The sequence below is a fragment of the Myotis yumanensis genome, unplaced genomic scaffold (assembly GCF_028538775.1).
Source record: "Myotis yumanensis isolate MYYU_CA2020_CCGP unplaced genomic scaffold, mMyoYum1.0.hap1 SCAF_2, whole genome shotgun sequence".
In the NCBI taxonomy this organism is placed as follows: domain Eukaryota; kingdom Metazoa; phylum Chordata; class Mammalia; order Chiroptera; family Vespertilionidae; genus Myotis; species Myotis yumanensis.
The window spans coordinates 17,530,304-17,808,756 of record NW_027223753.1 but is presented as its reverse complement, the minus strand read 5'-3'; the positions used below and the strand labels follow the sequence as shown (position 1 = coordinate 17,808,756).

The 278,453-nt window shown below is 45.4% G+C and overlaps 7 protein-coding genes, 1 non-coding gene and 5 pseudogenes across 17 annotated transcripts in view; 5 read left to right on the top strand and 8 right to left on the bottom strand.

Moving 5' to 3' along the window:
* The first annotated feature begins 5,404 nt into the window (after window positions 1–5,404).
* PTAFR (platelet activating factor receptor) lies at window positions 5,405–36,659 on the top strand. Of its 2 annotated transcripts, none has more exons than XM_070403203.1 (2): window positions 5,405–5,486; window positions 33,446–36,659. In XM_070403203.1, exon 2 carries the CDS (start codon window positions 33,492–33,494, stop codon window positions 34,515–34,517), a length of 1,026 nt encoding a protein of 341 aa, XP_070259304.1. In that variant the 5' UTR covers window positions 5,405–5,486; window positions 33,446–33,491; the 3' UTR covers window positions 34,518–36,659. The 2 variants fall into 2 exon arrangements, with proteins under 2 accessions (XP_070259304.1, XP_070259303.1); XM_070403202.1 differs by lacking the exon at window positions 5,405–5,486 and adding an exon at window positions 20,289–20,352.
* Window positions 36,660–37,210: 551 nt separating this feature from the next.
* On the top strand, window positions 37,211–38,183 carry LOC139001565 (large ribosomal subunit protein uL1 pseudogene; annotated as a pseudogene).
* A 38,098-nt stretch (window positions 38,184–76,281) lies between these two features.
* On the top strand, window positions 76,282–181,074 carry EYA3 (EYA transcriptional coactivator and phosphatase 3). 3 transcript variants are annotated; one of them, XM_070404502.1, is made up of 18 exons: window positions 76,282–76,366; window positions 112,441–112,541; window positions 117,032–117,075; window positions 122,835–122,914; window positions 125,607–125,673; window positions 130,134–130,270; window positions 135,918–136,055; window positions 142,453–142,538; window positions 145,677–145,860; window positions 148,189–148,328; window positions 152,064–152,147; window positions 153,613–153,702; window positions 163,494–163,552; window positions 168,210–168,370; window positions 170,198–170,312; window positions 171,508–171,629; window positions 172,900–173,000; window positions 177,019–181,074. In XM_070404502.1, exons 2-18 carry the CDS (start codon window positions 112,509–112,511, stop codon window positions 177,097–177,099), a joined length of 1,722 nt encoding a protein of 573 aa, XP_070260603.1. In that variant the 5' UTR covers window positions 76,282–76,366; window positions 112,441–112,508; the 3' UTR covers window positions 177,100–181,074. The 3 variants fall into 3 exon arrangements, with proteins under 3 accessions (XP_070260603.1, XP_070260605.1, XP_070260604.1); XM_070404503.1 differs by lacking the exon at window positions 76,282–76,366 and adding an exon at window positions 109,834–109,942; XM_070404504.1 differs by lacking the exon at window positions 135,918–136,055.
* LOC139001688 (large ribosomal subunit protein eL15-like) lies at window positions 105,753–106,336 on the bottom strand (annotated as a pseudogene).
* Window positions 119,862–121,418, bottom strand: LOC139001687 (major facilitator superfamily domain-containing protein 8-like; annotated as a pseudogene).
* LOC139004354 (chromobox protein homolog 3 pseudogene) lies at window positions 165,003–167,252 on the bottom strand (annotated as a pseudogene).
* On the bottom strand, window positions 174,276–176,334 carry LOC139004353 (large ribosomal subunit protein uL18-like; annotated as a pseudogene).
* Window positions 181,075–183,916: 2,842 nt separating the features above from the next.
* Window positions 183,917–192,346, bottom strand: XKR8 (XK related 8). The gene is made up of 3 exons (XM_070403201.1): window positions 192,001–192,346; window positions 188,660–188,856; window positions 183,917–185,829 (listed from the first exon to the last, which is right to left on the bottom strand). The coding sequence occupies exons 1-3, from the start codon at window positions 192,291–192,293 to the stop codon at window positions 185,120–185,122; spliced, it is 1,200 nt and encodes a 399-aa protein (XP_070259302.1). The 5' UTR covers window positions 192,294–192,346; the 3' UTR covers window positions 183,917–185,119.
* Window positions 192,347–193,053: 707 nt separating this feature from the next.
* On the bottom strand, window positions 193,054–209,651 carry SMPDL3B (sphingomyelin phosphodiesterase acid like 3B). 3 transcript variants are annotated; one of them, XM_070404499.1, is made up of 10 exons: window positions 209,569–209,632; window positions 208,943–209,027; window positions 208,098–208,379; window positions 202,964–203,177; window positions 202,286–202,383; window positions 200,099–200,242; window positions 198,706–198,872; window positions 196,601–196,781; window positions 196,385–196,518; window positions 193,054–193,645 (listed from the first exon to the last, which is right to left on the bottom strand). In XM_070404499.1, the coding sequence occupies exons 3-10, from the start codon at window positions 208,171–208,173 to the stop codon at window positions 193,274–193,276; spliced, it is 1,386 nt and encodes a 461-aa protein (XP_070260600.1). In that variant the 5' UTR covers window positions 208,174–208,379; window positions 208,943–209,027; window positions 209,569–209,632; the 3' UTR covers window positions 193,054–193,273. The 3 variants fall into 3 exon arrangements, with proteins under 3 accessions (XP_070260600.1, XP_070260601.1, XP_070260602.1); XM_070404500.1 differs by lacking the exon at window positions 208,943–209,027 and having other exon boundaries at window positions 209,569–209,651; XM_070404501.1 differs by lacking the exons at window positions 208,098–208,379; window positions 208,943–209,027; window positions 209,569–209,632 and adding an exon at window positions 207,969–208,051.
* An 11,889-nt stretch (window positions 209,652–221,540) lies between these two features.
* RPA2 (replication protein A2) lies at window positions 221,541–237,031 on the top strand. 2 transcript variants are annotated; one of them, XM_070403199.1, is made up of 9 exons: window positions 221,541–221,690; window positions 221,949–222,055; window positions 227,335–227,436; window positions 227,781–227,894; window positions 230,601–230,675; window positions 231,347–231,463; window positions 234,416–234,520; window positions 234,699–234,793; window positions 236,334–237,031. In XM_070403199.1, the coding sequence occupies exons 1-9, from the start codon at window positions 221,681–221,683 to the stop codon at window positions 236,416–236,418; spliced, it is 810 nt and encodes a 269-aa protein (XP_070259300.1). In that variant the 5' UTR covers window positions 221,541–221,680; the 3' UTR covers window positions 236,419–237,031. The 2 variants fall into 2 exon arrangements, with proteins under 2 accessions (XP_070259300.1, XP_070259301.1); XM_070403200.1 differs by lacking the exon at window positions 221,949–222,055 and having other exon boundaries at window positions 221,544–221,690.
* Window positions 236,139–236,260, top strand: LOC139004754 (small nucleolar RNA SNORA26). Its single transcript, XR_011470572.1, has one exon. It is a non-coding gene; the product is annotated as a small nucleolar RNA SNORA26 (small nucleolar RNA).
* Window positions 237,032–238,810: 1,779 nt separating the features above from the next.
* On the bottom strand, window positions 238,811–255,627 carry THEMIS2 (thymocyte selection associated family member 2). Its single transcript, XM_070403198.1, has 6 exons — window positions 255,534–255,627; window positions 253,422–253,562; window positions 250,176–250,577; window positions 244,170–245,236; window positions 241,542–241,698; window positions 238,811–241,062 (listed from the first exon to the last, which is right to left on the bottom strand). The coding sequence occupies exons 1-6, from the start codon at window positions 255,625–255,627 to the stop codon at window positions 241,007–241,009; spliced, it is 1,917 nt and encodes a 638-aa protein (XP_070259299.1). The 3' UTR covers window positions 238,811–241,006.
* A 22,522-nt stretch (window positions 255,628–278,149) lies between these two features.
* The window catches only part of PPP1R8 (protein phosphatase 1 regulatory subunit 8), a 25,287-nt gene continuing 24,983 nt past the window's right edge, over window positions 278,150–278,453 (bottom strand). For all 4 annotated transcript variants that reach the window (XM_070404495.1, XM_070404498.1, XM_070404497.1 and 1 more), the window contains one exon: window positions 278,150–278,453. This exon is cut by the window's right edge and continues 1,138 nt beyond it. The gene's annotated coding sequence lies outside the window, so the exon portion shown is untranslated.

Sequence of the window (278,453 nt, the reverse complement as noted above, 5' to 3'; positions counted from 1 at the left end):
GGGGGCGGTGCACGTCATGAGGTAATCAGACTGTCCTGTGCTGGAGCAGCCGCTCTCTTCTAGCCAGGCGAGCGACACCCACCTCATGCAGCAGGTGTGCACACACCGCCTTCCTTACAGGGTGTGTGGAGGTCACGGTTCAACTGTCTACAAGCTCGTGCGCGCCGGGCCCAGGCTTTGCTCTCAGGAGGTTGTGCCAGCAATCAGCTCTGGGTATGCTGATTCCTTCAGCGATTCTGCTGGTTTAGAAGTGAAATGGTGAACACGATGGGGCCCTGGCTGCCTACCTCAGCCCACTGGGGACATGGGTGCACGGACAGGTACAGAGATCATGAAAGGCACAACGTGCCCACTGCTCTGAGGAGAGGGCCCTCGATCCCGTTCTCAGCAGTTGGGGAATGTTTCCTGGAGGAAGTGAAATTTTTAAAAACATCCTCACCCAAAGATATGTTGTACTGATTTTAGAGAGGAAGGGAGGGAGGAATAAAGGGGGAGGGGGGAGAAAGAGACATCAATGTATGAGAGAAACATTGATTGGTTCCTCCCACAGGTGCCCCTAAATGGGGTTGGAACCCGAAACCCAGGTATGTGCCCTGACCGGAATCAGAACTGAACCGGCAAACTTTCAGTGCATGGGATGACACTCCAACCACTGAGCCACACCAGCCAGGGCAGGGAGTGACCTTTGTAAAGATGGTACCCAGAGGCTGATGCATCAGTTGGGAATGTTTTCAGGTGCGAGGAATGCCTCGCATAAACAGACCGGGAATATCTGCTTGCAGAGAAGCCTGGTGGCAGGCACTTTCAGGTATGTTTCATGGGCTCAACAGTATCCCCAGGGAACTGGGTTGTTACTGAGCCTCCTCTCCATCCTCTCTGGAGGGCTTGTCATCCCATAGTCACATAGTTCCATGGGAGGCGGTGACAGTGCCACGGGGCACACCAATTACCAAGCAGAAATAACTCATCTGGGAGGCCACGCTTCCCCTGAAGGACATCACTGGCCAATAATGGTCACATGTCCACCTCTAACTATAAACCTGGGAAATCTGCAAAGGAGAACGGGCCGGTCACAGACCAGGACTTGTCCCTGTGGCTGAGTACCTACCGTGCCCACTTCACTTTTGTTGGCAAGAAAGGAAGACAGGCAGGTTGCCTGCTGGGGATGATTGACTGTCTGGCACAGGTGGGCTAGAACTTGAGGGAAAGATGTTTCAGTCGGAGGGAACAGCATGTGCAAAGACCCGGAGTAAGAGCATAGCCAATTCGTGGAACCGAACATCCTTTGTTTTGCCTGGAGCAGAAAAACGGCTTGAGATGATGGAAATCTGAGATTCAGATTAAGAAATTTGGCTTTCAGCCGTGACCTCCTATTTCCCCAGATGGATCAAAGTCTTCCCAATTCCTTCCCGGCACATTTTAGCCACAGACCCACTCGGAAGATGAGCAGCAGACCCCGCCCATTCTCAACTCTGCTCGAAGCAATTTCTTCAGTGATGAGCTGGCCGGGGAGAAGGGTGTGCATTGGGGTTGGAGCATTAGTCAAGATGCCTAATTATCTGTGAGTAGGTCCAGGGGTTCTTTGGGCAGGAAAGGCTTGCTGGAGGCGTGCCAGGGCCCAGGGATGAGCCACTCCACTCCTCTTCCTGTGAATAACGAAGCAGATTGCCAGCACCCATCCCCACTTCCCGCTGGGCACGTACCACAGGCAGAGATGAAGTGGAAGGAGCCAGACAGGGAGGTTAGAATCCTAGCATTTGGGCGGGAGACTTCAATGCTGAGCCCTGCTTCCTTATGTGTACAGTGGGAATTAACCACCTAAGGCATCCGTTACGGCCTTTGGCAGTCCAGTCGCCCTCCATCTCCCATCCCCGCAGCTGTGGTCTCTCAGCGGCTGCCTGGGCAAGCCACAGCCAGGCCCCACCTTCTGTTTCCTTGAAGCCCCAGTGGAAGTGGGAGTAAGTGCGTGAGAGGCTGCGGACGAGCCTGGGCCTGCCGTGAGGGCGGAACCTCAGTGAAGCAGGATTAGCCCCTCTCCCCCTCTCCACCCCCCATAGCCATCCTGGGACCTCTGGTTCATCTGCCCCCTGGCTGGGGGTTGCCAAGCGCTTCTCACCATCGAAACTGCGGATTGGGATGTGTGACCGGAGTGTTGTGGAAGGGCTTGGGGACACCTTACTGAGAATGGGCTCTGCCCATTGTAATCCTGGCAAGTCATCTCCCCGCTCGGGGCTTTAGCTTCCTCTTCTTGGGTAAAATGAGGGTAAAAATACCTCCTCCGTCCTCCTTCCGTGAACTCTGGTGAGGTTCTGTGGATCGTGGAAAGCACAAACCTTGCAAATGGAGGCAACAGGCCTGCGTTTGAGGTCAGACGACGGAAGTCTTGAAACTTCTCTGAGCCTCAGCTTCCTCATCTCTCAGGTTTTCGCCTTGCGTGTAAAGAACATCAGGAAGCCAGGTGCCTGGCACCTCGGGGTGCACAGTGAGTACTCCCTGCCCCCCCTCTCCCGGCCTGGTGGTCCCAGTTCCAAAAACAGAGTGAAAGAACAGAGGATTGAGGACACCTGGGAAACTTGTTAAAGAGACAATCCCTGAAGATTCGGATTCAGAGTTCAAGGTGGGGAGTGTGTGGTGGGGAGACGGCTGGAACTTGAACACGCCCCCAGGATAGCTCAGCCAGCGCTGGAACATCAGGCAGGAGAGCCAGTCCTCCACGAGGTGGGGTGAGAGTGGGGTGGGGTGGGTGGAGCTCGGGGTTCTGTCAGAGATTCCAGTATCCGTACCCCACACCTGTGCTCAGCGGGCAGCCCTTGTTTGAGGTGGGGGGTAGGTGAGCACAGCTGGAAAGAGCCCTTGGGTGACTGAACTCTCCTTGCCAGGCCCTGGTTTCCCCTGGGCTCCCTCTGCTCCATGGGCCACCTGCCTTGGTGCTTGTTAAACATCTATTTCACTGGTGGCCCACCACCAGCACTGCTATCTCAGAATCTCCTCTCTCTCTCTCTCTTTTTTTTTTTTACATTTTTTTCTTTATTGATTAAGGTATTACATATGTGCCCTTTTCCCCCCAATGCTTCCTCACCCACCCACCCCCGCCCCGCTCATGCCCTCACCCCCTGGTGTCTGTGTCCATTGGTTAGGCTTATATGCATGCATACAAGTCCTTTGGTTGATCTCTCCTTCTTACCTCCACCCTCCCCTACCTTTCCTCTGAGTTTTGATGGTCTGTTCGACGCTTCTCTGTCTCTGGACCTGTTTTTGTTTATCAGTTTATGTTGTTCATTATATTCCACAAATGAGTGAGATCATGTGATATTTATCTTGCTCTGACTGGCTTATTTCGCTTAGCATAAAGCTCTCCAGTTCCATCCATGCTGTTGCAAATGGTAAGAATTCCTTTTTTACAGCAGCGTAGTATTCCATTGTGTAGATGTACCACAGTTTTCTAATTCACTCATCTGCTGATGGGCACTTATGCTGTTTCCAAATCTTAGCTATGGTGAATTGTGCTGCTATGAACATAGGGGTGTATATATCCTTTCTGATTGGTATTTCTAGTTTCTTGGGGTATATTCCTAGAAGTGGGATTACCGGGTCAAATGGAAGTTTCATTTTTAGTTTTTTTGAGGAAACTCCATACTGTTCTCCACAGTGGCTGCACCAGTCTGCATTTCCACCAGCAGTGCACGAGTGTTCCTTTTTCTCCGCATCCTCGCCAGCACTTGTCGTTTGTTGATTTGTTAATGATAGCCATTCTGACAGGTGTGAGGTGGTACCTCATTGTTGTTTTGATTTGCACCTCTCGGATGATTAGTGACTTGGAGCATGTTTTCATATGGCTCTTGGCCTTCCTTATGTCCTCTTTCGAAAAGTATCTATTTAGGTCTGTTGCCCATTTTTTGATTGGGTTGTTTATCTTCCTTTTGTTAAGTTGTTCAGAATCTCTTGAAGTGGAATCTGAAGAACTGGTTTGTTAAACCTTCATTCTAAAGAAGTTGTCACCCAGCCGAGGTGGCTCAGTGGTTGAGCTTCGACCTATGAACCAGGAGGTCATGGTTGGATTCCTGGTCAGGGCACATGCCCGGGTTGCAGGCTGGATTCCTGATCGTGCAGAAGGCAACCAATCAATGATTCTCTCTCATCATTAATGTTTCTATCTCTCTCTCCCACTCTGTTCCTCTCCAAAATCAATACAAATATATTTTAAAAAAGAAAAAGAAGTTGTCCAACTGATGTGGAGAAAGGATTTGATCCCCAGTTCTGGGACATTAGGAGGAGCCTGGGTGAATAAAATGATTTTCATTTACTGAGTTTCTATGATGTACCAGAAATCATACTAGGTATAATGCAGGGAGAATGTGTTGCTGTGACTGACCCAGGCTCAGAGATGCTCAATGGAGGGTTCAGGCTGAATTCCAGAGGTGGCAGTCAAACCCTGGTCCAGTGGATTCTTAGACTTGCTATTTGAGGATGTCCACTTATCCTGTGGCCTAGTTCGCTTTCCTCTGTGGCCTAAACACCTTTGCTTCCTGCTAAGCCCAATCAGGTGTGGGTGTGGGTGGAGGAGGAGGTGGAGATAAGGAGTAATTTTCAGGCAGAGCACCCGAAGTTGGAGCTCCAGGTGCAGTCCTAGGCTTTGGTCAGACAGTGGGCCTCCTCAGAGCAAGGATTTTTTTCTCACTCCGACTGGGGGTTCAGGGCGGGGATGGTGGCGTCTCCCCGTCAGATGGGGGTGGCTTCAGAGGCAGGATTTTCTCTTTCCCAGCAGACTGGGCATCCCTAGGAAGGCAAGGCTGTCTCTTCCTTTTCTGGGGGCACCTGTGGGCAGGTTATGTCAGACACATTGGAAGACGGCCTCCTATGGACAATACCCAATGTGTCGCCGCCGACAGGGGTATCTTCTGAAAGCAGCTTTGGGTCTTTTCCACCAGCTTGGCGCTCACTATAGATGGGACTGTGCCCATTGAAACTTGGGCTCCTAAGGACAGGGCTGGGGGCTTCCTTAGGTCAGAGCCCATCTCCCCTTCAGACAAGGGACCCAGTCTTTCCCTCCTTTGCCTGCCCAGGCCCAGCCCTTCTTCCGAGAGAGGCTACGCATTGAATGGGACCAGCCCTGTGCTGTTGGCTCAGCTGGTATGCAGGGAGAGATTCCTTGGCCGAATGTGCATATTCCTGGTGACCTTGGGGTTGGGGCCCCACCCAAGCAGCTGGCTTCTTGGATTTATGCCTTGATCACCCAGCAGAGCCAGCAGGCAGGCCTCCCCTAATTCTTCATCCTGCTGCTGAACTGGGATTGGAGCATAGAGGAAAGTGAGTCACGCACCTAGGCCTGGGCCTGCCTCCTGCCTCCTGCCTCCTGCCTCCTCCTCATTCCCTGCCCAGCTTCCTGAGTTCCCTGAGAAGCCTTCCAGGAAACATGCTCTCAGCGGCCCCCACCACCCCTCAGCTTCTTTGTCACCTCCTAGACCACTGTTCCTGCTGTTGCACAGGTAAGAGGCTGGTGGCCGGGGTGAGAGGGTGAGGTTTGGCTGCTTTGTCTAGCTGTCCCTCGGTATCCTTGAGGCTAGACAGGCTCTGGAGGGGTCTGAAGAGCTGGGTTATGTCTGACTTTCCTGCCATCAGCAGCCGCTCATGGACACACAGTCCCCCTTCGTCACTCACAGACACAGTCTTTCGCCCTCAGAGACATGTAGCACACACAACCACCCACAGATACAGCATCCAGCACATCACACAAAACATCCTCATCACCCACAGACACAATTCATGGCCCTTCACAGCCACGCAACACACACAGACTCTTGGCATCCACTGATACAACCCATGACCCTTCACTGCACATAATACGCAAACCGTCACAACTGACACAGTCCTCTCAAGGGGTGCATATCATATCCACGGGAGGAAACACTTATCTTTATAGACGCACAGCATGTGTGCTGATAGACACAATGAGCCATGGAAGACCCTCCACTTACTTACTGCAAGCAAATCTATTCCATGTACACACACACACACACACACACACACACACACACACCCATGCAATCATCTGTACATATCACAGAAGCTCCCCTTACCCCCTCATCCCCAAGATCCTGGGGGGGTGCTGCTGCTCAGCTGGGGTAGGGGCAGGGGCTGAGCCTAGTTAGCAACACCATCCCCACTTCTCACACTGCCCCCACCCGCCCCAGCCCTGCTTGTGCATTGGGGGGCAGCCAGGGGCACAGCCAGGGGTCCTGGCCACATCACGGAGCATCATAGGAAGAACTCTACGCTGCTTCCGATGCCCTGGGACTAAGCACAAGCTGTTAATAGAAAAAGCTTGCTAGCAAGCTTGCAAGAGGCCTTCCTAAGGATAGCCTGCTATGGTAATGCTTTTCTGCTCAAGTGGCAAGTAGCATGATTGATCGGGAAACTCTGACATGAAGATAAGCTCATTATAAATGATCGAGCAATGGGATTTCTGAGGTTTAGCTTGAGGCTAAGAAGGGACAGACTTCAAGTCAAAGTGGCCCTTGATGTCGTGTGATTAAATGGGCGGTGGGATCAGACTGTCCCATCTTCCTGAGGAGTTCAGATTGATGGTCACTTCCCCACTCTCCCACCCCCATCTTTGCCCTGAGCACGACTGGGCCAATCAATGGAACATAAACTATTGTATTTTAAAATAACATGAGGTGTTCTCTTCTGGGATAACATTTGCAAATTCTTTTGCTTATTGGCTTGAAAGATTTACAGATAGAGTTCTTACTAGACTCTCAGAACACGTAGGCATTTCAAAGCCGCTCCACAAGTGTCCATATAGGGGTTTTCTTCCTAGGAAGTGTTAGTTGTTAATGTTACACATTCTGACATCGTGACTAAGTTTGTTTCTATGGAGACTCTGAATGTGGTGTGTCATTAAACCTGAACTTCTCTATAAAAAAAAAAGCTTTTATCATATGCTTACTGTGTGTCAGACATCATGCTCAATGCTTCTGCAAGTATTATCTTACTTAATTTTACAATTCCTTTATGAAGTAGACTACGGGCCCAGTGCACAAATTCGTGCACCTTAAAGGAACTGTGGGCCGAGAGACTGCGGTGAGCACAGGGGCGGGTCTCGGCCCATCCTCCACGCCCCCGTCTGGCCCCTCCCACTATGGCCCCCAATCCCCTGTCTGCCGGCAACCCCACTCCCGCCGCCGCCACTCCCACGCGCTGATGGCACCAGCCCCGCTCACACCCACTGACAGCGTGGAGTGATTGAGACTGGCACCAGCAGTGGGTGCGAGTGGTGCCAGTGCTGTCAGCGGCTGTGAGTGGCAGCTGCTGCCCTGATCGCCCCTCAGGAGCAGGGGGAGATGGAGAAGCCCTCAGGGGCAATCAGGGCCGAGTGATTGGGACCGGCACCGGGCACCAACAGCATGTGCGAGTGGCGGCTCTGGTGCCGGCTACGGGTGCAAGTGGGGCCAGTGCTGGCAGCAGGTGTGAGCACTGGGTGGGACTGTGGTATGTGGGAGCAAAGAATTTTTAGTAACCACCAGAGGCTCACCCCGATGACAGCGACTGGTGCCCTGCCTTGGTCTGGCGCCCCCGCTCACCTGCTCCACCATCCTGCTGCGGTCAACTAGCGCCCGCCATGTTCCGCACACGCCCCCTGGTGGTCAGCGCATGTCATAGCGACCAGTTGTTCAGTTGTTCTGCTGTTTGGTCTATTTGCATATTAGCCTTTTATTATATAGGAAGAATACCCGGCCTCATTTCATAGCTATGTTTCCATGTAGGCTCAGAGTGGTTCGGAAACCTGCCCAATATGCCATGGCTAGGAAGCAGCAATGGGGCTTAGATGTAGAGAAGTCTGACATCAGAGTCCACCTCTTTCTTATTTATTTACTAGAAGCCTGTTGCACGAAGATTTGCACAACAGGCCTTCCTTCCCCGGCTGTTGGCACCGGTTTTCCTCTGGCACCCGGGACCCAGGCCTTTGGTCCGGCCGCAGCGGAGAAGCCAAGCCTCTTCAATCTTCAGTCTTTAGTCTTTACTCTGGCTGGAGCCTTCAGTCTTCGCTCCGGGCCTGCATATGCAAATTAACTGCCATCTTTTTTTTAAAAAATATATTTTATTGATTTTTTACAGAGAGGAAGGGAGAGGGATAGAGTTAGAAACACTGATGAGAGAGAAACATCGATCAGCTGCCTCCTGCATGCACCCCACTGGGGATGTGCCCACAACCAAGGCACATGCCCTTGACTGGAATCGAACCTGGGACCCTTCAGTCCACAGGCCAATGCTCTATCCACTGAGCCAAACCGGTTAGGGCAACTGCCATCTTTGTTGGATTAATTTGCATATTCATCCTGATTAGCTAATGGGCATAGTGGAGTGACACCATTTGCATATTTCTCTTTTATTAGTGTAGATTATTACTAGAGGCCTGATGCACGATATTCATAAAAGGGGCTCAGCCCTTGCAGCCCCGGCTTCGTCTGGAAGGTCGTTCGGCTGTCCGGTCTAATTAGCATATTACCCTTTTATTATTATAGATAGATTTTTTTACCTTTTAGAGGTAACAAATGTGAACACTGACAGTTCAATAGGTATGAAAGAATACATAGTGAAAGATGCCCTCCAATCCTGTTCTCCAGCCACTTGACTTACCTCTTGGAGACCTCTCTGTGAGAGGGGGTTCCAGCCCAAAGGGTTCCCAGAACAGTGTCCAGACTCTGGGGCTTTCCCATGCCCTCCCCCTGCCCAGGCACACAGGCAGCTGCCTCTGTTTGCTCCTGGGGCTCCTTCCAACCTAAGTCCTAAGTTCTCGTTTGTCCGAAGTCCTCAGGGACCCCCCTATTTGAGGCCCCTGGACCTGGATCTTCTCCCCCTTATCTCACTGCTGAGGGCCCTGCCACACCCCTGAGCCTTTCTTTCAGGATCCAGCACACGATGATGTGACCCTTCTTACAAGCTGGGGCTTTTCCCCTGAGCAGTGCTCACTTTGCTGTAGAAAGTGCCCAGGCTGGGGAGGGAGAGCAGATGAGACTCAGCCCTAGCCAAGGATGAGGGAAAAGAGGAAGAGGAGAGAGGAGGCTGAGGACTAGCTGCCCGACACTGTGCTTCATAGACCTAACCCCACTGGGAGGTGGGGCTGCCACCCCCACTTTACAGATAAAGAGTCCGAGGCTTCAGGCCCGGCCGGTGTAGCTTAGTGGTTGAGCGTTCACCTATGGAACCAGGAGGTCACAGTTTAATTCCTGGTCAGGGCACATGCCTGGGTTGTGGGTTCAATCCCCAGTGTGGGGTGTGCAGGAGGCAGCCAATCATGATTCTCTCTCATCATTGATATTTTATCTCCTTCCCCCTTCCTGTTTGAAATGAATAAAAATTTATATTAAAAGAAAAGAATCTGAGCTCTGCTGGTGCAGTTGTTAAGTGGCAGAGTTGGGATTTAAAACCCCAAAGTTTGAGGAGGACGAGTAAATCAGAAAGAGAGGGAAAGAGAGAGCGAGAGAGGGCCAGAGAGAGAAACTGAGGTTAGGATGGTGAGAACGAAGAGAGGATTCAGAGCTGTCAAGCATCGGCTGGCCATCCAAGAAAGGGGCCTCAGGCTTTGTAGTAAACCCCCCCGCCCGAGTGACTCTTTCTTTATTCTGTTTATTTGCATCATTTGTCCATCCGTGCGCTTAAATCATCCTGTCTTAATTACTGAAATTTATAAAATCTTGATATATGATGCTGCATGTTTTTTGACTTCTCATTCTCCAAATTGTCTTGGCTAATTCCATGTTTACACACACACACGCACACACACCCACACACACACACACCAAATACTTGTGTACCCATTAAGTTAAATAGAATATTATAGGTATAATAGAAGCCTCCTATGTACTTCGCACATCTTGCCTCTTCCCTCTCTCCCCAGAGATAGTCACATCCTGAACTTTCTATATGGAGGAATACGTATTCATGTCCATGACTTAGAGTTTTAAGAACAGTAGGGAACTATGTTTGTCTTTCTGCAACTTGTGTTTTTAGTTTAGCTCCGTGTTTACTGCCCATGTTATTGCATGTAGCTCTGTTCATTTCAAGGTATTTGCAGAGCCGAAACCGGTTTGGTTCAGTGGATTGAGCGTCGGCCTGCGGACTGAAAGGTCCCAGGTTCGATTCCGGTGAAGGGCATGTACCTGGGTTGCGGGCACATCCCCAGTAGGAGATGTGCAGGAGGCAGCTGATCGATGTTTCTCTCTCATCGATGTTTCTGACTCTCTATCTCTCTCCCTTCCTCTCTGTAAAAAATCAATAAAATATATTAAAAAAAAAAAAGGTATTTGCAGAATGACACTGTAGAGACATACAAATATATATCAACCTTGCCAGTGTACCTAGGAAGGATGTGCATATTTTCAACTTTATTTTGAAGTTAATTTTCAAAATGATGGTGCCATTTTTAATCTCCCCTTAGCAGCGTTATGAGAGTCTCCATTGTTCTACATCCTCCCAATAATTGAACTTGGCAGACTTTAATTTTTTCCATTCCGGTGGTTGTGCTTTTTTTTTTTTTTTCTTCTTCTTTAAGATTTTTAAAATTGATTTTTAGAGAGAGGAAGGGTGAGGGGGTGAGAAACATGGACGTGGGTGTGAACCATCCCACCTGGAACTGAGCCCACAACCCAGGCATGTGCTTTGACCAGAAATTAAACCAGCGACCTTCCGGTGCATGGGACGATGCCCAACCAACGGAGCTACCCTGGCCGGGGCTGGGGTTGCTTGTTTTAATATGAACTCCTGGTTTCCTGAAACGTTGACCATATTTTTAATCTTTCTTAGCCTTCAGGCTTTTGATTCTGTGAATTGCTTACTCCTTCCTTGACCCATTTTTTAAAAATCCTCACCTGAGGGTATTTTTCCATTGGTATTTGGAGAGAGTAGAAGGGAGGGAGGAGAGGGGGAGAGAGAGAGATTGGATCCAGCCTGCAACTGAAGTACGTGCCCTTGACCAGGAATCGAACCTACGACCCTTCAGTCCGTGGGCTGACGCTCTAACCACTGAGCAAACCTGGCTAGGGCATTCCTTGACTTATTTTTATTGGGCTTGTCTTTAAGTTATTAATTTGTAGAAATTGATACCATATTGTGTCTGAAAATTCTTTGATACATCTGTTGCAAATATCTTCTCCTGGTCTGTGACTTGCCTTTTTACTATTTTTGTAGTATCTTTTGAAATACACAGTTAATAATTTTTTTTTTTTTGCTTATAATAAAAATAGTATTTTTTATTTATTTATTTACTTTGGTATTCATCACATTAACATAGCTTTATCATTTCAGGTTCCTGTTGATTTCTTTTCCCCCCCAGTATTTTATTTAATTAATTAATTTTTTATGTATTTATTTTTAAAATATATTTTATTGATTTTATACAGAGAGGAAGGGTGAGAGATAGAGTTAGAAACATCAATGGAGAGAAACATAGATCAGCTGCCTCCTGCACACCTCCTACTGGGGATGTGCCTGCAATCAAGGTACATGCCCTTGACTGGAATCGAAGCTGGGACCTTTCAGTCCGCAGGCCGACGGTCTATCCACAGAGCCAAACCGGTTACGGCTATTTATTTATTTTTAATTCTTTATTGATTAAAGTATTACATATATCTCCCTTTTCCCCCATTGACCTCTCCCCGGCCACACCCTCTCCGCCCTCCCCACCAAGTTCTAAATTTTATGTGGTCGGATTTATCCAACTTTTCTTTGTTTCTTTTTTTTTTAAATTTCTATATCTTTTTTTTTTTTTTAATATATTTTATTGATTTTTTACAGAGAGGAAGGGAGAGAGATAGATAGTTAGAAACATCGATGAGAGAGAAACACCGATCAGCTGCCTCCTACACATCTCCCACTGTGGGTGTGCCCGCAACCCAGGTACATGCCCTTGACCGGAATCGAACCTGGGACCTTTCAGTCCGCAGGCCGATGCTCTATCCACTGAGCCAAACCGGTCTCGGCTAAATTTCTATATCTTAATTTAAGAAAAATTTCCCTTCCCTTATATCACGAATATATTTTCCCCTCATTTTCTTCCAAAACTTTTAATATTTTGCTTTTCATGGTTAGGTCTTTATGCCAGTTGGAGTTGAAATCTGGATATGGTGTGAGGATGTGATCTCGTTTTGTTATTGTTTTTCCCTAATAAATAGCCAGGGATTTGCACCAATATCTCTTCTTTTATTGATCTGTAATGACAGTTCTATCATATCTCCTAAGTTTCCATATGTGTGCTCTCTACTTCTGGGACTGCTGTTCTGTTTCTGTGGACTATTTGCTATCCTTTTGTTAATACTGCCCTGTCTTAACACTGCAACTTTATAATAAGACCTGATATATGATAAGGAAAATCTGATGATATGTCCTTATTGCTGTTCTTAAAATAATGTGTTGGCTGGTTTTGGATCTTTGGTTTTTCATTTGGAATTTTAGAATCAGCTCATAAAGTTTCTTGAAGAGCCTATTGAGATTTTTTTCAAGTGCTTTATTATGTGATTTTTATTCCCCCACCTTTATTAACATCTATTGGGATTTTGATTGGATTGGCACTGAATTTATAGGTTAAACTTGGAAAAATATATCTTTATGATACTGATAGTCTCATGCATAGATATATTATATTATTTATTCATATAGTTCTTTTTTTGCAAGAACTTGATCTTTTAAAAAATGTATATATATATTTATTGATTTCAGAGAGGAAGGGAGAGGAACAGAGATAGAAACATCAATGATGAGAGAGAATCATTGATTGGCTGCCTCCTGCACACCCCCCACTGGGGATTGAGCCTGCAACCCAGGCATGTGCCCTTGGCCGGAATAGAACCCAGGACCCTTCAGTCCACAGGCCAACACTCTATCCACTGAGTCAAAGCAGCTAGGACCATATAGTTCTTATTTAATTATTTTTCAATGATTTTTATAATTTCCAGTATCGAGATAAAATTGCACATCTTGGCTTCCACAAAAATTATTTGCCCAGATAGTTTCCTTGCTATTATCAACTTTATCTTTTAAAAATTGACATTTCTGTTTATTGCTTATTTATAGGAACACCATTGATTTTTTTAATAAAATATTTTATTGATTTTTTACAGAGAGGAAGGGAGAGGGATAGTTAGAAACATCGATGAGAGAGAAGCATCGATTAGCTGCCTTCTGCACACCCACTACTGGGGATGTGCCTGCAACCAAGGTACATGCCCTTGACCGGAATCAAACCTGGGACCCTTCAGTCCCCGGGCTGACGCTCTATCCAGTTAGCCAAACCAGCTAGGGCACCATTGATTTTTATATAGTGAATTTATATCCAGAAATCTTGTTCAAGTTTTTGTTGGTTCTAATAACTTGTCCATGACATTACCTTACGTTTTCTATGTAAACAATCATATTGCCTGTGAAAATGACAGTTTTGCTAGTCTTTTCCAATCTTCATAACCATTCTTTTGTTCTCATATTCTTCACAACAGAGTGAGGTACTTATGATTATTCCCAGTTTACAGGTTGAAAAACTGAGGCTCAAAGAAGTAAATTACCTTTTCCAAGTTCACACAGAGAGTTGGTGACGGTCAAAATTTGAATTCAAGTCTCTGGGTCTGAAACCCATGCTCTTTTCCTTGTGGTGTTCTTCCTCCCACATTATCTCCGCCTTAGAAGAGCAAAGCGATGCTCACAGAAATGAAGTGTCCACATCACTCCGAGTGAGGGACGGACTGAGGGCAGAAAGAAGCGAACAAGGCTTTGATAGTGTGCAAGAGTGAACTGGGTTGAGGGTATTGGGGTCCTAATTTCAGTTCTGCCACCTATCAGCTGTGTTACCTTGGATACGTCATTTGCTCTCCTCTAACCTCATTCACTCATGCAATAAGCATTATGCACCTGCAATGTGCCAGGCGGTGTTCTAGATAATAGGTGTAGTAATCAATAAGCTAACTGAAACACAGGGGATTGTTCCTGCTCTCAAGGAACTTAACAATTTGCCTGGGGAGCCAGATAATGAACAAAGTAAAGCAGCAAAATATACGGTATGTTAGATGTGGTAAGTGTGATAAGTGAGAAAAGTGTGATAAGTGAGAAAAAGAAAGCAGTGTAGGGGCCCAGGTCATGTCGGAGACGGTTGTAGTTTGTTGGGGTTATTAAGAAGTCCTCACTGACAAGGTGGCATTGGAACAAAGACATGGGGAAAGCTTGAGGCAGGAGTGTACCTGGTTATTTGAGGAAAACGAAGCCAGTGCAACTATGGGGGAGGGGAGGCCCTAGAGGTAGGAGATGAGGTCAGGTTTTGCAGGCATTCTAAAGGACTTTGGATTTTTTGTTAAGTGAGCTAGAAGCCACCAGAGACTTTTGAGCAGAAGAATGATGTGATTTCCTGTTTAAGAGGCTCAACCACTGCTGTGCTGAGAACAAATGAAAAGGGGGTGAAAGGGTGGAAGCAAGGAGACCAATGAGGGAGCCACATCCAGGTGAGAGATGATGGTGGCTGGAACCAGGGCCATAGCAGTGGAGATTTTGAAAGTGTCTGTCTGTCTGTCTATCTGTCTATCTATCTATCTATCTATCTATCTATCTATCATCTATCATTTTAAGTTGAAAGTAAATTTATATACTTAGTTTAAAATTAAAAATAAGTTGGCCTGCCCTACCTGGTTTGGCTCAGTGGATAGAGCAGGGGTGGGCAAACTTTTTGACTCGAGGGCCACAATGGATTCTTAAATTGGACCGGAGGGCTGGAACAAAAGCATGGATGGAGTTTTTGTGTGAACTAATAAAAATTCAAAGTAAACATCATTACATAAAAGGGTATGGTCTTTTTTTTTTTTTTTTTTTTTAGTTTTATTCATTTCAAATGGGCTGGATCCGGCCCGCGGGCCGTAGTTTGCCCATGGCTGGGATAGAGCGTTGGCTTGCAGACTGAAAGGTCTCAGGTTCGATTCTGGTCAAGGGCATGTACCTTGGTTGCAGGCACATCCCCAGTGGGGGGTGTGCAGGAGGCAGCTGATCGATGTTTCTCTCTCATCGATGCTTCTGGCTCTCTATCCCTCTCCCTTCCTCTCTGTAAAATATCAATAAAGTATATTTTTTAAAAAAAGAAAAAAAATAAGTTGGCCTGATAAAACCGTGAGTGGACTGCCAGCTCAGTGTGCGCGTGCTCCAGACCATGTGCGTGTGCACCCTCCTGCAGGAGTAAAGATATTTGTCTGCAAAAAAAGAGTTGGCCTGGCTGGTGTGGCTCAGTTGGTTGGGTGTCATCCTGTGCACCGAAAGGTTGTAGGTTTAATTCCCAGTCAAGGAACCTTCCCCAGGTTGCAGGTTTAATCCCCAATGGAGGGCAGCCGATCATTGGTCGATGTTTGCATCTCTCTGCCTCTGCTTTCCTCTCTCTCAAAACCAATTAAAAATATTTAAAATTAAAAATAAGTTTATTGGGTGAAGGAATCTTTAAAATATCTTATAAATACAAACATAAGGCAACTTCTTAGATAAGCAATCCTCTATTTTTCTGATGATGAGATCCCCAAAAGGATTTTAGACCAACTTGAATGTATAATCTCTTAGGAATGTGGATTATATAAATAGTCCAGAGTTCCTTAACCTCAGCTGTATTAACATTGAGAGCCAAATACATTTTTGTTGTAGGGACTGTTGTGTGCATTGTAGGATGTTTAGCAGCATTGCTGGCCCCTACCCACCACGTGTCAGCTGCCCCCAATCCTCTTCCTCTCCCCTGCCAGTGTGACAACCAAAAATGACTTGAGACATTGACAAATGTCCCTGGAAGGCAAAATAGCCGCTGTTGAAAATCACCGATATAGTCAAATGCCAACGTATAATAATTAATTTCTTCATTTAGTCACTCACATACTTAAATATCCTATATAATAAAGAGGAAATATGCAAATTGACCCTCACTCCATCACACTGCCACAAGATGGCTGCGCCCACAGAGGAGGCAGGGTTCCCGTAATGAGCTGTAATGAGCGATCAGCAGGGACCTGAGGCTGCATGGTGCTGGGCTGGGGAAGGGGACCTGAGGCTGTACCCCCCCCCCACCCCCGCCTGGTGGGGCTTGACAGGGGACCTCAGGCTGCTCCCCAACACCTGGCGGGGCTTGATGGGGGAACCTCAGGCCGCACCCTCCACCCCAGAGCCGGGCTGGGGGACCTCAGGCCATGCCCCCTGCCCTGGTGCCGGGCTGGGGGACCTGAGGTGCTCCGGGGGACCTGAGGCTGTGCCCCCTGCCCAACGGGGCTTAATGGGGGTGGGGCCGGCCGGGTCTGGGTCTCACGTGATTTTGAGGCGCACATGGGTGGGCGGGGACTTGACTCTGGGTCCCACGGTGTGCCCCAGACTCTGACAGGAGAAAGATTTTCATATACATTTTACTCATTTTCTTTCATCTCTGACACTTCTATTATAGAGAAAGGGCAAATAGCAATATTAAAATATTTCCTCTAATTAATTCCCTTTAATGTGCATGAATTTCATGCACCAAGCCACTAGTTTCAGGCAATAATTTATTATTTTATATATAATGCTTTTTTCCAATCTCAAATTTCATGAAACCAACGTATGTCAACCCTTTATGTTCATCGTTGATGTTGGCATCTTCGTTGTTATTGCTCTTTTCTGTCATCTGATAGAGTTTTCCAGGCTACATCATTTTCACTTCTTTCTGCTTGTAGGAGATGCAGCACCTAACATCATATATGCTGTTTTATAATGAGAGGCTATCACAGGAACATGACATCCCAAGACATAACTATCCATCACATAACATCAGGACAGTTCCCTTTTTCATCGTCGTTCTGATCTGAAATCTAAACAAGTGCTGAATTACTTTAGATAACAAACAACAACAAAAAACCTTTCTTATAAAAACTTGAAAACTCGTACAAAAGTGCACTGGCCATCAGCCAGCTTCAACAATTATCAACCCATTTTTAAAAATTGAGGTATTGCCAAAACCGGTTTGGCTCAGTGGATGGAGCGTTGGCCTGCGGACTGAAGGGTCCCAGGTTCGATTCCGGTCAGGGGCATGTACCTGGGTTGTGGGCACATCCCCAGTGGGAGATGTGCAGGAGGCGGCTGATCGATGTATCTATCTCTCTCATCGATGTTTCTGGCTTTCTATCTCTCTCCCTTCCTCTCTGTAATAAATCAATAAAATATATTTAAAAAAAAAATTGAGGTATGTCCCATATTATTTTGAAGCAAATCCCAAATATATAATTTTAAAAATATATATTTTTATTGATTTCAGAGAGGAAGGGACAGGGAGAGATAGAAACATCAATTCAGCTGCCTCCCCCATGTGCCCTTACTGGGGATTGAGCCTGCAACCTGGGCATGTGCCCTGACCAGGAATTGAACCAGGAACCTCTTGGTTCTGGGACTACGCTCAATCCACTAAGCCACACCTGCCAAACTGCATTTGATTTTATGTTTCTTATGTCTTTCAATCTTGAACAGTCTATTCCCCACCCCCACCCCCCCGCCCTGCCTCCCATGTGGTTGGTCTGTTGAAGGGACCGGATCAATTGTCCTTGTCCCTCATTCTGGGTTTGACTGATTGCTTCCTTGTGAGGTCCTTTAATTTGTTCCTCTGTCTCCTGTGTTTCCTACACACTGAAGCTTAGGTCTAGAGGCTTGATTAGATACAGAGCTGAATATATTTTAAAGTAGAACTGACAGAGTTTGCTAATGGAATGGGTGTGGGTATGAGAGAAGAAAAGAGTCCGCTTGCTCACTTGCTGATGATGTTGATTATAATCTCTGCCTACCCACCCTGCTTATTGATAATCTCAAAAGAGGTACCGCTCCACAACTGCTACATAACGTACACGAGGGACTATTGAAAAACAGGCTGAGCCAACAGTCCTGGATTTGAGCCAGGCGTCCTGGAGACTCTGGTCACGTGGGGGCTGGCTGATCCTGGAGGTCCCTCCTTGGTCTCAGGTCGCTCTGGAGTGTGGTGGCTGGAGGACGGCTGAGAAGGTGAAGCCAATTTTGGGAAAAAGGATCTGGGCTGGGGAGCAGAGCGAGGGCCTGGGATTTCAGGAGGAATTTTGCGTGAAGGTTGAACTCCATGACCAGACCATGTCCTCTGTGTTTCATGGTACCCAAGGCTCAACAGAGATATGAGGAGGCGACCAAACGACCTTTTCAAAGTCCCTAGCGGAGACCTAGGGAGGTTTGAGGCGAGTGTGGGTGGTGGGGGTGTGGAGCAGTTGTGGGCGAAGGAGGTGGCTCTGCGCAGGTGTGAGGGGTGATGGGTGTGGGCACCTAATGTGCACGTGGGTGGAGGGACGTCATAGTGAGAGAGCCTTTGCATGACACTGTGTATTGTGAGTACGCGAGTGTGCAAGCATTCGAGTGTGCAAGCGTCCTGTGCGTAGGTTGTTGGAGCGGGTCTGCCTGTGGGTGAAGGGGGCAGAGCTGGGGGAGTGGGGCAGACCTTTGGCTCCCGTTCTTAGGGCCGTGGCGCGTGGAAAGGTGTTTTGTTCTTTGGGGTTGGTTTTTGGCTCTGACAAGGAGAAGCAGTGCGTTCCAGCCAGCGGAGGGGGCTGGCCCAGACCCCCCGGGGGGCTAAGGCTGGGCCCTGCCAGATGGAGGAGGCTGGCCAGACCCCCCTGGGGGCTGAGGCTGGACCCTGCCAGATGGAGGAGGCTGGCCCAGACCCCCCTGGGGGCTGAGGCTGGGCCCTGCCAGATGGAGGAGGCTGTCCCAGACCCCCCGGGGGGTTAAGGCTGGGCCCTGCCAGATGGAGGAGGCTGGCCTAGTAGACATCCTGGGGAGCTGAGGCTGGGCCCTGCCAGATGGAGGAGGCTGGCCAGACCCCCCTGGGGGCTGAGGCTGGGCCCTGCCAGATGGAGGAGGCTGGCCCAGACCCCCCGGGGGGCTAAGGCTGGGCCCTGCCAGATGGAGGAGGCTAGCCAGACCCCCCTGGGGGCTGAGGCTGGACCCTGCCAGATGGAGGAGGCTGGCCCAGACCCCCCTGGGGGCTGAGGCTGGGCCCTGCCAGATGGAGGAGGCTGGCCCAGACCCCCCGGGGGGCTAAGGCTGGGCCCTGCCAGATGGAGGAGGCTGGCCCAGACCCCCCGGGGGGTTAAGGCTGGGCCCTGCCAGATGGAGGAGGCTGGCCTAGTAGACATCCTGGGGAGCTGAGGCTGGGCCCTGCCAGATGGAGGAGGCTGGCCCAGACCCCCCAGGGGAGCTGTGGCTGGACCCTGCATGGGGAGCAGGAGCCGGCATCCTGGCTCTGCTTGCACCTGCCTCTGCATAGGAGGGCATGGAGGGACTGACAGCGGAGGGAGTTGCTTCCTTAGACAGTGTCCACTACAGCGCCAGTGCCTGGGGGAGCTCAGTACGTGGTGGTTGGATAAAACAGTGGGCAGATGGGCTCAATACGAGGCAGGGAGCTCCGGCCCATCCTTTCCTGATGTGCACGCGGAGCCTCCACCCAGCTGACTTTGCCACTCACTCACCCTTACTCCCATGGACACTCCCAGACTCACATCAGCTGCCCATCCCTGTTCACCCTCACTGTCTCCCACAGACTCCCACGCTGCCCCCGCCCCCCCCCATCTGCCACAGGAGTCCCTTGGGCTCAGTCCTCTTGGTCACCAGGGATGCCCAGCCCACTCATGCCTCTGGCACAGCGGCTCCTCTGAGCTCCTCCCTTCTCATCCATTTTATGTCTTGGCTGTCTCTCCCTTTGCTCCTCGCCCTCTCTTCCATTCTGTCTCTCACGCCCATACACAGACACACACGCATGCACACACATTTGCACACGCAGGAACCCACTCAGCCTGTCGCATCTTTTCCTTGTTGAACCCCCTGCATCTCCTCATTCTTCTCAGGCGGCTCTCTGTTTACGTCTCCCTGTCTTTCTCCCTCCATCTCTCATTTCATCCTGACTCCCACTCCTACTGTTTTCTTGGTCACTCAGTTAGTTGTGCCTCCTCCGCTTCCTCTCTCTCTCTCTCTCTCTCTCTCTCTCTCTCTCTCTCTCTCTCTCTCTCGTGCCTGCTTGCTCATTTCTTGCTTTCTCTCTCTCACCCCAGCTCCCTGGCACAGTGGCTGCTGCCCGCACCCCACGCCGCCCTCTGCTCTGTGAGACTCCTCCGAGCAGCGTCCAGGGCCTGGGTGCCCCAACTTGGAGGTTCCTGTGGCATCTGTTGGAGGGGCCCGAGGGTCACGGCACTTCCTCCCCAGGGTGACTGGGCAGTGGCTTGCTGTTTCCTCATTTCTGCCACTTCCAGAAAGCACAGAGACCGGGTCTGCCGACAAGACGCTCAGACCCCGCAGCCGCAGCCACTGCCCCTGGAGCAGGTAAGCGGGTCCCCGCCCTGGCTGGCAAGGGGGAGGCATATGAAAGTGTCCTCAGGAGGCCAAGGCCATGCTCCTAGACTGCACCAAAGCAACTGGTGGTTCTGTTTTTCAGGAACCACTGGGCATCTTCCTCGGGCTCAGAGTCTCATGTTTACAAATAACTTTCCGAGGAAGCCCAGCTCCCCTCTTTGGTTCTCTGAGGCCAAGGCAGCACTGAGCGACCCCTGAGGCTTCACTGGGAGGCGATGGGCGGTGAGAGCGGCTGCCTAGGTCGCAGGGAGCAGAATGTCATGTGCTTCACTAGCTGTGTGACCTTGGCCACTTCGCACCCTCTCGCTGTCAAATGGGGCGAATCCCGCCTCCCCGGCAGGGTGTGGGAGAGGTGAAGGGCCTGATGGCTCAGGGCTGGGTACTTAGGAACTCACTGGATGTTCTTCCCGGGGTCGGGGTCGGGGTGATGAAGATAACCAGGTGCTTCAAAGGGCCGGGCCCACCACCAGTTTCCCCCATTGGGTCCCAGGATGCTAGGGACAGGGCACAAGCTGGTGACCCTCCCCGCCCCCCTGCCCCCCACTTTTCTCGGACAGGAGGTGAACCAGGGCTGCTACCTAGACACTCGGTCACCTGGAAAGAATGAGAGAACCTGCAGAGTCTCTCTAGAGCAGGGGTCCTCAAACTTTTTGAACAGGGGGCCAGTTCACTGTCCCTCAGACCGTTGGAGGGCCGGACTATAGTTTAAAAAAAACTATGAACAAATTCCTATGCACACTGCACATATCTTATTTTGAAGTAAAAAAGCAAAACGGGAACAAATACAATATTTGTATTTGCATGTGTCCCGCGGGCCGTAGTTTGAGGACCCCTGCTCTAGAGAGACAGAGGGGCAGAGGGAGGGGCAGAGGGACGGAGAGAGAATGTGGGTGGGGGAGACCACACTCAGCAGCCCTCCCCACCCCCTTAGTTCCGCAGGAGGGGGGCCCTCAGGGCCGGGTTTGGCGTTGAGCTCAGCTGGCTGCGGGAGAAGCGTGTCAAAGGGGTGTGCAGGTCACTTCACAGTGTATGAAGTCCCTTCCACTTACCAGTGTTTTTCAGTTTGCCAAACGCTTTATCACGCCCCCAATCGTACTTCCTTTTCACCACAATGCTTGAGGTGGGAGCGGCACCCATTTTGCAGATAAGATCCCAAGGCTCCGCGCGTGGCGTGCTGGTTGGTGGCACCGCTGAGGCCGCAGCCCGCACCCCCTGATCCCAATTCCTGCCATTTCTCTCAGCCGCCCCTGGCGGCTGCTTCCAAAGGGGGAGGTGTGGCCGGTTTGGTGCCTGGCTGGGTTGTTTTTGTTTGGTTACTTACTCACTCCTTCATTCAGCAAACATTTTCTTGAGGTGGGAGGAGGGGAGAGGAACTCACAGCTGTTGAGCAGTAAGCATGGGCATGCGTTGCTTCATTCCCTCTTCCGACTACTTGGCAAAGAAGGTTTTATGATCAACATTTTGCAAATTAAGAAAGAGGCTTTGAGAGCCAAACATCAGCTGGGACAGAGCAGAGCCTGGAGCAGATCTGGGTCTGTGAGATCCCCCGGGGGCCAGGCCCTCTGTACCCAGAGGGTGCCAGCAGGACCCCGGATGGGGAAGATGGCAGTGTGATTCCTGGTATCAGAGAGGGGTGTGCCCTGCGCTGGGGAAGCCCCGGAAGAGGTAGAGCCTCCCCACTTCCTCCTGCCTGTCCTGCCTGCCTTCCAGGAAGCAAGGAGAGGCAAGGCTGACGTAGACAGATACCATCTGAGTATCTGGGAGCCAGGAGGAGAGGCCTCGGCCAGGCTCAGGGCCCCCCAACACCACAAGAACGTCCTAGTCCAGCTGAGTGAAGACTGAGTCTCAACAATGTAATTCACATACCTGGCGTCAGGGTGGGCCCCAGGGAAAAGGGAAACTGGGAGATTCTGGCACCCAGGCCACCCCCATCCCTGGGGCCCCAGATCCTGACCTCTCTCCAGACAAGGAGCTCCATTCATCCACCAATAAATACACCCGGCCTGGCCCTAACCTCCTTGTACTGGAAACGAGGGAGACCAGTGCAGAGTTCCCCAGAGGCCAGTACATTTGCTCCCCTAACTTTCCCCTCAAAGCCCTCTGCTTCTTGGAGAAATTGAAATGAGACCGCTCCACGAGGGGAATCTTTAGATGGTGTGGTCATCAGGGCCAGGCCAGGGCACAAATGTCAAGCATCAGGAGAGATCAGAATGGGAGGTAACTTACTGAGCACCTACTGTATGCCAAGTACTTTAGGTTTATCTGCCTTTAACCTCAGGGCTATCTTGCGAGGTTAATGCTGATATTATTCCCATTTTACAGATGAGAAAACTTGGACTCATAGAAGGGAAATGATTAAACTGTGGTGTTTTAGTGGCCCCAGGGAATCTAAGAACTGGGAGTAGCTGAGGCCGGTGTGTAAGGTTTAGAAGTGAAAGATGAGGGACAATGTGACTCTGTGTGTGTGTGAGTGTGTGTGTGTGTGTGTGTATTTAGTAACTATTTCTTGAGTGTTTGTTGTGTAAGAGCCCTATACTGTTGAAACACCAGAAGCCTTGCATCCAGGGAAGTCCCAACCCAGAAAAAGAGAAATCAACAGCCATGTATATTTTGTGTTATGGGGACCAGAGGTGGCACCTTGAACTCTGGCTGGGGTAGAGAAATAAGACTAACAGTAGCCAGCATTCACTGAGCTCTGAGTATGGATCAGGCATTTTCTATTTAATCCTTACAACAACCCTAGGAGGTAGGTAATGTTGTTATTGTTACTATTGTTATTGTTATTATTATTATTTTACAGATGAGTAAACAGAGAGGCTCATGGAGGTTGAATTAATTGTCTTGGACAAGAATTGGCTGATAGCATTTTGCCAACTGTCCCAGCTGCCATAAAAAGACATGACTGGTTCCCAGAGCCTTTAGGGTTAATGTTACAGCTGGAAGCCTGATACAGGAGGCCTCAAGCTGGCATGAACTTGGTGTGAGCAGTCACAATGACAGTGGCATGCTATTTTGAGAAACATTTGTTCTGGTCTAATCAGAAGGTTGTCTGGATTTCCTGTAGATACAGCTTTTCAGAGCTGTTGATTGTGAATTCCTTCAATCGTGCCAAGCACTTTACATACATTGCTTATGGAATCTACATACCACTCTGGGGAGATACGTGCGTGTAATATTACCAGCTCCATTTACGCGGAAAGGACCTGAGGCTCAGAGAGTGATGTGCTTGACCATGGTCATTAAGCTAGAAACGGACAGAGACAGGATTTGAACCCAGGTTTGTCTGACTCCAGAGTCTATGGTCTTAACCACTGTCCTTTCCAAATACATATATCTTCCTGGGTACTCACAAAAGCTCTATAAGGTAGATGTGCTATTAAAAAGAGATATATCTATATATCTATAGATATATAGATATATAGATATATTTCAGAGAGGAAAGAGAACAAGAGATAGAAACATAAATGATGAGAGAAAATCATTGATTGGTTGCCTGATTGAGCCCACAACCTGGGCATGTGCCCTGACTGGGAATTGAACAGTGACCTCCTGGTTCATAGGTGGACGCTCAATCACTGAGCCACACCAGCCGAGTGAGGTAGATGTGCTATTATCCCCATTTTACAGATGAAGCTCAGAGAGGGGTAGCAGTTTTACCAAAGGTTGCACAGCTATGAAGTCATAAAAAACTGAGACATATAGCCCTAACCGGTTTGGCTCAGTGGATAGAGCACTGGCCTGCGGACTGGGGGGTTCCCAGGTTCGATTCCAGTCAAGGGCATGTACCTTGGTTGCGGGCACATCCCCAGTGGGAGGTGTGCAGGAGGCAGCTAATCGATGTTTCTCTCTCATCGATGTTTCTAACTCTGTATCCCTCTCCCTTCCTCTCTGTAAAAAATCAATAAAATATATTAAAAAAAAAAAAAGAAAACTGAGATGTATAATTCCAAGTTACAAGCATACAAGATAACTTGCAAATCTGCCATCTCTTGGGCCTGCTTTTCAAACATATTTATTTTATGGTAGTAAAAAACACATAAGATAATGGATTATCTTAACAATCTGCAATGTGCATTGGAGTATTACTAGCTATATGCACACTGTTGCACATCTGGTCTCTAAAACATTTTCACCTTGCGTGCCTGGAACTCTATACCCATTGAACAACAGCTCCCTGTTTCTCCCTTTCCCAGCACCCGGCAACCACCATTTCACTTTCTGTTTCTGTAAGTTTGATTACTTTAGATACCTCATCTAAGTATGATCATTCAGGATTTGTCTTTTTGTAATTGGCTTATTTTACTTCATAATATCTTCAAGTTTTATCCATGTTGTAACATGCCACGGGATTTCCTTCCTTTTAAAGGCTGCGAAATGTTCCATCATACATATATGCCATATCTGTTTACCCATTCATCTGCTGATGGACATCTGGGTTGCTTGCACCTCTTGGCTATTGTGAATATGCTGCTATGAACACGTGTGTGCAAATATATCTCCAAGATCCCGTTTTCTTTTCTTTTGGATATACACCCCGAAGTGAGATTTCTGGATCATCTGATAGTTCCTTTTTCAATTTTTTGAGGAACCTCTATACTGTTTTCCATCGTCACTGCATTTTTTGTCTTTCCACCAACAGTGCACAAATGTTCCAGTTCATCCACATCCTCACCGATACCTGTCATTCTCTGCCTTTGTTGATAGTGGTCATCCTACTGGGCGTGAGGTGATAGATATGTCATTGTGGCTTTGACTTGCATTTCCCAGTTGATTAGTGATGGTTGAGCATCTTTTTATATACCTGTTGGCCATTTGTATGTCTTTGGAGTAATGTCTATTCCCATTCTTTGGCTATTTTTAAATTATGTATTTATTGTTATCAAGTTGTAAGAGTTTTTTTTTATATATTCTGGATATTAACTTCTTCTCCAACATATGGCTTGCAAATATTTTCTTCCATTATGTAGTTTTAGTTTGCCTTTTTTACTCTGTTGATTGTTTCCTTAAGTTTGGTGTAGTCCCTATTTTTGCTTTTATTTCTTGTACTTTTTATGTCATATCTAAGTAATCATTGCCCATTCCAATGTCATTAAGATTTACCCATTTCCTTCTATGAGTTTTATAGTTTCAGGTCTTACGTTTAGGTCTTTAATCCATTTTGAGTTCATTTTTGTATACAGTGTATGGTAAGGGTTTATCTTCCCTTTTTGGCATGTGAATATCCACTTTCCCCATCACCATTTGTTGAATAGACTATCTTTCCCCCGTTGTGTAGTCTTGGCAACCTTATCAAAGATCATTCGACTATATATGTGAGGGTTTTTTTTTCTATATGTCTATCTAGAAATTGATCTGTATGTCTGTCTTTATGTCATTACCATACTGTTTCGATTATTGCACTTTGTAGTATATTTTGAAATCAGGAAATGTGAGACCCCCCCAGCTTTTCTTTCTTAAGATTGTTTTGGCTATTCAGGGCTTTTGAGATAAGATTTCACATGAATTTTGTAATGTTTTTTTTTCTATTTATGCAAAAAATGCTATTGGTATTTTTATAGGGCATTGAATCTGTAAATAGCTTTTGGTAGTGTGGACATTTTAATAATATTAAGTCTCCCAATCCATGAACACTGCATGTCTTTCCATTTATTTGTGTCTTCTTTAATTCCTTCCATCAATGTACTGTAATTTCCTATGTGCAAGTCTTTTGCCTCCTTGGTTATGTTTATTCCTGAGTGTTTTATTCTTTTTGATGCTATTGTAAATGGGATTGTTTTCATAATTTCCTTTTAGACCCATTTAAAAATCTTCATTTTACTAATGAGAAAACAGAGACTCGGAGTCATGGGGTGAGTTTAGTGTTTGAACCAGGATTTGATTCCAACGCCAGCAATTCCCAGCAGCAGTGAGATGGATACAGCACTCCCTCCCCTCCCTTTGCCCCATTCAAGTTCTGAATTTGGGGAGCAAAGGTAAAAGCAAGGCCCCAGGTCAAAGACATCTCTTTCTGGGGCCGCACGGCATCCAACATTCCTGTCCTCAGGCCTGTGAGAGGCCGAGTTGGCCAAGGAGCGGTTTGCTACAGCTTGGCCTAGGAGAGAGAGGATGGGCCTTGGGCTTCAAAATCCCACCTGGTACCGCCCAGCTGTCTGACCGTGGACAAGTGTGTTACCCGCTCTGACTTCACTTTCTTCCCCGGAAACGTGGGCATTTTGTAATGCTTACCTCCCAAGGCTGATTTAAAAAAAAAAAAAAATTTTATTGATTTTTTACAGAGAGGAAGGGAGAGGGATAGAGAGTTAGAAACATCGATGAGAGAGAAACATCGATTAGCTGCCTCCTGCACACCCCCCACTGGGGACATGCCCGCAACCAAGGTACGTGCCCTTGACTGGAATTGAACCTGGGACCCTTGAGTCCGCAGGCCAACGCTCTATCCACTGAGCCAAACCGGTCAGGGCCCCAAGGCTCATTGGAGGAGGAAATGTGATCATGGGTAAGAGCATCTATCCATTTAATTGGAAAATCATGCCCAGTGCCCTGAGTTTAGGTGGGTTGGCTCTGGCTCCCCTACAGTCAAGCCCTCCCTACAGAGCAAGGAGTCCTTAGATCCACGTGGGAGTGACCACTTGAGCCTGTGTCCTGCCCGCACCCCTTCTCGCCCACACTCTTACTGGCGCACGCACCCACAAGCTTGCTGGATTGCCAGGAGCTGCTGGTGCATGGGATGTGCATGAAATTGGACGTGACTGATTTACAGCTTGTAAATACTTATTTATTTTTAAGTGTGTTTTTTTTTTAGACCTAATCAATTTTGTAGGTATGCAAGAAAAAATATATATTTGTGAGAGGGAAAGAGCGAGAGGGAGATATATTCACGTGAGAGAGAAACATTGATCGGTTGCCTCCCGCAGTGCCCTGACCAGAGATTGAACCGGCAACAGTGGGTATGAGCCCTGACCGGGAATGGAACCTGCCATCTTTTGGTGCACAGGACAATGCTCCAACCAACTGAGCCACACCGGCCAGTGTGATAGCTTGTAAATATTTAAACATGTGTACTCTTGACCACATCTGACACCACAAATGTCAGGGGCCAGACTGACTGGTAAACCCAACTTCCCAACCCACAGTCCGCACTGGGGAAGTAACCAGCGTGTAGCTTCTGCTCCGATCCTGGTAGTTCCTCCTCTCTGATTGTCCAGCTTTCTCAGGTCCCAGGGCCTGGGAATAGTAGGCAGGATGGGAGTGGTAGGCAGAGTGTGGTTGGGGCTAAATGTTCTGCAGGGCAGAGGGTGGGACATCCAGATGGCAGGATTCTTATCTCTGAGAATTTTTATGGCCCTCTTAGCCCACTCACAGCTGAGTGCTGGGCCTGGGCCTGCTGCCCAGCCTTGATCCTCAGGGGACTGTGCCTGCATGTTAAGTTGAACTGTTGATAGCTTTGTTGGCGTTAGTCTAAAGCCTTGCTGGAGCTGGCAGGAAAGTCAGTGGTGAGTTAGAGCTCCGGAAGTCAGTGGTACCCACAGTCCCCTCCCCGGGCTCCAATGGGGAGCTGGGCCAATGGGGAGTGGAGGACAGCCTGGCCATTTGTGGCCACGTTACATGCTTATTTTCGGAACTACTGTTAGGATTGCGAGCTTTTGCAAACGAAGGAACTGAGGCTTAGAGAAGTGAATACGCTTGTCCACAGTCACACAGCAAGGAAATGGCAGAGCCAGGGATGAACCCAGGCCTTTCTAACCCCAGAGGCCTTGTTCTCCCTACCCTGCTATGCCTTCCCGAGAGGCTGGGTACCTTTCCTTCGTGCCAGTTTCCTCTGAAGAGTCACCTGGGGCTTGGCTATTTATTCAGTCATTCAGGCCCCATTGTCTGACACTGGGGACAAAGAGATGAAAATCTAATCTCTGCTCTCAAGAAGTTCCCAGCGTGGTGAGTAAAAGGGCCACAGAGATCAATACTTACAACCACCTGGTGTGTGTCAGGTTCTATACTGAAGAATGTGCCAGTATCATGGTGACTCAGAGAGAAGAAGGCAACTCCTTCCACCTGGGGCAGACGGGAAGGCGTCCCGGAGAAAGCATTCTTTAGCTTAGGTCTTCCTGAGTAAGATTTTGCAAGGTAGAATAATAGGCAAAAGGCATGCTCAGTAGGACCCACAGCATGTGCAAAGACAGAGGTTTGAAGAGAAATGGAGTTTTCAGAGCAGCAGCAGGTGTTCCGTGTGGCTGGAGTGGAGGGCGAGTAGCAGTAGAGGCTGGTGGGAGATGAGTTTGGACAGGAGCGTGGCCTTGATCCTGGACAGAGGGGCGCCATGGAAGGTGTTAGGTCAGACAGGTATGTGGCTGGCAGTGTGTTGGGCACAGCATTTCTCGAACTCCAGGTGCTCATGAATCAAGATTGCATGAATCTTGTTAAAAGACAGCTTGAAACAGCAGGTCTCCGGTGGAGCTGGGCTTCTGCGTGCCTAACAAACTCACAGCTGATGCTGGCGCTCTGGCCCCAGGGCCACAGTCTGAGTAGGGAGGTGGTGGAGGGCACCCTCTGCCTTGTGGGGAGGCTGCCACTGGTGCTCTATGCCCCCGGGTAGGTGAGGCCTCTACTACCTTCTCGGATGACCCCTCTCACCGTCCTCACAAAGAGGTCAGTCTTGTCAGTTGTTAGAGATTTGTTCACTTGACAAATGTGTACCAAGCTCCTGCTCTGGCTAAGCTTGTGCTGGATGCTGGGGATACAGAGAAAACTTGGAAACGCCACTTTCTGGTCCCTGTCACCACCATCTCCAAAATGGTCGCTTTGCTTCCATTCTTGCTCCTTACCATCTATTCTCTGCCCAACGTCCAGAGCGAGTCCGGTCGTGCTTCTCACCTGCTTGACATGCTCCAGTGTCTCTGCGATGCTAAAGGAATAAAGTCTGAGCTCCTCATCCCAGGGATGTAGGGCTGTTCCTCTCTGATCGCATCCCACGCTTCCCAGTTCTCACACCTGCAGCCGCACTGACCTTTCAGTTCCTTGAACATGACAAATTTATTCCCATCTCAGAATATGATGGATTAAATAATTTCTCTTGACTAGTTTCTTTTCACTTTTTAGAGTTCAGCCAGAGGAAGATACAGGTTTTGCAGGACCATAAACTTTATATACCTTTGGGGCCCTTCTTTGAAGGAACGACATCAAATTACAAATACACAATTAGGTACAAGGCCGAGGAGGGGGCCCTGAAGGTCACGCTTCATTGGCTTCATGGCTAATAGGCCTCTGGTTTTGTTTATTGCCACCTCCTCGGAGAAGCCTTCCCTGGTCACTTTAGTTAAAGCAGCCCTCTAATCTGGCTCCATCATGTTACTACTTTTATTTCTTTTATTGAGTTCCTCACAATTTGACATTGTATTTATTTATCTTTCTACTTCTTTCTCTCTACTTCTTTCAACTTATTAAGCGTCTTGAATGAGAATTTGACGTTCCACTTCCTTGCTTCTCATTCACTCTTCAACGCATCTTAGGAAACTGCTCTCCCTCCAATCACGCGAGACAGATTTCCGTGTTGCCATATCCAATATTTGCTTTTCTGCCTGCATTGTACTTGACTGCCCTGTGACTTTTCACGCCGCTGGCCACCGGCTCTCCCGTTCTTGAAACCTCCTTCATTAGGTCTCCAGCAAGGCACTCCCCTGGTTCTCTTCCCACCTCTCTGGCCATCCTGTCCTTGCTCCCCTCCGAAGTTCCTCCTCCTCCTCTGGCGTATCCTTCAATGCTGTTCTCTTCGGGGCTCAACCTTGGATCCGCCTGGCTGTTTTGCAGGCGCTGCAAATGTGCTATGTCCTCAACCGAGCTCACCCTCCCCACCCACACGCTGTTCCTCCTCGGTCTCGTGTCCATGAAGATGGACAACACCCCACCTCCAATCTCTGGGCCAGAAACCTGGCAGTCCTTCACTCCTCCCTTTCTATCAGCCAGTATCTCACCTCACCGAGTTCTGTCCTTTCAATCTCCCAGGTACCTCTCACAACCATCACTTTCCCTCCATCCGCTCTGCCATGGTCCTCTGGCCGGAGAGGGACAGTTTCTGGAGGAGAGTGGCCTCCACCCCATTGAGCTGGAGCCTAAACCCATGACAGGAAGGAACTAACTTAGGGGTGGAGCTGGGTGTGGGTGTGAGGGGTAGGTAGGGATGTGACTTCCTCAAAGACCCAGAGTGAGGAGCAGCACGCACCCCCAGCTATGGGCTGCCTCCTCACCTCTCTCAGACCCCAGCAACACGGTCCCCCAAGGCATGGGGGCCCAACAGGAGAAAGAGACAAGGCCAGTCGCAGATGAACGGGCATCTTGGGCCCACGGGAGAGAGTGGAGGACCTGAGGTTATGGAGCAACAATTTTCAAATCTTCTGGTCTCAGGATCTTTTTATATCGTGAAAATGTTTTGAGGGCCCCAGAGTGCTTTTGTTTGCATGGATTGTATCTATCATTGTTTACCATTTTTAAGATTAAAACTAAGACATTATAAATAAAAATTGTTGCTTTTAAATATAAAAACCAATAACAAACTCATTGCATGTTAACACAAATAACGTTTTTAGTAAAAAATAATTAAAATTTCAAAACAAACATTTTAGGAAGAAGAGTGGCATTTATTTATATTTTTTGCAAATCACTTTGATCTTGGGTTTGGTAGAAGACAGCTGGACTCTCATAACTGCTTCTGCATTCAATCTGAGGTGATATGTCATTTTGAAAATCTGGCCTCACACAAATAGGTATCTGTAAAAGGAGGGATATTTTAATGTCATTTTCAGATAATTGGTGACACTATTTTTTTCAACAAATGGTAGTTTCTTAAAGATTAGCTGCACTGTGGAACCTGGATCAGATCAACGAACTTTTTGTAATTTGTTACCCTGTGAGGTATTGGTTTATCTTATTCTTTGAATTTTCTGCGTAGGCATAATTTTGAAATATCATGTCTTCCTTATTTGGAAAATATCTGTTCAATGAGTTATGCAGCTCTCCCAACTATTGCTCTTTCATTATAAGATATTTTAAAAGTTGCATTCATTAATATCACCACCAATCTCATCAGAAAATTCTTTAAGTATTGGAAAGCTGGAGATACAATTTTCCCCCCAAATTCTTATTTCCTTTGAAAGTTTGAATTTTATCATTGTCCATAAGTACTGTTTGTTTCCCTTGAGGTGACAGGTTTACTTATTCATATCTGAGAAAACGTCTGCCTGATTCTCAAGTCTGAAAAACTTAATTTGAAAATAAAATAATTTTTAAAATATGTTTTTATTAAGCTTTAGAGAGAGAGGAAGGGTGAGGGAGAGAGATAGAAACATCAATGATGAGAGAGAACCATCGATCGGCTGGCTCCTGCACGCCCCCTACTGGGGATCGAGCCCAAAACCTAGCCATGTGCTCTAATGGGGAATTGAACCAGGGACCTCGTGGTTCATGGGTTGACACTCAACCACTGAGCCACACCAGCCAGGCCATAGTTTGCCATTTTTTCAAGTGACAATAATGATGATCCTCAGAAAAGTTCAGCTCACAACTCCAACAATCACATAAATGCTTTCCCTGAAGACAACCAATTTATTTCAGTTTGCAGCAGAAGTGTTTCATGTGGATTTCCCACTTTGACATGGAATATTAAAAAAGATGTATACTCAAGATTTAATATAGTTAATCATATCCTTTCCTTGCTTTACCAAGCGAATTTTAAAGTGACTTAAAATGAAATTGGCTTTCTTTTTCTTTTCTTTTTTAACTCTTGAGTACATGGCTGTAAAGAATTTGGCTGCTACTACAGTTTGGTGCTGCTGCCTTGATTTATTCTAAGGAGCCAGCAGTTTTGCAACATCAACGCAAATGTCAACACAGTGCAAAAGGCAAATACTGTCTTGGTATTTTGTAAAATATATTTTTATTAATTTCAGAGAGGAAGGGAAAGGGAGAGATAGAAACATCAATGATGAGACAGAATCATTAATCAGCCGCCTCCTGCATGCCCCTCACTGGGGACTAAGCCCGCAACCCGGACGGTGCCCTTTACCAGAATCGAACCCACGACCCTTCAGTCTGCAGGCTGACGCTCTAGCCAGTGAGCCAAATCAGCCAGGGCGTCTTGGTATTAGTATGACAATAGTTTTGACCTCATGGATCCCCTAAAAGGTCTCAGAGATGTTCCTCTCTCCTCCTCATCCCTGTGGAGCCATTATCCTAGAGCTTAGGGATCACATGGCAGAGCTCCATCTAGCTGTGGGAAAGGTCCAATAGCATAAAACTATGTAATTCAAATCAACTATGTAACTCACAGTATGACTCGAGGGTGAGTGTTTTTTTTTTTAAAGGAACCACAATGATTTATTGGTATAATGGAAGCTACATTTATTTAACTTAACATAGATAAACCACCACCACAGTAAATAGAGCAAAACATAAAATTCTTTTCTCAATCAACAAAATTCCAGTTAGAACCAGTTGTTTCTTAAAACTCACCTGTTTAACTATCTATAGCAGCGGTTCTCAACCTGTGGGTTGAGACCCCTTTGGGGGTCGAACGACCCTTTCACAGGGGTCGCCTAAGACCATCGGAAAACACATATATAATTACATATTGTTTTTGTGATTAATCACTATGCTTTAATTATGTTCAATTTGTAACAACGAAAATACATCCTGCATGTCAGATATTTACATGACGATTCATAACAGTAACAAAATTACAGTTATGAGGTAGCCATGAAAATAATTTTATGGTTGGGGGTCACCACAACATGAGGAACTGTATGAAAGGGTCGCGGCATTAGGAAGGTTGAGGGCCACTGATCTATAGGCTTCTTCAAGTGTTTCCACTGCTGAAACAGCTGCTGTTGATTTCAAGGAATCTCAGATGTAGTCCCTTGGAAAATTATCTTACGTAGAAAGAAAATAAATGTTGCCTATTAATTGGAAGATGCCACTGATTTTTTTTAAGTGTGCAAAATGGGAGTCTTAGAATAGATGAAATAAGATAGTCCCCTGTTGGCCCTTCATTAACCAGAATCTCTGTGTGGTCTTCCAGGCACAAGCAGGACACGGTGACCAGCTGCCTTTTCTAGCCCCGAGCAATGGAGACGAATGATTCTCGCGTGGACTCCGAGTTCCGATACACCCTCTTCCCGATTTTTTACAGTGTCATCTTTGTGGTGGGGGTCATCGCCAATAGCTACGTGCTGTGGGTCTTTGCCCGCCTGTACCCTTCCAAGAAACTCAACGAGATCAAGATCTTCATGGTGAACCTCACCATGGCCGACCTGCTCTTCTTGGTCACCCTGCCCCTGTGGATCACCTACTACTACCACCAGGGCAACTGGATTCTCCCTGCGTTCCTGTGCAACGTGGCCGGCTGCTTCTTCTTCATCAACACCTACTGCTCGGTGGCTTTCCTGGCTGTCATCACGTACAACCGCTTCCAGGCCGTGACGCGGCCCATCAAGACCGCTCAGGCTACTACCCGAACGCGCGGCATCTTGCTGTCCCTGATCATCTGGGTGTCTATTGTGGCCGCCGCATCCTACTTCTTTGTCCTGGACTCCACCAACGTAGTGCCCAACAAGACCGGCTCCGGCAATGTCACTCGCTGCTTTGAACATTACGAGAAAGGCAGCAAACCGGTCCTCATCATTCACATCTTTCTCGTGTTTGCCTTCTTCCTTGTCTTCCTCATCATCTTCTTCTGCAACCTGATCATCATCCGCACGCTGCTCCTGCAACCCGTGCAGCTGCAGCGCAACGTGGAAGTCAAGCGCCGGGCGCTGTGGATGGTCTGCACGGTCCTGGCTGTGTTCATCATCTGCTTTGTGCCTCACCATGTTGTGCAGCTGCCCTGGACCCTGGCCGAGCTGGGCTTCCAGAACAGCGACTTCCACCAGGCTATTAACGATGCACATCAGGTCACCCTCTGCCTCCTTAGCACCAACTGCGTCTTAGACCCCATCATCTACTGTTTCCTCACCAAGAAGTTCCGCAAGCACCTTACCGAGAAGTTCCAGAGCATGCGCAGCAGTCGGAAATGCCCCCTGACCACCATGGACACGGGCACCGAAGTGGTCTTGCCGCTCAACCACGTGCCTGCCAATTCCCTCAAAAATTAGCCTCTGACTGATGGGGCCAGGCCCAGAGGCATGGACATCAAGACTGACTTGGGGGAAGAAGAGGTATTTGCTGTGGTCTGGGCACATCTTTCCTGGGTGCTCGGGGCCCATGAGATATGGAGGCTACCTCCGTAAGGTGGGGATGATGGAAGAGCCAGACTGCTAGAAATCCCAAACCTGGACGAGCCCCTGGAGCCCCCTTTGGACATCTGCCATAGGAAACTTGGCTGGTGGCTTTAGCCAGAGGCAGACCTTGGGGACAGGCTCTGAGCCACCCAGTGCACCCTGCTAGGGCAGCATCCCAAGTGCATATGACTTAAACTTTGGATCAACCACTCCCTTCATCACTGTAAAGGCAGAGAAGGGGGTTTGGGGAAAGGGACACTCCCCTGGCCACGTGGCCGTACCTTTGGGGCAGACTTTTGAGCTAGGATGATGCCACCCTGTCTCCACCCACAGGCACAAGGCCTTTGTGACACTTCTTAGGGTGGCTCAGTGGAAACTTCTCCCAACTCACCCAACACCTGAACAGCGACCAGAGAAGATAACACATGCATAGACCAAACGTTAGGATGGGGAGCTTGTGTCCTGAGGCAGAAGTGTCTCCCTGCATGGACCTCGCTTCAGGCCTGGCTCAGCTCTGGGGGCGAGATGCAATCGCTGCATCCATCTGTCTGTGCAGAGACCTTGATAAAGTACCTCCTGTTGGGCAGCAAAGGCCCCTCAGGGCGAAACTCTGATCATCCAGGGCACCACGATGCCCAGGGGATTCCACGGGAGTGGGAGCCTAGGCTGGTCTCCCCCCTGCCTCTTTTTCTAGGGAACCCCCTCCTAATTTAGCTTCTAGGAGGTGGGAGGAGCAGGTATGGTTTCTAGGGCCAGCAGGCACTGTGAATTCTGGGTGCAGAAGAGAAGTGTCCACTTCTCGACTATCTCTAGATGCCTGCTTGTGATTTTCAGCAAATATATTCAAATGAGCCTCCTCTTGCACCCTGAGCTGAGTACCATACCACAGTCTGAATCTGGCAGCCTCAGACCCAAGGCTTGGAGGAGCCCTCTCTGGTTTCCAGGGCCTTATGGGCCTTTAAAGAAATCTTCTTCCCTCCCAGACAGTGTCCCCATAAAGTTGGGGTCCTTGATTTTTGCCTACTGGGCAAGCACTGGATGGATGATTTTTATAACTGCCTCCCAATGGGCCAGTAACCCGCTTGGGTCCGCAACCGTAGCTGTGGGCTGGCCTTACCTGATGGTGACCAGGTAGTGCAGCTTACTAGAGCTTTGGTGTCACAGAGACCCAGTTTCCACTCTTGGTTTTGCCACTTCCTGCTGAGGAACTTTGAGCTGAATTTCCTACCTCATAGGGTTGTTCTGAGCAGCGAAGTAAGTTGCTGAGTCAGAGACCTCTCGGTCAGGGTGCCTTCTCATCCAAGTTTCTCTCTTTTTCTGAGAATTTGTTCCCCTCCGTCCTCCTATAGGAGTTGAATGGATGAGAGGTGAACATCTGGCTCTAGCTGGGCCAGTCAGGAATTCAAATGAGCCTCCTCTTGCACCCTGAGCTGAGTACCACAGCTCTCTCAGGAATAAGTAGCAAGAGTCAGGGATGCTATTTCAGGCTCTGCAAGTCACTCACCTGAAGATATAGAAACCCTGGAGCTGTGAGTGTGTGCGCGTCTACATGTGTGTCTGTCAGTGAGTATATGCTGGGGTTGCGAGGGTGGCGGAGGCGGCCACCTACATGTGTGTACTAGAGAAAATGGCTCTGTGTAGAGGGAAGCTGGAGATGTGCAGAGCAAAGCAGAGACAGAGGCCCCGGAACCTGGAGAGAGGAGGGGGTGGTGCTTCCAGGGGCTGCCACTCTCCTCCTCCAGGCCACGCCCTTCTTGAGGCACAACTGCACTTTTTCCTTTGGGGCCTGTGAGAGTTCCTTGTAGGAAATCTTCCCTTATCTTGCTTGAGCTGATTTGAGTCCTCAATTACTTGCAACTAAATGAGCTCTGAACGAGATAAATGCTTACATGCTAAAACAGTGTTTCTTGAATTTCAGTGATTTATGTACCCACCCCCCCTTGAAGTTTTTACAGTGTCTTTGTACCAGCTATATATTTACTCAATAAATATTTTTCTTTAAATTGGGTCACTTTTTAAAAACTTAAATTGTAAAAAAGTATGTTTTATAACTAAACTAGAGGCCCGGTGCATGAATTTTGTGCACCGGAGGTGTGTGTGTGTGTGTGTGTGTGTGTGTGTGTGTGTCCCTCAGCCAAGCCTGCATCCTCTCACAATCCGGTACCCCTTGGGTAGGGTCCCTAGGCCTGGCTGGAAACAGAGCCTATCAGGGCTTTCCTTCCCCTGGCTGCCTGCAGCTGGCCCTGCCCCTGCCCCTGTCACAGCTTGCCATCTGTGTGGTGCTGCCCTCCCCTCCCCCCCCACCGGTCGCCTCCCTCTGCGGGTGACAGGTGTGGGGTGTGATCACTTGGCTGGCCTGGGCCTCCCTCTGCAGGGCGATTGCTGGCTGGCCCTGCACACCCGCCACAGCATTGCTGGCCATTGGCCTGGGCCTCCCTCTTTGGGGCAGTTAATCGTGGAGCCCCCTCCCCATTGATCTGTGGGGCGATTGTGGGGCAAGGGTGGGGCCCTCTGACCAATCACATCGCACCTGCCTTGGCTGGCCTGGGGCCAGTGTGTGTCATAGCATGGTCGTCCGGAAGGTCGTCCGGACGGTCATTCTGCTGTTCGGTCAACTTGCATATTACACTTTTACTATTATAGATTGTGAACAAAAAACTAATGCCGCCTGCCATACATAGAAGATAAATATAAACTGAAAGCATAACTCTAAAAATAAAAATGTTCTTGGTATCGTGTCTAAAGTCACCTCATACTCCCCAGGGACTTGCATAATACACATTGGGAAACACTGCCGTGATGCGTACAAAGTGCATGGTGTCGGCACTCACTAAGTGCTCAGTAACGAGTAAGCCTGAGCTCTTTTCCGGTTTTCGCGGTGTGAGGAATCACAAACAGCAAAGTTTCCTGAGACACCCTGTACAAGGCGGTGTGGGAAGTTCTGCACGGGAACCAGCGCAAGCAATGGAAGTTTTTGGAGACAGTGGAGCTGCAGATCGTCTTGAAGAACTGTGAGCCTCAGGAGGACAAACTTGGGCATTGCCAGGCTGAAGTCCACTCCCTGCCCCAAGTTCTCCACATGTTCCTTGGAGGACCAGCAGCACTGCAATGAGGTCAAGGCCGTGGCTATCCCCCGTATGAACAGCGAGGCACTGAAGAAACTCAACAACAGTGAGAAACTAGTCAAGGAGCTGGCCAAGAAGTATGATGCCTTTTTGGCTTCAGAGTCTCCTCTGATCAAGCAGATCTACGAATCCTGGGCCCAGGCCTGCGTAAGGCCAGCAAGTTCTCTTCCTCTTGACCCACAATGAGAACGTGGTGGTCAAAGTTGATGAAGTGAAAGCCACAATCAAGTTTCAGATGACGAAGGTGTTGTGTCTGGCGGTGGCTGTTGGCCATGTGAAGATGACAGATGATGAGTTTGTGTACAACATCCATTTAGCTGTCAATTTCTTGGTGTCATTGCTGAAATAGAACTGGTAGAAAGTCCGGGCTTTGTACATCAACAGCACCATGGGCAAGCCCCAGAGCCAGTACTAAGGCACAGCTTAAAAAACCATGCTGCTACCATTAAAAAAAAAAAAAGAGTAAGTCTCACAGTCCTGAGATGTCAACTTCTCATCACCCCCTTGCTTCTCCCAGAATGTTGCCTGGACAGATCCCACTCATACCCAGGGCCCATGGAGGAATATTTTAGTTGTAGCCCATGCTACAGCCCTGCTGATCTCCTCACCACTCTGCATATAGCCATGTTTACTTCCCCTGTGACTTCTGCTTGCTTGTGACCTCATATGCTCTCTCTTCTTTTTGACCAAGCCCAGAACACTTCTGATAGGCAACCTTCCCTGAGGCCTCTAGGCAGGGTCATTGGCTTTCTTCTAACAGCACTTTAGGGCTGAAGGGTCTAACTTTTTTATGCCTTAATTCCTATGAAGTTTATCCATTTGAATGTCCACCTTCCCCTTCCTGGGGCAGGAACTGAATCTTGTTCATCAGTGTATCTACAGTTTCTCACAGAAGGCCTGGGATTGAGATCGGTCTGTCTCCAAAGCTTACTGCTTTTCCAGAGTATAGCATAAACAGACATATTGCGTTTACATGCACTTAGTTTGAAAGGGTTTAACAGACTCTTTAAGGAGAGGTGAAGAAGGAATTTAATAATACATATCCTTCCAAAGTTCTAGGTTCATATTTAAGGGACGATGTCATTGATTTTCAGAGGATCAGAACATTTTGGAACAGGGTGGGTCCAATCAATCCCTTGACCTTACTAGGGGAATAGGGGACTCAGAGGGACCAAGTGATTGCAGAAATTACACAGCATGGAACTGCAGGGAATATAGAATTGGCTGCTAATTTGTGTCTCTCACTTCTTGCAATGGTGACAGGGATTATAGGAAAAGTTGATTTGTAATTCTTTCGAAGAAGCATCACCAGTCAGGAATTCCAAGCCATCTTATACGTTAAGAAGGCTTTATCCTGTATCTCCCCCTGATTTCAACTTTCACCTCCGGGAACTCCCAGTGATCTCAGTTAGAGAATGCTGTGCAGGCAAGACCTGGTCCCTTAAGATGAGTCATAGACTATAGAGTGATAAGTGTAGGTCACAGTTGACTAGAACTGGGCATGTTTATGCCAGTTTTTACTCATCTATGTTATATCTGTGCTTGAGACCTAAGGCTAAAAAAAGGTATAATAAAACCCTCTTATAAAATAGCTGTTTTTTTGTGTGTGCAGACTTGTATTTCTGTAATACAAATTATGCTTCCCCTGACATTCTGCCAGGAAGCCATCCTCCCACCTACCCAGTCATCCATCTATCAGTCTGTGTATCTATCTACCCATCCATCTATCCATGCATGCATGCATGCATCCATCCAGGTATCCAACAAACATCTATGGAGTACCATTTTGGTCCAGTAACTATGCTAAGCACAGTTTTTATTTGCTGTCTCAGATTCTACATGAAAGGTAGGTGATTCCATCCCCGTAGAAAAAGATAAAATAAATAAGGACCCGAGCTGACTGAATCTGACAGTGGCTGCCTCCCAGGTATGTGGTACAGAGGAAAGGGAACTACTTTTTGTTGAGCCCCAGATAGTTGCTTGCCACTTTCACAAATCTTATCTCATGAGTCCTCACAACCACTGTACAGAACTGAACTTTTCATACCATTTTACAGATGGGGAAATTGAGGCTCTGACATCTTCTGTGACTTGTAAAGATAAAAGAGCTGGAAAGTGGCAGAATAAAAAAACACACACAAAAACAACACACACCACAGGGTAGGTCCAATCCCTTTATCTTACTAAGGGGAATATGGGAATCAGATCTGCCTGAGTAAATATGGGTCCCTTCCCTTCGCTCCTCTCCCCAGGTGATTGCTCTCTTGCTCAAGCCCCTCTAGGCCCTGTCCTAGTGTTGGTGTGTGCTGGGATAGGAGTCTCTCAAGGACAATAGCAGCTGGCGAGGGGCCCTGCCTGCCTCACTGTTTCCAGCTTCCTGCTTGAGTTGGGGGCTCTTGTGCTCCCCATGCAGGCTGAAGTCCCAGCAGCAATGACTTCTTTCCAGGGTGAGGCTTCTGTGGTCACTCAGGGAGGGCACTCCTACAGGTGGGTAGAGTATGTAGATGCAGTGTTTCGAAACCTTTTGAGGCTAGAATGTCATTGTCGCTGAAGCCAGGGGGGGAATTAAGTAGCCACGCTGGTCCTGTCATCTCTGTAAGAGGAGGGAAAGGGGTGAACACCGACTGCTTATTGTGTCCCAGGCACCGTGAGGGGAACTTCACGTCATTACCTGTGGACAGAACTGACTCTTCCCTCGGCCTGAACTACTCCCCCCCACCCCGCCCCTCCCCACCATATCTGTATGGCTTATTTCCTTGACTCCTTCAAGGCTTTATTCAAATGTCCCCTTCTCAGTGAGGTCTTGACCACCTCATTAAAAACAGAAGCTTAGAAAGTGAAGTGACTCCTCAAGGCCAGACAGTGCACAGCTGGGTCTGTCTGGCTCCTTGCACTTCCTATGCTACACTGACTTCCTCTGTAGGGGTCTCCTTCATGATACAGGTTGTGAAGGTCCATGTCCTTCATCGTCCAGACAAGAAAAGCAAGTATCAAAAAGGCGAAATGACTTACTCAACGTCACACAGGCAATAACTTGATAGAATTAGGATGCATAGATCTTTTATTACCTGCATTTTGCAAGACACTTCTCTTATATACTTTTTTGTCTGAATGCATGTTTTTTTTTCTCTTTAATCACCATTCTCCAGTCTCATCCCCCAACTGTTCTAGAGTGTTCGATGTCCTTGACTTTTTTGTATCCTTTTCTGTGTGTATTCATTTCACATTTACATAAAAGACATGATTTACATATATTGGGTGATGGACCTCATTCCGTGTCTTATTCCTCCACCCCCTCCCCCTCATTCACCATTGTTTTTACAATTTAACTATGTTGAAGTGCGTACATCTGCGTCATGGATGCCAACCTCTGCTCCATCACCCCCCACCGTGTGCATCTACATTTTGCTTACCTATTCCTCTGCAATGGGCAGTTAGATTGCCTTCAACTCCCTTTTTTATACACGATGCTGTGACGAGCTGCTTTCTCATGTTTCCCTAAGGAAAAATGTAAGACTATCTCTGGTATATATACCTAGGAGTGACATTCCTAGGTCATAGCTTACACCTATACTTGATTAGAAGAAGAACTGACAAATAAATCACTTCTGAAATGGCTGCACTAGTCCACACTCACTCCCATCCATAGTTACATGAGAGTTTCTACTTCCTCAATTCTCAACCCACCTTTGGCCTTGTTCAACTTTCAAATTGCTGGTGGGTGTGAGGTAAAATCTTGTTTTTAGTTTGAATCTCTCTTGGGTTACTAACGGATTTGTAATCTGTACTCATTAGTCATTTGAGTTTGAATTCTGACTCCAAAACCTGCACAGTGTCACGTAGTGATCAATAGAGTGGCCTCTAGGGCCATGTTACCAGGTTCAGTTTCTGTCTTGACCTAGTCTGTGACTCGAGGCAGACTATTTAGCCTCTCTGAGCTTCTGTTTCTTCATCTCTAAAATGTGAATAGTTTTGCCTGGCCCGCATGGCTCAGTGGTTGAGCATCAGCCTATGAATGAGGAAGTCAAGGTTCGATTCCCAGTTGGGGTACATGCCTGGGTTGTGGTCTCAATTCCCAGTGTGGGGCGTGCTGGAGGCAGCCGATCAATGATTCTCTCTCATTGATGTGTCTATCTCTCTCTCCCTCTCCCTTCCTCTCTGAAATAAATAAAAATATTAAAATAAAATGAGAATAGTTTTACTGTTCACATTATAGCATAATTTTCAGGATTTAAAACTGCTTAGTGTCTGGCAAGGACTATGTACATAGTAAATGATATGTTTCATCCTAATAGGTTGTGTCATTCTCCCTGCAGCCTCCCTTTTCACTCAAGTACACAACCCCATTTCCCCTGCCCTGTTTCAAACAGTTCATATTATGTATACTCCTTAGAAATGTGAAACTATAGCCCTGACTGGTTTGGCTCAGTGGATAGAGCGTCGACCTGCAGACTGAAGGGTCCCAGGTTCTATTCCAGTCAAGGGCATGTTTCTTGGTTGCGGGCACACCCCCAGGAGGGGGTGTGCAGGAGGCAGCTGATAGATGTTTCTCTCTCATCGATGTTTCTAACTCTCTATCCCTCTCCCTTCTTCTCTGTAAAAAATCAAAAAAAAAAAAATATATATATATATATATATATATGTATATATGAAAAAAAAAAGAAATGTGAAACTATAAAAGAGAGGAACAGAGTATGACTAGTCTGGCTCCTTTTTTATTTATCTTCCTAGGTTATTCTAAAATACATGCTGAGAATGTTTTAAGAATGGCCACATTGCCCTGACCGGTTTGGCTCAGTGGCTAGAGCGTCGGCCTGCGGACTGAAGGGTCCCAGGTTCGATTCTGGTCAAGGGCACCAAAAAAAAAAAAAAAAAAAGAAAAAAGAAAAAAAGAATAGCCACATGCATGAGTCGGGATTTTGACTTTTGGAAGGAAATAATGAATCAGTTCCTTAAAAGAAAGGATGGGACATCAAAGGACACTATCCACAGGGTGAAAAGGCAACCAACTGAATGGGAGACATTTTTTGCAAATCATAGATTGATAAGGGATTGATATGCAGAATATATAAAGAATTCCCACAAATCCACAGTGAAAAAATGATCAATTAAAAAATGGTTAAAGGATTTGAATAAATATTTATCCAAAGAAGATATACAAATGGCCAATAAACACATAAAAAGATACTCAACATCACTAATCATTAGGGAAATACAAATCAAAACCACAATGAGATAAAATCAGAAAATAAGTGTTGACAAGGATGTGGAGAAATTGAAACACTGTGCATTGCTGGTGGGAATGTAAAATGGTGTAGCTGCTGTGGAAAACAGTATGTGGTTCCTCAGAAACTTAAACATAGAGTTACCATATGACCCAGTAATTCCACTTGTGGGTATACATGAGAAGAATTGAAAGCAGGGACTCGAACACCAACATTCATAGAAGCAATGTTCACAATAGTCAAAGATGGAAGAACCCAAGTCCATCAAGGAATGAATGGATAAACAAAATGTGGTAGATACATACAATGGAATACTATGAATCTTAAAAAGGAAGGAAATTCTGACACATGCTACAACATAGATAAACCTTGAAGATATTGTCTACACTAATAAAAGAGAAACATGGTAATTGGCGTACGACCGCTACCCTTCCCATTGGCTAATCAGCGTATCCTTATGCAAATTAACCGTCAGCCAAGATGGCGGCCGGCAGCCAGGCAGCTGGAAGCGAACTTGAGGCTTGCTTGCTCCAGGGACTGCAGACTCCAACTCTCAGCCGACAGTTTGAAACTTTGTAACAAATATAGCCAGCCGGGATCTCAGAGCTGAAGTTATACATTGTTTCGATTATAGAACGCAAACAAACCAGCAGCGGAGGCCTCAGAGCTAGAGCCAGAGCTAAAGCTGGCCCAGAATAAAAAAAAGAAAAAAAGGAGTGGTTGGGAGATTCGGTCAATCGCCAGCCTGAAGGCAGCCCTCAGCCCCTCACCCAGGCTGGCCAGGCACCCCAGTGGGGACCCCCACCCTGATCCAGGACACCCTTCAGGGCAAACCAGCTGGCCCCGACCCGTGCACCAGGCCTCTATTCTATATAGTAAAAGGGTAATATGCCTCCCAGCACCGGGATCAGCGGAGCCGCGAGGCCTCCTGGCACCAGATCAGCATGACAGGGGGCAGTGCCCAAACCCCCTGATCGCCCTGTGGCTCTGTGTGTGACAGGGTGCGGCATCCCAAAGCCCCCCCCCCCCCCCCCACAGGCCCTGCTCTGTGTGTGACAGTGGCGGCGCCCCAACCCCCTGATCCGCCCTGCTCTGTGTGTGACAGGGGGCAGTGCCCTAACTCCCCTATCGGCCCTACTCTGTGCGTGACAGGGGGGAGCTCCCCAACCTCCTAATGGGCCCTGCTCTGTGCATGACAGGGGGGAGCTCCCCAACCCCCTGATGGGCCCTGCTCTGTGCGTGACAGGGTATGGAGCCCCAACCCCCCTGATGGGCCCTGCTCTGTGCATGACAGTGGGTGGCACCGCAACCTCCCCATCAACCCTGCCTTGAGTGTGACAGGGGGCGGTGCCCCAACTCCCAATCGGCCCTACCCTGATCGTGACCGGGGCTGCACCTAGGGATTGGGCCTGTCCTCTGCCACCCGGGAGCAGGCCTAAGCCAGCAGGTCGTTATCTCCCGAGGGGTCCCAGACTGTGAGAGGGCACAGGCCGGGCTGAGGGACCCCCCCCTGCCCCCCCGAGTGCACAAATTTTTGTGCACCGGGCCTCTAGTCTATATTAATAATAGAGAAATATGCAAATTGTCTGGGACACTGTCACAGTAACAATAATGACCAAACAGCAGGCTGGCAGGCTGCTTGGGGTAATGTGGCTGGCAGGGGGGTTAGTGAGGGACAACCAAACGAATGAATAGCAGGCTGTGTGGGGCAACCAGGCTGGCAGGGGGAACAGTTGGGGGTGACAAGGCTGGCGGGGGTGGGGGCAGTTTGGGGCAACCAGGCTGGCAGGGGGGGCAGTGAGGGGTGACTAGGCTGGTAGGGGGGGCAGTTCAGGGCAACCAGGCTGGCAGAGGGGGGCAGTTGGAGGTGACCAGGCCAGCGGGGGTGGGCTGTGAGGGGCAATCAGGATGGCAGAGAGGAGCAGTTTGGGGCAACCAGGCCGTCAGGGGGGGAAGTTAGGGGTGATCAGGCAGGCAGGCAGGTGAACAGTTAAGAGCCAGAGGTCCTAGATTGTGAGGGATGTCCGACTGACAGATTAGGCCCAATCCCTGGAATCAGGCCTAAACCGGCAGTCAGACATCCCCCGAGGGGTCCCGGATTGGAGAGGGTGCAGTCTGGGCTGAAGGGATCTCTCCCCCTACACACAAATTTTGTGCACCAGGCCTCTAGTGCTAAATAAAATAAGCCAGACACAAAGGATTCCATTTATATAAGGTGCCTGGAGTAGTCAAATTCGTAGAGACAGACAGTAGAATGGTGGTTTCCAGGGGTTAGAGGAGAAGGGAAACCGGGAGTTGTAATTTAATGGGTATGGAGTTTCAATTAGGGAAGATGCAAAAGTTCAAGAGATGGATGGTGGTGATGGTTGTACAACAATGTGAACATATTTAATGTTGATAAACTTCACATTTAAAAATGATAAAAATTATAATTTTATGTTAACACACACAAACTTTTTTTTTTAATCCTCACCCGAGGATTTTTCCATTGATTTTTAGAGAGAGTAAAAGAGAGAGGGAGAAAGACAGAGAGAGAAACATTGATATGAGAGAGACACATCAATCAGTTGCCTCCTGCACGGCCCAGTGGGCTGGGGATCAAGGTACGTACCCTTGACAGGAATCAAACCTGGGACCCTTCTGCCTGCAGGCCAACACTCTATCCACTGAGCCATACCGGCTAGGGCCACACACAAACTTTAAAAAGAGGGAGGATGGGGTAGGAAGAAGTGAGGTGAGAAGAAATTCAGGCTCTCAAAGGACCCTTTTTCACAGTGTGTCCATCATGTTCAAGGTGGTGTTGCCTGGAATTGATTCAACAAACTCTACTTGAGTTACTGGGTGTGAAAGAGCTTAGTCAATAAAATCTATACGTGTGATATTTTTTGGTATGTGTGGCTGTCTGAGGAAGCATGGCCCTGTGAAAAGAGAGTGGGTGTCCTTCCTTCATTCCACCAACATGTCATGCTTGCCCGTCGTAGGTAGCACTCTGCCATGTGCTGTGGGAACATGTCAGGAAAGGTGAAGTCTCTGCCCTCCCAGTCTAGCAAATTGGCAAATGTGTTAAAAATGCGATAGAGTGTTGTATTTGCTATACAATGATCTATTTGTGAGAGTCCATTGTGAACATCTCTGCCCAGCTCTGTGTTTAGAGATGTCATGTTAGTTAGTTTGAAATCAGCCATGTTGGAAATGTATGTGCACCACAGAAATTAGTGAACGCTGCAAATCTTTTGAATCTCAGGTCTGTCACTGGCTGTATGATCATGGGCAAATCACTTCAGCTCCCCCCTTTCAGTTTCCTTATTTTAAAAAATATCTTTTTATTGATTTTAGAGAGGAAGGGAGAGTGAGAGAGAGATAGAAACATCAATGATGAGAGAGAATCATTGATCAGCTGCCTCCTGCATGCCGCCTACTGGGGATCTAGCCCACAATCCAGGCATGTGCCCTTGATCGGAATCAAATCTGGGACCCTTCAGTCCTCAAGCTCACACTCTATCCCCTGAGCCAAACCAGCTATTGCTATTTATAAAATAGATATAATAAATGTCAGTTCCATTCACTTCCTTCTCCTAGGGAGAGGATGATTTGACACTTGGATGACCATATTGATTATGGCTTTCCACAGTTCATTGTTTATACTTGATCTTATGGCCTGATAATGGCTCCTAACTTTTTGGATGTTTCGAGACAAATGAATTTTAACTATAGCAGCAGCTCAAATTAGTTCAGTAAGGCAAGACAGGAAATGAGGAAGAACTTGGGCCTTGGAGGTAGATCTAGATTTGTCTGCCAGTCCTGTCATCACAAGTTATTTGGCCTCAGGCAACTGCCTGTTTCTGAGCCTCAGTTTCCTTAACTGCAAAAATGGACATAATGACAATTAGCACCCAGATGTATTGGAAGGTGCAAGGGAGGTAATGAAGAGGAAATCATTCTGTAATTTGTCAAGGACTATTACATGCACTATGTGAGCAGCTAACGTAGCAATATTGCCGGTTGCCTAATATCTATCCTCTCCCTCTTCCAAAATAGAAGAACCCCTATTTTATTTGGAATAACAATATGTTTTTGTTTTGTTTTGGGGAGGCAGCAATATTATACTCAGCTAGAGCATGTTGCTGGGGAATGGAGGGGACACTGGTGTTAACAGGCAGGCTGACTTCCCTAGTGGGGGCCCCGTACGGCTCTTTGACACTGCTAACAGAGTAGCCCTTACCACGGCAGGTGCTAATGCCCCAAGGGTCTTTGGGGAGTTTTTAGGTTAGTGAAGAGCCACCTTGGCCAAACTGTAACTCTCAAACAGTCCTTACAAAACTCTTTTTAAAAAAATATATATTTTATTGATTTTTTTACAGAGATAGAGAGTTAGAAATATCGATGAGAGAGAAACATCGATTAGCTGCCTCCTGCACATCTCCTACTGGGGATGTGCCCACAACCCAGGTACATGCCCTTGACTGGAATCGAACCCGGGACCCCTCAGTCCGAAGGCCGACGCTCTATCCACTGAGCCAAACCGGTTTCGGCAAAACTCTTAGTATTTATAGTCTAAATGTTCCCTGGCCATTGTTGCTTCTCCACATGTTCTTAGAGATAAGCCCCTAGAGGAGTCCCTCTGCTTATCAATGACAACACAGGAGGAATGGTGACATCCCGGCACAACTTCATACGTATATAAAAAAAACTTTCTCTTCTTTTTTTGGTCTTTGTCATAAACAGGTGGATTAAAACTACTTAAGTCATAAACAGAGCTTCTGGGCAGCATTTGCTTACCAACAGAAATATTTCAACAACCATGAGCCATGCGGTGGGTGCCAGATGAGTCAGAGCCTTGTGTTAGGTTGTGATTACTCCTTTTTCCCCATCTCTCAGCTGTCCTCTATGTTGACTTCGTTCTCAGAAGGCCTCTTTCCCAAGGTTGCAAGATGGCTGCCAGGGACTTCCAGGGCTGCATTCTTCCTCGTTCTCATCTAGCAAAGAGAACCGAAGCTCTTTTCCCCAGCAACTCTCACACACTTATTAATCCTGAGATTTGCTTTGATTGGGCTGGCTAAGATTATATGCCCAATCCTGATTGGTCAACGTGGCTGGGAGGGTGGAATGGGGAGACTGGCTTAAGCTGGGCCACTTACTCCATCACTGGAGCCCAGGTCAGAGCTGGCTTCATCTGAGTATATAGGCTTAGAGTGGGGCTGATTTCCCCAAAGCAAGATTGGGGTGCTATTGTCAAAAGAAGAGGGAGCATGTATTAGTTTCCTATTGATGCCCCCTCTCCCCAAATTACCACAAACATAGGGTTTCACACAACACATTTTATTCTCTGACAGTTCTGGAGGCCGGAAGTCTAAAATGGGTCTTACGGGGCTAAAATCCAGGTGTTGGCAGGGATGTGTTCCTTCAGGAGATTATAAGGGAGAATCCATTCCCTTGCCTTTTCCAGCTTCTAAAGGCTACCTACATTCCTTGGTTCATGGCCACCTCACTTCAACATCTGATTCGGTTGTTACATTTTGTCTCTGACTCTGACCCTTCTACTTGCCTTTTATAAAGACCCTTGTGATTACATCGGGCCTACCAGCATAATACAGGGCAATCTCCCCATTTTAAGACACTTGCTTTAATCATATCTGCAAAGTTACTTTCACCATGTAAGGTAACAACATATTCAGGGATTAGGACATGGGCATCTTTGGGAGGGGGAGGCATTATTCTGCCTACCCCAGAGCAGATGCTGGATGGCCAAAGCAAAAATGTTAATCATCTCTGCTTTGACTCCTACGCCTCTGGCTACTCTTTTGTATCTTTTGCAGACTTATCCTCCTTTACTTGACTTTAACTATTTGCTTTCTCAAGTTTCAGCTCTAGACTTCTTCTATCCTCACTCTATACTCTTTGCCCAGGCAAGCTCACTGAGTCCAAAGCACAATTACCAACTATGATTACATATCCACATCTCCAGTCTAGACATCTCTGAGTCAAAACAAGGTTATTTAAATGACAACTTGACATTTCCACTTAGCTATCTCAATGGCTTTCCAAATTCAAGATGTCCCAAACCTTCTCTCCCAACCCAGCCCTAACTCAGTAAATGGCACCACCATCCCTCCAGTTATGGGAGCTAGAAAACCAGACAATCATCCTTAATGTCTATTTTCTCCCTGCCCCCAATCCAATTCTTGACCCAGTCATTTCAATTTTACCTCCTTGATCTTAAATCTATCCACCCCTCTTCATCTATTCACCCTCCACTCCAAGCTACCACTTTGGTCTAAACTGTTAACTTTTCTTGCCTGGATTTATGCATTGGCTATCTAAACTGGTCTTTTAGGTCCATTCTAACCTACCTCCATTTTGTTCTTCATACCAGTTCCAGGTTATTTTTCCAAAACGAAAACCTGATCATGTAACTCACCCACTCATAACTCTTCACTGGCTTCTTGTTTTTCTTAAGAGAAATATCAAAATTCTTCCTGTGTGTGGTGTGTCTAAGACAGCGGTTCTCAACCTCTGGGTCGCTACCCCTTTGGGGGTTGAACGACCCTTTCACAGGGGTCGCCTAAGACCATCGGAAAACACATATATAATTACATATTATTTTTGTGATTAATCACTATGCTTTAATTATGTTCAATTTGTAATAATGAAAATACATCCTGCATATCAGATATGTACATTATGATTCATAACAGTAGCAAAATTACAGTTATGATGTAGCAACGAAAATAATTTTATGGTTGGGGGTCACCACAACATGAGGAGCTGTATTAAAGGGTCGCGGCATTAGGAAGGTTGAGAACCACTGGTCTAAGGCTTTATGGGGTCTGCTCCCTGTCTATTTCTCTTGTTTTGCCTTCCATTAAGTTTCAGTTGGTCTTCTACCATTTTCTTTTCCTCAGGCTTGCCATTTTCTCTGTCATCATTTAGCCATGGCATATTCTATGCAGTCTGCCAGATTACCTCTAACTCATCCCTCATACCCCCCCAGGCACCCTTCCTCAAGCTCCTGGACTAAATAAAATTCTCCCATTATGAGCTCTGATGGTATCCCACTGTAGGTATTATGGAATGTGTATTTAACCTAGGTAGTGCTAACACAATTCTAATGTTCTGTTTACTAGTGTGCTCATTTGATTAATACTTTTCCCCCCAACACAACCACTACTAGCCTGCAAGCTCTGGTACCTTGTTCTGCTGGCACTATATGTCTCTTAAAAACACATGCTCATTTTCAGATCAGGACACTGAGGCTCGTTCCAAGGTCATACAGCCACATGGCTCAATGGTTGAGCGTCAACCTATGAGCCAGGAGGTCGAAGTCCAGTTATGGTCAGGCCATATGCCATGGTTGTGGGTTCAATCCCCAGTGTGGGGCATGCAGGGGGCAGCTGATCAATGATTCTCTCTCATCATTGATGCTTTTGTCTCTTTCTCCCTTGTCCCCTCTGAAATCAATAAAAACAAATTAAACAACAACAACCCCAAATCTGATGCCAAAACCTGCCCTTTCTTCTTTTCACTTTGCTGTCTTCTGAGATGGGGAATGGTTAGATTGTGCCATTTCTGGGTGTGCAACTCTAGAAACTTCATCTGCTTCCTGGATGAAGTCTTTGGAAATGGGTCTGAAAAGGATGACGGTTTGCCCACTGGCACTGCCAGTGTCCTCACTACTCAAGGTGTCCGTCGTTTTCAAGACTGTCCCTTAAGGTTCGAAGACCAGGTGGGAGTCAGTATCCTATGAGCCAAGCCTGGGTCACCTGGCCAGACTCCAGCTGCCTAGATGCAGGGAGAGGAGATAACTGCCCCCTTTCAGGGCAAAATGGGAGCTGGCATTCAAAACCCGACACTGTTGCCCTCATTTCCTTGTGTTTCTTGAGTGGCACCGGGGCCAAAGAACCTCTGGGTAGGTTATCTATCCATCAGGGTTCCTGGAGAATGATCAGCTGCTGAGTGACTAGGCTGGAACTTGAATTTGGGTCTACATGGTGCAGTAGCAGTTAGGGTTCTTGATATTGAGCAACGGACACCACCTCTGCCAATTTTCACTCAGCAAAAGAGAAGTTATTGGAAGGATGAGGGTGGGGCTCAAAGAATTAACGGGTAGCTGGAGAAGCAAGTTTGGAAACAGACAAGGACCAAGGAGAGATGGAGGGCTTAGCATCAGGTCGTAGGCACATTTTTGCCTGAATGCTGCCACCTTCTCAAAATTCAAATTCTCAGGAGAAGGTTTAGCTTTGATGAGATTAGCTTTCATGATAGCCCTGTCCTCCAGGGTAAGAAGGATGTGACCCTTTAGTGGGATTGGACGAGGGGTATGGATCTGACCCAAAATGGGCCAATAACAGTCTATTCTCCAGGAATTTGGAGTTCCAGTCTTAGTCCGGTTGACCTTTTAAATGGAGGAGATAGGAACTCAGGAGCTGGTCTGCAGCAGAAGAGAAGAATAAGCTCTCATTCAAGATTATTAGGCCTATCTACCTGTCAAAGAGCCAGGTAGGTAGCTAGACAACCATCGGTGCAATGAGTAAGGTCAGAGTCTCTGATTCCAAACCACCTTGGTGACGCAGCCAGGGTCACACTTACTAGCTGTGTGACCTTGGCCACATCATTTAACTTCCTGTGCCCTAGTTCTCATCTGTAAAGTGGGAATGATATTAATACTTACTTCATGAGGTTGCCATAATGATAAATAAAAGTGCATAGAACAATATCTACCACATGGTGAGTCCTAAGTAAACACTACCAGTTATTATTTTCCGTTCCATGGGTTCCAGAACACACCCTTTGCTCCCTAAAATGAATACCCCTTCCCCGCCACACTCCCTTCAGTGGATGGTTTATTCCAATGCAAAGAATCTGAACGAATACCTTTCTTCGCCTGTGAAGTAGGGAAAGTTAAAAATCATGAGGTCTTAGAGGGGTAGTGAGGATTAAATGAGATAAGCAAAGCTCCTGACACACTGTGAGTACTCAGCGTTTGCCTGCTTCCCATCCTTCCTACCCTGCCTTCCTGAGACTCCAACTATGTTCACTCATCTTGGCCAGGATGGGACCAAATGAAAACACGGTGCTTCCGGTGGGGACGGTCTTGCCCGTAGCTTGGTTTGGCCCCTTTCTAAGACAGGTCTGATCTTTTCTGATAAGGTTGTTAGAACCACACACTTCGATACACCATTCTGCAGTCAGAGGAGTGAATCATAGATCCTGAGGTGCCTTCCCCAAGGAAGACTTCATATCTGGATGCACTCTAGGTTCTCTCATTGCTGGGGACATAACTCAGGGCGCAGCAGCCCTGGAGGGACTGGAGTGGGGCAAGAAGTGGTGGCAAAGAGCTAAATCCAATTTCCCTCATTTGTCCTCGGCTTGCACAATCCTTTCCCTGGTCCTTGGGAGCTACATAGAAAGGAAGTAAGGTGTATCGCTGGCTTAAGGGGACTGCAAATTCCTAACTGGGCAGGTCAAAGTGGGTAGTCACGTCCCAGGCCTATAGCTTCCTTAGCAAAGGTCACTCTTTACCTTAAGTGAGCTCTGTCCTTATGCATCTAGGATAACATATTTTTGAAATGTCAGAGTAATTTGCTTGTCCTACTCCTCGAAGGCACAAAACCTAAGGCACCAGAGCACAAGACCCCTCGTTGTTCTCTTATTCCCTAACACCATCTCTACGTGCTGTAAATTATAATTAACTATCCTGTACCCACCAATGTAAAAAGAAAGTAAGTTTTCCTCCATATTGCCTTTCAGCTAGTCCTAGATATTTCCCAGCTTTGCTTTCTCCTGCTTCCTTAAGCTACCACCAATGGATTGATTTCATGTACCTTCCTGAGGTCTTCTCCTTTGATCCTATTGTATAATTATAATAAGCCACAAAACTGCCATTGTCCTGAGTATCTGAGATCTTGCTCCCTGGCCTATGTCACCAGTTTGGCTCAAACAGACTCATACAAATTCTCTACAGGTTTGGGCATTTCTTTTTTTTTTTTTTTTTTTTTTTTTTAATATATTTTATTGATTTTTTACAGAGAGGAAGGGAGAGAGATAGATAGTTAGAAACATCGATGGGAGAGAAACATCGATCAGCTGCCTCCTGCACATCTCCCACGGGGGATGTGCCCGCAACCCAGGTACATGCCCTTGACCGGAATCGAACCTGGGACCTTTCAGTCCGCAGGCCGACGCTCTATCCACTGAGCCAAACCGGTTTTGGCTGTTTGGGCATTTCTTATGTCGACACTTTCCTCTTAGTTGCACTAGTCAAGCATCTGCCAAGGCCACACCAAGTCCCCCCCCCCCCCCCCCCCGCCCCTTGGGTCCCAAACCTGGACCGCCTGACTTCCTGCACAGGATGTGCCACTAGAGCTATCCACCAAACATCCTCCCTGCCCAGCCCATCACTCCCTGTGCCTGAGTCAAGTACAGTCATTATATTTGGAGTCTTTGTCAAAGAGCCAGCCTGGGGAAGGGGCACGAGGTTTAGAATCAGACACTCTGGGCTAGAATTCTGAAACCATTATCACTTACTTGTGTGACCCTGAGCTGGTCACCTCCCCACTCAGAGTCTCAGTTTCCACACCTTTCAAAGAGGCTAGTAGTGATGGCGAACCTGTTGAGCTCGGCGTGTCAGCATTTTGAAAAACCCTAACTTAACTCTGGTGCCGTGTCACATATAGAAATTTTTTGATACTTGCAACCGTAGTAAAACAAAGATGTATATTTTTGATATTTATTTTATATATTTAAATGCCATTTAACAAAGAAAAATCAACCAATAGGTTTGTCATCACTGGCTACGGTAATAATCCCCTTCCTTGGAGTTGGGAAGAGTTAATGAGATGGCCTATCTATAGTCCCTCCCACATTGCTCCCTCTCCATACACCACTGTAGTTCTCTATCATCATTACTCCTAAACTATTTAAATAACCTCTTGCCCAGAAGCTTGTCATGAGCCCATTATCAGATCAAGATCTCAGCTTAGTGCTGGGGGGCGGGTCTGGGAGCAGGAAACGGCACTGGAGCAGCCAGTCACACCCAACGGTGGAGTGTGTGACCCTGGAGGCAGACTGCTTGGGTTCAAATCCCAACTTTAACTCTATTGAGTTATGAACACACTACAGTGTTTCCTGTAACCTCAGTTTCCCCATTTGGCTTATGAGAGGTAAAATAGCAGCCTATGCCGCATAGAATTGTCTTGAGGATTAAAAAAAAAAAAAAATAAACTGTTGGGTGTATAACATGGGATCTGCTACAGAGTACGCACTCAAAACACCTTTGCTATTTAGGCCATTTCCAAGTTTTTGCTACTTTATTTTTTTTTTTTTGTCTTTGTGTAATTTAATTAGGGTAATGCTCCAGGAGAGGAATTACTGCCCCCTAAAATATGTCACCAAATTGCTTTTAAAACAATTGTGCCAGTTGCCATGTCAACGAGCAAATTGTGTAAGTACTGGTTTTGTCATAGCTTTGCTAGTACTGACCATTATAACTATTTTAAGTTCTTGTCTCTTTAACAGCAAAGGTAAACAGGGTATGCCAATAAGATTATTAGAACTGGGGAGGTATACTTTCTTTGAAGAGGGAACTCAGAAAGAAAAAAACATACACACACTTGGTAAATATCTTGAAAATTGAGGATGTTGTTCTTCCTCTCAACTGCGGCTACTTCTCTTTTCTGAGACGCCCTTTTCTATAGATCTCGTTTAGATCCGTTGGCTTTGACACTTGTAGATCTGGAATGTGGAAGTGTCCCAAAGCGATGACAATTTAACAGCTTGAGAGAAACTTTTGATGAAACTTCAGACAGATTTCTACCGTCCTTTGAACATGGATTTTATCACGACAACTTTATTTCTTATTATTTAAAATATGTTTTTAGCCGAAACCGGTTTGGCTCAGTGGATAGAGTGTCGGCCTGTGGACTGAAAGGTCCCAGGTTCGATTCCGGTCAAGGGCATGTACCTGGGTTGCGGGCACATCCCTGGTAGGGGATGTGCAGGAGGCAGCTGATCGATGTTTCTCTCTCATCGATGTTTCTAACTCTCTATCCCTCTCCCTTTCTCTCGGTAAAAAATCAATAAAATATATTTTAAAAAAATAAATAAAATATGTTTTTATTGATTTCAGAGGGGAAGGAGAGGGAGAAAGAGATAGAAACATCAATGATGAGAGAGAATCATTGATTGGCTGCCTCTTGCATGCCCCACACTGAAGATGGAGCCCGAAACCCAGGCATGTGCCCCAATAGGGAATCGAACTGTGACCTCTTGGTTCACAGGTCAAAGCTCAACCACTGAGCCATGCTGGCTGGGCTACCACGACAGAGAGAAACATAAATTTCTCTGGAAAATAATTAAAGGAGACTACACTCAGTTTCTCTGTCTGTAAAATGGGAAAGGTGGATTGGGATGAGGAAATCTCCAAAGGGCTCTGCATTCAAAAAGGACCAGCTTCATGGGCCCATAAAGACCTACAAGGACTTGATTGGCAAGACATTTCTTAGGAAGCCAAAACCAAACCCTGTGATTCTCAATGCCCTGTTTGTTCATCCCAGGAACCTACAGGATGACAGAGAGTTAAGAATTCAGGAAAAGTGAACTGGAGCCCGAGTAGACCAGTAGCCATAGAGTCACGGTCCCCCACCCTCAATCATAACCTTAGAGACACTGGGAGGGACTCTGGGTTTCCCACGCCCCAAGATCTGGGGGTTCAAGAGAGTTTTATTAAACTTTCTCCATCTCAACAGCCCCTTGCTTTTCCCCCTTGGTTGAAATTATATTTGCATTATTTATATTCTTCTTTGGCGTTTTTACTTGATTTTTAATATTTTTTTTTATTTTGATGGACTTTGGAGAGAGAGATGTTGTGGACCAACATTCGCGAGAGTAAGACCACCAACTCCAATTAGGTCTTAAGGCTCAGTAAGTGAGGATTTATTGAAAGCTGGCCAGCGACTGCCGTAGGCATTTTCCCCTACGACAGCGTCGAACCTGGTTCTAGGCCAGCCTTTTATACACAGAAACTACAAAACGGTTGGCTAAACACACACAAAGTTACCTGGGATACAGACACAAAGTTACCAGGACTACATTAATGAATACTGCCCCGTTACCAAGGTATTCTTAATCAAGTTTGCCCTGTTGCTCCAGCTACTAATATAAACTTGCTCCGTACCCTAGACTACCCTCGACTACAGTTGGTTCCATTTCCCCAGTAACTGCCAACATACCTGAGAGGGACATTCAGAGGTTAAGAGATTTTACACGGGGGGCTTAACTGTAACAGAGAGAGAAAGAGAGAAAGAGAGAGAGAGAGAGAGAGAGAGAGAGAAACATCGATTTGTTGTTCCACTTATTTTTGCACTCCTTGGTTGATTCTTGTATGTGCCTGACTGGGGATCGACCCTGCAACCTTGACGAATCAGGTTGATGCTCTAATCCACTGAGCTGCCCGGCCAGGGCTCATATTTTCACTTGTTACTGTCTGTCTCCTTCACTAGAATATAAACTCTGTGAAGGCAGGGCATACATCTGTCTCATTCATTGTTGTATCACCAGTTTCTGGAAGATGCTAAATGTTCAAGAAATATTACTGGGTTAAAGGTGACCCCAGTGGGCTAGAGATGTGAGGATCACCCAGGCTGCCAATCCTTTGGTTACATACATTCGTTCTTCTTTATAAAAACGGTCCTGTAAAATACAAAATTGGTAGAGATGGGATTTGAAAAAGGCAGACTGACTCCAGAATCCGTGTGCTTAACCAGGAGGCTTTGCAGCGGTGCAAAGGCAGACTGTGCAACCATTAAATCCATGTGGCAGAAGAATATTTATTGATGTGGGTTGAGTCCATCAGGCTTCAACAGGCAGCATTTAGCGCCCAGGGTTATTGGAAGAATTAAATGACTCAATGTGTGAAAAGTACATAGAGTCCAGCCCATGCAAAGTTCTTGGTATGTGTTGCCAAAACAGTTGCTGAGCCATATCTCATCGTCAGGATTTCTTAGGGACGAATCAGCCCCTGGGCCATCGTGTGGGAAGACACCCTGTCATTGAAGCGCTGCCTCCGCGGGCTTGAAATAATGTAGGGTACACCTCTCCACCTCTCTCCTTTCCCATCCTGGGGGATGGGAACACGGTACAGACAACAGCTCTCTCCAAAGATATCTCTTCATCAAATCCTCTTCTCTTTCCATATTTGATCTGGTCCAGAGGTCCAAGAGTGGTGAAACCGGTTCTACACTTTTCCTTTGTAACTTCTGCATAGGAGAAGACCTCCTAGTCACTTTGGGACAAGATATCCCTAAGTTGACATTCTTTAGAAACAGAAGCAGGGAAAGGCCCCATTGCAACCTCCTGTTACGCAACTGAGCTTACTGCAAACAAGCGATTGCTGACCAAGGCACAAGTCCTAATAACTTGTGCTTGGATGGGGTGTTCCTCCTGAAGTGGGTAGGAGTAAGAGGAACCAGAGCGGAGAGTCTAAGTCAAAATCCCCCAAGTTCAAAGGCCTGAAACGGGGTAGAAAAAGGAAGACAGAGTTAAAGGCCAGGGCCAGAGCCCCAGAGCTGCACTTCAGTTGAAGAGAAAGTTGAATTCGGAGTGAGGTGATGCCCTGGGCAATGGCCCACTCCTGCTTTTCACAATTGGTTTTCGAACTCCACAGCCTATGATGAGCAGTTGGCTTAAAGGTGTAAGGCCAGGCATGGCGTTCCTGGGCTTTGGTGGAATCATTTTTGGAGTGGGATTATGGAGCCAGAAGACTTGACTCTTGGTATCAGCTACCAATGTCATTGTCCAAAATGGTACCAATTAGCCCTGCCGTTAGCCATGTGTGAACATAGCTGAGAGTATGAAGGTGCAGAGTTACAGGCAAAGGAGTGCCCAGGATGTCCCAGGCAGCTTTACGACTTTAAGGGGAGGAAGGGTTGCAGGGGGAGAGCAGACAAGGCACTCATCCAGCAGGCCTGTGTTCCAGACAGTCCTTTGGCTTCGCTGTAGTTGGATTTCTTATTTTTTTAAATATTTTGTATTGACTTTAGAGAGAGGAAGGGAGAGAGATAGAAAGGTAGAAACATCGGCGAGAAAGAAACTTGATTGGCTGCCTCCTGCACGTCCCTTACTGGGGATCGAGCCTGCCACCCGGGCATGTGCCCTGACCAGGAATTTAACTGTGACCTCCGAGCCACACTGGCTGGGCTGATTCCCACATCTTGATTATCCTTAGTTCCTGGGCTGTGTCCTTTACAGGTTAGACTTTTCCTAATCCCCGCCCCCCCCCTCTTGCCCCATTACCTGGTGGTCAGTTCTGCATAAGGAAAGGGTCACTGGTCCCTGCCTGTCTTTGCCTTTTCACCCTGGACTGGCTCCCCTGAGCTCTTGAGCCCATTCTGAAAGGCTTGCTGGACTCTACTTAAAGGTGCTGTCTGGCCAGGGCATTCCTGCCTTCATCTATTCTCTTACCTCTTGGTGAGATAGGATAGCAGAATGGTTAAAAGGACAGGACCTGGAGTGAGAGTGCTTGCGTTCAAATGCTGACTCCCCCTGCTATGAGCTGAGTAATTCAGGGCAAGCTGCTTAACCTCCCTGGGTCTCAGTTTTCTCTTGTGTAAAATGGGAATGAGAGTGATAATGCCTAACTCACAGGGCTGTGGAGAGGATTAAACTGAGTTCATGCATGTAGAGGCATGGATATTAAATTCATTGCAATGAATGAAAGGGACAGTCCTGTACAACAAAGAGCCATCCTCTCACCCCAGATCACTAGTGCTCCTAGTTAAGAAACACTAGCAAAGAGTATGGAGCCTGAATGTGTGGGAGGAGTCACAGATCTACCACATACTAGTTTTGTGACTTTAGACTCACCCTTTCTGTGCCTCAGTTTTCTCATCTGTAAAATAGGAGCAGTGATATGAACTGTAAAATAAGAACAATGATAGCCTACCTCATAGGATTGCCCTGAGGTTTATTTTTTTTTTTATTTTTATTTTTTTTTTTAGTTTTTTTTTTTTTTTTTATTTAGAGAATACTTTATTAGTTTCTGTAATCAAACCCATGTAGATTAAGACCTTACATATTTAATACAGTGAGTTACCCTTGTACAAATGGTTACAAAGAGTATTACATATGTCTCCTTTTTCCCCCCCATGACATTCCCCCAGCCCCTACCCCCCGCCCCCCCCCCCCGCCCCGTGTCTTGTGTCCATTGGTTAATCTTATATGCATGCATATAAGTCCTTCAGTTGGTCTCTTAATCCCCCCCCCAACCCTCCCCAGGCTCCCCATTGTAGTTTAACATTCTGTTCAATGTTGCTCTGCTTCTGTATCTACACCTGTTCGTCAGTCCATACTGGTCCCCTTTATTTGTCCCAACCTCACTGGAGTAGTCTCAACCTCACCAGGGCCGTCTGAGCCTCACCAGGGCCATTTCAACCTCACCGGGGTCGTCCCTACCTCACGGGGGCCGTTTCAACCTCACCGGGGTCGTCCCTACCACGCCGGGGCCGTTTCGACCTGACGAGTCGTCCCTACCTCACGGGGGCCGTTTCAACCTGACCGGGGTTGTCCCTACCACGCCGGGGCCGTTTCGACCTGACTGGGGTCGTCCCTACCTCACGGGGGCTGTTTCAACCTCACCGGGGTCGTCCCTACCTCACGGGGGCCGTTTCAACCTGACCGGGGTTGTCCCTACCACGCCGGGGCCGTTTCGACCTGACTGGGGTCGTCCCTACCTCACGGGGGCCGATTCAACCTCACCGGGGTTGTCCCTACCACACCGGGGCTGTTTCAACCTGACCGGAGTTGTCCCTACCACACCGGGGCCGTTTCGACCTGACTGGGGTCGTCCCTACCTCACGGGGGCCGTTTCAACCTGACCGGGGTTGTCCCTACCACGCCGGGGCAGTTTCGACCTCACCGGGGTCGTCCCTACTTCACGGGGGCCGTTTCAACCTGACCGGGGTTGTCCCTACCACGCCGGGGCCGTTTCGACCTGACTGGGGTCGTCCCTACCTCACGGGGGCTGTTTCAACCTCACCGGGGTCGTCCCTACCTCACGGGGGCCGTTTCAACCTGACCGGGGTTGTCCCTACCACGCCGGGGCCGTTTCGACCTGACTGGGGTCGTCCCTACCTCACGGGGGCCGATTCAACCTCACCGGGGTTGTCCCTACCACACCGGGGCTGTTTCAACCTGACCGGAGTTGTCCCTACCACACCGGGGCCGTTTCGACCTGACTGGGGTCGTCCCTACCTCACGGGGGCCGTTTCAACCTGACCGGGGTTGTCCCTACCACGCCGGGGCCGTTTCGACCTCACCGGGGTCGTCCCTACCTCACGGGGGCCGTTTCAACCTGACCGGGGTTGTCCCTACCACGCCGGGGCCGTTTCGACCTGACTGGGGTCGTCCCTACCTCACGGGGGCTGTTTCAACCTCACCGGGGTCGTCCCTACCTCACGGGGGCCGTTTCAACCTGACCGGGGTTGTCCCTACCACGCCGGGGCCGTTTCGACCTGACTGGGGTCGTCCCTACCTCACGGGGGCCGTTTCAACCTGACCGGGGTTGTCCCTACCACGCCGGGGCCGTTTCGACCTGACTGGGGTCGTCCCTACCTCACGGGGGCTGTTTCAACCTCACCGGGGTCGTCCCTACCTCACGGGGGCCGTTTCAACCTGACCGGGGTCGTCCCTACCTCACGGGGGCCGTTTCAACCTGACCGGGGTTGTCCCTACCACGCCGGGGCCGTTTCGACCTCACCGGGGTCGTCCCTACCTCACGGGGGCCGTTTCAACCTGACCGGAGTTGTCCCTACCACACCGGGGCCGTTTCGACCTGACTGGGGTCGTCCCTACCTCACGGGGGCCGTTTCAACCTGACCGGGGTTGTCCCTACCACGCCGGGGCCGTTTCGACCTGACTGGGGTCGTCCCTACCTCACGGGGGCTGTTTCAACCTCACCGGGGTCGTCCCTACCACACCGGGGCCGTTTCGACCTGACTGGGGTCGTCCCTACCTCACGGGGGCTGTTTCAACCTCACCGGGGTCGTCCCTACCACACCGGGGCCGTTTCGACCTGACTGGGGTCGTCCCTACCTCACGGGGGCTGTTTCAACCTCACCGGGGTCGTCCCTACCTCACGGGGGCCGTTTCAACCTGACCGGGGTTGTCCCTACCTCACGGGGGCCGTTTCAACCTGACCGGGGTTGTCCCTACCACGCCGGGGCCGTTTCGACCTGACTGGGGTCGTCCCTACCTCACGGGGGCTGTTTCAACCTCACCGGGGTCGTCCCTACCACACTGGGGCCGTTTCGACCTGACTGGGGTCGTCCCTACCTCACGGGGGCTGTTTCAACCTCACCGGGGTCGTCCCTACCACACCGGGGCCGTTTCGACCTGACTGGGGTCGTCCCTACCTCACGGGGGCCGTTTCAACCTCACCGGGGTCGTCCCTACCTCACGGGGGCCGTTTCAACCTCACCGGGGTTGTCCCTACCACACCGGGGCTGTTTCAACCTGACCGGGGCCATCCCAGCCTTACCGGGGAAACAGGATGTTTGGCCCTCTGTCCCCTGCCGGCGGCTCCCCACTAGACAAAATCTCCAGGCATTCCTGGTGGTTGCACATCCAGCACTCCTGCCCTCCACCAAGTGCACAGACTGCCTGTCTGCTGTCCCGCAGTGCCCCACCAGAGACTGGGACCAGTGGGCATGTCTGTGCGCTTGCTGGTACAGCAGTTCCACAGTGCCGGCCGAGTCAGGCCCAGCCCTGGCCGGCCCCGGACCCGACTCTGCCCCCCGATTGCGTCCCTCCCAGATGCAAGGAGCTGAAATCTGCAGCCTGCTGGGATGGGCTCTGTACTTGGTGCTTCAGCACATCCTACTCAGTCTCTATGCGCTTCTTTCTATGTGAGGAGTTGAAATCTGCAGTTTGTTGGGTTGGGCTCTGTACTTGGTGTCACATCCTACTCAGTCTCAATGTTCTTTCTCTCCTTCCAGTTGTAGAGCTTCCACTGGGCCAACTTTCCCATGGTTCTGTATGATAGGTGTTTGTCTGATATTTGGTAGTTTCGATGTTGTTGTGTGAGGTAGCACGCACAGGTCTCTTCCTTATGCCGCCATCCTGGTTCTCCTGGGTCTGCTTCTTGAGTGTGTCTCTCATGGCTGTGAGCAGTTGAAGTCTGCAATTTGTTGGGATAGGCTGCAAAAGCGCAGGTGGGTCTTTTTGTGCACCTGGCACAGCTTGGATGGGGATGTAAATTGATTAAGGCTGAGACTCAGGGAGTCGCCATGGCGGAGCAAATAGCACTGGCTGAGTCTCCGCGGCCCCTTGACTCTCTGCCAGGGCTTTGTGTCCCCCAGTGCCGGCGAGCAGCTGTGCAACAGAGTCTCCCTCACTTTCTGATGGCTGCAAGGCCGTGCTGCCTCTCCCCGTAGGGTCTGGTGCTTCATGATCCCGCCTGAACCAGCTCAGTGGATTTGAAAGTTTGCAGAAGAAAAGGCGCTTCTACTTGTGGGTCTGGCACAGCCCAGATGGGAATGTAAATTGCGTAGGGCGGGGTCACAGGGAGTCGCCGGGGCGGAGACTCAGCGGCCCCTTGCCTATCCAGGACTCCAGGACTTTGTGTCCCCCAGTGCCAGCGAGCAGCCGAGCGCCAGAGCCTCCCTCGCTTCCTGACCGCTGGAAGGCCGTGCCGTCTCTCGCCTTGGGGCCTGGGGCCTCAGAGACCCGCCCGAACCAGCTCAGTGGATTTGAGAGTTTGTAAAAGCACAGTCATTCCCTCTTGTGCCTCTGGCACAGCCCTGAGGGTAGGGCGGGGTCACAGGGAGTCGCCAGCGTGGAGGAAATAGCGATGGCGGCGTCTCCGCGCCCCTTGCCTCCCCGGGACACCAGGACTTCTTGTCCCTCGGTGCCGGTGCCGGCGAGCAGCCGCGTATCAGAGCTTCCCTCGCTCTCCGACCACTGCAAGGCCGTGGCCGCCTCTCCCTGTGGGATCTGGGGCCTCAGAGACCCGCCCCGAGCAAGCCCAGAGGATTCGAGGGTTCGTAAAAAACCGAGAATCCATTTGCAGCCCGCGTGGCGTGTGACTGCGTACCTCTGGTTTTGGTGCCTCCGTAGCTCCCACTCAGTCTCACTGCGCTTCTTTCTTTTCCTCCAGTTGTAGATCTCCCACTGGGCCAACTTCCCCATGGTTCTGAGTGGCGGTTGTTTACTTCATAGTTGATAGTTTCAATGATGCTGTGAGAGAGCAGCACACACAGGTCCGCTCCCTACGCCGCCATCTTGGTTCTCCTGGATTGCCCTGAGGTTTAAATGAGTTAATATATACATTTCACTTTATAAAATATTTTTTATTTACTTATGTTAAATGTTTTAACTATTTTAAATATATCTTAGGACCAGGCCTGGCACATAATAAGCTACAGGCATTACTGGAGGTGGTACCTGGTGTATCGTAAGCCTTTCCCCCCACATCACAAAATCAACCCTCTTTGACGCCTTCCTTTTAAAGTTTTCCAGAGAAAACTTTCCCTCAGGAGGTTGACGTTTCCTATATGTGTTACTCATAAGAGTAATTAGAGAAAACATTTCCCATGACATAGGGAAAATGAAAGTGGTCACGTAGAGAGTGGGGAATGAGACCAGCCTGAAGAGCTAAGGTTCTGGGTCAGTGCAAATAAATTCTTTCTCACACACTAGCCTAAGCAATACATACATTTTGGGGGAGGGATCAGGGGGAAGTCTGGATGAACTCAGGGGCAGAAAATAGGTTTCAGGAGGAACTAGAACCAGGAACTGGAAACTTCAAAACAGATCCAAATTTCCACTCATCCTCCCCACTCCCTTCTTAGTCCTAGTTGCCACCCTAATCCTGGCCATCATCACCTCTTGCCTGGACTGTTGTGATATTCTCCTCTTCTCTCCTTGTCCCATCACAACCCATTCGTCACAGTCAGGGTGACCTTTTAAAAATGTGGTACGATTGTGTTGTTTTCCGGCACAAAACCTTTTAGTGGTTTCCCATTATACCCGAGAGCAGGAATGTGTCCCTCTTGTTCACTGCTGTATCTCTGGGCATGACGCATAGTAGGTGCACAATAGCTTTGGTGAATGACTGAATGGATCTGCACCAGGATTCAAAGCAGAACCCCTCTCTCCTTCTCTCTCTGAGGCTACGGGCTTCCTTGCCATTCTCTGTGAGTCTGTCCCACGGCTCCTCTCTGGCTTCTCGGCACCTCCATTCATTCACATGGTGCAAATGGCTGCCCAGGCCCGAGCTGTCACCTCCAGCTCCAGCGCCACCTGCTAACGAAGCTCAGATCCCTAATTCCAAATTTCTAGGAAAAAGAAGTTGACTGGTTCAGCTTGGGTGAGGGGTCCACCCGGGTCCATTCAGTTATGGCTGGGGACTGTTGAAGCCCATTCCTGTGGGAAAGGAATTTTCAGAGAAGAGGAGCATGGCTGGCAGGACAACCTCAAGTTGTGTACTCCCTCGAGGGCAGGGCTCAGTGTGGGAATCCTCAGTTCTCGGGAGCCCGGTAGTAGGCTGGGGTGGGCACTTACACTTTGTCAAGAAGATCCCAAATAGAATCTAAGACATGAAATAGATGTAATAAATGAGCCGCTCTTTCCTCTTATACTGAGGAAAATGAGGTTCAGAGAGATAAAGTGAAAATGGACAAGTACCAAGGGCACCTGGCGACAAAGTAGCAAAGCTGTGAGTGCAACTGCTCTACACCCTTTAGGCCAAACTTCCTCACCACTTAACCCACTAGAACTTAAAAAAACCAACAGCAGCCTTATTTGGGATATAATTCACATGCCATATGATTTACCTATTTAAAGTTTTCTAGTACAGTCACAGATATGTACAACCACCCGTCAATTTGGCCACTCTAATTTTACGGATAACTCCATCCCAAAGAGGGAAAGTGATTAGCCAATGGTCACACAGAGAGTAGATGGCAGAACGCAGGCCACTGTCCCAGCCACGGTGAGAATGCTTCTGGAAACCCCCGAGTGAATAACGATCAGAAACGTGATGGCTTGTCATGGTGCAATAGCATGGAACAGAGCTGGAAGGAAACAGGACAAGAAAGTCCCCACCGCATGGTGACTGTCCAAAGCAAAACTCTGTTTTCTGTGGCCTTTCCTGCCCACACAGACAACTAACTGCTTTTCTTGCTTCTATACTCCTTTGACAATTACAATCCTGTAAGCCCCAGTTCAAATATATCCTCCTCCAGAAAGCCTTCCCTGATTCATACTGTCAGGTTGGCTAAGTGCTCTGCTGTAGTGCCTGCTGGACATCTGTGTCTATCACAATAGCATAGCTCCTCTCTGCCTTGGCCCCTCTGCCTGTTCTCAGTCCCCCCAGTGAGAAGTGCATGGATTTTGGAACTACAAAGGCTTGGATTTAAATCCAGGCTCTGTCGTGTCTTAGCTCTGTGGCTTTGGCAAAGCACAAATTAGGCCTTCCAAAATTCCTAGTTCCTGTCCCTCCTTCCTCTGGCATGGTTCTAAGAACGTGCCAATTAAGCCTCAGTTTGCATTAGAATCCTGGTGTCCTAGTGTCCTATAGCCTTCTGGGATGCAGCAGACACATTTTAGTTACCCAGTGTGTTTTCTTATGGAAAATAATTCCTCCTCTTCCCAATTCAATTCAGTCTTTATGATTTGGGTGGTTCTGACCCAAGTCCCAAGGGTGGGCAGAAGACCCAAGGTTGGCCAATCCAAGGTCTTTGTTCCCAGTGATTAATTCAGGGATGGGCCTGTGATTTAATCAGAATCCCTTCATGAAATTTGTTATATGGACATTAGAAGGAAATCTCTCTCTCTCTCTTTCTCTCCCTCCTACCCCACCCCCATCATGATTTACATGGCATTGAAGGCTTGGCACTGCCAGCAGGCATCTTGCTGCCTGTCTGAGAGTAAAGCAGAATCAAATAAACCTAAAAGATGGAGAATTCTGATGCCCTCTGGATCCAGACATGCCTGAGGTCCCTGTGGACTCTCATTTGCCTTAAGCCAGTCTTGGTTGGATCTCTGACATTCGCAACCAAAAGAATTCTGACCAGTGTATGGGTTCACTTTAATATGCAAACAGGGTGGCTGGATTGATGGTGACCTGAAGACAAACTAGCAAACTGTGGATAGCAGATTAAGCTGCTGAATTAACAGATCCTAGAACCCATCTAATTTAGGACTTCTTGTTATGAGAAATAATAAAATTTCCTTATTGGTTAAGTAATTTCGAATTTGAAATGACATGTAATCAAAAACCATCCTTAACTTGGTCTCAAGCCTTCTCCTCCCAATTCCTGCGATTCTGGCAAGGGATAGCTTAAAGGTGGGTGACACCCCCCTTGCTAGGCCAAGGGACAGTTTATTTCTCAGTTACTCTGGCTCTTTTGATGTCATATTTTTCTTGCAGGCCTTCTGAGCCCATTCTGGATGTATTCCTGATTCATTCTCCCAAGTGTCCCTTCAGTAGGTTCTATTGAAGTTTTGGGGAAATGGAGGGAGTTCAGCACAGTATAGGAACCAACTTAAAATTATATATAAGACATCACTAAAACTTCACAGACCATTATTGCCAAAAGGAACATCTTTTTAAATTTTTAAAAAAATTTTTATGTAAGAAAGAGAGAGAGAGAGAGAGAGAGAGAGAGATGGATTTGTTGTTTCACTTATTTATGCATTCATTGGTTGATTCTTGTCTGTGCCCTGACTGGGGATCAAACCCACAATCTTTGTGTTTTGGGACAACGCTCTAACTAACTGAGCTAACTGGCCAGGACCAGGAATTCCTTTCGATCTACATCTCTCCTTGGGAATCAGCTTGTACCATCTCCTGCAGCTTCTCTCTGGCCTCATTTTAGCTTCCAGCAGTCTACTCCAAAGCTTCTCTTACTCTAATGCAAAATATTTTCCTCTCTGCACTAGACAGCCAGACTTCAGGCTGAAGTTGACCTACTGGATGCTCATTAAAGTGTCCTTCTAACTAAAGGGCCAAGTACACTTGAAAATTACAGGGGAATTTTCTTTAACAAAATTAAATTCTTAGGCTGAGCTCCCTTTAACACCAGTTTTTGGGAAGCTAAAGGGAACAGTATATAACAAATAATTTTCCTTCTGTACCAAGCAAGTGTCTACATAGTTTTTTTTTCTTTTCTTTTTGCCCTTCTAGCTACAAAGAATCACAAGTTGCCCCTGTGTAAATATTTATTTTTTAAATAAATTTTATTTGACATATAGTTCATATCCCACAAAACTCACCATTTTAAAGTGTACAGTTCAGTGGTTTTCAGTATATTCATTCACAAGGTTGTGCAACCACGGTTATTACCTAATTTCAGAACATTTTCATCATCCCAAAAGGAAACTCTGAACCTTTCACAGTTGCTTCCTTTTTCTCCTCCCCCAGCCCCTAGCAACCACTGATGGCAACAACTGATCTCAGGGAAAACAGTTAGTTTTTCACTGTCAAGTATGATGTTAGCTGTGGAGTTTTTGCAGATGTCCTCTTTCAGGCTGAGAAAGTTTCCTTTATTCCTAGTTTGTTGAGTATTTCTTTTTTTTTTTTTTTTATCATGAAAGGGTGCTGGATTTTGTCAGATGTTTCTCATGTACCTATTGAAATAATCATGTGTGGTTGCTGTCCTTTTTCCTGTTAATATGGTGTATTATATTGATTGCTGTGTAGATAGTAACATGATGTTTTTAACATATCCATGTTGCTATGTTATAGCATCATACAGGTTTATAAGCTCAGATGGGCCTCATTTGAAGAAAGTTTGATAAATGACAATCCAGACTTACGCACCTACAGTTTTGGTTGCTCAGGCTGACAAACAAACAAAAAAAAAATGTTTTCTTCTTTACAAAGTTTTTTCTGAAGGAGAAAATTCATTGTGAGCATATAAAATGGGATGCAAAAAAAAAAGAGGAAATTTTTGGCTTTTTAGGAACGATCTGATCTGTTAGCGTTTGTCTCTCTGAGGCTGAGAAAAGTTACGGCATGCACGATGACACGCTGGCCTGGGCAGTGGCCTAACTGCCCAGTGCGGTCTATTGCCTCCTCAGGCTTCTGTAGTCAGGAGGCAGCTGTGAAATGATTGCCAGCCTCCAGGTGGGAGGAATCTCCTCTCTTGAGCAGGAAAATAGAAGGGGGTTTAAATAGAGATGAATGGTTCATAGGCTTCTACCTACTCCCTCCTTCCTCACCCCCCGCCCCTTTGTACTTTAAATTTCCTCTTCTGAAACTTTCTGTCTTGAGAGAAGTTGCTGCTGCAGATCTTGCTTCAGATGGAGGAGAGTTGTGAATTCAGCTTGGCCAATTACCACTTCGAGGACATCTATTTTTGTGTGTCCAGGGTTCCTTTTTTGGGGGAACTTTCCTCCCACAGCCACCCCTTGTGATACTCACAGGGCTGTCAATCACAGGAGTCTGCCTCTCTGACCAGAGCAGTGACTCAGCTCTGAGCCCACTGGGCTTTCTCAGGACTTTGGAACTGTGAGAGGGGACATGCAGGGTAACAGGTAGCTGGAGCTGAGTCCTTTGATGGGTTCACTACAGAACAGTGGTTCTCATATGTGGTCCCTGGGCCAGCAGCATCAGCATGTGGAAACTTGTTAGAAATACAGATTCCAAGGCCCCACCCTCTACCTGCTAAATCGGAAATTCTCGGGGTTGGCCCCAGCAATCTCTCTGTGTGTGTTTAAATATATTTTTATTGATTTCAGAGAGGAAGAGAGAGGGGGAAAGAGATATAAAAATCAATGATGAGACAGAATCATTGATTGGCTGCCTCATGCACGCCCCCCACTGTGGATCGAGCCCGCAACCTGGGCATGTGCCCTTGACCAGAACCGAACCTGGGACCCTTCAGTCCACAGGCCAATTGCTCTATCCACTGAGCCAAACTGGCGAGGGCTGTGTTTTTTGTTTTTAATTTTGAATATTCATTCAACTTTTGCACTGTTACATGATTTGTTATGTATTTACACCTTAGATCCCAAAGCAAACTATGTGGACTTTATGTTAGAGACTGTATCTTATGTATCTTTGGTCCCCCTCACTCCCCTGTATGCCGTATGCCTTGAATATTTAAGGGTCTTAAAACACTAACTTATTAATTCATAAAATTAATGAATTGACCTTATGTCAAGGTCTGATTTCGTGTGAAATTCTGATACCAGTGAAGTTTGTCTTGAGTGTTCTTTGCTCTTGCTCTCAAGGGCCGATATTTCCTCACAATTCTTTCAACACAGTCCTGAGCAATCTGTGTTTTAACAAATCCTCCAGGTGAATCTTCCCGAGAGAAACTAGATGTTTCTGTGAGTGGGATTCCCAGAGGTTACCTAACTCCTGTCCTTTCTGGGAACTTGGCTGTTGATCAAAGAATCAAAGAAGGTTGTTGTTCTGTGTTTCCTAGGACTTTGTCGAAGCAAGCTCTCCACCTCTACAGCTAAATTCCTAGCCTGTGGGAACGGAGAAAAAGAGGAGGCAGATGGCCAAAAACTTTCTTTTTTAAAGCAATGATGTAGGAGAGGTGATGCTTATATCAATTCTATTCACTTTCCAATGGTGAGTACTTGTATGGTCACACCCAGCTTGCTGCAAGGGAGGCTGGGAAATAGGATTTTGAGCTGGGCAGCCATACACCCTGCTACATCTTGAGGTGAAGGTTTCTTTGTTACTAGAAGGAAGAAGGAAATAATGGATAATGAGGAAAATTAGCAATTTTTTTCACACTTTCTAGTCCTGAGCCTTATATTCATGTGTTGAAAGCTCAAAGGACTTGAAGGGCTAGCAGGTGATTGAATAAAGCAACCTGGGTATCATCTTAGAAGGAATGAGGTGACTGTGACAAAGTGGGCAGCACCATGTCCTGTCTAACAGGGGCAGCAGCTGGTTGCCCACCCAATGTTCCTTCTCCTTTTCTTTGCCGACAGACCTCCGAGTTTGTTTGGGTGTAACCCCGGTATAAATCATGATTCTCTGAGCCAATTATGAAATTTCTGTTTCTTGTGTCCCCAGCCTTCCTTTTAGCTGGGAGTGTCCACGTGACATCACGGGGTACTTCTGGGAAAGCTTTTGCTTTTCTGGTGAAGAGTCATCCATGACTGGAGCTTCCCCTTACTTGTTCTTTTTGCTTTGAATGTGGGTGTAAAATGCCCCGAGCGGGGGCAGCCAACTTAGGACAGTGGGGTGACAAGAATGAGTGGAAGGCCAAAAGAATTGTGGTGAGATTGAGCCAGAGAGAGCCACGGCCAGAGGATATCTATCTCCAGACTTCTTGTTACAAACATAAAAGGAAAGAAAAGAAAAAAAGAAAAGAACCTCATCTCCTCCTCTCTCCATTCTCTCTCTACTCAAGGCATATTGGTCTGTTTGCTGTTCCTCAAACCTGCACGGAAACCCAGGGCCTTTGTGTTTGCTGTTCCCTCTGCTTGGAATGCGTTTCCTCCTGATCATAGCATCATTCACCCTGTCCCCTCCTTTACAGCTGTGTTCATAGGTCACCCTCTCAATGAGACTCCCTGACACTGTTTTTCGCCCCTCACACTGTATTTAAAACTGAAGCACCACCATCCTCCCTGAATTTCCTAACCCAGTTCCCCTCTTAATTTTTCTCTCATCACATTTACCCATCCAACAATTTGCTAGTGCATTTGGCTTAATGTCTTTCTCCCCACACTCACACATACCAGAATGTAAGTCCCATGAGGGCACACGTGTTTGTTTTGTTCATAGATATACTTCAGCACTGGAACAGAGCCTGACACATTGCAGGCACCCAATAAGTATTTGTTGAATGAAAGAATAAATTGCTCATCAACATGGCTGTTGCTGATCTGAAACCATGCAAGCTGAGCCACCAGCTCCACCAGGGGGTGCAAACGACTAACCAATGTTGCATCCCCAGAAGTTACTCCTAAAGCATATACATGCTCATTAATCCTAAAACAGAGCTACAGAAAGGCATACAAATTCCTCCCCAGAGCAAAGAGTACTGTACCTACTAGCATTAAAAACCCTCCAATGTCTTCACAGTCCCTTGAGAATAAAATCCAAGCTTTGTTTTTTTTTTCTTTTTAATATATTTTATTGATTTTTTACAGAGAGGAAGGGAGAGAGAGTTAGAAACATCGATGAGAGAGAAACATCAATCAGCTGTCTCCTGCACACCCCCTACTGGGGATGTGCCTGCAACCAAGGTACATGTCCTTGACCGGAATCAAACCTGGGACCCTTCAGTCCGCAGGCCAGTGCTCTATCCACTGAGCCCAACCATCTAGGGCTGCATTCTACCTGGAAATGCCCTCTCTTGCTTCTTCCCCTAACTGATGCCTCTCTAGCCTCTGAAATGCAATGCAAACCTGACCTCCTCTCAGAAGTCTCAAAGGATGCAGCCTCTCCGTGCCTCAGTAGTTTGCTGTCTCACTTCCCATGTGCACCCATCACACACTGTGCTTATTTGTACCACTCCACTTGTGTATTAGTTATCTACTGCTGCGTAACAAATGTGCCCAAAATGCAGCAGCTTAAAATAACACACATTCATTATCTCACAGTTTCTGTGGATCAGGCATAAGAAGCATGGTTTAGCTAAGGCCTTGGTCATCTTAAAGCTCAACTGGAAAAGATCTGTTTCCTAGCTCACATGACAATGGGCAGGATTCAGTTCCTCACAGGCCGTTGGACTGAGGCCTCAGTTCCTCAAGAGCTGCTGGCCAGAGTCCCAAACCTGTTTCCAGCTAACTCATTAAACCCTGATTAGAGGCGAATTTATTGTGAAACCAACAGAGCTTAAGCTTCAGGGCCCCTGACCCTTCCAAAGGCCAGGAAGGGCCCAGGAGTTTTGTGTTGATAATTTTGCGTTCTTTTTCTTGAAGAGGTCACCTTACTTCAGGCCCTGGTCGCAATGGACCTGCCAGGATCCTTCCACTGCCCTGCCATTCACCCCTCCTAACCTACAGCATAGACTTACCAGTATCTTTTTTTTTTTGTATTTTATTTGGCTCTGACTCTTTCAAAACTGTTTCTCAGCAGCCCAGCCTTGCCCCTTCTGCCTTCACTTCCTTAACATAAACAACCTAGGTTCTGTAGTCTTGTCTCACAGGCCCTATTTTCTAACTCTTTAATCATCTTGACTGCTATTTTTGAAGCCTTTCATAGTTTTCCCTTAGGTAGTGGTGCTCAGAACGGATGTGTTTTTCTAAACAGCAAGTCTGGCCTCCGACCAAATGGCATCTGGTCAGGGCTACTTTGGGGCTGGCTGAGTCTCAGGGACAGCTGCTTTGCCCTGTGTTGCCCCACTACCAACCTCAGAATGACTAAGGTTCAGAGAAATAAAAGAAGGAGTGACCAGGGAAAGGTAGAAGGGTGTGTGTCAGAAACAGCAAGAGCAGAGCGGGAGCACTGCTGCTCCGAGTCCATATAGCTTCTGAATTCTGCTCAACTATGCCAACTGTCAGGGCAGGTTCCTTCTCAAACCCTGCCCATTGCACTAACTGTTGGGTCCGAGTCCCTCTGCCTAGGGACTGGACCTTCTTGGATGCCAGATCTTAGATGGAGAAGCCATGAGAAGTTGTGGGTGTATAAGAATGAGTCTTTTTTTTTTTTTTTTTTTTTAATTTCAGGGAGGAAGGGAGAGGGAGAGAAAGATAGAAAGATCAATGATGAGAGAGAGAATCATTGATTGGCTGCCTCCTGCACACCTCCCACTGGGGGTTGAGCCTGCAACCCGGACATGTGCCCTGACTGGGAATGGAATCATGACCTCCTGGTTCATAGGTCCACACTCAACCACTGGGTCTTCCCCCCTCACCCCAAACTCCTGCCCCCAGGGCAGTGTTTTTGTGGTTTTTTTTGAGGAATTGCCATACTGGTTTCCAAAGTAGTTGAACCATTTTACAATCCTACCAACTATAAATTGCTTTTAGAGGTTCAACTGTCATGTCTTTATATAATAAGATTCTTAGGTACCATAGAGAACATCAACAAGAATAAAGCCCAGACCAATGTACTTCAGATATGTTAATCAGGAGAGTTTAAATGGATAACTGTTACAAAACACTAATCATGTGGTTTTTTTTAAAATGGAAACATAAAATCAGAGGCCTTATTTTTAGACACTTTTAGTGTAACTAGACTTGTGTTTTGATTTACATATTAGTTTTTGTTTAGAAAGATTTGGCTATAATATTTTGGACTATTTTTATAGCAGTTCCTTTGTGTTAAATTTTGAATTAAATATTTCAGATCTACAGAAAATAATATAACAAATATCTAAGTACTTATAACCCAGCTTAAACAAAACCATATTTCTTTAGATCTGTCACCAAGAGTAGAGTAGGGAAAAAAACCCAATAAACATTTCCACTCCTGCTGACCTTGACAATAAGCATACCTGCATGACATCAGAGAAAAAAATAGTAAGTAAATGAACTCATACTTGGCTACATATTGCTCTTTCTGTAATTTGAGAGGAGCATGGTCCAGCAGTTAAAATCATGGGCTCTGAAGGTATACGGACTAGATTCAAGTCCTAGGTTTGCTTTTGCTGGTTTTGTGGCCTCAAGCAAGTTGCTTAATTTATTCCTGCCTCAGTTTCCTCATCTGTAAAATGGAGATAATCAAAATACTTCCCACGGTGTTTGAAGGATTAAATGAAAAAGATGAGCTCTTATGTATTTACAGCCAGTGACACATAGCAAAGCTTCAATAAATATTAGTAATTATTTATTCTGTTTACTGAGCACCTACTACATGCCACTTACTATATGCCAACCATAGTATTGGCTGATAATTTAGCCGTGAATAAGAAAGATAAAGCCCCCATGAAGCTTATTTTCTAGTGACAGATAAACAAAACAATTTCAGATGGTGGTAGGGACTATGAAGAAAAGATAAGGTGTGGAAAGGTGGAGAGCTCCTTTAGACAGAGGACAGGAGGTCATGGGAGGCTGTATGAAGCCTTCAGAGGGGACGTTTAACTGGGAGTAGCAGAAGGAATTAGTCATTTGGAAGTTTGGGGAAGAGTGAGAGAGGGAATGGTATGTGCTTAAGTCCTGAGGCAAGAAAGCTTGGTTTGTACAAGAAGAAAAAAACAGAATGGCTAGAGCTCAGTACATGAGAGGAAGGGAGGTTGGGCATGACATCAGAGTTAAGAAGGGCAAGCCAATAAGGGTCTTGTGGACCATAGTAAAACGCTTGGATTTTGCCTAATCGGTTTGTCTCAGTGGATAGAGTGTCAGCCTGCAGACTGAAGGGTCCCAGGTTTGATTCCGGTCAAGGGCATGTTACCTTGGTTGTGGGCACATCCCCTGTAGAAGGTGTGCAGGAGGCAGCTGGTTGATGTTTCTCTCTCATCGATGTTTCTAACTCTCTATCCTTTTCCCTTCCTCTCTGTAAAAAATCAATAAAATATATTAAAAAGAAAAAAAGCAAAGCTTGGATTTTATTCTCAAGGGACTGTGAAGACATTGGAGGGTTTTTAATGCTAGTAGGTACAGTACTCTTTGCTCTGGGGAGGAATTTGTATGCCTTTCTGTAGCTCTGTTTTAGGATTAATGAGCATGTATATGCTTTAGGAGTAACTTCTGGGGATGCAACATTGGTTAGTCGTTTGCACCCCCTGGTGGAGCTGGTGGCTCAGCTTGCATGGTTTCAGATCAGCAACAGCCATGTTGATGAGCAATTTATTCTTTCATTCAACAAATACTTATTGGGTGCCTGCAATGTGTCAGGCTCTGTTCCAGTGCTGAAGTATATCCATGAACAAAACAAACACGTGTGCCCTCATGGGACTTACATTCTGGCATGTGTGAGTGTGGGGAGAAAGACATTAAGCCAAATGCACTAGCAAATTGTTGGATGGGGTAAATGTGATGAGAGAAAAATTAAGAGGGGAACTGGGTTAGGAAATTCAGGGAGGATGGTAGTGCTTCAATTTTAAATACAGTGTGAGGGGAAAAAACAGTGTCAGGGAGTCTCATTGAGAGGGTGACCTATGAACACAGCTGTAAAGGAGGGGACAGAGTGAATGATGCTATGATCAGGGGGAAGCGCATTCTAAGCAGAGGGACCAGCAAACACAAAGGCCCTGAGTTTATGTGCAGGTTTGAGGAACAGCCAACAGACCAATATGCCTTGAGTAGAAAGAGAATGGAGAGGGTAGGAGATGAGGTTGTGGGGACGAGGGTGTATGTGTCAAATCTTGAGGGTCCTTAGGCCAATGTAAGAAATTTGGTTTTCACTTTAAAATAGAAATTAATTGGAGGAGCAACATGATCTGGTTAAGGTTTTAACTGAAGCCCACGGCTGCTGTGTTAATAGACTGTGGGAAGGCAAGGGTATAAAAGGGTGGGCACACAGTCACACATTTACTGAGACGTGAAATGGCCCGATTCTGGACAGATTTCAAAGACAGGTCGTGGAGAGCTTGCTGATGAACGTGGGGTGAGAGAGAGGAGTCAGAGATCTTAGTACATAAGTAATATTACTTAGTAAATTGTTATATAGGAAGAGGTGATCAAGACTACAGCCATAAAATTTACCGAGAGAGAGAGGCATAGCAAGCAGTTAATTAGTAGTATTTTCTGGATTTTGTGTTAATGAGCATTTTTAAAACCTGTAATGAATTTTCTCAAAGAGGGCCCCCAAATTGAATAAATTGCAGGCTGCCACAAACCTGAATGCAACCCATATTTGGGTAAGTAATTTAAAGTTAACGAAGACTTTAAAATTTTTGTGTCTGACAAAATAATTACATAAAATAATGTGCACAAAATAGAAGTTAATTGTAAGCGCAATGCAATATTATTATAAACTAATACTGGGAATAAACACATCACCTTGGGTTAGCCTCCCCACCAGTGTCCAAAAACTCCCCACCTTCCTTCCACGGTTTTTCCAAATCTACCAAATGCATTTCTCCTTATGTTCGCTTTAGGGAGGCAGGGATTACACGCATTTTAAGAGACCTTCTAGAAAACTGAGTGCTGAAGTGTTTTTCACCCGGGCACCGGAGCCTTTGCACCGCAAAAACTAGCCTACCAGCACTAGGCATCTGGGAGGCACGGAGAGAGGCGTGACCAGGGGCGGGGCTCGCCGGGGCGGGGCGGTTTGAGGTGGGTGGGAGGGTGGGCGGGGCCTAGCCGCTTCTCAGCCCCGCCCCGTGAGGCCTGACACATGCGCCCAAAGGCTTCTGGTGGAACGAGGTGTGGATTGTGAGGTGACCCTGGACGGTGACTTCCGTTTTCTAGGGATGCGCTTCCGGGTCACGCTAACGCCGCGGTTTCCTCCACTCGCTTGGTTCTACTGTGGGTCTGGACCGGTCCCCATGTCCTGCAGCGGAGCCCCTGCAGCCTTTGGGTGAGTCTGCGCTGTCGACAGGGTCTGAGAGCGGCCGGACGAGGACTGCCTGTAGCGGGGGACGGGTTGAGAGTTCTGGTCCCTGCGGGCGGGGGTTCTCTTTGCCTGTCCCTTGTCCCTGCTGTGCTTCCTTCACCTCAGCCCTTTGCCTCTCGCTGGCCTCGCCTCTTTCACCTCAGCTTCGCCTTTCTCGCAACATTCGCTTCGCTGTTTTTCCTCAGCCTCACCCGCCCCTTACAAGCACCGGCTTCTTGCCTTTTGCTTCAGCGCTTCCTTCCGCCACTGCCTCTCGTCCCCGCCTCCCCCCCCACCCCCCATAGTCTCAGTTTAGCACCTCTCTCCCCAGACCCCTGACTCCGAGATCTCGCTGTGCTTTCACCCAGCGGGACGGCCCGCGACCTCATGGTGGGCGTCCTCCTCCACTGCGAAACAGGGTGCTAGGGACTTGTCCTCCAACTTTCCTCACTTGTGACCCCTCCCGGAACTAGGAGGTGACATTTGTGCGTTGCCGGGGGTTCTCCCGCCTTTTCTTAGCTCGCCGAGGGCTGTGCTGTAAACCCCCAGCCTGGGCAGAGGTACGGGGGGCCTGGGGCAGCTTTGCCTTGGGGCGCTGGGTTCGACTGCACTCTGGTAGCTTCCGTCCTTTGGGAACAACAAAGGCGTTCCCAGCGCCGGGCTGGAGCGCAGCTTCGGGGCTCTCTCCGGAACCGGCTAACAGGTAGCAGGCACACGTAGCTGCCAGCGATTGGGCTCCGCGGGTCTTGTTAATGGACAGATCGTGAGGGCGGCCTGTCATCCTGGTGTTCTCTGTTCCCTGAGGATGGAGGCGCGCGCTCCTGAGGCCGAAAATGCCATGTTCTGGGCGGATCAGCCCTGCCTGCTTTCTGCACGGGCTTCACTTACAGGACAGTTGCTGTGACAGAGGACAGAGTTTCTGGGGACATTATTAGCCCCCAGATTTATAAGTTTATTGCCAAGAATTTTAGTAACTTGTTACTAAAACGTTTTCTGCTAAAGAGGTCATTATGGTAATTTCAGAGTACCTTTTCTTTCGTTGAACTCAGTGTGCCTATGTCTTTCTTCTTGCCTGCTACACACTAGAGGCCCAGTGCATGAATTCGTGCACGTTGGGGTCCTGCCAGCCAGGAACACCCGGTTGAGGGGACAATTTGCATATTAGCCTTTTATTATATAGGATTGTTTCTTCATTTTAACTGTATTGACAGTTTTGTTTTTCTTCCTGTTTCGTCATAAGCCAGACATTACAGTACTTTGTTTCTTAGAATGTTCTTTTATTTTTTCCTTTACTTTCCCCATCTCAGTCTTAAAACTATCTTTTTCTCATTTGAGACTCAGGTTTCTCTTAAATCTCTTAAAATTTCTGGAGGTTTTTAGTCATCTCTAAAATGAAAGGATTGGATTTAATAATGGTTAGTGTCCTGTTTCCCAAATTTTGTGATTAGGTATATTTTTTACAGGATTGGATAATTTTTATACTTGTTTTTCCAATCTTTATGGTATGTGTCTAACATTTGCTTGCAAACGTTTTTGTGTGATCAGTTTCTGTAATCATATAAATTGTGTTATAAAATTTAGTACTACAGTGAACAGAACAACTTTTAGCATCTGCTTCTCTTTTGACTAATAAGTTATAGAAAAGTCTCCCTCACTATATGATACATACACATCTGTGAACATAGCGTAGATCTTGGCTTATTCCAAAATTGGGCTGCTCCCTTCATCTATTTTTAGCAAAGGACTTTGGAGCTTGGCCATATTAGTCCTAGAAGCCACAGGGAAGGACCCTTCTGGTTGGCTTTCAGGACTTACCTAACTGCTGAGAGAAGGCCCTTTACAATTAAAGAAGTCCTGTACATGCTCACAGAGAAATGGGTTTTAGTTCCATCAAAACTGTAGCCTGGAGAGCACAATGTAGTACGTAATTTTTTATTTCAATAAATTTATGTCCTAGAAATGAAAGTTTTAGGGTAATAAATCTATAACAGATTTTTAAATTTAAAGCTGAAGTCATTTTGCCTTCAAATAAGGACTCTATAAAGAAACTGTTGTGCAGAACTAGAAGTTGAAAGTCTTAGCAAGCGTCTTTCTCTTTTATTCTAAAACCACTTCTGCCTACTATGATGCAGATTGTGCATAAAAGCCCCTACATGAAATGAGCAGCTATTGTCACATTGGAGCAGTTGTGTTCACATTCTTGGTCTTTGTACTTTCTAGTTACTGAAAAGCCTGCATCTCTTACCTAACTGCCAAACAACAACAAAAATTACTAGAGACAGTTTGGTGTGCACAGTAAGTCCTGACTTACCATCATTGATAGGTTCTGTGACTTCAAGCCACAGAATGGAACCAGTGTTACTACAGACTAATTGTTATAAAGAGTTAAGTTCCTGTGCATCTCATCAATGTTAGAACAAAGCGACGTTATTTGAGGACCAGGTGCATGTGTTTTTAAAGCTCAGGAGAGGCCTCACTGTCAGTTTTCTATAGAAATTTCTACTTTAGTTTTGCAGTCTTAGTTTATAACCCTGAGAGTTCGGTTTAAAATATGTTTTTGCATATTAGTTTTATACCTGCCAGTTTTGTTTTTTTTTGATTATTTTTTATTGTTATTTTTTGTCATTTTACTTTCTTCTGTATTTTGTTTTACATGTTTTTATTTTTTTCCTTCAGCCTAGGGTATGTTTTAAGAAAAATGCAGTTTTAAAAATTTAAGAAACAAATTACACCTCTACCACATTCTTACCATTTGTACCTTGTGGTATGAGTTTCTGTGATCTGTCTAAGCCATTTCATAGCTCCATTCTCTTGTTTTTCTTATATACAAATGGCTCATATAACTTCTTTTTTGGTAGAATGTCTAAAAGATTTTTGTGTTCTGCATATGAAAACAGGATATTTTAATTTATGTGTGATTTAAATGAATGAAGTATTGTTCAAATTAGTTCAACATAGAATAATTCAATGTAGAGATACTTTATTGATTTTATATATATTTTTATTGACTTCAGAGAGGAAGGGAGAGGGAGAGAAATATCAATGATGAGAGAGAATCATTTATCGGCTGCCTCCTGCATGCCCCCTACTGGGGATTGAGTCCACAATCCAGGCATATGCCTTTGACCAGAATCGAACCTGGTACCCTTCAGTCCGCAGGCCAACGCTCCATCCACTGAGCCAGGCCAGCTAGGGCAGTGGTCGGCAAACCGCGGCTCACAAGCCACATGTGGCTTTTTTAGCTCCCCTGGCTGTGCACTGTGGGACTTTGGAAGGTCACTTCATCATATCCCCTATACCAGTGGTTGCCAAACTGCAGCTCGCGAGCCACATGCGGCTCTTTGGCCCCTTGAGTGTGGCTCTTCCACAAAATACCACGTGCAGGCCCATGCACAGAAGTCGGTTTTCGGCCTGGGTGAGTCTATTTTGAAGAAGTGGCGTTAGAAGAAGTGGGGGGTGTCAGTCCATCGGGCGATGGGAGACGCGGAGGCGCCAAATATCAATGGTACTTAAACTATATACGTAGGTTAATAACAATGTACTTATCTATATAGTTTAAGTTTAAAAAATTTGGCTCTCAAAAGAAATTTCAATCGTTGTACTGTTGATATTTGGCTCTGTTGACTAATGAGTTTGCCGACCACTGAGCTAGGGCAATGTAGAGATACTTTAAAATATATTTCAGAATATTAGGAATAGTTTATTCTTTCCATATATTCACTTAATTGGTTTATACCAAGGAGTTGAATTGTTATATTCATAGTAAAGTAGAAATTAGGTAGGCTTTCTATCTCCTGATTAACTTAAAAATACAAGTGGATGTTCTTGTACAAAATGTATGGCTTAAGCTATAAACTGACTTATTGATATGTTATTGTCAGAGAACATATAGCAAACAGCAGCCACATCATGATGTTGATATTTTTATTCGGTCCCATAAACTGAAGTCCTGGAGTATCTAATTATTAAATGTAGAAATAATTAGGGTATTTTCTCTGTCGCTTATAGTATATCAAAAAACAGATGTTTGAAATATGGGCTTCATAAAATTTATCTCTACTGTTTTCCCTTTTAAATATGTAGTAGTATTTTAAAACAGAAAAGGAAATGTGTAAATCGTGTTGACTTATTGTAAGTCAGCATATCAAACCAAGGCAGTCAGTACTTAATATTATAAAGATCTTAGTACAGATTGTGATGGATGATGCACTTTAACTTTTTAGCTTGGTTAATATTTGTACTAGTTAGATTTTCTTTTTATTCACTTTAGAACAGCGATGGCGAACCTTTTGAGCTCGGCGTGTCAGCATTTTGAAAAACCCTGACTTAACTCTGGTGCCATGTCACATATAGAAATTTTTTGATATTTGCAACCATAGTAAAACAAAGACTTATATTTTTGATATTTATTTTATATATTTAAATGCCATTTAACAAAGAAAAATCAACCAAAAAAAATGAGTTCGCGTGTCACCTCTGACACACATATCATAGGTTCGCCATCACTGTCCTAGAAAATAGTAATTTTTGTAATACATTTCCATGTATTTCTTTTAGATACCTATTTTTTAAAAAATATATTTTATTGATTTTTTACAGAGAGGAAGGAAGAGGGATAGAGAGCCAGAAACATCAATGAGAGAGAAACATTGATCAGTTGCCTCCTGCACGCCCCCCACTGGGGATGTGCCCACAACCAAGGTACGTGCCCTTGACCGGAATCGAACCCGGGACCCTTGAGTCCACAGGCTGACGCTCTATCCACTGAGCCAAACCGGTTCTGGCTAGATACCTATTATGTACAATTATAATAATACATAAATAGACTATTCATGTGAAGTAGGTGACATTATATAGGACTGACATTTCTACTTAAATACAGAATTTGGTTTTATTTGTATACTAGAGGCCTGGTGCACAAAATTTGTGCATAGGTAGGGTCCTGAGGCCTGGCTGGCAATCAGGGCCTTCCAGCTGCCAGCCAGAGCCTTCCTTTTGGCTGCTGGCTGGGACCTTCCTTCGTTCCTCATTGCCCCCTGGTGGTCAGCACACGTCAAAGCGAGCAATCGAACTCCCCCATCTTCCAGTCGAACTCCTGAGGGGGGCACTTTGCATATTAGCCTTTTATATGTATAGACTAGAGGCCCGGTGCACAAAAATTTGTGCACTCGGCGGGGACGGGGGGTCCCTCAGCCCATCCTCTGCCCTCTCGCAGTCTGGGACCCCTCAGGAGATAATGACCTGCTGGCTTAGGCCTGCTCCCGGGTGGCAGAGGGCAGGCCCAATCCCTAGGTTGAAGCCCCTGGTCGGGCTCAGAGCAGGGCCAATTGGGGAGTTGGGGCGCCGCTCCCTGTCATGCACAGAGCAGGGCGGATCGGGAGGTTGCGATGCCACCCCTAGTCACACTCAGGGCACAGCTTATTGGGGGGTTGGGGCAACGCCCCCTGTCACACTCAAGGCAGGGTTGATAGGGAAGTTGCGGCGTCACTCCCTGTCACGTACAGAGCAGGGCCGATCAGGGGTTTGGGGCTCCATACCCTGTCATACACAGAGCAGGGCCAATCAGGGGGTTGAGGAGCTTCCCCCTGTCACTCACAGAGTAGGGCAGATAGGGGAGTTGGGGCACCGCCCCCTGTCACACACAGAGCAGAGCGGATCAGGGGGTTGGGGCGCTTCTCCCTGTCATGCACAGAGCAGGGCCGATCAGGGGGTTGAGGAGCTCCCTCCTGTCACTCACAGAGTAGGGCTGATAGGGGAGTTGGGGCACTGACCCCTGTCACACACAGAGCAGGGCGGATCAGGGGGTTGGGGCACCGCCACTGTCACACTCAGGGCAGGGCTGATGGGGAGGTTATGGCTCTACAACGTCATACACAGAACAGGGCCCATGGGGGGGTGGAGTTGGGGTGCTGCCCTCTATCACCCACAGAGCAGGGCCGATCAGGGGTTTGGGGCGCTGCACCCTGTCACACACAGAGCAGGGCCAATCGGGGTTAGGGCGCTGCACCCTGTCACACACAGAGCAGGGATGATCAGGGGGTTGGGGAGCTCCCCCCTATCAGGCACAGAGCAGGGCTGATCAGGGGGTTGGGGCACCTTCCTCTGTCACGAACAGAGCAGGGTGGATAGGGAGGCTGTGGTCCCGCCCCGTGTCACACACAGAGCCGCAGGGCCATCAGGGGATTTGGGCACTGCCCCCTGTCACGCTGATCCCGGTGCCGGGAGACCTTGTGGCTCTGCTGATCCCGGTGCTTGGAGGCATATTACCCTTTTACTATATAGAATAGAGGCCTTGGTGCACGGTTGGGGGCCAGCTGGTTTGCCCTGAAGGATGTCCTGGATCAGGGTGGGGGTCCCCACTGGGGTGCCTGGCCAGTCTGGGTGAGGGGCTGAGGGCCATTTTCAGGCTGGCGGGTGACTGAAGCTCCCAACTGCTCCTTTTTTTCTTTCTTTTTTTTTTTTTTATTCTGGGCCAGCTTTAGCTCTGAGGTGTCGGCTGCTGAAAGCAGGTTTCTGGCCTTTGTTTACCTTCTGTATTTGATACAATGTTGCGGTCCAGCTGGCGAAGCCCGGCTGACTAACGCAGGTTTCTGGGGTTTTGTTTAGTTTCTATATTTGCAACATAGGTCCTTAGAGTTGCAGCTGAGAGGCCAGCAAGTCAGGCGGGGAATGTTGGAGTCCGCTGTCAATGGAGCAAGCAAGCCTCCCTGTTCGCTTCAGTCCATGGCTGCTGGCTGCCATCTTGGCTCGCAGTTAATTTCCATATCACCCTGATTAGCCAATGGGTAGGGTAGCGGATGTATGGCTAATTACCATGTTTCTCTTTTATTAGATAGGATAACTGAATTAAATAATAAGACTTAGAATTCCTGCATCTCCAGGGTGTAGCAAAAAAAAAAAAAAAGAGACAACATAATTAGAAAAGTGTTGCTTCTTTTTAGTGACAATGGTATATGACTTTTTGAAGCTAGATTTTATGGTTTTCTATTGTTTTCAAAGCAGTGATTTCTCATGATTATTTGAGTTAAAGGTTTCTGCATTACTCTGCATCACAGCTTAATTAATATAAAATCATGTTCTTTATAGGTGCAATTAAATTTTCATTTAGGAAACTTTTTCACAGCTGAACTATAAAAATCTGTAATGATAAACAGTAAAAATAAAAGTCAACTTTACATAGCACTTACTATGTGCCAGAAACTATTCTAAGTGGTTTACATATATTAACTTTTTAATCCTTATTTTCATTTTAAAAAAGAGAAAATGAAGGCACAGAAGTTACATAACTTGCCCAAAATAAAAAGCAAGTTAGCAGGGGAGCTGGATTTTAAACTTAGTCTTTCTGGCTCCAGAGTTCATGACCTTTTTGTACAACGTTCTACTAATTTAGTGATTTCTTCCTTTATAGGTTAAGGGAAAAAAAACAGTTTCTCTGAAACACAAAAAATACTGCTTTCTGCTTGGGAGTCTTGGGGCAGGGATTAGGGGTTACCTGTTTGTTTTGTGTGTTTTTTATTAATGCTGGCCTAGGGCAAATTGCAAACCCTTCACTACCTATGTTTATTAGATGGCAAAAATCATGTACTAAGAAAGCAAGACAGGAGCAGATCCTTCTCTTTTTAAAAATTATCTTATGGAAGAAGAATGGACAGTGTGAGTAAAATGTATTCTATATTACTAAAATGTCTTACCCCTTGACGTTAATTTTTTTCCTTTCCTTTGATCTGTAGAATATTAAATTTATGTAATAGTTTTAAACTCTGGTGCTCGTTTCAGCAGCACATATACTAAAAATAGCTTTAAACTCTGAAATTTTAGTGTTTTCAATGTGAATTTAACAACTTTGAAATATTAAAAAAACAAGACTAAAACTGAAATTTCTAACTTTTCTCCATTCTCATTTCCAAATTTGAAAATTTGTGCAAAATTCAATACATTAATATCTTTAGGACTACCATATCTAGAATAATATATTTAAACTAGTGTGTGTTTTTTTACTTTAGAAAAGAGATGGGGAACTTTCACAAGCCAATTCTTTTTTAAATTAAAAAATGCTGCCCTTGCTGGTTTGGCTCAGTGGATAGAGCGTCGGCCTGCGGACTGAAGGGTCCTAGGTTCGATTCCAGTCAAGGGCATATACCTTGGTTGCAGGTACATCCCCAGTAGGGGGTGTGTAGGAGGCAGCTGACCAATGTTTCTCTCTCATCGATGTTTCTAACTCTCTCTCCCTCTCCCTTCCTCTCTGTAAAAAAATCAATAAAATATTAAAATAAAAAATGCAAATAATCATTTAGGATATTATTCATCATATTAATATTTTTTATACTTTTATTATTTCCAAATTTTAAAAAATTGGTCCACTTCTAAAGGAAGGAGGTGGTTTTATATTAATTGAGGTTCATCTTTTTTTTTTTTTTTTTTTTTAATATATATATTTTATTGATTTTTTACAGAGAGGAAGGGAGAGAGATAGAGAGTTAGAAACATCGATGAGAGAGAAACATCGACCAGCTGCCTCCTGCACATCTCCCACTGGAGATGTGCCCGCAACCCAGGTACATGCCCTTGACCGGAATCGAACCTGGGACCCTTCAGTCCGCAGGCCGACGCTCCATCCACTGAGCCAAACCGGTTTTGGCAAATTGAGGTTCATCTTAATGCAAGAGTCTGGGACTCAGATGTGATGAGAAATTATTTTTCTAAATATTTTGAAAATAATTGAGAATTATGGAATCTGGTTAACAGAAAAACTATAATTATTTCTGGTAAGAAGTGACACTTGGTTAGGGATACTACTTATTTTAATTATTATACATTAACTCCGCTATTCATTCATACATTAAGTAACCTGTTTTGTTTTGTTTTTAATAGTAGTTTTTGTTTGTCTTGTTTTTTTCTTTGGTGGGAAAAGTATGGTGCTGAAAAGTATAAGCTTTGCTATGATGATTTACTTGTTGGTTTTTACAATGTTCTTTGCTTTGATTTAAATATTTCATTTTTGTTTCAAAAGCAACTCTTTTTCTTTCTTTTTTTTTTTTTAATATATTTTATTGATTTTCCACAGAGAGGAAGGGAGAGAGATAGAGAGTTAGAAACATCGATGAGAGAGAAACACCGACCAGCTGCCTCCTGCACATCTCCCACTGGAGATGTGCCCGCAACCCAGGTACATGCCCTTGACCGGAATCGAACCTGGGACCCTTCAGTCCGCAGGCCGACGCTCTATCCACTGAGCCAAACCGGTTTCAGCAGCAACTCTTTTTCTATGTGGATTTGATAACCTGTTTATCTTCTAAGATTTCAATAGTTTCTTTCACCTAAACTTTAATAATGTGGCAAATACTGAATTTTGGAAAAATTGGTAGTTTGTTGCTGTTAGCACTGTTGCTATGGGAATAAATGAGAATGATTAGCTCTTAGAATTAGATGGAATTGAACTTTATTGTTTCCATACTAGTTGAAAAAGATTTAGTTCAGGTTCATCTGTTGTTCCTCCTTTTTTCAAAATAAGAGGGAATTTTAATTTAGCACAATGATGTTAATTTTTTTTGAGAGATTTTCTTTTTACAGACACATAATCCAAAATGTGTGTATGATCTTTTTCTTAGACTATTTCAGAATTTAGAGAGCATTGATTTAAAAAATAGTACAGCCCTGACCAATTTGGCTCGTGGATAGAGAGCGTCATCCTGCGGACTGAAGGGTCCCAGGTTCGATTCTGGTCAAGGGCATGTACCTTGGTTGCGGGCATATCCCCAGTAGGGGGTGTGCAGGCGGCAGCTGATAGATGTTTCTCTCTCATTGATGTTTCTAACTATCCTTCTCCTTTCCTCTCTGTAAAAAATCAATAAAATATATTTAAAAAAAATAAAAAATAGTACATACCTGTTATATAGAAAATACCCTAGTAATCAGTGTGTTATTACTTCACTGAATTTTCCAAATGTATTTTTTCTGTTCACCAGGTCTTTACTATAGATTAGGAAGCAATGATGAGATAACACTAATGAATATGTGTTCTTGAGGGTGAGAATCAGAGCTTTTGCAAAGAGACTAGTTCGTCTCTCATATTGATGTGGCATTTAATAGCTGAGTGAACTGAAAAGCTTATCTTTATCTCATTTCTGTGTATCTCTTGTTAGTATAGATTTTATTTAGTTTTGGTACCTTGCATTCTGTGAAGTTGTTTTATTGGATAACTCTGTTAGACTATTGATTTTTACCCAAATGGTTCCCTTTTTTTGTTGTTCTTTTTCAAAGGCTTGCTTTAAAAAACTGTAATTTAGAGAACCACCAAAACAGAAAATGTTATTTCCTATGTAGTTTGAAGTACATATTTTCCTTCTTTTCGACTGGCCAGTTTATTATCCTCTGGCAAAGTGGCTTTCAAACTTTTTTCATCACAACCCAGTATAAGATGCATTTTCGTTGTTGCCCAGTATTTATACACACATATGTACATATTAATATTTAAAATTGAAACAAGTTTCATTAAATAATATTTATCTTTACTATTGGTGATACATACATTTTCTATTTTATTTTGTTTTCTTGTATTTCATTCAAAACAAATTTTTGGTCTCCATTAAGTTGGTACAACCTATTAATGTGTTGTACCTACAATTTGAAATATTCTAGTGACTGCTAAATTTTTTTCCAATATTGTCTTTTTAGAATTGAAAATGTTTGGGTTTGCTAGTTTCTTCCTCTGAAATGTATCTTGATTCTGTTAAGCTTTATAATTGTGCAGAACAATTGAGAGAGGGAGACACTGTTTGTTGCTGTCATTTCTGTTCTTTACTGTGTCTAGGCACATCATTTTTAAGACTGCAATAATACAGAATCATGAGGTTGAAAATGCTTGGTCATATACAGAGCTTCTCTCATAAGAATTCTTTGCTAGTTTCCATCTAACAATCTTAATCAACTAAGTTTTGGTTGATTAAGTTGTTTTTCACAAACTTTGCTTATGCTTTTGGCAACTAGTCAAAAGGTTACAAAGCTGCTTTATTCTACTTTCTTCTGGCCCCAATCCAGTCTTTGTAAATCAAGAAAAGAGAAGTGGGGAGTAGAGTAGTTTGCTTCTGCATATGTGATCAGGTAAAAGTAACAGATTGAAGAGTAATTTGGTTTGTTACAATGGACTGCATTTATTGATTGTCCTGATTCATTTCCTGTACTGACAAAGGGGGAAAGATGGTAAAGCTATCAACAGAGTGAGGCAGGGTCAGTAGGCATTCTCTACTATTTTTACCATTACTCTCTCTTAACACAACGAGCACTTAACTATTTGTCAGGCACTGCATAAAGCATTTCACTTGTACTAACACATATTCACTTGGAAAACTTAGGAGAAGAATGAGAAAGGATAGAGAAGAAAACTTGCCTCCTTAGTATCTTCTCATTACTCTGCTTGTGAATTCTGGCTGTTGGTTACTGTATTATGGCATGGCATACATTTTTAGGCTTGGTCAGCTTTTTAAAATCATCAGTCCTGTCTGTAGTTTGAGACCTCAGGCCTTGAAGCTAGGCTTGCCTGGGCTTAGGTTCTAGGTTGGTGACTTACTAGTTGTATAACCTTGGGCAAGTTACTCTCTGTACTTTAGTTTTCTCATCAGTGAAAAATGGTGATAATATTGAAGTGTACCTATCTTATAAACTTATTGAGAGGAATAAATTATTTGATATATGCACTCAGAACAGTGCCTGATCCATAAAAAATCCTATATAATAAAAACCCTGGGTGTAACATCACATCCAGAAGCGTGACCAAGCATAAGCAAGTCAGTCCTGCAGGGGTCGTCTTGGAAACAGCTGCGCCCTCCCCCAGCTGTTTCCCGGAGGGCGAGGTTTCAGGCAGGAACCTGCCCTCGGAGCAGAGCGTGGAAGTATTGAGTCTGGCCTTCAAACCAGACCCTGACAGGAGGGAGGAGGGAGCCCCATTCCTCATGGAATCCACAGGTGGTCAGCCTGCTGTCGGGCCTGCCAGCTAGGAATCCTATTCACCTGCATATCTGTATAAAGTTTTAATACATTATATTAGAGGTCATGGTGGTACTGTTTTACCCACAGCGTCTACAGGAATTGCTGCAAATTTACTTCTCGGTGGAAGCACCTTTCATTCCCAATATAAATTACCGATTTCATTACATGAAACTTCAATTTCTAGACTCAATATAAAGAGTGAAGTTGCTAAAACTATTAAAAAGGCCCAACTTCTCATTATTGATGAATGCACCATGGCATCCAGTCATGCTATAAAGGCCATAGACAGATTACTAAGAGAAATTTGAATGTTGTATTTGGTGGGAAAGTTCTTCTTGGAGAAGATTTTCGACAATGTCTCAGTATTGTACCGCATACTATATGATCGGCCATAGTACAAACGAGTTTAAAGTACTGCAATGTTTGGGGATGTTTCAGAAAGTTGTCTCTTACAACAAATATGAGATCAGAGGATTCTGCTTAGAGTGGATGGTTAGTAAAACTTGGAAATGGCAAACTTGATAGCAATTTTCATTTAGGAATGGATATATATTATTGAAATCCCCTGTGAAATGATTTGTAATGGATCTATTATTGAAGCTACCTTGGAAATACTATATCTATAGATAATATTAAAAACATATCTAAATGTGCAATTCTTGGTCCAAAAAATGAGCATGTTCAAAAACTAAATGAAGAAAATTTGGATATACTCGATGGAGATTTTCACACATATTTGAGTGATGATTCCATTGATTCCACAGATGATGCTGAAAAGGAAAATTTTCCCATCAAATTTCTTTTTTTTTTTTTTTTTTTTAATATATTTTATTGATTTTTACAGAGAGGAAGGGAGAGAGAGATAGAGAGTTAGAAACATCGATGAGAGAGAAACATCAACTAGCTGCCTCCTGCACATCTCCCACTGGGGATGTGCCCGCATCCCAGGTACATGCCCTTGACCGGAATCGAACCTGGGACCTTTCAGTCTGCAGGCCGACGCTCTATCCACTGAGCCAAACCGGTTTTGGCTCCCATCAAATTTCTTAATAGTATTACTCCTTCGGGAATGCCGTGTCATAAATTAAAATTGAATGTGGGTGCAATCATCATGCTATTGAGAAATCTCAATAGTAAATGGGGTCTTTGGAATGGTACCAGATTTATTATCAAAAGATTACGACCTAACATTATCAAAGCTGAAGAATTAACAGGATCTGCAGAGGGAGAGGTTGTTCTGATTTCCAGAATTAATTTGCCCCATCTGCCACTCGCCTCCCATTTAAATTGATTTGATGATGGTTTCCGGTGATGCCAGCATTTGTGATGACTATTAATAAATCACAAGGACAAACTCTAGACAGAGTAGGCATATTCCTACCTGAACCCGTTTTCCCACATGGTCAGTTATATGTTGCTTTCTCTCGAGTTTGAAGAGCATGTGACATTACAGTTAAAGTTCTAAATACTTTATCACAAGGGAAATTAGTCAAGCACTCTGATAGTGTTTTCACTCTTAATGTGGTGTACAGGGAGATATTAGAATAAGTTTAATCACTTTGTCAGTCATTGCATCACTGTTGTTTTTATATCATGTTTTTGTTGTTTTCATATCATGTTTTTGTCATTTTTATATCATGCCTCTGTTGTTATATCCTTTTGTTACTGTTTATTTATTAATTTATATATTATTTTCATATACATTTTACTAATTTCCTTTCATCTCTCACACTACTATTATAGAGAAAGGGCAAATAGCAATATTAAACTATCTCCGCTAATTAATTCCCTTTTATTGTGCATGAATTTCGTGCACTGGGCTACTAGTATTCCATAAATGTTAACTATTAATAGCTCATACAGTTGGATCTCCAAAAAAAGTATTTACACTCTCTGTTGAAATGACAGCACTGAAATTATGGGTGGTGGATTTTTGAAGGAGTAAATAATTTCGGAGAAATAAAAGATTTAATGAATTGAACCTATTTTTTCTTTATCCTCACCTGAGGATATGTTTATTGATTTGAGAGAGAGAGAGAAACATCCATGTGAGAGAAACATGGATCTGTTGCCTCCTGTACACAGCCCGACCAGGAATCGAACCCACAACTTTTTTGGTGTATAGGGCAATGCTCCAAGTAATTGAGCCACCTGGCCAGGGCAAACCTAGATTTTATAGTTTTTCTCACATCTAAAGACATTTCAAAAGACTTATTTCTATTAGTATAGTATATAGTAAATTTTATCCAGATTACTCTGGAGAGCTCATTGATGTATAGATATATAGAATTTTGACTTTAAAAATGGATGAAATAGAGTACAAATCTTTCTATATTACTAGAAGCAAAGTATTTCTAGAATATTCATATTGAAGTATACCATATGTCAGGAAATAGTGTTATTGCAGAAATGCATGGATGGCCTTTCTCTGTTGCTAATGAGAGTGGGGTTCTTGGGGTATTGGTGGAATAAGAATTTCCGGAGGCCCCCACAGGAGGATGAGACGTGTTAGAAAGCTTTGTGTGGAATTATATCCTTCAGTTTGAAAAGTTACATTTCCCTTAAACCAGTCCTGAAAGAGGTGCAGCTGAGGATTCAGCAGAGCTAGAAGCAAAGCCAGTGTCCAGAGTTTCTGTTCCATGGTGGAGCTGGGTTTGGTGTAGCATAAGATTAGTCACAGTTCATCAGTCCATTGTGTGGGTGAATGTATGGGAGTGTGCCACCTGCAATAAGAGAGCCAGGAGCCCAATGCAAAAGAGTGCAAGAGAGAGGGAACTTCTTCGTTTAGGAGATTAAGTATCACAAATATTCTCGCCCTTGCAGTGGCCACGCCTACTCTGGCCAATGTCCTGTTCTTGTGTGACTGACAGACAAGTACCTTCCCTATTTCACCCAGACTTTAATAGGCATGCGTCTATTTGGTTTTCCCTTTGCTCCTATCCAGTTAATTCATGACTGGGTTTATTACAGTGGTATCAATAGCACCTACAGAAAATATTGTGCTTCTTGTAGAAATGTTCACTTCACAGATTAAAGGAAAATGAAGATAAAGTTTTGGAGGCTGTGAGTTCTATGGAGTCTGGATCTTCAAACATTAGAGAAATTCTTATGTTTTGTAACTGACAAGTTAAAAACAAAAGAGAGGTTCATCCAAGGAGGGTTGGAAGGAATGTAGTAGAACTGTTGGATTATTATATTAAGCTTACTTTGACACATTTAATTCAGGTTAACTCCTTCTCAATACTTTTTACTGTGGTTTTAGAATTTTTCCTGTGGAACACATCTTCCTATTTTAAAGAAAGTTTGTGGGGAAAAGTTTGTGTTAATTTTTTATTAAAGATTTAATAGACAACTTGAAAGGGTGATTTTTCAAGAAGTAATATTAGAAACTGTAAAAACAATTCTTTAGAGAATCTGTTCTGGATAAAATATTTTTCCTATTAAAAATTTGGTACAGCCTAAGTGTATTTTCAAATATTTTTTCTCAGTAAATTCTATAGTGTTCTGTTAACACATTGGGGACGGATCATGAGAATTCTCGCTTTTACAAAGTATCATACTCTAAAAAGATATTAGCTTGTAAGAATATGTAATAAATAACTTCAAAATGCAATGGGTATTTAATTTTAAAGTGTGCATTTAACATTTATGTAAAACATTTTTTGTACTCGTTCAATAGAAACTTATCTGCCCACTGGGTAAAACTAGCAATAAAACTACTGGTCCGCAGTGTGTTAAGTGTAAAGTTACTATAAATATTCCTACAGCTGACAGTACCGTGATATGTTATCAGTCATGCCTCCCAAATAAAGAAGCTAGAAGAATTCATCAACTTTACCAGAGTCAGTTGGCCAAGCTGTTTATTTATATGGAAGGAGTTGTCCAGCATGGTGATGGGTTTTGCCTCTCTGCAAAAAGTCCATCAGGGAAGGTACAGTTGGTTGCAATATTTTTTGGCCACAGAAATGTGATTTGTGCTGTTGCCTGAATTATGAGAGCTAAAAGGTCCTCTTAAAGTCACTCTAAAAAAGCCTTAAGGGATATCTGCTGAATGTAGAGCTACTGGATATTTGTGTTTATTTTAGCAGGACTCTAAGTAAATATGTTAGTAGATATGTTAGGTGTTTTTTAAAAGGTGGCAAATAAAAAATGGTTGCCATCAGCTGATGAGATTTTGGTGAATTTCTGAAAGATAAGAAACAAATTGCATCAGTAGAGAAACTAGGAGTAGAAATCACAGCTGAAAGTATGTGTAGAAGTTTCAGAAATGTACTAATCTCTAAGTAAACAAAAATGAAGAATGGAAGGGTGCCTATTCATCAAATTTCCTGGCCCTTGCTCTCAATTTTCATCATCTGGTGTGTGTCCCCTGGATAAAGCCCAGAGAGAAGTTTTCCAAACATTGAACCATCTGCCTGGAGAGGGCATAGATTTCCTTATAGTAGTGGTTCTCAACCTTCCTAATGCCACGACCCTTTAATACAGTTCCTCATGTTGTGGTGACCCCCAACCATAAAATTATTTTCGTTGCTACTTCATAACTGTAATTTTGCTACTGTTATGAATCGTAATGTAAATATCTGATATGCAGGATGTATTTTCATTGTTATAAATGGAACATAATTAAAACATAGTGACTAATCACAAAAACAATATGTAATTATATATGTGTTTTCCGGTGGTCTTAGGCGACCCCTTGAAAGGGTCGTTCAACCCCCAAAAGGGTTTCCACCCACAGGTTGAGAACCGCTGCCTTATAGTCTATTCTCCCCATAGTATTTAATGTATGTAAATCAAATCATGTCATTCTTTTGCCTGAAGCACCCATTGCCTTCCTAAACTCTATTGTATTTTACAAGGTTGTGTGATCTGGCCCTTTGCCTACTTCTCAGGCCTCATTTCCAACCCCTCATTCACTTGCTAACATTGGCCTTTTTGCTATTTTCAGACATGCCTAGATGTTATCCTTTCAGTTTCTTCACACTTATTACAGTGGGGCCTTGACTTACGAGTGTCCCGACTAACGAGTTTTTCGAGATACGAGCCGTCTCTCGGCCGATTTTTTGCTTTGAGTTGCGAGCTAAAATTCGGGTTATGAGTCAGCTTCAGATACCCCACCGCTAGTTGGCGCAGCGAACGTCACAGTGAACGCCACAACATCAGCCCAGCATTCAATTAATTGTAATGGTAAAAAAAAAAAAAATTCATTGTAATGCTGAAAATTGATTTGACATACAAGTAATTTGAGTTACGAGCTTGGTCACAGAACGAATTAAACTCGTAAGTCAAGGCCCCACTGTAGTTCCTTCTGAAAGCCCTCCTTCACATCTTCTCTTTTTAAAAAATATAGTTTTATTGATTTCAGAGAGGAAGGAAGAGGGAGAGAAAGATAGGAACATCAATGATGAGAGAGACTCATTGATCGGCTGTCTCCTGCAAGCCCCATACTGGGGCTCAAGCCCACAACCCAGGCATGTGCCCTGACCGGAATCGAACTGTGACCTCCTGGTTCATAGGTCCACGCTCAACCACTGAGACACGCTGGCTGGAGATAGATTTTTATAGCTCTTTCTTTTTCATTATTCAGATCTCTGATGAAATGTTACCACATCAGGGAAAAATCACCTTATCTAAAATAGCTTCCCTGGTTTGGCCAGTGTGACTCAGTGGTTGAACATCCACCTATGAATCAGGAGGTCGCAGTTGGATTCCTGGTCAGGGCACATGCCCAGGTTGCAGGCTTGATCCTCATTAGGGGGTGTGTAGGAGTCAGTGAGTATCATCATTGATGTTTCTATCCATCTCTCCCTCTCCCTTCTTCTCTGAAATCAATAAAAATAAAATTTTAAAAATCAAATAAAATAGCCCTAGCTGGTTTGGCTCAGTGGATAGAGTGTCGGTCTGAGGACGAAGGGTCCCAGGTTTGATTCCTGTCAAGGGCATGTTACTTCGGTCGCAGGCTCCCCCCACACCCTTAGGGCAAGTGCAGGAGGCAACCAATCGATGTGTTTCTCTTACATTTATCTTTCTCTCTGTCTTCCTCTCTCTTCCACTCTCCCTAAAAATCAATGGAAAAATATCCTCGGGTGAGGATTAACACCCCCCCCCCCCCCAAAAAAAAGAAAGAAAATAGCCTCCCTGTAGTCCAGAGGTGTGGAAAGGCTGGCCCGGGCCATATAAGGTGGCCCACAAAATCATTTGGTCTAGCCCTGCCAAGGCATTGGGGGTGAGTTAATTAAATGTTTGACTAAATATAGCAGGCTAATTTTTAAGTTGATAATTTTGTATGGCTCACGAATGATGTTATAAATATCCAAATGGCCCTTGGCAGAAGAAAGGTTCCCTACTCATGCTGTAGTTACTCTCTATTCTTCTTTTTAAAAAAAATCTATTTCTTTATTGATTTCAGAGAGGAAGGGAGAAGGAGAGAGAGGTAGAAACATCAATGATGAGAGAGACTCATTGATTGGCTGCCTCCTGCACACCCCACACTGGGGATGGAGCCCACAACCCAGGCATGTGCCCTTAGCCGGAATCGAACCCAGGACCCCTCAGTCCGCAGGCTGACGCTCTATCCACTGAGCCAAGCCAGCCAGTGCTACTCTCTATTCTTTACTTTGTTTTATTTTTCATAGTACTGGTTATCTTGTGGAATTATTACCTTACGTATCTGTTTATCTTTCTATTAGAATATAAGTTTCCTTGAGTCTGGGGACTTTGCTCATTACTAAATTCCCAGTATCTAAACTAGTGCCTGGCATATAGTAGACACTCAATAAATATTTTATAAATGAATGAGTGAATTTTGACGTTAGAGAAAGAAGCAATAGACTGAAGCAATTATAGACTGGTATTACAAAAGCAGAGGAAGCAAAAAGCAAAGTGAGTTTCTAACTCCAGTGTTTCTTTCTAGGGTAAAACTCTGGTAGCTACTCTCTCTGAAGTCAGAAGTCTGGCATAGAGACCAGATATATCACTAATAATTTATATGATGTTCAGAATAGATAAGAATTCATATCCAGAAAGCCAGTTAACTGCAGATACTGCCTAACAGCATAATTCACTCCTCTTCTATAGGCACTGGAAGTGGGTATATACACTGAGTGGCCAGATTATTATGACCACCCCATCAGTACAATGAAGTGAATTAGTTATGCAAGTAATAATAATAATAAAACCTTGAGAGTATTTGCTTAGGAAGTTTTCAATATTCAGTATTTTTGGAAGTGTCAATGAAGTACTGATGGGGTGGTCATAATAATCTGGCTGGTTATAATAATCTGGCCACTCAGCGTATAACTAGAACCTGCATATAACAACAGATGAACAAAGATTCTCATCCACTCTGAGAAAAAACTGTTCAGTTGAAACTTCCAAAATGCAAATATGAACTAATAACCTAGATTAGTCATTTGAGAAAAATTAATACTATGAGAGATACCAAATTCCGAAACTAAGGAAATAGTGAATAGTATAAACTGAAGGAAAATTTAAAGATAAGCATTATCAGTAATTTCAGAAGAAATAAGAAATGTAAATATTGAAATTTTATTTTTTTATTTTATTTTATTTTATTTTTTTAAAATATATTTTATTGATTTTTTACAGAGAGGAAGGGAGAGAGACAGAGAGCTAGAAACATCGATGAGAGAGAAACATCAATCAGCTGCCTCCTGCACATCTCCTACTGGGGATATGCCCGCAACCCAGGTACATGCCCTTGACCGGAATCGAACCCGGGACCCTTCAGTCCGCAGGCCGACGCTCTATCCACTGAGCCAAACCGGTTTCGGCTAAATATTGAAATTTTAAAAATAAAAAAGAGACTGAATTAATAAGTATGAAGATTGAGCTGAAGGAGTTTCTCAAATCGAATGCAGAGGATGTCAACAATAATGGCAGAGAAAGAACCTCTGAAAACTTTCTCCTAAGAGCAATGAGAACACTGACAGAAATAGAACAACTTTTTCCAGAACTATGAGAATTAACCAAAGGCTTGCAGCAACCTGGGAACATTTATTCAAGAAAAATGGCTGAATTTCAGCAAAAACAGTATACTTTGTAGAGTTTTAACTTGCTTTGTTTCTATTCCCCTCTCTCCAGCTCCACAGTAGCCTTGAAAACCAACTGCCCCAATCATGGTGAAAACTAGCAGCCTCCAGAAGCCACTGGAAGGGGCAGAACAAGATTGGAACTCCTTCAAAGCCCCATTCCCAGGGAATTGTCATTACTTGACCTGTTTGGTGGTTCCTTGAAAGACATTCACAAGACTGTCTGTATTTGACCTGATGTGGAGCTCATCCTGTACAAATAGCCTTTTGCCCATCAGGGTTTTCATTGGAAACAGAGGCAGTTGTTGAACATCTTGGCTGCCTGTGATAGTGAATAACAGTTGGGACAAACAACAGGCTAACCAAAAAGCTTAAAAGGAAAAGCTGAGCAATGAGATAGCCATTAGGGGATTTGAGAAGCTCTGATATATTTCTGGGAAATCTGAAAGGTTGTGGATATGGGTGGGGTTGTGTGCATGTTTAGGAAAGACCTGAGAAGGCCTAAGTTGTCAGTTTTTTAAATCTGGTTCATCTTTAAGTTCTGTGCAAGCAGGTAGTGAAGACTAAGGCAGATTTGTAAATTGACTGGCTGAGTGTTAAATATGTGCCCTGATATACATACAGAGCCCAGCAGTCTAGACTGGAAGATTTTCTAAGGAAATCTGTCTAATCAGTAGCTCATCATTAATACTAATAGCAGAGACTTCAGTGGCCACATGTGACAAAGAATCCAGACTGCAGAATTAGATTCTTTATTTCCCTATCCTATTTCATTTTTCTTACCACTGCTTTAATAATAAGTTACTGGTTATCTGTCTCTTCCCTCTGATTAGAATATCCACGCAGTGAGAGCAGGGACTTTGTCTTTTTGCACAGGGCTTTATCTCCAGTGCTTAGAACAATGCCTAGTACATAAAATATTTTTTGAGATAATGAATAAATGAATGGCTCAGATATCAATCCTCTATTCACTTTCTGTCTTCTAAAAATCTGTTGTCTTTTGCCCCCTGAAAACACTGTTTTTATTTTTGTTGTAATTGTGTATTTTATCTATTCTATTCCTTTACTATTAATTTTATAGAGTGGATTTCTGTGCATTGTCAGCTCTCTTGAACCCAATGTTCTGATTCCTGATTTTGATCAATGGGAAGGTGGTTGAGAGTAAACTTGATTGGGATGGAGTTTGGGAAGTTATGTGGTAGAATCCAGCATTCAAAAGAAGAGAATGAAATAACCATACACTATACAAATAATTTTGACAATCTGGATGAAGTGGCTATTTTATTTTATTTATTTGTTTTTATTTTGTTTTATTTTTTAGATTTTCAGGTTCTATTCATTACTATCTCTTATTCCCATGACACTATTTTATTAAAGTTAAGTCACACATTTAAAAAATACTTAGGCCCAGTCATAAGATGGAGAAATTATTTGCTAAAATTTTATTTGGGGAGGTGTGGTGAATAATTCTTTGAAGTTTTAAAATATGCATTGGTTGATCTAATGAGTTGGTGTTTATTTCTACAGGCACATGTGGTCATACTAAAAATGTGATTTGTAATTGCAATGACTTGGTTATCCCCTTTAATAATGGTTATTTTCTCAAGCATGAAGTGGCTATTTTAGAAAAACATTAACAGATTTGATGCCAGAAGAAAGAAATTTAATAGATTGATAACATTGAAGAAATTAAAGTTGTCTTAAGGCCTGGTCCACAAAAACCTTGAGACCCAGATATTTTCATAGGTATGCTATTTCAAATACCCAAGGAAGAGATACTTATGGCTCTTCTAGAGCAGTGATTTTTCAGCCTTTTTCATCTCATGGCAATAATTACTAAAATTCTCCGGCATACCAAAAATGTATTATATTTTTTGCCAATCTGACAAAAATAATTTATTTTGCTAAATTAATTTTTTGAGAGAGAGAGAAAGAAATATCGACTTGTTGTTCCATTTATTTATGCATTCATTGGTTGATTCTTGTATGTGCGCTAACCAGCGATCAAACCCACGACCTTGGCGTATCAGGATGATAACCAACTGAGCTACCAAGCCAGAGCAAAAATAGGTGTAATTTTGATTCATTCACATTGTATGGCTATTATTGTATTGGCTGTTTTCATTTTTTAATTTTACAATTTAAGGGAAAAGAGGTCAATGCCCTTTACTAGTCAGGTATTACATGTTTTAAAAATTCTTGCAGCACACTGGTTGAGCATAGATAAAGAAAAAAAGTTTACAATTCTTTTAAGAAAGCTAATGAAATATTGATTGTAAACTTTCTAGGCAGCATGAAACAGGAAAATATGAAAAAATTTTACAAATGTTAATGTAGCTTCAATTCAGTACTAGCAAATGGAATTCAACAGTACATGAAAATTATCTTCAGCCCCAGGTTTCAGCTCTGAAATGCATATGTGGTTCAATATTAGGAAATCTATATACATGTTCTATTAATAGGTGAGAGAAAACCACATGATCATTTTTTTGATGCCAAAAAAGCATTTGACCTAATTAATATCAATTCCTGATAAGCATTCTCTGTATAATTAAAATTGATGAATTCTTATTTCACATGATTAAGAAAAATTTTATTTCAAACCAAAACCATTGTCATGCTTAGTGAGTGGTATGCTAGAAGTATTTTTATTAATGTAAGGAACAAGAAAAGGATGCCCAACAATTAGCACTGTTACATAATATTATAGTGGAGGTGTAAGTCAATATCCAAGATTAATATTGGGGAGAGAGAAAGCAAAATTTTTGTGCAGCAGGGGACAATATATACATGAAACTCAAGAATCAACCATTTTACTGTTCTTGTTGTTAGAAACAACGAGAATTGGTAACGTGGCTCTTTACAAAATTAATGTACCAGTATCAACAGCTTTCCTATATATAAAAAGCAGCTTATTTAGAAAATATAATGAAAAATATAAGAAACAAAAACATAAGATACCAACATAAGTAAATGGAGAGGCTCTACTAAGAGACATTTTAAAAAGATTAACTGGATATACTGTGCTCTTAGGAGAGCTCAATATTGTAAACTTACTGGTTTTCCCTAAATTATTTTATGTACTTAATGCAATTTAAATTAAAATATCGTTAGTTTTTTAAAACTTGACAACATTACTGTGAAAGCATAAAATGTGAGAAAGAAGAAGGAAGAAGAGAAGCTAGCCTTTCAAGTATTAAAACACATGAAAAAAAACACCTCTACGGTATGTTAGGAAATTATATTTCAAATTGGTTTCCGAGGAAGTACCAAATAGACTCTGAAACAAATAGACTAGTAACAAAATCTAGAAATTGCTTATATATATATATATATATATATATATATATATGGATTTATGCATTATAAAATTGGCATTTCAAGTCATTGGAGAAAATGGCAAGATTTAGTAAATGGAATTAGGACAAGTGGTTAAGTATTTGGTGGATCAGTCAAATAACACCTAACACCTATTATGTATCAGGGTAGCTATCATAAACTCTATATTTATTAATATATTTATTTCTCCCAACAGCTTTGTGAGATAGATACTGTTTTACCCCCATTTTATAGATGGGGAGATTGATGCAGAGTCACACAGCAATTAAGTGGCAGAAAGTGGGATTCAAGTATAGGCATTCTGGTTCCATGGTATGTTCTCTTAATCACTATGCTATTATTGCCTCTCTAAGCATATATGTAAATGTAAATAATGGAGCCATCAAAGTTATAGAAAGAAGGGTAATCATTATTTATAAGTTGGTCTTGTGAAAGCCTAAAAAATGGCACAAAACCTAAAAACTACAAAGGAAAAAATTTGGCAAATTTTATTTCCTAAAAAATCATAACTTCTATTTGGCAACATATGCCATAAACAAAGACAAATGACAAGGAGAGAGAAAATGTATAAGTGAAAAGGCTAATTTCCATAATTTACAGTGAATTGATACCAAATATTAAGAAAATGATCAGCAACCCTATAGTAATTGGCAAAAGATGACTAGGCAGTTTACCAGAAATAAAAGCCAAACAACTGAAAACACATTTTTATTTATAATTAGTGATACAAAGCATGCAATTTGGAATCATCTTTTACTTATTGCATTAGGCAAAACTTAAAAGATTGATGGTACTTGATACTAGTTGAGGCACAAGGAAGTGAGTGTGCACTAATTGTTGCAGTCTTTTCTATAGGTTTTCAGGGTTCCTTCAGTCTGACAGATCTATCAGGGTTTGGTAGAATTACTTAGGAAGAAGAAAAAATACACATATATACATGTACTTTTATATATAAGGATTAAAGGGCTTACCCTGTGGGTGAAGAAAACAATTTTCAGGTACCCCAAAAGGAATGTAGTACAGATGGGACATTCAGTCAGCATCATCTAATCTAGCAGAAAATGCAAATAAGGTGTGGACTGAGGAAAGACCATTGTGAAAAATCAATTATGACTTCATAGACAAATTTTGAAGATTTAAATTTTAATAAAGTCAAATTTATTCCTTTTTCTCTTTTATGGATTTGCTGTGGCATCATACCTAAGAAATCCACTGAACTGTGAATGCCTTATGGAAATGGTCCTGATTTATTCTTCCACTCCCAGTGCTTAGTAAGACACTTATGAATGCAAAGGGGACTACTATTTTTAGGGTACCTCTACTATGTGTTAGGCACTGGGCATGGTACTAGACTCTTTTCCTAAGTATTCGTTAATTGAATTAAAATAAAATAAAATGAATCTAGCCCTACCTGGTTTGGCTCAGTGGATAGAGTGTTGGCCTGGATTCAGTTCTAGTCAAGGGCACATGCCTGGGTTGCGGGCTTGAATCCCCAGTAGGGGACATGCAGGAGGTAGCCAATCAGTGATTCTCATATCTCTCCCTCCCTCTCCTTTCCTCTCTGAAATCAATAAAAATATATTTAAAAAATAAATAAAATGAATCTATATTTACAAGAGAATCTAAAACTGACTTGCCCAAGGTTTTATAGGTAGTAGGTAATAGAGCTAAATGCTTTTGACTCTGAATCCCATCTCTTTTCCTTATACTGATTTGCCTCATTACATAGTAAGCTCCTATTTAGTGCATTTGGAATGATTGACTATAAAAATGTGATCACAAACTTAGAAACGTTTCATAAAACAAGTTTGATTAACACATTTTTGCACCCTTTTGGTATTATGCCTATAAGCCATTTAAATATTTTTTAAAGAAAACAGTGCTGCTCTTATAATATTATTCTGAAATAGATTTTCAGAAGTGTTTCAGAGATAGTACAGAGAGTTTCCATGTACTCCTTACTCAGTTTCCCCTCTTGTTAATTTTTTTGTGTGTGTTTTTAAATCCTCACCCCAGGATATATATTTAGAGGAAGGGAGAGAGAGAGAGACAGCAATGTGAGAGAGAAACATCGATAGGTTGCCTCCTGTACTCACCCCGACTGGGAATCAAACCCACAACCTTCTAGTGTACAGAATGACATTCCAACCAACTGAGCCACCCAGGTAGGGCTTACATAACTATGGTACATTTGTCAAAACTAAGAAACCAATATTGGGACATTACTATTAACTAAATCCAGGCTTCACAAACTTTAGCTTTCACTATTTTTTTCACTAATGTTCTTTTTCTCTTCCAGGATCCAACTCAGGATACCACATTGCACTCTATAGCTATAAAAAATGACTTTGTGAAAGAAATAAAAAATAAATACTTCACTCAAAATAGAAAATATGAATTTCAGTCTTGAGGCATAGTTTGCCTAAGATTATTAGTTAAGATCAACTGGAAAAGAGGACTTGTGTATCTTTCAGGTTTAACTCCATTAAGCAGTCTTCTTTTTTTTTCCCCCTAAGCAAAACAACAAATAGTATAGTGGTTGTATTCTGATTTTTAAGTGCTATTTTATAAATAGTAGTACAGATGCTCCTCAACTTGTGATGCAGCCGCAATAAACCCATCATAAGTTGAAACCCATCATAAGTTGAAAATATCATAAATATTTTTCTAGTAATATAAGTAAAAAATGTACTTAATATACCTAACCTATAACATCATAGTTAAGTCTTGCCTACCTTAAACGTGTTGAGAACACAATATCTCAAAAACACTGGCAACACACTATACTGTAGAGTATTGGTTCTTTACCCTCATGATTGTGTACCTGACTGGGAGCTACTGCTGCCCAGCATCACAAGAGAGTTTTGTACCACATGTTACTAGCCTGGAAGAAGATCAAAATTCAAAGTACGGTTTCTACTGAATGTGTATTGCTTTTGCACCATCATAAAGTTGAAAAAGCGTAAGTCAAACAGTCATAAGTCAGGGACTGTACTTGAGTTTGTTCTCAAGGCATTATTAGATCAGTAAGGCTTCTCGCGATCCATGAAATACCTGGGACTGCCAGTGTTATTACTGTTTGCTGGGAATTTCTTCCACTATACATTTAGGGTTCGGCTCAGAGCAAAAGCATGAGAATGCTAACCTTGTAGTTATGTGACAGTTCTGTTAGGCAAACTGTCCAATTATTTGGAAAGTTTTTGAGTGTTTTATTTTTACCCTATTAATGTGTGGAAGCATTTTTGCAGCTGTATGTATAATCGTGTTTTGTCTTACGTATTTTTCTTCATTTCCCACCTTTGTTTTCAGCTTGTGTATTTCTTCAGTGGCCAGATGGCCAACAAACCAAAGCAGAGAGGTAATAGCAAAACGAATAAAAAACTCAATAAACCTCTCTACTATTTGTATTAATTTTCTGTGACTGCCATAATAAATTACCACAAATTTGGAGATTTGAAACATCAGAAATTTATTATTCTCTTGCAATTCTGGAGGCAGAAGTCTGAAATCAAGGCGTTGGCAAAGCTGCACTTTCTTCATAGCCTTTAAGGGGAGAATCTATTCCTTGCTTCTTCCAGCTTCTGGTGATTGCTGGAAGTCTGGCCATATCCTCCCAACCTCTGCCTCCACCTTTGTATCACCTTCTCTCTCTATGTGTTAGCTAATTTCCCCTCCACCTTACTCTTATAAGGACATGAGGTGGCACTTATGACCTACCTAGGTAATCAAGGATAATCTCATCTCAAAATCCTTAATTTAATCCTGCAAAGACTCTTTTCTAAATAAAGTAACAATCATCAGTTCTGGGAATTAGGATGTAAATCAATCATTCCTTCCTTCCTTCCTTCCTTCCTTCCTTCCTTCCTTCCTTCCTTCCTTCCCTTCCTTCTCTTCCTTCTCTTCCTTCCCTTCTTTCCCTTTGTTTTTAATTTAAAATTTTACCCTACCAAAATAGTTATGGCAGTGTAAAGTACAGCATAAAAAACATGTAGTCAATAATATTGTAATAACTATGTATGGTGCCAGTTGAATACTGGAAATATCAGAGGGAACAGTTTGTAAAGTATATGATTGTCTAACCACTATGCTGCACATCTAAAACTAATACAAAATAATATTGAATGTAAATTGTAACTGAAAAATTTTAAAAATAAACAAAAACCTTTAACCTACTAATAAGTGAGGGAAAATAAAGACTTCTAACCTCGAAGTAAGTAGTATCAGTGCTATGATCTCTTATTATAAATATAATATTAAAATTTGAAATAAAGTTTATCATTTCTTGCTTTTTTTTGGATAACACAAACTTCAAAATGATGATTTTCAAATCAGTTAACAAAACCTTGTAAAGAATTAAATTTGTGACTTAAGGCATCCCTGGTGAGAAATGAGAAAAGTGAAGATTTTAATTTTTTGTGCCTCTAAATATATCAAAGGTTCTTAAAGAACTAGTTTAAGTAAATATTTAGAGGAATCAAGAGCCTGGAAATTGTGTTTGATTGAATGAATGTTTATTGAATGGCCACCATGTGCTATCAGATACTAAAAAGAAGAAGGTGGGCTCTGCCATTGTCAGTTTAGGATCAAGATTCCACAGAATCTTAGAAACAAGGGAAAATTAATTTTAGCAGAATTAACTGCCAGTTATAGAGACCACACAGTAAAGGTCAGAGGAGTAAGTAGTTTTGAAAAATTCTTAATTAACTAATAATGAAGCAGGAAAATCTTTCTCTAATAACTTTGAGGTTTTAGTGGGTTTGGAGATACTTTGTTTTTCTAAAATATGCTTTTATCTCTGACTAGAAATGGTAAAAATTTATTTTCATATATTTTGTGATTAAAATTACCTGTTTCATTAACAGATCAAAGCCTGTAGATTAGAAATTAAAGATTCATGGTTGTAAAGAGAAAGCAAATTGTTATTTTTGCTAGACTGTACAGGAAGTTAAAAAGTAGCATAAAAAATAATCTTATTTTAGGATTTTCAGTAAGTCTTAAAGTGCCAGATAACACATTTAAAAAGAAGTTTTAAGTTTAAGAACATGTTACTATACCACGAAGTCAAAGTAATATAACAGAATAGTTGGAGAATTAATGAAGGAAGGGGAATAAATAGCCTAAGGTAATATTAGGAAGGCATTTTTTTTTAGGTAAACTAGGATGTTTAATTTTAAGAGAATCCTCTTTCAACAGGATCATTCAATTCTCCTAAAAATGGTGGCATTCTTTTAAACTTTTCTTTTTTCAGAAGCAGCAGTTATATTGAGTTAATCTAAAATGTGAACCCCCTACTTAACTTTCACTTTTCTGTATAGGACCATGAGAATGGATTAGGTTATCTTTCACATTTCCAAGCAAAATTCAAACTCCAAAAAACAGCCCTTTGAGAGTAAACAAACAATCAGAGAGCATTGCATTATTACCCTAATAAAGCTGTAGGTTTCATCACATGCACCAACAAATCTACTGGCTAGTTTTGCACTCTTTCACAGAATTTTACACCTATGATACCAAACACTGACATAGAAAACTCCCTAATGAGAAAAAGGAGCGATTTCCAATCAGTATACTGTTGCACACTGTTGGGACGCAATTTTTTAAAACATGCAATACCTGACTAGTCAGGGGCACTCACCTCTAGCCCCCTTAGATTGTCAAATTAAAAAAGAATGGATCAAAATACCTATTTTTTGGTCAGATTGGCAAAACAGTACTTTTTGGTGTGCTGCAGAATTTTAGTAATGAGTTTATGTGTGCCATGAGATGAAAAAGGTTGAAAATCGCTGACATAAAGCCAAGACAAAAGCGTCTATCTTATGAGTAATGAGACACACCATCACTTTATAGTCTTCTAACGTTATTGCACTTTAACTTTTATAATGTGACAATGCATTCATGAGACAATCAGCAGACTAGTTTTAACAAATTAAAGAACACTTTTATGCAGACATGACTGTCCTAAATTGTTTATTAGGTAAGAATTTTACAAACGTGTATTAGCGGTAACGGTGGCGCTGGAGAGTATTGCGCCTTCTCCAGGCTGCACGCGAGAACCACCATTAGTGCGGTGGGACTTGTGGCCCTTCCCAAGGCCATGGCTCTTGCGCCCGCAGATGTCAGCCCTCGCATCTCCCTGTGCTTGTGGGCTGTTTTGGTGGTCCACTGGGTGTCAGGATTTCTTCTGATAGGTTTATGGGATGGATCAATGAGGATAACCTCAAAGAATTTGTACGTGGAATCTTCAATCCAGTAATAATTCAGGACTCTCAGAGCCCCACAGTGGCGTCCAGCTTGCTCCTCTGCAACAGACTGAAGACTTCGAGCAAACTTTAGCTGGTTAACACTGTTGAACAGGCTTGCCATAGGTTGCGGCCACCATGGTGCACACGAATCCGTTATATGACATAGCCTTGCTTGGCCTTGTAGCCCAGCCTGCGCGCTTTGTCGGGTGGGGAGGCGGGAGGGGCCTGTGGAGCGCAGAGAGCTGGCGGTACTGCCAGCAGCGCAGCCTGAGAAGGAAGCGCATGGCATCGGACTGCTGCTTCCTCCCTAGCTCCTCGATGTACTTGTTAGCGCCCATTTTGGTTTACCTGATGGCTTCAGCCAGACGGAAAGGAAGAGCCTCTCTCCAACAGTCCTCTTTGGACTCCTCCAGGGAATGCAGTTTTAAAAGGGAAGGTTTTATGCTCAATTCTACATGAAGGGAAATAAGACAAGGGAGTTCAGAATCTTGGGTTCCACTACTGGTTCTGCTACTTACAGAGATCATGAAGCAATGCCTTCACATCTTCGGTTTTAGTTTACTCAACCCTAAAATAAGGATTACCTCTAAGAATTTAATAATCTATATTCCTTGTAGCATCATTTGTTATAAATTTTCTTCCATTCACAGAGTGACTATTTTTCTGTCCAAAAGAATAAAATCAAATGCGAAGTGTCTTCTGATACCAAATTCTTTTAACTGTTGAGAGTTGAAAGCTTTTACTCAGGACCATGAAATGAAGCAACCCTGGGTTTGTGTGTAGTGTCTGTCTAACTTGACTTATGAAAGAGATGACAGAGCAAGAAAATTAAATGAGTCTTTCTGTCTGTAGTGTCGTCATGGGCTTCTTTTAAGATTTGGGGGTAAGGGAGGATCATTGCTACTTAAATTGCTTTTCCCTCAAAGTTGAAGTTTTTTCCTGAGGAAAATGGATGAGCCAGAATGTAGAATTTATGTCTAATTTTAGCTTAATACTTGAACATTTTTATAAAAGCATTTTAAAAGTGATGTACCTAAACATTTTACTATACAAACCTTAAGCATCCAGCATTGTATTTCTTTGTCTATGCTTTTGATTCTTACCAAGTTATACTTAAGCCATTATTCTATAGTTATTGTGAAATCTTAGGTTTTTTCACATTTTAAATGAGCTTGTATTGAAATAGGTTATAGTTTTCATTTTAATATAGAATGTTCAATTGTATAATTACAGCATAAGTAAACCATTCTCCATGTGTTGGTTGTTTCTAATTTTTCATTTCTGTGAAAACAAACTTTCTCTTTTTAAAATAGAGTTAGCTTCTTTTTAGGGAAAAAAGAACAAGAAAAATTATTCAGATCATGGGCAATTTTATGACCTCTTTTATACTCTTTAACTGGAGAACAGTCTGATTTTAAAGCTGTGCCTGAATATTTCTTATCTTCTTGGAGTCCAGATAACTCTAGGTTTTGTTGTTTTAGATTTATTTTTTGGTAGTTGAATAGGTATGAAGTGGTATCTTAAAAATATTAAAATTTACTTAGTAGGGAGGATCTTTTTCCCCAAATGCTGATTTGATCTTAAAAACTATTTGTATCTTTTGATGGATATATATGTTAGTCATTGTTTGCCACATAATAGATGATCGGTAAATGTTGAATTGGTTGGATTTATATTGTAGACATTAAGCTTTATCTATTGTGATTATTGCAGGTGTTGCTTACATTTACTCTACTGTTTTAATTTTAGGCTTATTATTTTTTCATTGCATGAAAGTATATCTTACATCACCGGATCTGTTGATTAGTTGCTTATGCTTCTATTGCTCAAAAATTTATCTCTCTACAGATGAGATAAGTATACTATTCTGTTTTTTCCATTTTTTAAATGCTACTTGTTCTTCATATGTTTAGAATTAATCATAGTGTATGATGTGGATATGTTTTTCTTCACATTGATACTCAGTTTTTATGACAACATTTTTTAAAAATAGATTTTTTTCCACTTATAAGCACTTTTTAGATTTGATTATTGCTTTGGTATTTCTAGTCTCATGTTTTGCTTTGATTTTTTTTACAAAAATATGCTTAACCAAAACTATTTTAACGTATACCATTCAGTGGCATTACGTTCACTCACAATGTCAGCTATCACCACTATCCTCTAGTCTCTTTACTTGATATATTTCTACTTAAACCTGAAACATGATTGCTATTATTCTCAGGCAAATTGTTTAAATCTCTGAATCCCAGTTGACCGGTCCATGGAATAAGACTGATGTTCATAGGTCCCTTTTAGAATAGATCAGTTATTGTTAAATAACAATACTTGAAGCAATCATCTTAAAGCCATTAGAAGAGGGTATTTTGCTTTTTGTTTTCTTTCTTCAAGGCATACACATAATTATATTTGAGGGAATCATGGCAAACATTTGCTAATTATTTCTTATAAATTCTGAAGCAATCCACATATTAATAAAAATTTTAAGTGGTTATAGACCATTTTTTGTATACTTCTTAAGACTACTGTTTATAACTATTATTGCTGAGATATATTTAATTTTGGGAGGGGTACTATTGATTTTTTCCAGGGAAACTTCTGTAGCCTTTGGTGTATTCTGAAAATATATATAAGGTTCTGAAAGGGGTAGTAAATAGACTTCTAAAATACCCTGTAGATATGATCAAATTTATGAGCTACCTGTTCTATTTAAAACTGTATCAAAGCTATTCAGTTAACTCTTGAAAATCTCTATGCACACTTAGCTGTATGCAAGTTTCCCTTCTAGGGCGTATAATCAGACTGTTTGTTCTATTTAGACACTTCTCTTGGTGTTACAATTAAAATTGATATATACTGTGTTTTCACTGAAAAAAAAAATTGACCTTTATATTGCGTTTTAAAATATTTATATACCTAATTTTAAATTTCCCTTTCTGTGTTTAAGAGCTTCAATAGCACATTTGAAGTAACCCAAGTTCTTGCCTGTGGCCATTTATAACTACAGGGTAATTTTAGCTTAATACTTGAATATTTTTATGGTGAACTTGGTACAAAGCAGAAATTATGTGGTTAGAATCTTATTAGAATTTTGAAATAAAATATTTGTTACTAATTATTTCCCTTCTAATTTCTAAGGATTAAAAATTATGGCTGCCATATTACAAAATGATCCTGCTTTTATTTATGAGCTTGTGAAGTCACAATATTTAAAATTATGTGACCTTTTTGAATCAAACGAAAGTTCCTATTTTTTTCATTGTCAGCATTGGCAGGTAGGGAAATATTATTTCTGTTCTCAAGTGCAGATTTTCCCAGATTTTTAACGATGAAGGCATACAGATACTAACAAGCTCCAAAAAAAAAGTGAAAAAATAATTGTATGTAGAAACAGTTCTAAAAATTGAAACTAGAAAATTATGAAAAGACATTACTATCCAAATGCCTTATAAAGATGCTTAAAACAAAAAATGAACTCGGAGTGTGTTTTGTAATTTCATTGGCTGTTTGGCTAAGTTGTAATTACATTAATTTACATTACATTAAGAATCCACTTTCCCGTTCTATGTCAAGCCATCATATTAAACTCTAAAACTACTACAAGGAAATGAGAATACTAAGATTTGTATTGTAATTCCGTAGTTTTTGTTATTGTCAAATACTGGATCACTGTGTCTGTGTTATATAACACTTTCATCTGGTTGCTAGTAAACTCGGCTTTTGATTATAAGCATGTGCCACTGTAGAAAGTGGTGTGAGATGTTAATATTAAAAGTTTTAGCACATTGGTTAATGCTAGGAACGTGGTAAATACTTGCATTCTTTATTCAGTATGTTTCTATATTTCAGGTCTTATAAATTACAAATTTTTGGAAGGAAGGAAGAATACTGTATTGATGGAAAATAGTATCTTAGATACATGTTGTGATGGAATTATGTGGAAGGTAATTTTTAGGGATGGCAACAACAAAGGATCCTTCTTTTCATAGAAGAAATAGGAGAGGTAGAAAGGAATATCTTCCAATTGTTCCCTTAAAGAAGGTTTTCTTACAATTTACCGTAGAATTTATCTCAAGAAAAAAAATTAGTCCATTTTCATGATAAAATCACAGTAATATTAGCATATATCTAGGAAGCAAAATTTAAGATTTTAACATTTAGTTTTGTATGGCTTGAAAATTTATTTCCGCACTATTAAGAGTAATAGTTCTTGCCATTTAAAATCCATAATCCATTTTGATCAGTAAAAATCTATGTTCTTTAATGTTGTTCATATTTTTAAAATAAATTAGTTTTTTGTGTTTAAAAACAAAATTAAAGTACATGCTTTTTGGTATCCTTTTTAAAACAAAACAAAACAATTTTCCTTACCTTCTTACCGAGAGGTAGGTTTTAAAACACTTCCCCTATGAGAAAGAGTATCCCCTCCCTCTTGCCGAGAATCTACTAATTAGAGATTGCAGTTATTACAGTTAAGCAAAACATGGAATACTATCACTTTTAAGGTGAGAGCTGGTCACACAACAAATAAGGTATTAAAGAAAGGCATTACATTTTCCTAATGATTTGGTCCTATTTTGCTCTTAAGGGGTCATTCACAGATGTACATTATGTTCATTGAGGCAGTATTAAAATCCCATAAAGACATTTCAATTTAAAACTAAGATATAAGTTGCCGAAACATAAAAATGTTTCATCTTTCATAATTATGAGTCAGTTTCACGTCACATTGATTATGCTGTTCTGGATAGAGCAAAACAAGTGCAGGGAAGATAGCACCTGTGAGCTTTAGTTACTGTGCACCGTAATTCTGCAGCAGTGGCTACCTACGTCAGGTAGTATGAGAACTCAGCTTTTGAGGCTTTGTGCATGAGCACGTGAGTGCATTGAGCATCCTCTGCTTCTGACCTTTACACTTTTTTCTCTTTTGACATTCTAGATCAGGGTAGGGAGTAAAGCTCTGTCAGAGTTAGACATTTTTTTTAATCTGTCTAGCTTACACGTGTTTTCTCTTCTTTTCCCATTCCGGAGTGTGGCTCTGAAAGTGTTTTGTATAGAGCAATAGAAGTGGAATGCTGGTATATTGGCATAACTGAAGTTTTTCATTTCCCTTTTCATGTTATTTATCTATTTTCATTACTTCTGCAGTAAGATTCTATACTTGCTTTAGCTTTCTTTATATATTAAGTTGGTTACAGTGGTTGCTAGAAGTGAAAAGAGGTTTGACCTTAATTAAAAGCATAAGCAATCACATCTGTTTCAGAGCAGTGCTAGTTTCATTTTTGTTAAATTGTAATGGAGTTTTTCTTTTTTATAATGTATTTAAGTTTTCTAATGTCTATCTGTCTCTCTTGCCAGAAGGCATAATAAAGTGTTTTTACCAGTAAATGTGGGATTTGTTAGTTTGAAAATCAAACCAGGAAAAAAAAGGGGGGAGGAGGGAGAAAGAAAGAAAAACAATGGGTATTCTTATAGTTTTAAAAATAAAAGAGGATAGTCTATTTTTCTTTGTTGGTTTGAAAATCAGGACAAGAAGAGCAGGATCTTAGAAGATAAAGATTTTCCTTAAATGATTGACTAGACAGTATATTTAGTAGAGCTCATTATTTCAGACTAAAATTGGGTCCCAGCCCCGGTCAGGTCACAGTTGGTTGGAACGTCATCTCTTACACCAAAAAGGTGGCAGATTCAATTCTAGGTTACAGGTTCCATCTCTGGTTAGGGTGCATATGGGAGTCAACTGATTGATGTTTTTCTCTCACATCCCTGTTTCTCTCTTTCTCCCTTCCTCTCTAAAATCAATAAAAACATATCCTCGGGTGAGGACTAAAAATATAAATAAAATTTACATGATTATTTTTCCTTAATTCTAAAATTCAAAGTTTTACTTATTTGCATTATTAAAGTAGATCCAGAGAATTCCATTTTCCTTTATATTAATTATATATACAGATGGTTGTGAATGTATTTAATTTATATTTTAATTTGTTATATTTGAAGTGTTTCGGTGTGTCTGTGTTAACATTATATAAATGTTCCACATGACAGCAGGTTAGATGTTATCCTAACTTACTGATTTGCTAGGCTAGTTTTTATCATTAAAATATGTAACTCTAATCCTAAAAAAAAACTGTCCTAGTTATCAGCACATTGTAAAATGTTTAATACATTAGGCACTATAGTAACCATGTTTTAAGTACAGCAGAAGTGGTTCCACGTGTTGGTTTTTGCAAGATATTAAAAAATCATTGCGTATACCTATCTTGACTTGGTGTAGCATGTCAGTTTTGAAAAGCCATGTGCAAGTTTGAGATTTTGAGATTAGAACTCACGTGGAAAGCTTGGGGTAGCAAAATATTTTTAAAAAATTATTCTCTGATGGCCTGAATGATAATGCCTTAAGAGTACATAAAGCTTTGAATTCCTCCTCTTTTTTACACAGACTGTGAAGACTGCTGAGAGACACTTGCGATCCAGTCACATAAGTGGAATAAAGAAATATTGGTCCTCATGAAAGAAGAACAAGATTTACCAGAGCAACCAGTAAGTATTTCCTTTAACAATTTAAAATTCATTGTAGAAAAGCTAATCATAAGAGATTTTAAATATTAATCAAATTCAAAATAAAAATAAGAAAAAAACTTCTTAATACTTCTAAATAAAAAATTTTATATGATCTCAAATGTATATTTTGTTAACAATGCTAACGAGTGTGCTTAGAAAAATCAGCATTACAAAGTTAGTATTGTATTTGGGATTGTAATTTAAAAAAAAAAAATCAGTGGATATTTCCTTTTGTAGAACACTTTTGCTTGGTCTGATCTGTAGCCCGGGGAGCTGTCAGGGAAGGGCAGAGCAATTAGACATCATGGTAGGTGAGATGGCAACAGGATGTGCTATAGGTCTCAATCAGTTGTGGTACAAACCAGAAAAAAAAAAAAGAAAAGAAAGAAAAAACAATGGATATTCTTACAATTTTTAAAATAAAAGAGAACATCTATTTACCAAACAGTATACACCACTTCTGATGGAAAATTTAGTTTTATCTTTACCTAAGTTTTCCTAACTGACTTAATTTTTTAAGAAGTTGTAGTAGTTGAAGAAAATGTAATCTGACCACTAGCTAATTCTTAAAAAAATAAGATTCTAGAGACTAGGTTGAATTCTTAATTTCTTTTAAATATTTAATACAAATAAATAAAATCATTTTAAATGTCCACAAGTGAAACGGATTTATTGCCTTGCCATGGCTTCTTTTTGTTTGTTTGTTTTTGTCTGGTTTTGATCCTTCTCACTTAAAAAAGGAGAGCAATAATCAGTCTCTTAAGATACTTTTATGTTGAAGAATCTTTTCCTTTTGTCTTGAGTTTCTTTTTCTGAAGTTAAATACTGATTCAATTTGCTATCCTGAGAGAGCCTCTTGCATTTAATATTAAAAGAGAATATAGAGTGGTACATGCTTACCTTTCTTTATGAAATCCAACGTAGAAAAATTTGAATGTTGAAAGCAGGTAATAAGATATGTTTTTCATGTACTAGATGTATTCTTTACATTACAGAAGGATAGACACCAGCTTCCATTTAATTAATAAAGTCCTTTAATATGTTTTTAATATTTTTCTTTAGGTCGAGACATGTATACTGATGATTACTTTGCTATTATATTTTTAGCCCTCTCACTTACAGTAAGCATAAAATTAGGATGTCATAAGCAATTGTTAAAAAAAACCTTTTGAAAACTTTTGGAATGTCATTCCTTTCCCTGGTGGACATTAATAATCAGGGAAATGGTAGGGTTAAAAATCATCCTCAGCAGTGTATCTAGGATACACTGTATTTGTATAAGAACAAATAGCTGAATTAGAGACATTAAATGTACCAACGAAAATGATGTCATTGAGTTTTTAATTTAGTAAAAGGTCTAGTCATAATTTCAAAGACTTATATAAGTTGTTGAAATAGGTATTGTTGGTTACTCCTTATCTGTTTAAGGTAATGAGAATTGTGAGACTGACCTGCTAGTAGGTCATCTTTTTTTCTACTCTGCTTTATTTCCTTGCCGTTCTTATTCCGTTTCTATAACGTAACATATTAACCTGATTGTTATTTCAGAGGAAGGTAAGAAATTAAACCACTTTAAAAACTAATTTTCTGTTGACTGTAAATGGTGATTGCCTTAGGGCATCATTTTCCTATTGATTTGTGCCTGGGTTTAATTTGTAAAGGTGACTGAGTACCACACTGAGAGGTCAGTGCCATTTGAAAGAAAAGTTTAATGTTACAATTCCCTTAGAAATTAGAGGCATGGCATGCCAGGGTAAATAGTTTAGGATTGTTAACGCGAATAATTCCAGGAGGTTTGGGGTATAGGGCTGTCACTAGGTATCCATCTGGCTCTGAGTTGATTTAGAACAGGGGAATATTGACTTGGTGTGTATGATAAAGGAGGTAGTTCAGAGTGTGGGCTCTGGATCGTAGGGGAGATATACTGGTAAACAATTTTGGCTCCATGATTAATGGATATCAAATAAATATGGAATCTAAGAAAACACAGAACACTTATTGACTGTTAAGAATAATTAGGATAGGAGAGTAAATGCCAGACTTTGAGGAGAAAAGTTTTCATAGGCTGTAGTGGAGATAGGAAATTTGAATGGAGAGAATAGTCCTATCCCAGGTTGATGATAAAACTAAGATTTTTAACCCTACTGTTTATCTCTATATAGAGGGAGATGTTACTGATGGGCATTATTATTGGAGTTATTTTTATCCTATCGTCTCTTGTCTTGTCCTCTCTCATTTCTCTACTTCTTACTTGCTCTGTTTTAAGATTTAAGATTTGTTGGGGTCATTGTTAACAAGGCAACATAAATCCTAGCCACAGGATTTTCTTTCACTTTCCCTATTGCCAGTCAATCCTCTGCAATGAGAAATGGTTTTCTCTGTAGTCACCATTTAGGTATTTGACTCAGTCTTCTTCCAGTCTTCATCTTTTTCAACTACTTTGAAGCAGCTCATATTATTGTCCAACCTGGAACTCTTTTTAAAAAGAGTGAAAGGGAGCATTAACCAGACTCAGTTTGGAATAAGAGGTATAATCCAAGATTATTTCTGGTGAACTGGAAGCACTTAACTCCTCTATAGATATCAGGAGTGGTCTCTGAACTCAAATTTTGAAAGGGCATTATACACATAGGAAAGAATTTTAAAATGTACATATCAAACTCAATACTCATTGTTTTATTTATTTATCATTATTTTATTTTTTAATACTCACTCGAGGAGAATTTTCCAGAGAGAGTGGAAGAGAGAGTGGAAGAGAGGGGGAAAGACAGAGAGTAATACTGATGTGAGAGAAACACATCGATTGGTTGCCTCCTGCACATGCCTAGACCAGGGCCCAGGCCAGGGAGGAGCTGCAACTGAGGTACGTGCCCTTGACTGGAATTAAACCCCGGACCCTTTGGCCAGCACTCTATCCACTAAGCCAAACCAGCAAGGGCTATTTATCATTATTTTATTTATCCATTCATCTGTTCATAGATTCTGGGATTGTTTTCACTTTTTTTGTATGGACCTGTTTTCTTTTCTCTTGGTTATATAGCTAGGAGTGGAATTACGGAATTATATGGTAACTCTGTTTAACCTTTTGAGGAAGCAGTATAAAGTAGTTGTACTATTTGCATTCTGTCAGTTTCTGGATTATATTGTTTGAACCCATGCTTTAGTAACTCAGTGAAATATGTCTGTATTCTTTGAGTTAGTTTAACTGCCTCTGGTGCCAGGGTAGTACAACCTTCCTATCCCTGACTTACAGGGGGACATAATTGCCCAAATTAAGGTGAACAGTATCTGAAATGTTAAATCTAATCATATTAAATAGCTGTATTCCCACCTGTTATATTTGTTTAAAATTATTTAGCAGAATTTTTGCCTTTTGTTAGCTTGAAATACTTTTAAGTATTCATAATTTGTATGGCTAAGTATACTTAGCATGTTTCTACTATAACTAGTTATTCTAATCAGAGAGCTCTAAAATCAGATTCTTTTGTAATATGAAAGCAGGGAACATGCACAGTGTTAAACATTATTTTTCATTTCTGGACTAAATTGCTTCAGTGTAAATGCTTTTACCTCAGAAGGAATTAAGAAAAGATGAAAATCTGGAGGGAAAATCAGAATGGTGTGAATAATATTTTTTAGATTACTAGTAGCATGATGAGAAATTGTCTTTATTTTTGGCATGTAGGTAATTTAAGTATAAAGACATTTCTGTTAGTCCTGGATGTTGTGGTACAGTTGTCAGAGTGTTGGCCTGCATTGCCTGCGCCCACCAACATATCTCAGGTTCGATTCCTGGTCGAGAGCAAGTACCTGGATTGTAGGTTAGATCCTGGCCCCAGTGGGGGGCTGTGCAGGAGGCAACCAGTCCATGTCTCTCTCATATCAATGCTTCTCTCTTTCTCTCTCTCTCTTTTTCTCTCTCCCCCCCTTCCTCCCACTCTCTCTAGAAATAATGTAAAAAAATATGAGGATTAACAAAAAAGAAAAAGACATTTCTGTTAAAGAAATTTTGAGTAGATGATATCAAGAGTTCCATATTTATTGTTTAATGATATAATTATGCATCTGTTAAAATTTAAAACCAACAAGTTTGTATCCAAGTTTAGATATTTCATCCTGGTAAACATTTTATCTTGAGTAAAAATCTTGATAAAGATTTTTTACATTTTACCTTGATTCTGATAAACACTATTTTCATTGGGAAAAAAAAAATGGGGGGAAAAGGAGACATCTGTAATACTTTCAACAATAAAGATAAATTTTAAAAATAGAAAAGAAAAAAAGATCTCCATGTGAAAAACAAAGAAGTTCATCTCTAACTAAAAAATATAAGGTTTAATTAAATAAAACTAAGCAAGACAAGACAATTACCCTGAAATTTATTAGTTAATGTTAGTCTGACATTTGAATAGCCAGATTATTTCAAAAATAGATCATTACATTATTCCTTTGTTTATTTATTTTTACAGGTTAAAAAAGCCAAGATGCAGGAATCGGGAGAGCAAACTTTAAGGTATATTAAAGTTGAATTTCTTTTTAATAATCTACCTACAATTTTTTTCACATGCTGATGATGGACATGACTTAGGTTGACTGCCTTCTTTTTGTTTATTAAAGTCAGTCTTTACATTTTGAAATTACTTGGTTTAAAATGAAAATACCCTCCAAAAGTTTGTTTTTGAAACTCATAAGTGCTAATTTATTTATTTTATTCATTAATTATTTATTCAACAATATATACCGAACTCATGTTATCTATCAGAGCGTATGATATATGGAGGAGACACATTGGTCAGTATTCTTTAGCTAGATGTACAGAATACGAAATAGGAAGAATAAGCAGAAGTAAGGGAAATGCAAGTTATTTGGCATTCATTACCAAATGGATATGGGATGCCTCAGTCATTAGCTTCCCTCCCGTTGTAGAAGAGAGGCAACTTCTATGCACCTCATGCTTTATTTTTCCACGGTTCTTATCTCCCGTCGTTTGTCCACCAGCCATATGAACCAGTAACTTCATCACCTCTAACATCTTAATTTCCAGAATCCTCCTCTTTTGCTACCACACATTTCACTCCAGATCATTTATTTTACTGCCACACTAATCCATATGTCTTATTATATACATTATGCTTACTGGTCTCAATTTTCATTCATGATTACATCTCAAACAGGCACTTAAACACTCTTGGTGGTCCAACTATCTTTCCTGATGTGTTTTATTTCCCAGTCTATAAAATTATCTTTCTTCCCTTTTTTCCTTTCTCTCATCTAAGGAAAAATTGTTTGAACATTTAAAATATAACAGGTATGGGGGCATGAAACTTTATTGATATTATGCTTAAATACAAGAGGTTTGTTTAGAAAATATATGAGAGCTCTAAGAATTTTGGTGCAGTATATATATTTTTAAATATATTTTATTGATTTTTTTACAGAGAGGAAGGGAGAGGGATAGAGAGTTAGAAACTCTCTATAGAGAGTTGATGAAAGAGAAACATTGGTCAGCTGCCTCCTGCACACTCCCCACTGGGTATGTGCTCGCAACCAAGGTACATGCCCTTGACTGGAATTGAACCTGGGACCCTTGTGTCCACAGGCCGACGCTCTATCCACTGAGCCAAACGGTTAGGGTGGTGCAGTATATTTTTTAATAGAAGTAGCATTTAAAAAAAAAAAATTTGTCCCTAGCCAGTTTTGCTCAGTGGATAGAGCTTCAGCCTACGGACCAGAGTCCCAGGTTCGATTCCAGTCAAGGGCATGTACCTTGGTTGCAGGCTCCTCCCTGACCCAGGCCTTGGTCCGGGGCTTGTGCAGGAGGCAACCAATCGATGTGTTTCTCTCACATCAATGTTTCTCTCTGTCTTTCCCTCTCCTCCACTCTGTAAAAATCAATGGAAAAATATCCTCAGGTGAGGATTAACCCCCCCAAAATTTTTCTTTTCCTGTGTAGAAACTACTCTGTCAGTGTACCTCTTTCCAGATATATGGATCCTCCGGTACAGTGTCCTCCATTTCTCCTAGAGTGTAGACCAGCAAAGCAGATTTCTTTCTTTTTTTTTTTAAGTGCAGATTATAGTCTTTACTCTCAGTTTTTAAAATATTTATAACTTAGAGTAGAAAACATTTGGAAAAGTATTTCAAAATATCTTTACTTTTTTTGGTAATACTGATTATCCATATACATATTTCTGTACTAATTCCTTTTATGAGCATTCAACTTAGGTAGAGGTAGAAATGTATACATAGAGACCATATATTCAAGTAAACTCAGTAAACTGTGTTAGTTTAAAGCCATTTGCCTCAAATATTAGCCTGACTAGATTGGGGCTGTCATGGCTCCTCCAAATGTAAAATTCTGCAGATCTGAATAGCTATGCAGACATAGACTGAAAACTGTTGTGTCTACCTTGCCACTAATAAGTGGTGGGAAAAGTAAATAAAGTGATAGTTTTCCTCCAGAATTTAAGGGAGTTGAAAATGCCAGTAATTATAATAAACAGTATATGTATACAATAACACAATAACACATACCTGGTTTATGTCTCTAAAGTAAGTTACTAGCACTTGGAATAAAAAGTAGTTAACTCTACTAAAGGTAGTAAAATCCATCTTGGTCTTTTAATCCTCTTTATTGCTTAAATATTAGCATTATCCGTACTCCTCTATTAATTTAGGGTTATGTAGTGAGATAAGACAGAAGGTGTATTAAAAATAAATTAAAGAATGTATGGTAGAATGGGAGGCATAGTAAGTGGAAAATTTAAGAGTAAGGATATTTATTTCATAAGGGAACTTGATAATAATAGAAAATGCATTTTAAATAAATAAAAAGTAGATATCTTTGATTTGGTCAAGATACCTACGATTTAGGTAAACAATTTCTATAATTTCATTCTGTTACAGGTAATTCTTACAGAACTTTACTGTGATTTCACTGCATAGATATTCTCTCGTTGTTTTAAGTGATACCTCTGTAGTCTGAAAAAAAAAAAAGTTTCCTGTTTATAGACGATTGCTCATTCACTCATGAATTCATGTAACACCCAAAAGGTGTTGAGTGAGGAATATTTCTTTTTTGAGATGAAGCAATTAAGGTCCAGAATGTTTTTTATATTATCTTACTATACACAGTTACTCATAGAATTCCATGTTATTCAATATATTCTCTTGCTTTTCACAATATACAATACCTGAAGCCTTACTTTTGGAAACTGACTCATAGCAAATGTCTAGCAGAGCCTTAGTAAAGGAAGTCCACACAGCAAGTACTGTGCATCCCAGTGTTAGTTAGCTAGGTTACTCTTGAATCCTTCCATGCCTTACAGAAAAAGCAGTGAGTCTCCTGTAAACCACTCCCAGGAGTATGATGGTGAGCACAGCTATTCCACAACAAGGCTGAATGCCCATTGTGGGCCCAGGAAGTATACACTTGACTGATGAACACAGGTCCAAGAATACGTGCTGCACTTCCAGAAGCTGTTAACCAGCCCATGTGCACACCCTGAGGTTTCGGTCCCAGAAGTTTTCAATATAATGTATATGACATAACATTGCAGGATGGATAGCCTATTCCAATTAACACAGCTGATGTGAGGAACTGGGCCAGATGGATAATGGGGGGTAGAGGCACCAGGCCTGTTCAGTTGGGCAACCGGTTGGTCCTTCTCTCTGATCTTCTCTTGGAGACCACCAAAGAATAATAATAATTTCCCCAAATGTGGTATTAGAAATTGAATGATTATGTAAATCTTCCCGCTGTATCTTGGGAAATTGATTTCCCCAAGGTAACAAGATAAAGAAGCCAACCCATATGATAAGGAGTCCTCCCAGCAGAATAGCACGCTCGCCAATCTTTTTGGCAAGTGATTTAATCCCCATGAAAATAATAACGGCCTCAATTCCAAGAGCAGCAAGTATTATTTCATCACATAATACAGCTTGTTCTCTAGTCCAGGGATACATATCCATTGTTAATAGAGTAAGGATGGTTTCAAAAAGGGCTAAGATAAATAGGACCATGAAAAACAGGACATTGGTAGTCACAACAGCCACTTGATCAATACTTCCCTGGGGAACCTGAATTTCATCTGTACTTGCTTCTTCAAAATTAATACTTCTACACTGTCGTCCTGAGTCATCCACATGTTGCTCTCTTAATATAATAAGGATCAGAATAATATTTAAAACTCTGAGGAAGGCGCCAAGTAAAACTGGTGCTGTATACATGTTTATCTGAAGCTGTATAGTCTCCCACGTCACGCCTCTTTCTCCAATGAGTGCAAAACAGGTCTGAAAAACTGGACCTAGAATAAAACCTAATGCTTGACATTACACTTGTGTTTGCCATGGAACTTGTTCTTCCCTGAAGGGAAGTAGCACCAGCAATATATGATCTAATAACTGCCACATTTCCTGCTCCAAATCCCACCAGTCCACGAGCAGCTAACAAGTAGTATTTATTATGAGAAGCTGGGACGTGCATATATCCATAGAGGCAGTTGGCTGCCACCGAAATGAAGATGGAGACAATGAGAGGTTCATTTCTTGGTCTATAATTAGATCACAAACCAAATATAGGTGAAGCTACCATTTGGCCAAGACTAAATGAAGCAATAACCCAGCCCCAAAAATTGGATCAGCTGCCTGGTCATTCTTTTGGAGATAGGACCATATTGACACTATCACAGTAGAAAATCTTACACTGCTGAGAAACATAGTAAGATACAGAATCCTAATAGACCTCCATCGGCTCTCATAAGGCACCTCAGTTTCTATAATATCCCATTCTCTGCTTCCGGGTGTGCGGTCGTCTAAGAACGGCTCCTGCTCAGCCTGAACCCCCAGGCCCACCATAGTTACCCTGAGATTTTGGTCCCAGAATTTTTGAATATAATGTATATGACATAACATTATAAGCAAGGAGGTGAGAGGCTAACTCTCGCGACACCTCTGGCACCTTCACATCCTACACAGTTGCTGTCAGACCAATCCAGCTGCAAAGCAGATTTTCTAGGAACATGAATGTGGGAAAGATGCCTGGACTGGGGAGAAGTTATAATATAAGTAATACTAGCTATAGTTATATTGTATTTACTCTGTTCTAGTCTCTGCACTGCGTACTTCTAAAAATATGTATATTTTATTGACTTTTTTACAGAGAGGAAGGGAGAGGGATAGAGAGTTAGAAACATCGATGAGAGAGAAACATCGATCAGCTGCCTCCTGCACACCCTCTACTGGGGATGTGCCCGCAACCAAGGTACATGCCCTTGACCGGAATCGAACCCGGGACCCTTCAGTCCGGGAGCCGATGCTCTATCCACTGAGCCAAACTGGTTAGGGCTCTAAGTACTTTTATATGTTAACTCATTAATCTCTATAACAACTCTATGAGGTAGGTTCTATTACTACTCTTCATTGACAGTTGAAGAACCAGGGCACTAAAGAAGTTCAGTGACTTGCCTAAAGTCATAAAGCTAGCTTTGGCAGAATGGAATATGAACTCAAGCAGTCTGGCTTGAGAATCTGTACTCCTAAGGATTATGCTGTACGGGTAGTTGAGGTAAGATTGGAGAGTGGAAAGTCCGGTAGAAGGAAGAGGAAGGACATTGTGATGTATCATCTCCATTTAGTATAATCTCCATTTCAGAATTCCAGTGAGAATCTTCCCAACACTAAAGTGTCTAACATAATGACTTGTCCTCCCAGTTTATATGATTTACCTTTCGTAATTTCTCTTAATTTTCTTTTAAGTTAAACAAGAAAAAGAAAAAGATGTTGCTCATTCTTGGGTATAATAACAAATTAAAAATTGTCTCTTTTTTTAATTGGGGGAGAAGAGGAATACCATGGAATGAGCCATTTTAAGGTTCAGAACACCTTCTTGGAAGCAAGCATGTATAACTTGAAAAACGTCTCAAGTTATTATGAGAACCATTGTCTTAAAGCATTTTTAGGTGTTGTGGAGTTTTTCTTTTACCACATTGTCTTCAGAGAAAATCTGAGTTGCTTGTGACTTAGCTGGAATTTCTGAGTGATATAAAAACTGAAGGGGTCTACAGATATGAGAAAGAACTGTAGAATGCTGTGGGTACTAACCCTGGCCATTGCTCTTCAGGTAGCTGCTAAAAACCTAGAATAAGGATATCATGAAGATGACTTACTTTGCCTCTTTCTTGTATAGCCTCAGAAGAAATGGGTTTGATTTAATAACTTTTAGCAATGGAATATGTCAATCAGGGGCTAATATATTCATTTTGGTTCTCACAGTCAAGTAAGCAACCCCGAAGTCAGTGATCAGAAACCTGAAACTTCAAGCCTTGCTTCAAACCTTACCATGTCAGAGGAAAGTAAGTACCAAATTCTCTGCATGGCATAAGTGGCATTCCTATAAACCAGGTGATGCTGTTCTTTTATAATTGGTCTCCACTGATTGCCTTGTTTGTCCTGGATGTCCAGAAGACTTTCCTTCGTGTGTGTGTGTGTGTGTGTGTGTGTGTGTGTGTGTGTGTGTGTGTTATATCCCCCATGAGTTGTAGATCTCCTCTTTGTTCCTTGACTCATTGGAACCTCTGAAAAGAATTGCCCTTCTTTGGTTTCTCACCTCCCATTCACTCTTCAACCCTCTCAAATTTAGTTTCTATTACCACTCTTCCAATGAAATTGCTCTTGTCAAGGCCATCAGTAACTTTCAATAACTGCAAATTACCTTTCGTAATTTCTCTTAATTTTCTTTTAAGTGGACATTTCTCTGTTCATACCCTGCTTCTCACTACTATTCTCCCACCTTTCTCCTTTGCTGACCCTTCGTTCGCTGTCTGAACTCTGAATGTTGGTGGGCCCTCGGGATTTGTTTCTAGTCTTTTCTCTTTCCGCATCCTCTCATGCATTAGTATATTTCCAGTCAACTTCTCCCCTGATTTCATTTGTGTATTCAACTACCTGTTTGACATCTCCACTTTGCTCCAAAAGGGAAGCCATACTTAAAATGTGTGGAAGCTTTTTATTCCCTTAGCCTCCATCAAATCTGTTCTTTTCCCAGGTTTTTCCATCTTGGGAAGTGGTTTCATTATCCCTCCAGTTGCTCAAGCTGAAAAACCTAGAAATTGTCTCTTTTTCCCTGTTTTCTTCATTCCTTACACACTAATCCATCAGAATGTTCTGCTAGTTTTACCTTCAGAATATACTTCAAGGTTTTAACTTGTCTCCATTGTTGTTCCTCTACAGCAGAGTATGCCTTGACTCTTTATAATCCTTTTATATTTCCCAAATACTGTGAAGAGCAAGGCTTATTCTTTCTCTAGAAAAATAAAAATTGGCCTAAATCTCCTAGGACTGTGGTCGGCAAACTGCGGCTCGAGAGCCACATGCTGCTCTTTGGCCCCTTCAGTGTGGTCACGAAGTTTTAATCGTACTGTACGTGCGCTCCCACGTGGTATTTTGTGGAAGAGCTACACTCAAGGTGCCGCTGTTTGCCGCACTGTCCTAGGATATTTTGTCAGTCTCTTCTAGAATTAACTTAACCCCTAGAGTGCCGGGGAGTGAGATCACGCTCCTCCTGTCTTTCGCCAAAAGTGCCGGGAGCGCTACCGCGCTCCTCCTGCAGTGTCCAGTTCTAAGTCTACTTTTATCAGTGATGATGATATTGCTAAATATGTCAATTCTTGCTGTGAAGATGACGATTTTGTGGAAGATATTGAATATGTAACTTCATTTACTTGCGATTCATAATTTTTTTCCTAAACTGCTGTAAAATCAGCAAAAATGCCTTGGCAATTTTACCATAGTTCCTGGGATATTGGTTGGCACTCACAGGGTTAAATCAAAGGAAGAGAAATGTTTGGGTTTTTGAAAGTATTTGCCAGCACAGAAGGAACTATCATGTAGAATTCAAATGAACCTACATTCTTTGTGATAGATAGTAAGAACTTTAGATCTAATTGAGATTTCTGTCAAAATGATTATGAATGAATATAATCTATAAGTTTCTAGTCATTATTGTTAAAGACCTTGAACAGTGGCAATGGGCAAGATCTACTATGATAAACTCACAGATGTTGACTTGTCATTACTATTGGGCATGAACATTTTCCTCATCTGCTCTTGACCAAAGTTCCCTTTTTGGTTCAGACACTCAGGGATCCCAGCTTGACATAAATTTAGTTGCTTCACTCTTAGTCCCTATTTATAGTAAAGCAACCTCATTTATAGATGTTGAAAGAAGTTCTTGAACAGTTCAGGAGCCTGGTACAAGCTCTATGATGTTTCATTCTACAGCTGAAGTAGTGCCTAATGAATAGGATTTTGCTATCTGTCAACTTGAGTTGAATATTTATAGCATTTATCCAAGATGAAATCATGAGGGCCAAGCCTTTACAGCAGCTATTCTAGATAAAGTCATGAGGATTAAGAGGATACTAGCTATGAAAGTGTATTTACTTGCTAGGTTATCAGAGCATCACATGAGTTCCTCAGGTCTGTCTCTGATTTTCCAAAGTTAAAACCTTAAAACCACAAAGCTGAAAAAATAGTAATATAGAAGCATATTTGCATCCTCCCTGCTGCTGACTATACATGGTGATAGCAACAATTTTCTAATAAAATTGGGTATTTCCCCCTAAATCTGTCTTCCTGCAAGTCAGTCATATGGCCAAAATAGAGAATCAGCACCCAGAGAATGAATAAGCTGAAGAAGTATAATGTGGTTTTTTAGATACGGAGCTTACTTTTTAAGTTTGCCTATAGGCACAGCTAAGAGCTTAGGGTGCTCCATCTGTGGTTTTAAATCAGGAAGGGTGAAGGTAAAGATCAATTGATAATAACCTTCAACTCTTTTCCATACCTCTCACATTCTAGCTTCTTTTATTGTCTAAACGTCTCTAAATCTGTTATTTGGAGAGTGAGGTATTTGCTACTAGTCTTTCTAAATTTCTGATGTCCAGTCTGTATTCTGTAATTTAGTTTGAAACATTATACAGTGAGATATAATTTTCCCATCTCATTTTTGAAGTGTTCTAACTTTTTACCTGGTCTTTCTTTCAGTAATGACATGTACCGATTACATCCCTCGCTCATCCAATGATTATACCTCACAAATGTATTCTGCAAAGTAAGTTGAATATAATTATTTAAAAATATGTATGCTTTTTCTCTAGGTTAATTGCAAAATTTAACTTGATATTTAACTCGGTAAGTTGACATTTAATTTATTTTCACCTCTCTCATTCTCAATCCTTACTCCAATTTGTTGTTGTTCTTGTTAATTCGAGGATATTTTTCCATTGATTTTTTTTTTTTTTTTTTTAGAGAGAGTGGAAGGGAAAGGGAGAGACAGGGAGAGAGAACCATTGATGTGTCATTGATTGGTTGCCTCCTGCACTTGCCCTGACTAGGGCCGGGAATTGAACCTGCAACCAAGGTGTGTGGCCTTAACCGGAATTGAACCCAGGACCCTTTAGTTGGAGGGCTGACACTCTATCCATTGAGCCAAACCAGCTAGGGCCTTACTCCAATTTTTTTATTTCCTCCAAATATGGAGTCTGTGTAATATCTTTTCATTCATTCATTCATTCATTCATTCCTTACCCAAGGTTATGCTTTTTATAGATTTTAGGGGGGGCGGCGGTGGAGAGAAAGATTGATCAGCTGCTTCCCATATGCGCCCCAACTGAGGATTGAACCTGCAACCCTGGTATGTGCCCTAACCAGGAATCAAACCTGCCACCTTTTGATGTATGGGATGATGCTCCAACCAACTGAGCCACACCAGCCAGGGCTATAATATCCTTTTAAAAAGTAGATGGTTGCCTGAAACAGATCACTGTTACTCAGGAGCTCACTCTAAATCAGGGGTGGGGGACATCTGGCCCGAAAGCTGTATAAGGCCTTCAAAATCGTTTAGTCTGACCCTGCCAAGGCAGGGGTGAGTTAATTATATTTTTGACTAAATATAGCAGGCTAATTTTTTAAAAAACATTTTTTTATTGATTTCAGAGAGGGAGAGTGAGAGATAGAAACATCAATGATGAGAGAGAACCATTGACCGGCTGCCTCCTGCACGCCCACCACTGGGGATCGAGCCCACAACCCACACATGTGCCCTTGGCCAGAATTGAACCTGGAACCCGTCAGTCTGTAGGCTGACGCTCTATCCACTGAGCCAAACTGGCTAGGGCTAGCAGGCTAATTTTTAAGGTGATATTTTTGTATGGCCTGTGAATGATGATATAAATATCCAAATAGCTGTTGGCATAAGAAAGATTCCCCACTCCCGCTCTAAATAAATAGGCACTGAAAATGAAAAATACTGTTAGTGATCAAAGCATATTACTGATTAACCTCTGATCATTTTCTGTTTCCTTTACCTTGATAGACAGATCAATAAAAATAGCTCAAGCCAGCCTCATACTGGGACTTCTCAACCTATTTATGTTCAGTTTCTTGTCTTAGGACTATCCTCAGAGTAGAAGTGAACTTGAAGTTAGACAGGTTTAGTGGATTGAAGTCACTATGAAGCAGCCTGTGAGGGGTTAAGATCAGCATTTAAAATCCACCAAGTTAATCATCTCCTGACTAATTAGGTGCAGAACATTGTGTATGCCAAGCTGCCAGTTGTGCATTGATATTGAGCCTATTCTATCTAATAATAGACAAACATGGTAATTGACCATACCTTCACTACGCCTCCCATTGGCTAATTAGCACAATATGCAAATGAACCGCCAACAAAGATGGCTAATTTGCATGCTGCAGGCAGGGTGGGGACAGAGCCATCCCGCCTGCCCCGCTGCCATTCGGGCCTGCTATCTGCGACCCAGGGTAGTGGGCGTCCCGTGTGCGACCCAACCCGGGGCGGCCGGGCGGGGTAGCAAAGGTTTGAAGGGAAGGCCTGGGTCCTGGGTGCCGGAGGAAAACCGGTGCTGGCAGCCAGGGGAAGGGAAAGCCTATTGCACGAATCTTTTCTTGCAACAGGCCTCTAGTGTATACATAAATACATACAGCTGTGCTTATTAAATGAGGATATATTCCTATGTGCTTACATAATGCAGGATTCATAGAAATTTGTAGCAGATCAATGATGCCTGTGGGACTGTTGTAAAAAGAAAACTGGCATTTCCCTCCTTTTTTGTGCCCCTTTGTACCTTGATTTTGCAACAGTTAAAAATAACACTAATTAAAAAGTTAACTCAATGAGTTTTCCAAATTCTAATCTGGTATTAACACTAATAGCATACTTGGGCCAGTCATTTTCATGTGGTTTTCTTCTGTGAAATAACTAAACCTGTTCTCTGAGATATTATGGAGTTAACAAAATACTTTGAGCTGTAAAGACACTATATTAAATAGGGTATATCTGGAGATTAATCACTAAGATTTTAAATAATTCCCCATGCAATTTGATTAATAGCTACAACCTGAATTATTTGTTGGTCTCAGATCTGGCTAAAAAGAATAGAAATTTTCATATTTAGTCTCTTAGAATCCACTGAGATGGGAATATATTGCATATTCCAAATTCATTTACTTATTCAAAAAAGATTTAGTATACCTTATTAACTATGCCTCTATCTTTTTTTTTAATGTTTTTATTGATTTTGAAGGAGAGGAAGGGAGAGGGATAGAGAGATAAAAACATCGATGAGAGTCATTGATTGGCTGCCTCTTGCATGCCCCCAACTGGCGATCGAACCCGGAAACCCAGCCATGTGCCCTGACCGGGAATCAAACTGGTGACCTCGTGGTTCAGGGTTGATGTTCAACCACTGAGCAACACAGGCCTGACATATGCCTTCTATCTTAATTCAGAGCTCCTATATAACTTTTTAAACTGGACCTCTATTTCGTTTTTCTCTCTTCTAATCCATTTACAGAGCAATGCCAAACTAATCTTTATTAAGGAGCAACTCTGATCTTGTCACTCTGCTCAACAATTTCAGTGACTCCCACTTGTTTCAGATTTGTCTGAACTCTTTTAGCCTGGTATTCAAGGTCTTGGCTATCTGTCTTTTTCTCTCTCTCACTACTTCCCTTCCCGATATATACCTCCCTTAATATAATCTATGCTTCCTGCAGGCTGAAGCCCTTGCTTTCCTTCCTGTGTACCTCTTCCAGAGTTTTTCTATTTCCCTAGAACACACTTCTTTACCTCTCCTGCACATTCTATATATGCTCAGTTCACATACCACTTCTTTATAGCCTTCCTTCGTTTTCTTCTCCTCCAAACCTGAAAAGAATCTTTTTGCCTTCTGAAACAACGCTTCCCTCCAGTATTTTATCATTATTACTCATATGGTACAGGAAATACTTTTTCTTGTAAGTGTAGCATAACTCACCATATAATATAACTGTTACTTAAAAGTTCAGTGCATAAAATGTGGGATCATCTTATTGCATGAATGAAATGTGAGGTCAGCCCTACCCAGTTTGGCTCAGTGGACAGAGCGTCGGCCTGTGGCTTGAAGGGCCCCAGGTTCGATTCTGGTAAAGGGCATGTTCCTCGGTTGCAGGCTCCTCCCTGGCCCAGGCCCTGGTTGGGGCTTGTGCAGGAGGCAACTAGTTGATGTTTTTCTCTCACATCAATATATCTCTCTGTCTTTCCCTCTCTCTTCCACTCTCTCTAAAAATCAATGGAAAAATATCCTCGGGTGAGGATTAAAAAAAAACACAAAAGATGAAAAAGGAATGTGAGGTCATCTAGCTAGTATATATTACCGGAAGTTTCACTGCTGCATTCAAATCCCTAGTTAAACCTGATGTGGTTGGCACCATTTAGTAGCAGTATACTCTGGCTTAAATATCAGTGGGAAAATTCCAAGTCCTATCTGGGACTTCCCATATTTTATTATCTAGGTCCTGTTTTATGGGCTTGATCTGACAATATTGGAGCCCATTCCTATTCCCTTGCCTTGTCTCTACCAGCCTCACCTTCTTTTCTAAGCCCCACTTTTCCTCTTAGAACTTTAGTTTGGCCCTAGCCAGTTTGGCTCAGTGGATAGAACGTTGACCTGTGGACGGAAGGGTCCTGGGTTCAATTCCAGTCAAGGGTACATGCCCGAGTTGCAGGATCAATCCCCAGTAGGGGGTGTGCAGGAGGCAGCCAGTCAATGATTCTCTCATCATTGATGTTTCTATCTCTCTCACCCTCTCCCTTCCTCTCTGAAATCAATAAAAATATTTTTAAAAGAACATTAGCTTGGCCCAGAAGGCTGGGTGAAGAACGAGAGCCAGTTGTGAAGCCTGTTCTATCCAATTTTCTATTAGTTTAGTTTTGTTCTATATGTAGACATAAGGGCATAAACAAGTTTAACCCATCCTTTTTAAAAATATATATATTTTTGGAGGATATTTGAAAATTATAAATTTTTCATAAAATTGTTTCTTAGGTAGGTTGTAGTAGAACCTGGAAAGGAAATATTAGCTCTACTTTTTGACCACAGTCAGAGACATTTTGTGGAAGGTTAGTCTCCTCATTACTGATTCTTGGCATTTAGTGGTATTAGCTATTTCTCCTATTTTTCATTACTAAAATAAATCACACATGCAAGTTTTTGTTTTCTTGAACCTTTCTAGACCTTATGCACATATCCTCTCAGTTCCTGTTTCGGAAACTGCTTATCCTGGGCAGACTCAGTACCAGACACTACAGCAATCTCAACCGTATGCTGTCTACCCTCAGGCAACCCAAACGTATGGACTACCTCCTTTTGGTAAGGCATCTTATTATAAGCAGTTTCTAAGAAAATTGATTTTTATCCCCCAGAAACTGATTTTTTCCCAAAAAGCAAGCATGGTTGATCAGGAAGCGGAGAGATGAGTTGTTCTTTGTAGAGTATCTACTCAATTACAGGTGTAATAGAAGTTGGGTTTGCAACTTCCCAACAGCATATGTGATGCATGTAATATAAAATCATGATTTTTCAGTACTCATTTGTTTATCTATCAAAGTTAGCTACCAAATTTCCAAGGTACTAAGTCTTCACTATAAAACCTGGATTCTTAAAGTATTTGTGGAAAATCTTTGAGACATTACTATTGATGTTACTTTATATAAAACATGGTACCTTGGTTAAGTAAGCATAATAAATGTATTTTGAGGTGACTGGTTTGCTAAAGCCAGGCAATCTGAATATGTCTTATATTTGGGGAAATCCCCAATTTTATACAACCTTATATGCATAGAAAATTTTGTTCTTCGGTTATAGGCATCTTGGACATGAACTATAAATTAGAATGATTTACAAGAAGACAGTTTGAGATTCTTTGTACACTTGATATCTGCACTGGTTTTTTTCTGTGTATGTAAATTGATAGGTATATTAGGGTTGTTTATTACCTATTCCCTGCTTTCCTTGAACTGGTATGAAAAAAAAAAATGAGAGACTATTGTATTATTTTAAAATATGCAATATGTTAATAAAATTCTATCTCTGTAGCCTCTACTGAAACTAGCTGGGAATTAGAAAATCTTTCAACAGATCACCACAGATTATGGATGTATTCGTGTTGCCTGCTTCTGGTTTCTACATTGCTACGTTTCCTGGCCCATTTGGCTAATCTTTATGATAGTGACCTCCTTCTTTTAGGCATTCCTTGGCTCTTAATAACTACTAGAAAAAAATTGAGGGTTATGTTTCATGATAGTCCTTGTTGGTAACTTCACAAGAAGAGAGAAACAGAAATGCTCTTATTTCTGAGTTTGTAATCCATGCCTACATGCCTGTCAGTTTCAGCCAGTATACTAAAATCTTACATTTGTGTGTTACTATAAACTGAACTGCTCAGGTTAGTTCGGTTATTGACTAACCCATAGTGACACATATTTGTGCTCAGAGACTTGGGTAAAGTTTATGGTAAGACCCCAGTGTGGGGCAGCAGGAGGATGGCACTCAGAGAAAGACTTCCTTTCCCATTGTTAGACCTGGCTGTTGCTCCACATCAGGCTTTTTGTGCTTAAAATGACTTAAGAAGCTTTGTAGTTGTAGGCATACAACTGTGGACTAGTGGTCAGGAAATGAAGATTTTGTTTCATCATTTGCTATGGGCAGTAATGCTCTATGATCAAATCATACTACTGTTATTTGGAATTCTTGGAAGGGTGCCTTTGAAGGAAGATGCTTATATGCTTAAACACAGGGTTACAGTAATCCTGGCGGCAGTATCCATATTGTCTTTTATTACTCTTGTCTTCATAAAATAATTATGTATTAAGTACTTCGTGTTTCTGGTCAAAAACATTAGAAACTAACTATTCCTGTCTTTTAATTTTTTTTCTCCAATTGCTGTTCAGTTTGGGTGTGTTTTGTTTCCCTGTCTTCTAATTTGCTAATTCGGTCCTCCGTTTCTCCTAGTCTACTGTTGAAACTTTCAATGGTGTTTTTTATTGCAGCTATATCACTCTTCATTTCTTCTTGGTTCTTACATAATTTGATTTTTTTCATCTGTTTCTTCTTGCTTCTTGCATAAGTTGTTGATTTTTTCCTCCATCTGGTTTATGCACCCTTAATCTGAATTCTTTTTCTGTCATGTTGCATGCCTCTGTATCACTTAGCTGCTTTTCTCTCTCTCATGATAGGTATATTAGGGTTGTTTATTACCTATTCCCAGGAGTTTTCTTTCCTTTGGGGGTTTCTTTGTCTACCCATGTTTGATCATACCGCCATATCTAGATGTTTAGTCGTTCAGTGGCTGCTCCTTGGGTGGCAGTGGCTCCTCGGGCTGCGGTTGCTCCTCGGGCGGTTGTGCTAGCAGCTGCTCCTCAGTTGGTAGCAGCTCCTCTGGTGAGTGCTGTTCACAGTTGTGTTGGCTCCTCTGGCTGGTGAGGGGAGGCTTCACACACAGCTGCTGTTCCTCAGACAGAGGGTGTGGTGATCAGGAGGCTGCTATTCCTTGGATAGGGCCGGGGTACACTAGCAGCTGCTACTCCTTCGAATTGTTACTTTCAATCTCTTAAGCGGCCTCAGGGCAAGGTGTTTTCCAATAGGGTGTGTCAACTGTCTTCCCCCCAGGCAAGGCAGATGTCTATCCCCCCCAGGCAAGGCAGATGTCTATGTGGCTGTGTGAGGGAATGACTGAGCCGAGGAGACTTGGGGTGTCTGCCTTCTGAGCTCTGTCCCCCGAGTCCCCAGTGCTGGCTTCTGCTCTCACAGCTCCAGTCCACTTAACCCTCCCTCTGCCAGAGTACAAGGTGGGTGGCTCCACAGGGAATGTTTGTGCCTTGGCCCTTTAAGAGGGTGCCTGAACTTTCAGCTGCCACTCCCTGGCAGACAGCACCCCACTGCTTTTCACAGCTTGATGTTATGTGGATACCTTCCTCAGTTTGGTGCTCTCTGCTGGGGAGCCCAGCTCCGGTATTAGATCCCAGAATTCTCAGTGGCACCTCCTCCCCCTCCACCACCAGCTGAGATATCTCTCTGGGACTTCAGTTCCCCTCTGTGGGTCACGTCTCTGCCCCTCCTACCAGTCTCTATGCTGGCTCCACCTTCGGTCCTTGGGTATCAGGGTTCTCTCCTGTGAGTTTTCCGTTGATTATTCAGGAAGCCTTCTTGTATTTCAGTTGTAATTCCAGCTTGTTCCTGGGAGCATGACCATGCAGCATCCTCCTACTCTGCCGCCATTTTTAATCTCCAACTAACTATTCCTTTATCTTGGACATTTTGCCCTAATTTTTAACCTTATAAAAAGAAACAGTTTATAGGCATTTTACATTTTAAAACTTAAAAAAAATGAAATAATGAGGCTAGCAAAAGATTCTCAGTTAATATTATTTTTACTAATAAGATAGGATTTTAGTACAGTATAATTATAAACATGTTCACAAATCCAACACCTTTGGTTCAGAACCCATTTAGAAAAAAACATTGATTACAATAAATCTGAAAGTTATTATGACATTGAAATAGCAATATGTTTACTAGAAATTGTGAATCATGGTACTAATATCCAAATTTCATATAATAAATGTTTTAAAAATAATATTCTCAAATTTTTTTTTATTGAAAATTAGATATAGCAAGAACTTTAGCTGTGGCTAACCTGGACAAGAGTTTTTTAATGATCTTGAACTGGAGGCTGCGGGGGCAGTTCTAATTCGTGCTAGAGATGTAGATATTCTTCTATTTCCTCAAATAAGTCATTTCATGTGTTTAATAGGAAAGAAAATAATATGGCTTTTTGTTTTTTTAATGCTTCAAGGCAATTACCATGTCCGTCAACCTTTTAAGATTTTTACTTCTCTCTGTACTATCCTTATATTTACTTTTCAACAAATTTTACAGATCCGAGTTGCACTAAAATATCTCAGTGCCCTGGTGAAGCAGAGGTTCTTACTATATTTCTATAAATTCTTTATCAGATTATGAGTAAATGAAATGAGTTAATGTTGAATTTGAAACTGTGGCTGATTTTGGTATTGACTTCTTACCTGAATGTATTTGATTGATGAGCCTTCTTAAACCAAATTCTCAGCTTCAACTACACTGATCCAGCCACTGTAGCTATTCAGAACGCAGTGAATAACCAGACAGTAAGTTTTTTTATAAATAGCCTTTTGCATAGCCAAAATTATCACAAAAACAACTCACTCATAAAGGACATCCTTGGGCTCTCATGTAAGAAGCAAAGCTCTGTTTATGGTTTCCTAGGTTACTGCAAATGAAAAGGAGATTGATACAATCAGAGATAAGAGATTGTGAAGAAGTGAAAGATCACAGAGAAAAAACAGTGATACAAGTATCTAAAAATCATAGAACCATAATTGAGTTCTATTTAGTATTAAGCAAATGTCTTCATATGTCACAATAACCTGTTTCTGTAATATATATAACTTTGTAGAAATAACTCTGATAAAAATCTAAAGGAATGTTCACTATTTCCTCCCTGCCAAGAAGGCAGGAAGAGATCCTATATAATAAAAGCCTAATATGCTAAGTGTCTGGTGTTCCAGTCAGCCATTCAACCAATCAAAGCATAATATGCTAATTATATGCTAAGGCTGCTCAACCGCTCGCTATAACGTGCACTGACCACCAGGGAGCAGACACTCCGACCAGTAGGTTAGCTTGCTGCTGGGGTCCAGCCGATTGGGACTGAGAGAGACGGGCTGGACACGCCCTGGAGCCCTCCCACTGTCCCTCCCCCGCTGGCCAACCTCCCGTAGCCCCAGTCATGCACCAGTCATGCACCAGTCATGCACCAGTAGGGTCCCTCAGCCTGGCCTACGCCCTCTTGCAATCCAGGACCCCTCAGGGGATGTTGGAGAGCCGGTTTCATCCTGATCCTGCTCCATGCAGGAGCTGCCCCCAGTGGTCAGTGCGCTCCCACAGGGGGAGTGCCACTCAGCCAGAAGCCGGGCTCATGGCTGGCGAGCACAGCAGCGGTGGCAGGAGCCTCTCGCACCTCCATGGCAGTCTGTCATCCCCTGGGAGCTCCCAGACTGAGAGGGCACAGGCTGGGCTGAGGACCTCCTCCCCCCTCTCCCACTGCACAGATTTCGTGCACCAGTCCTCTAGGATAAATATATTAGAAAGATTGCCACTCAGGAGCATTGTGATAAAAATGAATAGCTATGATGTTTATTAGTATGAGATAGATTTATATGTTCTGACATGGAATGATGTCTCTTAAAGGTATGTGGAAAAGCAAATTATGAACAGTATGTATAACATCTTTTAAATTTTTATTAAAAATAAGAAAAAAGATTAGTAAGTACATAGGAGAAACCTGAGTGACTTTTCTGCAAACTTAATAGTGGTTAAATCTGGATGATGGGATTACATATGACTGTTTTTTCTAAGTTACATATTTCTGTAATGTTTTTAATTTATAAAAATAAGCAGATGTGTCTTTCTTAATCAGAAGAAACAAAGGTAACAAAATAACCAGCTTAAGAAGGCAGAGAAGTATTTAATACATTTTAGAAAAATTTGGTGCTTTTTTTAATGGGTAAGTGAATTTTAAACTTATGTGAAATGTCTCCCACTTTGACAATGCAGATAAATGATTTATTGCTGTACATGGACATCACACACTCTACATCAAATACTCTGGTTGGGTGTCAGTAGCCCCTGTTTTTTTTTAACCCTGATAAATTCCCCCCAATCATTGAAATGAAAATATTTATATATAATTATTGGGGTTTTGATAAGATTTTTGTTTCCATGGCCCCACTCCCTAGTTCTTTGAAATTATATTTGCTTGTGGTACAGTGTAAGTAGGAGAATCAGTAATTTTCTCTTACAAGCAAATTTATTTTCTTTTAAGATTTAGATTTTAAACTACTGGCTGATATTTAAAAGCATGACCAGGCTCCCCAGTCCCAATGTATTGTTTGTAATTGGTCCAATTTATCTGATTCAGGTGCATTGTGGCCAGGTATGAAACCTGAAAGTGGTTTAATTCAGACTCCACCTCCAAGTCAACACAGTGTTCTTACCTGCACTACAGGGTTAACCACAAGCCAGCCAAGCCCAGCACATTATTCTTATCCCATTCAAGGTAAATAGGCATGGTTGTGTGTGTGTATGTTTTATTATTGTTGGTTTTTGTTTTTAGTCTACCTGTATCTCCAGTGTAATAGGAGCTCTGTCTTCTAAAAGAAAAGGGGAGTATATGTGCCATTGTGCATGCTTTTTGTGTTAGGCAAACCAGAACCTAGGAGTGTGGTTTGTAAGTAGTTTAACCCTTTAATGTGAACTGCTTAGTAGAATTGAAGCTTTCCCTTTTGCATGTTGGTGTTCAGAAACCCAGTCTGTTCTCAGTGGCATTTTGTCCTATAAATAAGCAGAGGACTCTATGGTTAGAACTGACTTTTATTTATAAAGTCCAAATAGAGTGGATTGTGAGATGAGTGCTGCTTTGTGAGATGTGTGCCACTTTTCTGCTGTGGTTTTATCATACCATTTACAATCACTTCTTAGTGAGAGGTTTTTGTTGATTTTTGTTGCTCAAAAAGTTGTTTCTATTTCATGATGAGAAGCATAGCATTAAACATCTCTGCCTTCCCAAATTCTTTCTCTAAAAGGTTAGAAGTATGATAGGACTATTAGGAATGAGGACAAAAAAACTCAAAAGACACTATGGAATTAATTCCCAACCCATCCAAATCCAGTGCATGTAATTTATCAATGATAAATTAATGTCAGATTGGGAATTAATGTCCATGTACCTTGCTTCTCATCTGCCTCCTTTTTCCTGATTCCTCCCAGCTTTTACATTTTATTCCTTATAAAATGGGTGCCCAAGGGTTAAGGGCAGGACAGCAAAAACTGGTTTGAGGTACTCTTAAGATGTAAACTTTGATGATGAAAAATGTTTTGGTGTGGATTATTTCAAACAAAATATTTTGATTGTTAGTTTTAACTGTTTTCAATTAAATGATTGAGAACTACTTCTGCTTGGTCCATTGAGAACAGAACCAGTCACTACGTCCTAAGACGTTGCTCTGAGCTACCTTTACCCTCTATTATTTACCGAGTCTCCTCTTTTCTTATTTATTTTTTCTTCTTTCTTTCTTTGTCCCTTCCCCTTCTTTCTTTCTAAACAGAACAAACCAGAAGGGAAAAAACTCGAAGAGCATGACTTTGTTTGTCTATCTTCCCATCTATCCCAGTTGATTTTTATAAAGTATTCTCTAGGTTAGTAGACCTTTTGGGTCCAACTAGGTAAATCTAGTTGTCAAGTCCCTCTAAAGGGGCATATCCCTGATGACTACACCTAGGTCGTGAAAGAAAAGAAGGGGATACTCTTTTTTTTTTTATATTACTAGCCCTCTCCCAAGGTGTAGAACCACCATTTCTCCATAGTTGTATCTTAAGTTTGAGGAACCTAATAGCTATACCTCTCTCTCTTTTTAAAAAAGAGGAACCACCTTTGGAGGTCTTTTAGAACTCATTGTTTTGCAGTGGTTCTCAACCTTCCAAATGCCGCGACCCTTTAATACAGTTCCTCATGTTTGTGGTGACCCCCAACCATAAAATTATTTTCGTTGCTACTTCATAACTGTAATTTTGCTACTGTTATGAATCATAATGTAAATATCTGATATGCAGGATGTATTTTCATTGTTACAAATTGAACATAATTAAAGCATAGTGATTAATCACAAAAACAATATGTAATTATATATGTGTTTTCCGATGGTCTTAGGCGATCCCTGTGAAAGGGTCGTTCGACCCCCAAAGGGGTCGAGACCCACAGGTTGAGAACCGCTGCTTTAAAAGGTCATGAAAAGCCCTGGCCGGTTTGGCTTAGTGGATAGAGCGTCAGCCTGTGGACTCAAGCGTCCCGGGTTCGATTCCGGTCAAGGGCAGTAAAAAAAATAAATAAATAAAAGGTCATGAAAATATCCTTTAAATTCCATTAACCACTATCCTAACTTATATGTTAGTACATTTTCCCCCCTTTTGATAGATTAATTTGGTTTCCTCATATTTTTCTATAATGATCATTGCTGGTGTTTATTAAGTGCTTACTATGTTCTTAGCATTGTTTTAAACAATATATAAGTGTTAATCATGTAATCTTCACAGTATACTTTGAGGGAAGTACTATTATTTATTTCATTGTAAAGAAGGGGAACAGAAGACACAGAAAAAGCAGAGTGGCTTGTCAAAGGTCACAAAGTTAGTAAATAATAAAGTCAGGATGTTAGCTGGGCAGTCTGACCACAGAGCATGAGTTACTTATGATTGAAAATATATGATATTTAATATTGAAGTTATGGTATCAATATCAGTTCTCTCTTAATTAAGAACCTGTAGTGGCAGATATCTAAATTTATTTTTCATCCCTTTTTCTGGTTAACTTATTGGTCCATTGTATTATTCATTAGAACTTTGGCACAGAAATTAAGGCAGAAGTTCACCAAATTAAATGTCAACTTTAATGTAAAATAATTATTTTATTTTTTAATCCTCACCTGAGGGTATTTTTCCAATTGATTTTTTAGAAAGAGTGGAAGGAAAGAAGGCGGGGAGAGAGAGAGAGTGAGAGAAACATCAATGTGAGAGAGACCCATTAATTGGTTGCCTCCCACATGCACCCCTACTGGGGCTAGGGATTAAGCCTACAACCCAGATATGTGCCTTTGATCAAAATTGAACCCAGTACTCTTCAGTCCGTGGGCTGATGATCTAACCACTGAGAAAACTGGCTGAGCTGAAAAAACTTTTAATTAAAAAAAAAAAAGTAGTTTACCATTAACTTTATTTGGGTATTTTTTGTCACTTATTTTGAAGGAAAAAAATTGTAGAAAGTAAGTTGGAACAGTGGGCTAAAATGAAATATGGGTATTGGAACATTTAAATGACCTGGGTTCTCCACTCACTCTCCTCACCCCCACTTTTCATTTCTGTTAGCATGAACAATTAGTGTTAGCTGTCCAGGCTTCTTCCTCCCCACTATGTGACTACCCAGCCATTCCATAGAATACAAACAAGGAGCATTGTATTGATTTTTTGTTTGTTTGTTTGTTTGTTAATCCTCACCTAAGGATATTTTTCCATTGATTTTTAGGGAGAGTGGAAAAGAGAGGAAAAGACAGAGAGAAACATCGATGTGAGAGAAACACATCAATTGGTTGCCTTCTGCACAAGCCCTGACCAGGGCCTGGGCCGGGGAGGAGCCCACAACCAAGGTACCTGCCCTTGACCTAATGAACTCGGGACCCTTTGGTCCATAAGCTGATGTTCTATCCACTGAGCCAAACCGGCTAGGGCAATTTTTTGTTAATGGTCAAAACAACAATATCTCCTTATTCTACCCAAAGCATTCTATCATTGACAGCAGCCTTTCTTCCTTTGGGAAGTTAGTAAAATGATCTCAAAAACTCAATTCCTCTTCTGGCTTCATCAGCTCTGATCAAAACCTTTATTTATACCTCAGTGTTTATGAAAACCCTTTCATTAAGTAGATCTGGCTTCTTTATATTAATTTTTTCCTACACTGTTTGTTTATGGCCCAATATCTGGTTATTTTCTTCAGTTGAGATGGATTAAATGATTAATATTCAAGTGGCAAAATTAATTACAGAAATTTCAGATTTAATTTTAACTCATCCTTGACTTTTAATGAAGGTCTTTGCGTCCTGATGTTGTTGGTAATACATAATAGTCTTTCATTGACCAGATTTGTTTTTATTATATATTTTATTTTTTAGAATAGTCTTAGATTTGTAGAAAAATTGAGCACATGGTATAGAGAGTTATATTTATCCTCCCACCTTGTACATAGTTTCCCCTATTATTAACATCTTACATTAGAAAGGAACATTTGTTACAATTAATAAACCAATATTAGTGCATTATTACCAATTAAGTCCATATTTATTCAGATTTCCTTAGTTTTTACCTGATATCCTTTTTCTGTTCCAGAATTCCATCCAGTATACCACATTTCCTTTGTCATGTCTCCTTAGGTTTCTCTTGACTATGCAGTTTTTCAGACTTTCCTTGTTTTTGATGACCTTGACATCCTATACCTGAATTCTACAAGTTACACATGTATACAAGTTATAAATGAATCCCACAACTACTTACTGAGCATCACCTACTGTAGGCCAGGCACTTTGCTAGATATTGGTATTAATGAATATCTTAAGCTTCTGCCTTCATGGAGCTTACAGACTAGTAGAGGAGATAGAAAATAGGCGAGTAAATAGATTTTTGAAAAGTGCTCTGAAAGGAATAAAGAATAGATTGCTATGATTGGGAAAACAAGAAAGGAGTAGTTTCAATAGAAGGGTCAGAGAGAGTCTGAGAAGGAGGAGCTATCATGCTGGGAGGATGAGAGGGACAGGCCAGGGAGAACAATCCAGGTAGAGATCCTCTCTTGTTTTGAGTAACTTGAAAAGGCCAGGGTGAGCAAGGGTGGTGGAGAAACATATATAAAATTAAAGGGGTGAATAGAAACTAAATCTTGCAGCAACTTTTATGTGCCACTAACCCTCCAGCTTTGGGGCAATGTCACTTAATTCAACGCTGCCTCTCACAGTTCTATAATCAAAGTCTTCTGATTAGAGCTCTCTAATTAGACCTCTAGTGGGGCATGGTTCTCAGATGCTTTATCTTTCTACTAGAGGCCCGATGCACGAAATCCGTGCAAGGGGCTCAGTCCTCGCAGCCCCCGGCATTGTCTGGAAGGTCATTCCGCTGTCCGGTCCAATTAGCATATTACACTTTTATTATTATAGATGGGTTCACAGCTCCCTTGTCAAAACAGGGGTGGAGACTTATCCAAAAAACAGTTGGTTATGCCATTGGCATTTGGAGAGCTAATAGCCTTTAGATATATATTAATAGGAGTTACCACTTGAGTTTTACTTGATCCTCTAAATTTGTACCTTTTATTGCATATCTTATTACTCCTGCTTTGGTTTATAAATCTGCAACTGACAAAGAATTGGGAGATCCCATTTTAATCATCTTAATATCTACCACTAGCTCCATGACTGTGGACAAATTACTTTAACTCTTCTTTGTCCTGGTTCTTCATTTGAAAGCTGGCATTGCAGCATTAGCTGTTCCTTATATTTACCTTAATCTTTTCTAGACTTTCTCCTAAGCAGAGTTTCCTTAAGGAAAAGGATAAAAAATTTCCTTTGATTTTGACCAATACTTGGAAATTCTGCTGCATTTCTTTACTTGCCCTATTCTTAATGGAAATTTGCCCATTAACATTCCCTGTAGAGGACTTTGTTGCTAATGGGGTAGGTAGTCAGATAGTCAGGTTTACCTGATGTTGAACTCAATGGTGTTTGTGACTGCAATGGGAACCAGGCTTACGTGTGCTTATGATAAGTAAGTGAGAGGAACTAAGGACCATTGCCTCAATCTCAGTTACATTGTCCGCCTGAAAAAAAATTTCTGTGGCAAATACTAGTCACTGAGGATTTGATTAAAACCCTAATGGAATCTGTGATAGAAAGGCATGAAAAACTTACCCAAATTCCTTATCTCAAGATAGGCAGTCTAACTTATAGGGTACATTTTTACCTGGCCAGAAAATCATTAAATGCCATTGTGTTTGTTGATCACAGTAATTTCACTGAGTAGTGCCCAATAAGCAATTTCAAATACCTTTAAATTTGGAGGACCATCTGTCTCTCAAAGTAATTATGCTGCATCAGGAAAGGCATAATTTGGGGCAAGTGACAATAAATACTATAGTGTAGGATTTACACGTGGATTTACCAGAGCTCTTGTTATTTCTACTGATAGTCAATAGTCCATGTTATAGGTGAGTCATTTTTCAACACCAGAAAAGATGGGACTACAGTCATTTGGTTTTTAGCTTCTGACTTTATTGGTATCATTAGTATGAACCAGTATATGTATCCTTCTAGGACAGCGGTTCTCAACCTGTGGGTCGAGACCCCTTTGGGGGTTGAATGACCCTTTCACAGGGGTCGCCTAAGACCATTGGAAAACACATATATAATTACATATTGTTTTTGTGATTAATCACTATGCTTTAATTATGTTCCATTTGTAACAATGAAAATACATCCTGCATATCAGATATTTACATTACGATTCATAACAGTAGCAAAATTACAGTTATGAAGTAGCAACGAAAATAACTTTATGGTTGGGGGTCACCACAAACATGAGGAACAGTATTAAAGGGTCGCGGCATTAGGAAGGTTGAGAACCACTGTTCTAGGACTTTAGTAGGAATAGTTGAAGACCCAAGTCGAAACAGAAAAATATTTGAACTGTTTAATCAATTCTAAATTATGATATAGCATGTAAAAAAGCAAAACTAGTATTTGCTTCCTTTGCTAATGTTCTTTATATCTTTGGAGACCTATTTATTTAAGATACAGTATATTTTAAATTTCTTCTAGCCTTTCACATAATATCTTTAATATCTCTTAAAATTCTCAATCCTATAGCTTCAAGCACAAATGCCAGCCTGATATCCACTTCATCTACAATTGCCAATATTCCAGCAGCAGCAGTTTCCAGCATCTCAAACCAGGTACAGTGCTACTTTTGTTTATCCTGTTTGATATGGTTCATCTCGCTAGCTCGTCCTCTCTTCTTTCCATTGTCAATTTGCCAATCTAAAAAACAACTGGTATGTGCTGTGGAAAGACCCTTCTCTGGAAGCCCTGAGAACCAGTCCCCTGGATGGTTTCTCAGGCCCCATCCAGCTTCTCTCATTTCTCTGCTAAGCCTCTCAATGATATGGTTCTATCTGCTCCCTTTATCTACTGTGTGTGTCTCTCTCTCCTACCCTGCCCCTTTTAGAATGTAAGCTCTATAAGGGTAGAGATTTATTTCTCTTTTTTGTTCACTTACATATTTCCAGAGTTCATAAAAATGCCTGGCATTCACATTAAAGGCACATAATAAATATTTGTGGAACGAATAAATGTTGCTTCCACTTTTATTTAGCTACTCATTCCTTTGTGAATTCTTTGTGGTCTGTTTTTTTGTTTGTTTGTTTGCTTGTTTTTAATTCTCATCCAAGGATATTTTTTCCAATTATTTCTAGAGAGAGTGGGAGGGAGGAGAGGATGAGAAAAAGAGCGAGAGAGAGAGAGAGAGAGAGACATCAATGTGAGAGAGACACATCCATTGGTTGCCTGCCAGGGCTGGGGAACATGCAACCAAGGTACATGCACTTGACCAGGAATTGAACCTGAAACCCTTTGGTCCACAGGCTGTTGTTCAAACCACTGAGAAAAACTGGCCAGGGCTGTGGTCTGATTTGTATCATTGTTCTATTAACATTTTATCTTGGATCGCTGTTAATATCTTCAGTGCCTTTATTGTTATGTTTTTATTTGTTGTTTCTCTGCAGCAATTAATATTATCAACCACTGTATCCATCTTTTTTCTGGCTGCATTTAACATACTACTATTCTGGTTCATTTTTTTATGTTTGTTCCTGCATTTGTTCATCTTTTAATCCACAAATATTTATTGAGTTCCTCCTATTAGGGATAAGATGTACCTGGCACTATTCAGGGTACATCTATCTCTCTTCCTTTCTTAGCTTTTCTTGTATCAGGGACAGTCTGTATTTAGTTTTCCATCCCCAGGAATGTTTAACCACATTCACAATATCCATTTACTACCTCTGAAATAAGGATTCTAGTCTTAATCTTAGCTACAGGCTTTCTGCTTATTGGTGGACTTTTTTTTTTTTTTTAATGTCCTGTTATTTCCTTAAGCTTACCATATCTAAAAACAATCTTTCATTCTTCCCTTTCTTCTGTCACCTTGTTCTCCAACAGTAAGACCACTTTTCTCTAGGACTTCTCAATTCTTGTTAATGAGACCATTTTTTTTAAATAAACCTAGGCCTAGACCAGTCAACAATATTTTTTTCTCACTTATCCCTAATCCAGCCTTTTCTAAAATTCTTTGTTTTTCACTTTTGCTATCATTTCCCATGTTTTGTCCTCTAGCCCCTTAATCCTGAATTACTGTATTTAACTATTCATCTCTCATTTTTTGCCATGTTGTCTATTTTCTAAACACCATCTGATTACTTTTCTCTAAATGTCACTTTTTATCCTACACTCACCTGCTCATTATCTTTCTGTCTGTTTACTTGTTGGTTTGAATTTGGTAATCCCCATTTCCTGTCCCCGCATAAGCGAATCACCATTGTCTAAACCAGTGGTTCTCAACCTTGGCTGCACATTAGAATCACCTGGGAATCTTTTTAAAATCCTGATTTTAAATAGATTCCCAGGTGATTCTAATGTACAGCCAAGGTTGAGAACCACTGGAAAGATTTTAGAAAGATTCCTAGGTGATTCTAATGTGCAGCCAAGGTTGAGAACCACTGGAAACAATCCAAGTCATATTCCTTAACCATTCAAGCCTAAAAAGATCCTTTCAACCAGACTGAACATCTTTGGCTCCTTAATAAAATCTTTTCAGAGCCTATTCTTGTATTTATTCTCTCTGCCTACTTATCTTAGTAAACACTCTAACCACAATCTTCTGTGATACTTGTCTTTCTCTGTGTTTTACTCATTTGACATATAATTTATTGCTAATTTGTTGGAACTGGTTTTTTTCCCTTAGCTCCTGTTGAATTTTTAACTCCCTTGAGTACAGCTAGTATGACTTACTCTCTATAATAATCTCTTTTCTCACCCATGCACACACACCACTCCCCCACCACTCCTCACCCCGCCACTTAGGGTAGATACTTGTATATTCTTTACTAATAATTGGTCTGATCAGTTAGCGTCTTTCTGTATCTCATCAATTTCAGTATAGATGAAATTTTTTAAGGTGTGTTTTTGAGCTATACATCATACCCATTTTTTAACAGCTTTATTAAGGTATAATTGACATACAATAAACTTTACAGATTTAAATTATACAGTTTGATAAGTTTTGACATGTATATGCTCGTGACACCAGCAAAAGTTCCCTTTGAATATTCTAAAGAAACATTGATTATTTTAGAAAGAAAGTTGTTAAACTGGGAAACTTTAATGTAGGATTTGTGATCTTTTTTGTTTAAGGTCTTCTGTCCTTAGAAGCACTACCATCTAGTGCAGTGGTTCATAAACTTTTTTTTTTTTTAATTGATTTCAGAGAAAAAGGGAGAGGGAGAGAGAGATAGAAACATCAGTGATGAGAGAGAATCAATGACTGGTTGCCTCCTGCATGCCCCACACTGGGGACAGAGCCCACAACCTGGGCATGTGCCCTGACGGGGAATTGAACCGTGACCTCCCGGTTCATTCTGGCCAGGTGGTTTATAAACTACTTAAAGAGTAGATCTTTCTTCAAGAATTCCATGCAGATATTTATCTAGAGATTCAATACGTAAAATAGGAAGGAGAAAGAGAGAGAGCTATTATATTTAGAAAAAGGGACATTATGTGTAGAGTGCATGGGACCTTTCCCTCTCAGCCTTCCCCATTCCAGACAGCCATGAGGCATCTCCTCTTGACTCGTAGGTTTCTAACAGAATGCATTTTGAAAATCATTTCTTTAAATTGAAGATGAAGAAGAAGCCAATTTAGGAAAATAATTATGAATAAGAAGGACATGAGAATTTCCTTAGAAATTTCACATTGAAATTAATGTTTTGCTGTATCTAAAAGTCTTATTTTTCTCCCTTAACCCCTTTGATCTACAGGACTATCCCACCTATACTATCCTTGGTCAGAGTCAGTACCAGGCCTGCTACCCTAGCTCCAGCTTTGGAGTCACAGGCCAAACTAACAATGATGGTGAGAGTAGCACATTAGCAGCAACCACATACCAGACGGAGAAGCCTAGTGTCATGGTACCTGCGCCTGCAGCACAGAGACTTTCCTCTGGTAAGCACCACAGCTCTAAAAACTTTGGCTTTAAGGGCACTTCATCTGACAGGTGATGGTGACGATTATTTTGTTCTGGTCTAAGTTACTGTTACCATGCTGTTTGTTTTCCCTCTCAGGAGTATATAATATAAACATTGAAGCCAGACTGTAACAAGTCATTGGCAGGTTGAATGTAATACCTGATGCTGTAAACAGAAAAGTGCCAAGAATGAAAAGACTGTATTTGTGACTCCTACTTCATCCCACCCCCCTTCTATAGCTCTAAAATGATTGTCACAGGGAACTTCATGGCACATTTTATAAAAGTTGGAGAGGATTCCAGTTTTAGTCTGGATATTTTGGACTTCTGCTCAGCTTCAGAGCAGTAGTTCTTAACTTTTTCTGTGTCATGGGTCCCTTTAAGATTCTAAGAAAAGCTAAAGAAACACATGAAATTTGACCTACAAATTTAGATCTGTGTGTTTAGCTTTGAAATGTTTCAATGGATTATGATGTCCAGGTTAAAAAAAAACAAACCCTGACACATTCAATAAATATATGCACACACTTTTAAAAATATTTTTTTTTTTATTGATTTCAGAGAAGAAGAGAAACATCAGTGATGAGAGAGAATCATTGATTGGCTGTCTCCTGCATGCCCTCTACCGGGATTGAGCCCATAACCCGGGGAATGTGTCTGACCAGGAATTAAACCATGATCTCTTGGTTCATAGGTTGAATCTCAACCACTGAGCCACACTGGCTGGGCCATACTTTTTATTTATCACTAATTTTCATGCAAATTTGATGGTAGTGAGAGTTGTCTTCCCCTATATTTCACTCATTTAAAGTTTGCTGTCATATCATATTACTTGAGGAAGGACTGTTATTGTTATTAGCTCTGATGCCTTTTTAAAAATAGTGCTCTACATCAACTAAAGCAGTTTTCCATGTGCCTTTACCAGTCTTCTAAGTAATGGACATACAGATGGTCGCTTCAAAATTACGTAACTTTGAAATAATTACATGTAATGATACTTTAGTTTTGATTTCGTTTCTCTAAATCTCTACGTTCTTCATAACGATTTTAACTTTTGAATAATGAAGAATTTCAAACAGACAGACGTTGTCTGAGTAGTATAGTGAACCCTTATGTATCCGACATCCATCTTCAACAATAAAAGCTCATAGGCAAACTTTTTTTCAACTATACTTCATCTAATTCCCTCTCTAAATTCTAGACATCATTCTAAAAGATAAATGCTCAACATGACCACAATTTCATTATCCCATCTACAATAATTCAACAATAATTTCTTAATATCATTAAGTACCAAGAGGTATTCATATTTCCCGTTTTCTCATAAATATTATTTTGTTTTTCTTTTTACAATTTGTTTAAATTAGGATCTAAGTAAGATCCATACATTGTGATTGGAAGATACGTATTTTGTCTCTTTTAATCTATAAATTCCTCTATCTCTTTTTTTTATTCCCCTGTGTACTTTATTTTGTTCAAGAAACTATTGCGTTGATTATATCCTTATAGCAGTGGTTCTCAACCTTCCTAATGCCACGACCCTTTAATACAGTTCCTCATGTTGTGGTGACCCCCAATTTCATTGTTACAAATTGAACATAATTAAAGCATAGTGATTAATCACAAAAACAATATGTAATTATATATGTGTTTTCCGATGGTCTTAGGTGGTCCCGGTGAAAGGGTCATTCGACCCCCAAAGGGGTTGCGACCCACAGGTTGAGAACCGCTGCCTTATAGGGTAGTTTAACATATCCTGCTGCCTTGTGTATGTTATTGTACATTAGTAAATGGATCTAAAGCAGTCTTTTTCAACTAGAGGCAATATGTGCCTCCCTCTTCCCGCTTTGACATTTGGCAATGTATAAAAACATTTTTGGTTGTCACACTATGTGGAGTGCTGCTGGCAGCTAGAGTGTAGAGGCCAAGGATGCTGCTTAGCCAGACATCCTACAATGCACAAGACAGCACACTCACAACAAACATTAATCTGGCCCAAAATGTCAATTGTGCCAAGTTGAGCAACTCTGATCTAGAAGCTTAATCAGATTCAGATTCTTTTTTCTTTTTTATGCAAAACAATGTTATAGATGTGTTCTTTCATTGGGTGCAGGTGTATAAATTCCAGTAATAACTCTCTATGACGTTAAGAGCTGTTGATGTTCAGTGCCCAGTTCTGCATTCCCAAATTAAAGTTTGGTTTTTCATGCTTTATCTCTGCAGTATGATTCTTAAGGACAAAAAACTTCTGGCCCTCTTCCCTCTCTGTGACTACGAGCAATAAATGTCTTATTTTTCCTTTTCAGGAGACCCTTCTACAAGCCCATCTTTGTCCCAGACTACACCAAGTAAAGATGCTGATGACCTGTCCAGAAAAAACATGACTGGAAAGAACCGGGGCAAGAGGAAGGCTGATGCTAGCTCTTCCCAGGACAGCGAATTGGAAGTATGGGAAGAAACTCCTTTGAGTTACCTACTTTATTTTTTTCTTCATTTCTTAAGCTTATTAAAAAATATATAGATATAGATATAGATATATAGATATATATGTGTGTGTGTGTGTGTGTGTGTATCGTGGAATAATATGTTTCTATGTTGTGTACCCTTTAATTCCTGGGCAAGAGAAACTGAGTTGATCAAGTGATAAGAGAAATGTAAAAACACAGTTGTCTATGCCCATAACTTTCCATATTACTTTAGATGCTTTTACCAAAAGTATCAAAAAAGCTTTTCTGAATTTAAGTAACCAATTAACTCTTTAAGGGAAAGAAGCAACTATTCTCTATATTCCAGAGAACAGAAAGAACAGTGCATTATCCTCAGAAAGCAGAGGGTGTCACAAGTAATGTCATACTGTTCACCATTCAAAAATCTCAAAGTAAAATGAGAAGACTAGAGTGCTTTAGACAAAGTTTCTGGGAAGCATGCAACCAAATCTGATGACTTTATTTATTTTTTTTACTTATCTCTTTTTTTTATTTTATTGCTTAAAGCATTAAAAGAGTATTACATATGTCTCGTTTCCCCCCCAACCCTCAGGCCTCCCCTACCCCCCTGTATCTTATGCCCATTTGATGACTTTATTAATGAGATTTACACTTATTTATTCTGTGGTTAAACACTATAAGAGTTTACTATGGGGATACATTTGGCTTCATTATTATAAAAAGACTAGAAAGTCATACAAACTATTAATAAGAGTGAAGCTTTGATATTAATCGTTTTGTTTTTCAATTTTTCTATAATAGAATTATTTAATAAGGGGAAAAGCTATCTTTAAAAATGAGTCCATTGATAGGTGTTCTGAAGACATAGATAAATTGAAGCTGTTTTTGGAGCCTCTCTTCCCCTTTATTCTTGGGGGAAGAAAAGAAAGGAAGAAAGGGAGGGAGGGAGGGAGGGAGGGAGGGAGGGAGGGAGGGAGGGAGGGAGGGAGGGAAGGAGGGGAGAGGAAGGAAGGAAGGAAGGGAGGGAGGGAGGGAAGGAGGGAGAGGAAGGAAGGGAGGGAGAGAGGGAGGGAGGGAGGGAGGGAGGGAGGGAGGGAGGGAGGGAGGGAGGGAAAGAAAAGAAAAGAAAAGAAAGAGAAAGAGAAAGAGAAAAAGAGAAAGAAAATCTAAAGTCCTAATATGGTTCTTGGGAAAAACAGAGAGAGCTCATTTTTGAAAATTGTGGTAAAATATACTTAACATAGTATTTACTATTTCTAAGTGTGATTCAGTGGTATTAAATGTTTTCACAAACTTATTTAATTGTTGCCACTATTTATTTCCACGATCCTACTACACAAAAACTTTGTACCCATTAAGCAGTAACTCCCTTTTCTCTCTCCACTAGCCCTTAGTAACCTCTGTTCTACTTCCTGTCTTTTTGAATTTGCCTGTTTTAGATATCTCATAAAAAATAGCATAATACAATATCTATCCTTTTATGACAGACTTTTTTTCAAGGTCCATTCATTTTGTAGCAAGCATAAGAACTTTGTTCCTTTTTATGGCTGAATACTGTTTCATTGTAGTATTAGGTATATACTGCATTTTGTTTACTCATCCTGTTGATGGACACCTGGGGTTCTTTCACCTTTGAGCTGCTAAATAGTGCTGCTATGAACAGTGCTATACCAGTATCTCTGAGTACCTCTTTTCAGTGATTTTGGGTAAACCTAGCAGTAGAATTGCTGGATGATATGGTAGTTCTATGTTCAACTTTTTGAGGAACCACCAAAATGTTTTCAATAGTGGCTATACCATCTAACATTCCCATCAGCATGCATGAGGATTCAGTTTCTCTACATCCTCACCCATATTTTTGATAATAGGCATCCTAATAGATGTGAAGTGGTATCCATTGTGGTTTTGATTTGCATTTCCTTAATGACAAATAATGTTGAACATCTTTTCATGTGTTTATTAGCCATTTCTTTAGAGAAATGTCTATTCAGATTCCTTGCCCTTTTTTTCTTATTCCTGAGGATATGTTCATTGATTTTATTTATTTATTTTTCATATATATTTTTTAATTTCAGAGAGGAAGAGGGAGAGATAAAAACATCAGTGATGAGAGAGAATCATTGATCAGCTGCCTTCTGGACATCCCATACAAGGGATCGAGCCTGCAACCCAGGCATGTGCCCTGACCGGGAATTGAATCCTGATCTCCTGATTCAAAGGTCGATGATCAACCACAGAGCCACACCAGCCAGGCTGTTCATTGATTTTAGAGAGGCGGGGAGAGGAGAGAGAGAGAGAGAGAGAGAGAGAGAGAGAGAGAGAGAGAGAGAGAAACAGAGAGAGAAGAGGGGAGGGGAGGGGAGGGGAGGGGAGAGGAAGAGGAGGGGAGAGGAAGAGGAGAGAAGAGAGGAGAGAGAAAATGAAAATCCTTGATTAGTTGTCTCCCGTAGGTACCCTGACTAGGAATCAAATCCACAACCTTTTTTCTGTGTTTGGTGACACTCCAACCAACTGAGCCACCCAGCCAGGGTACTTACCCATTTTTAAACTGAGTTTTAAATTTGTTTTTTATTGAGTTTTAGGAATTTTTTATATATTCTAGATATTAATCCTTTGTCAGATATATGATATACAAATATTTTCTCCCATTCTGTGGATTGTCTTTTTATTCTCTTGATGGTATCAGGGTAATGCTGGCTTCATTGAGGAAGTTAAGAAATGTTCCCTCTTCAACTTTTTGGAATAGCTTAAGACGACTTTTTAAATGTTTGGTAGAATTTACCAGGATAGCTAGCCATCTTGTCGTAGGCTTATCTTCCTTGGGATGTTTTTGATTACTGATCCAATCATCTTACCAGTTAAAGGTCTATTCAGAATTTCTATTTCTTCTGGAGTCATTTGGCACTTTGTGTTTTTTTAGAAATTTGTTCATTTCACCTAGGTTATTTGTTGATGTACAGCTGTCCATAGTGTTCTCTTATAATCCTTTTTATTTCTAAAGTCTAAAATTAGTAATAATGTTCATTTCTGATTTTAGTCATTTGAGTTTTCTTTTTCTTAGTCTAAAAAGTTGTCAATTTTATAGATTTTTATTTTTTACAATATATTTTGATTGATTTCAGAGAGGAAGGGAGAGGGAGGGAGAGAGAGAAACATCAGTGATGAGAGAGAATCATTGATTGGCTGCCTCGTGCATGCCCCCCACTAAGTGGCATGTGCCCTTGGCTGGAATTGAACCTGGGACTCTTCAGTCTGCAGGCTGATGCTCTATCCACAGAACCAAACTAACTAGGCCTTATAGATCTTTTTAAAGAATTGCTTTTAGTTTTGTTAATTTTCCTTGATTATTTTTCTATTCTATGCTTTATTTATCTCCATTCTAACTTTTATTATTTCCTTCCTTCTGCTGGCTTTTTCTAGTTTTTTAAATTGTACAGTTAGGTTATTAATTGAGGTCTTTTTTAAGTTATGCATTTACAGCTGTAAATCTCCTTTTTAGCACTGCTTTTGCTGCATACTACAAATTTTTTTGTTGTTGCGTTTTTATTTTCATTCATTTCAAGGTATTTTATAATTTCACTTGTGATTTCTTCTTCCATCCTTGATTATTTAAAATTGTGTTGTTTAATTTTCATGTATTTGTGAATTTTCCAGTTTTCCATTAATTTCTTGCTTTATCCCATTGTGATTAGAAAAGATGTTCACTCATTATTTTTCATATTTTCCTCCCTCAGCGGGTATTTCTGTGGGACTTGGATGAAACTATCATCATCTTTCACTCCCTTCTTACTGGATCCTATGCCCAGAAGTATGGAAAGGTAATTTGAGTCTTTCTTCCTTTGTTGTAACCATCTCTTTTCTGCTATAAGAGCAGGTAACCAAAATCACTTTCTCTGCTACCTCCACCTTACCCTGGGCCTTTCCATGTTAAATTTCACTGAGTAGCTTTTACCAGGCAGGCTGCATGGTCAGGCAGAGTTGATGATAAAGCTAGAGACTAGACCTGAGGTAAGTGGTGAAAGCTGAAGTTCTTTGAGAGTGGTATTTTGTATAAATGAAGTATGGGAATGATGCTCAAAACAGAGTGAAGTCTCGGGATTATATATTCCGAAGACCAATCTATTATCCCTTAAGTTTCTTTTAACAACCTAAACTGTACATTTCATTTACCTAGTTCAAATTACAGATAAAATATAAAGTATCTTTCTAAAAGAGATTACATACCTTCTTAAATTAAGTATACCAAGCAGAATTTAACTTGTTTTGTCATTAATCTAAACATCAGTTTTAATAGAGGGATGAGCTGTTTTTGAGCTATCGCCTATATATTTCTACTCTAAACTACCTTCAGGCACCTATTTTTCTGTATTATAAATAGATTTTATAAAAATATCTGCCTCTTTTGCTCTCTTACTATTCCCATATATTCCTTATTGTCACAAATGTTTGTGTTAGGAGTAATTTCCACAGACTTTTAGAATATAGACTGGCAAGCTCCTACGCTAAATACCGTAACTAGGCTGTTTATAACATAAATAAATAAATAAAATAAGAGCATACAGCCTCTAAATGAAGACCTGGTTGTTCATTTTAAAACTAAGTGCATTGGGGGTTGAAGATGAGGGTAAGCTAAGTGCATTGCTTTTACTGCAAATATTATGACTCTTCAGCCTTTGTTTACTTATTTTCTGGTTGTTGAGATTTCAGATAGCTGATTTCTGGTATTATACTCTGTGTGTGTGTGTGTAGGGAAGATAATGGGTGTTACAATATTAATATTTTAGCAAAAGTTAGAGTTTCTCCTGAAACAGAATCCCCCCCCCACCCCGCCCCCCAAAATTTAAGTGTTGTGTGTTTTTTTAATATTTTTATTGAGTTTTAGAGAGAGATGAAAGGAGAGGGAGAGGGAAACATCGATGTGAGAGCAATACATAGATTGGCTACCTCCTGCACGTCCCCTACAGGGCATTGAGTTTGCCAGCTGGACATATGCCCTGATCAGGAATCAAACCATCAACCTTACGGTTCATGGGACGACAAGGTTGTTTTTGTTACTGTTGTTTTTAAGTGGGTTTAGTCTTCTAGAAACTAAAGTCTTGAAATTTTTAACTTTTCACAATTCCAAATTCTTAAAACTGAATGAAATTGCATCAGTAATAGTTGGAAGCACTATTGTGGGTCTGTGTTGTTCTGGCCTTGACCCAAATAATTTTTAAATATTTAAGGATCAGAACCAGATCTGTGAGTATCAAGTCAAGCGATTTTTCTCTTATTATATTCCAGGACCCAACAGTAGTGATTGGCTCAGGTTTAACTATGGAAGAAATGATTTTTGAAGTGGCTGATACACACCTATTTTTCAATGACTTAGAGGTAAGCATTTTAAATTGTTTCTGTGCTTTAATGAAACATTTTGTTCAGTAACTATTTAGTGCTTATTTAGTTAGAGGATATGTGGTTAGGGTGGGTATGGAGAGGCCAGCTGGTTACTTAGATCTATATAGTCTTGTAGAAATAGTGCCTTGGCTAAGTCATCACAGTCTTGGTTCTATCCCTCAATTTTATTGGCTCAAAAATTTTATTGTTTTTCTGGAAGTTATCTAGCTCTGTTTTGCCAACCCATTAGGCAAAACACAGATTCCAAAATTTCAATTTATTCATATATATTAAATAATATATAAGGTGGGTTTGACTTTTTTTTGTGCTCTTCTTTTTAATATATATTTTTATTGACTTCAGAGAGGGAGGGAGAGATAGAAACATCAATGATGAGAGAAAGTCATTGATCGGCCGCCTCCCACTCACTTCCCACTGGGGGATTGAGTCCACAACCATGTGCCCTGACCAGGAATTGAACCCTGGCATACTGGTTCATAGGTTGACACTCAACCACTGAGCCACACCAGCCAGGCGATTATTTGTGGTCTTAAGTGTATTTGACTATACTTCAATTTCACCTTCTTTTTTTTTTTAAATAAATCTTTATTGTTCAGATTATTACAGTTGTTCCTCTCCCCCCCCCCCGTAGCTCCTCTCCACCCAGTTCCCACCCTACTCTCTGCCCTTACCCCCCCACTGTCCTCATCCATAGGTATACGATTTCTGTCCAGTCTCTTCCCACACCTCCCAAACCCCTTTCCTCCCTGAGAATTGTTAGTCCATTCCCTTCTATTATATTCACCAGTTTACTCTGTTCATCAGATTTTTTATTCACTTGATTTTTAGATTCAGTTGTTGATAGATATGTATTTGTTGTTCATAATTTTTATCTTTACCTTTTTCTTCTTTCTCTTCTTAAAGAATACCTTTCAGCATTTCATATAGTACTGGTTTGGTGGTGATGAACTCCTTTAGCTTTTTCTTATCAGTGAAGCTCTTTATCTGACCTTCACTTCTGAATGATAGCTTTGCTGGATAAAGTAATCTTGGTTGTAGGTTCTTGGTATTCATCACTTTGAATATTTCTTGCCACTCCTTTCTGGCCTGCATAGTTTCTGTTGAGAAATCAGCTGACAGTCATATGGGTACTCCCTTGTAGGTAATTGACTGTCTTTCTCTTGCTGCTTTTAAGATTCTCTCTTTGTCTTTTGCCCTTGGCATTTTAATTATGATGTGTCTTGGTGTGGTCCTCTTTGGATTCCTTTTGTTTGGGGTTCTCTGCGCTTCCTGGACTTGTAAGTCTATTTCTTTCACCAGGTAGGGGAAGTTTTCTGTCATTATTTCTTCAAGTAGGTTTTCAATATCTTGCTCTCTCTCTTCTTCTGGCACCCCTATAATTCAGATGTTGGTACGCTTGAAGTTGTCCCAGAGGCTCCTTACACTATCTTGATATTTTTGCATTCTTTTTTCATTTTGCTTTTCCGGTTGGGTGTTTTTTGCTTCTTCGTATTTCAAATCTGACTTGATTCTTGGGATCCTCTAGTCTGCTGTTGGATCTCTGTGTATTATTCTTTTTTTTTTTTTTTTTTTTAATAATTTTTATTTCTTAAAGTATTACAAAGAGTATTACATATGTCTCCTTTTTCCCCCCCATGACATTCCCCCGGCCCCTACCCCCCGCCCCCCCCCGCCCCGTGTCTTGTGTCCATTGGTTAATCTTATATGCATGCATATAAGTCCTTCAGTTGGTCTCTTAATCCCCCCCCCCCAACCCTCCCCAGGCTCCCCATTGTAGTTTAACATTCTGTTCAATGTTGCTCTGCTTCTGTATCTACACCTGTTCATCAGTCCATACTGGTCCCCTTTATTTGTCCCAACCTCACTGGAGTAGTCTCAACCTCACCAGGGCCGTCTGAGCCTCACCAGGGCCATTTCAACCTCACCGGGGTCGTCCCTACCTCACGGGGGCCGTTTCAACCTCACCGGGGTCGTCCCTACCACACCAGGGCCGTTTCAACCTGACTGGGGTTGTCTCTACCACACCGGGGCTGTTTCAACCTGACCGGGGTTGTCCCTACCACACCGGGGCCGTTTCGACCTGACTGGGGTCGTCCCTACCTCACGGGGGCCGTTTCAACCTGACCGGGGTTGTCCCTACCACGCCGGGGCCGTTTCGACCTGACTGGGGTCGTCCCTACCTCACGGGGGCCGTTTCAACCTCACCGGGGTTGTCCCTACCACACCGGGGCCGTTTCGACCTCACCGGGGTCTTCCCTACCTCACGGGGGCCGTTTCAACCTGACCGGGGTTGTCCCTACCACGCCGGGGCCGTTTCGACCTGACTGGGGTCGTCCCTACCTCACGGGGGCCGTTTCAACCTGACCGGGGTTGTCCCTACCACGCCGGGGCCGTTTCGACCTGACTGGGGTCGTCCCTACCTCTCGGGGGCCGTTTCAACCTGACCGGGGTTGTCCCTACCACGCCGGGGCCGTTTCGACCTGACTGGGGTCGTCCCTACCTCACGGGGGCTGTTTCGACCTCACCGGGGTCGTCCCTACCACACCGGGGCCGTTTCGACCTCACCGGGGTCGTCCCTACCACACCGGGGCCGTTTCGACCTGACTGGGGTCGTCCCTACCTCACGGGGGCCGTTTCAACCTCACCGGGGTTGTCCCTACCACACCGGGGCTGTTTCAACCTGACCGGGGTTGTCCCTACCACGCCGGGGCCGTTTCGACCTGACTGGGGTCGTCCCTACCTCACGGGGGCTGTTTCAACCTCACCGGGGTTGTCCCTACCTCACGGGGGCCGTTTCAACCTGACCGGGGTTGTCCCTACCACGCCGGGGCCGTTTCGACCTGACTGGGGTCGTCCCTACCTCACGGGGGCCGTTTCAACCTGACCGGGGTTGTCCCTACCACACCGGGGCCGTTTCAACCTGACTGGGGTCGTCCCTACCTCACGGGGGCCGTTTCAACCTGACCGGGGTTGTCCCTACCACACCGGGGCTGTTTCAACCTGACCGGGGTTGTCCCTACCACACCGGGGCCGTTTCAACCTGACCAGGGTTGTCCCTACCACGCCGGGGCCGTTTCGACCTGACTGGGGTCGTCCCTACCTCACGGGGGCTGTTTCAACCTCGCCGGGGTCGTCCCTACCTCACGGGGGCCGTTTCAACCTGACCGGGGTTGTCCCTACCACGCCGGGGCCGTTTCGACCTGACTGGGGTCGTCCCTACCTCACGGGGGCCGTTTCAACCTGACCGGGGTTGTCCCTACCACGCCGGGGCCGTTTCGACCTGACCGGGGTTGTCCCTACCACGCCGGGGCCGTTTCGACCTGACTGGGGTCGTCCCTACCTCACGGGGGCCGTTTCAACCTCACCGGGGTTGTCCCTACCACACCGGGGCTGTTTCAACCTGACCGGGGTTGTCCCTACCACGCCGGGGCCGTTTCGACCTGGCTGGGGTCGTCCCTACCTCACGGGGGCTGTTTCAACCTCACCGGGGTTGTCCCTACCTCACGGGGGCCGTTTCAACCTGACCGGGGTTGTCCCTACCACGCCGGGGCCGTTTCGACCTGACTGGGGTCGTCCCTACCTCACGGGGGCCGTTTCAACCTGACCGGGGTTGTCCCTACCACACCGGGGCTGTTTCAACCTGACCGGGGTTGTCCCTACCACACCGGGGCCGTTTCAACCTGACCGGGGTTGTCCCTACCACGCCGGGGCCGTTTCGACCTGACTGGGGTCGTCCCTACCTCACGGGGGCTGTTTCAACCTCGCCGGGGTCGTCCCTACCTCACGGGGGCCGTTTCAACCTGACCGGGGTTGTCCCTACCACGCCGGGGCCGTTTCGACCTGACTGGGGTCGTCCCTACCTCACGGGGGCCGTTTCAACCTGACCGGGGTTGTCCCTACCACGCCGGGGCCGTTTCGACCTGACTGGGGTCGTCCCTACCTCACGGGGGCCGTTTCAACCTGACCGGGGTTGTCCCTACCACGCCGGGGCCGTTTGGACCTGACCGGGGTTGTCCCTACCACGCCGGGGCCGTTTCGACCTGACTGGGGTCGTCCCTACCTCTCGGGGGCCGTTTCAACCTGACCGGGGTTGTCCCTACCACGCCGGGGCCGTTTCGACCTGACTGGGGTCGTCCCTACCTCTCGGGGGCCGTTTCAACCTGACCGGGGTTGTCCCTACCACGCCGGGGCCGTTTCGACCTGACTGGGGTCGTCCCTACCTCACGGGGGCTGTTTCAACCTCACCGGGGTCGTCCCTACCACACCGGGGCCGTTTCGACCTGACTGGGGTCGTCCCTACCTCACGGGGGCCGTTTCAACCTCACCGGGGTTGTCCCTACCACACCGGGGCTGTTTCAACCTGACCGGGGTTGTCCCTACCACGCCGGGGCCGTTTCGACCTGACTGGGGTCGTCCCTACCTCACGGGGGCTGTTTCAACCTCACCGGGGTCGTCCCTACCTCACGGGGGCCGTTTCAACCTGACCGGGGTTGTCCCTACCACGCTGGGGCCGTTTCGACCTGACTGGGGTCGTCCCTACCTCACGGGGGCCGTTTCAACCTGACTGGGGTCGTCCCTACCTCACGGGGGCCGTTTCAACCTCACCGGGGTTGTCCCTACCACACCGGGGCTGTTTCAACCTGACCGGGGTTGTCCCTACCACACCGGGGCCGTTTCGACCTGACTGGGGTCGTCCCTACCTCACGGGGGCCGTTTCAACCTCACCGGGGTTGTCCCTACCACACCGGGGCTGTTTCAACCTGACCGGGGTTGTCCCTACCACACCGGGGCCGTTTCAACCTGACCGGGGTTGTCCCTACCACGCCGGGGCCGTTTCGACCTGACTGGGGTCGTCCCTACCTCACGGGGGCTGTTTCAACCTCGCCGGGGTCGTCCCTACCTCACGGGGGCTGTTTCAACCTTGCCGGGGTCGTCCCTACCACACCGGGACCGTTTCAACCTCACCGGGGCCATCCCAGCCTTACCAGGGAAACAGGATGTTTGGTCCTCTGTCCCCTGCCGGCGGCTCCCCACTAGACAAAATCTCCAGGCATTCCTGGTGGTTGCACATCCAGCGCTCCTGCCCTCCACCAAGTGCACAGACTGCCTGTCTGCTGTCCCGCAGTGCCCCACCAGAGACTGGGACCAGTGGGCATGTTTGTGCGCTTGCTGGTACAGCAGTTCCACAGTGCCAGCAGAGTCAGGCCCAGCCCTGGCCGGCCCCGGACCCGACTCTGCCCCCCCGATTGCATCCCTCCCAGATGCAAGGAGCTGAAATCTGCAGCCTGCTGGGATGGGCTCTGTACTTGGTGCTTCAGCACATCCTACTCAGTCTCTATGCGCTTCTTTCTATGCGAGGAGTTGAAATCTGCAGTTTGTTGGGTTGGGCTCTGTACTTGGTGTCACATCCTACTCAGTCTCAATGTTCTTTCTCTCCTTCCAGTTGTAGAGCTACCACTGGGCCAAGTTTCCCATGGTTCTGTATGATAGGTGTTTGTCTGATATTTGGTAGTTTCGATGTTGTTGTGCGAGGTAGCACGCACAGGTCTCTTCCTTATGCCGCCATCCTGGTTCTCCTGGGTCTGCTTCTTGAGTGTGTCTCTCATGGCTGCGAGCAGTTGAAGTCTGCAATTTGTTGGGACAGGCTGCAAAAGCGCATGTGGGTCTTTTTGTGCACCTGGCACAGCTTGGATGGGGATGTAAATTGATTAGGGCTGAGACTCAGGGAGTCGCCATGGCGGAGCAAATAGCACTGGCTGAGTCTCCGCGGCCCCTTGACTCTCTGCCAGGGCTTTGTGTCCCCCAGTGCCGGCGAGCAGCTGTGCAACAGAGTCTCCCTCGCTTTCTGATGGCTGCAAGGCCGTGCTGCCTCTGCCCGTAGGGTCTGGTGCTTCATGATCCCGCCTGAACCAGCTCAGTGGATTTGAAAGTTTGCAGAAGAAAAGGCGCTTCTACTTGTGGGTCTGGCACAGCCCAGATGGGAATGTAAATTGCGTAGGGCGGGGTCACAGGGAGTCGCCGGGGCGGAGACTCAGCGGCCCCTTGCCTATCCAGGACTCCAGGACTTTGTGTCCCCCAGTGCCGGCGAGCAGCCGAACGCCAGAGCCTCCCTCGCTTCCTGACCGCTGGAAGGCCGTGCCGTCTCTCGCCTTGGGGCCTGGGGCCTCAGAGACCCGCCCGAACCAGCTCAGTGGATTTGAGAGTTTGTAAAAGCACAGTCATTCCCTCTTGTGCCTCTGGCACAGCCCTGAGGGTAGGGCGGGGTCACAGGGAGTCACCAGCATGGATGAAATAGCGATGGCGGCGTCTCCGCGCCCCTCGCCTCCCCGGGACACCAGGACTTCTTGTCCCTCGGTGCCAGTGAGCAGCCGCGTATCAGAGCTTCCCTCGCTCTCCGACCACTGCAAGGCCGTGGCCACCTCTCCCTGTGGGATCTGGGGCCTCAGAGACCCGCCCCGAGCAAGCCCAGAGGATTCGAGGGTTCGTAAAAAACCGAGAATCCATTTGCAGCCCGCGTGGCGTGTGACTGCGTACCTCTGGTTTTGGTGCCTCCGTAGCTCCCACTCAGTCTCACTGCGCTTCTTTCTTTTCCTCCAGTTGTAGATCTCCCACTGGGCCAACTTCCCCATGGTTCTGAGTGGCGGTTGTTTACTTCATAGTTGATAGTTTCAATGATGCTGTGAGAGAGCAGCACACACAGGTCCGCTCCCTACGCCGCCATCTTGGTTCTGTCTCTGTGTATTATTCTTTATTTCAGTCAGTGTATGCTTAATTTCTAGTTGGTCCTTTTTCATATCCTCGAGGGTCTCACTAAATTTATCGGCGGTTTCTAGAAAATTTTTGAAAACCCTTATAACCGTGGTTTTGAACTCTATATCCAGTAGTTTGCTTTTCTCCATTTCTGTCATTTGTGGTCTGTTTCTTTGTCTCCGCATTTTGGCTGCTTTCCTGTGTTGATAGAGTGGCTTTGTGTGCTAGGTGTCCTATAGGGCCCAGTGGCTCAGCCTCCCCAATTACCTGAGGTGGGCACTCTTGGTGCCCCTTTGTGGGCTTTGTGCACAGTCTTGTTGTAGTTAAGCCTTGATTGTTGTAGGTATCACTGGGAGGAATTGACCTCCAGGCCAATTGGCTGTGAGAATCAGCTATGTCTACGGTGGGAGAACTTCTGTGCTGAAGACACCCTTATGGGGCAAGACTTGCTTCAGTGGGGCTTTGATGTTCACTGAGTCTACCCCCTGAGTGTATCCCTTATGGATCTGAGGAGTTGTAATCTGGATGGTCCCACTCTGACCACTGGGTACACTGGCTCTTCGATCTCTAAGGAGGTGCTAATTTAGCCTCTGCCTGAGGCTACCCAGCAGGAGCTATGGCGAGATCTGCAGGTTCCTCTTCCTTGTTTGGGGTTTGGAGGTGCCCAGATGAGGCCCAGCTGTGAAGCAAGGCAAGCTGCTGTGGGGCCTTGAGCCTTCTTTTGGATGTTCTGGGTCTCTCTGACCCAGCTGCAGTTTGTTAGGTAATTTTAGATCTCAAAGGGCTAGCCCATTCATATGCAAAAGCCTCTGCTAGCAGCTTGGGTGGGGCGGGGGTCTCTGGGAATCAACAGGGTGGAGCAAACAGCTATGGCTGGTCCTCAGTCCTGCCCTAAAAGGCCCCTGGGTCTCAGTGTCCCATGGTAAGCACTGCAAGCACCTCTGAGAGAAAGCCGCCCTCGAGTTCCGACCGATGCCAGACAGTCCAGTTTCTCCCCGTATGAGTCTGGGTCCCCAGAGACTTGCCCGGAACTGGAGTTCAGAGCTGTCGGGAGCTTGAGACTCCCTCCAGATTGAAAAAGACACTGGAGTCCTCCATAGCCAGCCCTTTCTGCATGGGAGCCTCCACCTCCGTACCTCTGCACTTTACTTCCGCACCTTTTCTGAGTATCAGTGTGCTTTTCTCTTTCCTTCTAGTTGTAGAATTTCCACTCAGCCAGCCTTCCTGTGGTTCTGGACGATGTCTGTTTTGTCTTTTAGTTGTAGTTTTGAAGTGGTTGTGGGAGGCAGCAATTTCTAGTGTTTACCTATGCCGCCATCTTGGTTTCTCAATTTTACCTTCTTAAAAGAATCTCTAGATTTGTCAGATCTACAAGTAACAGCTGTAATTCATTTTATTTTATACATGCTGATTTTCCATGGATGAGTTAGCCTTGACATCCAGAGTCGCTGTGCAAGGAAAACCAAGAAACACTGAGAGCTTCTTGGTGAATTTTTTGGCTTTGACATTTTAGTTAGCCTTTGAGGTAAACATGGTTTAGTGGAAAGAACACAGACCTGGGAGTCAGAAGACCGGAGTGTGAGTCCCAAGTTAGGAAAGTTATCTTCCCACCTTTGGGCCTCAGTGAAGCACTTATTCTACACAAGAAACTATTAAAAGTTGTTTTATCTGGGGAGGAGGATGCATTGCTGGGACACGGAAGTAGGAAGGAGCAGATTTGTCACTTAATACCCTTTTGAATTTTGAACTGTATACCAAATGTATTACCTAGTTTTAAAAATAGTGAAAATTTTAAAGTAAATTAAAATAGCATTTTATAAACATGAAATAATTCTATTCCTTTTCAAATATAATCCAGTTCTATTTAACAGAAAATTCTCCAACAAATTAAATTAATAAGGCTCTAAACTCTAATACTTTAGTCTAAGCTCCACGATGCTTTAATCTTTCCTCAACTTCACATGTTGAGAAGTTAGGACATCAGAGTTATTCAGCAAACATTTGTTGAAAACTTATTATCTGCCAGTAATTATTGCCAAATTGTATTTGTAATGATTTTCTAGACATAGTCCTCACTTAGGACTGAAAGTTCTGTGAAGAATTTGACCTGAATGTGTTCCTGCCCCTGAGGTCAATGGTTATCAACTTTAGGGGGCATAAGAATCACGTGGTTGTTAAAAATGAAGATTCTAGGACTTCACTCCCAGAAATTCTATTCAGGTAGTTCTGGGGTGGACCCAAGAATATGCATTTTTTTAAAACTTCCCCAGGGGATTCTGATGCAGGTGGACATTACAATACCACCCTAGGTGATGTCAGAGGAGTAAATCTGTTAGAGTTAGGCAGTGGGTGGCATTTTATGTCAGTACTAATGTGGGTTTGGTGGAAAGAACCTTGAATCTGAATTAGAAGGCTCTTTCTAGATTCTTTCTACCACTCACTTGGGTAAATCATTTTACCTCACTTTTATAACATGAGGAGATTGACTTAGACGAACTCTTCTGTGTACCAGATTTGAATTTATAAATTTCTGTTTCAGTCACTTTCAGTTGTGATACTACACTCTACCAACATCTGTTTCTTCTGCAAGAATTTATTGGGTACATGCTGCATAAGGTCACTGGACTAGACCAGAGGAGTACAAAAGAGATGGAAGATAGGGGTCATATTGTAAGAGGCCTACAGTGTAATAGAAATTTCAATCTAGTATAGAACATGGACACACCTGACAATGTAAGGGAGTTTGTGCTCATACCTAGGAGCTGTTGGAAAAATGAACTATAGAGATAAGAGCATAAGTGAGGATTGGCTTGGTTAAGGTTTCATGAAGACTGTGCTGTATGAATTAGGCCTTAAAAGAAGATGGACAGCAAGGGGGGTGAGAGTGATCCTCCAAGAGAGGCCATAAGGTATTTCATCATTCCACCATTGTTTGTGGTGTTTTTACAATATGACATGTTGGTACTAGCACTTCTACTGGCCAGCCTGAAATAGTGTATGGTTTTGTCTTTTAACAGGAGTGTGACCAGGTACATGTGGAAGATGTGGCTTCTGATGACAATGGCCAAGACTTAAGGTGATAAAAACAACAATGCCTTAAATACTAGTACACCATAAGACATAATCTAGGCTTAGAGGAAAACAAAGAAAATCATTGGTTTCCTCCATCAGTCTTGCTGTATTGCAATATTTGCTTTATTATGGTGGTCTGGAACCGAACCCATAATATCTCCAAGGTAAACCTATATCAGTTACCTATTGTATAACAAATTATCCCAAACTTAGTACCTTAAAATAATACTCCCTCTGTCCCATAATAATAGTAGCAGTTGATGAATGTAATTTGTCCCATAATAATAGTAGCAAAAGAAAATAAATATAGAATGCAACATTTATTATCAAAAAACTAGATTAAATTAAACAATAAATTAAAAATAGTACCCCTAATTTTTATTTTGAGTGTTCAGATAGTTTCTGGATTTTTTAATAATTTCGTTACTGCATTTTAAACTTGTAGGTAGGATCTCTTGGCTGCGAAGCTTTGCTTTCTCTATATGCGTGAGCTTAAAATTATTGGAGCCATCGTTCTTCATTGCTTCCAACATAACTTGTTGAAGTGACAGAAACGTATTATCCAGTATTTCAGGAGAAATATTATCAAAGGCTAATATGGTGCCTCTTCTGCTAAGAGGAATATGTCTAAGTTTTTCAAGTTTTTCTCCATAATCTTTGCATTTATGTCCACAGTTTTGTTTTTTCAAAGAATCAACATTAGCATAAGATTCTCCTTGACAATTATTTTCGGAAGCACATTTCCAAATTCTTGATATGGTCATTCTGTTGCACTTAAATTGTTTTGCAGCTAATGTAATTGCACCTTTCTGCAACTTTTCCTTTTTCTTTTGATGCATCAAGAACTGGACAATTGCAACTCGATCTTTGCTTGAAAACTCTCTTTTTTCAGCTTACTTTTACAATAGGTTGATATTCAACTGAAATAAAACAATTGATTTCAATCAGCAGATGAAATTAGAAAAATAGTTACAATTCGTAATAATTAGATTAACCTAAAAATTGAAAGATGTGTCAAAACAAATGACAGATGTCATGAAACATTGATTTTGATTGAAGGCTTTGCAATTTTGCGCTACAACATAACTTACAGCTGCATTCGCCAATAATTCCCGTTTAAATATTCACTTGCTACTATTATTATGGGACAGAGGGAGTAAACATCATCTCATAGTTTCTCTAAGTCAGAAATTTGAAAGTGACTTAGCTAGGTAGTTCCGAATTAGGGTCTCTTAGATTGAAATCAAGACATTGGCAGGAGCTAAATTCATCTGAAGGTTTTATTAGAGAGGGAACCTGATTTCAGCCTCTTGCCTGTGGCTGATAACAGGAGGCCTCAATTCCTCACTGTGTGCCTCTGCATGGGGCAGTTTGAGCAAGAGAAGTCTAGTCTCTGAAGTCTAACACCACGTTCTGTTTACACTCCAATACATTACATACCCAAAGGAGCGGAATTAGAGGAGAGGAGCATTGAAGAATCTGTGGACATAATTTAAAGCCACCCAGTGAACTATGAGCTTAATAAACTAGCCAACAGATGACTGAAAGAGAACATCCCTATTATCTTACTATTATTAATATTTTGTGTTATTACCTTCCATTATTTTATATATTTTTTTAAATATTTTTTTCACACAAGAATATAAAACTGTTAACCACTGTTTACCAGTATTTATAATAAAGTAAACATACACTTGAGTAACATTCTGTTTTACTACAAAGCTGTTGTTTTTCCTGGCTTTTGTTGAACCAGTACCCCAAATACTGAGACTGAGCCTACATGTAAGGAATGAGTTGGAGTAAAGAGAAAACATGCAGATCAAGGCAGTGCCTGGCCTGTAGTATGCATATAAGATCTTTGGTTATTCTCTTCCTGCCCTCCCCCTCCCCACTTTCCTCTGAGATTCATCAGCCTGTTCCATGTTTCCATGCCTGTTCATTGAGCATCTGCCCCCTGGTGGTCAGTGTGCATCATAGCTAACTGTCGGACAGTAGCTTAGGCTTTTATATAGCCTATCTAATAATAGACAAACATGGTAATTAACTGTACCTCCAACATGCTTCCCATTGGCTAATCAAGGCAATATGCAAATTAACTGCCAACCAAGATGGCGGCCGGCAGCCAGGCAGCTGAAGCAAACAGGAGGCTTGCTTGCTCCAGTGATGGAGGAAGCCAAGGTTCCCCGCCTGCCACTGCCGGCCTCTGAGCTGCACTCTAAGAAACAATGTTGCAATTATAGAAGCTAAACAAACCCCAGAAACCTGCTTTCAGCCAGCTGGGCCTCAGAGCTGGAGCTGTAACAGTGTTTCAATTATAGAAGCCAAACAAACCCAGATACCTGCTTTCAGCAGCCAAGGTCTCAGAGCTGGAGCCGAGCCTCAGAGCTAAAGCTGGCTCTCAGTTCCAGTGACAGCCATAGAAGGTAAATAAATCCCAGAATAAAAAAGAAAAAAAGGAGAGGTTGGGAGCTTCAGTCACCCGCCAGCCTGAAAACGGCCCTCAGCCCCTCACCCAGACTGGCCAGGCACACCAGTGGGGACCCCTACCCTGAAGGGGGTGTGACCAGCTGCAGACAGCCATCATCCCCTCATCCAGGCTGGCCAGGCATCCAAGCGGGACCCCCCACCCTGATCCGGGACACCCTTCAGGGCAAACCAGCCGGCCCCCACCCATGCACCAGGCCTCTATCCTATATAGTAAAAGGGTAATCTGCAAACTGACCCTAACAGCAGAACGACTGGGAATGACTGGTCACTATGACACACACTGACCACCAGGGGGCAGATGCTCAATGCAGGAGCTGCCCTCTGGTGGTCAGGGCGCTCTCACATGGGAGGAGCTCTGCTCAGCCACAAGCCAGGCTGACAGCTGCCAGTACAGCGGTGGTGGTGGGAGCCTCTCCTGCCTCCTCAGCAGCGCTAAGGATGTCCGACTGCAGCTTAGGTCTGCTCCCCACTGGCAAGTGGACATCCCCCGAGGGCTGCCAGGCTGCCACAGGGATGTCTGATTGCCATCTTAGGCCCAATTCCCCGGGGAGCAGGCCTAAGCCAGCAGGTAGTCATCCCCTGAAGGGTCCCAGACTGCGAGAGGGCACAGGCCGGGCTGAGGGACCCCCCGCTTCTCCCCCGAGTGCACAAATTTTTGTGCACCGGGCCTCTAGTACAGATATAAAAAGGAATGGAAACAAATATTGGGATTCGTCTTCTGGATAAGAATGCCAAGTTAGTCTTTCTTCATAGAAAGCAATTACAATTTGAGGACACTTCATATTTGCCTCTTGCCAGCACCAGATCAGCCTCATCTGAATCTTTCCATTTCATGAGAAACATTAACTCTCCACTGCTGTTGGTGACACCAATTATTTGTTCAGGATCAAGACCTCTGGCAAAGCCTTTTGGTTTATCAGCAGCATCTCTTTTCTTCTTTGTTTGCAATCATCAGATTCACTGTCAGATAAAAACTTTCTTTTTGTGCCATCTTTTTCTTTACCAGCTTTTTGAGAATTAAGAGATGCTTTAATCAACTCAACAATCTAAATTTTCTTCAGGTCCCCAAGTATTATCAGCATCTGTGAATCCTTTCCACTTCAGGAAATACTCCACCTTCCCATTCACTACACATCGATCCAATACTTTTCCACTACAAATTCTTCAGGCTCTGCCTCTTCAACTTTTTTACTCTTTCCATCTGTTTCTTTCCCATTTTTTGCAATGTAGTTTTATTGGAGGCCGTTTTTTATTGCAGACTCAAAGAGCTATTACTCACCACCTCCATGCAGCTCCGCATCCCATGTCTCTGGCTCCTCCAGTGTCTCTGGCCCTGCATGCCTTCAGCTCCCTATTTTTTAATATTTTTATTGATTTCAGAGAGGGAGAGAGAAACATCAATGATGAGAGAGAATCATTGATCGGCTGCCTCCTGCACGCCCCACACTGGGGATCAAGCTCGCAACCTGGGGATGTGCCCTTGATCGAACTCGAACTCGGGACCCTTCAGTTCTCAGGCCGATGCTCTACCCACTGAGCAAAACCAGCTAGGGCCCATTATTTTTTTACTTTTTTTCTTTACATAGTTGCAATCATTTTATATATACATACACAAAAATTTTTTTTTTAATATATTTTTTATTGATTTTTTACAGAGAGGAAGGGAAAGAGATACAGAGTTAGAAACATCAATGAGAGAGAAACATCGATCAGCTGCCTCCTGCACATCTCCTACTGGGGATGTGCCAGGAACCCAGGTACATGCCCTTGACCGGAATCGAACCCGGGACCTTTCAGTCCGCAGGCCGACGCTCTATCCACTGAGCCAAACTGGTTTTGGCCACAAAAATTTTATATTCTGGGTTTTTTTTTCACTGTAAGATATTCTGTCATTAATGAAAGGATGCTTCATTTCAAGCTAACCTCTGCGGGATGCTGGTGCTTGTTCCTACCTCTCTTTCCCTAGTCTTCATCCTTTTTTGATAGATGTAATGGGGGTGATATAGAGGAATAGTGAAAGATAGACTCTGAGACATAGATATTAGGGAAAAGATTCTCAAAGCCCTTAGTTTTGGTGTCAAGTGCTAGGAATAGGACAGAGAATCCCAAGTGGCATTCATCCAAAAACCCCATGCAGTATAGATTTTAATTTTCATTATCCTCTCTCTCTGCAGCAACTATAGTTTCTCAACAGATGGTTTCAGTGGCTCAGGAGGCAGTGGCAGCCATGGTTCCTCTGTGGGTGTACAGGGAGGTGTGGACTGGATGAGAAAACTGGCTTTCCGTTACCGAAAAGTGAGAGAAATCTATGATAAGCATAAAAGCAACGTGGGTGGTAAGTGTGGCATACAATCAGTCTGATTTTCTCTTTCCTTCTGATTTACTGCTTTCTTTTCCGGGAATTCTTTAGAACTCTCTGACAACTGTTTATGAATTTGTGCCACAGTAACATATCAGGACAAGTCATATATAACAAGTCACTAGGTGGTTTATAGTGGATGGAAAACTAGGTCCAGGAGTATAGGGTGGCAGTATCCATGTGTTGTGATTTGAAGGACTTTGGAAATTCTTTCTACCTAGAAATATCTCATGTCAGGTGCCACCAGGCCTGAATTCTATTATTTGGGATTAATTAGTGATAGCTTGTCCAAATTAGAAGAGACATTAGATATCTATTGAGAAAATTGCTGTCCATCTTGAAAGTAACAAGGGCAGATACCATAGCAAGTTAATTACCTACCACAGCTAGAATCCACATCCCTGAATTCTTGGTCCACTTTACATTCATGCAATTCTTTTTCTAGTGATAATACCATTATGAGAAAATATTTAAAATTGTAAGCCATCACCCTCAAACTTTTACATACACCTAAAATGTTGCATGAAGTTTCAAGGATTTCCTACACTGCCTAAAGGTATATTACCCTAGGTCAAGAGAATCCTCCTACAATACCATGCTACCGCTTTCTGTGCTGCAGAAAGTAAAAATAGGACTTTGAAAGTCAATTTAGTTCATTTCTGTTACATTCTTTCAATACCAGGTAAAAATCACAGGCAACTGGGCTTTGGGAGTCAAATTTAAGTGTCTGATTATTTTTTTTGCCTAGTAAATACCTGGACCTAATTTGCTGTAGAAAGTAATATAACCCTCTATAAGAATATCCACCTGTATTTTGTAAAAATTTTGAATTGTCAAAGTGCCACATCATATTATTAGTTAAGTAAAAGACATATATGTTTATGTTATACATGCCATAGAGGTATTGGTTTTGTTTTATTAGAAACATTGAAAGTCATCTAATTCTAGGCTTGCATTGTGAAACCATCAATCTGAAAACAAATAATACGCAGTTCTAGTCCTCATAGAAATGCCTTCTATTTTTATGGAATATTGGCAATAGATTACAGGATTTTTCTTCACTATAGAAAATTCAGGGCCAGATTTATTATTTGAATATTATAACTCAACTGTCTGATAACATGCTCTCATCAGATAAATTCTGTTTTGTTATGCTTAATTATCTGATCTTAAACAGTGTCTTGGTCTCTTACTTGCTGGAGTTGTTTCAGAAGTAAATACAGTACAAGTACATGACATTCATAGAGGTTGTCATTCAACCTGGAATCTCAGGTTGATGTCTTCTGAAAGGGGTAAAGGAAAAGCACAGTCACCAGGAGAGGCAGTGGAAAGACTTTTGAGACCAAAAGCCACTAACTTTCTGTGTAATCTTAGCAGCCCTTTCCTCCCTGGGTTCTGGTTTCTTTAGAAAGAGATTGGGATAGTGAAGACTCTTCTTTTAGCTCTAACACTTATTTTTCCCCTTTGGTTCTTGAGCCCATGTCTAAATCAGTGCTACTCAGGGAATGGTCCACCAGTCTGCAGATTCTGCTGCTGATTCATGATGAAAGAGCTTGTGTCAGAATCTAATCATATTGTTTCCTCAGCTGGTTTTGTTGCGCCTGGTAGCAAACATTCTGATGAAGAAAGTGAAAAAGATATTTTGAGCAGACTACTCCAGCGTTTTACTAAGAAGAGAACTGTATTAGTTCAGTAGAAATTTTAATGACACACTATTTCTCAATTGAATTCTAGAATTTGTTTTGTGGATGTCAGCAAGGATATGTTGTCAAATGATAAATGTGTCTTCTTTTATTCCCAAAGGCCTTCTCAGTCCCCAGAGAAAGGAAGCACTGCAGAGACTAAGAGCAGAAATTGAAGTTTTAACAGATTCCTGGTTAGGTACTGCATTAAAGTCCTTACTTCTCATCAAGTCCAGGTATGAAAATGGTTCCTTTAGGTCTCATCCTCTCAGAGATACACTCTTTCCTACACCAGTATAGGACAAGCCATTCCCAAAATAGGATGTGGGGTGGGGAGAGAGGAGTTTAAGTGAAGCAAGGAAGTATGTAGTAGTTTAGTGGGAGGCAGGGCCATTTTATACTAATAACACACCTTAGAGTTTTAAGAGAATATGTATGAAAGCCTTTTTCTTTCCCTTTCTTTTTTTTTAAATATTTTTTTATTGATTTGAAAGAAAGAGAGAGAAACATTGATCGGCTGCTCCTGCATGCCCTCACTGGGGATCCAGCCTGCAACCCAGGCATGTGCCCTGATCAGGAATCAAACTGGTGACCTCTTGGTGCATGGGACAGTGCTCAGTCAACAAAGCCACATCAGCCAGGGCTTCCCCTTACTTTTTGCTCATGAATTAAAACTCAGTAAATCATAATCTCCAGCCCAAGAGTTGGGCCTGGTGACATCAAAGGATACATATAGGAGACATATCTCAAATATCCTAAGTACAGGAAGTTTCAAAAAAATGTACCAAAACTTACTCAGGAAGGCAGGACTCAAAAGAAAAGGATACAGTAAGCAGATTAAGGAGATTTCAGTTTAAAGCTGATAATGGGAAATAAATAGTCATAATTGTATCTAAATCTCTTACTGATTTCTTCCTCAAAACAGGAATTCCAGACCTATAACCTAATAGAGCAAACATTAAAACTGACACAGGTTATTCACTGAAGTTTATAAAGGACCTGTGAAATTAATGTGTATTCTGGAATCTATGTTGCTATTACATGAAGAACAGAAAAGACTTAAATCATCTCATTAAGAACTGGGTTGCATTCGGATGAAATAGCACTGTAACTGAAAGTCTGTCATTTGTTTCCTAGAGAGTAGTATCAATGACATGGGTTGGTGGTAATTGCTAACAAGTGCAGTGAGCGAATTATCAGAGGGAAATGAGGCAAGAATCAAGTTGCTGCTCTGTGCCCACTATAGAATCTCTGTCCTTTAATATGGAAAGTAAGTAAACCTGAGATAATTAGAACAATAACTGAACATTGACATTGAACAAATATCATTACCAGGCCCTTTAAGGTTAATTTTTAATGGTTAGATCTAAAGGTCACATCCTGGGTTGGTTCACCCTTTTCTTTTCTCTCCTTATTATTTCTCCCTTCTAGGAAGAATTGTGTTAATGTTCTGATCACTACAACCCAGCTGGTTCCAGCTCTGGCCAAGGTTCTCCTATATGGGCTTGGAGAAATATTTCCTATTGAAAACATCTATAGTGCTACCAAAATTGGTATGGTTTCTATTCAGTTTCTTATCACTTGCCTTACAATAATATTTCCTACTATGATGTACTTATTGTTTACCAGTTCCTCTGTTAGACATTATATATATATAGTCTATCTCCTCACAACAGTCTTCTGATATTACTGATGAGGCAGTTCAGGCTTAACAGTTATGTAGCTTGCACAAGACTTCACAAGATAGTAAGTTACATAAACAGGATTCAAATCCAGATCTGTGGGACTTTGTTCTTTTCCTTTATAATATTTGAAAGGACATAATATCTAGTTTAGAAATCTACTTTTGCCTCATTTCAGATTTCTTTTTCACATAGAGAGCGCTGCAATATAGTATAATAGAAAAATCACTTAACTGAAGAAGGTAGCAGAAGCAGGGAAATAAAGTATAAGAGATGGCAAAGAAAAAGGAGAGAAAACAATTTCCTTTTTATTTATTTCTGCAAATAAAAAGCAGTATCACCTGTGCATGTTTTATGTGTAGGTTCCAAATGGGATTTGAATTTTTATTACCGTATATCTAAAAACAGTCTGCAATGTATTGAAACACCCATTTCCCCAAGGTTAAGTTCAGTGATATAGTATCTCAGTTGCAGTTACAAAATATAATAGTGAGGAAATTCCAGATATGACAAATGTTGCTGCAATATTTATTGGTACTCTGGGGTTCCTCCCCTACTGAAAGCCATAAGGCTCATTCATGCCCAGGACTGTTTCTGGAAAATAAAGAATTGGAGGGCAATGGCTGTTTGTCTGTTTCTTATTACTAACAAGAAATCGAGGCCTTATGCTCCCACTTTCCCCCCTACACTAAAATAGTTTCCCCTCAAAAAATATCCTTTCACAATGTCCAGAGCCTAGACTTGGAATCAGGAGCCCAAAGTCTAGCTATAAACTTGTTTGGATCTGGGCAAGTCACTAGTCCCATTTCATCTGTTAAAATAGGGTACGGTACCTATCTCACTGGATTATTTTGAGAATTAAGTAAGGAATAACTTGAAAACTGCTTTGTAAGCTGTCAAGTACAGGAGATGTGGAAAAGGGAAGTGGTGCTCACAGTTCTCACACTGCCTCGGCCATTTATAGGTGCAGAGAGCCTCCTGGGATCTCTAGCTGCCCCCGCTACTCCTCACCAAGCAAACTTCAGGGGCTGCCACTTACTTTGTCTGTGAACAGGCTGGTGAACCTAGCGCAGCCTTTTCTTTGCTGTTGAAAAAAAGGTAGGACAGGATGTCCTAATAGGAAATTGCTTTCTCTCATCAGGTAAAGAGAGCTGCTTTGAGAGAATTGTGTCAAGATTTGGAAAGAAAGTCACATATGTAGTGATTGGAGATGGACGAGATGAAGAAATTGCAGCCAAACAGGTAATCATGGTAAAGAAAAGGTGGGAATTTCAGGACCTGTTGCTCTCATTTGTGTATGCTCCGGAAAGGAAAAGAAATTCTAAGGAGAATCTGAACCTGACTTCAGTGTTCTTCCTTGGATCAGTTATCTACTTGGAGAGGTAGTGACCTTCATCCAGAAACTTTTTTGTTTTGTTTTGTTAGGTTTTTCAGTTTTTACAGAGGACATCGGACCTTTGAATTGTCTAATAACACACATTGATGACAACACAAAAAATCTGTAGTTCAGGGTAATGTGGGAGCATAAAATATTAACTTGTTGTTTGTTGCAATGTTAGCTCAGAAGTAATGTTTTCGGAAGACTGACCAGAGAATTTATTGACTGTAGAGGATGCTGTGGAGTGCCGCCCAGACCCCCAGCAGGACTGAGGCAGTCATTTCCTTAACCACGCCCTGCTCTTGGCTGCTGTGGGCTCACAGTTTCTCCCCCAGAATTGCCCTCAGCAGAAGTTACATCACCTTCCCAGAGACACCTTGCTTCCAGTTACTGGTGGGGGTAGAGACACAGCTCTAGTCTCCATCCCTCATCTCTGACGGGTGATCCAGCTCCAGCATGCTCTCTGGGATGGATTAGCGTCTCGCCAGCAGCTGTGTTACAGTTCAGTTTCAGGCAGTGCATTCTAAAGAGCATGAGACTTAGCTGTGAAAAGGCAAATAATTCTGACTTTTCCAGGCTTCAGATTCTCAAAAACCATTGCAATCAATAGGGAGTTGTTTGGAGAAAGTTCTTTCTGCTTCTGAGCCCTGGAGAGTTTGTTCTGATGTTAACCTCCTCACTATGCAGGCCCAGCTTCAGGTTGTCTCTTCTTAAAACAGGAAACAGATGAAAGAGTCCTGACTATGTAATCTAAAATCACATCCTTTAAGATCTGAATCATCTATTAGCTGTGTGAATAATTTACTTATCCTCATCTGCTAAATGGATCTACAGAAATTCTTTCCCTTCTACTCCAGCTTTCTTCTAGCAACTCTGTTTCTTAAATTTGGAGGCAGTGAGTTAACAACTAGGAGCACTATCCTGATTTTCTTCATTCAGTAGCATGCAAACCTTCAGGAACTATTAATGAACTATGAGAATGGAGGTAATTAGTTGGCAATATTAACACATTATGTTTTCATTTGCCACTTTATGAAGCAATTCAAGGACCTTTATTTTTTCACATATGTTATCTTTGGAGTTTTGATTCTTTTTATTTTAGCTGCTTGTCCAATAAGTTTATTGTCTGTCTGAAAAATCTTCATAGAAAATTGTGGTTTGGCTTATTAGCTCTCAGCAGCCCATTCCTGAGCTCTGAGGAAGCTTGCTTTCTTCTGAGCCACCCGATCTTTATTCTGGGCAAGAGACATTTTGAGATGGTTCCACCTCTTCTTTTTAACTTCTTCCTTAGGCTTCTTCTCATAGACTGGATTATCTCATATAGCAGCATGAGTTTCCTTTTTTTAAAAAAATATATTTTTATTGCCCTGACTGGTTTGGCTCAGTGGATAGAGCGTCGGCCTGCAGACTGAAAGGTCCCAGGTTCGATTCTGGTCAAGGGCATGTACCTTGGTTGCAGGCACATCCCCAGTAGGGGGGTGTGCAGGAGGCAGATGATCGATGTTTCTCTCTCGTCGATGTTTCTGATTCTCTATCTCTCTCCCTTCCTCTCTGTAAGAAATCAATAAAATATATTTTTAAAAAATATATATTTTTATTGATTTCAGAGAGGAAGGAAGAGGGATAGAGAGAAACATCAATGATGAGAGAGAATCAATGATTGGCTATCTCCTGCACGCCCCCTACTGGGGACTAAGCCCGCAACCCGGGCATGTGCCCTTGACTATAATTGAACTCAGGACCCTTCAGTCCGCAGGCTGACGCTCTATCCACTGAGCCTAACCAGCCAGGGCACAGCATGAGCTTTCTTATACATCTCCTCCATCATGTCTAGAATTACATTGTTCTTTATGTGTTGAGAGAACTGTTTCTTCATCTTTTTCCATTAGATTACTCATACTCTGCAACGTTCTGACCCATGATATGCTTCCAATGTAGTTCTGCATTGAATTCCTTCCTTTTTTTTTTTTTTTAATGTATCTTTATTGATTTCAGGGAGGAAGGTAGAGGGAGAGAGAGCTAGAAACTTCAAAGATGAAAGAGAATCGTTGATTGGCTGCCTCTTGCACACCCCACAATGGGAATGGATCCGCAACCTGGGCATGTGCCCTGACTGGGAACCTTAACCTCCTGGTTCATAGGTCAACACTCAACCACTGAACAACACCAGCCAGGCAATTTCTTCCTTTCTGAATCATAACCAGGGAATTGTTTGGAACTGTGAGAGATAGATAAGCCTCCATCCAAGCTCTCTTCAGGGCCCCAAAAACTTTATTTCCAGTAGTAGTTCTGGCAAGCCCTGCATCCAGGTAAAGGCACCAGATTGACCATCAATGCTTTTCACATTGTGTTCATCTCCAGTCACCTCCACCTGCTTGTCCATGCCAAACCTGTTGAGAAGCCTGTGGGCCAGCAGCAGGCCAGTACAATATGCTGCAGCATAATTTGTGAGGCCAACCTTCACACCATACTTTGGAAGTTCTTGAGTATAAACTGCACAGATTATCATACCTCCTTCTATAAGGGAATAAGCAGTCTGACAAATGATCTCTCTGTTAGTTACAAAAACTATCATCCTGTATTTAGGTGTGTTGTACTTATTTTTATCCTGGATCACCAAGCGTTTTAGGGAATAGTAATCAGTTTTACCCTCTCATTGTCTTCTGATTTTCACTTGGTATCTCTTGAAGTGGGCCTTATTTTTGACAAACTCTGTCCTGCAGAAGAGAGACCCATGTCCGCGACTCGCCAAAGACCTGCAGGACTAGCACAGCTCCGGGCATGGAGGGGAGCTGGAGTTTTGATTCTAAAGTGCATGTTGCCTCTGAGAAAGATACTAGGGGATGTAGGTATCAGTACTTCTTGGTCTGAAGAACGGAGAGGGAGATAAAGAACAACTCAAGTCATTAGCAAGTTGGTGTCTCTAAGCTGATGCCTGTTATCATCCACCATAGAATATACCTGCTGGAAAATGCCTTAAAACCTCTGTGCAATTCAGCCCCCACCCTGTGAGGGATCTTTCCTGCAGCCTTTTTGACAGAAGACTTTCTAGTCCTTGTTTGAACATACCCCAGATTAAGGAGGCTGCTTCCCACGTATCCTGTTCTATTGAGGGGTTGTCCAAACTGTTAGGATGTTCCACCTTCCACCGAACTTAAATTTATCTTTCTGACTTTCACATCTTGGTCCTAGTGGCATTCCTGAGTACAACATAACAAGTCTGCTTCCTCTTTTGTATATTAAAAGCCTTTTAAATAGGATGTGCACTGAGTTACATGTCAAAAGAACTATTCTAGGATTTCAAAATTCTGGGTAATTTGTAACCAATTTGAACAAGACAATCAGTAACGCTAGTCTCCTGCAGCTTCATAGAACATAGATTCTAACACTTGGATTTGTCAAAGCCCTTCATAAGGCTTTTAGAACAGCACACAGTATACTGGACATAATTCTGACCACATTATATAATGGGATTATTTCCAAGATCTGTATGTTCTGAATCTTAGTGATGAACAAGATTTGGGCCTTGTAGCTCTGTAACTTATAGGAAATTGCCTATCTACAAGAAAATGTAATATTGATACTAATTTCTTGTGTGGCTATTTTATTTGATCCTGAAGACCCTATATAGCAGCTAGAATAAGTAGATATAAATCATAAAGTTACCACTGAAACCTAATAAAAATCCCTCACATTTGTAGAGTGTCCGATAGTGTACAGTCCTTACACATATGACTTATTTGATCCTTATGGCAGCCCCATGAGGTGGGCAGGAGAAGAGAGGATTACAAGTACCTGGGGAGAGGTCTGGATAAAAGGGTTTGGGTAAATATGGCCTCCCAAAAGAAGTTGGGTTAACCAGCTGTCCCTGCTCTCTTCTAGCACAACATGCCTTTCTGGAGGATCACAAACCATGGAGACCTAGTGTCCCTCCACCAGGCTTTGGAGCTTGATTTTCTCTAAGAACTGGAATGAAGAGCCTTCCCCATGGGCTGCTTTTCACTCCTGAAAGGAGCCGGAGACTGGAACCAACTGAGAACTCTCTCTCTTTCTCCATGTAATGCTGGCGAGAACACAATCAGAACCAACAGCTGCAAGGGATGAAGCTTATTTTTGCTAAGAGTGAGCTGCAGCCCCGTGTTCATTCTCATGCAGAAGCAGGACAGTTGGATTGAGAGAACAATAGACTCACTGCAGCTACAGTGCTTTTAATTCTGTGTTTTTTGTTTTGTTGATTTTGTTTCAAAAAATGAAGAAGAAAAAACAAAAGGAAATTTTGGGGGCAGAGTTGCACTCTTTGTCCATGACCTGGTTGAGAACTGCTGTTAACTTGTGGTGATAGGATAAATGTGGCAGACTTTGTAATAACATCTCTTGCAGTCTTTATAAACTCCTTAGCTGTAGAACATATTCCCAGTGAATGTATATGTAATTTTTATAGGTAAGGGTCTGGTCTCGGAAGCAGGTTTTCCCTCCTTTCTTTCCTAGCAAGAAAGGGATGTGTAAAGTTTCCTTGGAAAATAGTAATTGAAATATCTGAAATACCTCTCTGTGTGACAGTAGCACCTCTTTAGTTGCTCCAGTGGTCTGCTTTCTAGGATGGTTTCTCTCCTGTTCTTCCATCTCCTGGTTTGCTGAACTGTGGGGCACTGGACACTGATTAACTTTAGACTCTGGTATTTCCCATCCTAGAAGCCTCAGTCCCCTTTCCAATCCCTCCTCCCCTTTAACCAAATGGCACAATCCTGGAAACTTCTTCTCTTAGACAGTAAATGCTAAGCCTTCAGCTTGACTCTGATTCAAAGACTATGTCCAGGGGGCTTACCTCTAAACTGGAGAGAAGGGACTAAGCCTTCTTGTGAATTTTCACTTCTTTGGTTCTTGAACCAGGACTGTTCCACCTTTTCCTCCTGCAGAGAGGCACTCCTCCCCCAACAGATGCTCACCCTACAGCCTTCCTTCCTTCTTAGTCCCCAGTGTAGGCTCCTGTCCCTTTCCTGCCCGGCATTCCTCACAGCCACCTCCATGCAGCTCTGGCCAATCCCTGGGCTTTGGACCCAAGAAGTCAAATTAAGTCTAAGAACAGGCTCATAACTACATTTGGCCAAAACTACCAATGTAGTTGACTTTCTTTGAAGCCCTTAAGCCTAGGAAGGGTATTCTGGGTATATTTACCCAGATCTCTGTCTGGAACTGAAGAGATTGCTGTGATCAAAACCCAATTTTCCCATGGTACACCCTTCCCACTTCTCAAATCTCATTCTAAAGTGGAAAACCAGAAGCCAGAAATACTCCTGTTTTAGTTGTTGGGTCCCTACTCCATGCCTGGAAACTTAATCCTGGGCCAATGCAGGGACATCTCCCAGCCTGGCCTCTGGGGAGATTGATGGGTGCCAGGCACTAATCCCAGCCTTCTAGCCCAACTGTGTTTGTGGATGCTCCATCCCTCCAAGACCCACCTGGGCATCTGCTCAGGCAGGATAACCTTCCCTAGAGCTGAGGACATTCAGCCTCTCCCAGGCTGCAGAGAGGTGTAGTCTGGAACTCAGTAGGACCAACCCCAGCTATACCTGCTTGACCCCAGAGAATCTGCATATTCGTTTCTAGAGATGTTGCAGCACAAAGAGGCCAGACTCCTCCCGAGTCCAGGTCGTTCATGTAGCGGAGAAAGGCTGTTCATACACATTCCTTCAGAACTGAATGAGAACAACTCATGGCTCACAATTTTAGGGAACAGGTCTTTGGAGAGGAGCTGAAGTCAGTGCTCATTACTCAGCTGCTGCTTTGGCCTTGCTCTCATCGGTGGGGTGGAAGTGGGGGTTATGTAGTCTAAGGCAGACTTCCCCTTGGTCTGAGTTCAGCACAGTTGCCCAGATGCTGCTCTGCCTTGCTTGATAAGTCATCTTAGAAAGCTCTAGGGTGGATCTTTTCTTCCAGGCCCAAGCCCTCCACCTACCGGCTGTGTAACTTGGTTTCCTACCCTGGACAGAGGCCACCCAGTTGGTGCTGTGTTTCAGGCTTGTGAGGCTGTGGGGTGGTACCCCCAACATAGACCCAGGTCCACACAAACCCCTCCCTCTCCCTGCCTTTGGGAGAAGCTCTTTATTCCTAGAATATGACGTGGACCCCTTTTCATTGGTCTTTTCCTGACTGCCCAGCCGAGGTCTTTGCAAAGGACCTTGAGATTGACCAAGAGAGGTGAGGAAGCTCAGCAGAGCAGTCTTGCTCTTTTCTGGTTGCTGCCACTCACTTAGGGGGCAGGCAGGAAATGGGACCTGGCTCCTCTTTGCCAAAATGAATTGTCCAGGGAACACAGTGCTCTTTTACCGTGTTTTTCTCCTCCCAGTACAAAGACCTGGAAAGGAAAGTAAGTGGGAGCACCAAGAGTTCTTAGAAGCTGAGGGCCCCAGGACACTGGGAGTCCTTTCGACGAGGGGGAAGCCCTCTTTACTAGAAAGAATCCCCGTGAGATTAGCCACATGACGAATCCTTTCCCCAGCTGGGGACTGGGTTCTATAAGATGGGTCTGCACATTTCGTGGTGAGGACTTTTCTAGTAAGGGATCCGTAGTTGTCAAGTGTGTCCTGGGTTTAAGAGGTGGCTTGACTCTCGAATGTAAAACTGACTGTGCCTTAGCATCACCCTGTCCAGTGCCCCTGGGGCAGCTGGTGGTGTCCAGGAGAATGGATTCCTGCTCCAGATTTAGATGCTTTTATTTGGTTTGGGGTGTTCCTATCTTCTGCTCTGCAAGTTGGGAGGGGCCAAAACTAGTGTCCCAGGAGACTTGTGCCACAGTTTGTTCGCAGTTTACACAAACTCAGCGCTAAAGCTCCCAAGTAGAATCTGACTGGCAAACCAGCTGCAGCATGTGGAGCTTTTATATTTCCACTCCCTTGAATGGGTGTCAGTGCTGCTGAAGCATAGGGAAGAGGAGGAGGGACAGAGCTGTTCTCCTGCTTCCTGGGAGAGTGATGGTCTGAGCCAAGGGGTCGTGAGCTTGGGGTGTTTTCTCTCCTGCAGGAAGGGGCAAGCAGGGTCCCTGTAAGCAGCTTCTGTTTCTTACCACTAATTTGGTTTCCTTTTCATCCAAAAGTTGGAACTCCCCAGATCTATACCATAACAAGCCAAATCTGAATTCTGAGATTCTAAAATATATATATTATGTTCCTATTGATTTTTAGAGAGAGAAGGAAAGAGAAACATCGATCAATCGGCTGCCATCTGCACACCCCCTACTGGGGATTGAGCCCACAACCCAGGCCTGTACCCTGACCAGGACCTCTTGGTGTATGGGAGGATGCTCAACCAACTAAGCCACACTGGCCAGGGCAAAGTCTAAAATATCTTAAACCACAAGGGAGAAAATCTAGTTCAGCAGGCCTTCTGTTTCTCTCCTCTGAGTCAGACAGCTCTAGCAAGCAAGACTCATTGGCTAGTTCCTAATGCACTGACAGGAGCCATCCCATTAAGGGCGACTTCTCAAAGCCTGACCCTCTGGATTACAGATGCCTCATTTAGCAGTAAAAGGCATTGATTGAATTGGATATATTTATGTGACTGCGGGCATTCATGGCTGTAGAGTCTTTGACCATAATGTTATATGTAATGGGAACTATCTTGTAAACTTGAAAAAAAAATAAAGTTTTTATTTTCTATACAGTTTGCTCCTATGTCTTTTCTGAATAGGATCAACACAGTTGCCCAGCTAGTTGGCACCTAAGTAAGGTTTTATAAAAATCTGAAGAGCTCATTATAAAAATCGAGTTCATTAAAAGATACCACCCTTTTAATAACTAATTAACTTCACCAAAAAGGTAGAAAAAATAACCAACCTTTTGGTATAAATAAATGTACATGGGGAAAAATAATTTGCAAGGAAAAGTTTGTTTTAGCTGATCCTCACCCCGAGGATATTTTTCCATTTATTTTTAGAGGGGCGGGGGGGGGGGGGGGGGACATCCAGGTGAAAGAGACACCAACCAGGGCCAGGGATTGAACTTTAAACCCAGGCACATGCCCTTGACCAGAATCGAACCTGCAACCCTTTGGGGAGTGGGTTGGAGCTCTAATCACTAAACCAGGACAAATTAATTGTCTATAAAATATATTGAGCCTGGCTGGCGTGGCTCAGTTGTTGAGCATCAACCTGTGAACCAGGTGGTCAGGGTTTGATTCCCAGTCAGGGCACATGCCCGGGTTGCGGGCTCGATCTCCAGTAGGGGCATGCAGGAGGCGGCCAATCAATGATTCTCTCTTATTGACGTTTCTCTCTCCCTCTCCCTCTCTGAAATCAAATTTTATACACACACACACACACACACACACACACACACACACACACACTGAGGGGCCAGATTATTATGACCACCCCATCAGTACTTCGTTGGGCCACCTTTTGCCTTCAATACTGTGGCGATTCTTCTTGGCATTGACTCCACGAGATGTTGAAAGGTGATGTGAGGAATCTGACACCATGCCTGATGAATAGTACTGTCCAGTTCTGTGAGATTTGATGGTTGTGGAACGAGCTGCCTAATGGCTCTTTTAACTTCGTCCCACAAATGCTCAATTGGATTGAGATCTGGTGATTGTGGGGGCCACCTAAGCAAGGTAAAGTCTCCCTCATGTTCTTGAAACCACTCCTGCACAATACGAGCACCGTAGCATGGCGCATTGTCTTGTTGGAAGAAGCCACCTCCATTGGGATACGCCATCAACATGATAGGATGAACCTGATCAGTAACGATACTTAGGTATGTTGTGCTATTCAGACGTTGTTCCTCATGAATTAAAGGGCCCAAATAATGCCAGGAAAACATGCCCCAGACCATAACACTGCCCCCACCAGCTTGAAGGGTTTTACTCATGCATGTGGGGTGCATGCTTTCATGCTGTTTCCGCCAAATTCTCACTCTGCCATCTGCATGATGCAACTGGAAACGTGATTCGTCGGACCACATGACTTTTTTCCAATGCTCAACTGTCCAATCCTTGTGTTCCTGTGCTTGGGTAACTATCGTGGTAAACAACCTACTTCCCTGTTTATAATGGTCTGGCCCTCTAACAACTTCAGCTCGAAATTATAGCTAATTTTTAAAAATATATTTTATTGATTTTTTTACAGAAAGGAAGGGAGATAGAGAGTTAGAAACAACGATGAGAGAGAAACATCGATCAGCCGCCTCCTGCACACTTCCCACTGGGGATGTGCCTGCAACCAAGGTACATGCCCTTGACCAGAATCGAACCCGGGACCTTTCAGTCCGCAGACCAACACTCTATCCACTGAGCCAAACTGGCCACGGCAAAATTATAGCTAATTTGCCTACAAACGTCAGGTGGTCATAATAATCTGGCCACTCAGTGTGTGTGTGTGTGTGTGTATTGCTTTTTAAAGTTTAGGACTGGTATAAGAGATTTCATTTTCTGTCAAATGTGTTGAAATTTAATTATTAGAGAGTAACTTGCTGTGCTGAGCTTAAAACACAAAAGCAATAGAACAAACTAACATCAAGCCTTGTTTGATTTGGCCTGATTTCATGTCCCATCAGCTACTTTTTCTCATTTCATTTCTTCAGATTTGGGTCTGTCCATTGTTGGTCTGGAAAAATCAAGAATTCTTTTGCCTTTTATTACAATGAAGGAAATCAGAATTCAGATCTAGCTTCCAAGTGCCATATATGTCAGAGTACAGGGTGTTTTTCCCAAATTAATCACCTCAGAAAAGATGGGGTTGCCATGTATTCTAATCATTACATCTTTTCAACAGAAAGTTGTACATTGTGGCTCTGTTGGCTCAGTTGGTTGAAGCATCATCCTGTACACCAAAAGGTTGTGGGTTTGATTCCCAGTCAGGGCGAGTACAGGAGGCAACCAATAGATGTTTTTCTCTCACATCAATGTTTCTCTCTCCCTCCCCCTTCCTCTCTCTCTCTAAAAACAAACAAACAAAAAAAACCATATCCTCAAGTGAGGATTTAGAAGGAAAAAAGGGGCACATGTTGGACCACACTGTAGATGAAGCAAACCTGTGAGTTGCTATCTCCTTGCTTGTAAGCACAAATACTGCTTCTCAAGCCCAAAGAGTAAACACCTTCATCTCCCCCTACGATAAGTATAACATCTGCACATTTCTCAAAAAACTTTTTGTGAAAAGACAATTCAGGAGGTTTTCTTCAAAAACAGGTTTCTTGACATTTGAAAAAAAAATGATTGATGGGAATTTTCAAAGGAAATTTCTAATGTCACTCATCTTTTTAAAGCTTTTGATTCTGTAAACTTATTTATATCTTCACCCGAGAATATTTTTCCATTGATTTTTAGGAAGAGTGAAAGAGAGAGGGAAAGACAGAAACATCAATGCGAAACATCGATGGGTTGTCTCCTACACCAGCCCTGACTGAGGTACGTGCCTTGACCAGAATTGAACCCTGGACCCTTTGATCCACAGGCTGACCCTCTATCCACTGAGCCAAACCGGCTCGGGCGATCCTGTAAACTTTTAAGTGTATATACAAATGAAACTTTTTCTATAGCTTTTTAGGTAGTATCGGTATACATTGTTTGGAGTTAACTGCATACATATTGCCATCATTTGACAACTTCATCTAGAGCAGCGGTTCTCAACCTGTGGGTCGTGACCCCTTTGGCGGTCGAACGACCCTTTCACAGGGGTCGCCTAAGACCATCCTGCATATCAGATATTTACATTACGATTCATAACAGTAGCAACATTACAGTTATGAAGTAGCAACGAAAATAATTTTATGGTTGGGTCACAACATGAGGAACTGTATTTAAGCCACCTCATCACTTACACACTCCCTGAGCTTCCAATAAAAGACCTTCACCTGGGCTCCCGTATTCACTTCTGGCACTAAAGGTGTTTGCAGCTACTGCCGGGCCCAGCAGCAGAGCACCAGTCAGTCCAGATCTGGGTCCTGGTGCCCACCTGAACGATCAACCCCACACCGGCTCGCCAGCCTGAAACGTAGAAAACAAGGTTGAGAAATCCTGCCTACGTCCAGCCCCCTTCTCCTCTGTCCTCTTCACCGATTTTGAGCAGTGGACTTTGTGTCCCCGACCCCTTCTTTCCAAGCGGCTTGGAGTTCTGTAGATTTAGTTTAATGACACAACTAGTTTGGAGGATTTTATAAGGTTTTAATAACAACCTAATAATACTGTTCAACAAAACAACACATAGTGTCTCTCACCTGCAGAGACACATAGGCATACACCTTCTCTTCCTCACAATAGGTTCCGAGGTAGAAAATATACTGTCTAACGCAGCGGTTCTCAACCTGTGGGTCAGGACCCCTTTGGCGGTCGAACGACCCTTTCACAGGGGTCGCCTAAGACCATCCCGCATATCAGATATTTACATTACGATCCATAACAGTAACAACATTACAGTTATGAAGTAGTAACGAAAATAATTTTATGGTTGGGTCACAACATGAGGAAGGGTTTGAAGGGCTAGAAGGTTGAGAACCACTGGTCTAACGTATAAAACATATACTCCATGGGCTGAGCCATGGCCCAGACCACAGGTTAACAAGGCACCTGGTTAAAAGGCAGCCCCTTGAGAGCAGGGGCAGAGGCTGGGCCAGCTGCATCAAGGCCTTGGACGGGTTGATGGAGGTCAGCCAATTGGGGCATCCATGGCTTCCAGGATAGGGGATGCTTTGGGCTCCAGATATACTGGTTGGAAGAAAAAGAAAAGGGGATCTCTTCTGTCCTCTCCAAGTGTTTTGTATATAATTGAAGCTCTTAACCCTGTAGGGTGCAGTCCTCATCTTCTTCTGATCCTTGAAGGCAGGCCTCTGTCTCATTCAACTCTAGTCTCCAGTGCCTGGCAAGATCAGGCAGCAAGTGCTTGTTGAGTGAGTCAAGGCCCATAGCAGCACAATTAGCTTATCTTCTCCTGCATTCTAATGATTGATTGCATGTGTCCTTCTGTCCCCTGGCTGGGTCCGACCCTGCCTCAAAGGACACCATTGACCTCCCCCGGCCATGGCAGAGCAGCCTCATCCCTAGCCTTGGAGAAAAAATTCTGAGCCAAATGGTCCATGCGCCTGTTCTGAGGCAGCTGATAGTCCTCGAGGGAGCGGAAGGCGGTTGTCCCGTCCACCTGGTCAGGCTCCCAGGGGTAGCTGGGGTGCAGCCAGCGGTAGTAGACAAGCCGCAGACCCAGACCCAGAAGGAAGCTGGTGCCGCCCACAGGCAGCAACATCTGCAGCGGGATCCCACTGGGCAGCCATGCACTTTGCGTCACCCAGGTGACCACCATGAGAACGCTGTCACTCAGGAGGAACACCAGGTGGATGGTGGCACGGCCTCGAGTGTGGCCCTCAGCCACATTGAACCAGGAGAAATAAAGGATGGTGGCCACCGTTGCCCGGTAGAGCCACTCGGAGCGGGGATCTGGCATAAAATTGGTGCCCTGACACCAGACCCAGAACAGCAGCACCAGCCACAGGCCCACGAAGTGCAGAGCCACGTAGCGGGGGAAGAGAGCTGAGAACAGGGCCACAGCCAGGACTCGGGGCCACAGCAGCAGCAGGTTCCACAGGAAGTAGATCACGGAAGAGCCCAGCCCCAGGACAGGCTTGGAGGGGAGGCAGGTGCGCAAGGCCCGGTGGTAGTCAAGCAGTGCCCATGAGATACCCATGAAGGACGTGCAGATGCCAATCCCTGCGGAGAGGAAGAGGAGACAGCTGAGCCCTGTGGGCAGCCTGCTTGACCCTCCCCAGAGCTCACAGGTTCTGGGGGCCTCATAACCACCCTGAGGTGGGTATGGGAACCCCCAATTTGTTGAAGGGAAAACTACAACTGGAGAACATTGTTCTCACAACCAGAACCTGGTCTGAGATTCAACTATGGGGTCTGCCCTTCACCACAAAGCTTTACTTCTCAGGTACTACCTGAGAGGGTGTGCGACGTACACACCCTCATCTGCACCCCTGGGCCTGGGCATCTTTTTTTTTTTTTTTAATATATTTTATTGATTTTTTACAGAGAGGAAGGGAGAGAGATAGAGAGTTAGAAACATCGATGAGAGAGAAACACTGATCAGCTGCCTCTTGCACACCCCCTACTGGGGATGTGCCTGCAACCAAGGTACATGCCCTTGACCGGAATCGAACCCGGGACCCTTCAGTCCGCAGGCCGATGCTCTATCCACTGAGCCAAACCAGTTTCGGCTGGGCCTGGGCATCTTAAAGAACCCTGCAACCCTTCCTTCCCCGGAAGAGCCCACGCCTTTCTTGGATCTGAAACTCAGCGGTCCGTCCCAGTTCCCCCTTTCTTACTCTCAGAAAGGGAAGCTGGAAACCCCGTGCGGTGGCAACAGGCCTCTGAAGGTGCCCTGCTGTGTGGATGGTACATCCTCACTCACCTCCCCTCCCTGCTCAGACTGGGCCCTGCTCTTGATTTCCCAAGACTCGAAGTGTACAGTGGGGATCCTATCCCACCTACTGGTTGTCCACGGTGGACTAGAAGCACCAGGGTCCCCAGAGAGGGAGGGAAGAAGCGCTGGAATGTCTCTAGAACGCTTCCTCCCCTGCCTCCTTCCCACCGCATCCATTCGCCAGATGTTTACTGGGACCCTCTTATGGGCCAGGACCCCACGCCCAGCCTGGAATCCTTACCCTGAAGTATCCCCTGGAGCAGCGGTTCTCAACATGTGGGTCGCGACCCCTTTGGGGGTGGAATGACCCTTTCACAGGGGTCGCCTAAGACCATCGGAAAACACATATATAATTACATATTGTTTTTGTGATTAATCACTATGCTTTAATTATGTTCAATTTGTAACAATGAAAATACATCCTGCATATCAGATATTTACATTATGATTCATAACAGTAGCAAAATTGCAGTTATGAAGTAGCAACGAAAATAATTTTATGGTTGGGGTCACCACAACATGAGGAACTGTATTAAAGGGTCGCGGCATTAGGAAGGTTGAGAACCACTGCCCTAGAGCCACACATCTAGATCTGGTCCCACCCACTTCTGTTGAACTAATTACCAATTTCCTTATCTCTGAGCTCCTTCAGGGTAGGAAACAGATTCTGCTCCCTGGGATCCCCAGGCAGCCCAGTACCTGGCACAAATGTTTGCTAAATAAAAAGTTGGGAGCCCTGACCGGTTTGGCTCAGTGGATAGAGCGTCGGCCTGTGGACTGAAGGGTCCCAGGTTTGATTCCGGTCGGGGGCATGTACCTTGGTTTCGGGCATATCCCCAGTGGTGGGGTTGTGCAGGAGGCAGCTGATCAATGTTTCTCTCTCATCGATGTTTCTAACTCTCTATCCCTCTCCCATTCTCTCTGTAAAAAGTCAATAAAATATATTTTTAAAAAAATAAATAAATAAATAAAAAGTTGGGAAAATCCGTCTCTTCCCTCGTTCCTCTCCCCGACCCACCATACACAGACGGTGTAGACTGTATCCATTTGGCCCTGGTCCTAGACACTCACTGCCCTCAAACAGGCAAACAAAAATGTGTGCCCAGTATATGCTGTGTGTCCCAGGGCAAATCACTCCACCTTTCTGTACCTCTTTCCTCTTGTGCAAAATGGAGATAAACATAGCACCAACCTATAGGGCTTGATGTGAGCACTGACAATAAAGCTCTCCACACAGTGCCGGTTACCAGCAGGCACTCGATCGTGAAGCTATTACTGGTCTTCTTCAATTAATACTACAGGCTCAAAAGAGCAGCTGAAAGCGTCCCTGGAGATCAAGTCCAACCCCATCTTGTACAGCTATGGAACCTGAGGCCAGAGAAGGGAAGGCTCTCCAGGTCACACAGTGAGTGAGGGCGGAGTGGAGACTGGTCCCTTGGGAGGCTCGTGGCATTTACAGCGGGGGTGGGGGTGGGGGGGGTGGGGGAACAGGGCAGGAGGCAGGGGTGTGGCAGAAAAGGGGCAGCCCTGGACCTGGAATCAGACACAGTTGGAGTCCATAGGCTCATTACTTCCCTTTAACTACCAGCTTTCCTGCCAGCCCAGCAGGGCAGGGGCTGGTCCTTGCTCACTGCAGTGCCCCCAGCACAGGGACAGGCACAAAGATGCTCAATAACAACTTGAGTGAGTGAAGGTGCCCAACAGACATTTTATGGACCAACAAGTTGTCTATTATGTGTCGCACCCTACACACTCACTTTATCTGTTGTCTTCAAAAGAGTAAAAATGACAATTAAGCTTTATTTATGCACCAGAGACCTGGTACATGCATCACCTCCCTTGATCCTTTCATCAGTCCTATGAGGTAGGATTATGAGTTATGTCCATTTCACAGATAAAAACGAACCAATACTCAGAGAGGTGGAGTCATTGGTCCAACTCCTGCAGCTAGTGTTGGGATTGGACCCTGGACTTGAACCCAGGCCTGCCTGACGAAGGATGCGCTCCTATCTCCTAAGCAGTCCTTATGAAAGAGTGGAAGCATTTCTGATCTCTGTGGGAAACTTTCTCCAGCCATAAAGGGGGGGGCGAGCTGCTGCCAGGGCGACTACTCACACTGGTAGTACTCGGCCTGGCCGCTCTGCAGCACGATGGCCAGCACCAGCGTGAGCTGCGGCGTCTTCTCCAGGAAGGTCTCGAAGAGCCGCAGCATGCTGATGTCCAGGGAGAGGAAGTCAGCGTAGGCCAAGTCGAACGGGGAGGGTGCCTCCTGCTGCCACACCAATAGCCCCTGCTGCAGCCCTTGCATGCACCTAGGCACAGAGGGATGACCCAGGGGCCGGGTTAGTGTCCGAGGCGTTCCTCCTTGCCCTGCTTACCAGGTAGGTGCAGGCGGGCGCCAATCCTACAAGCTGTGGGACGTTGGGCAAGAAAGAGCGTCGGCCTGTGGACTCAAGGGTCCCGGGTTCAATTCCGGTCAAGGACACATGCTCCAGTTGTGGGCTCGATCCCCAGTAGGGGGCGTGCAGGAGGCAGCCAGTCAATGATTCTCTCTCATCATTGGTGTTTCTATCTCTCTCCCTCTCCCTTCCTCTCTGAAATCAATAAAAACATTTTTTTTTAAAAAAGAAGTGTTCTGCCAACACATTAAAAAAAATAATAATAATAATTACTGCTGCTCCTGCTGGCCAGGCACTATCCCAAGTTCATCACAAACCTTGTCCCATTTAGGCCTCACAACATCTGTATTTTACAGATGGGAAAACATGACCGAAGAGCTAATAAGCAGTGGTGTTTGAATATCAAAGGCACACAAGAAAATTGCCTACGATGATAGTTCTCAAATGTTAGCAAGCCCAAGAATTTCTTAGGCTCCTGTGCGGAAGGGGGGCCATTGAGAGCTTCTGAGCACAGGTGAGGCAGGTCAGACTGTGCTGTAGAAAGAACTCCCAGGTGTGGCGAGGAGGACGGGATGGAGGGGCGAAGACCGGAAGCAGGGGTCTATTTAAGAGGCTGTCGAAACAATCCAGGGAGAAAGGACAAGAGCCCCAGAGGGGTGGGGATGGAGACCGGGGTAGAGGTGAGAGAGTACAGAAGTTGGACAGACAGGCCTGGGTGACCGCTGGCATGAGGGGGGAGTGGAGATGCACCACGGCTTCCACCACCCACAACTGGTCTCAGCTGGCTACTGGGAGGTGAGCCCATTCGCTCACTGCGAACTCATTCATCAGACATGTACTGTGACCTCCCCTGGACGGACTTGACAACACAGCAAGGAAACAGGCAGGCAGCCCTGGGCTGGGGCTCTCCCTCAGCAGGAGTCTCTGCCTCTGGTCCCCCAATGCCACGGCGGGGCCCTGCCTCAGCCTAGTCACAGGCAGACACAGAGATCATTTTCAAAACCAAAGCTCAGTACATCGTCTGCCTCACACTCAGCAGAAATAGGAGACGGGAAGATGCATGATACAGTTATGGATTCGGGGCTCACTGAGGTCTGCCAGAATGGTAACGTGTCCCTCTTCATGCCCCCCTGATGCCTGTACAGTCCCTCAGGCAAAATGCACCATTCAAAGCCCCTCTCGCCCACTCCTGGACACTCGATGCAGCTTTGTCAAGACAAGAGCTGGAGAGACTCTGTAAAAATGGATTCAAGCCCTCGCCGGTTTGGCTCAGTAGATAGAGCATCAACCTGTGAGCCGAAGGGTCCCGGGTTCGTTTCCGGTCAAGGGCACGTACCTTGGTTGCAGGTTCCTCCCCGGGGCCCTGGTCGGGGCTCCTGCAGGAGGCAACCAATTGATGTGTTTCTCTCACATCGATGTTTCTCTCTGTCTTTCCCTCTCTTCCACGCTCCCTAAAAATCAATGGAAAAAGTATCCTCGGGTGAGGATTAACAACAACAACAACAAAAATGGATTCAAAAGCAGATCCCGACTCCACACACCCCATCCCAACCCATCCCAACCCAGGCCACATCCCGTCCTGACCCCTTGGTGTCAGTTTCCCCACCTCTAGAGGGCCTGCCAGTCCTGGGAAGGATGAGTCAGACCCCATCGCTGCCCTCTAACTTGGTCAGGGTGGGGAGCAGGGGGAGGCGGGAGGAAATGTTCAGGGAGAATACAGCTGGGAAAGCAAGGGTGAGAGGCACTGAGGGGAGAGGGGACAAGTACTGCTCTGGGGGTCAGGCCTGCTGAAACTCTCATGAAGCTAGCTGACGTTTGCACACAATTCACAGGTCTCATTTCATGTAATCCTTACCAAACAGAGGCATGCATGAGGACCATCCCCACTGGAACAGAGTAAACTGAGACCTACAGGAGTCAAGTGTCTTGCCCAAGGCCCCATCCACAGCTAAAAGGAACACTGGTCTGTCTGCTTACCTGTCTCAGGAGCCGAGCTCTCTGTTCTTTCCCTCACTCCTCACAACAGGCCTGCCTGCCAGACCTACCTTTAGATTACTATATATATATGTATATATATCCTATATAATAAAGAGCTAATATGCTAATTAGGCCAAGACGACTTTCCAGACGAAGCCGCACCTGTGAGGGCCGAGACCTTTGCACAAATTTTGTGCATCAGGCCTCTAGTCTATAATAAGAAAAGCATAATATGCTAATTAGACCAGACATCCTTCCAGATGTCCTTCCAGACGAAGCCAGGGCTGTGAAGGAAGCCCGGGTCTCGGGTACCTGCGGGTGGCCAGAGGGAAGCCCGGGTCCTGGGTGCCAGAGGGAAGCCAGTGCCGGCAGCCCGGGGAAGGAAGGCCTACTCTTGCACGAAATTGTGCATCAGGCCTCTACGTATATATGTTACACACATATATATTGATTTCAGAGAGGAAGAAGAGGGAGAGAGAGATAGAAACATCAATGATGAGAATCATTGATTGACTGCCTCCTGCACACCCCCAAGGGGGACAGAGCCAGCAACCGGGACATGTGCCCTTGACCGGAATCGAACCTGGGACCCCTCAGTCTGCAGGCTGGGGCTCTATCCACTGAGCCAAACCAGCCAGGGCTACTACCTCTTTTTAACAGGGGAGGAAGCCGAGGCTCAGAGAAAGGCAGGAATGAGGCCACAGATGGTAAAGCCAAGACTGGGTCCCAGAGAGGTCTGACTCTGAATCACGCCTTTCTTCTCTGGCCCTGCTTCCTTCTTTACCTGTGCCCGGCAGGGGAGGGCTGGATGCGGTCTGAGGGCTATCAGCCGGCGTCATTTTTTAAGGAGCTGGAAACTCACTTGTAGGTAAAGGTGCCCAGGGGTACCTCCCCACCCCCTTCCCGTGTCAGGGCGCCACCTGTACAGGTAGCCCAGCTGTCGGAGGTACCGCCGGGCTCCGTCCCCGCCCCCCCCTTCCCCAGGGCGGGGCGCTCACCTGTACAGGTAGCCCAGCTTTCGGAGGTACCGCCGGGCTCCGTCCTCCCCCCCCCCCCCCTTCCCCAGGGCGGGGCGCTCACCTGTACAGGTAGCCCAGCTGCAGGAGGTGGAGCAGCGCCAGGCAGCGCGCGGAGAGCTGAGACGAGTGCAGGTCGGCGGGGTCGGCGCGCAGCCAGACCCAGCTGAAGACCTGCAGTGCGACCGAGGCGACACCCAGCAGCGACAACACCAGTGCGGCCCACAGGTAGCGGCCGCTGAGCACATACTGGCTCACCGCCCACAGGTCGGAGCCCAAGTGGATGAGGAAGGCAGAGATGCCCAGCACGCCCAGGATCAGGTCCCGGAGGAGAATGGCGCGGAGTGAGCAGGGCATGACCCGCCGGCCTCTCCCGCTGCTGCCCTCTGGGCTGGGACTCGCCCCGGACCGGGTCCTGGCGGCCGGAAGGAGGCAGTCACAACCCTCCGAGTCGCCTAGGGCCCCGGCCTCCTGGGCGGGACTTCCCCGTCCCGCCCCGTCCGGGGCGGAGCGAGGCCCGCAGGCCCCGCCCCAGGTGGCCCGAGCCCCGCCCCCGCCCGCCCCGAGGCGAGGCCCCCGGCGCAGGGTTCCCAGCCGCGCAGCAGGCGGCGGGCCCGGGGCACTGCCTGCAGCTTATCAGCTTCTCACGGCCTTGTGTTTGCATTGGAGGCCCCGGTGGGTCCACGATGGCGAAAATGGCCCGGAGGTGAGTGTCCAGCTAGAACTGCGACCTCTCACATTGCAACACAGAGAGGCCCATTTTGATCCCAGCCTGCGGGACTTCGTGAGCTGAAAGTGTGCCTCGGTTCCGGCCTGTGCCGGGGAGTCCGAGGGCCCAGGACCAATGAGGAGACCGAGGGCCCAGGACCAACGGGGAGACCGAGGGCCCAGGACCAATGAGGAGACCAAGGGCCCAGGACCAATGAGGAGACCGAGGGCCCAGGACCAACGGGGAGTCCGAGGGACCAGGACCAATGAGGAGACCAAGGGCCCAGGACCAATGAGGCGCGTCGTCCTGGCGGCTCATTTTACTCCCATTAGCCGTGGGGGGACTTTCACAAACAGCAAGGGAGTTGCTTTCAACACTGTTTACATATTGACAGGGTAATGCACATAATAAGACACAGCATGAGCCTTTTTAATACTATAAAACGTGAAACTTGGAAGGAATGAGCTTGTGGTAGGGTCTTTGGGCTTCTTTCCTGATCCGGCTGCCCCATCCCCGTTCACTCTGCGATCGCCGGGAAAATGAAAAAGTCCGGTCCTCAGTGGGTGACGCTGGCCCCAATGCACCCAGAGGAAGGCACGCCCAGCGATCCAGCGGACGGCACCCCGGGTCACCACGCGAGCAACACGCTCAGGCCTAGCTGCGCCGCCAGCAGGAGCGGGAGCCCGAGCCCGGGCCCGGGAGCAGCGGCGGGGCCGCGCAGGCAGGTGGTGTACGAGTCCAAGGCCACTTCGCGCAGCGCGCACACGTGCTCGGCGCGGCAGATCTCGTCGCAGGCCCGCGTGTCGAGGCTGACCGAGTTGTAGACATAGTAGCGCTGCAGCGCGCCCTGGTCGCTGGCGATGCGGCCCAGCACATCGTGCATGGAGCGGGCGCTCGCATCGGGCACCGTGAAGGCCTTGGTCAGCTGGTACTCGAGCTCCCAGCGCGCTGTTCCCTGCGCGTTCGCCTGGCTCAGGTTCATGAAGTAAGTCATCATGTCCTGAAGAGGGGGCAGGAGGCTGGCTATGGACACCTGTCTGCTTCTACCCCCAGTCCTGCACCTTGCCTTTGGCCCCACCCTCCATAATGACTGCTATTAGTTAATGAGCATTTACTACTTACCAGATGTGTGTGTGTGTGTGTGTGACATCCGCTAATTGAATCTGATGAAGTAACTGCGCTTATCATCCCCATTTCACTGATGAAGAAACTGAGTCCTAAAGAGGTTAATTTCTTTGCCCAGGGCCCTACAGGTGTTCAGTGGCCAAGGCAGGAGTGGAACCAGGTGGTTGACCCCCTGGCTTATGCATTTTCTGTCCCAGCAAGCTTCCGGGTACACAGAAGATGCTCAGTAAATATTTATAGAATAAATGGATAAAAAGCAACTTAAAAGAAGTAGGACAGAGTGCCTGGCTGAGATGGGCTATAGAATTGTGGTTGATTGGAGGCTTGGGATACACCCAAGACCCCTAGGACTCAGGTGCATCTTCAGGACTAGAATCTGGAAGGGTTTATCTGTCCAACACTTTCCACTTAAATCTGTGGATCTGCTTCAGGTCACTAGAGGTGGGGTTAGAGGAGCTGCCATGTATGCGTGGTACTTCCTGCCTCCCATTTACAGAGGAAGCAAGGGAGGCCCACAGAGGTCAAAAAGCTCCTGAGTGGCGGAGCCAAGATTCAAACCCCCGTGTGTCTGACTCCCTCCCTGAGAAGGATGTAAGGCAGTGGTTCTCAACCTTCCTAATGCCGCGACCCTTTAATACAGTTCCTCATGTTGTGGTGACCCCCAATTTCATTGTTACAAATTGAACATAACTAAAGCATAGTGATTAATCACAAAAACAATATGTAATTATATATGTGTTTTCCGATGGTCTTAGGCGACCCCTGTGAAAGAGTCGTTCGACCCCCAAAGGGGTCGCGACCCACAGGTTGAGAACCGCTGATAAGGCATGTTGGTGCCCAGGCTAGAACTGCGACCTCTCACATTGCATCGTGGCGAAACAAACGGCCCATCGTTGGTGGGGCCAGGTGCAGGGAGGAGGAGGGAGTCCCAGCCTGTGATTCCTCTTGCTGAATAAAGCCCTCTGAGTGCCCATGTGGACAGAGATCACACTCTTCAAAATCCTCAGCCCTCTTCTCCACCTTCATTTACTCCGGAATCAAGGACCGAGGTTATCTTATCCAGTCCGTGTTTTAGATGGCATTTCTCAACTCCCAGATTAAATCTCAGTACCCACCTCTTCCTGGGACTCCAGCTGCCTCCTCCCTCGGCATTTTCACTTGCATGCCACTTAGACATCCTGACGCTAACAGGTCCAAAACCAATTTTCTGATCTTCCCTCTCAATCTTGCTCCTCCTGCAGTGATCCCATTGCAGTCAACAGCAACTTCCTCCCTCCAGGTTTTCAGACCAAAGCCTTGGAGTCCTCCTGGATTCCTCTTTCCTCACACCCCTCGTCCAATCCACCAGCAAATCCTGTCTGCTCTGCTGTCACAATACACCCAGGATCTGGCACATCTCACCACCCCCTGCTACCACCCTGGCCCACAGCACCATCACCTCTCGTGGTTGGTGCAGTCACCTCCTGTCTCATCCTCCTGCTTCTGCCCTTGACCTCTACAGCCTGTTCTCTGCACAGCAGATATGGTGGTTTTGTAAATTTTGTAAGTCAGCATATTTAATTCTTCTGCCCCAAACCTTCCAAATCCAGAGCCCTACTCATGGCCTGCGTGATCTAACCTTGTCCCTCCCACTCTCTCCTTGTGCCTCCCACTGTGGCCACACTGGCCTCCTTGCTCTTCTAACACACCAGCCACACTCCCACCCCAGGGCAAAAGACTGGCTCTTCCTCCACCAGATGCTCACATGGCTCGCTCCCTCAGTTTACTCGGGATTGAAATGTCATCCTGTCAGTGACACTTTCCTGCCACACCTGTAACGGCACACACACACCCTATGACCATCGTCACCACCTGCCTCTTCGCTCTTTTCTTTTCTCCTTAGCACGTATCTCATGTCGTACTTGACTTGACTTAGTTGTTTACTCCTGTAAGGATGTCAGCTCCAGGAAAGCAGTGACTTTGTTGTGTTCACTTGGGTATCTCCTGTGCTTAGCACCGGCCTGGCACATAGCAGATCATTAATAGTTTGTTGAATAAATTAAGGAATAATGTTTCTTTGTCATTTCAATCATCACAAGCACATCCCAGGAGGTGACGGGCTGCTTGATGAGTTGGGAACCTGCATTAGCTGCAGTGTAATCGGTGTAGAGAAGACAGACCTGTGGGCAGTGGGCCTGAGGGCATACTTGAATACCAGGCTGAGGAGATCCATCTTATCTTGGGGACACTGGGGAGCCATTGAAGGTTATTGAGCAGGAGAGAGACAAGTGCTTTAAAAAGATTAATCTCTTCTGTAGTAGGTAGCAGGTGAGCTACCACAGGGCAGTGCTGGAGGCAGAGAAATGAGGTAGGAGGCCCGTGGCAATGATCCGGGGGGAAGGGAGATTTGGGGAAGAAGAAAAGACCTGATTTGGTGGCAGGATTTGGAGCTAGCACCAGGGGTCTGATCCTGAATCCTAGCAGGAGGGAAGTAACTTGACCTTCCTGAGATTCAGTGGTCATTAGAGTGTGGATCAGCTGGGAAAGAATTAGGGAGTGTGGTGATGTGTCTAGGGCCCTGCCTCCCTCCCTCCTTCCCACCTCCTCCAGCCCCAGCAGACCCAGGGCTCCTGACCTGCAGGCTCAGCGTGGCTCGGTCGTATTCGAACACTCGGATGCCTGGGTTGTTGGCCCCATTGACCACTCCAGGTAATGTGGTTTGCCATGGGGTGACTCCAGGTGTAAGGAACATGACACTGATGGGGACACCTTTTAGGAGAAAGACAATGGGACTGTGAGAGGCTGGTGAGAGGCGGGAGGTAGGCTGGCAGGCGCCCTCCAGGTTGAGTACCTGCATTATCATAGAACATCCGAAAGCTGTCCATGTGGTTGTGCCCGAAGAACTGCCCTGCGATGACTCGATGATGCTTCTGGACCACCTTCAGGTACTTCTCATTGAATCCCTCCCGGAACCACATTTTGTTCCCTTTCTTCTCAAAGAACCCCGGGGGCACGTGGCCAATGATGTACACCTATGAGGAAGGAGTGCCAGATGGGGCTCAGAGATGCCCTCCCCAGCCCTTCATTTCCACCTCTCAAAACCTGCCCATCTCCCCAAAAGGCAAGCAGACAGGTTCAAGTGCACCCCCTCTGCTTCCCCTCTTCTGGGCAGATTCCAGTATTCTCTGTACCCTGTAATGTACACATGCTTCCCACCTCTGCTTTGCCCATGCTGTGCCTGCCACCTGGAGTGCCCTTTTTAATTTCACTTCTGTAATCCTACTCAGACATCAAAACCCAGTTCAAAGGACACCTCCTCCTGAACCCTTCCCGATCCTCGCAGGCTGGTCTCCTCTTGGAGAGCTGGGCGCTGTAACTGAGCCTGCCCTGCATGACTGCGTAGCACATGCTAAGTGTTCATGTGTGATCACATCTTCCATTCCTTGAATCACTCAGCTAACAATACCTGGACCCTTGGCCACCACTGCAAGAAGTAGAATGGGGGTGAGAGAGAGGGCAATTGGGAGCATGAACTTTGGAGTCTACCAGCGGTGTGTCGCCGCTCTAAGCTTCAGTGTTGTTGTTTTTGTTTTGTTTTATAATTTAAATTCTCTCTTGTTTAAAGTATTACATGAGTCTCCTTTTCCCTCCATTGACCTCTCCCCAGCCACTCCCACCCCCCAGCACATGCCCTCACCCCCCTACTGTCTGTGTCCGTTGGTTATGCTCATATGCAGGTATACAAGTCCTTTGGTTGATCTCTTACCCCCTCAGCCCCCATGAGCTTCAGTTTTTTCATCGGGAATAGCACCTAACTGGTGGAGCTTTGAGACTTAAATGAGATAATGCACAGTGAGTGCTCAGAAGCACCAGCCATGAAATCCTGCTGGGAGGTGCTGCTGTTCCATGCAGGGACTCAAGCAAATGAGACACAGGACCAGTCCTCGGGGAGCTGCCAGCCCAGAAGACTAGCTGGACACACCTCAAGGGCAGTGCCAGGGCTGACCAGCAGACCCTGAGCGATGGATGAACAGATTACTCTGACACATGTTTCTGTAAAAGAGAAGGCTAAGGGACTGTTTAGCTTTAGCAACTAAAATAGCCCTGATTGCCTGCTTCTTTAGCTTTTTATTGTAACGACAGCTTGAACTAAAATTAACCTCTAGATACAATCAGTAGGGTAAGTATCCTTGAGAAAGTATATGCTTCTACAAGGTCGGTTCTTTAAAGACTAAACATAGAGATTCTAGCAAAACACCCCAGGGGATAGGACTTGTTTGGAAAAGTCAAGGTAGGGGCTGCCACCTTCGGCAAGGTCCCCCCAGAGGCCCCCGACCTTTCAGAGAATCCTCCTTACAGGCATTCCAACCAAGTCCCGTGCTTCCCCACAGGGCAGGGCAGCCCCTTGAAGTCTAGCCCACAATGTGGTCTGCAGCCGTGGAGTGTGGCAGAAGTGAAAAGAGCACTGGACTTGGAGTCAGGGGTTCTGGTCTTGGCCCCACCACTTACTGTGTGACTTGGGATCATCACCACCCCTCGGGAGCCTCACATCTGCAATGGGCATTGGGGTCCCAGCCTCACAGGCTGTTCTGAGGATGGACAAACCCCCCTCCTGGTGCCAGGCTGATAAAGACCCTCTGTCAGGGGTGGGGAACGTCTGGCCCGAGGGCCATATAGGCCCGTGAAATCATTTGGTCTGGCTCTTCCAAGGCATTGGGGCTGAGTTAATTAAATGTTTAACCAAATATAACAGGCTAATTTTTAAGTTGATAATTTTGTACGGCCCGCAAATGATGTTATAAGTATCCGAATGGCCCTTGGCAGAAAAAGGTTCCCCACTCCAACCTGTGATGTAGGCATCTGCAAAGAGCGGATGAATTTGTGCAGAGGTGGGAGACTCATCCAGGAAGTGATTCCAGAGTGAGAGAGGGAGGGGGAGGAGGTAGGAGTCCTTACCTTTTCCCCAGCTCTGGACGCGTTGCTCAGCACATCTTCCAGCCACTGGAACTGCTGGGCAGGGTCAGCCATGCTGGCCGTCTGCTCATTGCTGGTGTAGTACAGATTGGTGTTGAGGACCACAACGCGCCCAGTCGTCCCCGGCAACTTCTCAGAATAGAACGCACCTAGGACAACACAGCCAGGGAGAATATGAAGGGGTCCTCTGCCTCTGACTAAACACACCTCTGCCCCCCTTTACCCTCCCACTTCCTCCCTCCCTTAATACTCCCTTCCCATCTTTCCCATAAGATGGGCATCATGGGTTAAGACAGCCGTGGGCAAACTACGGCCCGTTTGAAATGAATAAAACTAAAAAAAAAAAAAAAAAAAAAGACCGTGCTCTTTTATGTAATGATGTTTACTTTGAATTTATATTAGTTCACACAAACACTCCATCCATGCTTTTGTTCCGGCCCTCCGGTCCAGTTTAAGAACCCATTGTGGCCCTCAAGTCAACAAGTTTGCCCACCCCTGGGTTAAGACCTAAGGCTCTGGAGTCAGGTTACCTCGGTTCAAATCCTGCTTCTATCACTTATTAGCTGTGCAACTTGGGAAAGTTACTTAACTTCTCTGTCTCAGTTTCCTCATCGTATCATGGTGATAACAATGAGGTGTGTTTGCCCCTCCAGATGCATCATCAACCCTTCTCTACTCGGCTCTTTGCCCTAGGAGCTGACCTACGTGAACTAAGCCAATGAGCTTCTGTGCCACAGGCTTCTGGTTGGTCTGACCCATGGGGAGCCCCAGCAGCAGGGAACTGAGGAACAGGAAGAGGAATGGGGTTACCTTGGGCAGGCTGTCTTTGGGTCAGTTGTCCTCAACCAGGTGATCTTTGTCCCCCAGGGAGCATTTGGCAATGTCTAGAGACATTTTTTGGTATTGCAACTGGGGGTGTTACTGGCACCGAGGGGTAGAGGCCAGAGATGCTGCTAAACAGCCTATAGTTCACAGCACAGCTCCCCCTACAGAGTCATTCTGCCCCAAATGTCAATAGTGACAAGGTTGAGAAACCCTCCTTGAACTGAATTGAAGGTCACTGCTTTTTCCTAGTGTATCTGCAAGGAGTGTAGTAACGCACTGAGGGTAGTGCTTGGCACACAATAAACTCTCAATAAATATTCACTGCTCATCCTCATTAGTGCCGTGGGGTTAAGAGTATGGGTTCTGCTATCACATCTGCCTCCTCTATGGGGGTGACGTTGGCCGAGTGATTTGGTATCTTTAAACCTCAGTCTCCTTATCTATAAAATAGGGATAAAATCAGTACCAGTCTCGTGGGGATGTGGTAAAGATGAATTAGATTAGACCTTGGTGTACAATGAGTGTGTATAGTAGCAAATGGAATTAGTACCTTCTTTGAAGCGAGCAATGGATTCATTATTGAGCCAGGGTCTCCATAGTTCTGCTATCTGATTGTAGATACTGTTGCTCCCTGCTGGGAGCTGGCTTTTGGGGTGAAAGTCATGATTTCCCAAAGCAGCGTATACTTTAGTATCTGCGAAGGGAAGGAAAAATATAAAAATATATATGGGAAAGCACTTTCAGTTAATCATTTTCAGTTGGCCATTGGCCATCAGAGCTAATGGAGAAGAGCAATGAGAAAAAACCCACAGAGGAGGAAAATACAGAGATAAACGGAAAACTTCATTTAACAGAATCTTGCTGAACTTCGCCGAGACCTGGGAAGGAGGAGCAGTGAGTTCTCTGATCCAGGACCCTAACCCCATTCCCAGCAGAAAGTTTTCTGGTCAGAGAGGAAGCATCAACTGAGAAGGAGAAAGCTAGCCCGGCCAGTGTGGCTCAGTGGTTGAGCATTGAACTCTGGACCAGGAGTTCACAGTTCAACTCCCGGTCAAGGCACATGCCCAAGCTGCAGGCTCGATCCCCAGTGTGAGGCGTGCAGATAGCAGCCGATTGTTGATTCTCTCTCATCATTGATGTTTTTATCTCTCCTTCTCCCTTCCTCTCTGAAAGCTATAAAAATAAATATTTTTCTAAAAAGGACACTTAGTATTTAGCGTTCCTTGTTCTTGTCAATTCTGGGGCCATCTTACTGTTAGGGAAACGGTCTGGTTCACTCCGGGAGGCCTTAGGAGTTTCACTCATGAAACAAAAGTCTTTACATAGCACCTCGTTTGTACCGACACATAGACCTGGTACCAGGCACCCAGTCCCAGTCCCAGAGGCTTTGCATTGCAGCAGGTTGACAGGTATTGGGCAACGAGAGGTGTGTGGCTATTACGAAAAAGGAAGAGCCTCTTGCTGTGGAAGTTTGTAACAGGAGTGGTGGAGTCAGGGGAAGGCCTCCTAGAGGAAGTGGCCTGTGAATGAGCCTAGGAGGGGATGGGAGGGGAGGGGAGGCTGTCAGCCTCATCCCTACTTTTATTTTACCACTGTGTCTGGCAGGTAGTAATTGTTCAACAAATATTTGATGACAAATAAAGACTCCTCTGAGTTCAGGGTAGGGCATTTTCCTTATATGAGCTTGGCTCACCCCAGGGAGCCTCCCATTCTCAGTTGGGGAAATGCCTCTAACAAACCCTTTGTCCTGTATAGCCTGCCAGGTCTTGAGAGCTCTGCAAAAAGGAGGAGGCTGTCGAATTCTCACCAGGAATTGTTCACAAAGCAGGAAGCCATCATTGTAACTGCCCGGAAAAACCTCACCTCTCTGAAGTAAATGCTGGCAGCCATTAAAGATCCATTTAAGAAAAACACGAATTCCTGGAATCTCAAGGGCAGAAGAGAAGGGAGAGGATCCCTCCCTCTTTTTGCTGCTTCTATGGGTCAGACTTTTTGGAAGCTCCTTACAGGCTCCATGAGGTCATGACCTGACGTCTTGTTCCTCCGCCAAGTCCCCTACCCCTAAACTTGTGTCACCCATAGTAGATGCTCAGTACATGTTTGTTGATTGACTAAATGAGTGAATGGGTTGGCTTCTTTAATCCTCACAGCAATCCTCTGGGCCGGTACCAGTGTTTATTTTTCCCAGGGAGAAATAGGTCTTGATGAGATTACCCAGCTAGGGCGTGGCAGGGCCTGGAAGGGGCTGGGTCAGCAAGCCTTCTACATCTGTGTTCACCACTCTACATAAAATGATGCATCTTACAGTCGATGGCATCTTGGATATTCGGAAATTCAGCAAATGTGCAAGTGTATGAAAAACTGGAAAACCTTCTAGCCCAGCCAGCGTGGCTCAGTAGTTGAACATCGACCTACGAACCAGGAGCTCACGGTTCAATTCCTGGTCAGAGCACATGCCAGGTTGCGGGCTGGATCCCCAGTGTGGGGTGTGTAGGAAGCAGCTAATCAATGATTGTCCCATCATTTCCATGAATAAGTTCTGTGTGTATCCGTAGGCCAATTAGCTCTCATGTTCCCTGTAGGGCTGTTGGAAGTGCCTGGCACAGAACTTTCCCACAGCCATTATTGTCAGTGGATGAAGGCCGCTACTGTCCCATGGCTTTACCCCTCGCTGCTTCTGTCCCTTGGCACCGTGGGGTTCAGGGAACGCTGTGGAGGACTACTGGCAGGCTCTCACCCGGAAAGACCTCTCTGATGAGGTTGGTCAGGCGTTCCACGATTTTCAGCACAGCTGCTTCTCCCAGCCTCTCGTTGGGCACGTGAGGGGTGTCGTCCCTGCAAAACACCGCCAAGCCAGTTTGGTGTAGACAGCTCAGGATGGTGAATGAGAAAAGGGGTACGGGGGGTGAGGGACTCTGCTGTGAGAAAAGAGGCCGTGGAACTGAGAGGTATGGCCAGGCTGAAGTTGGGAGTCACATAGGACAGAGTTCAAAGCCAATGGCTCGGCCATTGACCTGCTGTGGATCCTTGGCTGGTTATTTAAACTCTCCGAGCCCCCATCAGCTCATCTGTAAAATAGGAATAATAATGGCACCTACCTTCTCCTGTTTCTGCATTTGGATCTTTAGGGCTTGCAGTCCCTAAACCCCAGTGGGAGTGGCTGCAGTATTCATCCCCCAACTTAAAATGGGGGAGTTCTCCACATGCCCAGGCAAGCCGTGGCCTTGTCCCAGCCACAGTGAGAGCTGCACTCTGCTGAGGCTGGTACACGGAGGGCGAGGGCACAGGCTTTGGAATCAGCCACGCCCAGGGTCCCTTTGAGCTTCAGATGAGGACTAAGGGGGATGGGGCAGGCAGGTGCCAGGCGGCAGGCGGCAGAAACCCAGTGGAAGGTAGCTGTTATGTCGGCTCTCACCCTGTCCAGAAGATGAAGTCTGGCTCCGGCTCGATCTCCTTCATGGCGTGGATGGAGGAGTTGATGAGGACCCAGGGAGAATCACAGAGGTAGTCGCCCCAGGGGCCCGAGTTGTACACCGGCCGGGAGCCAGCTGAGGGGCAGACCTGGAGGGGGTCTGTGGACACCTTGTAGTCAGGGTCCAGGTGCAGGTCAGAGATGTGCCAGAACTTCCCTGCAGGGGAGAGGGGACCCTCCTCAGTGCCAGGCCCTCCTGAGCCCTCCCGAGCCCGCCTGGGCCCTCCTCAGCCCTCCTGGGCCCTCCCGAGCCCTCCTGGGCCCTCCCGAGCCCTCCTGGACCCTCCTGAGCCCTCCCTGGCCCGCCTGAGCCCTCCCGAGCCCTCCTGGGGAGGCAGTGGGGGAGCCAGGAGCTGGAGGAGGGGAGGTGGTGCAGGTGAAAGGGTCCAGAGAAAATGGCCCAGGGGCCCAGGCCGATGTGGCTCAGTTGGTTGAGTGTCAGCCCATGCACCAGAAGGGTCACTGATTTGATTCCTGGTCAGGGCACATACCCAGGTTGCAGGTTTGATCCCCGCTGGGAGCATGTATGGGAGGCAACTGATCAATGTTTCTTTCTCACATCCGTGTTTCTCTCTCTAAAATAAATATTACAAAAAGAAAGAAAGAGCCTGGCCGGCGTGGCCTGGTGATTGAACATAGACCCAAGAACCAGGAGGTCATGGTTTGGTTCCCAGTCGGGGCACATGTCCGGGTTGTGGGCTTGATCTCCAGTGTGGGGTGTGCAGGAGGCAGCTGATCAATGATTCTCTCTCATCATTGACGTTTCTATCTCCCTCTCCCTTCCTTTCTGAAATCAATGAAAATATATATTTTTGAAAGAAAGAAAGGAAAGAGAGAGAGATAGAGAGAGAAAGGAAGGGAGGGAGAGAAGGAGGGAGGGAGACTGGGCCACAGGATTTGTGAAAGAGAAAGAAAGAGAGAGAAACTGGGCCACAGGATTTGCCCAGGGAGGCACTGAGTGGAGCAGGGCACAGGCTTGTCTGACCCTGACCTGTGACCTTTGACAAGGCCCTCTCCATCTCCCCACCTCGGCATCCCCAGCATCAACATGAGGGATTGGGCTGAGGCATGACCCTCAAGAAACCTTTGGGAGTTCTAAGGAAAGTGCTTATCTTAAAGCAAAGGTGGGGCAGGAGCAGGGTTAAGCAAGCATACTAGGTGTGATCTTGGGCAAGTTTCACTTCTCCGAGCCCATAATTACTAATAGAGCCAGATTTTATCATGCTCCAGGGAAATACAAAAATCAGACCTGGCACTGGCTGGTGTTGCTCAATGGTTAGAGCGTTGGCCTGAGCACCAAAGTATCTCAGGTTTGATTCCCGGTCAAGAGCACATACCTGGGTTGCAGGTTCGATCCCTGGCCCCAGGCCCCATTTGGGGGTGTGTGGGAGGCAACCAATCGATCTCTCCCCCCTCCCCTTTCACTCCCTCCCTTCCATTCTCTAAAAAAAAAAAATCTGACCTAGGAGAAGGCTTACCAAATGTGTTGTAAGATCTTGCTAATTAATACCATCAAAAACCTGGGGAGTAGATGTGGACATAATGTTAGACCAGAAAAGAAGGAATGTGATTTCTGATTGGGCTGAATTCCTCCTGTGGGTGTGCTCGGTGGTTCGCAGGGCGGCAGGTCAGGCCGCTGGGAGGTGTCCTGTTTGCTGAAGTGGTTGAATGAAATCTGGTCGCAGCTCCAAACCAAGGGAGGCTGAAGTGCCAATAATCTCTTGGTGCAATAGAGAGAAGGGAATCCAAAGAAACAGGCTACACAGAGTGCGTTCGTTTTCTGTACCCAGTACCAAGCCTGATATAGTTTCAATGGTGTTTATTGAACAGGGTTGGCCGCTGCCCCAAATCCTGTTTCTGGCTAAAACAAGGGTGAGGCCTGGGATTTCCTCACCCTTCCCCATTGCTGCCACTTCCGCCTCCATTTCCTGTGTCGATCAGAGCCAACAGTCAACAACTGCCCAACCCTCAGGAAACTGGGCCTCGGTGTCCGGTTTCTGCTGCTTTCAGGGTTGGAGAGCCAGGCACCACCCAAGCCAAGGGGCAGGCTGGAGGGTGAAGTCTGGCCCCTGATCGCCACTTCTTGACTTTTCCTCCCTGGTCAGTCCTAGCTTGTACCCACCTTTCTGGATCTAAATCTGGTCTCAGGAAAGAAGCAGAAACTTGTTCACCCTAAGGTATAAATGACTGTCCAAACAATTCCTTATCCCTCCCCTGGGCAAGAAATCATTTTAAAAGCAACATGAGCCCTGGTGGGTGTGGCTAAGTGGTTAGAGCATCAGCCCACAGACTGAAGGGTTGCAGGTTCGATTCCAGTCAAGGGCATGTATCTTAGTTGCAGGCTCAATCCCTGGCCGGAATCAGGATGCGGGAGACAACCAATCTATGTGCCTCTTTCGCATGAACCTCTCTCTCTCTCTCTCTCTCTCTCTCTCTCTCACTCTCTCCTTTCCCCCCTTCCACTCTCTAAAAATCAATTTTAAAAATATATCCTCAGGTGAGGATTAACAACAACAAAGACAGCATATACAAGCACCTAGCACAAGCATGGCCCAGCATGGCCCATCATAACTGCTCAATAAACAAATGTTAGCTCTTCTTGGACATTGTCCTTAGTGCCTGACTGTTTTGCCCAGGCTCTCAGCTGCTCCTGAGTAGGGTCTGAGGCAGTGGATGACCAGAGGACTGACCAGGACTGAGCTAGCTCCACAGGGACAAGCGAGGAGCAGAGCCCTGCGCCAGTCCTTCCCCTTGGCCTCAATTCCTGCAGCTGCAGAAAGGGTGCTGGATCATCGCTAAGGTTTCATGCAAAGGGCTCCAGAGAAGGGCAGCGAGAATCCACAGGAAAACTACAGGTCCCGCCCTCCCACTGACTCCCCTCTAACTGCATGGAAACGTAGCCCTCTAACGGGCATCTCAGACTGGACGTATCCCCAGTCAAACTGCCGTCTCCTCCTCCCTCATATCAGGGAATGACACCTCTGTCCTTCCAGTTGGAGCCCCCTCCTCTCTCACACCCGCTATCTGTCAGCAAGTCTTGTTCAGAAACAGACCACCTCCCACCACCTCCGACCCTACACCCCAGGCTGAGCCAGGGCGCCCTCCCCACTCCCTCGATGATGGCAGTCGCCTCCCCCTGGTTTGGCTGCTTCTCCTTTCCTTGGGTGACCACCGTTCCGAGTTGCCCAGGACTGCAGGAGTGTCCAAGGCGCCAAACGTTAAGTGGCAAAATTAGGAAAGTCCCAGGCAGACAGACACGAGTTGGTTCCCCTGCCTTCCTGTCCTTACAGCCTCTCCTCAGAACAGCCCGAGGCTCCTTCTAAACGTCTACATGTCGGATCACATCACAGCTCTGCCTGGAACCCGCTAATGGCGTTCCATTTCACTCCGACGCCTTCAGTCGTCTGCAAGTTTATACATGAGCTGGTGCCAAGCCTCACCCCACCCCCGTGCTTCCCTGCCCTCATCTCTACCACCCTCCGTGTCCACTCTGCTCCCGCCACGCTGGCTTCCTCGCTCATCCTCACACACATCACCTGCATGTTCAGCTCAGGGCCTATGCCAGGGGTCCTCAAACTTTTTAAACAGGGGGCCAGTTCACTGTCCCTCAGACCGTTGGAGGGCCAGACTATAGTTTAAAAAAAAAACTATGAACAAATTCCTATGCACACTGCACATATCTTATTTTGAAGTAAAAAAACAAAACGGGAACAAATACAATATTTGTATTTGCATGTGGCCTGCGGGCTGTAGTTTGAGGATCCCTGGCCTATGCACTGTCCTTCCTCTTACTGGAATGTTCTTCTCCAGCTGTCCACGTGGCTCTTTCTCTCACTGCCTCAGGTCCCTGCTCAAATGCCACTTTATTCGACGGCTCTGCTCTGGCCACCCCACAGGAACCCCCTGCATTCTGCTTGGTTATTTCCCATCACACTTGTCATCTCCGGGAATACTGTGCATGTACACATGTCTTTTGGGTTGTTTCTTTCCAGGTGAAGGGATGCTTCGGGAGACCTGGGGGCTTTGCTTGTTTTCCTTTCTTTTCCGGTTCCTGGAATAGCTCATGGTACATGGCAGACCCTCAACCAATATTTGTTCAGTGAGTTCACCATCTCCTGCCACCTTCTTCCTCTACCAGCGGGCCGGGTCTTATGTCTCCACTTGACCTCTTAGCAAGGTCGGTGTCCCTCCCCTGGCCAGCTGTCGCCTCCACGTATAACGTTCAGGCTCAGACGGCACCCCCACCACCACCCCCGAAAATAACTCTCTCAGGGCCTCCCTGCCCAGCTCCCTGCCTTGCTATTTTTAGCAGCACCTCCAGCTTCCTGTGAGCTGTGAGCGGCTTGCAGCAACTCCGATCCTGATGAGACAGGCCGGTAAGCCATGACAAGTGAGAAAGGAAAACAGACAGTATACTGCCATCTAGAAAATCTACATGCCAAGCAGTTTGCAGCCATCAGTAAATCCTATCTTCCCCAAACCAAGGACACTTAAGAATAAACGATTGGCACTTCCCTCCCCATCCGAAGGGCAACTAGCTTAAATCACCCTACCCGGGAGACATAACAGAAATCCGCTTAGTGCCACTTGCCAACCACACCTAAGGACAGACGAAGTTAAGAGAATAAACCGCATTCGGGTGCAGCAGCATAAGACCAGCCTTTAAAACCCCTCAGAACGAAGGTCCTGCACCAGCTTTCCCTCCCAGGAGCACACCCGAGCCTCTCCCCTTCCCCCCTCCACAAGCCTGCACCTCCTAGAGGGCAGGGGACCCCGCGAGGCTTGCGGCCAGGGCAGCGGCAGTTCGTCCCAGACAAACCTCCTGAACCTGTGCCCAAGGCCCCCTTTTCTCTGACTTCTTAGCCAAAGCAGCCCAGCCTAGGCTCGTTCCCCCCGCCCTTCCTTGTTTCCTTGTCCCCGGCTTTAATAAATAGCCTCTAAAATTCACCTGGGCTCCGGTTGTGAAATTTTTCCTGCAGGAAGTCAGAAATCCACACACTCGGGGCCAGTCCCCTTTCCGGGAAACACTGAGTTCATGATACAAAACGAAGACATCAGAGGCATTGGCAGAGCCTACCTGGAGCAGCCCTGGCGACTCCCCAGTGGGCCAGGAAAAGCAGCAGCTTGAGCAGGCTCATCCCTGGGGCTTGCATCACAGGGTACGTGGGATTTTCCAGGAGCTGTGGTTCGAGCCACAGGCTTCCTAAGTAGGTAATGGTGGCTGCTGGCCTGAGCAGAGCTTCCTGTCCTGTTACCTGGTGTTTCCAGTCATCGAAGGCTCCTCTGGCTTTTCCTCCTTTGCCCAGCAGGGTGTGAACTGGGTGCACCGGAGATGCTACGCCAGCCAGACCTTTGGACTCTGAAATAGAAAGCAGCACCCGTCCCACGGTTACAGGCTAGTAAGAAGCTAGGAAAATTCCAGGACAAGTGGAATAGGGGAACAAAGACAGACGGGTAAATAGCAGTTTGCAGCCACCTATTAAATCCTTTTTTCCCTAAACCAAGGACACTTTGGTGTCTTTGCACTTCTCCCCAGCCAGAGGGTAAATAGCTTAAATCACCCTACTCAGGGGGACAGACAGCAGAAATCCAGTTAGTGCCATTTGCCAACCACACCCAAGGAGAGACAAATTAAGAGAATAAACCTCATTTTGGGACATCAGCATAAAGCTGATAAATAGTCTATTGGTCCTCCCCCAAGACCTAAATGCCCATGAAGTATGGTAGCAACCATCTCAGGTAGAAACTATAGTTTAACTTTAACGCTGCTGTTTGGCTCCTGTACTTATTTGCTTTGTTTAACAATAGAAAAGTTATTTTGATTTTCTGAATTATATAAATCATCCCATTCGATTAAATACCCTATTGATTGTAATGTGAAATCCCATTTGTACTGGTCTTAGAAAGCACATTTTCCTTTACCTGGGAAGGACAGCACAGTTATTCCAAGGTCAGAGGGCTCCAGTTAACGTGTCCCTGTTGACTCAGTGTTCCGGAGACCCCAAAACTGTAATTTAGATCAAACCAGGTTCCTCATTCCAGACCCGAGGGCTCTAGATAATGTGTTTCTGTCAATTCAGTGACCCAGAGACCCAAAACTGTAATTTAAATAACATGCTGCTTCTGCTTCTGTAAACTGCTTTTTTGCAAACCAGGTTCCTCATTCCAAACCTTGAGATGTAATCAATACCTTTGTGATCTTTGCCTATATAAGTCTGGTTTTGCCACCATCTTATCACTATGAGATTTGGGGAATGGCCCCTCATAGTCCCGGATTGCAATAAATGTGACTCTTTAATTCAACTTCTTGAGGCGTCCTTCTGTGATTCTTGGGGTACATTACAACACCCAGCCTTTAATGCCCATGCCACTCCTTCCCTTCCCCTTCCCCCACAGGCACGTATCTCCTAAACTCCAAGGACCCCATGAGACTTGCAACCAGGGGAGCAATGGGCAGCGGCAGCTCCTCCTGGGCTAATCCCCTAAACCCACATAGCCTCCCTCTCCATGCCTGAAATCCCTGCTTCCCCATGGAACCTTTGTCCTACCTTATATAAGCAGCTGGCTTATGGAGGGCTGCAGAGCAGATTTTTGTGGATGACCTGCTGCTCTCCCACCCTGCCGGCAGTTTGGAGTAAACGCTCATGTATGATTCAACCCTGTCTTTGCGGAATTGGCTCAAGTAGTGACAGGCAGCCCGGACTCATTGGTTGTTTGGTTTCACGCCCCCCTGGGAATTGAATCATGATCTTCTGATTCATAGGTCCACGCCCAACCACTGAGCCACACTAACTGGGATCTACGTACTTCCTTGTTTCACTTCCTAAATGTATTTTTGCTGCGGTCAATACATTCATGCTTGCTTTTCTACACTTCGTCTCTTGATTGAAATCTTTCCTTCAAGAAGACAAGAACCGAGGCCTCATTGTCTCATCGGTAACACCGCCCGTTCCTCGGAGCATGTCAGTCCAGCCAGCAACTGGTTTCTTGAGGGCACTCACCTAACCCCAGTCACTGGGAAGCAAATGTCATAAGCTCTTGGAGGGCAAACAAACCTGTAGAACATGGCTGGTCTTTGCCATCAAAGGAGCGTCACTGTTAGTTGGGGATAAAGCTGCTCATTCACAAATGAATCAAGACTATGAGTCATCCATTCATTCACGCTGGGAACCATGTCCCAGGGAGACGGAGGGGACCCAAGGCAGTCCTGCCCTCAAGATGGGGAGGTAACCCACTGGACGGCATGCATTTCAGCATATTCAGTGGCTTGACAAGCCAAGAGGAGGAATCTGACTCAGACTGAGAAGGTGACAGGGGTTTAATCTCTTATTATTGAAAGTGTCTGGGAGCGGGGTGCGGGGTGGGTGAAAAAGGTGAAGGGGTTAAGAAGTACAAATTGGTTGTTACAGAAGAACAGTTGTGTTCAGGGCCCTGAGCCACCCCAGGGAGGAGGAGGGCATCAAAATAACCACCAGGACTGAATTTTGTGCCATTTTAGCTGTTGATTTAACAAAAGCAAGGCAGTGTGACATTTCTTGCACCAGAGCCTATGGCCTGATTCATACCTGCTGGACAGTATCTGGGGCACATTGAGGTTTGCTTGGAAGGTAAGCCAGGGGACTGGTGGGGAAGGAGGACAGGCTGAAAGTCTAGGGCAGGCTCAGGTGCTCCTTGTAAACCCATTGAGGGGTGCTAGAGTCCCACTCAGCTTTTGGCTGACTGCAAAGACTTCTTTTAAATACCTCAGTTTTTTGGTCAGTGTCCCCAGAAAGCCCCCCATTGTTGTGGCAGAATGCACAGGGAATTCCGGATCCAAAGCCTGAACTGAACTCGTGGGGAAGCTCTGACCTATATATCTCCTCCTGTGGCGGGCCCCTGAGGTCCCCACAGCTTTGCCCAAGTCAGCTGTGACGGGGCCCTGGGGTTAGGCCCTGCAGCTCCGCCCAAGTCAGTGTGGGGAAGTAAGACTACAGTTTTAACCAGATACTGAACTAGGTTGCAAACCCCCCTACCCCCATTTTCCTTTTCACCATCACCACCACCACTACTAACCCACAAGGTATTTCTGTGAGAATAGAAACAGGCACCCCTTGCCCTTGTCCAGCTGGTGTGGTTCAATGGATTGAGAGTCCTCCCATGCACCAAGAGATAATGGGTTTGATTCTGAGCCGGGACACAAGCCCGAGTTGTAGGCTCAGTTCCCAGTGGGGGGCATGCAGGAGGCAGCTGATCAATGTTTCTCTCTCATCCATGTTTCTATTGCTTTCTCCCTCTCCCTTCCTCTCTATCTAAAAATCAATAAAAATATATTTTCAAAGAAAGAAAGAAAGAAAAAGGCACTCCTTTAGGCCTGTGTGTGGATTAGAAAAACATGCCTCCATCCCAGACAGACACAGCCAGAGCTCAGAGTGGAGCAGGAGGGTTTCAGCCCTGACTCAGCCCTCTGCCAGGATTTTGCTGCCTAAATAACAGTGGCTTCTTCCTGGGTCCAGCCTGACCAGCTGAACCCGTTTGTGCTGGGTTTACTGAAAAAGGTAAGAGAGGCAGAGAAATCTGAATGGTTGGAGCTTTGCCTCTTTAAGTACAAACCAGTCCCTCCTCTTCAAATTGCCCACGGTACTTGTTTGACTCTTGGCAATTGTAATCTACAGAAATCTCCATCACTCTTAGGGAAGAGCATCTACACTAATAAAAGAGAAACATGCAAATTGGTGTCACTCCGCTACCCTTCCCATTGGCTAATCAGTGCAATATGCAAATTAACTGCCAGCCAAGATGGCGGCCGGCAGCCAGGCAGCTTGAAGTGAACATGAGGCTTGCTTGCTTCAGTGACGGAGGACTCCAACGTTCCCCACCTGCCGCTGCCGGCCTCTCAGCTTGCAGTTTGAAACATTGTTACAAATATAGAAGCTAAACAAAACCCCAGAAACCTGCTTTCAGCTAGCCGGGCTTCAGCCAGCAGGACCGCAACATTGTTTCAATTATAGAACCCAAACAAACCAGATACCTGCTTTCAGCAGCCGAGGCCTAAGAGCTGGAGCCAAGCCTCAGAGCTAAAGCTGGCCCAGAATAATAAAAAAAAAAATAAAGAAAAGAAAAAAAGGAGCGGTTGTGAGCTTCAGTCACCCGCCAGCCTGAAAACAGCCCTCAGCCCCTCACCCAGACTGGCCAGGCACCCCAGTGGGGACCCCCACCCTGAAGGGGGTGTGACCAGCTGCAAACAGCCATCATCCCCTCATCCAGGCTGGCCAGGCACCCCAGTGGGGACCCCCACCCTGATCCAGGACACCCTTTAGGGCAAACCAGCCGGCCCCCACCCATGCGCCAGGCCTCTATCCTATATAGTAAAAGGGTAATATGCCTCCCAGCACCGGGATCAGCGGAGCCAACGAGGCCTCCCGGCACCGGGATCAGCGTGACAGGGGGCAGCGCCCAAATCCCCTGATCACCCTGCGGCTCTGTGTGTGACAGGGTGCGGGGCCCCAACCCCCTGATCCGCCCTGCTCTGTGTGTGACAGGGGGCGGTGCCCCAACTCCCCTATCGGCCCTACTCTGTGAGTGACAGGGAGGAGCTCCTCAACCCCCTGATGGGCCCTGCTCTGTGCATGACAGGGGGGAGCTCCCCAACCGCCTGATCGACCCTGCTCTGTGCATGACACGGTATGGAGCCCCAACCCCCCTGATGGGCCCTGCTCTGTGAGTGACAGGGGGCAGCGCCCCAACCCCCTGATTGGCCCTGCTCTGTGTGTGACAGGGGGTGGTGCCACAACCTCCCCATCGACCCTGCCTTGAGTGTGACAGGGTGCGGTGCCCCAACCCCCCAATCGGCCCTACCCTGAGTGTGACTGAGGGTGGCATCGCAACCTCCCAATCCGCCCTGCTCTGTGCATGACAGGGGGCGGTGCCCCATCTCCCCAATCGGCCCTGCTCTGAGCCCGACCAGGGGCTGCACCTAGGGATTGGGCCTGCCCTCTGCCACCCCGGAGCAGGCCTAAGCCAGCAGGTTGTTATCTCCCGAGGGGTCCCAGACTTCGAGAGGGCACAGGCCGGGCTGAGGGACAACCCCCCCCCCCCACCGAGTGCACAAATTTTTGTGCCCCAGGCCTCTAGCCTACACTAATAAAAGAGAAACATGCAAATTAACCATCCCTCTGCGATGCCCACAAGCCACGCCCACCAGCCAATCAGGAGTGATATGCAAATTAACCCAACAAAGATGGCAGAGTCGGGAGTCGGGATACTTGCCTCGCAGCCACGGCTACCATGCAAGCATCCTGGCTCTGGCCACTCCAGGCCTGTTGCCGACGCAGAAGTCAGGGGAGACAGAGAAGTCCGGCTCCAGCGCGTGAGGCTGGCTTTGGCCCAGGAGATAAAGAAGCCACCTACCCCGTGATCCCAGGTCGCAGCCAGCTGGAGAAGCCACCCACACTGCATCCCAGGGGAGACAGAGAACCCGGGTCCAGCGCCTGAGGCTGGCTGCAGCCTGGGAGACGAAGAAGCCGCCTGCCCCATGATCCCAGGCCACAGCCAGCTGGAGAAGCTGCCCACACTGCATCCCAGGGGACACGGAGAAGCTGCCCACTGCCCACCTGTGGTCCAGGTGCCAGCGCCTGTGTCCCGGGAAATAGTTCCCTCTTCTCCTACTGCAGTCATTACTCCAATATTCCCCTTCTGAATTTCTCTCCTGTGCCACAACCCAACTCCACTTTTCATCGGAAGGATACGGAACAGAGCAGTGTTAAAAGCTTACATTTTTAAGCCGGTAAGGTTGGTACTTAAACATATGAATGGAAAACTAGAGTCCTTAAGGTAACAAAGGCTACAAAGGGAGGGGACAGGAACAGGGCATGGCATATTATATCCAGCAATCCATATGGGGACTGAAAACTTTGCAATGATGACAATTAGTGAAGATATGAATCAACTAACATAGTTGACAGGAACAATTCTTCCATCTTTGAAAATATCTACATCAAGTCTGTTTAAATAGATTTTCATCTGCATAATCTAACACATTCTGACAAAACCACCACCACCAATGTGGTCAGTGTTGTGCTGATAAATGTTTAACAACTGGCTCTCAATCAAAGAAAACAAAACTCTGATTTATACTGTTGGCCAATTTCTGTGGCACAAATTCTCCATCCATGGCTGATTTCAGCTGCTAATGTGATGCCACTAAATGCAGAGCTGAGGAGAAACATGCAGTAATACACTATTATATTCTACCAGAAAGACCCAAAAGATATAAATAATGTCAAGAGTCAGAACAGTTAAGTGTAGTAAATAATTGAGGAGTGATGAATTTAGAGTATGTATTACCATTGGTTTTCATGTAATTTATTCACTTTTAAGATTATATGATTTAATTTTTAATAATGAACATGTTTAACAACCAGCTTACAAAATTCCTGAAAATTTGTGAGCCAGTAAGAGCAGGCTCTAGCACAATACTGAGTGGAGTGTAATGGTTAAATGCCAAGGCTCATGGATTTGAAATGAGACAGCCATTTTCAGGTTTTACTGGTCAAGTTACCTGATCTCTCTATACCTCAGTGTTCTCATCTGTGTCATTATAGTACCTACTGTATAGAGTTGTTGCAAAGATAAAATGAAATCTGTGTATGACACAGCACAGTACCTGAAACAATAATTCACTCAATTTGTTATAAACTGTTACTGCCTCAAAACGTTGTTTACAAAATTACTCATGCTGAAAGAATGACATTTTATTGATGAGAAAAATGCCTTATTTTGCGATCTACATGGAGACAGTAAATTTTGCTTCCTAGGCAGTAGATGGTAATCTACTACTAGAAACTGCAAGGGGAAAATGACCTCAATCAACATGACTGAGGCGATGTATTATTAGCTGGATCATAAAGCAGAGAGGATGCCATGCATTCTGGGATACATCTGCACTAAGAGGCTTCATCTCAGGTATTAATTCTGATCAACTAAGCATCAGACTTAAGATGAATGGTGAGAAGGATTCTGAGGCTGCTTCTAGACTTAGCAGGAATAGAACTTTAATTTAATACATAAGCAACAGTTACTATGGTTAATGATGGCAAGAAAAAACACACCATGATCTATTCTAATAAAAGGGTAATATGCTAATTAGACTGCATGTCTTCTACACAACCATCTGCACATCCTTCCTGACAAAGCCGGGCCCGGGTGAAGCTGTCTGCCGGCAGTTCCAGGCACCAGTGCCTGCGGCTGGCTGCAGCCTGGGAGACAGAGAGGCCGCCCACCCCATAGTCCCGGGCACCAGCACCCTGAGGCTGGCTGTGGCCCGGGAGACGGAGAAGCTGCCTACCCTGTGGTCCCAGGCGCCAGCACCTGCCCACCATCCCCTGCCAGCGGCTGCAGCCTGGGCGAAGCCACCTGCCCACCATCCCCTGTGGCTGCAGCCGTCCTGGGCAAAGCCAGCCCGGGTCCCGTGTGCCTATGGCTGACCAGAGGGAGGGAAGCCCAGGTCCCAGGTGCCTGAGGTCAGCTGGAGGAGGGAATCCTGGGTCCTGGGTGCGGGGCTGAGGCAGAGATGGATAGGGGCAATCAAGCCAGCAGGGGAGCAGTTAGGGATGATCAGGCTGGCAGGCAGAAACAGTTAGGGGCAATCAGGCAAGCAGGCGAGCGGTTAGGAGCCAGCAGTTCTGGATTGTGAGAGGGATGTCCAACTGCCAGTTATCCCTCGAGGGATCCCAAATTGGAGAGGGTGCAGGCCGGACTGAGGGAAGCCCCCCCCTCCCCCGCACAAATTTCATGCACTGGGCCACTAGTGCTGTATAAAAGCTGTAAGAGGCAAGCACTCTTCATGATTTTGCTGTAGCCTTTCAGGCCTATCACCTCAGGAGAAACAAATGCCTTGGCAGCAAAACCCTGGGGGGTGTGGGTGATAGCCCTCGAGTGCCAGTGACCTTTGCCCATTCCCAGCCTCAGAGCTTCTGGTTGCTGCTGTGGCTGGCCCAAGGTTCAAGTCCACACAGGGCTTAGTCCAAGAAGGGCAAGAGTGGGAACACAATTTATCCAGTCACTCTAAAGCAAAGCTACATTGATCTTTAGCTTTCATTCACTCACTCATTCAGTTAATGATTTTTTTTAATCCTCGCCTGACGATATGTTTCTTTATTGATTTTTAGAGAGAGAGGAAGGGAGAAAGAGAGAGAAACATCAACATAAGAGAGAAACATTGATCGGCTACCTCCTGTGCATGCCCTGATTAGGGATCAAACCCACAACCTAGGTATGTGTCTTGACCAGGAATCAAACCCCCCACCTTTTGGTGCCTTCAACCAACTGACCCACCCAGCCAGGACTACCAGAATGTGTTTAAAGGGTGACTTCTGCCCAGCCAGTGTGGCTCAGTGGTTGAGCATCGACCCATGAACCAAAAGGTTGCCTGTTCCATTCCTGGTCAGGGCACATGCCCCGGTTTCAGGGTTGATCCCCATTAGGGGGCGTGTAGGAGGCAGCTGATCAATGTTTCTCTCTCATTGATGTTTCTGTCTCTCTATCCCTCTCCCTTCCTCTCTCTCTAAAAAAAATCAATAGAAACATACTTTTAAAAAAATAAATAAAGGGTGATTTCTCCTCTTTTCAGTCCTGGTAATAGCCTAGATAGAGAGGGAAATGGAAGACTTCTTGAAAATCACTGTGAGCCTGGCCGGTGTGGCTCAGTGGTTGAGCACTGACCTATGAACCAGGAGGTCACGGTTCGATTCCCGGTCAGGGCACATGCCCGGGTTTCGGCCTTGATCCCCAGTGTGGGGCCTGCAGGAAGCAGCCGATCAATGACTCTCTGTCATTGATGTTTCTCTCCCTTTCCCTTCCTCTCTCAAATCAATAAAAATAAGTTTAAAAAAAATCACTGTGACTGGAAGATTGCAACTTGACAAAAGTAAACCTTGAGAGATGATTCATTAACACACAGAGCAAATATCAATTATTTTAGCACTGACAGAGAACTGAGCCCTCTGTTCAATTTATCTGATCATCAAGCTCTTGAAAAGATATGCAAAGATCTTATTTGGATGGTTTGCCTTGTGTTATATTTTAATCTAAGACATTTTCATTCCATTTTTACCTGTTTAACGAATTTATAACGAATCAAACCCCAAATGAAGCCCATTAACCCAAGCAAACACACAACTTAAATTTCCCAGAATGTAGGGAGCGGCTATAGGGTTAAGCCTCAGACTGACCTGTTGGCAAAGCCACAAGAAGTCCCAGCTTAGAGGGCACAGCCCTCTTAGCATAATTAGGTTTGATTTTATGAGGCTCCCTAGATCCTTCCTGGGTAGCTAATGGGCTGTGGGAGGTGCAGCAAGTGCTGCCAAAACAAGTGAAACTCACAAGAACATTGTAACTATGGAGACCACTACCTTGTTTACCTCTGGCTATAAAATAAAGCCTCAGCTTGCCCTCTGTGGCCTTAGCCAGGCACAGGAGACCCACCTAGCCCTGGCTTATTCTCTTTGTCTGTCTTGTCTTCAATCCTTCCCTCCCCCCCACCCTCCCCGCCCAGGCTCACCGAACCCTTGGCTGTGCTGGCCTGGCACACCAGAATAGCGTTAATTTCAAACATTTTATCCCATATATCATAAATCTGTTCTTATCAGACTATGTAAGTTTCAATCACCTTAGGCTGAATACAATAATGTTGTCTTGATATGCCTCAGATTTAAATATATATATATATCTTCTATTGATTTCAGAGAGGAAGGGAGAGGGAGAGACAGAAACATCAATGATGAGAGAATCATCGATTGGCTGCCTCCTCCACGCCCCACACTCGGGATCGTGCCTGCAACCTGGGCATGTGCCCTGACGGGGAGTTGAACCGTGACCTCCTGGTTCATAGGTGGATGCTCAGTCTCTGAGCCACGCCAGTCGGGCTGCCCAGATTGTTTTTGTTGTTGTTGTTATATTCACTGTTAAAGTATTGCAGATGTCCCTATTTGTCCCCCAGCGTCCCCTCCAGCCCCCCCAGGCTCCCCACACTGTTGTCTGTGCCATGAGGTGTGCATATCTGCTTACAAGCTCTTGGGTTCACCTCTCCCCACCCACCCACCGTCTGCCTCCGGTTTGTGTCTTGGCTGTGTCTAGTTTATTCCTCAGCAACGACGGGGAGGCTGACAGGATTTAAAACGTGACCTGTGGCCCACACATGCCTTTCCTTTGGCTTATCGTGTTTGGAAACTGTTTAATTTGTTTTAAAACACTGAAAATGCAGACTTTTTAACATAAAAATCCCAATTTCTGACCCCTGCTAAGACACATAGTTGGTCCGGGACTGCTCTCTGTGTCCGTTGCTATTTGGCATCATGCTGTGTCGTCTTCCTTCCCGGGGAGACAGTGGGGAGTCCGTGACCCCGCCCCCACACCGCCAGCCCTGCCCCGCCGGCCACCACGGGCCTGTTCGGGGTCCGAGGGCACAGGGCACAGCCCCCGCCATGGGCCTGTTCGGGGTGTCCCGAGGGCACAGGGCCCAGCCCCCGCCATGGCCTGTTCGGGGTGTTCGTGAGAGCACAGGGCCCAGCCCCCACCATGGGCCTGATCAGGGTGTCCCGAGGGTACAGGGCCCAGCCCCCACCATGGGCCTGTTCGGGGTGTCCGAGGGCACAGGGCCCAGCCCCCGCCATGGGCCTGTTCGGGGTGTCCGAGGGCACAGGGCACAGCCCCTGCCATGGGCCTGTTCGGGGTGTCCGAGGGCACAGGGCCCAGCCCCCACCATGGGCCTGTTCGGGGTGTCCGAGGGCACAGGGCACAGCCCCCGCCATGGGCCTGATCGGGGTGTCCGAGGGCACAGGGCACAGCCCCCGCCATGGGCCTGTTCGGGGTGTCCGAGGGCACAGGGCCCAGCCCCCGCCATGGGCCTGTTCGGGGTGTTCGAGGGCACAGGGCCCAGCCCCCACCATGGGCCTGTTCGGGGTGTCCGAGGGCACAGGGCACAGCCCCCGCCATGGGCCTGATCGGGGTGTCCGAGGGCACAGGGCCCAGCCGGCCGCCATGGGCCTGTTCGGGGTGTCCCGAGGGCACAGGGCCCAGCCGCCGCCATGGGCCTGTTCGGGGTGTCCGAGGGCACAGGGCACAGCCCCCACCATGGGCCTGTTCGGGGTGTTCGTGAGGGCACAGGGCCCAGCCCCCACCATGGGCCTGTTCGGGGTGTCCGAGGGCACAGGGCCCAGCCCCCACCATGGGCCTGTTCGGGGTGTCCGAGGGCACAGGGCACAGCCCCCGCCATGGGCCTGATCGGGGTGTCCGAGGGCACAGGGCACAGCCCCCGCCATGGGCCTGATCGGGGTGTCCGAGGGCACAGGGCCCAGCCGGCCGCCATGGGCCTGTTCGGGGTGTCCGAGGGCACAGGGCCCAGCCCCCGCCATGGGCCTGTTCTGGGTGTCCGAGGGCACAGGGCCCAGCCCCCACCATGGGCCTGTTCGGGGTGTCCGAGGGCACAGGGCACAGCCCCCGCCATGGGCCTGATCGGGGTGTCCGAGGGCACAGGGCCCAGCCGGCCGCCATGGGCCTGTTCGGGGTGTCCGAGGGCACAGGGCCCAGCCGCCGCCATGGGCCTGTTCGGGGTGTCCGAGGGCACAGGGCCCAGCCGGCCGCCATGGGCCTGTTCGGGGTGTCCCGAGGGCACAGGGCCCAGCCGCCACCTTGGGCCTGTTCGGGGTGTCCCGAGGGCACAGGGCCCAGCCGCCGCCATGGGCCTGTTCGGGGTGTCCGAGGGCACAGGGCACAGCCGGCCGCCTTGGGCCTGTTTGGGGTGTCCCGAGGGCACAGGGCCCAGCCGCCGCCTTGGGCCTGTTCGGGGTGTCCGAGGGCACAGGGCACAGCCCCCGCCATGGGCCTGTTCTGGGTGTCCGAGGGCACAGGGCCCAGCCGGCCGCCATGGGCTGTTCGGGGTGTCCTCGAGGGCACAGGGCACAGCCCCCACCATGGGCCTGTTCGGGGTGTCCGAGGGCACAGGGCACAGCCCCTGCCATGGGCCTGTTCGGGGTGTCCGCGAGGGCACAGGGCCCAGCCCCCGCCATGGGCCTGTTCGGGGTGTCCGCGAGGGCACAGGGCACAGCCCCCGCCATGGGCTGTTCGGGGTGTCCGAGGGCACAGGGCCCAGCCAGCTGTCAGGTGATCAGTGCCGCCACCCGCCCAAGGGTCGGTTCGATCTGGTCACGGCCATGTCGTCACCCCTCACTCGACTGTGGCTCGTCCCAGCCCTGTCCCAGGGCCAGGGCGCGGCTGGGGGGCCACCAGTCAAGGTGTCTCCTTACATCCATGTTTCTCTCCCCTCCCTCCCACTCTCTAAAAACCAATGGGAAAAGACCCTGGGGTGAGGATTAACACACAAAAAGGGCACAGTAACTACACTGGCTGACGAAATCAGACTTTCCAGGCTCGAACGCAGGCTTCCACAAGCGTGCCTCAGTTTCCTGATCTGTGAAATGGGCACAATAGCAGCGCCTCACCAACCTCACAGGCTTCAGTTAAGAAATGCAAAATGTTTAAGGCACTGCCTGCTGTTTTAATAAAAGAAAAGAAAATGATGCAGGGGTCCTGGGACCATGTCTACCTTTGCAGTGAGTCCCAATGGCCAGCAGAGAGCTTAGAGCAAAAAAGGAATCAATAGACATTTCATATAAATACATGGGAGGGGGATGTCTGACGACCCAGCAGTGTCTGTAGTAGGAACTGATACAGGAGGAGCATGCCGCGTTATGTTCAGAGCAGCTGGAGCAGCGGAGGGTGTGGATCGGAGCGGACGGGGCTGAGGATGGTGTGGGGGTGCCGTCCTGGGGGAGAGTGTAGATTTTTAATAGCTTCTCTGGGTAGAATTAGAAACGGGTCAGTCCATCAGGCGCAGTGAACTAGGACTGCGTTTCCTGAAAGCACATATCCTGGGGGACCGCAGGGTTCAGACTCCGAAGCGGGAATTCTACTATAGTGCTTTATTTATTTTTTAATGTTTTTATTGATTTTTAGAGAGTGAGGAAGCGAGAGAAACATCAATGATGAGAATCTTTATCAACTGACTCCTGCACGCCCCCTACTGGGGACTGAGCCCGCAACCGGGAGCATGTGTCCTGACGGGGAATCAAACCCGCGTCCTCTCGGTTCCTGGGTCCAGACTCAACCGTTGAGCCACACAGGCCGGGCTCTACTAAAACGCTTTAGATTAAGGCGTCGTGTGATTGGTGAAAATTTGGCGGGAACAGAGGAAAACGCTGAACAAAGGAAGTGACGTCACGTCGCTTATTGGTGGGGGTGGGATTATATGGGCTTGAGATCCGGAATTATTGGATTGGTTATTTTTCTGAGACGCCGGCGTCCTCGCGCAGATCCTCGCTTCCGCCGACGCAGCTTGCGTGCCCTTAGTCAAGATGGTCGCAATGGCTTCCGGTCCTACTTGTGAACGGAGTGCGCGATTTCAGAAGCCAGGCCAGCAAAGACCGGAAAAAGCGTAGGATTCACGAGCATTGATTGGCTGACGCGAGAAGCGTTCTTGGACAGTGATTGGCTCCGCCATTCGCGGGAAGGAGTTTGTGGCGCCAGCGAAAAGTGGAGTGCTGCGGCCGCAACAGGGTTCTGCGGAGTCCGGCGAACCCAGTGGACCGGAGCTTTCTGGGCGTCTTTCCTGAGGGAGTCGTGACGAAGATGTGGAACAGTAATGATAAATGTGGCGGAGGATGAGAATAGCAAGAATTTAGCAAAGAGGGCGGGATCGGAGAGGCGTGTGGTGGCGGGAGGGGGGAGGGGCGGGAGCCGGAGCCGGGGCGATTGGGGGCCGCGACAGGTGGTCGGGAAGCTTAGGGACGCGCTGGGAGTGTTTGGGTCGGGGAGCGGGGTGGGGAGGGGGCCTGTGGGTCGCTCCGAAGCTTGGGAAAGCGGCTCAGGTGCTAATGCGGCTGTTATTTGAAACCAGGTGGATTTGAGAGCTACGGCAGCGCCACCTTCGGGGGAGCCGGTGGCTACACCCAGTCCCCCGGGGGCTTTGGATCGCCGACACCTTCTCAGGCTGAGAGGAAATCAGTACGTGGAACGAGTATTTCGGTTTTTTTGGTCTGTCCTGAGCGCGTAGTTCATCCATGGGAGCAAATGTGTGCGGCGAAGGAAGGGTGGTAAACATGAGCTGATTTGATAACTATCAACTATTACCTTGCCAAATCCCCTAAGTGCTGTAAGTTTGAAAAAAGGAATCTCCCCAAATGTTGCACTCACTGCGTCCTTGCCTTTATTTTGAAATTTACTAACGTAGTCAATGCCTAAGTGGGAAAACCGAACTCGTGCTATTAGCCTCTTTTACGTCCTTTTTGTGTTCCGAATCGTGTTTAAGTGAAGCAGAGCGAGGTGACACAGTGCGGTGCAAAGGGCGTGGCCTTGGAGGCCAGTCGGCCTGTCCACCTTCTTCCTCACACGTGCCTCGCCGGGTTGTCAGACAATATGGAACCTGTGTGACATGCCGCCCCGTGGCCACGTTCCGTCCGAGGCCCCGCGTATTACTTAAAAGACCTGAGCGAGGACCATAATGCATCGCGCCCGAATCAACTGCCTTTTAACTGGCAGCGCGTGAGTGGAGCGGCTTCACCCAGGGTCTCGGTGGACCCTGTTGTTTCCCCATCTGATACGGTGCTGGTCCTCCTCCTCCCCGGGAGCGGGGGAATCAGCCAAGGTCTGAGGAAGGGAGGTAAAAAGCTGGCCACGCGCCTGTCACGTACCCTTGCGGAAAAGGAGTTTGCGTGTAAAAACTGCTGTGGGTTTCATCCTTTCACTACAGGGTTAGTGTGGCCTCTTAGGTGCCATTCAGAGGTGTTCGCAGGTTGGTAAGCTTTTACCTACACTGAGTTCTGGGGTGGGTGTTGGTGGGGAAGAATGAATGCATCTTTGGTAATTCTCATGCGTTTGGATGTGGCTTTGTGTTTTTCATACAGCTTATTTCGTGTAATTCTATAAGGTGTTTGTTGCTTACTCCCTTGTACAACAGAGGCTCGGGGAGATTAAGGGACTCCCTAAGCTGCCACAGTGAGTAACCGGAACCAGACGGAACTCACGCGATGCTGAGCAAATCCAAAATCTGGTAGACAGCTTCTCTCGGTGGTAGTTTTTGTGTGTGTGTTTTTTTAACCCGGAAAGATCTGAGGGGACTCCAGTTCTCTAATTTTTCCTTCTTGAGCCTTTGAAGGTGAAAACAGAAGCTAGATAATTGGTTCTCATCTTTTCTCCCTAAGTTTAGCTATTTTTTCTTCATTCCAGTTGTTAGAATTTTTATCTCAGGATTCCTAGCTTGGGCTGTGTTTTGAGACAGCTTTTCAGAGAATGATGATGGTTATAAGCTGAAGACGGAAACCTAAGTCTTTTTGTGTTTAAAATCCAGTGCCTTTCCCATAGTAAATTGGATTTAAATGTTTCCTGTTGACTGTAAACCCATTATATTTTATTGAACAATGAGAAATTTCCAATGTTTCATCGATAAAAATGGTGGTTTCATACAGTACTTAAGAATATCCTGTGGTTCATAGTCACCTAGAAAATTATATTTTTAAAATTGAACATACTTGTGCCTGGTTCACTCTCTGAATCTTTTTGGAACAAATCAGGCACTCATTGCAATCAGTTTCTGGCACATAATAGGTGCTCATTAAAAAACAGGCTACAACTGATTTGAGATGAATTTGAAGGCATTTCTAACACTTTAATAATTACCCATACATAACTTTTTTACCTGAGGAGTAATCGTATTTATTGAATACCTATGTAGACATCGGTGTTGTCACATTTGTATAAGTTATATGTTTCAAATGTCCTCATTTTACAGAAGAGGTGGTGGTGTATCCAGGGCCTGGAGCTGGGATTTGAACACAGGTCTATAGAACTGTCTGGCTCCAAAGCCCATGTTCTTGCTGCTGTTACTGTAGTGATTTTAATTTTCTTTTTTTTTTTTTTCTTTTTTTTTTTTTTTAAATATTTCTTTATTGATTTCAGGGAGGAAGGGAGGATAGATAGAAACATCACTGATGAGAAAGAATCATTGATCGGCTGCCTCCTGCACACCCCCTACTGGGGATTGAGCCTGCAACCCAGGCATGTGCCCTTGGCCGGAATTGAACCTGGGACCCTTCAGTCCGCAGGCTAATGCTCTATCCACTGAGCCAAGCCGGCTAGGGCGATTTTTAATTTTCTTATGCTGCAGATACAGTAAAACTCTCGGTTGTGAGAGTTTGAGAACTAAATCTGGGACCTCAGCAAATTTTCAATCTATAAATACTAATATAGCATATAACTTCACCTATAAAATGCTGTAAAGTAAAATTTAAAAATATAGTCGGTTCCTTCACATCCTTATTAAAAGCTATTTCAAATGTAAAGAGTGAGGAACAATAGCTGACATTTATTGAGTATGCATACATGAACCAGGTAGTATTGTAGGTACTTCACCATATATGTAATTTTTATAATGATTTTGTCATTCCTAGTTTTGTAGATGAGGTTACTGAGGTACAGATGAGTTGAGAAATGTGACCTAAAGCACACTGCTCCTGAGTGGTAGAGCCAAACTCTTAACCCTCAAGTGCTGCTTTTTGTGGTATATGTTCTAGTGGTTGGCTGGGCTTATTTTCTACCATCTTGCTAATACTCACCATTCAAAATTATACTTCAGCAAAGTGAAATGTTGCTAGTGTCATGGACCTTCCGGGTAAAGCTGCAACTGCTAAATCCTTGAAGGCCAAGAGTCTACTATGTTTGGTCTTGCATGTAGAACAGTCGTCAGGTTACTCCCTGTTGATTTCTGACAGGAAGAACTCTAATCTTTAACCCACTGTGCTCTTTTGTTTAGAATATTCCCTCTATGATTCTGTGGAAGTGCATATTTGTTCTCGGCCTGTAATGCTCATTCCTCAGCTACTATTTTTTCACTGTCAAATGGTTGTGCTTCAGCCCTCACCGGTTTGGTTCAGTGGGTAGAGCGTCAGTCTGCAGACCAAAGGGTCCTGGGTTCGATTCTGGTCAAGGGCATGTACCTTAGTTGCAGGCTCCTCCCTGGCTCAGGGCATGTGCAGGAGGCAACCAGTCGATGGTGTTTCTCTCACATCAATGTTTCTGTCTTTCCCTCTCTCTTCCACTCTCCCTAAAAATCAATGGGAAAATATCCTTGGGTGAGGATTAATAACAAGAACGAAAATGTTTGGGTTTTAGGGTTCAGCTTAAAATGCTTGCTTCCTCTTGAAATCACCAATACCATATATTTTTTTTTTACATCCCACTAGTGCATCTTATTCGGTAGTGTATCAAGATCAAGTTTGTTATTTGCATTTTTACCTCCCCTGGGTTTGTAGTGTGTTAAGGGCAACTATACTCATCTTTATGTGACCCAGACAATCCTGGCCAGTTGTAGGAAAAAATAAGTTTATACTATTGTTAGACTGCTTCAGGACGTGATTTGAGTGCTCTTACTAGGGACTCTTCTGCCCATCACATCCTGTCCCTTCCCTTTAAGATGTCTAGTATAGCCAAGCTCTTATCCAATTTTCCCTAGGACTTCCATTTGGTTGTCAGAACATCTGTCCTAAAGGAAGTCATACCTCTAACTTTTTGTTATGTTTTTTTTTAAATATATTTTATTGATTTTTTACAGAGAGAAAGGGAGAGCGATAGAGAGTCAGAAACATCGATGAGAGAGAAACATCGATCAGTCGCCTCCTGCACATCCCCCACTGGGGATGTGCCCCCAACCCAGGTACATGCCCTTGACCGGAATCGAACCTGGGACCCCTCAGTCCGGAGGCCGACGCTCCATCCACTGAGCCAAACCGGTTTCGGCTTTTTGTTAAGTTTTTATTAAGAAATTTAGAGCAAGCCTTGGTCGGTTTGGTTAATTGGTTAACATGTCGGCCTGTGGACCAAAGGGCCACAGGTTCAATTCCTGGTCAAGGGCGGCATGTACCTCGGTTGCGGCTTCACTCCCCACCCCCAGTCAGGGTATTTGCAGGAGGCAACCAGTCAATGTATCTCTCTCACATCAATGTTTCTCTCTCTTTCTCTCCCCTCCTTTCATTCTCTCTAAAAATCAATGGGAAAGCCCTAACCGGTTTGGCTCAGCGTATAGAGCAGGGGTGGGCAAATTTTTTGACTCGAGGGCCACAATGGGTTTTTAAACTGGACCGGAGGGCCGAAACAAAAGCATGGATGGAGTGTTTGTGTGAACTAATATAAATTCAAAGTAAACATCATTACATAAAAGGGTACGGTCTTTTTTTTTTTTTCGTTTTATTCATTTCAAACGGGCCGAATCCGGCCCGCAGGCCGTAGTTTGCCCACGGCTGGTATAGAGCGTTGGCCTGCGGACTCAAGGGTCCCAGGTTTGATTCCAGCCAAGGGCATGTACCTTGGTTGCGGGCATCCCCAGTCGGGGGCGTGCAAGAGGCAGCTGATCGATGTTTCTAACTATCCCTCTCCCCTCCTCTCTGTAAAAAAATCAATAAAACATATTTTAAAAAAAAAATCAATGGGAAAAATATCCTTGGTTGAAGATTTTAAAAAGGGAGAGATTTAGAGCAAGCTCAAAGTTATGTCTCCACTGGCCATTTCTCAAACCCTTTCCAAATACCATCTCATTTCACCAGTGATGAACAGCTAGCTCCAGCTAGTCCTCAGCTTAAAGCTGGAGTTGCCTCTTAAAAGTCTGTTCAGGAAGCAGGTCATTCCTTATGCTGTCCCCACTCTGGTCCACTTATTTTGGTGAATCTCTAGTGCAACACAAACTTAACCATTCTTCAGGAGCTTTGGAGTCAAACAAACCTGGGTTTGAATTCTAAAGTGTGGCATTTGTTAGCTATATGACCTTTGTTTTCATGTGAAGCACAGATAATGAGGCTTGTTTTAAAGATCCAATCCTATATAATAAAAGGTTAATATGCAAATTGACCAAACGGTGGAATGACCAGTCTCTATGACGCTACTGACCACCAGGGGGCAGATGCTCAACACAGGAGCTGCCCCTTGGTGGTCAGTACGCTCCCACAGGGGGAGCACTGCTTAGCCAGAAGACGGGCTTATGGCTGGTGAGTGCAGCAGCGGTGGCAGGAGCCTCTCCCGCCTCCACAGCAGTCAGACATCCCCCGAGGGCTTCCGGACTGCAAGAGGGCGCAGGCCAGGCTGAGGGACCCCCACTCCCTGAGGGCACGAATTTCGTGCACTGGGCCTCTAGTGTTATAATATATGCAAAGTGCTTGGCACATATAGCAGGTGTTAAATGAGTGGTAGTTATTATTTCAATTGACTTTGTGCATGCTCTTTTTTTTTTTTTTTTTCAGAGAACCCGAGCCCAGCACATTGTACCCTGTACCATATCTCAGCTGCTTTCTGCCACTCTGGTTGATGAAGTGTTCAGAATTGGGAGTGTTGAGATATCACAGGTATGAATAATTAAATAAAAATTATTTCATTTAAGCCCTAACTGGTTTGGCTCAGTGGATAGAACATCAGCCTGTGGACTCAAGGGTCCCAGGTTCGATTCCGGTCAAGGGCATGTACCTTGGTTGTGGGCACATCCTCAATAGGGGGTGTGCAGGAGGCAGCTGATCGATGTTTCTCTCTCATCAATGTTTCTAACTCTCTACACCTCTCCCTTCCTCTCTGTAATAAATCAATAAAATATATTTTTAAAAAATAATAAGTTAAAGTGGACTAAAATTTAAAAAAATACATAAATGTTGCTTTTGTTTCCAAGAAAACCAAACTTTTTTTTCTTCTGATCTAGGTCACTATTGTGGGGATAATCAGACATGCTGAGAAGGCTCCAACCAACATTGTTTACAAAATAGATGACATGACAGCTGCACCCATGGATGTTCGCCAGTGGGTTGACACAGATGTAAGCGGTTTTTAAATCAGGGTGGGGTTTGGAGGTGTTGGATTTCTTTAGTCTTTTTGAAGGTTCTTATTATAAAAGTCTATATACATAAAAGGTTAAATCTCCATCTGTCTGACCGGTAGCTATGACACGCACTGACCACCAAGGGGCAGACACTCAACGCAGGAGCTGCCATGAAGCACAGTGACCATTTAAAAATAAATAGCACCACGGACCCAGCACCGACAAACCAACACTCGGCTTACCCCAAATGGGACACAGGCCCGCCACCACCCTGGAGTGACACTCCACCAAATCACAGCCAACGCTGCCAAGACCCTGTGGCGCAAAATGTGGCCCACAGCCCGGCCCCACCCAGAAACGGTCACTGTGGGCGCCGGGTAATGACATCACGTAGCAACTCCAGGCTTCCTCTCCCTAGCAACTAGCCTCCTTGGAGTTTCTTCAGCCCAGGAACCTGACTTGCTTTATAGGCAGGTGCAAACATTTTACCGTTTAACCAGATGTTTGTGAAGCGCTTTCCTGTGCCTCATCTCATTTGATCCTCACAGAAGTCCTGAAGTAGATAGGAGACTCGGTAGAATCCTGTTTTCTTTTCATTAGGAAGATGATAATAGTGATATTAAAATATTTCTTCTAATTAATTTCCTTTCAGTGTGCACGAATCTGTGCACTGGGACACTAGTAATACATGAGACATCAAAGGCAAAATTCTTAAAAGGTTAATATATTTTATATTGTAAAAGTTTAAAACCTAAACTTTCAAAATACTATAAACAAGTTAAAAAGTCAAGAGGTAGGAGGCACTAGAGAACAAGGATTTTTATGTTGGCATTGTATCCCCAGCACCTAGAACAATGCCAGTTACATCATGGGCCCTGAAAAAATATTATTTAAATAAGTGGGAAAAATTTTTGCACATATTATAAACATCAAACTTTTTATTTAATAAAAGTTCTTACAAAGAAAAAAGCAATTGCATTTTAGAGAAGTAGGCAAAGAAGATACACATTATTTATTACAGATGAAATGGCAGCAACAATTAAGTTTAATAGACATTAAGATATTATTTTTAACATATTAAATTGGCAAAGAAAAAAAAAGAATGGCATTGCTCACTTTTTATGAAAGCAATAGGTAGCACAGTGCCTCTAGTACTTAGTAAGCACTTAATTAGTTAATGACTTGTCACTGTTTGTTTGGGAAAGTGAGTACCATCCTACTCAGATGGTATAAATATAAACTGGTATAACCTTTCTCTAAAATCAGCTGATGATCGCTCTAGCCGGTTTGGCTCAGTGGATAAGAGTGTCAGCCTGCGGACTGAAGGGTCCCAGGTTCGACTTTGGTCAAGGGCATATACCCGGGTTGCGAGCTCAGTCCTCAATAGCGGGGAATGCAGGAGATAACCAGTCAATGATTCTTTCTCATCATTGATGTTTCTATCTCCCTCTCCCTTCCTCTCTGAAATCAATAAAAATACATATTTTTTTAAAATTAGCTAATGATCAAAATCATCCTTCATAAAAATGTTGACTTCATACTCTACTGCTAGAGGTTTACATTAAGGAAATAATTAAATACATGTGCAGTTGTAAGAATGTTGATCATATCATTATTTATAATAATGAAAAATTAAAAGCAATCTTAAAATGCTAACAATAGGGTATTTTTAATTAAACTATGGTATATTTATAAAATATTCCAAATGATGTAGAAATGTATGTATGGTCACAAAGAAGTGTTTACCATAAATTGTTGAGAGGAAAAGAGCATGCTATACGATAGTATCCATAGTAAAACCCCATTTTTGCAAAGAAACGTGTGTATGGAGGGAATAGACTGAAAGAAAATACATGTTTTTTATTTTTTAATTGGGCAGAGGCCTTTTTTAATTTCAGAGAGGAAGGGAGAGTGAGAGAGAAACATCAATGATGAGAGAGAATCAATAGGCTGCCTTCTGCATGCCCCACATGGGATGGAGTCTGCAACCTGGACTTGTGCCCTGACCGGAATCGAACTATGACTTCCTGGTTCATAGGTTGATGCTCAACCACCAAGCTACACGGCCTGGGCAGCTTTTTAGTTTTTTATAGTCAGGTATTTTATAATTAGGAAAATTTTTATGAATCAGCTTATTTTTTTTTCTTATAAATAAATAATGTGTACATATTCTATAAAACCCCAATTATCCCAGTTAACCATTGTTACTGCATGCCACAACTGGTCCTCCCAATTAATAGAATTCTACATTGTTTGAATGTGTGCCTATTGTTGGCTATTTAGGCTGTTTTAAATTTTTTCAATATTGTAATCTATGCTATAATGAATATTCCTAAAGCTAAATGTAATGCATGTTCTTAATTTCATTTAATTCCTAAAAGTAGAAACACTATGCCAATAATATGTCCACTGTCCACCAGAAAGTTGTGTGCCTAAGAGCATTGAATGAGAGTGCCATCATTGTTTGCTTTTTTTATGATGTACATAACGGAACTTTGGAACTGGAAATTACCTTTAGAGATGTTTATTCTAATTCCTGTTTTTACAAAAAATTTAATTCTAATAGATAGGTTAAACTAGTTAGGGACATATTAGGATCCTGTAGCTTTAACTTTTTGTTTCTGTACATAATTTACAGATTTTAAAGAAGCTTTTACCAATATCACTAAAATTTTAGTAATGTGTTTGTATTTTACTTGTTAGGATGCCAGTGGTGAAAACACTGTGGTTCCTCCAGAAACGTATGTGAAAGTGGCTGGCCATCTGAGATCTTTTCAGGTAAAGTCAGAAAGAAAAAAGGACTGTTAAAATGTGTTTCCATGGGCCCTGGTTGGATAGATTAGTTGGTTAGAGTGTTGTCCGGATATGCCATGGTTGCAGGTTTGATCCCCCTTCAAAATAAAAATAAAATTTTTTTTTAAATGTATTTGCATGCTAACAATTTCTAGATTCATGCCTGCATTTAGGATACTTAAAACTTAACTGAGTCTTCATGTTTAATGGGAGTTATATTGAAGTTATTTCATTATTCTCTTCTTCAAAAGGAAATAATGGATTTTTACCTTAATATAAAACTAACAGAATGGTAGAGAAAGAACAGGATCTCCGCCTGCAATTGACATCTGTGGCATCCATTAGGCATACATGGGTGGGCACTGAATATAGAGTTGGATGCTAGGCTCTGCTTGCTATGTAACCTTGGGGAGTCATTGAACATCTCTCAGCTAGTTTAGTTTTTTTTAATATATTTTAGATTAACTATAGATTTATTTAATATATTTTAGATTATGTATTTTAGATTGACTATATTAGATTAACCTTGAGTAAAAATTTTTAAATATATAACACATTTTTCCCATATTAGCAAAATATAACCAAGAAAAGAGCCATAATGTTTTGACCTTAAATTGACTTGAATGTGCTTATCCTTTATTCTCTTACTTTAATAGAACAAAAAAAGCCTGGTGGCCTTTAAGATCATGCCTCTGGAGGATATGAATGAGTTCACCGCACATATTCTGGAAGTAGTGAATGCACACATGATGCTGACCAAAGCTAACAGCCAGGTGAGCAGCTTCACTCATAGTTTCTTTGTTTCCTTTTTTCTTCATTATTAATATATCTGTACTGATTTCAGAGAGGAAGAGAGAGGGTGAGAGAGATAGAAATAACATCAATGATGAGAGAGAATCATTGATCAGCTGCATCCTGCATGCCCCCGAATGGGGATTGAGCTGCAACCCGGCGTGTACCCTAACCGGGAATCCAGCTGTGACCTCCTGGTTCATAGGTTGATGCTCAACCACTGAGCCACACTGGCCAGGCCTAATTGATCTTTTTAAAAGCCCACTGAGGCTGCTGTATGGATAATAGACTATGAGACACCAAGAATAGCAACAGTAGTAGTTTAGGGGAATGGTAACAGCAGTGGTTAGATTTATTTTCTTTTTTTTATACATATATATTTTTTTATTAATTTCAGAGAGGAAGGGAGAAGGAGAGAGATGGAAACATCAGTGATGAGAGAATCATTGATCGGCTGCCTCTTGCATGCCCCCTAATGGAGTCATTTCATAATGAACTCACAATAATGAGCTCACAGGGCACGTGTCCAGGTTGCGGGCTCAATCTCCAGTAGGGGGCATGCAGAATGCAGCTGATCAATGATTCTCTCATCATTGATGCTTCTATCTCTCCCTCTGAAATCAGTAAAAATAAAAATATGCATGAGATGGGACCACTTGAAGCAGCACATGAGGTCATTTCAGCAGAGGTAACCAGGTAGGAAATAGCATTCAGTCCAGTATTACTGGATCATAAAACGTAAGACTTCTATTTCACCAGCAGACAATGTGAAGGTATCTAGCTTGAAAACAAAGGGCCAGGACTGACTCTTGGTTCTTTTGTTTTGTTTTGTTTTGTTTTATTTACCTCAAATGTTCATCTAGTGAACATTTGTTGAATGAGTAAATCTCCTAACTGGATGGGATTTCTCCTAGTGAGCTTCCACAGTGCTCCTGTATCCTGTTATGGGTTCTTAACATTTGATTGGTCATCCTTACTTCTTCAGTTCAATAGATTAAACATTGATTGAGCATGCACTGTCCCCCAGGCACTGTGCAAAGATGAAGGGACTGATGGGGGAAAGTGAATGAAGGCTGCTGTGGAAAAGACTGGGCCATATGCTCTGAGAGCCAAGAAGGAAGACCATGACTTAACTTGGCTTTGGGAGTGTCAACGAAGTGTTTACCAGGCAGACAAGGAGAGGAGCATTCCAGACAGGAAGCGACCTGTTAGTGACAAAAGCATGTTTTTGGATGGCAAGAAGTCCAAGTGCAGTTGGGGGATAGAGTGTGCTGAAAAGGAGTGATCAAGAAAAATACAGATTTTGACATCTAATTGTGGTAGGTCTTGAGTGTCTACAGTGATGGCGAACCTTTTGAGCTCGGCGTGTCAGCATTTTGAAAAACGCTAACTTAACTCTGGTGCTGTGTCACATATAGAAATTTTTTGATATTTGCAACCATAGTAAAACAAAGATGTATATTTTTGATATTTATTTTATATATTTAAATGCCATTTAACAAAGAAAAATCAACCAAAAAAATGAGTTTGCCGTCACTGGCTAGGAGTTTTATATTGTTTTCACAGGCAGGGGGAGCCACCTAGAAGCTTTTAGGCAGAGAAGCAACATGACCAGAAGTTACTTGGTAGCAACAAGGAGGGTTGATTGGAGTAGGAGAGACTAGCAGCTGAGATAACAATCAGGAGGCCAGGTGTGATGAGGATTGACTTGAGGGACACTGAAGATTGTATTAAAAGGCTGTGGTGACAGGAAGGGGAGGAAATGGATGACTGAGGTCTGTCTGATTAGGTTTGAGTTTACTAATTGAGATGGAATATAGCAGGGCAAGCAGGTTTGGGGAGGAAAGTAATGAATTTTATTTTGAAGTGTGAGATAGCCAGGTGTAGGTGTCTGATAGCTGGCTGGGAATAAGGATTTGTGCCTAGGAGGTGGTCTGGAATGAAATCCTGGGGGAACTATCAGCCTTTTGGGAGACAGGTAGAAGAAGAGCTAATAAAGGATATTGAGAAGGTGTAGTTTGAGAGGTAAGAGGAGAATCAGAAGACTGGTATCAAGAAGCCCTGGAGAGGGTAGGGAGAGAAAAGCCCAGGGAGAAACTAAAAAAAGATTTAAAGAAAAGAAGAAGTAGCTTAGGGAGGGGTACATTGCAAGAGGATTATGTTAAGCAGTTTCTCCTCCTGAGAGGTTCAGTGTTATGAGGCCTGAAAGAGATTATTGGGTATGTTGGTTGAAAAGTTTTTGGTGGGAACAGTTTCAGAGGTGCTTTGGGGAGAATCCAAATACTGGGGGCTTGAGGAGTGACTAAGAAGAAGGGAATGAAAACTGTTTATAGTCTTTTTTAAAAAATTTGGTTATAAAAGAGAAGAGAAGAGAGGTTGATGGAAACTGTTCTTTTCTTCTATCTAACGCTTGACGCCCACTTGACACTCAGTGAATGCTTGAGTGGTTCAGCACCAAAGACATCATTAGAGCAAACCTGGGTAGTTTTCTTCTCAGTGCTAGTTTTCCTCATTTCCCTCACATTACAAAGAATACAAGGAGCTGGGTTTGATATGATGTGCTTTGCCCTCCTTTGAAATATTCATCAGATAATAGCTTTTCCTTCCAATAGAAATACTTGTTATTGGGCCCTAACCGGTTTGCCTCAGTGGATAGAATGTTGGCACATGCCCAGGTTGTGGGCTCAATCCCCAGTAGGGGGCATGAAGGAGGTAGCCAATCGATGATTCTCCCTCATCATTGATGTTTCTATCTCTCTCACCTTCTCCCTTCCTCTCTGAAATCAATAAAAATATGTTTTAAAATAAAAACTTACTGGGAAAACTTTGCCTAAATTGTTTTTTTGTAAGCTGCTTATTAACAAGCTCTTTAAAATGGCAAGGACTGTGTTTAAATTAATTTTCTAATGTTGTGAATTTATGTCTTAATTCAGCCCTCAGCCGGGAGAGCGCCTATCAGCAATCCAGGAATGGGTGAAGCAGGGAGCTTTGGGAATAGCCTCGTACCGGCAAATGGCCTCACTGTGGCCCAAAACCAGGTAAACTCTACTTGAATGGCTCCAGAAATGCAAAGCACAGACTGTCTTAAATTTTGCTACTTCCTTAATGATTCTGAGGCTAAGTACCCAACTTGTTTCCTTCTTATAAAGACACTTCGGTTTAAGAGGGGAGCTGATTCAAAGTAGTTGCTAAAATCGTTCTGATTTTAATGTTCAGGTGCTGAATTTAATTAAGGCTTGCCCAAGACCTGAAGGATTGAACTTTCACGATCTCAAGAACCAGCTTCAACACATGCCTATAGCCTCAATCAAGTGAGTATTTGGTTTCTATGAGCTAGGACTCCAGAATTATGCCCATTTCACCTCGTCAGAGTTTCCTGGCAATGAGAAGTGGGTTTTAAAAAAACTATGTTGCCAGCTGGTGTGGCTCAGTGGTTGAGCATCAACCTATGAACCAGGCGGTCATGGTTTGATTCCCAGTCAGGGCACATGCCTGGGTACGAGCTCCATCCCCAGTTGGGGGTGTGCAGGAGGCAGCCAGTCAGTGATTCTCTCTCATTGTTGATGTTTCTATCATTCTCCCTTCCTTTCTGATATCAATAAAAAATAAATTTAAGACAATAAACCACAAAACTATCTGTTGACAGAAAGGAAGTCGTTCAGTCATGGAAAAATAGAAAAGAACTTGCAAGGATGTTGTTGCCCATCACCATCACTCATTCGTTTGTTCATTCAACAAATACTGAATCCCATTATGTGGGATATAATTTTGAGCAAAATTGACCTTATACCTCTTGATTAAATCTGGAGGAGTGTGAGGTCCTTAGCTCTGGTCTTTAGATGTACAGTACCATTTGCATTACCATCCTACTGTGGAGGTGTATGCATCAGGCTGTCTGCACCTGAAGCCATTTAGACAGTCCTCCCCACAGTCTCGCCCTGATAGAGTGTTAGACAAGCAGCTTCCTGATTCCAGTGAACTAATCAAACGGGGTATTATGATACTTGGATTGTTGTTACCATAAATCAGTATGCTAGGCCTAGATAGAAAAATACTCAGGTCTAATTTCATTTCCTGTCCTATAAAATGAGGATAATAGTTTCCATCTCAGAGTAACTATGATGATGAGGTATAGAATGGCTGTCACATAGTAGCTGTTCTATAAATTGTTCCTGTTACTAAATATGTTACTGACTCTGGCCCTGAGGGCTGTGAAGGTTTGAAGGTCTCTTAACGTTTCTGGAAAGACCTTCCCTTTACTTCCTGCAACTTTACTTCCCAGAGGGCAGGCTAGAGGTTCAGTGGGTGGGTGGGGAGGACAACTTTTAAAAATAGCTCTTTATGCTAGGAGATTTTATGTGCAAGCTGGACTACAACTTTGGATGATCATTTTGATTTGCTTCTACTGGTATTTAAGTGAGGCTCTATTTTCTTGCCTTTATATAATTTGGGAGAGTTATCCAAGGCAGCCCTCTCCCAGTAGCCATTGCCTCCATGGATTACCTCAGTTTTGTAATTTTACTGGCATCTCTACCTGCAAGAGCTTTTTGTGAGCAAATGGATGTGAATTCTTAGCTAAGATAGAAAGTGGGGAGGTAGTGAGGTTTACATATTTGGCAATGTCAGAAAGGCAGTTCCCTTTCTTCGCCCTTTACTGTGCCCTTTTAAGGTTGACTCAGTGCCTTAAAAGGCTAACACAGAAGGGTAAACTAAGTCTCCATAAAACCCAGAGAAGAGATGGTAAAACTCCTCTTTGGATCCTGTCTGGAGTCACAGCTGAAAAAAAAAAGTTTTAATAGAAAATTTTTATAAAGAAAGAAAATGAGCCTTTTCCCCTCCCTTTCTTTTTAGGCAAGCTGTGGATTTTCTAAGCAACGAGGGACACATCTATTCCACTGTGGATGATGATCATTTTAAATCCACAGATGCAGAGTAACTGGATCTAATCGGTACCCAACATGTTTTCCAGCGGGACCTATTTTCTCAGTCTGTTGTGTCCAGCTGTGCATATGTTTTGAACAGTTGACTTCTAGAAAGTAGGTTTCATCCATAAAATGTCTCAATTGACATCATTTTGAAACTTACTGCTCTTCCGTTATTTTGAAATTCAAAGTGAGATAGGCAACTCATAGGGGTGTGAGCCAAAGTGGAATTTCTTAAAAGAAGTTACAAATTAGGTAGTTGTGATACCATCTGGATAGATGGAAGTAGAAGAGGGATGCTGCCAATAGAGTTGGGCAGTATTACTTAAATACTCAGGAGTCTCTATTCCTAAAATATTACCTGTTGAGTACGATTAGGATCTGTCCGCAGAGAGCTAGCCAAGAAACCTGCTAACTTCTACCTGGTTTTGTTCCCCATTTTGGTTATGTGGTGTTACTTTCAGAATTGCACTTTTCTTCAACTTGTCATGACTGCTGCCAAGTGTTTTGGTAAATAGGAAGTTCTGGAGTGGTAGCCTCGTGTGGCAGAGGAGAGAAAGAAGTGTCACTGTGTTTTGTACAAAATAAGTACATTCATATGTTTAATAAAGTAGTTCTATTATTGTAGTAACTTGTGAAGACATTCTTATTTTTCTTTTTAATTCCTACCTTATCTGAGACAGTACAGCATACTTGACTTGGATTTGACATCGTGGTTCTCCTGCTTTTTAGTTAGGATCTTGAGCAGGGTACATCAGTTCTGAGAGCCTCCATTTATGAAAAGACAACAATTTTATTTCCTTATAGGTTTGTGATGAAATAAAGTTTGTAAAGCATCTAGCATTGCCATTAATGAGGGTTCTAAAGCAGACCTTAATCTTGACTCTAGCAGTATATGATCATGTGACTGATAAAATACCTACCATGTCACCTCAAGATGAAATTCTAAGAGGCCTTGGCTATTTTTTGGCCAACTTAATTAGCTCCTTTTTTCTTGTGGGAGAAGAAACTAGTTCCAAGATGTTTCTGACAATTCCAGACAGTAAGCTAATTCTAAGTTAATGAGGTGTAATATGCAAATAAAAGTTCTATAATTGTTTTAACTATGTTTCTAAATGAGATCTAGCAGCTGTGTGGAGAAAGCTCCACCATCCTGGTTTATGCAGAGTAGTTCCTATCTTGGGAGCAGACAGATGTTTAAAAGTCAGTCACCAGTATGTCTACTTGTTTCTTGATTGTTTCCTATAAAGGACAGTGAGCTAAAAATAGGCTAAAAATATCATACATTGGAATTCAGAATGCATGATAGGATACTTATATGGGTGGTGGGCTTCTCTTTCTAGTTTTCAGGCTCGTGTACTCAAATGGGCAAGGCATAGCCCTGGTTCTGGGTGGAAGTCTATTTTTCTTTTAATTTGAATATGAGGATTCAGCAATTAGAAACTACTTGCTCAGCCCTAGCCGGTTTGGCTCAGTGGATAGAAGGTCAGCCTATGGACTGAAAGGTCCCGGGTTCAATTCCGGTCAAGGGTACATGCCCGGGTTGCAGGCTCGATCCCCAGTAGGGGCCGTGCAGGAGGCAGCCAGTCAATGATTGTCTCTCATCATTGATGTTTCTCTCTCTCTCTCTCCCTCTCTCTTCCTCTCTGAAATCAATAAAAATATATTTTTAAAAAACACAGACTACTTAATCATTAACTCAGCAAGTGTTTATTGATCAGACACTAGGAATTTAAAACAAAATAAGGAGATTGGCATCACAGGACTTGCTGGTTCAGCATTCCAGTAGCACAGAGTAGCTGCTCAGTGGCGCTGAACTCCCTACCATCTTGGCACTCACGGTCTCCCAGGAGTTGTGTGGTTTCTGAGCGTTACGGAGGCCTGTGGGGCTGAGCACAGGCAGCCCATTCCTTAGCAGAATGAAATCCCAGTCTTTGTAAAGCTCCTGCTTCAGCAGGAGGCATTTACACTTCAGGTGTTTGTGGGCACCTGGGATGTGCATAATGTTCTGCTAGCATATGATGAGACAGCATGAACCAAGTTCTTGTAGGGCCCAGGTTCTTAGAAATGACCCAGTGTCATAGCCAAGCAATGAGTCTAGCCTGCTCTCCGTAGAGTCTCTCTCTAGGTGTACAGGTAGGAAAATAGGCTCCTTGAGAAATAGTGTTATACTGGGTTTAACTAAAGAAAGGGCAATAGGTCCTGTCTGGTTTGCTCAGTAGTTACAACATCAGCCTGCAGACCGAAGGGTCTTGGGTTTGATTTCCGGTCAAGGGCACATGCCTCGGTTGCAGGAGGTGCTTGTAGGAGGCAACCAATCAATGTGTCTTCTCTCATGCCGATCTCTCTCTCTCTCTCTCTCTCTCTCTCTCTCTCTCTCTCTCCCTCTTCCCCCTCCCTCCCCCTCTTCCTTCCCTCCACCCTCTCTAGAAATCAGTGGAAAAATATCCTCGGTGATGATTTAAAAAAGAAAGATAGGCCAATAAGAATTAGTGTCTGATGTGAATTGGTTTTTAAAAATGCAGTTGAAATTCAGAATTCATTGATAAATATTTGTAAGCATATATCCCCAGCTTATATCCATTTATTTACATCTGCTACTATATTAGTAGTTATATATTACAAAACATTCACAAATGTAAATGAAAAGATATTAAACATATGAAGGGGTATACTAATAACTTATGTATCCCAGTGTATCATCTTGTGTACTCGGGGCGTGGGTGCCCACTTTGGAGACCAACTGCTCAGAGGGTATTCCTGTCCCCATTAGAGCGCCCTTCCCACTGCCCAGTGGCTTATTCCAGAAGTAAAGAAGCCAAAAGCACCCTGAGGGTGGTGTCTGCCTTTGGTCCATTCTCTGCTGACCTTCATTGCTCTGATCAGACAGGCACAGTTGTAATTTTCAAACATGTTTTCCTTTTAAGCCTAGCTTTCCCCATTGTGAAATTTTTTCATTTCTCATTTGGCCACTCAGAAATCCCCTTTTGTAGGAACTGGTAGCCCACTTCTCTACCCGCCCCCACGTTTTGTGATCATGCTCAATTTGTTGCGAAGCTTAAATTCAAAGTGAATACTATTGGTGTTTTGCATGTGGGCTTGGCCCCTAGGGGCTCTGTGTCAGGAAGGAACTTTCTCACTTTCTTGCTTATTGCTTGTCCAGAATACTCTTCCTCAGGGTCCTCCTCTGCAGTTTAGATTATCTTTCTGGAGGAGGGCATGAGAACCGGGTGCGGGGAGATGAGGATGGGGTGCTAGATACTTCACCTCGAAAAATCCACGCAGTGGAATGAAGGCCAGAAGGCCTGGGAAGTGCAATAGGTCCAGACAGCCCAGAGGGATGATAACAAGCAAAAGGATGACAAACTCAGGTGTAGTTCCTAGAACCCAGGAATTGGGAATTTGGCCCTCACCTCAAGTGGACACTTCGATCACCTTTTTGTCTGCCTCCTGTCCTCTGCTGACCATGGTGGTTAGTTCCAGGAAACCAAAGTCCCACCACTTCAGGAAATGAGGCCTATGGTCTTCCCTCACTGAACAGGCCTAAAATGACCTTGGAAGCTGAGTTAAACAGATGATTCCATGGCTAGGAGATAATGTGGACGTGTGGGAAGAATATAGGTTTGATATTGGTTAGTAATGATGATATATGTTTATCAAGTGTTCGTTATGTCCCAAGCACTGTGTTAAATGCTTTACAAAAGTTATCTGATTTGATTCTTAAAACAATCCTGTGAGGTAGGTAACTTAGTTTCATTTTACATGTGAAGAAACTAAATCTTAGGTTAAAATAACTTGCTCTAGTCATAGCTGATAGGTGGTGAGCTGGCATCCTGACCCAGGTTCGTGACCAGTTTGCCTCCTGAACCACTTGATCACCCAAGCTTGTTTCCTGATCTTGAAAATCAAGCTATTATTGTCTACCTCAGAAACTGGAGGATTTAAATAGGTTTGTAAAGGATCTGCCACACAGAATAAGTGATGTCTTTGTCATTTTCCCAGGAGCTCAGGTGTCCTTTTTATTTTATGGTTCTTGAGTGAAATAATCTTGGGTAGTCATGTACAGCTGTCATGTGCTAGGAGCTGCAGAGAGGATGAAGACAGTCCTGGTATCCCAGGAGCTTAGAGCCTTGACAGGGGAGAGGGAGGAAGAGTGGAGCAGGAAGGGGGCCAGGGGGGTGGCAAACATAAAGGGCTCTCAGTTCAGTGTGATCAGGATTGAGTCCCCCTTTACCAAGAGGCAGAAGTCACTGTGCTGCCATCACCGAAGTTGGTGGTTTTGATTCCTTTCTTACCGACCAGTGGGACAGCTGGTGTAGGGGACACACGATAGAGTAGAAATGAGTTGGCTCTTCTGGACACCAACACTGAGTCAAGTGTAGGGGCTGGGCCCAAACAAGCCAGCTCTCAGTGGCAGAGACCGAGAACCCGAGGGAAGCTGGGACTGTGTCCATCCCATTTCTGATCCGTCCCACAAAGCCATTCCCTGTCCGCGGTTCGGTTTCTGTGAGACTGTCCAAGGTCTTCTAATGGCGTGTAGCATTGGCTGGGATCCCGGATTCCCTGAGAAGCAGCAGTCAGGAAGCATGGTTCCTCCGGCATCTAGAGGGTTTTCCGAAAGTGCTCAACTACCTCTTCGTAATCGTGGTCGTCATCATCTGCAGAGGAGTCCGGGTCAGTGAGGATCTGTCCTTAAGCAGGTTCCTTCCCCCACGTTACCACTTTAGGGCACACTTCCTCGCCCGGACAGGGAAGGGTTGGTCTGAGTGCTCTAAGGTTCTTGCTAGCCTGGAAACTATAAATTCTGACTGAACACTGCAGACATTCCCCCTGTATGCCTTGGGGACGGAGGGGAGTGTGTTGAGAGAGGAACTCATTTTCCTTGCCAGGGCTCTGTGCAGACAACAAGCAGGAGCTGGACCCAAAGTCACTTCCATCGGGAGCCAGGGCTGGGAGAGGGACAGTGGGGACACTTCAGCCTAAGCCCCCCCTATAGAGGCTTGACCATCCAGCTGGGACCACAGAAGGGTCTGCCTGTTGGCAGGGCCTTGCTGAATGTTTGGCCAGCAGCCTCAGAGGATCAGCGTAGGAAGGGTAGAAGAAAGGATAGGGGTGAACAGGGGCTGACAGGACTTACCTGGATCCGGAATGTTGGACTTAGTGGGCTTCAGGCCCTTCTTATTGGCAGAGATCTTGCTGTAGGTATTTGATATGCCATCTATGACCGCTGGCAGGGTTTTCATCTTGAGTTTGGGCAACAGAAGGGGTGGCTGCTGTGCTAGGGCTTTAGAAGACTAAGTGGGAGAAAAAGCAGAAGTCAGCAGGGTCCCAAGAAATAGAGCAGCAGAATCCATGAAATGTAATTTCCTTCAAATGTCACTTCTTCTGTTCCTTTCTCTACCTCCTTTTCAGGGTAGGGCTTCTCAGGACCCCAGGGGTTTTTGCTATAAGCACATGGAATGTTCTTTGGCAGGGGAGAAAGGGGCCAGGGTGAGAGATGATATGATTAGAGGCTAGAGACAGTATCCACATAGGAGTTTGGTCACCTGTTGCTGAAGGAGGAAAATGTCACAAAGCCTCAGAACAGAGTGCCAGGGCTGAGAGGAGCCCCAGAAGGAAGAGGACTTTCATTGCACAACTACCTGGTGTTAGATACTATATGCATATCTGCTCCCTCGAGTGAGCCTCTGAGTAGTTGCTTCAGTCCCCAATTGACACATGAGGAAATGGGGTCATGGAGAGTATGCCGTGTCAGACTTCACACGGGGACCGAGCTGGACCAACACTCGGACCCAGACTGTGGGGAGCTGATATAGGGTTAAGCCTCGGAGTGACCTGTTGGCAAAGTCACAAACAAGTCCCAGCTTAGAGAGCACAGTCCTCTTAGCATAATTAGGCTTGACCTTATAACCTCCCTAGATCTTATCTGGGAAGCTAATGGGCTGAGGGAAGTGCAGCAAGAACAAGAACAAAAACAAGTGAAACTCACAAGAACAGTGTAACTTTGGTAACCACTACCTTGTTTACCTCTGACTATAAAATAAAGGCTCAGTTTGCCTCAGGATCTTTCTCTGTGGCCTCAGCCAGGCACAGGAAGATCCACGGAGACTAAAGAGAGCTAGAGAGCTATGAACGCTGTCTCCGTGTAAAGCATTCTTCGCCGACTCCGTCCACACCTGTGGGAACCCCTGAACCGCTGGGGCTGGACCCCGGCACCAGACCATGTCTGCCACCTGAAGCTGGTGCTCTTTCCACCACACCATGCTTTGGAGAACAATCACGTATAGCTCCCTGATCACAACAAAGAATACTAAGACCCAGAGAGGAAAAGCTGCTGGATCAAGGACGACAAGCAGGAGCTGGGCCCAAAGTCACGTCCATCGGGAACCAAGGCTGGGACAGGTCAACAACAGCCCCTCTTGAGATATGACCTCTTTCTGGACTGAGACCCAGCAGCCATTTTTTGAACTTTCTATCCACACAGTGCAAACTACGAGTGGAGCATGGTAGTTAGCTGTTCAAGCCCAGTGGTCATACCCCATTTTAAACCCCCCTCACCACTTGCTAGCCAGGTGATTTCAGGTAAATTACCTGCCAGCACTCGTATTTTCTCCTCGGTACAAAGAGAGGATATCAGTGGCCACCTCAGAGGTACAACGTGAGAGCCAGGTGGAGCAATGCTTAGGTGCCTGCCACAGAGTAAACACCCTGCAGGAAGCAGCTAGTGTAACAGCGGTGAGCGATGTTATGTCAGGTTCACTGATAAGGAAATGATACTGAGTCCAGGCCACAAATTGAGTAAACTGGGACTACAACAGTCTTTCTGTCTCTGTGACTGGTTCTCTCCTCTTACTGTGATTCTGTTTCATTCAGTTCAGCACTCTCTGGCATTTCTCCGTCCACTTTGGAGTGGGTGAGGTCCCTGCACCCACAGAACTCTCATTCTAGCCAGACAGACTTGGGTATATCAAATTGAAAACTACGTGCCCCCCACCCCACCCGCAAGCTACATCCAACATGCAGTGTGAATACACAAGAGGGAGGACTCAGTGCCCAGGAGGAAATCTGAGCTGAGCCTTGCCCGTGATCCAGAAAGAAAGAAGATAAAGGGTTGGTGTGTGCCAAGTGCTGAGGCAGGGGTCCTGGTATAGTGAGGGAGCGTCAGGAGCTTCTCTGTGCCTGGAGTGTGGACTGCAGAGTGGGTGGGGGGAAGGTGGGCCTGGGAAAGTGAGGCTGAGGTCAGCTTAGAAGGGACGCTGATGCTATGTTACGGGGCCTGCATTACCCCCTGGCAATGGGGAGCCACTGGAGGTTTCAGAAAATAGGGCCAAAACCCATTGGTGACCAGGGAAGGATTGAGAAGGCAATTCTGACAGCAGTGGAAAGGGTTGAAGAGGCTGCTGAAACAGTTGAAGTGAAAAACGATGAAGCTTGAACTAGAGTGACATCAAGGGTAGCAAAGAGGCAAAGCACAGTGACCTTGGAGTCAGTATGCTGATGCTCCAGTTCAGGCCTCCTGTGTATTAGCTGGGACTTCAGGGGAATCTCAGGGTCTGTGAGTCACTTAACCATAAAACATGGTAACCACACCAACGTCAGGACTGTGAGGATGGAATAAGAATAACAGGTGCAAAGTGTGCACGTTTATAAATGCAAGTTCTGTACGATTGTAAGAGAAATGTGATGCTAGACAAAGGAGAATGGCTGGACTTGCAGTGACCCTAACCGGTGAACCCATCCCCGCCAACTTTGGTTATACTGGTACCTTGATGCTTCTCTCCTGGCTGCTCTGTTTCTTCTGCCCACTGAGGTTCTGGCGCTTCGGGGGCCTGGGTGGGGGGGATTGGCTCTCAAAGGCAGGTAACTTCCGCAGGTGATAATAGAAGACATCTGTCAGCTCCTCTACTGTGGCTATGGGGAGAGACCCAGCTGGCTGGCCTGGCTGCTTCTCGTCCTCCACAACAGTCAGGTCCAGCCACCGGGGAGGAATCTCGAAGGATACTCCAGGCTCAGAGTCCAGGCTGACCACCAAGAAGGGTTCCATGATCTTCTCCTCCAGCCGCAGGCCCGGGAAGAAGGACAGAGGGTCAGCAGGGTGGCTGGTGTCCTTGGTCACCACCTTGACCTCACAGGGCAGTGGGAACTGGGCAGTCAGATCTGCCAGGCTGTATCGCCGGCTATCACTCATCTCCTCCACGAAGCCGCCAGAGATGTAGAGGGGCAGCAGAATCTGTTCTTGGTTCTCTGCCTCCTCTTCACACTCTTCCTCCTCAGCCTGGTCACTGAGCTGATGACACACCAAGATGTCAACGTCCCCGCCCTGAGCGTCGAGGGCCTGACCAGACCCCACCACCTCCAACCTGTCTCCCATTGTCAGGGAAGTGAACCCAGGGATCTTCATCTCATCCCCCTCACAGTCCTGCATGGCCACCACCCGCAGTGGCTGGCCCGGCTGGAGAGCGCTCAGGATGTCATAGGCCGTGGAGAATTCCCTTGGCCGTCGCCGCAGTTTACCCTGGTAGGCGCCAGAGACCAGGAAGTGTCTGGGCATCTTTCGGCCCTTGGATGAGGCTAGGACCCGCCAGGGTGGCGAAGCCAGGCCATAGATACAGAGCCTCTGGCCTTTCTGCAAGGAGCCCACCCAAGGGCTGAGGAAGATGGGGGGCCCGTCTGGAACTTCCAGGATCTCTGTGTTCAGGGGGAAGGGGCCTCCCCGGGCCAGGATCTCACTCAGCAGCAGCGGTTGGATGAAGTGGAAGTGTTCAGAGGAGGCAGTGACATCCTCCACGTCGACCTCCAGGGTGGAAGGGATGTTGACGATGGTCCTGCGCACTGTGGAGGAGAAGACAGCTCAGTGGCATGGCCACACCCACCTCAGCGGTGCACTGTCCACCCCCAGCAAAGAGACCTGGGCCGGCTGACCTCTCCCGTCTTGTCTTTTCTCGCCAGCCAGCATTTTCCTGGCCACTCTTGTCTCCAACCTCTTTTTTTTAAGTTATTTTAGAAATTATTAAATGTTTATGAAAGTAGAGAGACTAGTATAGTGACCCCCCATGTACCCAGCCTCAACACTGAACTCAAAGCTCATCTTTAATTTCTACTCCCATCCATCTATTCCCCTCCACTGAATTATTTTGAATCAGAACAATCACATCACACCATCTTTGACTATTTCAGCCCCTAAAAGAAGGGATGGTTTAAAAATTTTAAAGCATAACCACAATGCCATTACCACATTGAAATAATAATGATTATTTGATAATTCCTTAATACCAAATATCCAATCAGTTCAACCACTTTTAAATTTTAATTGAATTTTTAATGTCATTTTATAAGCTGCCTTTCCAAGTCCTTTCTGGATGTAAATAAAGATATAAAACCAAATCAAGAAAAACATACTAAATGGCCTTCGACAACTTGCCTCCTCTCTGGATTAGTACCTGGTACATAAACTCAAAGTGTGACTGTGATTATGAGGCAAACTGGCCCACCCACTGTGTTGTCTGATCCACATAGAAGACGGACAGGCATACCCTCCCATTTTGCAGATGAGAACACAGAGGTTCAGAGGGGTGGTGATGACTTCCCTCGGTCACATTTCTGGGATTTTTGCTTTGTGCTAGATGAGCTGATAATGGGTTGAAGCTAGAAGATGGGCACGTGGGGGTCCATTATGTGTTTTGGTTTTTTCTTCAAAATATTTTAAGGGTTACCTGAGCTGCCTCATTATCCAGCACAGCCTGCCAAGCCCTCAAAATCCTTGGCTCCCCAGATGTGGTCTCTTATTGCCCAGGGCTCCCTGGGAAAGAGCTAATTTCCTGAGGAGGAAATGCTCAAGATGAACCTGAAATATCTTTTACAAGAAAGCAAGAAAATCTATTCAAGACCACTAAGGTTTGTCAAAAGGATTTAGGGGCCAATGTGAAACAGCTTCCGTGGCCCCCCACTGGCCAAGCTGAGCTAGTTTGAGCTTCCCATAAGATTAACAATTTCAGTGGATTGAAATATTGAAAACATTTCATCCCTGAGTTCATAGTGATAAAAAATAAAAAACTAAACCACCCATTGAAGGATGTTGAGGAGCCAACTCATTTTTTTAAAAACTAGTAAAAAAAAAAAAAAAAAAAGGAAAAAAGGATATTTCTTAGTCTCAGTGCAGGCTGGTGGCAGGGCTGGTGAAACGGAGGTAGAGCCTGGCCATTGGAGGCCGAGCCTGAGTGGAGGTGAATGGTCCAGGGGACCTCTACATTGACAAACACAATGTCCTGTATTTCCTACAAACTGGAACCAAAGAGCAGAGGAGGGGAGTTTTCTCTTGATGCGGTTTCCCTTGAAGAAGGGATGACGGGATTGCAATCTCTAATGAATAATCATGGATCGAGGCAGCGGTCATCAACAGCTACTCATATCACACTGGCCCATCCATGGTGTTATTTGAGCTACACCTCGTGGCAAGGCTGGTGCTCAGGGTAGTCAGATTGGTGGCAGACACAGAGCCACCTGTGGATTCCGTGCCCCACGCCCCGCAACTGTGACAAATAGTGCCTCCTGCATCTATTCAGGCCTCGAGCGAAGTGCCTGTTTGCAGGTGAGCAGAAAGAGCTAGCAGCACGCCGAGGCTGCTGTCCCTAGAAAAGCCTGCCTGCCTGTATGTTGCTCCCGGCTGGCGTGCAGGCATGTGGATCTGGGGAGGGTCCCCACCATTTCCTGATAAGAGTGGGTCACGGTGCCTAAGCTGTACAAACAGCGTGGTTTAAGCTGAACACCTGCTTTCCTTCCCGGAGTCTGGAATCTCGGTACATGCCAGGCAGAGGATGCCTCTGTGATCAGCCCCAGTAAAAACCTGGGGCGCCGGTTCTCTAATGCATTTCCCTGGTTTCACACGTGTTGTCACAATTCAGTGCTGCGGGAATTCAGTGTGCCCCGTGTGACTCCCCCGTGTCCTCTGGGCTCCTCCGCCTGTACTTTCCCTGTGCTGACTGTGCTTTGTGTCCTTTCACTGGGACGCATACAGCTGTGACTGAGTCACCCAACCTGGGGTGGGCTCAGGGCCAGACCCAACGGGAGAGTCAGAGGACAGAGCAGGTTAACACTCCACAGGGATGCTGGCAACAAAACCCAAAACGTGAAGGAGCCTGTAGCACAGACGGCCTACTCCCTTCAACAGAAAAATTACAAGAAAAATAGAGAAGAAAGGGGAACCTGTAGCTTAAAAGGGACTTAAAAGACAAAACAATCAACGGCAATATTGTGGACCTTATGTGGGTCCTGAGGTGAATAAACTAAAACAAAATTATGAGACAGTGGAGGAAATTCAAACACCAGGTGGGTATTATCACCATGTGCTAGGAGTTCTTGTTCTCTCTTTTGGTGTGATAATGGTATTGTGTCTGTTCAAAAAAAAAAAAAAAGGAGTTGCAAGTTTCCGGTTAGGATGGTGGCACAGGGCCCTGCTCAGATAGCTCAATTGGTTAGAGTGTCATACCCATACACTAAGGTTGCAGGCTTGATCCCTGGTCAGGGCATATACAAGTATCAACTGATGAATACATAAATAAGTGGAACAACAAATCAATATCTCTCTCTCAAAATTAATTTTAAAAAAAAGATGGCGTAGGTAAATGCGGCACTGGAGTCCTCCCACAACCACATCAAAACTGCAACTAAACTACAGGACAACCATCACTTTGAACCACCTGAAATCTAGCTAGAAGAAGTCCTACAACTAAGGATATAAAGAAGCAGCCACATCGAGACCGACCTTGTGCCTGAATGGCTGGACCGTGTGCAGAAAAGTGGGGAGCTATTTCATGTGGAACCGAGCGAGGAGGAGGAAGAATCTGTTGTGACCAGGTCAGGTGCAGTGAAAATAACTACTGAAGAGGATGATTACAAAGAAGGAAAGAAATATGTACCCAAACTCAAGCAGTTTACCAAAAATTTAAAAAGTCGAAGACTTTACCCAAGCACTATAATAATTTTTTAAAAAATGGCAATGACATTGGGCCAGTCTCCATTCTAAAGCATCCATCCTGCATGGCTCAGTGGCTAGAGTGTCAGCCCACACACTGGAAGGTCTCGGGTTCGAGTCCCAATCATGGGGCACATGGCCGGGTTGCAGGCTCAATCGTGCAGGAGGCAGCTGATGGATGTTTCTCTCTCACTGATGTTTTTCTCTCTTTCCCTCTCCTTTCCTTTCCTCTCTAAAAAAATCAATAAAAACATATTTTAAAAAATAAAAAATAAACCATCAGTCCAATCAGAAAACAGGAGTTGTTATCCAACAGAAGTACAAAGACATGAACGTCTATGTAAACCCCAAAAAGCTAGTGGTCACCAAAGCCAAAGAGCAGTTCAAGCTGCCGGGAGTGCTGATTGGTATCATCCATCAGACCAAGTGGAGCTGGAGAGAAACCGGAAAACAGGCCGGGGAGAGCCATGTGGTCCACGGCCAGGAGCACCTGCCGTGAAGCGTGGTCAGATATGAACTGGTAAGTGCTGCTGCTGCTGCGCCCTGTTGGCTGAGATTCGTGGTTAACGATGCCTTGTCAGGAAGGTGATCCAAACAGAATTACAGCCAGGGTCTCAGCAGACTGAGGACTGCTGGATGAAATTGTTAGGCGTGGTGTATTGTCAGATAAAGTGTTCTTAAACACTTCAGTGTCTTGGGAAAAAGAGTCACATTTTAAAATAGAGACACATATTGGAGTATTTTTAAAAGAAAGGTTATGATACCTGGGGTTTGCTTTGAAATAATCAGGTGAGATGGAGTGGGGAGAGGGGGGCTGGGGAGAGATGAAACAGGATCGATAATGAGTCGACAATTATGATGTTGGGTAATGGAGTCATGGGGGTTGTTATATTCCTCCCTGCTTTTGTAATGGATTGAATTTTTACACAGTAAAGTAGGTTTTTGTGTTTTGTGTTTTGTTTTCTTGTAATATGCCTTTATTGATTTTAGAGAGAGGAAGGGAGAGAGTAGAGAGATAGAAACATCAATGATGAGAAAGAATCATTGATCCACTGCCTCCTGCACTCCCCCTACTGGGGATCCATCCCACAACCCCAGGCATGTGCCCTGACTGGGAGTCGAACCAGTGACCTCTTGGTTCATGGGTCAATGCTTAACCACTGAGCCACACCCGCTGGGCGTAAAGTAGTTTTTAAAGATTTTTTAAAATCAAGGCCAAAAATCCCCACTTGGCTCTGTCGTCTGCCAGCAATCCCGACTATTTGCTCTTGGTAACTGCCAGGAAGCCGAACCTCAAACTCTGGCCTCTAGGGAAGAGGCCCCGGGTGCCATTCTTCTACCTCTGCTCAGGCTCGACCTCCCACTGGACATCAACCCTGCTCTGCATGCTGCCACCAGCCTGCCCTGAGAAATAGCTTGTGCGCAGCTGGGGGCTCCCCTCGGTGCCCTGTCACTCTGACAGAAGGGCCCTCGGAACAATACTGCTCTCCTCAGAGGCAGGAAAACATGTTTCTCTGAGCAAATGGTCAAGGTGTTGCTTGGTGACACTGGTCTCTTTGACCTGGCTGCTAGTACCTCACAACCCAACTTCCCGCAATTTTATAAAATCCTGGGACCCCCACTCTCAACTTACCCTATTTTCCTATCTCCTTTTACACCTACTTCCCACTCTTTGAGAATCTATTCCGTAAGCCACCTGGAATCCCTAGACTATGGGCGGGGGTCCTCCATCAGAGCTGCTTCCCAGACCCCCTCTCCCCCTCCCCCAACAACCTCCACCCACCTGCCCCGACAACTCACTGTGCATGATGGCTAGGATATCATACTGGGGCCTCAGGATCAAGGAGCGCCAGGGGAAGGCGGGGCAGGTGAGCTGGCGGTCCCTCAGGGCCAGGGCCTGCAGCAGGGGCCGAGGGGCACCAGTCTCCAATTCCCAGAAGGGCCCCTTCGTGGACAGGGGCAGGTGCAGCACGGTCACCTGGGTCTCCGTGCCCAGCACACAGCGGGCGGAGCAGACCCCGAGGTACATTTCCACAGACTCCAGCATGAGGGGCTGCTCCTCAGGCACCACCACGGCCTTTGTGTCAATTCTGTGGGTCGACATGAACCAGATGGGCAGCTGCTTGGAGCTCCGGTTGATAGCAGAGATCAGTTCCTCCAGGGTTCCATAGCTCTGGGGGCCGGTGAGGGGGCTGAAGAGGCCTGGGGGCACAGCAGAGGGTGTCAGGGGGGCAGGCCTGGGCTGGGTCCAGGACTAAATATACCAGGCCCCAGTCTGGCCAATGAGGACCCAGATTCCCCCGAGGACAGGTGCCAAGGACAGGCCAGCACCTGGATACCCGGGCCGTAGGGTTGAGAAAGGGGAGGCAGCAAGTGACCACGTGTGACTGGACAGCGAGGGGCTGAGTGGAGATGGTCCCTCTGACACACAGGCAGACACGGGGACAGAGACAGCGAAGAGAACAGGGACCTATTCCCCATAGACACACTGACAGCTGCCACATTTTCCTACCTCCTGACCCCACCTGCCTCTCGTTTTGCCAACTTTGCCTCCGGATACCTCACCACTGCTCCAACGCCACACTTCCCACACCTGCCACTCCTTCCTGGGGCAGCGCCACTGTCCCCCCTCCCCAAACTAGAGACCAGGAGCCACTGGCCAAATGAGCTCTGACATCGCCCCCTCTCCCCACTTAGGTGTCTGCCAATTCTGGCTGCTCTCACCTCTGCCCCTCCCCCACCCCATCCAATCTTGCCACCCGACTGCCCTAAACTAACCCCTCATCTGGACACGACTCCTGAGATTTTCCTGCCCAAAACACTCAACAAGAATCCAAGCTAGGAAACATCTTACAGATCCGGACTGAGGGCCACTCTGCAAAAGCACTGGTCTGGACTCTTCAAAACGTGGATGTCAGGACAAGGAAAGGCTGAGGGACTCTCCCAGCCCAAAGGGGACTAAGAAACAGGACGGCTGCCTGCTCCGTGTGATCTGGGACTGGATTCGGGATCAAGGGGAAAAACTGCTCAAAGGGCATTATTAGGGCAGCTGGTGAAACTGGAATACAGACTGGGTTAGGCACTAGTGTATCAATATGAAATTTCCTAGATTTGATCATTAAACTATAGTTTTGTGAGCACATGTCCTTGTTCTTAGGAGACACACTAAATATCGGGGGTGATATTTAGATGTAAAGGGCATCATGTCTGCCATTTACTCTCAAATGATTCAAGGAAAATCCTATATAATAAAAGGCTAATATGCAAATTGACCAGACGGCAGAAAGATGGGTCACTATGATGCACACTGACCACCAGGGGGCAGATGCTCAATGCAGGAGCTGCCCCCCTGGTGGTCAGTGTGCTCCCATAGGGGGCACACCACTCAGCCAGAAGCCGGGTTCATGGCTGGTGAGCGCAGTGACGGTGACGGGAGCCTCTCCCACCTTTGCGGCAGCGCTAAGGATGTCTGACTGACGTCTTAGGCCCACTTAAGCCCTCAGCTGGACATCCCCCGAGGGTTCCCGGACTGTGAGAGGGCACAGGCAGGGCTGAGGGCGCCCCCTCCCCCCGAGTACACGAATCTCGCGCACCGGGCCTCTAGTATATACATAAACACATACATATATGGTGATGTGACATGTTCAATGTGTGCGTGTGTGTGAAAGAGAGAGGAAGGGAAAGAGAGAGAAAGCAAACATAACAAAATGTTTAGCAATTAGTGAATCTGGATAAAGTGTACAGTAGTTCTAGCAAGTCTTTTGTAAATTTGAAATTATTTCAAAATAAAAGCAAAATCCTCAAATACAAAACAACACAACATCACTTTCATATTTAAAACCCTCACTGGCTCCTCAGTGTCTTCAAAATAAAGACCTAAGCAGCGGTTCTCAACCTGTGGGTCGAGACCCCTTTGGCGGTCGAACGACCCTTTCACAGGGGTCGCCTAAGGCCATCCTGCATATCAGATATTTACATTACGATTCATAACAGTAGCAACATTACAGTTATGAAGTAGCAACGAAAATAATTTTATGGTTGGGTCACAACATGAGGAACTGTATTTAAAGGGCCAGAAGGTTGAGAACCACTGCCTAAACGTGTCTGTGCCCCACACAGGCCCCTTTCGGTCTGACTCCCGCCACCTCCCACCCCATCTGGAACACACAGCCTCACCTATCCTGTTTGGGCGATCACAGTGACTCATACTAAGACCAGCATTCAGAGGGCACCTGGTCTGCGCCAGGCCTTCATGCATGGCAACTCATGCAAGGCAACTCATCTCATCCTCACGTCGCGCCTGAGTGCCCCTGTCACCAAGGAGGAAGCTGAGGTCCGGGGAGGTCAGGGGAACTGACCACGGCCACAGCTGGTGGTTGCAGGGTGCGATTCCCGTCCAGGCTGCTGGCTTTAGCATCGGGCCCACAGTCCACCACACTACACACTTCCCGAAATAACTGAGCTCCATGGGGTTTCTGGAGCCCCAAATGTGCACATGCTGCTCCCTCTGGCTACTCCTTCTAGGGATCCTTCCTCCAGCACAGGCCACCTCCTCCGGGAAGCCTGCCCAGACCCCTGAGGCAGGCCACTCCCGCCAGAGCCCCCTCTAAACTTGTGCCTACTTCTGCTGCTCTTTCTCTCACTGCCATCATGGTAGCTCCTGCCCCCACCCTGAGCGGGCTGCCCCTGATTCATCCTGAACCCCAACCCCCAGCACAGAGCCTGCCACACAGAGGGTGTCAATAATATTCAGTAAGTGAATGTATGAGCGAACACAGAGACAGGCACGTGGACAAAGACCTAGAACAAAAAAAAAATTCCTGTCGAGATGTGATCAGAGAGATGGACAGGGAAAGAGGGCAGCCAGGCCAGGCTCAGGGCATCAGACCACCCTGAGGACATCCTGAGCCTTAAGGCTGGGCGTCGTGAGCGTCGCACGTGCTAACCCAGAGGGAGTGCGTGCTGGAGTCGGCAAGCCCACGAGCGTGTCTGCAGGTGTGCCCGGAGGGTGCCCAGAACTCGGGGAGACAGAGGTGCCACCCTTACCCTTGAAGTTGGGGTCCAGCTCTATGGTCTGGCCCGTGCTCGGGTTCTCACAGACAACCTTCTGGAGGCGAACCTGGGTGATCTTGACCAGGTCCCCCGTGGAGAGGCAGCACTCATTCCCGCAGATCTCGTAGACGGAACCTGCGGAGACACAGACCCAGTTTCCCCATTCGGCGGGGCCAAGCACTGGGCAGCCTGTGCCCTGTTCCCCCCCAAGCCCTGCCTCGTCACACCTCTGCACACGTGTTCCTCTGCCAGGAACGCCTTCCCTGCCTTTCCCTACTCAGCGGCCACTGGCTCAGCTGCCTTCAGGCCGCACCAAGGCCGCCTTTGCCTTCGCTGGATGCACCTTCTGTGGTACATCCTCTGGCCTCCTCACATCCCCGTGGCTTCCCACGGTCACGCCGAGCCCAGCACCCACCCGGGTGCCTTCTTCTTCAGAGGAATTGTCTTTCAAGGAAGTACAGGAGAACATGAGGGCCGCCGGCAGGGTGGGCCCCTCGGCAGGGTGGGCCCCTCGGCAGGGTCTGGAACATGGAAGGTCTCAGCAGAGGTCTCTCTCCCACCGAGTGCCCAGGCTCTGCGTCCTGCTGGCGACCGACAGCAAAGTACAGCGGGGCCAGCCTGGAGACCACCGGACCCACCCACCCCACCGCAGCCCAGCAGGGCCTGCACAACAGCCCCGAGAAACTGCCCAAACCTCTTTCCTGGTCCCCAGGGAAGTGCACACCGACTCACAAGCACACAGTGCGCCTGCGGTTTCGGGGCTGGTGAGCACAGAGCTGGGGTGCCGAGCGGGGTGGTCATTGCATGTCTGTCATTGCGTGTAAGCCCATAACTGCCCTCGGAGGACAGACAGCGCCCTCTCCTAAATGATGGAACTGAGCCTCCGAGAGGCCACAAGGGGGCCCGAGATTATAGGTAATTTGAGCCTAATTAGGACTTGAGTCCAGGGTGTTTGCCTCCAAAGCTGCAACTCTTAACCCCATCCGAGGGTCTGGGCCAGCGCCTGCCCCATCAGCATCGCCATCTGTCCTCCACGCGCACCCCGCCTCCACACCCATCTGCTTCTTATCCTACCCTAACGCCGGTCACTTCCCACCACCCGGCGGAGGCAGCATGATGAAACCAGGTGTTGTGACACCCGGTGAGCAGGGGATGTCTGGGGAGAACAAACAAAGCCGGGCGCCTGCACGAAGCCCCCAGAGGTAGGGTCAGGATTTGAACCCAGATCTGTCGGATTCCCAAGTGGACCTGGCCAGACCTGTCCCCTGTGTGGCCCTGCATGCCTCACCCTTGGTCCGGGGCCCCTGGGGCCTCAGAGCTGCCGTGAGGGGACAGAGAGAGGGACAGGACAGCCAGGGCACCAGGAATTAAGTTGCTCTCTAAGGAAGGAGCCCCCTGCCCCACCCAGTGTCTTGGTTCCCTCTCTCCTCCACCTTCTCCTTCCCCATTCAGTCTCCCACAGCTCCTCCCTCACCCTCCACCGCCTGGGTTTCCCATGGGCTGAGCAGCCGTCCTCCCCCTTCCATCTCCCCCTTCCACCGCCTGTCAGCCCGTGGCCTCCTGCTCTTTCAGGTCATAACTAGTGACCGGCTGGGCCTTCTGTGTGCAGCGAGCCAGGCGGCCTCGGCCAGGTGAGCGGGTCGCAGGCGCGCAGGACCAGGAGCCGTGCCAGCCGAGAGCTGGAGAGCTGCTCACATCGAGCGCTGCCTGTGACGGCCCCGCAGGGACAAAGGGGCAGCGGAGGGACCTGGGGGGGGGGGGGGTGTAGAGGGTGTCGGGGGAGTGGGCGCTACCCGGAATGGGGGGGCTGACTGGTAAGAATCAAGCAGCAGCTACAGTCCTCGGCGCGCCAATGCCGGCGCACGCCGGACCTGAGCAGCCGTCCTCTCCCTTCCACCCCTGCCAGCGGTTCCCCGCGGGCCGGGCTCGGTTCGCCCGCCAGGGGTCCGAGCCACCCGGGTGGAGGGCGGCCCGAAGCTCCCAGCTGGGGCAGAGGCACGTCGGGGCTCGGAGCTGGGCGCGCTTTCCCGGGTTCCCAACGCCCAGCAGCGCCTGGCCAGGCGGGGTGCGGGGTGCAGGGTGCGGGGGGCGCGGCCCGGCACTCACCCTGGAAGTACACGCCCGAGGAGATCCGCAGCACCCGCGGCAGGGAGGCGGGGTCCAGGGCGCAGACGAAGTCCTGCAGCGACACGGGCTCCATGGTCCGCGCGGCTCGCCGGACGCGCACCGAGTGGCCGGCGCCCGCGCTCCCGCCCGAGCCGCCGCCCCGCCCCGCCCCGCCCCGCCCGCGGGAAGCACCCGGGCTCTTGGGCAAACTTGTCCCATCCCGGCCGCTTCCGCTTTTCTAGAATCGGGGTGGCACGATACGACATGGAGGGTCCAGAGCAGGGAGGCTCTGCGCCGAGCAGGTCCCGCGGCTGCAGTCGTCAGCGACGGACCCGCGGCGGAAGGGGGACACGAGGGAGTGAAGCCCCTGAGATTCCCCCCACCCCCCACCCCCAACCCCTCACCTCCGCACCCCCCACCCCAGCCCCCACGCCACCCCCGGTTAAACAAGGAGACGCGCCGCCTGGTGTGCTCCCGGGTCTCCTGGGAGAGGCACAGCCCGCCCCTCGGATCTGGGAGTCCCGCTCCGGACACTCCACGGTCCTCTGCTGACGGAGTGTCCCTCTGCTGAGGGACGCTCATGCCCCTCGGACAATTCTAGTTGAAAAGTCTTCCTTGGCCCCGGCCGGTTTGGCTCCGTGGACAGAGCGTTGGCCTGTGGACTGAAGGGTCCCGGGTTCGATTCTGGTCAAGGGCACATGCCCGGGTTGTGGGCTCCATCCCCAGTAGGGGTCATGTAGGAGGCACCCTTTCCCTTATTCTCTGAAATCAATAAAAATATATTTTTAAATGCCTATATTGAAGATTTTAAAAAGCTTTACTTAAAAAAAAAATCTTCCTTGGGCTAAAGGGAAATCTACTCAGGAGAGAGTCCAATCTCATCTCCTGACCCCACAAGAATAAAGTTTTTCCATTTCCCTGGCCCCCGGGAGTCAGATCCACAGAGGTTCAGATCCTAGCTCCTCGTCTTGCTTGTGATATAACTTGAGGCAAATTACTTCGATTCTCTGAGTTTTAGTTTCCCCATCTATAAAATAGGGGAAAGAACCTTAGCTTACTTAGCCGGCTGAAGGGCTAAATGCGACGATGTAGGCATTGTGCAAAACGCGTTACTTCACTTTTTGTCACTACAAAAGTAACAGATGACTTCTAATCAGAAATAATAATGAAAGTTTAAAATAAAAGGAATAAACCCCAATTAAAGACATTTGACAAATAAAAAGGGGACAGGCATTTTTTTCCCCACCACCCACATGTGTTTACTTTTAAAATTTTGCTGTTTCTTTCCACTCTATTCTGCCTTGTGTGTGGGTGTTACAGTAAAGTTGTAAGAACAGTAGAGATTTCCCATCAACCCCTCAGCCAGTTTCAAATTCCCCCAACACTACCATCTCACATTATCACGGATTCACTTTTCAAAACTAAGAAACCAACATTGCTGAGTTACTGCTGACAAAACTGGAGACTTGACTTGGATTCCGCCTGTGTTTGTGTTCGCCTGTTCCAGAACCCCACCCAGGATTCACACTATTTAGCCATCATGGGTCCTGTCTGTCACACGTGGCCAAGCTCTCCTAGTCCTCACAACGCTGACAGTCCTGAGGAGCGCTGGTCAGGGGCTTTGCAGAATGTCCCTTAATTTGTTCGTGTGTGTTTTCTGATGTTTCCTGATGACCAGTCTGGGGCTGTGGGTTGGAGAGGCGCCTGCCAGCAAGATGAGGTGCTCCTCTCCTCACATCCTCTCGGGGGCACGGGGCCTCCCACATGACTTCTCACTGTGATAGGGACCTTGACCGCTGGCTTCAGACGGAGTTTCCAGGTTTTTCCAAGTGAGGGTGCTATTTTCCCCTCTCCATACCCTGTTGTTGGGAAACAAGTCACTAAGTGCAGTCCGCAATCAGGGGGAGCCCAGCTGCACCCCTTGGAGGGAGAGCATCCAAATAAATTACCTGGAATTCGAGGAGAAACCAAGATGGCGGCATAGGTAGACACCGGAAATTGCTGCCTCCGAAAACAAATTCAAAAATACAACTAAAAGACAAAACGGACATCATCCAGAACCACAGGAAGGCTGGCTGAGTGGAAATTCTACAACTAGAAGGAAAGAGAAAAGCACACTGAGACTCAGAGGAGGTGTGGAGGTGGAAGTGCAGAGGTACGGAGGCTCGAGCGCACAGAAAGGGGCTGGCAACTGAGGACGCAGCTGTCTTTTTGAATCGGGAGGGAGTCTCAAGCCCCCGACTGCTCTGAACTCTAGTCCCGGGTGAGTCTCTGGGGACCCAGACTCATACAGGGAGAAACTGGACTGTCTGGCAGCAGGCAGAACTCGGAACTCGAGGGCGGCTTTCACTAAGAGGTGCTTGCAGCGATTACCGATTTACCGGGGCACTGAGACGCGGGGCCCCTTAGGGCAGGACTGAGGATCAGCCATAGCTGCTTGCCCCGCCCTGTTGATTCCCTGAGACCCCATTCCACCCAAGCTGCGGCAGAGGCTTTTGCATATGAATGCCCTGGCCCTTTGCAATCTGAAAATTACCTAACAAACTGCAGCTGGGCCAGACAGACCTAGAACTTCCAAGAGAAGGCCCAAAGCCCCATAGCAGCTTGTATTGCTTCACAGCTGGGCCTCATTTGGGCACCTCCAAACCCCAAACAAAGAAGGGGAATCTGCAGATCTATTTGTAGCTCCTGCTGGGTAGCTTCAGGCAGAGGCTAAATTAGCACCTCCTTAGATCCAAAAGCCAGTGTACCCAGTGGTCAGAGTGGGACCATCCAGATTACAACTCCTCAGATCCATAAGGGTCACACTCAGGGGGCAGACTCAGTGAGCACCAAAGCCCCACTGAAGCAAGTCTTGCCTCATACGGGTGTCTTCAGCACAGAAGTTCTCCCACCGTAGACACAGCTGACTCTCACAACCAATTGGCCTCCCAGTGATACCTACAACAATCAAAGCTTAACTACAACAAGACTGTGCACAAAGCCCACAAAGGGGTGCACCAAGAGTGTCCACCTCGAGTAATTGGGGAGCCACTGGACCCTATAGGACACCTAGCACACAAAGCCACTCTACCAACACAGGGAAGCATAAAAAATGCGGAGACAAAGAAACAGGTCACAAATGACAGAAATGGAGGAAAGCAAACGACTGGATATAGAGTTCAAAACCACGGTTATAAGGTTTTTCAAGAACTTTCTAGAAACCGCCGACAAATTTAGTAAGATCCTCAAAAAGACGGGTGAGACCGCCGATAAATGTAGTGAGACCCTCAAGAAATCTAGTCAGACCCTCGAGGTTATGAAAAAGGACCAACTAGAAATTAAGCATACACCGACTGAAATAAAGGATATTATGCAGAGTTCCAACAGCAGACTAGAGGATCGCAAGAATCAAGTCAGATTTGAAATACGAAGAAGCGCCCTAGCCAGTTTGGCTCAGTGGATAGAGCGTCGGCCTGGGGACTGAAGGGTCCCAGGTTTGATTCTGGTCAAGGGCATGTACCTTGGTTGCAGGCACATCCCCAGTAGGGAGTGTACAGGAGGCAGCTGATCGATGCTTCTCTCTCATCGATGTTTCTAACTCTCTATCCCTCTCCCTTCCTCGCTGTAAAAAATCAATAAAATATATATTAAAAAAAAAAAAAGAAATACGAAGAAGCAAAACACACCCAACCGGAAAAGCAAAATGAAAAAAAAATCCAAAAATACGAAGATAGTGTAAGGAGCCTCTGGGACAGCTTCAAACGTACCAACATCCGAATTATAGGGGTGCCAGAAGAAGAGAGAGAGCAAGATATTGAAAACCTATTTAAAGAAATAATGACAGAAAACTTCCCCTACCTTGTGAAAGAAATAGACTTATAAGTCCAGGAAGCGCAGAGAACCCCAAACAAAAGGAATCCAAAGAGGACCACACCAAGACACATCATAATTAAAATGCCAACAGCAAAAGACAAAGAGAGAATCTTAAAAGCAGCAAGAGAAAGAAACTCAATTACCTACAAGGGAATACCCATACGACTGTCAGCTGATTTCTCAACAGAACCTTTGCAGGCTAGAAGGGAGTGGCAAGAAATATTCAAAGTGATGAATAGCAAGAACCTACAACCAAGATTACTTTATCCAGCAAAGCTATCATTCAGAAGTGAAGGTCAGGTAAAGAGCTTCACAGATAAGAAAAAGCTAAAGGAGTTCATTACCACCAAACCAGTATTATATGAAATGCTGAAAGGTATCCTTTAAGAAGAGGAAGAAGAAGAAGGTAAAGATACAATTATGAACAACAAATACACATCTATCAACAAGTGAATCTAAAAATCAAGTGAATAAATAATCTGATGAACAGAATAAACTGGTGATTATAATAGAATCAGGGGCATAGAAAGGGAATGGACTGACAATTCTCGGCGGGGAAAGGGGTGTGGGAGATGCGGGAAGAGACTGGACAAAAATCGTGCACATATGGATGAGGACAGTGGAGGGGTGGTGAGGGCAGAGGGTGGGATGGAAACCAGGTGGAGGGGAGCTATGGGGGGAAAAAAGAGGAACAACTGTAATAATCTGAACAATAAAGATTTAATTAAAAAAATAAATTACCTGGAATTCCGTTGTAAGGAAGATTTTATGCCAATGTGGACTCACCTATATTTTTTAAAATATATTTTATTGATTTTTTTTTTTTTTTTACAGAGAGGAAGGGAGAAGGATAGAGAGTTAGAAACATCGATGAGAGAGAATCATTGATCAGCTGCCTCCTGTACACCCCCAACTGAGGATGTGCCTGCAACCAAGGTACATGCCCTTGACCAGAATCAAACCTGGGACCCTTCAGTCTGCAGGCCAACACTCTATTCACTGAGACAAACCGATTAGGGCCACATATACTTTTTTAAATTGATTTTGAAAGAGAGCAAGGTGGGGGGGGGGGTAGAGACAGAGAGAGAGAGAGAAACATCGATGTGGGAGAGACACCAGGGATGAGCCTGCAACCAAGGTACATGCCCTTAACCAGGATTGAACCCTGAGCCCTTCAGTCCATGGGCCTATGCTCTGTCCACTGAGCCAAACCAGCCAGGCTCAAAGGGCATATTGAAGTGGAGCTGAAAGGGTACCGAGCCTCCAGTGGACACGATAAAATAAAGGAGCTGCGGTAAACAGAGGCCTGCAAGTGCCCAGGAGGAGGGTCTGCTAAGCAGAGATGTGCCGGGGGCATTTCTAAATGTTTCCGGAAACATCAGCAGATGTGACTCTCTGAGCACCTGCTCCGAGCAGGCCCTGTACAGCCATTTGCCCACTTAATCTCCCTACAGTCAGATAAACCAACACGATCATTCCCCCGTTATAGGTGAGGAAACCGAGGCTCAGAAGAGTGAAGGGCCTGGGCTAAGATCATGCAGTGAGAAACGGAGATGCTAGGATTGGTTATTGTTGCTGTTGGCAATCCTCACCCAAGGATATTTTTTCCATTGATTTTTAGAAAGAGCGGAAGGGAGGGAGGAAGAGAGAGAAAGCAAGAAAGAAAAAAACATTGATGTGAGAGAGACACATGGATTGGTTGCCTCCTGCATGTGGCCCAGTTGGGGGCTGTGGATCAAACCTGAAACCCAGGTACGTGCCCCAGACCAGGAATCAAACCCATGACCCTTCCGTGCATGGGCCAAATTCTAACCCCTGAGAAACACAGGCCAGAGCGAGAGGCTAGGATGTTAGCCCAGCGCTGCTGAGCTTTCCCTGCAGACACAGAATGTGGTAATTCTTCCTCTCTTCCCTGCGTGCACCAGCAGACCATGTAACTGGCAGACTTTTGCTCAGCCCAGCGTTGTCTAGAATTGCAATGAAGGATGAGGAATAACAAGACAATTATATACCAACTAGAGGCCCAGGCATGAAATTCGTGCATGGGGGCGGGGGTCCCCTTAGCCCGGCCTGCACCCTCTCCAATCGGGACCCCTCAGGGGATGTCCGACTGCCGGTTTAAACTGGTAGTCGGACATCCCTCTCACAATCCTGGACTGCTGGCTCCTAATCACTCACCTGCCTGCCTGCCTGGTCACCCCTAACTCCCCGCCCCCCCCCCCCCCCGCCGGCCTGATCGCCCCTCACTGCCTCTACGTGCCAGCCTGATCGCCCCTAACTGCCCCCCTGCCAGCCTGGTCGCTCCTAACTGCCCCCCGTCCCACCAGCCTGATTGCCCCCAACTTCCCCCCCTGCCAGCCTAATCGCTCCCAACTGCCCCCCCTCTGCTGACCTGGTCACCTCCAACTGCACCCCCCCGCCAGCCTGGTTACCTCTTACTGCCCCCCCGCTGCCAGCCTGGTCGCCCCCAACTGCACTCCCCTCCCCCGCCGACCTGGTCGCCCCACGCAGCCTGCTGTTCAGTCGTTTGGTCGTCCCTCACTAACCTCCCTGCCAGCCTGGTCATAGGCAGCCATCTTGTGAGGGCATGAGGATTAATTTGCATATTACCTCTTTATTATATAGGATAAAAATGAACCAACTGAAGGTTTTTGCAGCATAGGTAAATTTCACGAACAAAATATTGATCAAAAAGAGCCAGATAGAAAAGAATGTCTGCTCTATGATTTCATATTTATAATGTTTCAAAGCAGGCAAATTGAAGTTCAGAGTTTAGAAATGCATGGTTAGGTGATGACTCTATAAAGAAAAGTAAGGAAGTCATTGTTCTAAGAATCAAGACAGTAGTTACCTTGGTGGAGGGTAGGGAGTGGTTTTGGATTGGGAAGAGGCCAGTTGAGGATATATGGGGAACTAGCAATGTTTTATTTATTGACTTGATGCTCATCCTATATCATAAAGAGGTCATATGCAAATTGACCCTCACTCCGTCGCGCCATCACAAGATGGCTGCGCCCACAGCAGAGGCGGGGTTCCCATAATGAGCCATAACGAGTGATCAGCAGGGACCTGAGGCTGCGTGGTGCCGGGCAGGGGTGGGGGACCTGAGGCTGCACCCCCCGCCTGGTGGGGCTTGATGGGCGACCTCAGGCTGGGGCCCCCCACCTGGCGGGGCTTGAAGGGGGACCTCCGGCTGCACCTGCCACCCAGCAGGGCTTGATGGGGGACGTGAGGCTACGCCCCTGACCCCAGCACCGGGCCGGGGAACCTCAGATTGCACCCCCCACCCCGGCACCGGGCCAGGGGACTTGAGGCTGTACCCCCCATCTAGCGCAGCTTGACGGGGGTGGGGCCAGCCAGCTCTGGATCTCACCCATTGGGGGTGGGGCGAGCTGGCTCTGGGTCTTGCATGATTTCGAGGTGCATGTGGGTGGGCGGGGACTTGACTCTGGGTCCCATGGTGAGCCCCAGACTCTGACAGGAGGAAGATTTTCATATACATTTTACTAATTTTCTTTCATCTCTGACACTTCTATTATAGAGAAAGGACAAATAACAATATTAAAATATTTCCTCTGCCAGCACCGGCTTGGCTCAGTGAATAGAGCATTGGCCTGCGGACTGAAAGGTCCCAGATTCGATTCCAGTCAAGGGCATGTACCTTGGTTGTGGGCACATCCCCAGTAGGACATATGCAGGAGGCAGCTGATCCATGTTTCTCTCTCATCAATGTTTCTAACTCTCTATCCCTCTCCCTTCCTCTCTGTAAAAAATCAATAAAATATATTTTAGCCCTAACCGGTTTGGCTCAGTGGATAGAGCGTCAGCCTGTGGACTCAAGGGTCCCAGGTTCGATTCTGGTCAAGGGCATGTACCTTGGTTGCAGGCACATCCCCTGTAAGGGGTGTGCAGGAGGCAGCTGATCGATGTTTCTCTCTCATCGATGTTTCTAACTCTCTATCCCTCTCCCTTCCTCACTGTAAAAAAATCAGTAAAATATATTTAAAATATATATATTAAAAAAATATATATTTCCTCTAATTAATTCCTTTTCAATGTGCACAAATTTCATGCACCGGGCCACTAGTCTATATAAAAGGCCTGTGGTCATGAAGCCGTAATGGCGGAACGACCAAAGATTGGTCACCAGGAGGCTGTGTGCACGGAGAGGGGCGTGCGGGTGGGCGGGGACTTGACTCTGGGTCCCGGGTCCTGCGTCCTGCCCGGCGCTGCGGCAGTCAGTCTGGGTCCCACCGGCGTGGTGGGTCTGGGTTTTGCGTGATATTGCGCACTGGGTCTCTAGTTCTGTAACAATTAGTTAAACTGTGTGTTTGCTTTATGAATGTTTATATATGTGTAATACTTCACAATAAAAATGGTCTTAAGAATAAATAAAAGAAAAAATACAGAAAAAAGAATATAAAGACGGGCTGTAGAAAGAGAGCTGGGCTCAAATCCTGACTCCTCCACTTCTTGGGCAGCTGTGTGACCCCAGCAGTTCCTTAACCTCTCTGGGCCCCAGGGCCCCTCTGTGCCAGGGGACTGCGGGAGCTGGGCTGTCAGAGAAAATGACAGTGTAACCGGGCACCTGGGCACACTCCACGTACTCAGCCTCATTGTCATTCTGGGCTTCCTGAGCCGCTGACATTTCTGGGGGATTCAGGTCTCGTGTGCTTCTAGTTTAGGAAAATAAGATGCTGAGTGGAAACGTCTTCCTTGCTGTTGCACAACATGCAAATGGGGAGCTGGAAAGCCCTTTCCACTTCCGCACCCTGGGAGCCTGGCCTGGGGCTCCTGGCTCCTTACCGGCTGAGCTGAGCGGGGCTTCCCCCTTCCCTCCTGTAGCCAGGGCCCCTCCAGTGCTCCCCACCCCTGACAAATTGCTTCTGAAAGGCAATGTGGAGCCTGAGGAGGAGCTGGAAGAGGAGACAGGAGCCAGATGAGACCCTTAGGAGGGACTCTGAGTCTGAGGACATGTTTCCGGAGGATCCGGTCCTCCTGGAGCCACTTTTGATCTCTCTCTCTCTCTCTCTCTCTCTCTGCCTCAAAAAATGTCCAGTTTTCCAGGGCAGCCTTGGGCATCGGGACAACTTCCTTCAGGATCCTGGTTCTTCCTGTTGCCTTTGAGACGCAGACATTGCAAATGGAGCAGCAGCAGCAGGTGCAGCAGCGGCAGATCCTCCTGGGGCCTAACAGGGAATGCCACTTCCTGGAGATGGTTCCTGCTGTATTGCCCTGTCTTGGAGGGAGACGTTGGAAAATTCAATACTGTCTGAGCTGCTGATTTTTTTTTTTTCACCTAAAAAACCTGGCGGGGAGAGTTTCCCCACATTGTCTCGTGGAGAGACTCCCAACTCGCAGCTGTGCCTCGGAGCTCTCCTGACTCCCTGTCCTCACTCCCACACGGAGGGCAGCAGCGATGCACGTGGCCACTCCCCTCCGCCCGCCTCTCACCAATGTCTCCTCCCCAGATCTCAGTCTCACTGTGGAGGAGGAACTATGCCATTCGGAAGGCTGGACCGTTGACGACTGTCTTGTTTCGACATGCGCTACATACAAGATGCATGACAGCGATCATGTAAAAGCAAAAAACCAGAACTGAGGGGGAAGCTCCGGTTCACACGGAGGAGGGGGAAGCGGGGTGGGAAGGAGCCCTGAGGAGGAAGCCTGCCCCAGCCCCAGCCCGAGTCTTCCTCTCACCGGCCAGGCTTGTCAGGATCTGAAGGAGAATGGCCCTGGCAGCCGCTGGTCGCAGCAGGGTGACTCAGGCGGACTGGGGACTGGGGACGAGTGTGGGCCCCTGCCTGCTGCCGTGGCACCCTCCACGCTTGCATGTGACATCTCGTGGCCTAGCGTTTCCCAGCAACACACCAGGGGTGGGGTGGTCCTGCCTGAGTTTCCAGGAGGGGAAGGGACCCCCATGGACATGACGGGATGGTGGTGGTTGCAGTGACCTGCTGTTCACCTCAATGTCCACCAACTTGGCACCAGCGCGGTGGACAGCACGCCCCAGTCAGGAGGGTCAGGACTGAGGCTCTGCTCCTCGGGGAGTGAGATGGACCAGGCCTCTGCTTGCCGGGCCCCTCAGGCCGCCTGGCCCCACAGCCTGGGGGCTTCCATGGGCCCTGTGGGCTCCTTCCTTTCACCACAGCCCTGAGGGCCGCCCTGAGTGGCCTTGGACACGTGTCCTTTCACAAGTCTCCAGGCCGTCTGTCATGCGTGGACACGGCTGGGCGAGAGGGCGCCCGCCAGGCACACGCCCACCTGCGCCCAAAGCGGTGGTCCCTCCCTCTCTCCAGCTGCCTTCTCCCTGGGAGAGCAAGACCCCACCTCGTGCCAGAGCCTCCTGGGGAGAAAGTGCAGAAAACTCGCAGGATGAGGCCCTCGGCCCTGGCACCACGGGGGCCTGAAAGGCCATCTGCTGTCTTCTCTAGATTTTCTGTGTCTAAAGGTCATAGGAGCAGCTCCCTGCCAAGGATCCCCGAGACCACGTGGAGTCTGGAGGGCTGCTCCCGCCCCTCGCAGGCTTCCCTGGTGAGGAGAGTCAGTTCTGGAGGAAGACGCTCACTGTCCTCGCAGAGGCCAGCGGGTCTGGTTGTGAAGCTGGGGAGGACCGGCCTGCTCGCATGTGAGGGGGAGAGAGGCGCAGCCTCCTTGCTTTCCTGACCTGGTGAAGCAGGGAGCCAGCAAGGGGCCTCTGGGTCAGGAGGAGGATGATGAGGTGGGGCAGAGGCTGAGGGGAGGAGGGGGATGAGGAGCAGACAGGAGAAGGGAAGGAGGGAAAGGGAGGAAAAGAGGAAGGAGAGGATAGAGAAAACCAGGGCGGGGACCCAGGGGGAAGCTGGGGAGGAGCAGAGCCAGAACAGAGAGTGAAACCTTTGACCTTGGGGCTGAGGAAGTGGTTTTGAGCCCAGCGAGAATTTTCACCCCCGGGGCTTCCTAGCTGGGACTGGGTGGAAGCCAACACGGTGAGAGAAGCGACTGCGGCGTCCACCTGGCCTGACCGCATGGCCGGAGCAGAGAGGGGGAAGTGGGCCCAGTTCTGGGAGGGGGAGATGGTGGTATCGGTCTTTGAGCTCCAAACACTACAGAACCTCTGTGTAACTTCTGGGTTTGGGGGAGCGGCTACGGCCTTTCAACAGGGGTTTCATGCAAAGTTCTCTCTTTCTGAAAATATGAAAAGTGGCGTTACCATATGACCCAGCAATCCCACTTGTAGATATACATTCAGAAGAATTGAAGGCATGATCTCGAAGAAGCATCTGTGCAGCCATGTTCGTAGCAGCGTTACTTACAATACCCAAGGGGGGGGGGGGGGGGGAACCAGTGTCCACCAGCAGGTGGACGGATAAACAAATTGTGACGTATTCACACAATGAAACAGGATTCAGCCTTAAAGAGGAAGGAATCCGAACACCCACTGCCACTTGGTGAAACTTGCGGACATTATGCTCATTGAAATAAGCTGAAAGACAAGTCCTGTGTGACCCCACCTATGTGAGCACCTCGAGTGTCACGGTCACAGAGACAGGCCGCAGGAGGATGGCTGCCAGGAGCCGGGGGAGGGGGCACGGGGCTGTCTGGCGGGGACTGAGTCGAGGCGTGCGAGATGAGACGTTCTGCAGCACAACAGTGCGAGCGTACTAACACGGTGAACTGCACGCTTACCATGGGAAGACAGGAAATGCTACGTGATGTGTGTTGGATCACAATCTTTAAAAAAGTTATCTCAGACTGTTTCTCATATCTACTGCACAGGAGTGGTCCTTCGTCAACCACGATCCGACTGGTATTGAGGCCCAGATTGTAAAGTGCCCCCCAGATCTGGAAGCAAGTCTGTGCAGTAACGTCTGCTGCTGGGGAGTCCCACTCATTCTTACTCCAGACGCCTCGTGTGCGAACACTGGGGCCTCCCCTCGGCCCGGCGCGCGGCTCACTCCACGTGCTCAGCTCTCTGCGGGGCTTCCACTCTTGCTTCTGGACACTCGTAGAGCCTTTAAATCTGGGGGCTCACGCCTCTCGGTTCTGGAAACTCCCTTGTTTTTCTCTCTTTCAGGAACTCCTTTTAGTTGTGTGTTGTGTTTTCTGGACCAATACTCCGTCTCCCTGACCTTCTGTTCTACTTTCTAGGAGATTTCATAGCCTCATCTTCTAAGCATTCTACCAGTTTTACTAATTTCATTATTAACAATTTTATTTTTCATATATATATATTTAAAACATATATTTGTATTGATTTCAGAGAGGAAGGGAGAGGAAACATCAATGATGAGAGAGAATCATGGATCGGCTGCCTCCTGCACGCCCCACACTGGGGATCGAACCCGCAACCCGGGCATGTGTCCTGACTGGGAATAGAGCCATGACCTCCTGGTTCATAGGTTTACGCTCAGCCACTTAGCCACGCAGGGTGGGCTTTCTCATTTTTTATTTTTGTTGTTGTTAATCCTCACCTGAGAATATTTCTCCATTGATTTTTAGAGAGAGTGGAAGGGAGAAAGACAGAGAGAGGGAAAGATCGATGTGAGAGAGACTCATCGATTGGTTGCCTCAGGCCAGAGACTGCACCCGAGGTACATACCCTGGGCCAGATTCAAATCCGGGACCCTTCAGTCTGCAGGCCAATGCTCTATCCACTGAGCAAACCAGCCAGGGCTCCCATTATTTAAATGTCTTTGAAATTCCTTTTACTCATCCTATTCTTATGTTGTGGCTATTACATATCACTAGAGGCCCGGCTTCGTTCAGAAGGTCATCCGGACGGTTGTTCTGCTGTTCAGTCTAATTAGCATATTAGCTCCTTATTATATAGGATGTGGGAGAGAAGGTGTTACCACGATTGTCTTCTGCTTAGACCCACCCCCTCCAAAGAACAAAGCTTATAACTAAATAACAGATGACAATTGTAGCAAAATTATCCTGGCTCAGATTATCAATGAAGGTAGTCGATTGCCATCCCGGACTTGCATTTGGAATTTAAAAGCTCCTCCCCCAGAGTGTCCTGTAACCTGCAGTCCGGCTGCCTGTCAGCATTCTCTGTGCAAACAGCCCTTCCACGGACAGGTTTCTATTGACAGTTACCGCGTTCCTCACGACGAGTCCCACAAGCCCCCACACTTACAGGAAGACCAGGCGGGCGCTCTCCTGTTGGGAAAGGTCTCCTTTGGACCCCATCACATCTCACTCTTGACCTCATGTTCCTGGTGGAGCGTAGTAAGTATTTTTGTTTCTGCAGCTTCAGGGGAGAAAGGGCAACTTTTCATCTTTCTGAGGTTTACTTTTATAGCAGTTGTTAATCAAGAAGATTTTCATTCTTAGGGCCAGACATTGGAATTTTATTAACATTGCTAGTGGTCTGGTGCATGAAATTCGTGCATGGGGGGGGGGGGGGCGTAATCCCTCAGCCCGGCCTACACCCTCTCCAATCTGGGATCCCTGTGGGATAGGGCCTAAACCGGCACTCGGACATCCCTCTCATAATCCAGGACTGCTGGCTCCTAACTGCTCACCTGCCTGCCGGCCTGATCACCGCTAACCACTCTGCTGCCAGCCTGATCAACCCCAACTGCCCTCCCCTGCTGGCCTGATTGCCCCTAACTGCTTCTGCCTCAGCCCTGCCACCATGGCTTTGTCCGGAAGGATGTCCAGAAGATCTCCCGGTCTAATTAGCATATTACCCTTTTATTAGTATAGATAAGAAAGAACAAGCCAAGTTCTAGAACTAGCAAAAATATACAATTATTGAATATTTCCATTATTTAGCCATACTGGAATCTAGAACATTTGGGGCTCTTTTCATGCCATAGTTTGAGGTCCGAAATACCTTCCTAAAAGATGAAGTTCCTGTTTCTTGTTCTCATTGTACGTGTGTCGGGGGGAGGGGGGAGGTGATTTTCAAGAAAAAGAAATGGGGAAGAAGATGCCTCTACTCCACCTTCTTGAAAAGGTAGATTTGGAGCATTTGTCTAAACTGTATTGTACTTCTCAGCATAGGGCCTTTGCATATGCCAGTCCCTCTGCCTGGAATGCAGCCCACTTCCTTGCCTGGATAACTGAAGGGGGAAACTCTGTCCTCACAGAGAATTTCCCCTCACACCAAGTAACTCCCTGCAACACGGAGTGGGTGTCCTACAGTTCTACTCCATCTTGACACTGTCTACCTACAGACAGCATCAGATGCCACAGGTTAAGGACTCAGTCCCACAAGACTGCCTCTCTCTTTCTCTCTCTCTCTCTCTCTCTCTCTCTCTCTCTCTCTCTTTCACACACACACACACACACACACACACACACACACACACACACACTTCAGATGTCAGTTGCAAACCCAGGTTATTACCTGTGCTTCTGACCAACCACCTATTACAATTCGCAGGCCTCAATGACCCCCTCCTTTGGTTCAGTTAATTTGCTAAAGCAGCTCATAGAACTCAGGGAAATACGTTCTTACATTTGCCAGTCTGTGAAAGAACATGACAAAGGATACAGATGAACACCCAGGGGAAGAGACCTTAGGTAAGGTCTGGGAGGGTCCTGAGTGTAGGAGCTTCTGTCCCGTGGAGTTGGGGTGTGTCACCCTCCCAGTATGTGGGTGTGTTTGCCCACCTGAAGGTCTCTGAAGCCTGGACTATTGGGGTTTTATGGAGGCTTCCTCACATAGGCATGACCAATTATTTTATTTTATTTTATTTTTAAAATATATTTTATTGATTTTTTACAGAGAGGAAGGGAGAGAGATAGAGAGTTAGAAACATCGATGAGAGAGAAACATCGATCAGCCGCCTCCTGCACATCCCCTACTGGGAATGTGCCCGCAACCCAGGTACATGCCCTTGACCGGAATCGAACCTGGGACCTTTCAGTCCGCAGGCTGACGCTCTATCCACTGAGCCAAACCGGTTTTGGCGGCATGACCAATTATTAACTCTGTTTCCAGTCCCTTTCCCCTCTCTGGAGAAGTGGGGGTGGGGAGAAGGAGTGGGGAGGGAGCTGAGGATTCCAAGCTTCTGATCCTGGTTTGCTGAGTCCCCATCCAGGAGCTCACCCAGAGTCACCTCAGTAGAACAAAAGATGCTTCTAGTGCTCTTATCACTTAGAAAATTACAAGTGTCTTATTTTTTATTTATTTATTTTTTAGAGAGGAAGGGAGAGGGCAAGAGAGATAGAAACATCAATGATAAGAGAGAATCACTGATCAGCTGCCTCCTGCACACCCCACACTGGGGATTGAGCCCCCAACCTGGGCATATGCCCTGACTAATAATGGAACCTTAACCTCCTAGTTCATCGGCCGATACTCAACCACTGAGCCATGCTGGCCGGGCTACAAGTGTTTTTATTTATTGATTTACTAGAGGCCTGGTGCACGAAATTCATGTATGGGGGGGCCCCCCTCAGCCCAGCCTGCACCTTCTCCAATCTGGGACCCCTTGGGGGATGTCCGACTGCTGGTTTAGGCCTGATTCTGAGGATCGGGCCTACACTGGCAATTGGACATCCCTCTCACAATCCAGGACCACTGGCTCTTAACTGCTCACCTACCTGCCTGCCTGATCGCCCCTAATTGCCTCCACTGCTGGCCTAGTCACCCTCAATTGCCCCCACTGCTGGCCTGGTCGCCCCTAACTGCCCCCCTGCCAGCCTGGTCTCTCCTCACTGCCCCCCTCTGCTGGTCTAGTCACTCCCAACTGCCCCCCCTGCCAGCCTTGTTGCCCCATGCAGCCTGTTCAGTCATCTGGTTGTTTCGGTTGCAATGGTCACTTAGGCTTTTATATATATACTAGAGGCCCGGTGCACAAAAATTTGTGCACTCAGGGGGTAGAGGGGGTCCCTCAGCCCGGCCTGTGCCCTCTCGCAGTCTGGGACCCCTCAGGAGATAACGGCCTGCTGGCTTAGGCCTGCTCCCGGGTGGCAGAGGGCAGGCCCAATCCCTAGGTGCAGCCCCTGGTCGGGCTCAGAGCAGGGCTGATTGGGAAGTTGGGGCACCACCCCCTGTCACACTCAAGGCAGGGTCGATGGGGAAGTTGCAGCGCCACCCCCTGCCACGCACAGAGCAGGGCCGATCAGGGGGGTTGGGGCTCCGTACCCTGTCACACACAGAGCAGGGCCCATCAGGGGCTTGGGAAGCTCCCCCCTGTCATGCACAGAGCAGGGTCAATCAGGAGTTTTGGGAGCTCCCCCCTGTCATGCACAGAGCAGGGCCGATCAGGGGGTTGAGGAGCTCCCCCCTGTCACGCACAGAGTAGGGCCAATAGGGGAGTTGGGGCACTGCCCCCTGTCACACACAGAGCAGGGCCCGTTGCGGGGGGGGGGGGGGGGGAGTTGGGGCGCCGCACCCTTTCACACACAGAGCAGGGCCAATCAGGGGGTTGGGGCACCGTCACTGTCACACTCAGGGCAGGGCCAATGGGGAGGTTATGGCTCTACCCTGTCTCACATAGAGCAGGGCCAGTGGCGGGGGCGGGGGGGGGGTTGGGGCGCTGCCCCCTGTCACACACAGAGCAGGGCCGATCAGGGGGTTTGGGCGCTGCCCCCTGTCACACACAGAGCAGGGCAATCAGGGCGTTTGGGCGTTGCCCCTTGTCACGCTGATCCCGGTGCCGGGAGGCCTCGCGGCTCCGCTGATCCTGCCCGGCAGGGTCACAGATCCGGGTCCCAGACCACAGACAGCTTTGCCTGCTGCCGCCTGCCTTCAGTATGCAAATTAGCCGCCATCTTGTTGCTTCAGGGTGGGGGTCCCCACTGGGGTGCCTGGCCAGTCTGGGTGAGGGCCTGAGGGCTGTTTTCAGGCTGGCGGGCTACTGGAGCTCCAAACCTCTCCTTTTTTTCTTTTTCTTTTTTATTCTGGCATTTATTTACCTTCTATGGCTGTCACTGGAGCTGAGAGCCGGCTTTCTCTCTGAGGCTCGGCTGAAAGCAGGTTTCTGGCCTTTGTTTTCTGTATTCGAAACAATGTTGCGACTCCAGCTCTGAGATCCCGGCTGACTGACAGGAGGTTTCTGGAGCTTTGTTTATCTTCTATAAATGTTACAATGTTTCCAACTGAAGCTCAGAGGCCGGCAAGGCAGGCGGGGAACGTTGGAGTCCTCTGTCACTGAAGGAAGCAAGCCTCCCTGTTCGCATCAGCTGCCTGGCTGCCAGCCGCCATCTTGGCTGACAGTTAATTTGCATATCTCCCTGATTAGCCAATGGGAAGGGTAGCGGTCGTACGCCAATTACCATGTTTCTCTTTTATTAGTGTAGATAGATTTTTTAAATACATTTTTATTGATTTCAGAGAGGAAGGGAGAGGGAGAGAGAGATAGAAACACCAATGATGAGAGAGAATCACTGATCAGCTGCCTCTTGCACGCTCCACACTAGGGATTGAGCTCGCAACCCGGGCATGTGCCCTGACTGGGAATTGAAACGTGACCTGGTTCATAGGTTGATGCTCAACCTCTGAGCCAAGCCAGCTGGGCTGGGCTACAAGTGTTTTAGAAGCTCTGTGCCAAGAACTGGGTCCAGAGGCCAATTCACACACACACACACACACACACACACACACACACATTTTAAACTCACAGTAACTTTTTCATCCACATAAGCATCACATCCTCAAGAAGGCTTCCCTGAACCACACCCCCCTTCAGATAGAATATGGTTCCTTATTACACCCTTACACTGTATGGACCATGAACCCCTTCTCCATAGCCCTCCTCACACTATAATGCTACATTTATTTGTGATTTCTTAACTTCTCTTCCCCAGTAGGCTAGATGCTCCATGAGGAACTTATTTCCTCAGAGCCTGGTGTTTGTTGAATGATGATGGGAGGATTCTGGGATGTGGCACCTGTCATTCAACGTGAGAGTCCAGGAGAGACGCTTCAGTGCCACACCTGCCTCCAAGCAATGTTCGAGCAACAGCAACAGTGCCACCACCTCTTAGCCTCTGTTTCCCCAGCTGCAATGAAAAGGGATGGAAGGACAAGCTCAAAGGGCCCTCCTCCAGCCCCAAGGCCCTGTCCCACAGCCCACAGACAGCACATCTGCCCTGATGTCCTCTGTCCCCTCTGCTGGGTCTGTCCCATCCATCCCCGGCCTGGGCATTGCACAGACTTGAATTCTCACACATGGGGAGGAGATAAAAAGGCCTGGGGGCCTGAGAGGGGAACTTGGCTCACCCAGAACAGTGCTTGTTTCATTAACACCCTGTGATGCAGGTTATCTCGTTTTTTCCACTTTACAGATGGGAACACGGCCACCTGGAAAAGGCAGTGCACCCAAGTCCAGCAGCCAGGACGAGGCTGAATCAGGCAGGGCCCAGGTTCAAATCACCCCTCTGTGCTGCCCCACCAGGAAGCCCCAGGGCAAGTTCCCTTTCTCGGTGGCCTCTCTGCCTTCCGCACAGGAACTCCCTGTCTCCTACTTCCCCTAAGGGCTTGGGAGTCTTGTAGAAATGTGACTTCGGTTTGGTGGTGTCACTGGGTTCGAGACACAGCCTCTGGACTCAGGCTTCTCCTTCCTTCCAGCTGGGAAGGACACAGCCCTGTCACCCACTGGGGAAGGGAGTGGGGAGGTTGGGGGAGTGGGGGAGGCGAGTCAAAGAGCTACATGATGCATTGCAGTTCAAGGCCGTCCATATTCTGGCCCACTGTGGGGTGGCTAGGACCCGTGGTCAGCATAGCAGTCTGCCCTCCAGCCCTCTGGTGGGGAAAACCCAGTGGATGAGGGTTACTCAACCAGAACCTCCTTCTGCATCCTGGACACCAGGGAAGGCCACCCAGACATAGTGATGAGCTAACCGAGCGTGAGCTGGAAACAAGGGGGAGGGCAGCAGGGAGAACGCACATTGAGGAACTAAAAGAAGTTTCAAGTGGGAGCCACACTGGAGGCCCCAGCAGGGACTGAGAGCTGGCCCTGAGGCCCCAGGAAGCTCGGCCTTTGACCCAAAGGCTTTGGGATGAGCCCTGGTTGGTGTAGCGTGAAATCCATTTTTGGCAGGACTCTGCTGCAGGTGTGGAAGAGGACTTGGCAGGCAGGGAGGGGCGCTTATGAGGCCGTGGCTATGCTCGGAGGACACAGCAGGGAAGCTCAGTCTGGGATGCTGGGCACATGGAGAGAGGCATTTAGGAGGCAGAATGGAAAGTGAGGGAAGGAGCCATGCTGACATCTGGGGGAAGAAGCCCAGCCCAGGGACAGGGTGGGAGTGTGCCTTGAGGGTTGGAGGACCAAGCAGACCTGGGGGAACTGCAGGAGGCTGAGTGAGGGGAGAGAGGGAGGAGGGGAGAGGTAGGGGTGCAGGTACGAAGTAAAACTGCTCTTACTCTGGAGAAAATGAGGGGCCTCTGGAGTATTCTGATCAGAGCAGTGACTAGGACTGGCTGGGGTCATTAGCAGGCATGTGTTTTTTTGTTTTTGTTTTTAATATATATTTTCATTGATTTCAGAGAGGAGAGAGACAGAAATGTGAATGATGAGCATTGATCTGCTGCGGCCTGCACGCCCCGCACTGGGGATGGCACAGTGTGAATGGAGTGTGGTCGGCTGGGGCGGATTTCAGAGTGAGTGGAGGAGAGGCGCTGGAGACAGCGAGGTGCCGAGAAAAAGGAGGGGAAGCTGAGGTCGCTGATGGGGAAGTGGAGTCAAGATGGTTTTTGTTTGTTTTTAACCAGAGATAGAGAAAGGAGTAGGAAGTAGAGGGGAAATCAGAAAGAGATAAAATCCAGTTTCTCACAGACCCGAGCCAGGAGCTCCCGTGCTGTTCACAGCCCGAACGCCAGCCGCGCTGGGACCCTGCTTCCCGCTTGCCGGCTGCGACCTGGGTCCCGGCGCTCTCTGAGCCTCAAGTTCCGCAGGTGTGAAATGGGGGACCACCTCCCCCCTATCAGGGCCCTGGGGACAAGCAGGGGATAATGCACAGAAAGTGCAGGCGGGTGCCGCACAGGGAGCGACATTCTCTTCTGCGCCCCTCATCTCTCACCTCACAGCCCCACCCCAGGCTTCACACCGTTACCATAGCGACTCCATAGATGGGAGCAGGGCCCCTCCTGCTGGCTGACGCTGGAACTGCACCGCGTCCCTGTTCAGAGGTGGAACTTCCAAATCCAGTTCAATTCCCCCGAAGTCCGGCAATGATTTCATTCCGCAGCAAACAGATGTCATCCAAAATCAGCAGTGAGCGCTCCAGAACCTTCCCACCACCCAACATACACTGAGCGAGATGTTAACCCACCCGCCCCGCTTGGTCCTGCAGCTGCCCCTGCTCGGAATGCGCTCCCTCCACCACTTGGAAACACAAAAGTCACCCCTCTGACGCTTTCTGTGACCCTCTCCCCTTAACCACTCTTACCCCCTGCAGACTGAACTGCTGGAACGTTCTCTTCACATCTGTACATACCTCTAGATTTGCTATAACACCTGTCTCACCTGAGGTCAGGAATTGCCTTATTTATCAGCTGCCAGAGGGATTTTATAACAACTGAATCTGACCACTCACAGCCCCTACCGGGAATCTCCCCCACTGTGGGTGAGGGGTGAGGGGTGAGGGTGAGGGTGTGTGTGTGTATGATGTATGTGTATCTGGATTATCCAATATTTTTACATTATTTATTTATTTATTTTTTAGTAAAGAAAGAAATCTGCCTGGCAGGCATGGCTTAGTGGTTGAGCAATGGCCTATAAACCAGGAGGTCACGGTTGGGTTGGATTCTCAGTCAGGGCACATGCCCAGGTTGTGGGCTTGATCGCAAGTGTGGGGTGTGCAGGAGGCAGCGATCTCTCTCGTCATGATGTTCCTATCTCTCCCTTCCTCTCTGAAACCAATAAAAAAATATTTTTAAAAAAGCAAAAGGAAATCCTTCAGGGCCTCCTGGTACTTTCAAATTCCCTGGCAAAGCTTCCAGGATGGGACCTGGCCTCTGCCTGTCTGATTCCTCCCTCCTCCTTGCCCACCCTCCACTAAAGCTCCCAGCTCGACAGCATTGTAAGTGGCAGGTGCCTCTCAAACAGGCCTCCCATGTTCAGCCCTGCTTAGTTGACAGAAGTAGTTCCCACTGCCATGGTTTGCTCACATGCAAAATGAAGGACCCAGACAGGATTTCATAAATCCTTCTGACTCTAGATTTCTCATTTACGGATAATGGTTAGCATGTCCCCCAACAGCGGATCCTGAGCAGGGATCTCCTAGAGAAGGTGCTCCAGGGGATTCGCCCCTCTACCACCCTGGGCAGGGGAACACGGCTGTCCTCTCCCTCCTTTACACATGGCCCATTACACATAGGACCTTGGGGAACCCATGGTCACTTCTCATCCAGGGTGGACTGTGTCCTAGGATGGGGCGGGGCTATGTCTTCAACAGCAAGATGCCCACCCGAGTGATAATCATTTGTCAATCCCTGTGGTGAACAGGAGGGGCTTATCTATTCACGGTCAGTGTCTAGAGCTGCATTAAGCATGTGAGGCAGCTGAGCCCCCTCCTGCAGTGCTCATCTTTGAGGGACACTAAAACATGATTGGAAGAAATCAGAAAAATAGTGCCAGGCAAGCCACGTTTCTACACCTACAAGCCTCCTTACATCACGTAACTACCAAATTCAAGCACTCCTGCTGCCACGAATGTAAACTGGGCCTTTGAAGGAAAAGACAAGTAGCTTTGCAGGCTGGGATAGTCTGTTGAGCCTTGAGACACAAATGGAGCTTCACTCTGCAACTCAAATGCCAGAACCAAACAGTACAGGGCCTGACCTCTCTCACCAGTGACTTATTTACTATGTGAACTAAAGCTGAATCCTTTAATATGCCATGTAGGAACTTATCATTTGGAAAAAAATCAACTTCAAAACAAATGCCTAACTACAAATGAACATAGCCCCAGCCCGCTGAGCAGCGTTCCACCTGTGGGCCACACACATCCTTCACCAGCTCATCCTGGAGGCTGTGTAAACCTGTGCTCGGACTCAGACTAGTTTCAATCCTGACTTCACTACAGTGGGATCATGAGTTTATTTTGTCTCAGCCAGTTTCCTCATCTGTAAAATGGGGACAAAAGCAGTGTTCCTCTTAGGGCTACGTGAATTAAACGACAGGCCATGAATGGCTGGCGGGGTAGGTAGGGGCTCCATGTGTGTCTAACGGTCGTCTTTGCTACGATGAGGGGAAAGTGCTCTCCTAAGATGAGGACACTCGTTTGGACAGAGGCTGATGAGGTCCGCTTCCTGTACACTTGTGACTTTATGGACCGCTCTGTTCCTATCAGGCTGCTCCTGCTGCAAGTCTACACTCTCGCCCCAAAGGGATCTGGAACTTAGCTGGCATCCACATCACAAAGCCACCTATAATTCTCATCACACACCAAGTGCACTTCCTGAAATGAGGCTCCCGTATGCAAGACACATCCATTCAATCCCAACTCTGGCTGAAATCCCTCCTAAACCTCCTCAACTTCGGCGCCTGAGCTGCAGCTGTAGCCAGAGGGCGGATGACCAGGTTTAAACCAGGCCCACTCCAGGCCAAGGGCCCCAAAGCCCAATCTCCTGTCACATCTGTGGTTCTGCTCCTGATGGAGGGTGGCTGGCATCTCTCAACCCACTTGGCTCCATGAGGCTTCACTCTGGGGACCAGAATCTCTAATTAGTTTCTGCATTCATTAGGGGGTATTCTCATTTGTGGTAATAAAATGGGGACAGGCACCACCTCCCAAGCCCGACAGCATACCCTTGGCAACATTTCCTAATGTCAGTGGGAGTTGGTGATGGTGACCGAATCACAACTGCACCGGAATGCCAAAAGTTACGTTTAATTTACAATGTAATAAAGGTTACAGGTAAAAAGCTACACATAAAGCGTGAAAAGGCCTATTACACAAATGTACAAATCTCTATACAAAGCTCTTATCGATGTTTCCTACCTTCGTCTCCTATGTTCATTAGCCAGGTCTCATCTTAGAGCTTTGGATAACAAGAGCTCTCAAACGGGGGAAGCACCTCCAAACCGACATCTAAGATGTCTTCTTAGAGACATCAGTTACTTGCAAAGTGAAATCTTTTCCTTTTTAATTGGAATTGTCCTAACTGGTCAAATGCTT

Bases quoted from the DNA above. Each gene is read 5' to 3' on its own strand.
- PTAFR (XM_070403203.1), top strand. From the start codon at position 33,492: ATGGAGACGAATGATTCTCGCGTGGACTCCGAGTTCCGATACACCCTC.
- EYA3 (XM_070404502.1), top strand. From the start codon at position 112,509: ATGAAAGAAGAACAAGATTTACCAGAGCAACCA. The intron at 148,329-152,063 runs GTATGGGAAGAA...TTCCTCCCTCAG, and splicing joins CCCAGGACAGCGAATTGGAA to CGGGTATTTCTGTGGGACTT. The intron at 171,630-172,899 runs GTATGGTTTCTA...TTCTCTCATCAG, and splicing joins CTATAGTGCTACCAAAATTG to GTAAAGAGAGCTGCTTTGAG.
- XKR8 (XM_070403201.1), bottom strand. From the start codon at position 192,293: ATGCCCTGCTCACTCCGCGCCATTCTCCTCCGGGACCTGATCCTGGGC. The intron at 188,857-192,000 runs GTGAGCGCCCCG...CTCTGTGCCTAG, and splicing joins CAGCTGGGCTACCTGTACAG to GTGCATGCAAGGGCTGCAGC. The intron at 185,830-188,659 runs GTGAGTAGTCGC...TCCTCTCCGCAG, and splicing joins CCAGGCCGAGTACTACCAGT to GGATTGGCATCTGCACGTCC.
- SMPDL3B (XM_070404500.1), bottom strand. From the start codon at position 208,173: ATGCAAGCCCCAGGGATGAGCCTGCTCAAGCTGCTGCTTTTCCTGGCC. The intron at 198,873-200,098 runs GTACTAATTCCA...GTGTTGTCCTAG, and splicing joins CATTGCTCGCTTCAAAGAAG to GTGCGTTCTATTCTGAGAAG. The intron at 196,782-198,705 runs GTAAGGACTCCT...CCTTCCTCATAG, and splicing joins CGTCCAGAGCTGGGGAAAAG to GTGTACATCATTGGCCACGT.
- RPA2 (XM_070403199.1), top strand. The intron at 227,437-227,780 runs GTATGAATAATT...CTTCTGATCTAG, and splicing joins GGAGTGTTGAGATATCACAG to GTCACTATTGTGGGGATAAT. The intron at 227,895-230,600 runs GTAAGCGGTTTT...TTTACTTGTTAG, and splicing joins GCCAGTGGGTTGACACAGAT to GATGCCAGTGGTGAAAACAC.
- THEMIS2 (XM_070403198.1), bottom strand. From the start codon at position 255,627: ATGGAGCCCGTGTCGCTGCAGGACTTCGTCTGCGCCCTGGACCCCGCC. The intron at 241,699-244,169 runs GTACCAGTATAA...TCTCCCACTTAG, and splicing joins GCCAGGAGAGAAGCATCAAG to TCTTCTAAAGCCCTAGCACA. The intron at 241,063-241,541 runs GTAAGTCCTGTC...ACTCCTCTGCAG, and splicing joins GTCCAACATTCCGGATCCAG to ATGATGACGACCACGATTAC.